This window comes from Myotis yumanensis, unplaced genomic scaffold (assembly GCF_028538775.1).
Source record: "Myotis yumanensis isolate MYYU_CA2020_CCGP unplaced genomic scaffold, mMyoYum1.0.hap1 SCAF_1, whole genome shotgun sequence".
Classification (NCBI taxonomy): domain Eukaryota; kingdom Metazoa; phylum Chordata; class Mammalia; order Chiroptera; family Vespertilionidae; genus Myotis; species Myotis yumanensis.
Genome location: NW_027223752.1, coordinates 44062306 through 44307514, shown reverse-complemented (window position 1 = coordinate 44307514; position 245209 = coordinate 44062306). Strand labels below are relative to the sequence as shown.

At 42.1% G+C, this 245209-nt stretch overlaps 1 protein-coding gene across 10 annotated transcripts; it reads left to right on the top strand.

The window, feature by feature from the left end:
• Positions 1 to 15757: 15757 nt before the first annotated feature.
• On the top strand, positions 15758 to 126340 carry KTN1 (kinectin 1). 10 transcript variants are annotated; one of them, XM_070419227.1, is made up of 44 exons: positions 15758 to 15901; positions 24575 to 25127; positions 27915 to 28052; positions 29655 to 29822; positions 31062 to 31192; positions 36674 to 36790; positions 39056 to 39196; positions 47120 to 47226; positions 47930 to 48062; positions 51896 to 51983; positions 60782 to 60948; positions 61374 to 61442; positions 63180 to 63217; positions 63856 to 63946; positions 64779 to 64847; positions 65410 to 65447; positions 65598 to 65679; positions 66457 to 66525; positions 75821 to 75855; positions 77694 to 77784; positions 78472 to 78540; positions 79615 to 79652; positions 80296 to 80386; positions 80534 to 80602; positions 81927 to 81964; positions 82628 to 82718; positions 82794 to 82862; positions 83720 to 83757; positions 88314 to 88404; positions 91137 to 91205; positions 92257 to 92294; positions 97847 to 97937; positions 99971 to 100057; positions 103698 to 103787; positions 106865 to 106945; positions 109207 to 109296; positions 109426 to 109518; positions 110979 to 111050; positions 111288 to 111371; positions 111538 to 111621; positions 115438 to 115521; positions 117103 to 117195; positions 118417 to 118537; positions 125866 to 126340. In XM_070419227.1, exons 2-44 carry the CDS (start codon positions 24602 to 24604, stop codon positions 125868 to 125870), a joined length of 4074 nt encoding a protein of 1357 aa, XP_070275328.1. In that variant the 5' UTR covers positions 15758 to 15901; positions 24575 to 24601; the 3' UTR covers positions 125871 to 126340. The 10 variants fall into 10 exon arrangements, with proteins under 10 accessions (XP_070275328.1, XP_070275339.1, XP_070275347.1 ...); XM_070419231.1 differs by lacking the exon at positions 15758 to 15901 and adding an exon at positions 22703 to 22777; XM_070419238.1 differs by lacking the exon at positions 80534 to 80602.
• The last annotated feature ends 118869 nt before the right edge of the window (positions 126341 to 245209 follow it).

Sequence of the window (245209 nt, the reverse complement as noted above, 5' to 3'; positions counted from 1 at the left end):
TCTGATGCAAAAGCATAAGAGTCTTTATTCAAGCTAGCTTGAGCTCCCCCCACACTCGCCGACGCAGCGGCACGCGGCAGAGAGAGAGAACTCTGTGTGGAGAGGGGTTTTATAGAAGGGTTGGAGTAAGGGGAGGAGAAAGGACTGTGGGCCCTGCCGATTGGCCAGGCGCAAGTCGGTGTCTTGTTACACAGGATGTGGTCATATCTATGGCACGCACTTCCCTTGATTGTCATTGGTTAGTTTAAAGAAATCCTGGGTGTGGCTAGCAGAGGCTTGGGTTTCCGGGAAGAAGCTCCTTGCCAAGCACATGGCTGCCCAAAAATGGAGGATCCAGGGTAAGAGGGAGGGCGTAGCCCTTACCCTGGGGCAAGATGGAGGGCGTATCCCTCGCCCTTTCAGTAAAAACATTCAAACCTGTAAAGAATTTTTGTGAGTTTATTTGAGCCAAAGTGTCGACAATTGCCAGGAAGCGGAATCTCAATGTATCGGGATAATGCTCTGGAGATGGTGGATTTTCACCTTGTTTTATACATTACATTCAAAGGAGGAGACGTAAGTGAGTTCCATGAACTCCATTGGTGATAGGTTAGGGAGGCTGGAGAAAGCAAAGAGGTGGGAAACCTCTGGGATTGGTTAAAAAGTAAAATGATAGACACATACTTCTTTTACTTAGGTGGATACTGGATAGTTAACAATCAACAATTAACATGATAACAATAACAGTGAAGGAATTTATAGTATCTGTTCTGGCGCCCAGGGCATTTGATTGTGCCTTGAGGGGTCCGGTAAAAAGGGAAGTTACAAGTAACCTTGACATTTCTATGATATATTATCATAAATGCAAACAGACAATAGGCTCAGTTAAGGTAAAGATTGACCTTGTCAGGGAAGATACCAGCCTATTAGGACATGACTACCCACCATACTGTTTTTAGCTAAAGTTTTCATTTCAGACCATCCTTTGTGGTTACTTCAGGTCTTTGAGTTTGCAAGACTGCCATGCAGGCCTTCCCTGAGCTTGTCAGGTTAGCATGTGACTCCCTTCGTCCACAGAGAGGGAGAAAGGGAGAGGAGGAGAGGAAGAAGGAGAGGGAGAGGGAGAGGGAGAGGGAGAGGGAGAGGGAGAGGGAGAGGGAGAGGGGGAAAATATCGATTTGTTGTTCCATCTATTTATGCATTTATTGGTTGCTTCTTGTACGTGCCCTGACTGGGTATCGAACCCACAACCTTGGAGTATTGGTTCGATGCTCTGATCAACTGAGCTACCCAGCCAGGGCCTAAAATGCTTTCTAACTTTGAAGAGAAAGAGGCAGGCCTTTGATGTCTTTGGATATTGCATTTAGCTTCAGCACAGATTTCACTAGTGGCATTTATCTATGATACTTAAGATCACTATCAAATTCTGGGCAACATCCTGGCTTGCAGCCAGCCCACTGGCTTTCCCGTCTGCCACACTTTGCAGGACTAGTCATGTGAGAAAGACAGCGAACAGAAACAATTGCTGGGTGATGAATGGCTAAAAGTAGGGCAGCACAAAGCATGACGGGGACAAGGAATGCAATCAGGAAATGCTGACCTGGAACTTGGAGTGGGGTAAGCCGGGCTGTGATGGATGGCAGGCAGCAGCTGCGTGTACAGCATGTTGGCACACAGTCTGAGAAAGCACTGCTTAATTTGAATTGAAATGGGCAGCTTGAGAGGCAGAGAGGCAAGCAGTGAGCAAAGCCACAAACCAAATACAAACCTTTCATCAATCTTTCCAACCACACTCCCACTTTTGGGTAGTAGCATAGCTGTTCAGCATCATTCTTCAGTATGATAAAGACCCATGGTACAGGATTGTGGAGCCAGGGCCATGCATTATGAGACTTCTGAGGAAGGAAAAGGTAGAAATGGCTTCAAGCTGAGATCTAATGGGCATGTCTGAGCCAACCTCCAGACAAAGGTTCCTGTTTAATTTTTGGAATGGCAGCTCTGGAATGCACTGAGGTACTTGCGTGTGAGAGCAGAGTATTGTTGGGTCTCCCTTTAGTTCACACCTCAAAATCAAGGGCTCCTTCTGTTATTTGTCTTCTTTCCTATTGGGCTAATATCTCTTGTATCTCAACCCAGGTCAGAGTTCTGGGCCGCTAGGTGCCAGGAGACTTGACCCTGGCCGGAACATGATCCTGAGCAGTATGATGCTGGGTCCGTGCGCTGTGGGATCCATGTGTTCTGAATGCTCTTGCACACTTGGAAGGGGAAGGCATTTCATGGGTTTGTGACTCTTTATTGCAGGCCTCAAATGAGACTTAAAATAGATGTTTAAAGATTAACACCTTATCAGATATGTGGTTTGCAAATATTTTCTCACATTCATTAGGCTGCCTCTTTAGTCTGTTGTTTCTTTTTTTTAAAAAAATATGGCTTTATTGATTTTAGAGAGAGAGAAAGGAATGGGGAGAGAGAGAGAGAGAGAGAGAGAGAGAGAGAGAGAGAGAGAAACATCAATGAGAGAAAAACATTGATCGGCTGCCTCCTGCAAGCCCCTACTAGGAGATAGCCCACAACCCTGGCATGTGCCCTGACTGGGGATTGAACTGGTAACCTTTCGGTACACAGGATGATGCTCAACGAACTGAGCCACACTAGCCAGGGCTGTCGATTGTTTCTTTTGCTGTGAAGCTTATTAGTTTGATGTAATCCTGCTTATTGATTTTTGCTTTTGTTGCCTGTGTTTTGGGTGTCATATTCAAGAAATCATTGCCAGGACCAATGTCCAGGAGTGTTCTTCCTATTGTTTTTTCTAATTTTACAGTTTCTGATCTTATGTTTAAGTCTTTAGTCCATTTTGAGTTGATTTTTGTATAAGGTAGGAGCCCAATTTCATTTTTTTTGCAAATGGATATTCAGCTTTTCTGGCATCATTTATAGCAGAGCTTATCTTCTCCACATTGTGTGTTCTTGGCACTCTTGTCAAAGATCAGTGCACTGCATATTCTTGGGTTTGCTTTTGGACAGAATGCATAACATTTAAAGTATGGGTATCATGTAAGGGAAGGAAGGTGGTGGTATTCCAACCTGACAAAATGGAGGGCAGTGCCACAAGTAATAATTTAGGAATGAGTAGGCAGGACTGTTTGAGGTGATATCAAACTTCAAACTTTAACATTCATAACTATTACTTATTAAAAGGTGATGATTCCCAGATATACTCCCTCCCCCCCCCCCTCGGCCACTCCCCCCCCCCCGACCTTCTCCCCCCCCCCCGCTCCTGTCTGCCCCAATTCAGTCCAGGAGGTTTAATGTAGATCACAAGTAATTTCTGAACTACACTTTGAGAAATGTTGGCAAAAATGTGGCAGGTGCTGCGTATCTTTGCCTTTTTTAGATCATGCTAATATAATTGCTTTAAAAACTATGTGGAACCCTAACTGATTTGGCTCGGTGGATAGAGCATTGGCCTGTGGACTCAAGGGTCCCAGGTTCGATTCCGGTCAAGGGCATGTACCTTGGTTGCAGGCACATCCCCAGTGGGGAGTGTGCAGGAGGCAGCTGGTCGATGTTTCTCTGTCATCGATTTTTCTAACTCTCTATCCCTCTCCCTTCCTCTCTGTAGAAAATCAATAAAATATATTAAAAAAAATAAAAACTATGTGCATTTCCTAGTATCAATTTATAATCCATTCAATTATATAAAAGCCAGAACCCCAAATCTCTTTGAAATAAGCTTTTATCTACCTTGGATTCTCTGTGAAGCTGCTGAGGGACGATGGCCTTAGATTCCTAGAAGTCCCACTGTTGAAGCAGAGAAAGCCTGAAAGATAGACTCTTAAAATCTTTAGAAGACCTTCTCTCTTCAAGGATCTATGAGATACCACCTTAAATCTCCTTTGCTTCTTAATAAAGGGTCTTAGAGCTCTATCCTAGATTTTATTTCTGTTCCAAAGCTACTTGAGAATTGTTTGTCGCCTACAGTAGGTTCCTACAACTGATGGGACAAGATTAACCACAAGATTTATGAAAAGAAACTAAGAAAACCACTTAAGGATCATTCAAACCTGAAGCTTTGTGATGCTTCAGCTATTGATTTGAATTCCCTTTAATCCAATTTTTTTTTCTCTTTCAGAGATATCTGTTATTTCTCTTTTCTCAATACTAAATCACTTTTGGCAAAAGTCTTTATAGAACTTCTCAGTGGAGCATGAATGCTTGGATCTGGGCTTTTTACTAGTCTTTTTTTTTTTTTTTTTAATCTTGACATTATATCCTCTATTGTCAGGCTAGAAGCTGAAAGGAGTTTGTTGCTGTTGATCTTTGTGCTCCTGTAATCTTAGTTGCTTTTCAATTTCCTGAACCAATGGAAATTCAGATTCCCATAACAGTCCCAATGTACTCAGAAAATAAAGTTATAAAAGAGTAAAATTTAAAGTTAAAGAAGAAAAAAAATAATAAAATATTTTTCTTTCTTTGGCCTTTAGCTGACAGTTGAAATCTCCTTTCTTTCCTGGCAATTTCACAGGAGGTGGGCTCTGACAAACCGTGGCATGAGCTTCTCAGCTGAATGAATAATTCTTGGTTAGCATTTAAAACACATTTCATTGCTTCTGCAAATTCTGCTCTTCTTTATTGTCCTTGAGAAATTAGCAGAACTGATTCATAAGAATAAAACACAAGACTAGTGATATTCTTACCTCTTATTTGGTTGAAAGTAGTACCAATGGAGGTTTTGTGGGAGGGTATTCTTTTATTTCATTTGTTTCTGACCCGAAATGAAATGAATCTTAATCTTGAGTTCTACTCTGTGATTGGTGCTGTAGGTCAACTCTATCTGCAAACAGATCTTTTCACAATTGTTGATGTCATTTCCCAGGCACAATAGAAAATGAGACTGATATTCAATACGTAGAGGACCAAGGTCCCTCATTAACAAACGCTCATTGAGTAATGATTTTTGATGAGATGCTAAAGAATACTGAGCTTTTTCTAGGTTTTGAAAGTAAGGGCTCACACTCATTATGCTAGCAAAAAATAAATTACTCACTGGATTAAATGTGCAAATGTAATTTTTGACCACGTAAGGAGATGAATGCTTGGTGGACATGACACATCATAAATTAAAACAAAAACAATGAAGTTTAAACAATTGAGCACTGAAAATAAACATGATGTATTTGGGTTTGGATTAGGTGATTTCTGTGACCTCTTCAAGATCTAACATAAGGTTTCCATAGTGCTGGGAAAATTAAAATTAGTGAGAATTCACACACACACACACACACACACACACACACACAAACACACACACACCCATATCCTGGAGAATATGGGAAAATCTGAGCAGAATATAAGTGAGCTGAAACATGAGATACTTGGGGCTCTCCCTTCTACTTGCCAAAGATGCATAACTGTCCTCAAAGGCATATAACTCACTGAAGATAATGTTTGTAAGGATAAGTGAATGAATGAAAGGGCAAGCCATTGTTACTATCAAACATTTCTCCCTGGGATGCAAAATAAGTTTGGATGTCATCAAGGATATATTTTGGCAGGGGGAGAGGGAAGTAGATTTAGCCTGACATAAACAATATCCAGTCTTCAGCAAATTTACTGAATGCCTTTAATGTCTCAGGGCAGTAGTTGGGTGACCAACTGTCCCAGTTTGCCTGGGACTGAAGGGTTTTCTGGGATGTGAGACTTAGAATGATAAAACTGGAAAAATCTCGGACAAATTGATACAAGTTGGTCACTTGAGTTATGAGAGAACTAAGCAGAGGTCAGATCGCCTTGGCAGTACAGATCATCACCCCAATTAGTAGATATATCTCTTAGTCAGTGCTTTGAGAAAACACAAAATGGCCAGATGGAAGCTTCACCTTTCAATTCAAGTAGAACTATGTTGTGTCTCCTCATCAGAGCCTTCCTCTCTTGGGAACTAAGACTCTAAACCTGCAGAGATCAGGAGCAACATTTTTGTAAGTGGATGATTAGGTATAATAATGAGAAAAGCAACTTTCACTTCTTCCTCTGGGTTTCTGCAACTATATACTCTGCATCTTGGTAGCTGATTCAGAGTATAGATTACATCTCATAGAAGAGCACCCATTGTCTTTCTCTCATTTGTCACCCAACTGGATCTTTGACAGCCATTCCAACCATTCTATCATGTCAGCTACTTCTAGTGAATAATTTGGGCCTTAGCCCATTGCATCACTCTTTTTGCTGTGAAATGAGTTCCTTTGTCAGAACAATGTTGTCTGGGATTCTGTGACAGAGAATAGGCATTCATTAAGTTCATAGATGGTGGAGATGGCAGAAGCTTTGTAGGCAGGGAAGGCAAATCCATATCTAGAATGAGTATCTATTCCAGTGAAGACCAATCACTGCTCCCTCCATGATTGAAGGTGTTTAATAAAATCAACCTGCCTTTTGATGGCTGCTATTCCCCTAGGAAATGGTGTGTACCAGGGTTCAATATAGGTGCCTCTTGTTGGCAGGCTGGGTGATTAGCAGTGGTGGTAGCTAGGTTAGTTTGTGGTAAGAAGAACCCATGTATTTGAATTCCTGCCTAACTTCCATATCTGGTCACTTTGTTCATGAGCTCAATGAACAAATTGCAGGTTGGCCGAGGAAAGAGGTTGGTATACCCACAGTGGCTCATCTTGCCCAACTGATTATAAAGAACTGCAATCTTATGCCCAAGATGAGCATTCACATGGGAAAAAAAAATTCCTCACATTCTGTGTCTGTTATTAAGTGGGCATATCCACATGTCTCTTTTCTAAACCTTCTTACTAGTTATTTAATTTTGTACCTTTTAAGTTCCAGACCATCAAGCCTAATTGTTAGCCCGTGAATTTGTAGACCTAAATATATGACCATATCTTCTTCTAGGCAGAGTGAAAAACTAGATTTATTTTCCCTATAGTCCTTCAGGGCCATCCATGACTAGGATTGTGATTCTACATCAGTTTACTCTCAGCAATTTGCATTTATAAACCAGGTTTAAATTTTTTCTTCCTTGATCAAATTGAATTCCTTATGAGACTATCTGTGTAAGTGAAGGAGAGGTGGCACTGAAGTAGATGGCATGGAAGTCTGAGCCACAGGCTTATGTAACTCATTTTGTGCCTTCAGAACCTGCTCAAGGTAGATCTTGCATAAGTCATATCTTTTTGATGATGAACATACTTTCCCACACCCAAATTTGTGGGTTGATCAGTCAGATTACACTCAATTCATGATGGGCAGCTCAGGTCACCAGGTCATTTGGTGATCTTTGGTCAGGCACTTGATCTTGATTAGGGCACAATGATATTCAGCATATCCCCAAACCTAGAAAGCTGCACTATGATTCTCCTATTGAGGCTTGCCAGAGGCTTCACACAGTATTTTCACTTTCTATAGATATTTCCAGCATTATTGAATCTGCTGGATGATCAGGCTCAATTGATAACAGGGTGCACAAGCCACGACCTGCTTCAGAGTCCTTTCTTGTTCTGGGTTCCACTCAAAATTAGCAGACTAACAGGTTAGTCATTAAATGAGTTAGAATAGCAGACCCAAATAGTATATGTTGCTCCCAGAATCCAACGATGCCATTGATGACTAATTTTATGTATCAACTTGTCTAGGACATAGTACCCAGATATTTGGTCTAACGTTATTCTAGATGTTTCTGTGACGGTATATTTTTGAAGATGAGATTAACATTGAACTCAGCAGACTTTGGGAAAAGCAGATTATCCTCCATAATGTAGTGAACCTCAGTTAAAGGCCTTAACAGAGAAAATTTGACCTCCCCAGAAGAATAGGGAATTAGATTGCCTTGGGACTTGTACTGCAACACTGACTCTTCCCTGGGTTCCCAGCCTGCCTGCTCACCCATAAGATTTTCGACTTGCCAGCTTCCACAATCATGTGAATTCAGGAATCAGTCATTTGTTAAAATAAATAAGTAAATAAATAAATAAATAAATAAATAAATAAAATCTCTCGATACATGTATAATCCTATTGGTTCTATTTCTCTGGAGAATGCTAACTAATAGAGATGCCTTTTTCTTAGTGGTAGGGGTTGCAAATTGCAGCAATCCGGCCTTCACTAGGGGATATACATTATAAGACCAGAGAGGGACTGCAAAGTGAGAAAATAAAAGATACAAGGCTGGTACCCTGAGAAACATCACCAAAAAAGTGATAGAAAGAGAAAATAAAGTCACAAAGAGACTGAGCAGGAGCTTTAGGCTAGAGAGAAGGAAAAGACAAGAGAGTGGGCAAAAAGAGCCCAGTGGGTGTGGTCATTGAAGTCAAGGAAACTGAAGCGTGTCAAGAAGTAATTAGTGGTGTCATATGACAGAGAGGTTCTGCCAAATAGACTGAGCAGCTGCACTGCAGTTAGCAGCAGGGAGATCACTGGCTTCCACTAGAGGACCGGTGCACGAAATTTTTGCAGGGACGGGGCGGTGGTCCCTCAGCCTGGCCTGCGCCCTTGAGGGATGTCTGACTGCCGGTTTGCTGGAGGTGACCAGCAGGGTGCTTGCCAGCTGGCCCCACCCTCCAATCACCACCGCAGCTTGCCTCCCTCTCAGGGGGCAGACACTCAATGCAGGAGCTGCCCCCAACCTCCTGCATTGAGCATCTGCCCCCTGGTGGTCAGTGTGCATCATAGCGACCAGTCGTTCCACCGTTCGGTCGATTTGCATATTAGGGTTTTATTATATAGGATGAGGAGTGTTTCAGAATCAAGCTGTGGGTGCGAAGCAGGTTCCAGTAGGATGAGGAGTCAGTGAATGGGTAGTGTGAATAAGAAGCCAAATGAGTGCCTCTTACCTAACCAATCAACTGACCAACCCAAAACCTGGCTTAGCAGGAGATGGGGTAAATGGGGTGGTCTGGAGTTTGAACAAACTTTTTTCCCTCTCCTTTAAGTGGAGAGGGCCCTAAAAGCACTAATTGGCTGATGGAGAAGAAAGGTTGAAGATGGAGACAGAAAGGGCCTTGTGAGGTCCCCCTGGAGGCTGGGAGGGCTGACATCCAGAGCTCTGTGTCATGAGAGCTGGCATCCAGAGGAATTATTCTACAGCCTTCACAGAATAATGATTTGTAATGGAGCTTGCAATCTGTTTACCTTTTCTCACAAACATTAAATTTCCAAAACAATGTATGGAAATACCAAGAGATGGCTTTTAAAAATTGTTGGCCCTGATCAAAGAAAATTGATAAATTGGAGACATGGTCAGAGATAAATGGAACAAAGCCTGGGAAAGATTAATTACTGGATTGTCATATTACTGGGAGAAAAACACAGGGCAAGGACTGGGTGGGATCTAAGAGTTATCATTTGTTGCTGAATATGAGCCAACAAATAGCAGTGTGGTTTAAAAAGCAAGCGCCATTCTGGAGGACAAGCATTTTAAAATGCATGCTTTATGTTCAAACACCTAACATGATGCCGTGCATGTTGCAAGTATTGCTGACTTGGTTTGATTTGTTGCTACTGATCTGCCCTCACCAGGGCTCATGTGCTAATCTTAAAGTCAGAAGAAATTAGATGTGAAAAAACAGGACATTATCTAAAATTTTGGCATGTTCCTTCATTGGTATTTGCATTCATAACTATAAGAAAAATATGCACAGATTTTTTAAAATGGAAAAAATTAAATGTAAGCTGTGCTTATCTCCAAATGTGAGTCTATAGATGATTTTATTTAAGTGTGTGCATATATATACATATATAATTTTATTTTCTCCTATTTATTTTTATTTGCTAATTAGCATCCATTTAAAAATGTGCCCAAGATTGAGGTTAGAACATAGAGTTACACAACAGTGAGGGATAGTAAACATTTAAACACTGAAGTAGCTGTTTGAGGAAGGATGTTGAGTTAATATGTAAGGTTTTTAGAGATAAGAATGCTTTCTACCTATCTGGTGGAGGGTAAAAGTGGTTTGGCCTGAGGTGAGAGGAAAGATGTCAACTCTCCCTTTTTATAATGCTGTACAAGCAGGATATACACCAGCCTGTTGATATGTGGCGGAAGTCTGGTAGAGTGGAAGAAGGCTGGATTTGGGGGTTTCAGACTCAGCTCTCCCACTTACTTGCCATTTGGCCGAGGCAAGTAACTTGATTTTCTGAACCTGCTTTCTCAACGGCAGATGGACATAATTACATCTCACTTGAATTAGTATTTATATACAATCTATGAATAGCTAGTATGGTAGTCATTATTCAGATATAATGCAGGTTTAACAATGTCTTATTTAATATTTATATTGAGTAAGAACTGGTAATACTATTTTTAAAATATTGAAAAGTACATGATCTCATTTAATCTCACACTAACCCTTAGAGCAAAGTACTCTCATCCTCAGTTAATCAGAGTGGAAACTAAAGCTCTGAGAAGTGAAGTGACTTTTCCAAAGTCACACAGCCAGAAAGGAGCAGAGCTGGGTAGCAAAACCAGGTTCTGTGATTGCAAATTCAATATTTAACAGAAGCCTTCTAAGAAGTGTATAAAATCATGGAATCAAGAATCAAAGAGGCCGTAAAGGTTGTTTCTTCCAATTGCTAAGTTTACTAGGACAAAATGTACATATTTCAATACTAAATGCTTTCTATTAGAAAAGTTTACAAGATGCTGGCTGGCAGCTGATTTAATATTGCCGATTTAATTTAGTGTTATATATCGGCTAATGATAAAAAAGATATCATGAGTAAGTGAAACCTATATAAATAAAAACTCACATTTTAATTGTTTGTATACCTACGGTTTATACCTTGGGAGTAAAGCAGATCTGGGTTCAGGTGCTGGTTTTTGAGCTCTGTGTCCTCGAGCTAGTAAGTTTTTCAGTGTGAGTCTAGATAGAACTATCTTATAGGGTTATTTTGATGATTATGTAAGCTAATGTACATTCAACACCCACACAGCGCAACTGCACTATAAATGTTGGCTCCTCTTTCCTCATTAAATTCACCAGTTTTCAATCATTGAACAGCCTTTGAAGATGGGAGACATGGAGAGGTTTCAATAATATTAAGTTATGCCACAAACTAGCTTTACCTCCTTACCCATTCCTGCCCAGATTTCCCTTGAAAGGCCCCAATGATGTTTTGGGATTGTATGGGCAAAATGGAAACTCCTCTCCACAGAAACGAGACTAATGTTTCTTGCATCTATTTAGAAGTGTAAGAAAGATGTCCTGCTTATCTTTTACTGCAAACAATTTATCCCCCCTCTCCCCCCCAAATCCACAAAGATTATATGGGGTCATAAATTCAAGCGTATTTCACTGAGTGATTTTCCTGCTCTGGGTGGTACTGACTGGGGTTACTTGGTGGTATTTAGCTTGTGGTGTGTATGGACTGGGGTACTGGAAGCCTTCATTCATACATTGGGCACCTTGGTGAGGGCTGCTGGAAGGCTGGCCCAGCTGGGTCTCTCGTCCTCCCCATGTAGTAATCTCAGGGCCTCTCCATATGGTCTCTCCAGTAAGGTAGTTAGACTTCTCAAATGGTAGCTCAGGGCTCTAAGATCAACGGTTCCAAGCCTGGGCCCAGAACTTGGTAGTGTTACTTTTGGCATATTCTATTAGACATAGTAGCCACAGAGCCCTCCCAGATTCAAGAGGAAACACAGATCCCACCACTTTGTGCAAAGAATGGCAAATAATTTGTCGTCACCCTTGGGCTGTGATGAAAGCACTTGAATGTCATATGCTTAAAGAGACTACATGTTAATGGGGACACAATGCAGACCTCTAATAAGCAGTTATTGTTAGAATAGCTGATTTATTGTTAGATCTGCAACTGCGGATATTTCTTTCCCCCTCCATTATCTGGGGGACCTGAATCTTCCCTTTACTTTCAGATCTGTGAATTGTTTCTATTATACTTTCATCTCTGCCATCCTGGTGGTGCAGGAGATATAATATGTTACTCACACATTACTCACCACTTCTGGGAAGGCTTCCCTGAAGAAAACAGGAATAGCCAGCTTTCTATCTGCTAGAGAGATGTGTACTGTGTGTCTTTAAAACATTTCCAAAATTCAGGGAAAAGAGGATTGTTAAACGCTAAAAGTCAGAAGGCAATCTCCAGTAAATTGCACTTTGGTAGATTAAAAAAAAAGAGAGAGAAAGAGGAGGTCCAAGATGGCAGTGGCCTAAGAGGCTTAATTATTAATGGACATAAAGGGAGAAATCCACAGTATATAATAATTGTAGAAGGTTTTTAATATCCCACTCACATCAACCAATAGATCATCTAGACAGAAAATTGATAAGAAAATAATGGCCTTAATTGTCACATCAGACCAGATTGATTTAATTGACATTTAGAGAACATTTTATGCAAAAACTGCAGGATACATATTTAATTTAATTTAATTAAAAATATGTTTTTATTGATTTCAGAGAGGAGGAGAGAGGGAGAAAGAGATAGAAACACCAATGATGAGAGAGAATCATTGATTGGCTGCCTTCTGCACGGCCCCCACTAGGGGTGGAGCTCATAATGGGACATGTGCCCTGACCAGAAATTGAACTGTGACATCCTATTCTATAGGTCGATGCTCAACCACTGAACCACATCACCCGGGAGGCAGTAAAACTCTTTGACATTGCTCTAAGCAATATATTTTTGGATATGTCTCCTCAGGCCAGCAAAAGAAAAAATAAAGGGACTACATCAAACTGAAAAATTTTGCACAGAGAAGGAAACCATCAACAAAACCAAAGGACAGCTTACCAAATGAGAGAAGATATTCACCGATACATCCAGTAAGGGCTTAATACCCAAAATATATAAGAAATTCATACAACTTAATGCTGAAAAACAAACAATCTAATAAAAAATGGGCAGAGGATCCGAATAGCCCTTTCTCCAAAGAGGACATACAGATGGCCCATAGATATATAAAAAGATGTTCACCATCACTAATCATCAAGGAAATGCAAATTAAAACTACACTGAGATATCACCTCACATCCATCAGAATGGCCATCCACAATAAATCAACTAATAGTAAGTGTTGGTGAGGCTGTGGAGAAAAGAGAACCCTCATACACTGTTGGTGAGATAGTAAGCTGGTGCAGCCACTATGGAAAACAGTATGAATATTCCTCAAAAAATTAAAAATAGAGCTGCCATATAATCTAGCAATTTCACTTCTGATATTTATTCAAAGAAAACAAAACCACTAATTTGAAAATATATATGTACCCCTATGTTCATTGCACCCTTACTAGATGTCCATCAACAGATGAATGGATAAAGATATGCTAATATATACCCAGTGGAATATTATTCACGAATAAAAAAGAATGAAATCTTGCCATTTTCGACAATATGGATGGACCTAGAGAGTATTATGCTAAGTGAAGTAAGTCAGACACAGAGACAAATATTGTGATTTCACTCATATGTGGACTCTAAAAAAGCAAAACAAATGAATAAATAAAACAAAATAGAAACAGACCTATAGGTATAGAGAACAAGCTGATGGTTGCCAAAGGTGAGGGCCATGGTGGGGGTAGGAGGGGCTTAAAAAATAAGAGGACTTGAATAAAAGAGAAAAGAGAGAGGAGAGGGGAGGGAGAGAGGCAGACAAAGAGAGAGAGAGAGAGACACTAGCACTCTTTAGGTAATAGAATTACACTTGATAGTTTCAAAAAATTTTATTTCTTTGTTGTTACAACTGGAGGTACCTCAGATGCTGGGAGCGCTAATCCTTTTTAGCAAGTTAGTTGCTGGTTTCAGTAACATTGGAGAGTAGTGAGCAGCAACCAAGGTTAATTATATAATAGGTTAATTATATATGTTAATTATAGCCATTGATATTATACTATACTTCAAAACTTAAAGGGTAGGTCTTAATTCCTAATAGGGCTTACCTTGCATGATAATTCTAGCAAATCTTTTATTTATTTATTTATTTTTAAAATATATTTTATTGATTTTTTACAGAGAGGAAGGGAGAGGGATAGAGAGTTAGAAACATAGATCAGCTGTCTCCTGCACACTCCCTACTGGGGATGTGCCCTCAGCCAAGGTACATGCCCTTGACCAGAATCGAACCTGGGACCCTTGAGTCCGAAGGCCGACGCTCTATCTACTGAGCCAAACCGGTTAGGGCATCTAACAAATCTTTTTTGATGTGAATAAATAGATCACTTCCCTTTCAAAAGTCAAAGTTCAATCCCTCAGGAAAGCTGAAATAGGTGATAAATACTCTTCTTTGTTTCAAATAATGGAACAGAAAAATAAGTGATCCTTGACTCTAAGAAATAGTATATTTAGGGTAAACATGTCCCTAAACTCCACTTAATGTACCTACATATTACTGTCTCTAAAATATCACTGTTTTACTGAAGTCAGGAAAATGATAGAAAGTTTTATTCTAACCTAAAACCTGCTTTAGTACTAACCAGAGGAAATTAGATGTTTGTAAGCTAACCAAGAGTCCTTAAACTCCACTATAGAAATGATACATTGCCCTTTTTGTATTAAGAGACTAATGGCATCGCTCTTCCATAAAGCTGTGTCCTCTGGCACAGGCTCAGAAGACAGCAGTGGTTTAGAGATCAATTGCTTTGAGGGTATTGGAACCACTGAGGTGCTGAGTAACTCTACTGAGAAAGGAAAAAAGAGGACGCTTTTGGAGTTAAAATAAGACCGAATGCATGTTTGGAGAACATAGTGGCTGAAGACTTTGGGAATTCTCAACATCTCAGGCTACCACAAACTGTTCAGTTTTCATCTGTGCTTTGGAGGTGTGCTAGAAAGCTAAGACAACATAAGAATACAAATGTACGTTTTTACCAGCCCCCCATACAGGAAATTCTTTGTTGGTGTAGAAATGGCTCTGCTGTTCATCCCCGAAGGACTTGCTCCTGTTCCCTCTTTGTCAGGATGCAAGGGGAGGTGTTCGTGAGGAGTCTCGGTTTTATGTATCTTATTCACACTCTCACAGAATTGGAATCATTTCGAGCTCTCATAACTTTTGAGGAGACCTTGCAGTATTTTATGTTCTGGGCGGTGCCTGGAATTCTGCGAGAGATCGGTAAGCAATAGGTGATGACGAGGAACACATCTTTTTTGCCAGCGGACCAGGAAGGTCGCTGCCCTCCTTTCAGCAAAGAGCAAACTTATTAGCAGGCACTCGCGCCAACTTTTCCTCTTCGCTGCAGCTTCTAGTTATTTACCCCGGCTTAAAGAGAGCCCGCCAGCCAGCAGCTTCATAGTATTTGCACACAATTTGGGTCCGTTTTTAATTTTTCTCTCCGTTTTGAAGCTAGGGTTGCCTGAAGGCTAATTCAAAGAGAAAGACGTAGGAGCGAAAGGTTTCGTTTTGATTTCTGGAGAGGAATCTGGGATGGGCAGGGTGAAATCGAGTACCATTTGCTTAAGGTTACAAAAAAAATAAAAAGTCACCCAGTGTGGAGGTCCCCGTAAGATGAAACCAGCTTTGGGGGAAGGAAAGAGAGAGAGAGAGAGAGAGAGAGAGAGAGAGAGAGAGAGAGAGAGAGAGAAAGAGAGAGGAGAGGGGGAGGGGGAAGGAGGGAGAGAGGGGGGGCAGGGCTAAGGAATGAAGGAAGCGCCGCCGAGCCTCCAGCCCCGAGCTCCCACCCCCACCAGCTGCGGAGTGTTATCTCGGGGGACCGCCCCGGAATCCCGAGCAGCCCCACGCGGGGGCTTCTCAGCGCGCGCGGGGGCCGAGGCGGCGGGCGCCTGTCCCTTTAAGGGGCCGGTCTCCGGGCACCGCCGGCCCAGACGCCCGGACGTGCCGGGGCCGCCCCGCCCCGTGCCGGGCGGCGCGACGGCACCTGAGCAACTGCGGTGGCGGCACCTCGGAGCTGGCGGTCGGGCTGTCGTGCGGGCGCCGCCGTGTCTTCCCGGTCTCCTCCCCGCGCCGCGCAGGGTAAGGACGAGCCAGCGGCGTCGGGTCGTGGCGCGGGCCGCGGGGACCGCGGGGTGGGGGCGGCGCCGGCCCCGGGGCCCGGGCGGGAGGGCCGCACCGGTTGGGGGGCGCGGCCGCGGGGCCCGAACACGGCCCGCCGTCCGCCGGGTAGGCCTCGGGCGCCGGGTCCCGTCGCCGGACTCCAGCTCGGGCCGGGCCTTGGCGGCGGCGGGCTCCCCGGGCGGCTCGGCCTCACGGGCGGCCCGCTCACGGCCCGACCCCGGCTCTGCCGCGGCGCCTCCGAGCGCGACCCGGGTCTCCCCCGAGGACATCTCTCGAGGGCGAGGTCGGCGGGAGAGGGCCCTGGGGTGACGGAGGCGCCTATTTTTAGCCGGGCCTGCGGGCCCCCGGGAGGGAAGGCGGATGACCGCCTCCGGGGCCGGTGGACGGAGGGAGCGCGTCTCCGGCGCGTCCCTGGGCCGGAGGGGCCACGCGTGCGCCATGCTGGAATTTCAGCCTCGCCTCCCGGGACTCCGAGCGCCCGGCCCTCGCCCCTCCCAGGGCCCCTTCCCGCCGCCCGGTGCGCGTCCCGGGTTATGGTGGGGGGCGGTTGGGGATGGGACCGCTCCGGGAGGGGAGAGTTTGGGCAAATGTGTGGCTCGCCCTGGAGAGCTGGGAAGTTCTCCCTTCCTCTCCCGGAGGGGTGTGTCTTCCTTACCGCTTCCCCTCCCCCTTCGGTGTCCAACAATGAGACTTTTGGCGTTGGGATCTGGTGGGCGGAAAGCCCCGCTGGCCGCCTAGAAACGTCTCTCGGCCATGAGATACCTGGCGGGGGCCGTGCAGCCCCGCTCGGCGGGCGGTCGTGGAGGAGCGCGTGGGCCCCGGCGCCTCCTGACCTCGTCCAGCGGTGCCGAGATTCGGTTCGAGACGGGGCTGTCGGGTCTTAGCCGCCCCTCCTGGGAGGAAAGAGTCCAAACTCGTAGTTGGGCCTGGACTCGGAAAGGATCCCTTCCCAGGTATTGGAACAAGCACTGCTTGAAAAGCTGCCGTGGAAGTTCACTGTTCAGAGTTGTGGGTGTGTTTTCAGATGCTTTGGGAAACGTAGATGCTCATCGCCCGCTGGAGGTAAACACGTGGGGATGAACCGAACACCGAGTTGTGCAGGAATTGACCTAGCGTTTGAGTTCTTGCTTAATTAGATGCACTTGTCCTCCCTACCGCACCGAGCGAGCGGGCACTTGGCAGCCCTGTCTCCAGTTTTGGCCGAAGCAGTTGCTGATGAGCCTGCAATGATCCTCCCAAGAATAACCCTGGAGAATGCTTGCATTGGTCTGTGTTTCTGGTCTCCGTGCTTTGCTGTCGATTTTCATATTGTGTTCTCCGACAAAAAGAGGCTCTCCCCACCCCTTTTGTTCAAGGATTTAGCAAGAAATAGCGGGGTTTATTGTTTGTAGGTCCTAAGAACAATTCCTTACTCCCCTCCCCCAACATTGCATTAGAAATATCTCTTCTAAATTTGCAGCATCACCAATTGTAACAGTACTCTGTTAGGTGAGTTTAGAAAATGAGGTGTTCTATTTATTTTAACTTTCTGAGACTCACTCTGAAACTTCAACTATAACAAAGCTTAGTGAAAAACTTCCTTAAATGTATTAAGCACTTTGAAATTATAAAGGCTATTCAGTATTACTTAACCGTGATGACTCAGGGTCAACATTATGAAGGGCCATTAATACATGATTTTGGTTCTAATTCAGTTTTTTTCTATATCCTTCTTTAATATCAGTAGTCTCTTCTGTTTGGTATGTTTTCTTGAGTCTTTCACCCCAAACCTCCTTTGAGTTTATAAGTGTTAATCTGCTGTTAGTAGGGAGGACATTTTAATAATTAGATGGTAAATAACAGTCTGTAGCTTTTCTAAAGGACTTAAGTGAAGGATTTTTTTTAGGCTTAACTTCTAAAGGACCCGTGTTTTAGGATTGTTACTGTCACTAAGTTCTTGAATTTTATTTGAAACATGTCGAGAATGTATTTTTAAAAACATGTTTATTGATTTGGGAGAGAGAGAGAGAGGAAGGGAGAGGGCTAGAGAGATAGACTGGAAACATCAATGAGAGAGAAACATGGATTGGCTTCCTTCTGCACATGTATCCTGACTGGTTCATGTGTCGATGCTCAACCACTGTGCCACACTGGCCAGACTAATTGGTTTTTTTTATTTTTTTTATTTTGCATTTTCTTTTTTTTTTTTAAATCTTTATTGTTCAGATTATTACATTTGTTCCTCTTTTTTCGCCCCATAACTCCCCTCCTTCCAGCTCCCACCCCACCCTCCACCCTCACTCCCCACCCACTGAGTTCATCCATAGGTGCATGATTTTTGTCCAGTCACTTCCCGCATCTCCCACACCCCTTTTCCCCCAAGAATAGTCAGTCCATTCCCTTTCTATGTCCCTGATTCATTATAGTCACCAGTTCATTCTGTACATCAGGTTATTTATTCACTTGATTCTTAGATTCATTTGTTGATAGATGCATATTTGTTGTTCATAATTTGTATCTTTACCTTTTTCTTCTTCTTCCTCTTCTTAAAGGATACCTTTCAGCATTTCATATAATACTGGTTTGGCGGTGATGAACTCCTTTAGTTTTTCCTTATCTGTGAAGCTCTTTATCTGACCTTCAATTCTGAATGATAGCTTTGCTGGATAAAGTAATCTTGGTTGTAGGTTCTTGCTATTCATCACTTTGAATATTTCTTGCCATTCCCTTCTGGCCTGCAAAGTTTCTGTTGAGAAATCAGCTGACAGTCGTATGGGTATTCCCTTGTAGGTAATTGAGCCTCTTTCTCTTGCTGCTTTTAAGATTTTCTCTTTGTCTTTTGCTCTTGGCATTTTAATGATGATGTGTCTTGGTGTGGTCCTCTTTGGATTCCTTTTGTTTGGGGTTCTCTGCGCTTCTTGGACCTGTAAGTCCATTTCTTTCTCCAGGTGAGGGAAGTTTTCTGCCATTATTTCTTGAAATAGGTTTTCAATATCTTGCTGTCTCTCATCTTCTGGCACTCCAATGACTCTGATATTAGTCCGCTTAAAGCTGTCCCAGAGGCTCCTTACACTATCTTCACACTTTCGGATTCTTTTTTCATTTTGCTTTTCCAATTGGGTGTTTTTTGTCGAATCTTTGGTTTGATTCTTGTGCTCCTCTGGTCTGCTATTGGGTATAATATTCTTTATTTCAGTCCGTGTATGCTTACTTTCTAATTTCTTTATCGTAGCATCGAGGGTCTCATTAGTTTTCGTGAGGCTCTGCACAAATTTATGGCAAGCCCTCAAAATTGCGATTCTTAGCTCCATATCCTCCATTTCTGTCATGTTTTTTTGTCTCCGCATCTTTTATGCTTTCTTGGTGCACCCCCTTGTGGTCTCTGTGCGCAGTCTTGTTCTAGCCAAGCCTTAATTGTTGTAGTTAACACTAGAGGGATTTGACCACCAGGCCGACTGGCGGTGGAAATCAGCTGTGGGAAAACTTCAGTCCTCAGGGGAGGCGCTAGTCCAGCCCTTGCCTGAGGCGATCGGCAAATGGCTGTGCGCAGGGTTTGGGCGGGGCGGGCTCAACAGGGCGGGGGGGAGGGAGCAGCTATGGCCGCTCTCAGTCCGTCCCCAGGGGCTCTGCCTCTCTGTCCCAGCAATCGCTGCAAACCTCGGAGGGGCCGTAGCCAGACAGTCCCGCTTCTCCCGTTTGAGTCTGGGTCCCTAGAGACTCGCCCGGATCTGTAGCCCAGAGTCTGAGACTCGCTCCTGATTGAAAACGACAATCGCGCCCTCAGCCTCCAGCCCGCTTTGCGCGCGCACCCTCACCACCGCACCGCCGTACCTTTAAATTTTCCACACTGCGCCTCCGCTGAGCGTCGGAATGCTGTTGTTTTTGCTTCTAGTTGAAGAGACTCTCCTCAGCCAGCCTTCCTGTGGTTCTGGTTGATGTCCGCTCCGACTTTTAGTTGTATTTTTGAAGTGGTTGTCCACGGCGGCAGTCTCCGGTGTTTACCTATGCCGCCATCTTCGATTCCCCCCCAGACTAATTGGTTTGATGTTAAAAAGATAAGAGGTGAAATATACTTTTAGTACTAAGAATACTAAGTAGAAACTCCAATGGGAAATACAGTGTTCTTAGGAGATGTGTAAGAAATGTTCACCTCTTTTTTAAAGATAAAATTAGTATTTTACACATCACCTTAACTACTATGGGCTGATTAAGAACTTTTAACCTTAAATCTGGTCTCAGCAAGGTGATTTGTACACTAAGTGAAACTGTTTACACTCCCCTCCTTTGCTTTTTTGGTTTCTCTTCTTACCAAGTTGCTTTGCTCATACTGACTTTATAATTCCTCTGTTCTTGAGGTTGCAATGTTTAGTCCTTGGTTCACTTTTTTTTTTAATACTTCCCTGGTGATCTCATCCCATGTCATAGCTTTAAATACCTATATGCTGATGGCTGCCATATTTATATCTGCAGTTCAGACTTCCCTCCTACCTTCCAGACAACCTGTTCCACATTTCGCCTTGGATGTTAAGTATAGTAAACCCTTGATTTTGTGGACCTCAATATAATGGACTTTGGATTTATCACACAAAATTTCTGGTTCCTATGTGATGTGTGGAAATTAATACCCTGTTAATTTTTAAGTGCTTTTAACCAAGATTTGCTCATTAAGTTAACAGGTGGTTTGTTTGTTTTTTGTTACTAATAAAGTTATTTTAAACAAATTTTAGTGAATAGGCCATGTGTTGGAAAAAAACAGTGTAATAATTTCATCAATATAAATAAATATTACATATCTACTACTATAGTCTACATATTTAAATCCAAGAATCACTGCTTGGAAACAATGATGGGTAATGATTAGCACGTGATCACACTGCATAGTGCATGCTAATTGGTTCTGTTGTCTCCTGGCATGACTTTCTGAAGCAATTTCAACCGATGTTTCCTTCTGTGCTAAGTCACACCACAGCCATGTGCTCTCGGTGACTGGTGAATGCACCCATTTCCTAGACTGAATAGGTATAAATTTAAAATTAAGTATAAATTTAAAATTAAGTAATAAATATAGAAAACTTTTCTGTGAAATTAAAATTTCAAACATACTTAATTTTAATTACACAAACGTGTCTTATAAGTAAAAACAGGTAAACTAATTTGTCAATTTTTTAACTAATGCATTCAGAAAACCTAACGGACTTTTGGCTTTAACGGACACCCCTTGTCTGAATTAGTCCTTTATATTGAGGTTTAGTCAACTTAAACTAAACTTCCATTTTTCTTTTTAAGCCTGCCTCTGGTGCAGTCTGATTTATCTCTTTTGATGGCTGTTCCAGCCAACATTCAGGCAAAAAACCTGTTGGAGTTATCCCTGACTTATCTCTTTCACACTTGGCATTCTGACTCTGTTTCATTTTGAAAATGTATTCAGAATTAAATCACTTCTTACCTCCTCCACGGCTCACTAAGCTGGTCCAAGCCATTCTTATCTCTTGCCTAGATTTCTGTAGTTAGTCTTCCAACTGGTCTCCCTGCTTCTACCTACCCTAGCTCCCTACAGTCTTTTTCAACATAGTAACCAGATCATATCACTTCTCTTCAAAACCCTGTAGGGCCTTTCCATATGCAGAGTAAAAGATGAAGTCTGTATGGCCTACAAGGCCTTCAGAAGTTGGGCACTCCTACTTTCCCCATCACCCCTTACCTGTCTTAATTTAGCTGCTACTCTTCCCCCTGTTAATTTCCCTCCAGCCCAACTAAGTGTCTAAGGGCCTTTAAACTAATTGCTTCCCCTCCTTGGACTACCTTTTTTCCTAAGATATTTGCATGGCTGACTCTCATGTCTCCTTCAAATCGTTGCTTTTCAAATGGTCTATCTTACTGTACTATTTTATATAAAGCTGCATTCCCCTACTTATGATCTGTATCTTGCTCTATTTTCTCCATAGCATTTGTCACCTTCTGACAAACTATGTAAATTCTATTTGATTGTGTTTATTGTTTCTTCTCTTTGCCCCCAAACACATACTATAATGTAACCTCTCTGAGGGCAGGACTTTTTGTCTGTTTTGTTTATTGAGTGTTTAGGGCAGTGCTTGGCACATAGCATGTGCTCAATAAAGATTTGTTAATGACGAATGAAATCCTTATCCTGCAGTTCCTTACTGTGATGGATACCTCATTCTTGGACACATGTAGTTTTCAGTTTGCTCATATAGTTTTCAACTTCAGTTAGTCAGAGAGTAGGAGAAAAGAGGTATTGGAGCTTTTGGGAACCCCTTGGTGGACGGAATGATGTTAGAGTGTGATGGAAACTTTTTTCCCAGCTCGGGCCGGGCCTTGTGATTAGGACCATTGGTTAGGTTGGTTAAAGCAGGAACTGAAAGTATCTGTATGCCTTAAATATTTTATTTTAACTTAAAACATTTTTATTTGTCTGTCTTATTTTTTTGATCAATCTTTTGTCTTTGAATTGGGGATTGGGGGGCAGGGGGGAGTATCTTCTGATCTCTTTTCCATAAATCATACCCTAAAAGCATTGTTGGTAATTTCTGTTATTGGTTTCTTTAAAGGGGAATGATAATGTGGCCACTAGAAATTTTCAAAGTTGAAAGTCAAGTCATTCTAGATTTTTTTACTTCATCAAGGCCTTCCAAAGGATTTAATTTAGTTTTCATAGCAATAGCAGCTATTGTCTTTATATTCTCACTAGTGACCCAGCACACGAAATCACGCGAGACCTGGGATCCCAGACCCTGCTGCACCACGGGACTCCCCCAACTCCCACCGTCGCTGCGAGACCCAGAGTCAAGTCCCTGCCCACCCGCGTGCACGCCTCATTGTGCACGCAACCTCCTGGTGACTGGTCTTTGGTCGTTATAGTGTTAAGGCCACTGGGTTTTTATAATATAGATGGGTTTTTATAATATAGATATTTAGTGGATTTATAAAAATAAATGACTACAGCCTGGTTGGTGTGCTCTGTGGTTGAGTGTCGACCCATGCACCAATAGGTTGCTGGTTCAATTGATCAGGGCACATGCCTGGGCTCTTTCCTCAGTACAGGGTGTGCAGGAGGCAGCCCATCGATGTTTCTCCCTCATTGATGTTTCTATATCGCTCCTTCTCCCTTCCTCTCTAAAATCAATAAAAATACACACACAAAAATAAATAAATGACTACACAGGAGAATAGTAGACTGCTAGCCAGAATCATTAGCTTTCTGTAGACACCAGTCCATGTATTTCTACCTAGGGGAGAAATGTCATTTAATTCAGTGAGAGGTTCTTTAAAGTGGTTTCCATATTGAGTAGGCTCTATAGGAGCCATAAGATCCTAGCTGCCTATCATTACTAGAGGAGAATGTCACTTATCTATGTTTCTTTATTTTCACTCTGAGTAACACCTATAATTAGTTATCAGAACTTATATGATTTTCATATATATTGTCTTTCAGGAGTCTTGATGTTCTACATGCTCCCTGGAAAATGTGGGACAATTATTATTTATTCTTGCACACAAGTCATTTAAGTTGTCAAGGAAATAGTCTGATTTGGTGTAATAAGCTGGAAGTCATTAGTTAGACTTAAGTCTTAGACCTTATTAAGTCTAAGATTTTTATGCAAGTTTCTTACTGCTCAGTTCTTTAATTATAGAATGTATGATGTAGTGAAAAGAGCATAGGTGCCAAGGAATCTGAAGAGTTTGGGTTTGATTTTGGCTTTGCTAATTATTGCCACTTAATGTATGTGTGAATTTATCTTACTTAACCGAGATTCATTTGCCTTGTTTATATGATCTTAGTAGTTGCTACATAAGTGATGGGTAACATTAGAGTGCTTATTTGCTGTAAGATTCTGTAAATACTTTATGTACAGTATCATTTAATTCTCTCAACCTTATGACATAGGTACTATTTGGTAGAATAAAGGTGCTAGCAGTTTGTGAATGGGCTCAACTCTCTAAAAGGAGTAATGAACCACCTCTATTTTTTTTTTTCATTAAGAGTGTAGTACTTTTAGTTAATACCCATTGTGTTGATAGTAATTAATGCCACTTTATTTCCATACATAGTAGTATTCATGAATATTGTACAATAAAAGTACTAATAAAGTATTAAAGGTGGATATTTGGGGGGAAAATGAATGTCTTTTTTTTTTTTTTTTAAATATATTTTATTGATTTTTTACAGAGAGGAAGGGAGAGAGATAGAGCGTTAGAAACATCGATAAGAGAGAAACATCGACCAGCTGCCTCCTGCACGCCCCCCACTGGGGATGTGCCCGCAACCCAGGTACATGCCCTTGACCGGAATCGAACCCGGGACCCCTCAGTCCACAGGCCGACGCTCTATCCACTGAGCCAAACCGGTTTCGGCGAAAATGGATGTCTTAAGTTTTTTTTCCTCCTATTAGCATCTTTTCACATGATTGAAAAATGGAAGGATGTGTTACACTTGTTCTAATTACCACACATTTTTCTTCCATAGTGTATTTGAACTGTACTTGGCAAGGTAATCAAGTATGTGATTTAAACAACTAACGTGATTAGATTTATAGGTCAGGTTAGATCTGAAATACCACTTGAAAGAGCAGAGGTTTTGTGTATTTAATTTTTATAAGACTAAGGTTTTTTTTTTCTTTCTTTCTCTTTTAGGCTTTATAGGATCACATTAACAAAAGCATGATGGAGTTTTATGAGTCGACATATTTTATTGTTCTTATTCCTTCAGTAGTTATAACAGTAATATTCCTCTTCTTCTGGCTTTTCATGAAAGAAACATTATATGATGAAGTTCTTGCAAAACAGAAGAGAGAACAAAAGCTTATTCCTACCAAAACAGATAAAAAGAAGGCAGAAAAGAAAAAGAATAAAAAGAAAGAAATCCAGAATGGGAACCTTCATGAATCTGATTCTGAGAGTGTACCCCGGGACTTTAAATTATCTGATGCCTTGGCTGTAGAAGATGAGCAACTTGTACCTGTTCCACTGAATGTGGTTGAAACTTCTAGTAGTGTTAGAGAAAGAAAAAAAAAGGAAAAGAAACACAAGCCTGTACCAGAAGAGCAGGTCACCAAAGAAAGTGATGTATCAAAGATTCCAAGCAAAAAAGTAGAACCTGTCCCAGTTACTAAACAGCCCACCCCCCCCTCTGAAGCAGCTGCCTCAAAGAAGAAACCAGGACAGAAGAAGTCTAAAAATGGAAGCGGTATTATAATCTATTTAACTTTATTGGATGATAGTATTTGTTTTTAATAACTTTAGAGCTTGAAATTCACACCTAATAAAGTATTAGATGTGCATACAAAATGTTAAATGCTGAGTCTGAAACGAAATCATTATCCTTTTTACTGTGTGTTTGCTTTCATTAACATTAATTGCTGATAGAAATAATTGGTATTGATCATAAAACAGCATTTAAAATTAAACTTCATATTACAAATATTGGAAGGACCTTTAATAGAAACATAAAATCGAACTGTTTTACTAACACCACAAGGGATCTTTAAGTACCAGCAGTTAGAAACTTACTTATTTCAACCAATGCTGTCTAATCAGTGTGATAAGAATTAAAGATGAAAAGATAAATCAGATATCTCTTTTCACTCTTGATTGATTTTGCAAACATTTAGTAGACATCTGTTTTATGGTAGGCATTATACTAGATGTCAGGACTACAGAGATGAATTGTGCATTTTCAAGGTATTTACATGCTAGCTGTAGATACAAACATCTATATATATAAAAGCCTAAGCGACCGTTTGACCATTCGACCACCAGGGGGTAGATGCTCAAAAATAGAGGCATGGAAACATGCAACAGACTGATGAATCTCAGAGGGAAGAGGGGATGGAGAAGGGCGGGAAGAGATTAACCAAAGAGCTTATATGCATACTAGAGGTCCGGTGCATGGATTCGTGCACCAGTGGGGTCCCTTAGCCTGGCCTGCGGGGATTGGGCTGAAACTGGCAGTTCGACATCTGAGGGATCCCGGATTGCAAGAGGGTGCAGGCCAGGCCGAGGGACCCCACTGGTGTACGAATCCATGCACTGGGCCTCTAGTAAATATTATAAAATAAAAAGTTATCTATAATCTATGTATATCTAAACCAGTTTAGGAGTTCTATATTGGCCAATTAGTTCATATAATGACTGAAATTAATCTAAAAGGTTGAGTAAATACTAGCTAGTTTATTTGGGTGGCTGGAAAGGGGTGGGGATAGGGTATTACAAGAAGAGGGGAGAAGGACATATAAGCCAATAATAAAATGTCATTTATATAAGAGATGTGTAAAGTATAGAAGAAGTACAGAGGTCTAAACAAGTATTTATGGAAACCAGGGGAAAAAAGCTTTACAGAGGAGGGAGTGCCTAAGCTGGGTCTTCCAGGGTGAATCATGTCACCAAGCAAGTAGTGGGGTCTTATTCCATACTAGGAACTCAGTGCACAAATTCGTGCACCTTGAAAGGCGCTGTGTGCTGCGAGGCTGCGGTGGGCACAGGTGCGGGTCTCGGCCAATCCTCCAGGCCCCTGCCCGGCCCCTCCTGCTATGGCCCCCGATCCTCTCTCTGCTGATAGCCCTGCTCCTGCTGCTGCTGCTGCTGCCACATGGTGATGGTGCCGGCCCTGCTTGCACCTGCTGATGGTGTGGATCGATTGGGGCCAGTGCCAACAGTGGGAGCGAGCAGGGCCATCGCTGGCAGCAGGTGCGAGAGACGGTTGCCGGTCCTGATTGCCCCTCAGGAGCAAGGGGAGGTGGAGAAGCCCTGAGAGGTGATTGGGGCTGGCAGCCGTGGCTTGCACCCGCTGACGGCGCTGAGCGATAGGGGCCGGTGCCATGTACCGGTAGTGGGTGTGAGCGCGGCCTGTACCAGCAGCAGGTGTGAGCGCCGGGAGGGACTGTGGTGCAGGGGAGCAAAGAATTTTTAGTAACCACCAGAGGCTCGCCTCATGACAGCAACCAATGCCCTGCCTTCGTCTGGTGCCCTTGCTCACCTGCTCCACCATCCCGCCATGGCCGATGCCCATCATGTTCCACGTGAACCCCCAGTGGTCAGTGCATGTCATAGCGACCGGTTTGGTTGTTCCACCGTTCGGTCTATTTGCATATTACGGTTTTATATATATAGATTGGTAGAATATCATGTGTAAAGGCACAAAGGTATAAGAATTCAGTGTATTGCCCTGTCTGGTGTGCTAAGTGATTAGAGCATTGGCCCAAGCATGGAAACATTGAGGGTTCGATTCCTTGTCAAGGGCACATACCTGGGTTGCAGGTTCGATGCCTGTCCCCAGTCAGGGTGTGTGTGGGAGGCAACCAGTCGATGTGCCTCTCTCACATTAATGTTTCTCTCCCTACCCTTCCACTCTCTCCCACTCCCTGCTTCCCACTTTATGAAATCAATGAAAAAAAATCCTCACCAAAAAAAGAATGCAGTGCATTATTGAACCGTGAAATATGAGGTGTAGGGAGTGGTAGGAAACAAAGCTGAAAAGATATGCAGTGGTTAGTTCATGATGGTTTTTCTATACTGTGCTAAGGAGCTGGGTTGTGATAGTTTAGCCATTGTAGAAGACTTTCAGGTAGATTAGTTACATGGTCAGATTTATGTTTTAGACAGACATCTTTGGTCGAACTTGGGAGTACAAATTACATGGGACAGTATTTGATATAGGCAGACTATATCAAAAAGGTTATTGCTTTCCAAAGTTAAGTTGAGGGACTCAGCTATAGTAGTCACAGAAGAAATGGTACATTAGGAATGGCTGAAAAATGGGATTTAAAAGAAGGAGCAAGTGCTAGAATTCTTGATGTAATTAAAGAGCAGGTGTAGCAAAGTAAGAAAGCTACAATGACAAGTTATTAGTGGAAGTTATATATTAGAGCTTAAATTTGGGTGGTAAAGCATTCTTTGAATTATATATTAACAATTGTATCTTTTCTGATTATTTTCCTTTATTTTTAATATGATTTTAAATTTATTTTTAATAAAGATGATCAGGATAAAAAGGTGGAAACTCTTATGGCACCTTCAAAAAAGCAAGAATCATTACCCCTGCACCAAGAGACTAAACAAGAAAGTGGATCAGGAAAGAAGAAAGTTTCATCAAAGAAGCAAAAGACAGAAAATGGTGAAATGTGTAGATACATATTTTACAAATACTAATTCTATAGCAGTACACTATGATAAGGACCCTAGAAACCTCACATACTCTTTAATTTCCAGTTGAATGTATACCTTAATAGCTTTAATACTAATGTAAGTCCAGGGTTCTCTTTAGCCTTGTGGGTTTGTAGTACTTTGACAGATGGGCAGGGTATAAGTTTGTGATAAAGAAGTCTTTATAGTTTAAATATATTCTCATAACTACATTTTGAAAATAGTATAAATGGCATACAAACTCTATAGAAGAAAAGGATTCCTGAAATATTAATACTTTTTAATATCACTTAAGGATTATGTTTGATAACATTAGCTTGATCTGTCATTACTTTATATTCCCAACTATTTCCTGAATATAATTTGCATGTATATATGGGAAGCATCCAATTAAATGTGGTAGTGTAATTTTTATATGTTCAGAATTATCCAGGAGAAACTTAACTGAAATTTATGTAGTTTAAACAGTAATTTTTAAGTAATATTGGGCCGTGTTATCAACTAGTGCTACAAAATAGTAAAATTGAAAAAGGAAAAAATTAAATTCTATTATTTGCATTAAAATTACAACACATATCAAGCAATCAGGTATAAAAAATATTATGCACAAATATTTCATAACATTAAATATTATGTTTTAAATAAAAGAGCTATGCATGCCCAGTTTTTTAAAAAAGTAGGAATATCGAGAGATTCCCATATAAATATGGAAGTTTGTATCTCTGACCGACAGGAGACTTTACTGTTCATACTCATAGAGTTTTTCCCATTAAAATTAGGTACAAAGTAAGGAGGCTTTCTTCCTCCACTTTTATAAAAAAAAAATACTTTTATTGATTTCAGAGAGGAAAGGAGAGGGAGAGAGAGATAGAAACATCAATGATGAGAGAGAATCATTGATCAGCTGCCTCCTACACGCCCCCTACTGGGGATCGAGCCTGCAACCCAGGCACATGCCCTTGACCGGAATTGAACCTGGGACTCCTCAGTCACCAGGCCGAAGCTCTATCCACTGAGCCGAGCCAAACCGGCTGTGGCTCTTCCTCCACTTTTAATGCTGTTCTGGAAGTTTTAACCAATGTAGTAAGATGTGCCACAGAAATTGGAGGCATACTATTAGAAGTGAGAAGATATCTAGAAGAAATATTGACTGATCTGTATACTTAGCAAGTCAAAGGAACTCAATTAGAAATTATCACTTACATTCAACAAAGAATCAACATAAAGAAAAATTAATCTTTTCTTGAGCATTAATTAAATGTAAATGGATTTCTTAAGTAAAATGTGAACCAACTAAAATGTAAAGGATGTATAAGAAGAAATTTTCAGATACTATTAGAAAGAGATAAGCTGCAAATTTTTAGATGATTAAATGTTTACTGTACTATGAAATAATATTGAACTGGTACTGTGTTTTGACTTTTTAAATGATAAAATAGGAATTTAAAGCCAAATTTAGGTAGTATTAGAGATTTGAAAATAACTGCATTTATCATTAAACTTAAATGTGCTTACATGATATTTACTGCTGTAAAAAAATACTAATTATAATTTTTTTGAATTTAAATTGCAGTCTTGGTAGATGAACCTCTTATTCATGCAACTACTTATATTCCTTTGATGGATAATGCAGACTCAAGTCCTGTGGTGAAGAGAGAGGTTATTGATCTGATTAAACCTGACCAAGTAGAAGGAATCCAGAAAATGGGGGCTAAAAAACTGAAGGTGGAAACTGATAAAGGTAACATACAGAATGAGGCAATCTATTGTATTGAAAAAACACATTTTTGAGTTCTAATGGAATTGAGTACATTTTCTCATAGAAGCAATGAATCGCAAAAGACTAATAGAATATTGTAGTAAAGGATTTATTGGTAGTTTTCTAGTCCAACTTCAGTTTTTGGACACTGGCTTTGATTTGAGCAAGGGCTCACAGTTATTTTGGTGTCTGGTGATCTTTTCCCTTCTATGATTGTCTTATACAAGATTTCTATGCTAATTCACAATCACCTTTTATTTTTATTATCATTTTTTTACTTTATCTTTATTGTTGAAAGTATTACAGATGTCCCCCTGTTTCCCCCCCATTGACACCCTTCCCCACCCACTCCCATGCCTTAACCCCCCCTCGCCCCCTGCCCCCAGGCCTTTATCACACTATTCTCTATGTCCATGGGTTATGCATATATGCATTAAGTTCTTTGGTTAATTTCTTTTAAATTTTGGTTAATTTCTTAATAGACTAATTTTTTTAGAGTAGTTTTAGGTTTACAGTCAAGTTGAGTGGAAAGTACAGAGTTCTCACATACCCCTCGTCCCCACACATGCACACAATGCCTGTTTAAACTTAATAATGTAGCTGAAATATTAAAAGCCCTGGGCTTTTTTGGGTCTAATGGGTGGCAGTTGCTTTTAGGAAGAGTAAGTTGATGCCTAATATGAGAGCACTCGAGGAATTGAGATGGGTGAGTCAGATGTCTGATACATGGATTTTTCTAAATGTTGGGATTTCTTGTATGTATTTGAAAAATCAGATTTTCTTTTAATAATTATCATCGACCTTATTTTCTCACCTTTAAAATTTGGTTTATATGTCACGAGTATTAAGGTTAAATGAGAATATTTGTGAACATATCTAGTATAGATGCTATTACATCCTAGAGACTTGAGTGATTTTTTTGTTTTTAAAGTGAGGGCATATTGGCACCTTAGTATTAAATTTTTGTATTTAAATTGCAGTCTTGGTAGATGAACTAAGTATTGTACAGTTTGAGCAAATTGTCAGTTAATGTAATTCATTCCATATTACATTAAAGATGCTTAAACACTTGCTCTCTCTTGACTAGAGTATTTATTTTTGTTTGATGCAATATAAGTCTGTTTTGTCTTGGTTATTTTCTGGGTTAAGAATTCTTGATGCTTACTTTACTGAAGTTACTGTGTCTTTTAAATGCCAACTGTTATTTTGTTTTGCTTTTAGAAAATGCTGAAATGAAATTTAAAGATTTTATTCTGTCCTTGAAGACTATGATATTTTCTGAAGATGAAGCCCTTTGTGTTGTAGACCTGCTAAAGGAGAAGTCTGGTGTGATACAGGATGCTTTAAAGAAGGTAAGCATATTTTTGGTTATGAGCATATGTGGAAGCAGTGATTAGAAGTTCTCCAAGCAAAACTTTTGCTAGAGCAATAAATTATCATCTACTTCCATTCTTTATACCCCAAAGCTTATGGCCACATTTAGAAGTTCTAGAATGCCCTTAGAAGTTATTTCATATACCCACACTAATCAGTACACTTACTTAGGTGTGGGAGTCATTAGATGCTTTGACAAAAGCAAATTGCTTACAAGTAAGATGATTTATCTCACTTTAAAGTCTTTTGGCTCCTGGCTAAGTTGTAGCTTGCTATCTTCTAATTGGAAGTATTGAAAGCAAGTTCAGGTGATTTCTGGATAGCATATAGGGGATATTTTTGTGACTGAAGATAGCACCATTCGAAAACCTGGGAATTTGTTATTGTTGTCTGTGCATGTATATAATATTACCCTTGTAAAATAAATAAATTATTTGGATAGTGTAATCATTGCTATGACTAAAATAAGTAAGGAAACAACAACACAAAAACAAAATCTGTGGAGTTAATATTTAATTCCTCATGAGTCTTACTCACTATATTATGTGTACTATGTCTTACTGGGAAAGGTGACAAGTTTTTATGTGTTACTTGTGTAACATCAGATGACACAATTTCTGGTATTCATTATTTGATGTAGCCTTAATTGTTCTAAACACACACACATTACACCCCCTACCCCCTAGAAAACACTAGTTATCTGCTTTAAAACCTTGAGTGGCTTCCATATTTTCTTAAACACCCCCCCCATCCCCCCTCCCCCCCATCCAAGCTATCACCTCTCACCTGATTGTCTTCAGTAGTCTCCAAGGTGATGTTTCTGCTTTCCCTGTTAGTCCTCTAGTTTATTTTTTCAATACAACTGCAAGGTGACCTTTATAAACCCTTAGGTGTCTTTCTCTTTGCAATAGAATATAATCCAAATTCCTTAGCGGGACTTTATCTATCTCTCTAACCTTACCTCATGGCATTTTCCCCGTCAGTCACTACATTTCACCTATTCTAGGTCTCTTCTGGTTCCTCTAGAGCAGGGATGGGGAATGTCCAGCTGGAAATAATTTGATCTGGCCCTGCCAAGGCATTAGGGGTGTATTTGGCCAAATATAGCAGGCTCATTTTAAGTTAATAATTTTGTATGGCCTGCGAATGATGTTCTAAATATATAGTGACCCTTGGCAGAAAAAAGGTTCCCCACCCTTGCTTTAGAGCAGTGGTTCTCAACCGTCCTAATGGCACGACCCTTTAATACAGTTCCTCATGTTGTGGTGACCCCCAATTTCATTGTTACAAATTGGACATAATTAAAGCATAGTGATTAATCACAAAAACAATATGTAATTATATATGTGTTTTCTGATTGTCTTAGGCGACCCCTGTGAAAGGGTCGTTCGACCCTCAAAGGGTTCGCGACCCACAGATTGAAAACCGCTGCTCTAGAGCATACCAAACCTTCTATTTGGACTGTCCCAACAGCCCACTCCCCTAACCTCCCAATTTCTCCCCTTGGCTAATGCTTCTTTCAGATCTCCACTTAAATATCCTTTCCTCATATAAAGGTAATTTGAATTCCCCGTCCAAATAGTTCTCACTGTTGTTTCTCATAACTCTCTGGACTTTTTGTTGTAACATTTACTTAGCATTATAAGTCTGTCCATGCTTGTAAGTATCTATTGATAACGTGTCTTATAAACCTATGGCGTTTTACAATGTAGTATGCTTGTTGGATAGTCTTCATGTGGTATCAGCAATGGCCCAGAGTAAACAAGGTGTTTGAGGGTAATCAGAGTAAGTGTGATAACTATGTGACTTTGGATACAAAATCAGATTATTCTGCTGCAAAGAACATTCTTGAAATTCTTAATTGATGAATTTGTCACTTGATGTACTTCATTTTAATTGGATAAATATATATAAAAAAGAGTAGTCATTTTTTTGTCTGAGACAATGTTGAACTCTAGTGAGTAGGTGGGAAATAAAACTCCCCTGGATAGGTATTTTAGGCAGGTCAAGGAGGAATTGGGGACTGCTAAAGACAGCATTTTGACATAAAGTATTTTGAAACTACATTTTTTCCCCCTTTCCTTGCAATGTTCTGGGTTTCTCTGGAGTGGTTCTATTCTCATCAGAAGGGACTCAGTGCCCTGTAGGTCCACTGTATCTGGGAAAGACTAGGTAAGTTTAATTTCTTCCTTTTTTGTCAGAGAATCAGACCTTTTAATAGATTTCAAGGTCCCAAATGTAAATGAATCCCCAATCTTATAAAGACCACTTGAGAGAAAGGGTAAGATAAATGCAGGAGCATTTGCACAGGCATAGGGTATAGATAGAGGAGTTAGAGGACTTGCTGATTAATTACATATGGTGGTTAAAGAAGAGTCTAGAACAGCCGTGGACAAACTACGGCCCGAGGGCTGGATCCGGCCCGTTTGAAATGAATAAAACTAAAAAAAAAAAAAGACCGTACCCTTTTATGTAATGATGTTTACTTTGAATTTATAGTAGTTCACACACTCCATCCATGCTTTTGTTCCGGCCCTCCGGTCCAGTTTAAGAACCCATTGTGGCCCTCGAGTCAAAAAGTTTGCCCACCCCTGGTCTAGAATGAATGCTTGTTTTGCTCTTGAGTAACTGGATAAATTGTGGTGACAATGGTATTTGTGAACACTTGCAGAGGAAGAGAGAGTAGAGGATTGTTTTTTTAGGAAGTTGTTTTAGGTATTCTTTGGATCATTTAAGTGGATAGAATCATTTCACAATTGAATATATGTTTATTTCTCTGGAGTTGAAAAAGGATTTCAATGGAAGTGATTTAGGCAATTAGTGTATTATCACCAATACGTATGGTGGATGTATATTAGACCAGAGAGGATGTAAAGAGTGATAAGAAAGTTAAAGAATGAGAAACATTAACATTTAAAGGGCAGGGAAAGCCACTACAAAGGAGGAGAAGGAGACATATCAGGAGACAGTGGAATCACTTGTGCTTAGGGAGGATTGAAACTTTAGGGGTTGGGGAAGAGAGATTGCATAATTAGAGAGGAGGTATTATGTTGTGTGTGTGGGTGCACATGACTTGTGTTTAAGCTACATGACACTAGTACTGTATATTTAGAGTGTAGGTAAAAATCTTGGGAACTGGCGTCACATTTCCTGCATTCAAATCTGGGTTCTGCCACATTGAACTTTGTGGCCTTAGATAGGTTACTTAACCTCGGTGCCTCAGTTTTCCCATCTCTGAAATGGGAATGATAATCAGGTTTTGAGAATTAAATGAGATAATATGTAGTAGGTGCTTAGAGTTCCTAGCATACAGTAATTGCTCAAAATATGTTAACTGTTAATGTGATTACCATAGAAAATTTTAAAGATGTATTTGATTATCTTAGTTAATAGGTTATTAGTTTCTTAGTATTGGCCTTTAAATACACTTGCCTCAATAATGTAATTTTTCAACTTTAAATTATTAACTGTTTTGGCCCCATGTTATATAATAGGAGGAAATCTGCTTACTTAAGTTTTTTTCTACCTTCTCTCTTCTTTCTTAGCTTTTGTTAATTATAGCATTTGTTTATCAGGTACTTCTAATATTTATTGTTTCTTTTGTGACTATAATTCTCATGTTTGTTTTAGTCTTAATTCTACAGTTTAATGATGGGTTCAAAGCTTGATACCAGTTCTTTTGCCATAGCTTCTGTATTCATCTCTTGGTTGCCTGAAGTTGTTTTTCCTGGAATTTCTTCAAGAAGGGCTCATGGAAACTATATTTCCCAAATTCTGGCAAGTTAAATGCTTCTTTGTCATCTTTATACTTGAATGATAATTTGGTGGGGTATAATGTTTCTGGATGTCACTTTCTTTCCTTGAGAAATTTTCATATTTGCTTTACTATTCTTTACATTCAAATTGCTGGATACAGATCTGAGACCTGCCTGAATTTTGCACTCTTTTCATGTGTTTTTGTCGAACTATACTCACAATAAAAACATCCTTTGGGCAGTCAACCAAGTGTTTATTATTTATTGGACTTTTCCAGTATATGCCCTACTGTACAAACATCCAGGGATTCAGCTTCTTTGAAGTTTAGCAATAATTTTACTATAATATATCTGAGCATCGACTCCTTTATTAATATTACTTGGGATAAAGCATGTCTTTTCAATAATGAGATTCAGTGTCCCTTAAAAATAAGTAAAATAATGAGTATCAATTAAGCATATGTTGGATCTTCTTTGTTGTCTTTAATCTTTCATATTTATTTTAATTCTAAAAAAAGCTTTTGGTTTATTTGCTTCTTTTTATTTACTTCACCTTGTACTCTGTCTCATTGTATTTTTAGCAGTCTTTCTTTTTCTGTTTGTTGCTTCTATTTGGATTATATTTCTGAGATGGTGTTACTTTTACTTCTGCTTTGGGTTTTGCCAGCTCATATTTTATCTCATTCTGTGGTCTGGTCTTTTCTCTGAGCTCTTTCTCTGAGCTCTGTTCTTTGCTCTTATTTTTCCAGAAATGACTGTTATGCCAGGTTTTTAAAAATCATGGTGATATATTTTAATTACAATTTTTGTCTACTCTTTGACAATCTTTTTCTGGTGATTTTTCTTCTTGCCATTTGTTTTTTCTTATTATTTTCCTTTTTTTTTTTTTCTTATATCTTGTATAGACCCTGTTTTATTTATTTTTGATCAGTACTCCTCTTCCACTGAGGGGTGTTCTCGTTGGGCTGTGTGTGTGATTGAGTTCTTTTAGCCTTTCCTTCTTCCCAGATAAAATCTTCATTATAGAGAGTTTCACTAGAGTATCTCCCTTGACTATACCTCACTGTAACTGCTTTCTTTGAGTAAAGTTTGTATGATTTCTTCTTCATTTTTTATTTATACTGCTTCTTGAGACCTTCTTCCAAGAAAATTTCTACCTTCTGTCTTTGTACTTGTTCCTGATGTCAAATGGGAGATTGTTGGTTTTACTTCTCAGGATATGCCTATTAACTTCAGAGAACTAAGCACCCATGGCACTTCTGTAGTTTTGGGTATATTCTGACAGGGTTGTTGAGCACCTGTGTTTGATTTCCACTGCTTTTGGCAATCTTTCCTGATATTACAGATGACTTTGACATTACAGATGACTTTCATTTTGGTGCATTTTGGTTTCATATTATTCTTTTGATTTTTTAGGAGGAGGAAGGGGAGATTGCTATATTGACTCATGGTTAATACCTGGAAGACCTATATAATTCTCCATAAAAATATGTTTTTTTGATTAATATGTTTCCTATTATGTGCATCAGAATATATACTGAGACAGTGACTTTTCTGAATGATATTTTACTGACCAGTAGTTGCCAGTCATTCTACTTACATGTATTAGTGAACTCTGTATTGGCTTAAGAACACTTGATCTAGATATTTCATTTTCATTAGCCTGTTTTAACTACTAATACTGTATTGATTTCTCAATTGTAGACAAGTAAAGGAGAATTGACTGTACTTGTACATCAGCTTCAAGAGAAAGATAAATTACTTGCTGCTGTGAAGGAAGATGCTGCTGCTATGAAAGATCGGTGTAAGCAGTTAACCCAGGTGAAGACATTCTTGCATTTAAAGGATATACTTTTTTTTAAGCAAAGGCTATTGTATTTTTTTTATTGATTTTTAGAAAGAAGAAGGGAAAGAGAGAGAGAGAGAGAGAGGAACATCGGTGTGAGAGAGAAACGTTGATGTGAGAGAGAAACATCAATCGTTGTCTCCCACACATGCCTGACCAGATTCAAATCTGAAACTCGAGTATGTGCCCTGACCGGAAATTGAACCCCCTGCCTTTTGGTGTGCAGGATGATGCTCCAGCCAACTGAGCCACACCAGCCAAGGCTAAAGGATATACTTTTTGAATCAGAATCAATGAAGGATTTTAGAAATTGTCCACAATTCCTGAGTTAATTATTTGTGTAAAAGTCATTTTTGTTTACAGTTTTGGTGGTGGGGTCTTACTCTTTTGTGTTATTTATAGCCTACAGTTGAAGTATGAATTTAAAATAACAGTACTTATAGATATCCTAATTTCAAAATAATGGAAGCATTTGGACATTTGGACATTGTTCAATTGACCCGACTTAAATTATTCTCTATAGAAGCACAAAACTCAGTGTGATTTTGTTTAAATTATAAAAATTTACAATTTCTAATCATTGAAGTTCTTCAAGCCCTGGAAATTTTACTCTGAGAGGTAAAGAAAGACCTTTAAAAAATCATGTTAAACGATATAAACTTCTAGATGTAAGGTACAGCATGGTGACTACAGTTATTAATACTGTAATGTGTATTTGAAAGATTCTAGGAGAGTAGATCTTAAAAGTTCTTAAACAAGAAAAAAAATTTCCAACTGTGATGTGTTGATATTAACTAGACTTATTTTTCAATATATACAAATAACAAATCATTGTGTTGTAAACCTAAAACTAATATAATGTTCTATGTCAATTAAATCTCAAAAATATTATGTAGACTGAGAACATAATTGAAAGTCAGTAGAAAATGTGGTCTCATTCCTTCTGAAATACTATTTCTCCTTTTAGGAATTAAGTACAGTAGAGTAAAATGAGGTTTATTTCTGCATCATTCACAGAACTTCTTCATGACATGAGAATGGCCTTATTTGAATATAAAATTCTTTATGTGAATTTGAAATAAATATGTCATTGGAAAAACTTGGTCAGATTAAGATTAATCAAAGTTGTTACTAAAATAATCATTTGCTTAAGATTAGAAACTTTAGTATAGTTTTATGTTGCTATATTTTTCTGACTGTATTTAAAAAATGTAATAAGGTAACTACTTTTTGGTTATTCATTGAGCTGTACACTTAGGATGTGAATACTTTTTCCTAAGTCCTTTATATCAGTATAACAATTTCCTAATGTAAATGAATTAACTCTTTTGGGCAACCATAAATTACATAAAAATCTTAAATTTTGTCAGTTTCTTATAGCAGGGACATGGGCTGATCATACCTGCAGATAACTTTAAAATTGTTTGGCTTTTTTTTTTTTTTTACTTTGATAATTAATATTTGTTCTAGAAGTTCATAATATTTGCAACACAAAATGAAACCACCCTTTTAAGATTTGACTTAGGAAGATAATAAAACTTTGCTTTCTGATTTTTTACTTTTCCCTTATTCCAAATTTCCATTCTCCTATAAACATATCAATCTCTTTCCCTAGGAAAGAGGCTTCTTTTTTCCTCTTCTATGCTATTTTTTCCAGTCCTTTTTTTTTTGTACCCTAAAAGAGAGCTAGTACCTACAAATTATAGAGAATTAACTGTTTTGCTTTTTTTAAAAAAAATGTGTTGATTGATTTTAGAGGGAGAGAGATAGAAGCAGCAGTTTGTTGTTGCACCCATTAATGCATTCATTGGTTCTCCTTGTGTGTGCCCTGACTGGAGATTGAACTGACAACTTTGGTATCGGGACGATGTTCTAACCAACTGAGCGACCCGGCCAGGGGAACTGTTTTGCTTTTAAAATGTTCTTTCTTATCAAGTTAGAAGGTAGGATTTATTTCAGTTTCAGCTCTAACTCTTAGACCAAAAAGTGCATTTGAAATAAGAATTAACAGAACAGTGTTTATGAGGGAATTGGTGTAAAGAGAAGGTGAAATGCAGATGATAGTGTTTTTATTTTTAACCTTTGACCTTACTTTTTAAGTACTTATTTCAGAATTCATGATTATTTTACTGACATCATTTTTCTTGATTTTAAAAATGTTTTCTTACTATTAGAGTCGTATGTACTTATATTTTTAATAACACATTTTTCATAATATTTTTTCTGGTTTACTCTTCTAGGAAATGATGACAGAGAAAGAAAGAAGCAATGTGGTTATAGCAAGGATGAAAGATCGGATTGGAACATTAGAAAAGGAACATAATGTATTTCAAAACAAAATGCATGTCAGTTATCAAGAGACTCAACAGATGCAGATGAAGGTATATCTTCATTCTTTGAAAACAAAGTGAAGTATTTGCATTGATTTAATTTACTTAAGTGCCTAATATGGTAAGGCTCTATGCTGGGCCATGGTACAGTGGCTAGTTAAGCTGGCTGCCTCCTTAAGTAAACAACTTTTGTAGGTGGGCATGAGGAAGGGGGCTGGAAGTTGACAAGTAAATACTCCATTATAATAGCGGTGTAAGCATTCGGTGCTTTGGAACAATGGAGATGGGAGGTGGGGAAGAGAAGGAATGATAGGGAAGACTTATTAGAAATGTTATGCAGACTGTTGAATCTTTTGAAACAATTAGGCATGGTCAGCTAAGAGGATGAAAGAGTGGGCACTGGGTATAAGGCACTTGGTGTGATTCCTTAGTCACATCTCTAGAGATGATGATTCATTGGGTCTATTTGGGGGGCAATTAGAGCTTTTTAATTAGTGTACTCCAGTGTTTCCCATACAGAATGTCTAGAGATAACAGTTTGTAAGAAATAAAACTTATGTTATTTGGGAGTCAAGACTGGAATGTAGAAGAGAAGATGTAGAGAAGTAAATAGAGGTCCTGTCTTAAAGGGCCTTGTATAACTGAAGATTGGGGAGCCAGTAAAATTTAGCAAACCAGAGGTGTTGATGCCGGAGGAATTAAAGGGCCAGACTTCCCAGACATAAGTGGGAGTGAGGCTCTGGGGGTGCTGCTGAAAGAAGCATTTTCAGAAGCCCCCACGAGAGGATGAAATGTGGAAGAAGGTTTTATTGGGGTAGAGTTATATTTCCCTAGTTCCAGTGTCTCTTTTCCCCCATGCCAGTCCTGGAAGAGGGGCAGCTGGGAGTTCAGCAGAATCAGAAACAAGGCAGTGTCCAAAGTTTCTGTTCAAAGTTGCAGCCGATTGTGGTTCAGCATTCAGGCCAGATTAAAATACATCAGTCCATGTGTGGAATCCAACATGGCCTTGTGCCATGTGGGTACAGCGTAGCCTCCTGCAGCAGGAGTCCCCAGAGGGCTTGGGTGTGTGTGTGTGAGAGAGAGGAAGGGCTGGCTTTCTTTGTTTAGAAGTTTATATATTTAGATTTCCCAAGCTTGCAGTGGCCACGCTCATCTTGGCCACGAGTTGTTTTTAGTTTTGCTTGACAGGCAAGTATTTTCCCACTTCACTCAGACCTTACTGGCAATGTGTCTAAACTACCTTTGTCTAGTCCCTTCCCCAATCAATGAGCTGGGAACAAACTTGGAGTATTAAATGAAGCTTTTTGGCAAAACTGAACAAATGTCATGCCTATACTGTTCGGTTTCCCCTTTCATCCTTTCATGTTAAATAACAATCAGGTTATTAAAATGGCATCAGTGTGATTATATTAGTATTTTAAATTATTACTCTGGCAGTATTGTGGAGAATGGGACAAAGGATAGATCTTTTGGAAAGCTTTTGCAGGAAACCAAGAGAACAAAGTCCTTAAATCAGATGTTGACAATGGAAAGATGAGTTTGAGTGATTTAAAAGAGTAGATCGAGCTTCGTGATAGAGTGGAGGAGAGAGGAAGAGAGAAATGATAATGAAGGATAACTCCTACAGTTTTGGTTCTGTCTCTTGTTCTTACTTTCACCTGTCTTCTAGTATTTAAGAAGGTTTCATTCTTACTGTATATATCTTTTCTCTGTATCATCCATTTTCATAATTCCAATTGGGTCTAGTTCAGCGATTTTTTTTTAGTCTTTTTTTTTTTTAGGTTTAAATATTATCTTTATTGCTAACAAAGAGGGTTTTGGAGAACATGGTTTGGGTCTGCTTGCCAAGTGGGCTTATAATACCTTCTTAATTAAACTTTCTGAACCAGTAATTTTTTGAAATTATTTTCATTGCTGGATGATGCTTCAGTTTGGAAGCTCTTATCACCTGTCTAAAATCATACTCTTGCTTTTGATCAGGTTGTTTTTGTTTTCCAACATTTTGAGGCATTATTATTACTCTTCAGTCCTTTGACTTTTTTCCCTTGCCAGTCTATAGTTTATTCTTAAAACCTTAATAGATACTGTATTTCTTGTTACTCTTGCATTTAATTCTTAGACATTACCTTAGTTCAGTGGTTGGCAAACTGCAGCTCGCGAGCCACACGCGGCTCTTTGGCCCCTTGAGTGTGGCTCTTCCACAAAATACCGACTTCTGCGCATGGGCCATGAAGTTTCAGTCCCACTGTACATGCATGCCCGCACGTGGTATTTTGTGGAAGAGCCACACTCAAAAGGCCAAAGAGCCACATGTGGCTCACGAGCCGCAGTTTGCCAACCACTGCCTTAGTTTATTATTTCATACTGTAGCCGGTGGAAATGGGGTCCTTTCACAGAGTTGCAAGAAAAGCATTTCGGGAGACCCATGCATGGGAGGATAAGATGCAGTGGAAAGGTTTATTGCAGGGGTCCTCAAACTTTTTATTTATTTTTTATTTATTTTTAAATTTTTTTTAAATTAAATCTTTATTGTTCAGTTTATTACATTTGTTCCTCTTTTTTCCCCCCGTAACTCCCCTCCTCTTAGTTCCCGCCCCACCCTCCGCCCTCACTCCCCACCCACTGTCCTCATCCATAGGTGCACGATTTTTGTCCAGTCTCTTCCCGCATCTCCCACTCCCCTTTCCCCCCCAAGAATAGTCAGTCCATTCCCTTTCTATGTCCCTGGTTCTATTATAATCACTAGTTCATTCTGTACATCATATTATTTATTCACTTGATTCTTAGATTCACTTGTTGATAGATGCATGTTTGTTGTTCATAATTTGTATCTTTACCTTTTTCTTCTTCTTCCTCTTCTTAAAGGATACCTTTCAGCATTTCATATAATACTGGTTTGGTGGTGATGAACTCCTTTAGCTTTTCCTTATCTGTGAAGCTCTTTATCTGACCTTCAATTCTGAATGATAGCTTTGCTGGATAAAGTAATCTTGGTTGTAGGTTCTTGCTATTCATCACTTTGAATATTTCTTGCCATTCCCTTCTGGCCTGCAAAGTTTCTGTTGAGAAATCAGCTGACAGTCGTATGGGTATTCCCTTGTAGGTAACTGAGTTTCTTTCTCTTGCTGCTTTTAAGATTCTCTCTTTGTCTTTTGCTCTTGGCATTTTAATTATGATGTGTCTTGGTGTGGTTCTCTTTGGATTCCTTTTGTTCGGGGTTCTCTGCGCTTCCTGGACTTGTAAGTCTATTTCTTTCACCAGGTGGGGAAGTTTTCTGTCATTATTTCTTCAAATAGGTTTTCAATATCTTGCTGTCTCTCATCTTCTGGCACCCCTATAATTCTGATATTGGTGCGCTTGAAGCTGTCCCAGAGGCTCCTTACACTATCTTCGTATTTTCGGATTCTTTTTTCATTTTGCTTTTCCGGTTGGGTGTTTTTTGCTTCTTCGCATTTCAAATCTTTGACTTGATTCTTACGCTCCTCTGGTCTGCTGTTGGGTGTCTGTATAATATTCTTTATTTCAGTCAGTGTATGCTTAATTTCTAGTTGGTTCTTTATCACAACATCAAGGGTCTCATTAGTTTTCTTGAGGCTCTCATCAAGTTTATCGGCAGTTTCTAGCAAATTATTGAAAGCCCTTAAAAGTGCGGTTTCTAGCTCTATATCCTCCATTTCTGTCATGTTTTTTTGTCTCTCATTTTTTATGCTTTCTTGGTGCATCCCCGTGTGGTCTTTGTGCGCAGTCTTGTTGTAGTTAAGCCTTGATTGTTTTCGGCAATAGGGGCGGGGGATGAATTGACCTCCAGGCTAACTGGCTATGAGAGTCAGCTGTGTCTGCAGTGGGAACGCTACTGTGCTGAATCTCTAGGGCGATGCTAATCTAGCCTTTGCCTGAGGTCTCCGGCAAATGCCTCTGCAGGGCTTGGGTGGGGCAGGTCCCCAGGGTATCTACAGGGTGGGCAGAGCGAGCAGTTATGGCTGCTCTCAGTTCCGTCTCCAGTGGCTCTGCAACCGCTGCAGACCTCGGAGAGAAAGCTGCCCTCCCGCTTCTCCCGTTTAAGTCTGGGTCCCTAGAGACTCCACAAGGGTCTGGAGCTCAGAGTCTGAAACTCCCTCCCGATTGAAGACAACAACCACGCCCTCTGCTGCTGACCCGCTCCACATGCACTCCGAACCTTAGTATTTCACTTCAGCACTGCGCCTCCTCTCAGTCTCGTATGGTTTCCTCTTTCCTCCTAGTTGTAGAACTTCCACTCAGCCAGCCTTCCTGTGGTTCTGGATGATGTCCGTTCCGTCTTTCAGTTGTATTTTTGAAGTGGTTGTTCGAGGCAGCAAGCTCCGGCATTAACCTATGCCGCCATCTTGGTTCCGGGTCTCGGTCCTCAAACTTTTTAAACAGGGGGCCAGTTCACTGTCCCTCAGACCGTTGGAGGGCCGGACTATAGTTTAAAAAAAAACTATGAACAAATTCCTATGCACACTGCCCATATCTTATTTTGAAGTAAAAAAAAACAAAACGGGAACAAATACAATATTTGTATTTGCATGTGGCCCGCGGGCCGTAATTTGAGGACCCCTGGTTTATTGGGATAGAAATAGAAGGCTGCCCCCAGGTTCCTGATGTCTCATTGCCATCTGTCCCCCTGTGAAAAAAGTTCAGCCTTGTCTTCATCAAACCCAGGAAAATAGCTAATGTCCAGAAATTCTGTGCCATTTGTTTAGTGCATATCAAGCTTAGTCCAGTTCAACCTCTGTCCCTGTCTAGCTAGCATAGTCTCTGTTCCTATCTGCACTCCATTTGACGCTGTGTTGCTTTACCCAGGCTAGCGTTTGGTGCCTGCACTTAGAGTGCCGTGGGTGGCTGGCCTCCTGCAGGCGGCTGCTATGCCCATATGGCTACTGTGGAGAGAGAATGCATGAGCATATGAATGAATGCATGTTATGGGATGAGAGAGAGACAGACAGACTGAGAAAGAGAGAGATTGCTTTCAAGCTTGGACTGTGTTATCTCTGATTTGGGAAGGACCAGGTGCTCTTTCAAACCAACCCCTGTTGGTGCTGGATCCTCCCCCTAACTGATTCATTTTTTAGTTCTTGCCTATTTCTGTGTCTTTTATCCAATCAAATCCTTCTCTCAGGTAAGGCAGCTCCTCTCCTTTATGGTCTCCACCTTGGCTCCCGTGCATGCCTGAAAGTAGAAAGACCTTCCCCTGTACCATCTTGGCTTCTACTGGGCATGTGCCCAATAGAGGAATTTCTTCTTTGTTGTTTTATTCCTTCCCCCTTTAGTTTGGGAGAGTGGGCCAATTATACCCAGGGGAGATTGTAAAGCCAGTCCTTCCTTCCTACATGGGGCAAGGATGGGTGTTAATCCTGTTGGTGGGGCAATGCTCTGATCCCCTGGGGAGCATATGAATGCTGCAACTTCCTAGTTAAGCAGGCTTATTTCCTAATTTAGCTCCCTCTTACATTAGGCTTCTCAATGTCTGATTCCCTTTGCTCCCTTCCTTTATTAATAACAAGCTACCTACACTAACAATTCTAACATATTTGTAGCACCTTCTTAATAGGTCTCTCATTTCTGTGCTAACATGATTAGTACCAGATTTATGTTTCTAAAACACTATTTTGACCACATTGCTAACCTACTGCAAATTTTTAACTTACTCTTCACTGCTATCAAAGTCTAAATGTTTTCCATGGAATTACACTAATAGTGGAATAGTACAAAAGAAGTGAATGACTGTTGTCAGGTTATTACCACATCCACTGCTGCTTTTATGCTTTCATTTGGTCCAATCCTCCATCTTCCCATCCTCCAGCCATTTGAAATATTCTTTCCCATAAGTCAGATTATGGAAGAACTGATTTTTCCAGCCTCAGGTGATATTTTCTTCTTCTTAATTGCTACTTAATGTTGATTTGAAAATTAGCTAGGTACTTATAGCATCATCTTTTATTGAGGATGAAAGGTGTTGAAGTGGTTCATCTTTTTTTTTTTTTTTTTGATTGCTTATGGAGGCCATGATATATAGATCCCATATGATAAATTCTCTGAAAAATAGAAACATACATTTTAATTTCTCTTAATTAAATAGATTTATTAAAAATTATTAAGATGATTTCACATATTGAAGTAAGATATGTCCTTATGGAGATATAAGAGTCAGTGTTCTTTATCTTTTGATTCTATAATTCTGAAATAAAAAATTAGAGGCCAGAATATTTTATCAAATAGATTTTTGTGTAATGAATTTGCCATATATTTGGTTATGGCTCAGTTTGCAATTTAATATAAATGTATTGAACATATTTTCAACTTTAAAACTTGATTACTAAAATTTTTAAAAAATATTGTGTACATAAAATTGACATAGGATTAAGACAGGTTTAATTCTGTATGAGTCTGGGGTAGGAAAAAGATTCTAAATCATTTTTAGTTCTGAAACAGCATCTCAACGTATTTATTTTGCATTTCAAATATGATAACAGCTAGCATGTACTTGCATTCTTTTTTTAAAAAAATATTTTTTAATTGATTTCAGAGAGGAAGGTAGAGGGAGAGAGAGAGATAGAAACATCAATGATGAGAGAGAATCACTGTTTGGCTGCCTCTTACATGCCCCCTACTGGAGACCGAGCCTGCAACCCAGGCATGTGCTCTTGACTGGAATCGAACCCGGGACTCTTCAGTCCACAGGGCAACACTCTATCCACTGAGCCAAATTGGCTAGGGCTACTTGCATTCTTTTTTAAAAATTGTATTTTTATTGATTTCAGAGAGGAAGGAAGGGTGAGAGAGAAAGAGAGAAACATCAATGATGAGAGAGGATCATTGATTAGCTGCCTCCTGCATGCCCCATACTGGGGATCGAGCGCACAATCCGGGCATGTGATCTTGATGAGACTCGAACCCAGGAACCTTCAGTCTGTAGGCCAACACACTATCCACTGAGGCAAACTGGCTAGAGCTACTTACATTCTTGGATTTCTGTGACAGCTGGTATTTGCTTTGCATTCATCACTATCAAAATATATTTCATCTTTTAAATTCTATATAATAAAGAGCTAATATGCTAATTAGACCAAACAGCAGAACAACCGTCCGGACAGCCTTTTGGATAAAGCCAGGGCTGCAAGGGCCAGCTGAGGCTGTGAGGGGCTGTGAGGGCCGCATGAATTTCGTGAATTGGGCCTCTAGTTTGTTTATATTTAAGGATGGTGCAAACTTTATTCTTGATGCCTTTTATGTTCTCACTAGAGGCCTGTTGCAGGAAGATTCCTGTAAGAATAGGGCTTCTTGTGGCTGTAGTGAAGCAGAGAAGGGAGCAAAACCCGCTGAGGCGGGCTTTGCACCCGCTCCGCTGCCCGGCTGGTTTCCCTCCTGCCTCCCGCCTCTGCCGCCTTGGCTCCTTCCTGTCTCCACCGCCTCTACTTTGCTCCCTTCTGCAGCGCTTCGCTTCCACGTTGTCTTTAGTCTTCGCTCCTAGCCGGTACATGCAAATTAACCGCCATCTTGGTTGGGTTAATTTGCATATAGTCGCTCTGATTGGCTGGTGGGCGTAGCAAAGGTACGGTCAATTAGCATCTTTGTCTTTTATTAGTGTAGATCACAATAAAGTATCTTTTAAAAGATAGCTCTGGCAGCCCTGGCCGGTTTAGCTCAGTGGATAGAGTGTCAGTCTGCGAATCAAAGGGTCTTGAGTTCGATTCTGGTCAAGGGCATGTACCTTAATTGCAGGCTCCTCTCTGGTCTGGGCCCTGGTTGGGGCTCATACAGGAGGCAACCAATTGATGTGTTTCTCTCACATTGATGTTTCTCTCTGTCTTTCCCTCTCTCTCCCACTCTTTCTAAAAATCAATGGAAAAATATCTTCAGGTGAGGGTTAAAAAAAAAAGTGAGCTTTGGCAGTTATTGTTTTCTAAATCTTATGTTTGTAAAATAATTTTTTTTTTGGTAAAATAATTTTAGTTCCAGCAAGTTCGTGAGCAGATGGAAGCAGAGATAGCTCACTTGAAGCAGGAAAATGGCATACTGAGAGATGCTGTGAGCAACACTACAAACCAACTAGAAAACAAGTATGTTTCCAAATGCTTTATTTTTAATTGAATGGCAGAGTCTTTTCTTGAATCATCAAAATGATGTTTGATAGTGATTGGTTAGACTTTTGTTTTTTTATATTTGTTTATAAAATCAGTTAATTTTAAAAAACAATTCTCTTGCTCTGTGAAGAACCTCTTCAGCTAAACTACATGATAAATACTTTACCTCCTGTGGAATAGTATACAAATTTATGAGACTGAATTTACAAGATTTAAACCATCTATCCCCCTTAACAGTAGTTATCAAATTTCATTATTCTGAAGAGCATCTTGGTATGTTATTTAAAAAAGCATATTCTTGAGTCCGATCCTTAAAAGATTATGATTCGGTGCTCTGAGATGGAGCCCAGGAGTGTACATATTAAGACACATTCCACTGATAGTTATTTAGTTGGCTCTGATATTTTGAGAAGCAGTGCATTAGAGAAGACTAGTAGCATCCTTACACAGACTAAATCCTGTTTGATTTTAATACATTTTTCAGAATATCAGTTTGAGGGTGACACTGTTGATTGTGCTTATTGAGTGTGGTCATTTACTTACTTGATTATATTATAGTGATTTTAGAATTTGTGTAATTGTCACCAGAATGATTCAGAGGTTACACTCAATATGTTTTGCTTATTCTTTATATGGGTCAATAATAATGGAAGGTTCCTAATCCAGTTACTGTTTTCAGGCAGTCTGCTGAACTAAATAAACTGCGCCAAGATTATGCTAGATTGGTGAATGAGCTGACTGAGAAAACAGGAAAGTTGCAGCAAGAGGAAGTCCAAAAGAAGAATGCTGAGCAAGCAGTTACTCAGCTGAAGGTGATATATTTCCACCCATATTTATCATTTCATAAATAATGTACACATTCAATAATGTACACGTGTCCTAAATGTATATAAAGGGTTGAGATATGTAGTTTGAGGCTTAATGGGACCTGTAGTACTCTGCCTATATACATGTGTATGCACTTATGTAAGAATTGAATATTGGCTTAAGTTTGAAGTTAAAGACTGAAGATATGAAAAATGAAATGAGCTGATTGATAGGTATAACCAGTTGAAGGAATTTCATCTTATATGTGGAGGTTAGGGTGTACCTGTGTAAGTAAAAAATCATGTAGTTAAAATTACCTTCAACATCACGTATACATAACTTGGATTCCTTAGTAAGCTCAAGCAAAGTTTATTTTCCTTCCAGCATTAGAATAGATTATTTTCCCTTGTCTGAGTACCAGACCTAGTAATGCTCCAATAGCTTTTGCTTGAGCCATAGTACGCAAAAAGTACACACTGTTTCCTTATACACTAGAATTTATCTTTAGCCACTTGGTAAGTTGAAATGTTCATATTGAGAAGAGATGCATGTGTTTGCTGAGGCTGTCTGAGGGAGGAGTAGATATGTTCTCTTGACATTATAGCATATGCATATTGAGCAGAATGGTGGGTAGAATTGTCTTTTCCTCCTTTTACTGGGGAGAGGATTTGTTGAGTGTGTAGTTGAATTTGTATAGAAGTTAAATGTAGTAGTTTCCTAGGTATTTGATACAGTCATATCTTGATATTGGTTTCAGAGTATTCAGGATTAAAAGGGCTTTGGGAATAATTGAATGTAGAAAATAGTGTAATTTTTGTCTTCTTAGTTTTCATGGATCCCTTTGGGAGATTGATATAATTGTCCTTTCTTTTATTTAATACTAGAGGCCCGGTGCACAAAAATTTGTGCACTCGGGGGGGTGGGGAGGGGAGTCCCCCAGCCTGGCCTGTGCCCTCTCGCAGTCTGGGACCCCTCAGGAGATAACGACCTGCTGGCTTAGGCCTGCTCCCGAGTGGCAGAGGGCAGGCCCAACCCTAGGTGCAGCCCCTGGTCAGGCTCAGAGCAGGGCCGATTGGGGAGATGGGGACGCCCCGTCATGCACAGAGCAGGGCAGATCGGGAGGTTGCGATGCCACCCTCAGTCACGCTCAGGGTAGGGCCGATCGGGGGGTTGGGGCACCGCCCCCTGTCACACTCAAGGCAGGGTCGATGGAGAGGTTGTGGCACCACCCCCTGTCACGCACAGAGCAGGGCGGATCAGGGGGTTGGGGCGCTGCACCCTGTCACACTCAGGGCAGGGCCAATGGGGAGGTTATGGCTCTACCCTGTCACACACAGAGCAAGGCCCGTGGAGGGGGGTTGGGGGACCACCTTCTATCACCCACAGAGCAGGGCTGATCAGGGGGTTGGGGCACTGCCACTGTCACACTCGGGGCAGGGCCGATGGAGAGGTTATGGCTCTACCTGTCACACACAGAGCAGGGCCCATGGGGGGGGGGGGGGGTGTTGGGGCGCCGCACCCTGTCACACACAGAGCCGCAGGGCAATCAGGGGATTGGGGAGCTCCCCCCATCAGGCACAGAGCAGGGCTGATCTGGGGGTTGGGGCGCCTTCCCCTGTCACGAACAGAGCAGGGCAGATAGGGAGGTTGTGGCCCCGCTCCCTGTCACGGCGATCAGGTGGTTTGGGCGCTGCCCCCTGTCACGCTGATCCTGGTGCCAGGAGCCTTGCTGCTCCGCTGATCCCGGTGCTGGGAGGCATATTACCCTTTTACTATATAGGATAGAGGCCTGGTGCATGGGTGGGGGCCGGCTGGTTTGCCCTGAAGGGTGTCCTGGATCAGGGTGGGGGTCCCCACTGGGGTGCGTGGCCAGTCTGGGTGAGGGGCTGAGGGCTGTTTTCCGGAAGCGGGTGACTGAAGCTCCCAACCGCTCCTTTTTTTCTTTTTTTTTTTTTTATTCTGGGCCAGCTTTAGCTCTGAGGCCTCGCTGCTGAAAACATCGATACAATGTTGCGGTCAGGCTGGATGAATCCCAGCTGAATGAAAGCCGGTTTCTGGGGTTTTGTTTAGATTCTTATTTGCAACTTAGTACATAGTTGCTTAGACTTGCAGCTGAGAGACCGGCAAGTTAGGCGGGGAACGTTGGAGTCTGTAGTCACTGGAGTAAGGAAGCCTCCCTGCTCGCTTCAGTGCATGGCTGCTGGCCGCCATCTTGGCTGACAGTTAATTTGCATAAGGATATGCTGATTAGCCAATGGGAAGGGTAGCGGTCGTACGCTAATTACCATGTTTCTCTTTTATTAGTGTAGATACTAGAGGCACAACGCACAAAATTGTGCGGGTAGGGTCCCTAGGCCTAGCCTCCTGCGATCTGGGCCATCTTCTGCCCATTCGCCAGTCCCCAGGCCAAATGCTGCCTCCGCCGCTGGGCTGTCAGGCTGTTGGGATCACCAGCACATCCCCAGCTACTCGGGGGCTCAGGCCTGTGGGAAAGCGGGCGCCAGTGACTTCACCTCTGTGCGCGTGCACTGGGCTGGCTGCTGATGGAACGTGCTGCCCGCTTGGGACTGCTCATGTGGGCGCTGCTGGGGCTTGAGGCACTGATGGAAGCTGCAGGACGTCTGCGACCTACATGCCCTGGCGCGAGCGGCCCCGAGCGGGCATCATGTTCCATCAGTGGCTGGCCTGGTGCACACTCATGGAGGTGAAGTCCCTGGCGCCTGCTTTTCCACAGGCCTGAGCCCCCGAGCAGCCAGGGATGAACTGGTGATCCCAATGGCCTGACAGCCAGCCTGGTTCTCCCGCCACCCACCCCAATTTCCCCAGGGAGGGAAATTGTCAGCAATTGTCTTTTTTTTTTTTAAAATATATTTTATTGATTTTTTACAGAGAGGAAGGGAGAAGGATAGAGAGTTAGAAACATCGATGAGGGAGAAACATTGATCAGCTGCTTCCTGCACACCCCCTACTGGGGATGTGCCCGCAACCAAGGTACATGCCCTTGACTGGAATCGAACCTGGGACCCTTGAGTCCGCAGGCTGACGCTCTAGCCACTGAGCCATACCGGTTAGGGCAGCTATTGTCTTTAGTCTCATCAAGATCACATGCCCGATGGATCACCATCACTAATCCATCAGAGCTTGCGGGCCGGGGGCAGGGACCAAGAGGTCAGCCTTTCAGCCTGCTATCCAGTCCCCAGTCCCACCCCGCCCCGCTCGTGGGCAGGGTGGGAGGGACCGAGAGGTGGTCAATGCCACCTCAAGGTGACTGGTCTTTCTGGTTGTCCTAGTCATCACGGACACTGGCTTTTTATATATATAGATTTGTCTTGCTGGTGTGTTTATTGCTGGCAGTTACAAATATGGAAGTTTGTTCTCTGGCTATGGATAAGTAGATAATGACACTGAAGATTAAAGAGTTGTGCTATACCTCAAATTACAAATTATAGGTACCTACTGAAATTTAGCACTAAAGATAGAATTTTGTCTTTTAAAAGCCTATCAGCTCACGGTAGATTAATGGAAAACAGATTATAGCTAAGAGGATCAGATATATACATATTAGCTATAATGATCCACCAGCATAAATATTGTTTCGAAACAATTTCCAATCTTTAAATTCTGTATTCAGGTGGCGGAGGTGGTGGTGGGGGGGGTGGTAGGATGGCTGTGGCTGATAATATCTATGCAGATTATCAGGCTAGACATATCTGCCTATCTTATTAAAATGTAGGAGACTAGTTGTTGGAATAAGCAGTTTTATGATACAACAGTAAAGGTAGAGGATACTTAAAAATAAATGCAATCCTGTCTTTGTGCTGATTTATCCATTCTCCAGGTTCAATTACAAGAAGCTGAGAGAAGGCGGGAAGAAGTCCAAAGTTATATCAGGAAGAGAACAGCAGAGCATGAGGCAGCACAGCAAGGTAAGGGGAAGAGGTAGTCATGTAAATTTAGTATATAATTCTGGGTAAAATTTTCTCCCCTTTCCATATTGTAGAGACAGTATGTAATTTGGCATTTTGATTATAGCTCAATAAAAATAGCTTTTAAACTTTTAAAGCACCTTTATTTCTTTAATATTTCTTAGGGTTTTACAAATAAGCACTCTAGCCCTGGTTGGTGGGGCTCAGCTGTTTGGAGTGTAGTCCCTACACCAAAAGGTTGCGGGTTCAATACCTGGTCAGGACTGGTATAGGAAGAAAATAGATAGATGTTTCTCACATTGATGTCTGTCTGTCCATCTGTCTGTCTCTTTCCCCCTCTCCCCTCTCTAAGTCAATTAGCATGCCCTCAGGTGAGGATATTTTTAAAAAAAGCAGTCTAATAGCCTTGTTTAAAGCATTAAGTTGCAAAAAAATTATAGTCCATAATAGGGTAATGGGACCCTTGCTGTGTGTTTCCTTTCTTTAGTTATTTATTCCTTTTGGTTCTTTGATCAAATCTTCATTTGATTTTTTTGTTTCTCAGGGACTCACTTCCTATATTATGAAGAGAAAAACAAGAGCATTATTATTCCTAGTAGTTGACTTAAAACTTCCTACTCCTTAAATACTAACTTTCACCACTTATTCTTAATTTTATAAATATACTAGAGGCCCGGTGCACAAAAATTTGTGCACTCAGGGGGCATCCCTCAGACCAGCCTGCCCCTCTAACAGTCTGGGAGCCCTCACAGGATGTCCTACTGATGTCCCTGTGGGGAGTGGGCCTAAGCCTCAGTCTGGCCTCCCTCTGTGGAAGGCAACTGGCCGATCAGGTATATAGATACTTTCTGAAGGCAGCACAGACTCCTTCCTTATTTCTTTCCTCTGTGGTTGGAGAATAGGGGACTAAAAGGTGGAGACAGAACTGTGGCCGGGCCTGGGGCTCTTGTAGGCAGCGGAAAGAAGGAGAGGGCTGGGGAAAGTCTAGACACAGTTTTCTTCAATTGTCCTCCCTCCCTCCGGGCCCCTCGCTCTGTTCTTTCCTTGTCGTGGTGGACGCTTGGGCCTCGGACTGACAGGAGCCCAGCGACAGTGGAGTTCAGCCCCCTCACTTCTCAGCTGAACATATAACCGCCTCACATTCCAAGTGGAGCTGTTTTCAAGTGGGTAAAGTGCTGGCAATTCATGCCTCCGGCCTTTCCCCTCTCAGGTTTCCTCCTTGGGTCAGTTGCATACTTCACGGAGACACTGAAGCAACTCTGCCCTGGTAGTTCTGCACTGGCCCCTGCCCGGGCCCGACCAGGCACTCTTCCTTGAGGTCTCTGGGTCCACAGTCTGAGCTCAGGGAGGTCACCCAGAGCCCATTCCCCTGGACAGGTAGGGCAGGGGGGCTAGCTTGAAGAGCTGGAGGCAGATGGCAGAGTAAGAGTTGGTATGAACCAGCGCCTGCTTAGCCAGACTTCCTAAGCTCCCCATTGGGCCCAGGCTGGGCCCCTTCCCCACACCAGGAGGATCCCAGCTGAGGTCCCCTCCCTGCACCCAGTGCTCTCCTCCCTGTTCTACCACTGGGGGAAGGAGCAGCTCACCTGCTCTGGACCCTGCCAACCTGGCAGGCTGAGACACAGGCGGTGCAGCCTAGGGTGCTGGTGGCTGCGAGCTTTCTCCCCCTCCCTGAAACGTGGGGCGGGGTTGCAGCAGCTCATAGCCGCCCCTGGGCACCATGCGTGGAGACACTGCTCTCCACTGAGCCACCATCCGCCCAGGACCTGTGGGGGTTAGGGTGGCCTCGGGCTCCCACTGGCCCCACTGAAGCCAGACTCGGCTTGGCCAGCCACCCCTGCTGCCGAGGGCTGCGCATGCCCCACGGGCCTCATCGCCCTCATCGCCCTCATGAATTGCCGTGATCTGGCCGTCCCATCCCAGGAAGTGGCCATCCCTATCACCATGGCTCACTCCCTGGTGCAGTTGGGCCTGCCAGCAAGCATGTAGGCAGGAGCTGGGCCTCTGAGGGGAAGGAGGAGGCATGCGCGGGCCAGGGCAGAAGTGGGGAACTTGGCGGTGTAAACACAGGCCCCCCCCCGCCCCCCCACGTCGTGCCGGCCCCTCGTGCTGCATTCCCGAACCCCTGGGTGCCCCTGCCCAGCACTGTGCTCTCGGGCCTGGGGTGGGGGTGAGGGACCTGGAGCTGCGGCCTGAAGGCAGCCCTCACTGGCTTGGAATCACAGTGGTCGATCAGGGAGGGATGTGGGATGCCAAATTCCACCTCTCTCTCTAAATCTCTCTCTCTCTCTCTCTCTCTCTCTCTCTCTCTCTCTCGGAGTGGGCCCCATGTGGGTGGGCTCGGGCTCGGGCGAGGCGATCGGCACTGCTTGCCTTCGCCCCAGCCCCCGCCAGCCCCTGGTTGCACACGGGGGCCTGGATGGCGGCTTGCGCTGTCTTACCCTGCCTGCAGTATGCAAATTAGCTGCTATCTTTGTTGGTGGTTAACCGCCATCTTAGTTGACAGTTAATTTATATATCGCCCTGATTAGCCAATGGGAAGCGTAGCGAAAGCACGGTCAATTACCATGTTTGTCTATTATTAGATTAGATATGGGAGATAATGAAGCTGGTGTGTTACTTATGTCTTCACTACTCATTTTCCCCTATGAAAGAGGCAGTGAGCTAATAAAATATAATTTTATAATTTGGATCTTCACACCTTTGGTTTCTTGTGATTTTTTTTTTCTCCCCAAGTATTTCCCTTTGGTTCAATATATAAATATACCCAAGATATTAAAGCCCTATTTCTTTATATGTAAAGTTTATATTTATGTTAAGATACATTAGCTTATTCTTAAAATTAATATTTTATATTTAATCAACAAAGCACATGTGAATCTTGCCAAAAGAATTGTAACTATAAACTTATATAACTGCCCAGCTGGCATGGCTCAGTGGTTGAGTGTCAACCTATGAACCAGGAAGTCACCTTTTGATTCCTGGTCAGGGCGCATGCCCAGTTTATGGCTTGAGGGCATGCAGGAGGCAGCTGATCAGTGATTCTCTCTAATCATTGATGTTTCTATCCCTCTGCCTTCCTCTCTGGAATCAATAAAAATATATTAATAAAACCAAACAAGATCAAAACTATAACTATAAACTATTGTAGCTAATAAAAAAGTAATATGCAAATTAACCATCACTGATACAAAGATGGCGGCGTCCAGTCCTCAGCCCCACTAGAGTCCTCCAGTCCTTGGGGGGGTGGGTGGGCTGCTGAGAGCAAGGCCTGCTTGGCTGTTGCCGTGGCAACCCGGGAGAGGCCAAGCAGGCCCCGTAGACAGCAGAAAATGACGGGGAGCGGGCTTAAACCGTCAGTAGGACATCCCCTGAGGGCTCCTGGATTGGAGAGGGTGCAGGTTGGGCTGAGGGACACCCCCCCCCCCCCCCGCTCCCCGTGCCTTGTGCACGAATTTTGTGCACTGGGCCTCTAGTCTATACTAATAAAAGGGTAATGTGCTAATTAGACCGGACATCCATCCAGACGTCCTTCTGGACAAAGCCACAGTGGCAGGGGCCGAGGCAGAGGCAGTTAGGGGTGATCTGGCCAACAGGGGAGGGCAGTTAGGGGCGACCAGGCCGGAGGGGAGGGCAGTTAGGGGCGATCAGACTGGCAGGCAGAGGCAGTTAGGGGCGATCAGACAGGCAGGCAGGTGAGTGGTTAGGAGCCAGTGGTCCACAGAGATTGGGCCTAAACCGGCAGTCAGACCTCCCCCAAGGGGTCCCTGATTGGAGAGGGTGCAGGTTGGGCTGAGGGAATCCCCCTTCGTGCATGAATTTTGTGCACCGGGCCACTAGTGTAACTATAAATAATAAAACTGTACTCTGATCCAAAGCAGTTACTTTTGCTTTTAGTGTTTTCTATCATAACTTTTTTAGTGTTAATATAAGTGATCTTTTAATGGAAAGTAACTGATTTTTTTAAAAATTAAATTTATTGGGGTGACATTAGTTAATAGGGTCATATAGGTTTTAAATGTACATTACTATGATAAGATGATATGTATATTACAATGTGTGCCCACCACCCAAAGTCACATCATCTTCCATCACCATACATTTGGCCCCCTTTACCCCTTACTACCCCTCACCCCCTTCCCTCTGGAAATCACCAGTTGTCTGTGTCTCTGAGTTTCAGTTTTATGTCCTACATATGAGTGAAATCATATGGTTCTTAGCTTTTTCTGACTAACTCATTTTGCTTAGCATAATATTCTCAAGGTCATTCCATGTCGCAAATGCCAGTATTTCATCTTTTTTTATGGCTAAGTAGTATTCCTTAGGATGTGCCATATCTTCTTTTTCTACTTCTCTATCGAAGGACACTTTGGTTGTCTCATGTCTTGGCCACTGTGAATAATGCTGCAGTGAACATAGGGATACATATATCTTTGTGAATAAATGTTTTTGAGTTGTTCGGGTTGATACTCAGAAGAGTTTTTTGAGGAACCCCCATACTGTTTTCCATAGTGGTTGTACCAATTTATTGTCCCACCAGCAGTGGTGGGGGTTCCTTTTTCTTTACAACCTCTTCAACACTTGTTATTACCTATCTGTATATATAAAAGCCATCTGTATATATAAAAGCCAAGTGACCGGAATGACGAAACGACCGGAATGACTGGTTGCTATGACCTGCACTGTGGTGGCCAACTGGCCCGATCAGGGCCCCTATCGGCCCTCCCCAACCTCCCATAGCCCCTCCCCCCTGCTGGCCTGGCCTAATCGGCCCCCATCGTGGTGGGCCGGCCAGACCCCACCTGTACATGAATTCATGCACCGGGCCTCTAGTCTTGTTAATAATAGCCTTTCTAACAGGTGGTATCTCGTAGTTTTGATTTGCATTTCCCTAATAGCTAGTGAAGTTGAACATCTTTTCATATAACTGATAGTTGTTTGTATGTCTTTTTGGGAGAGGTGTCTGTTCAGGTCCTCTGCTTATTAAAAAAAATTTTAAAAATTGATTTCAGAGAGGAAGGGAGAGGGAGAGAGAGAGATAAAAATACTGTTACTGGGAAACTCTTGGGTGGACTCTGGCTTACCGTAGCTGTGTCCAATAACGAAGGCCAGGTTGAATCATATAAGGCGTTTATTGAGAAGGCTAGCCAACCAAGAAGACAGCATGCCTACAAGCATTCAATTCCTGTCTTATAGCAAGGTGCAGGGGACAGGATTATAAAGGGGCATGGGCTAGGATGAGGCTGGGAATGGAATGCAGATACGTGCAGCCCTGGAGGTCCGCAGACATCAGCTATTGTCTTTAGTCATCAGGTGATGAGATGATGTTTTGAGTCCTGGTGGGTTGGTTTGACCCTGCTTATCGGTTCTGCTTGCTGGATTCACAGCCAAGTCACCTCCTCAGTCGCTTCGCACAGGCCTTGAAAAAAGTAAACTTTAAGAAAAACTTAACCCCCTATTCACATATAAGAAACTTAACCCCCTATTCACATAAGTATATGTGTTTTAAAATTTAAAATAATATGATTATTTTTCAGATTAATTCAGGTGCTCTATCACATTATAAGTCCCTCTATCATTATCAGTGATGAGAAAGAATAATTGATTGGCTGTCTCCTGCAGCGCCCCTTCTGGGGATTAAGCTACTACCTAGGCATGTGCACTGACCAGGAATTGAATCAATGAACTTTTGGTTCATGGGTTAATACTCAACCACTGAGCCACACCGGCTGGGCTGTATGAGTGCTTTATATATTTTGGATATTAATCCCTTGTCTGAGCTGTTGCTTGCAAAAAAACATTTCCCAGTTGGTTGGTTGCTTTTTTTTTAATAGTTAGTTTCTTTTGCCGTGAAGAAGCTTTTTAGTTTGTTATAGTCCCATTTATTTATTTTTGCCTTTACTTCCCTTGCCTTTGGGGTCAAATTCATAAAATGTTCTCTATGACCAAGGTCCATAAGTTTGCTACCTGTGTAATTTATTGTTTCAGATCTTATATTTAGGTTTTTGATCCATTTTGAATTAATTCATGTACATGGGGATAAATTAAGCTAATTTCAAATTTTGCATGTGTCTTTCCATTTTCCCAGCACCATTTATTGACGAGGTTTTCTTTTCTCCATTGTGTGTTTTTGGCTCCTTTGTTAAACATTATTTGCCCATATACCTGTGGTTTTATTTCTGGGCTCTCAATTCTATTCCATTGGTCGGTGTGTCTGTTCTTCTGCCAATACCATGCTGTATTGATTATTGTAGTCCTGTAGAATAATGTGAAGTCAGATAATGTGATACCTCCAGCTTCTTTCTTTTTCTTAGGATTGCTTTGGCTATTCTGGAACTTTAGTGGTTCCATACAAATCTTGTGATATTTTTTGTTCTATTTCTTAAAAAACAACAAAACACGCTATTGCGATTTATTTACTTATTATTAATCTTCACTTGAGGATATTTTTTTATTACTTTTTCAGAGAGAGTGGGGGGGGGAAGAGAGAGAGAGAGAGAGAGAGAGAGAGAGAGAGAGAGAGAGAACAGAGAAACATGAATGTGAGAGAGACAAATCCACTGGTTCCTTCCCATACCTGCCCCTACTGGGAGTGGGGAGGGAACCCTTGACTGGGAATCAAACCTGCAATCCTTTGGTGTGTGGGTCCGACACTCTAACCACTGACCACATCTGCCAGGGTGACATTTGGATTTTGATGAGGATTGATTAAATCTATATATTGTTTTGGGTAATACTATAGCCATTTTCACTTTGTTGATTGTTCTAATCCATGATCAGGGAATATCTTTCCATTTCATTGTGTGTGTTTCAATCTCTTTTAATAATGCTTTGTAATTTTCAGTATATAGGTCTTTCACATCCTTTGTTAAGTTTATTCCTAGCTATTTTATTCTTTGGTTGCAATTGTATTATATCTCTAATTAAGCATATTATTTATATTTACACTGCTGTCTCTTGATAGGCATCAGTTAACTTTCTGTCACAGAAAATGAGTGCTTAATACTCTCACACCACTTCTCTCACCTTTCCCTCATCCTCCTGATAAGGTTATGTATACTTTTTGATCATGTCAATATTCATTGTTTGCATCATTATGACTCTGTACTCAGTGCTGAGCCAAGAAAAATATTAAAACTGCAATACTTTTCTTGAACAGTGTTTTAATTTTCTGGAGCTAATTATTGCTTTATGTTTTTAAGTTGCTTGATCTTTTACCATTTAAATTTTTTCCTGTGGTTAAACTCCCTTTAACATTTTCCCCTCCCCTAGCCTCTCAACATGTTAGATAGTGGAGACCCTATTAGTTTTTCTTGGAACCATCTGTCTGGAGTACTTAGTCTTCCTGTTTGAGTACCTTACTTTCTAGGTTTGCTCCATAGCTATCTTCCTGAGACTTAGTTTTGTCTCTTTATCCTGTTTTTTGGATCTTGTGTCACTGCCATCTTTCTTGCTTTCCTCTCTTATTTAATAGCAAATGTTTTAGTAGCTTCACAAGAATAACCCTTGAAATGCATAAGTTTGTATATCTGAAAATGTTTTTATTCTTTCTACTTTCATGCTTGTTTTATAGTTTGACTAGATGTAGAGTTCTGGGTTGGAAATAATTTTCCCACAGATTTAACTTCTGTTGCTGATAAGAAATATTATGCTCTTCTGAGTTCTAAACCTGGACATTATAATTATGTCTTTAATTTTCAGGAGCTCTTTTATGAATTGTGTTCCATTCTGATATTAGTATCTTCTTATGGAAGAAACATCTAACCTTTCTTAAAACATATCTAATGCACACATATACACATTCCTTCTTCTTCCCTCTATTTCCATCTCTATTCTCCCTGTTTTGGACTTGATTGTGTTATGGGGCCAGGAAGCAGCTCTCATAATGCCTGGTATTGTGATTTCCTGAACCTTTCTAGGTTTTTAGAATCCTTTCCCTTTCCTCCAAATTAGTGATCATCTCACCATTCATTTTGTCTTAATTTCTTGTGATTTTTGGAGTTACATTTACTTATGATTGCATCAAGGATAGTTTCTCTCTCTCTCTCTCTCTGTCTCTCTCTCTCTTTCTCTCTCTCTCTCCTGTGTTGGGGTTATTAGAAGAGAAGCAAACAGAAAATTTTTACTGCATCTTACACCAGGACATTTGTCAGCTTTCAGCATCTTTCTCTGCTTTCCAGGTAGGAGAGTACAGGGAATTTACAAGAAATTCACTAAATAACTTACTAAAGTACTTACTAAGAGGTCATTGGAAATCAAGAAATGGTATAACCCTGGCCAGTGTGGCTCAGTTGGGCGTTGTCTCATGCACAGAAAGGTCGCCAGTTCAATTCTGGGTCAGGTCATGGTACATGCCAGTGTTGTGGGCTCAATCCCCAGTAGAGGGCAGCAGGAGGAAGCTGATCGATGTTTTGCTTCCCTGGCGATGTTTCTCTCTCTAAAAAAAAAAAAAAATCAATAAAAAAAAGAAATGATGTAGCAGTTTTAAACATCATGTACTGTTCAGTTAATACATTTATTGAATATGTACGTGCTGTGTGCCAAGCATTGGTCATAGCTCTGGATTCAGAAAAGGTAATCTCTGATTTCAAAAAGCTGTGTGAGAAGATGAATTAGTATGGTGTGGCAGGTACTGTGATTAAAAGTAAGCACATAGGCTGTTCATATGCAGGCAGGAAGGAGGGAGCAGAGGAGACATTCAAGGACGGTTTTCCAGAGGAGATCATGTCTACACTAAAGATGAGTATCAGTAACCAGGAAAGGAAGAGACCTTTGTAAAATACAATGTTTTGTTACAGATTTACAGACTAAATTTGTGGCCAAAGAAAATGAAGTACAGAGTCTGCATAGTAAGCTTACAGATACCTTGGTATCAAAACAGCAGTTGGAGCAAAGACTAATGCAGTTAATGGAATTGGAGCAAAAAAGGGTGAATAAAGAAGAGTCTCTACAAATGCAAGTTCAGGTATCTAGTTTTCTCTCTTTTAAAAAATAAACGTGGGCAGGAATTGGATGTATCTGAATAGAAGAGGGAGGATAGTCTGCCTTGTCCTAATTCTGGAGTGGTGATGAATAATTAAAACTTAATCTTTGAGCATTTGTCACAGTATGGGGTTTTTGAATATATACTTAAAGATGTCCTCACCCACAGTCTTAGGCTTTTTGTATTAGATTAGGAACAACACAACATATTCTTAATTTCTACCTTGTAAATTAACTTTCTTAGAAGAATGCCCAACATTATTGTTGTAAAATGACGTCTTTTGGAATCAAAGAATGCCTTTCTAAAGATAAACACATGTACCTGTAACTCATTTTGTTCGTATGCATTGGTATATTTAGTAACAACACACTTTTCCCTTTCTTCTTTTTGGTTGCTATTTATGAAAGGATATTTTGGAGCAGAATGAGACTTTGAAAGCTCAAATTCAACAATTCCACTCCCAGATAGCAGCCCAGGTAATGGTGCTTTCTTATTGTTTATCATTACTAATAGCTTCCTAGCTGTGTAACTAATCTCCTGAGTGCCTGTTGAGTGCTGAGCACTGGATTAGTCGTTGGGAGACTAGTCATTGAATCAGCATTGATGATCCTGAGTGCTAAACTCTCTGATAATCATAATAAGAAACAATAAGAAATTCAAATTCAGCTAGTTGAAAGGTGGGTTATAGAGTTTTTGCCATAGGAAGAAAAAAATGTCCACAGTTCTGTCACAAAACAGGAGGAATTGGCCAAATGGTGTCAAGAATAGTAATTTGTCTATTAGAAGTGTTCTCTACTATTGACTAGCCATAAAGGAAAATTTTATATTCCCTCAGGTGGTAGCAGTATGCTGATCATAACTCTCAGATTATATATGCAAAAGGGTCATTTTAAGATTTATATTTCAGTTCAGTGAGTGGAGAAACTTTCCAAAGTTTTGCAAGTGGTATTACAAGACCTATTTTTCTTTTGCAGCATTTTAATGTAACCCATCTAGGTATTAACTATTTCTTGTTGAAATTAATGTTCGATCCAAAGAATTGATTATTTTTGAGATATCAGAGGAGCAGTTAAAATACTCTTAATGTGCTGATTTGGTTTAGTCTTCTACCATTTAATTAAAAAAAGGATATGTTTTTTTATTATGGTAGATAGGTAGATACAGTCTTTGGAATATAAATAATACAACAGTGACAAAAAAGAAAAAACTTCTAGTACTTGTTTCCATTATATACATATTGTGAATTTTAATTCTACAACTTTAAAATTCTAAAAATTGTAGAAAAATGAGTAGTTTGGAATAGAAATCACCTTTCTGTATAAAAAGTAGTTTTAACATTAAAAACTTGTTTTTAAAGTTTCAGGCAAATTTGAAGTCCTAAAACTTTGAGATAGCAAATATTTTTCCCCACCCTCACCCCCTATTTGCTTTCTTTGTAGAAACTGTAGTCTAAAATTAATTAGGAAGAATTATTTAATATAGGGAAGGATGCTTGTTTGTTTATGGAGGTGTATGTATATATAAATTATCAATTCAAATTGGATTAAAATCCAAGTTATTAGCTGAAAGAGAGCTCTAGAAATTTATCAGGAATTAAATACTTAGAGGATGCTATAAATACCTTTTTTAAAAATTTTAAAAAAAAATATATTTTATTGATTTTTTTACAGAGAGAAAGGGAGAGAGATAGAGAGTTAGAAACATCGATGAGAGAGAGAAACATCGATCAGCTGCCTCCTGCACATCTCCTACTGGGGATGTGCCCACAACCCAGGTACATGCCCTTGACTGGAATCGAACCTGGGACCTTTCAGTCCGCAGGCCGACGCTCTATCCACTGAGCCAAACCAGTTTCGGCAACTATAAATACCTTTTAAAAAGTAAAGATCAGCATAGGTGTTACCAAAAAGTAATTCTTACCTTAATCATGAACTATTATCATTTCATTATTGGAAATAGTTACTAAGGAAAAGAAGTACAGGGATGAAAAATGAACTTCATGCTATTTTCCTGATGTTTTGTTTCTTTGTTGAATGTTGGTGATCAAATTTGCCTTAAAAATAATAGCTACTATTTAATGAACCCTTGCTATGGGCCAGCTGATGCCTTAATAATTTTATATACTTTAATTTCTTTTGATTTTTAATGATTATTGTAAAACTTTTAAACTTTGTCCTAAATGCTTTTATGTTGACAATGTTTTTCTTTCTTAGACCTCTGCTTCAGTTCTAGCAGAAGAATTACATAAAGTGTAAGCCTTCCTGTCTACATTTCTCTTACAATTGCTTAGTCACCATTAACTGATTACCTGCTGGATTCAGTACTTATGATTAAATTTATATTCTAACTTGTTCAGAAAATGCAACTAAATTTGGAGCAACTCTCATCCTCTTGCCTGCCCCCATCCCTCTCAGTGATTTGGCTCCTGAAAAGTTAAATGTTCTGTGTTTTGTCTTCATCATAAAAAGAATTGGAGAATTTTTTTCATTTGGGCTTGAGCAGTTATATGGGAGAGATAATTATGATTTGAGATCAGAGGAAGTTAGTTTTTGTGTCTAATAAGTAGTTGCAGGTATTCTATATCTAACTATATGGTGGTGGCCAAAACAAAGTTCTGTGTTTTTGTGTATTGTGTAATTGAGTTCAGAAGCCCTAAACTCAGGTTTTGACATTGCCAGGGTTATGAGCTTAAAAAAGTTACTTATTTCACTTCAAGATTTAAAATAGGGGTAGGTATTTTAAGGATCTGTAGTAATGCGTATGACAGCTATTCCTAAACTGAAAGGGGGGCTACAGAAATGGAAGGTACAGTTTATGTGAGAAACTGCTTTGATTTGTGGTTTGACTTCTGAATATTTATTGAATGTGCAAATGTATTTCCCGTTAAAGGATTGCAGAAAAGGATAAGCAGATAAAACAGACTGAAGATTCTTTAGCAAATGAACATGATCATTTAACAAGTAAAGAGGAGGAACTTAAGGTACAGTAATTATTATAAATGGCTGCAGTATTTTACAGTCATTGAGTTACCCTGATCTTGTAATCAGTATATGTGTTTATGAAGAAGAAAATACTCTAGCCCTGTGGTCGGCAAACTGCGGCTCGCGAGCCACATGCGGCTCTTTGGTCCCTTGAGTGTGGCTCTTCCTAAGCCTTAGGAGTACCCTAATTAAGTTAATAACAATGTACCTACCTATATAGTTTAAGTTTAAAAAATTTGGCTCTGAAAAGAAATTTCAATCGTCGTACTGGTTATATTTGGCTCCGTTGACTAATGAGTTTGCCGACCACTGCTCTAGCCCTAGTCAGTTTGGCTCAGTGGATAGAGCGTTGACCTGTGGACTGAAGGGTCCCAGGTTCGATTCTGGTCAAGGGCACATGCCTTGGTTGCAGGCTTGATCCCTTGTAGGGGATGTGCAGGAGGCAGCTGACCAATGATTTTCTCTTATCTTTTGATTTTTCTATCTCTCTTTCCCTCTCCCTTCCTCTCTGAAATCAATAAAAATATATTTAAAAAAAAAAAAGAAAAGAAAATACTCGAATTCATCTCAAAAGTGTCTCTTTTCTAAACTACAAAATCCTTTTTACCCCTCTAAGAGGAAAAGTTTAAAGGTTTTTTTCTCACATGATGTAATTGACAATAATTTGGAAATATGTTAAACATCAGGAATTGATGGTTTTTCTTTCTCATTTAAGAAATTATAATTTGAGACTTTTGCTTTGAGACCTTTGCTTAAGTAGAAGAGTGTTTTGCAAGCTTCAAAGTCAATTATATTAGGTATTTCTAATTCTATTTTTCCTTTTTGTTCTAGGATATACAGAATATGAATTTCTTACTAAAAGCTGAAGTACAAAAATTACAGGCCTTGGCAAATGAACAGGTAGATCTTTATTGCTTTTTAAGCATTTACCTCAGAATTTCAGTTTGTTTATACTTATTTTTATTGGTATTGCAAGCTCTAATTTTACTCATGTAGATAGCAAATAAATATAATGGTTACTCGGGTATGGCTGCATGGTATGTTGTTGAAAGCCTCTTCTATTTTACAATGACTCTCACAACCCATCTAGATATTAATTATTTTCATGTTGAAATTAATGTTTGATCCAAAGAATTGGATCAAACTACTTTTGATATATCAGAGGAACAGTTAAAACACTCTTAATGTGCTGGTTTGTTCTAGCTTTCTACCATTTAATTAAAAATGGACATATCTTTTTATTAGGATAAAAGTTGATCAATAAGAAGTACAAATATTGGATTGCATAATGTATTGATATTGCTTTAATTTTACTTCAAAGTTGCGTTGGTGGTATAGTGGTGAGCATAGCTGCCTTCCAAATACATAAAAATGTAACTTTTTGATATGTAAAAATAAGTAAAAGAATAATTCAGAGTACTGCCTGAGAAATGACATAATTCTCATCTCATTCTAAACACAGGCTGCTGCTGCACATGAACTGGAGAAAATGCATAAAAGGTAATTAATGTATTGTACATGGAGTCATTCGTACATTTATGTCCAACTATAATTACAGGAAATAAAGCTGCTTATAACTGATACTTGTGCACATAATTTATGTATACTTTCTGAATATATTATGTGTTTTAATTGATTTTTTTCTCATAGTATTCGTGTTAAGGATGATAAAATAAGACTGCTTGAAGAACAGCTACAGCGTGAAATTTCAAACAAAATGGAAGAATTTAAGGTGTGTGATTACGCTTGTTTTTTGAACAACCTTGTAATAGTTTTCAGTTGAAGTGAATCTAGAAATACTACTTTTATGTGTAATGACTCTGAAACAGTGTTTCTAGAGTTTCTTTGGGGACTTATACAAGCAATGAATTTTGTCAGATTCTTCTTGCCTAGATTATCTTATTTCTTCTTGTAACACTTGAAATTTGTTTTGTTCCTGCCTTTTCTCTACAGTGTTCAGTTGGTAGTTTATGACGGTTCTATCTGCCTATGTTGTTGATGCACTGCTAGTTTTTGGTCTGGCCAACCAGCTTGAGTGCTGTAAAGCATTCTGATTCCCAAGGTGCATCTCTGTGTAGTATGATTTGCTTCTTGGGGGCTTTTATTTACTGGTACTCCCTTATGAAAGCAGGGTTTCCTAGATTCCATTGGCACAAACTGTTCAACTTTTTGAAATACACATGAAAGCAGTTCAAAGCACAGTGTTAACACTGTTTTGGGATAAACTACATGACTGAAATAGGGGGCTCGGTAGAATTTGTTTTAGAGATTATTGTACATGTACTTTATACTAGTACTGTATTCCTGTACTCTGGAATGTATTCATTAAAACTGGAAACTGGAGCCGTGTGGGATTTGTATTCTTATGTACATTAGTGTATAATTCACCTGCCACTTTATTAGTACTTAAAGCAATAATATAGGTTTGATACTTTTTTAAAAAGTTACTCAAATTATTGCATTGTTACCTTTTCTTAATAAAACAGTAAATTGAGATTCTTTCTTCCAGATTTTAAGTGACCAAAACAAAGCATTACAATTAGAAGTTCAGAAGCTACAGACCCTTGTTTCTGAACAGGTAAGGCTTTTCATGAGTTAGTTACAAGGTAGAAATATCTAGTACATAACAAGATTTGCTTCTTCTTAAATAGTAACCAGTTCATTTACTTTGAAAGATATTGATTGTATTTTTATTGTTTTTGTGCTTATCAAATATCCAAACTAAGGAAAATATAACTTTACTTCCTGAAAGGAAGTTAATGCTAACATACTTGTAAGCATCCCTCCCCCCCAAAGGAAAGAAAAATGTAATAGGATGCATAAAAAGAACATTTTAAGTTATTTTGATGCATTTGGCTCTTAGGATAAAAGTCCTCAGACTTGGAGCTTCACATTTTCTAAGGCAGCATGGTTCCCTAAAGGAGAATGGGTTTGGCTCAGCCAGTGTGGCTCAGTGGTTAAGTGTTGACCTATGAACCAGGAGGTCATGGTTTGATTCCCAGTCAGGGCACATGCCCATGTTGCTGGCTTGATCCCCAGTAGGGGGTGTGCAGGAGCCAGCTGATCAATGATTCTCATCATTGATGTTTCTATCTCTCATTTCCTCTCTTCTTCTCTGAAATCAATTAAAAAAAGAGAGAGGGAGGGAGAGAAAGAGAGTATGGGCTCGAAACCTAATACCAGCATTTAAAGCAGTGATGTTGATCAAATTGCTTAACCTTTCTGAGGCCTCTCATCCCAAGTCTTTCACATTTTATTTACATCATAAACTTGGTAGATTTAAATGGGTAAGTTTATGAATAGTGTATAGCCTAGTGCTTTGCATATAGTAGTTATTTTAAACCTCCATATCTTTCCCTTAGATATTTATTTTTTCCATCTCATTTCCACCCCATACTGCCATCGTATTTTTTCTATATTTATAGCAAGCCATCAAAACTCTAGCAGCCTGAATAAGCATCCTATATAATAAAAGCCTAATATGCTAAGTGTCCGACTGTTCATTCGACCAGTCGCTATGACACGCACTGACCAACAGGGGGCAGACACTCCAACCAGTAGGTTAGCTTGCTGCTGGGGTCCGGCCGATCAAGACTGGGTGAGACAGGCCGGACACACCCCAGAGCCCTCTCGCGGTTCCTCCCCGGCTCCGATCATGCACTCTGGGATCCCTTCGCCTGACCTGCGCCTTCTCGCAATCTGGGACCCCTCGGGGGGATGTCCACAGGCCAGGCCAAGGGACCCCACCTGGTGCATGAATCCGTGCACCGTGCCTCTAGTAGCTCCATAAATTAGAGCCCCAGGCAACATCCATTTTATGTCTGTTTCTGAGGGTTGCCTTCATACTCTTCTACACAACTTTTCAAATTTCAGTGTTAAAAAATATTCTAAAAACTCTTGATATTAGATGACACATTAAAATAGAAGCTTGGCATGTGTTTCTAATACAGTTAAATTTTTAGAACACACTTATTGGAAGCTGAAATGTAAGTTATTGCAAACGATAGCACTTCTTTCAGCAGGTGCCTACTTTCTTTTTTATTTTATAATCCACATTTATGCAGGTATTGAATTGGTGTAAGTAGCTGTGCCAAGTACTGTGGAAGTATTTTGGAAGTATTTTGCTAATATCCTAACAGGATAATCCACTTATTTTTCTCCTCCCTTCAGTTTGATACTAGTTACTAGGTGTGTCGGTTAATAATTCGAATTTTGTAATCAAAGAAAACATGATAATTTCAAAAGAAACATCAAAAGTGCTTTATTCAAAGTATTGTCCATTATACATTTTCCCCATATTTCAGGTAATTTGTGGATACTGTCCCAATAGAACTTGTTTTGAGGCAAACCATTCAGAGACCCAGTTTTCCACTTCTTCATATGTTTTGAAGTGCTGCTCAGAAAGCACATGTGCCATTGATTGGAACAAGTGGTAATCTGAAGGAGCAAGGTCTGGTGAATACGGCGGGTGGGTTAATACTTTCCAGGCAAGATCTTTTAACGTGTCTTTAACTGGTTTTGAAGTGTGTGATGGTGCATCATCATGAAGCAAAATTACTTTGCTGTGTCTTCTGGCACATTCTGGTCATTTCACAATCAAAGCGTGGTTCAAATGGATTATTTGTTGTCGGTAGTGATCAGTACTAATGGTTTCACTTGATTTTACAAGCTCATAATACACCACACCTTTCTGATCCCACCAAACGCAGAGCATTGTCTTCTTTCGAAGCGATTTGGCCTTGCAGTTGATGTTGATGGTTGACCTGAATCAACCATGATTTTGTGCATTTGGGATTCTCAAAATAAATCCACTTTTCATTGCCAGTCACAATTTGATGCAAAAGAGACTTTCATTCATGCCGTTGAAGCAACATTTTACTGATGACTTTTCGATTTTCCACGTCTTTTGTTCAGTTGATTTGGCACCCATTTTCCTTCCTTTAAAATCTTTTCCATTGCTTGTACACAATCGGAAATTATTTGCTGAGTAACGTTTAATCTTTCTGCAAGTTGTTTTTGAGTTTGACACGCCATCTTCATCCAATAATGCTTGTAATTATTGGTCTTCAAACTTTTTCAGTTGACCTTGACGTTCTTTGTCTTTCACATTGAAATCATCACTTTTAAAGCGTTTAAACCAGCATTCACAAGTATCTTGAGATGGAGCATGTTCACCATAAGCTTCCTGAAGTATTCAGTAGCACTTTTATTCAAAATAAAGTAATGAACTAAAACTTCGTGCAAATGCCCTTTTTTTTGGCACGAAATTCGAAATTTTTAAGTGTAAAAATATCTATGATGTTAACACCTTCAGCAAATTTGACATATGAAGTTTTGAAGCTTGCTGTCAATACAACAAAATAGCATACATATCAAATCGCAATATATATCAACATATGTGTAACTCCATCTACTGAAAAATATCCGCATTATTAACAGGTACACCTAGTAAGTGCTTTGCTTAATCTTTATTACTTTGTATATTCTTTACCCCTGCAAATTAAAGTTAATAGAGGAGAAAATTCTGAACAGATAATACTTAGTGCAGGAATATGATTTCATGCCTCTAATCCTAAAGTGGTATTTAAATCTTATCTTAAATCTTAGTCTTATTTCATGTTGTTGAGGTATAGCTTATAAGAGAGATGATATTTCATCAATTGTAAGTTTTTTTCTACCTCTTAATTTATCATCCATCTTTGAAGTCTGGTTATATCTTACAGTCTCTGGTTACAGTTTTAGTTGGCAGCATTTTTAATTTTTAGTGCTACATAAAATACTGGTTGTGAGATGTAACGTCAGTGACCTGGATTAGAGTAAATGATAGATAGATAATTTTTTATTTTTTTTATAAAATATATTTTATTGATTTTTTAGAGAGGAAGGGGGAGGGATAGAGAGTTAGAAACATCGATGAGAGAGAAACATTGATCAGCTGCCTCCTGCACACCCCCCACCGGGGATGTACCCACAACCAAGGTAGTACTTGCCCTTGACTGGAATCGAACCTGGACCCTTCAGTCCGCAGGCCGATGCTCTATCCACTGAGCCAAACTGGCTTCGGCAGATATATAATTTTTTATCCTCACCCCAGAACATGTTTTAACTGTAGAGAGAGAATGGGGTGGTATGCATGTAGGGGAGATGGGCAGAGAGAGAAACATCAGTTGGTTGCCTCCCATATGCACCCTGACTGGGGATTAAACACACACCTAGGTATGTTCCCTGACAAGGAATTGAACCTGAAACTTTTTTTTTTTTTTTTAATTTTAATAATTTTTATTTCTTAAAGTATTACAAAGAGTATTACATATGTCTCCTTTTTTCCCCCCCTTGACATTCCCCCGGCCCCTACCCCCCGCACCCCCCGCCCCGTGTCTTGTGTCCATTGGTTAATCTTATATGCATGCATATAAGTCCTTCAGTTGGTCTCTTAATCCCCCCCCCCCCCCCCCAACCCTCCCCAGGCTTCCCACTGTAGTTTAACATTCCGTTCAATGTTGCTCTGCTTCTGTATCTACCCCTGTTCATCAGTCCATACTGGTCCCCTTTATTTGTCCCAACCTCACTGGAGTAGTCTCAACCTCACCAGGGCCGTCTGAGCCTCACCAGGGCCGTTACAACCTCACCGGGGCCGTCCCTACCTCACGGGGGCCGTTTCAACCTCACCGGGGTCGTCCCTACCTCACGGGGGCCGTTTCAACCTCACCGGGGTGGTCCCTACCTCACGGGGGCCGTTTCAACCTCACCAGGGTCGTCCCTACCACACCGGGGCCGTTTCGACCTGACCGGGGTTGTCCCTACCAGACCGGGGTCGTCCCTACCTCACGGGGGCTGTTTCAGAACCTGAAACTTTTTGGTGTACAGGACAATGCTCCAACCAACTGAGCCATGCAGTCAGGGCTTATGGATGGTTTTTGATTGTGTTAATTCTTACCCAGAAAAGTAGAATGTAGTTTTTGTGAGTTGGTTATTAGAGATTCTGGAACACCTACAGTGGGGCCTTGACTTACGAGTGTCCCGACTAACGAGTTTTTCGAGATATGAGCCGTCTCTCGGCCGATTTTTTTGCTTTGAGTTGCGAGCTAAAATTCGGGTTACGAGCCAGCTTCAGATACCCCACCACTAGTTGGCGCAGCGAACGTCACAGTGAACGCCACAACATCAGCCCAGCATCACGTGTCTCATTCGTTCACTTTTTGATTTGACATACGAGTAATTTGAGTTACGAGCTCCGTCACGGAACGAATTAAACTCTTAAGTCAAGGCCCCACTATATTTCAATATGTAGTTTTAAACTTTCTAAATTAACTTTATGGGAGATTAAAGCAAATGCGTAGAAACTTATCAATCTGTCCTAGAGTTCCAGTATTAAAGATGCTGGTAAATTGTATTTAGGTTTAAAAGAAAACCTGAATTTTTAAAACTCTTTTGTTCTGTACTAAAAATGGTAATTCTCTATCATTAGGCAAGAGTGAAACCACTAGCCTTTAAGCTTTCTTTTTCTTAAAGGTAATATGATGCCCTAAAACGGCCATTTTAATATCTTATATAAACTATCACATGTGAAAGTTAATAAATATTAAAAAAAATATTTTTTAAAATCCTCTAATTTCTACCTTATTTAGTCAGCCTTTACTGTGAAGTTTCTGTGTGCATTTAGGTATTGTTAAAATAACAACTTTCAGCATGAAATGAAATTTTTAAACGGATAATAGTTGTATGAAGTTTTGGAAGTAGTCCTCAGAACAAAATTTCATAGTAACATTTTTAAAATTTATTTAAAAGAATTATTTGATAAGAGTGGAAACTCATTTTATGGTACTAACTTAAGATTTGCTTTTTAATAATTCTTAGAATTTTTCTCTTCTGAAAACTCTCTTTTTTATTTTAAAATATTGTAGAAAACATATGACTGGTGTTATGTTTTTGGTTGTAGTTCTGACTTATCTCGTCTTGGCAGACCAAAGAACCACCTCTTCGACTTTTTTCTGGTCATTTCTTTGTTATTGCTAATAAAAGAAGAGATAAAGATTAGTATAATGTTTTTTCATTTTTACCTTTCTTTAACCCCTTCCTACCCAGCAGTCAGAATTCCAAGTGACAGTTGAGAGATGAACAGTTCAGTTATTTAACAAAATGTAGTCCTTTTGCCCCATGGATTTTTATCCTGGAGGAAAAGATTGACCTTATTGAAACAGAAACCAACAATGGTGCCAGGTTGTTGTTTCTTAAGGTGTAGGAAGCAGAAAGACAACAAACACCAGGTAAGGGAACCTGTTTATACACTAAAGAAGTGAAAGCTCCATTTATAGATGATGCAAATAAATCAGTCACAAAATCTCGTTTATTCAGAATAAAATAAAACTTTCTGGGGATGAGGGTTCTTATGTGTCCTTTTTTTTTTTTTTTTTTTTTTTTTTTTTTTTTTGGCGCATATTGACTTTTTAGCAAAGGAGCAGCACGACTTTTTATTAGATTTTTAAGATTCAGTGATCAAGATTATTAAGTAAAAATGATGGGAATAGGCAATTTTTACTCCTTGCCCTGCTACCTGGTTGTATTTTACTGCAGACTAAATCATTATTATATAAGATATAGTTTTGAAAATTAGGTAGGGAGGGAAAAAAATTGGATTAGATTTGATCAATAATGTATAAAGTAAAAATGTTGGATAGATGCTAATTGGGCCAGTTTGTACAATTGAATAGTGAATGAGCAATTGACCAAGAGTACTTGTTAAACTGTGATCTCCTTAAAGGAATTCACTTTATTATTTACTAATTGAGTACATGCTAGAAACTATGCTATATGCTGAGGCTACAGAGATGGAAGAGAATTGGTTCCTATCTTCAAGACAGGTTTAGTGTGAAGATAGATACATAACACAGAAAAATGTGATGAATAAAATTCTTGAACAGATTAGGAGGAGGAGATAATGAATTCTATTTGAAGGAGGGTGAGGGTGAAATGTGCAGAGAATAGGGGACAGCTAAATGTGATTTTGAAAAAGGGCCGTGAACTTGCCAAATGGCTAAGAGGACCATTCCAGGTCTAGTGGATACAGTATTAAATGTCATGACAATATATGGTAAAATTGGTATATTTAGAGCATATTAGAGAACTGCAAAGTATGAGGTGTAAGGAGTAGAGAGTCAGTAGGGCCTAATAATGAAGAACTTTGTATGCTTTGTAAGGATCAGGAACTTGATTTAGCATATAGGTATGCCATTGAAGGGTGCTGTAAGAATAAATAAGCATTTTGTCTAGCATTTTAGATAGATCAGTGTGGTGACAGTAAGGTGTTCAAACACTGAATTTACATAGGGGAGAAGTATGTAGGACTAAAAGTAAAATACAACTGAATGGTTAAGGTGAAGATAACTTGGACTTAATAGTATTGTCTTTTTTTCCAATCTTCACCAAGGACATGTTTTTCATTGATTCTAGAGAGAGGAAAGGACAGGGAGAGAGAAACATCGATGTGAGAGAGAAACATTGATTTGTTGCCTTCCGTATGTGCCCTGTCCAGGGATTGAACCTGAAAACCTTTGGTCAGTGCATGGGGATGACACTCCAACCAACTGAGCCACACCGGCACGTGCATGCGTCCGTCCTTCCTCCCTTCCTTCCTTCCTCTCTCCCGCGCTCTCTTTTTTCTTTCTTTCATTTTAAAATGGAGCTTTAATTGACACTAACATTATATATAACATAGTGATTTGATATTTGTGTAAATTATGAAAAGATTACCACTGTAAGTGTGGTTAAAATCCATTACCATGCATAGTTATAAATTTTGTGTTAAGTCTTTATGTGAGACTTAAGATGGGCAAAAATCATCTTGACAAAAGATGTAAACTTACTGCATGATTTATTTTTCATAGTTTATAAATCTGATTAGAGACCCAAGGCATGAAAATTCATGCACTCGGGGGGTAGGGGGATGGAGGGAGTCCCTCAGCCCGGCCTGTGCCCTCTTGCAGACCAGGAGCCCTTGGGGGATGCCACTGTCTGGCCTCCTTCTACGGGAGGCAACCTGCGGGCCAATCTGGGGACAGTGCCAGCCGGAGAGCAGTCTACCCCTCCCTCCAGTCGCCTCTCCACCACTGCCAGTCGCTGCCATCCCTTCCCTCTGCCCCCTGATCACCGTCCCTTCCCTCTGCCCTCTGGCACCTGCCTTGGCTGGCCTGGCACCACCCCGCTTGCCGGCCCCACCCCCTGCTGACGGCCCCACCCCCTGCTGACGGCTTGTTCTGCCTTTTGGTCAATTTGCATATTAGGCTTTTATTATACAGGATTTAATATATGTTTGACAACTCTTACCTCCTTTCTGATGGTAGGAAGAATTTTTCCCATTTGGAAGTTCTTTCTGTACTTCTCACAAAATAATCCTTGTGGATTAGAAGCAGGGAGAAGAATTAGGGTGATGTGATAGTTGAGAAGAGTAAAGCTGAGAGCCTAATCTAGGGAATAGAAGAAAAGGGGGTTAATTTTAAAAAATATGTAAGAAGCAGAATCTTAGGATTTGGTAATGAAAATTGGAAAAATTAATAGTGTTTGTAAAAATGGTTGTAATAACATTGGGAAAAAATTAAGAAACTTAGAGAAATTAGGAGAGAGCAGGTAGAGATGGGTGGAAGATAGTGTTCAAGGAAAAAGACCCTAAACCTGTTTTGTCAGGGTGTCTAGCTGCCTGAAGGCCTGGGGATACCCAGGGGAAACTCTGCTTCTGGATACACAATAAATTATGACCATGAGGACTTCTGTATGTATGGGGGGATGACAGGAGGGAGGCCAATGTCAGGGGTCAGTTGTATTTTATTGCAGACTAATTCATTATTATATAAGATGTAGTTTTGAAAATCATGCAGGGAGGAAAAAAATTGGATTAGACTAGTCCAGTTGTGTATAAAGTAAAAATGTTGGATAGATGCTAAGCTGTGTCAGTTTTGTGCAATATTGAATGAGCGATTGACCCGTTGCTTTTCATATGTGTCCTCACCAGGGATTGAACCCGAAACATTGTCATGTTTTGTTTTTTTAAATGTATATTTTAAAATTGATTTGAGAGAGAGAGAAAGAGATGGGGGTGGGGGGGTGGGGTGGGGGTGGAGAGAGAGAAACATTAATGTGAAAGAAAAACATCAATTGGTTGCCTCCTGCAAGCACCTCAACTTGGGACTGAACCTGCAACCTGGGTATGTGCCTTGACCAGGAATCGAAGCCATGACCTTTTGGTGCATGGGTTGATATTCAGCCAACTGAGCCACACTAGCCAGGACTACATGTCATGTTTTAATGATTTACAAGGAGGATATGTTCATATGTTGCTTCTGCAATTTATAACTAGTTCTATATATTGGTCTGGAGGGTAGTTATATAACCATCTGCATGTTAAAAAATTCTTGAGTTGTACATAGGAGTTTTGAACTTGCCTATATAAATGTTATACCTTAAGTGTTTAAAAAAAACCCATTTATAAAAAGAAAGAACAAAGCCTCCTTCCTGGCCTTAGAACCTTTGATTTTTTTTTTTTTAATATATGAAGAACTGAATTAATTGATGAAAAGGAACTAAGGCACATTCCCTTCTTATCCTTAAGATTTTCTTTTGCAGTAATTAAAGAATTATTAATATACTAACTCACTTTACTAGCCCATTTTATATTTCATGTTTTTCTGTCTTGTGTATCTGCTTCTCTTTTGTATTGTGTTTGTAAATTATTTAATTATTAGCAGTCTTCAAATATGGATCATCTTACTAAATTTTGAATGTAATTAAAACAATTTTTATAGAATCCTATTTCAATGTTTAAACAAGTTTTACCTCATGTAAAGTTGGTGAATTAAACTCTTTGGTGATTTTTATTTTAGCCTAATAAAGATGTTGTGGAACAAATGGAAAAATGGTGAGTTTAAAATTTTCTTTAGATATTTTAATGACTCACTTCTACCAAATTTGAGATAACAATTATTTATACTAATAAAAGGGTAATATGCTAATTAGATCGGATAGTCCAGTCGTCTTCCGGACAAAGCCGCAGCGGCTGCGAGGGCCAAGGAGGGCCGGCAGCCGCAGCAGCCAGCAGTGGCAGCAGCAGCAGGGTGATGGGGGCATTGCCTTTCCCTGATCGGCCTGGTCGACCCCTGCAGAGGGAGGCCAGACTGCGACTTAGGCCTCCACATCTCCTGAGGGCTCCCGGACTCTGAGAGGGGGCAGGCCAGGCTGAGGGACTTCCCCCCCCCCCCCCCCACCTACCCCCCCAGTGCACGAATTTTCATGCACTGGGCCTCTAGTTCATATATATATATACACATATATACATATACATATACATGTACATATATACATATACATATATATGTACATATATATATATTTATATATATATATGGCTAAGTGTCTGTCTCACTGGTAGCTATGATGTGCACTGACCACCAGGGGGCAGAAGCTCAATGAAGGAGCTGCCATGACGCGCACTGGCCATTTAAAAATAAACGGCACCATGGACCTGGTGCCGACAAACCAACACTCGGTTTCTCCCAAGTGGGACCCAGGCCCTGCCACCCCCCGGAGGGACACCCTACCAAATCGCAGCCAATGCTGCCAAGACCCCGTGGTGCAAAATGTGGCCCACAGCCCAGCCGAGTGCAGCCCGGAAATGGCCTCTGTTGATGCTGGGTAATGATGTCACATAGAATGCCTGGCTTCCTCTCCCTAGTGACTAGCCTCCTTGGAGTTTCTTCAGCCCAGGAACATGACTTGCTTTATAGCCAGCTGCAAACATTTTACACTTTAACCATATGTCTGTGAAGTGTTTTCATGTGCCTCATCCCATTTGATCCTCAGAAGTCCTGGAGTAGGTAGATAGGAGTCTTGGTAGAATCCTATTTTCTTTTCATTAGCTGGAACACGGAGATTTAGAAAGTTTAGAAACTTGACCCGACTGAAAAGAAGTAAGAAATGGTGGACCTTGAAAATGACTTCAGGTTTTCTCACTGTGCAGAATATAGTCAAACACTGCTGCAGTTAAATATTTTACCCTTTGTTCTCCCTGCATGATCTACAATAATAATCTGCTTCATGTTGATATTTACTGCTGTGTTGCTGACAATTACCTGAAAGAGAAGTTGGGGTGCTTCACTGGGCTGGAAAAAGTTTAGCTAAATCAGAAAGCAGGTCTAATTAAGCAAATCTATTCTGTATATATAAAAGGCTAAGTTGACTCGCGATACATATAAAGCTCTCGCTGGTGCCAATCGCATGCGTGTGTTTCGATCTGTCATTGTTGATCGTGAATTTGGTTGACACTTGTATTATAGAGAAAAGGTGAAGAGCGCTATTACAATATTTCTTCTAATTAATTTACTTTCTATGTTCACTAATCCATGCACCGGGACACTAGTTAACTGTATTAATTAAGGTTCTCAAAATTCTTTTTGTATTTTACAGTGGAAGATAGTGGTATGCTATTGATTGATTTGGGATTACATTAGGTTTGTGGGTGCCATGCGTAGCAGTGATTTATTTGTTTAGGCTAGCATGTAAACATGCATTACTTGAATACATTTTACTTACTGGTAAAGAAGAAGTACCCTTAGACATTAATCAAAAAGTCTCAGAAACATTTCTAGAATTAAATTTTTATAAGGAACAATGGACATGAGTAATCCATGTAAAATACTTAGGAATGATATCATTCATTTACCTTAAAAAATAGTTCTTACATATGTTTTATAATTTCAGCATTCAAGAAAAAGATGAGAAGTTGAAGACTGTGGAAGAATTACTTGAAACTGGACTTATTCAGGTGGCCACTAAAGAAGAGGAACTGAATGTAAAGCACTTTTAGATTTATTTTCCTGTGGTTATTCAGTGAAGGGGTTTCACTGTAATTTGTGTAAGATTTTTCCCATAGCTTTTAAACTGCATATGAGTTAACTACATTTTATTACATTTATGATTTTCTTTCATTAAATTTAAGATTTTATTAAAAATACAAAAATGCATGGTTGATTATAGCATTCACTGCCTTAATGAAGTAGATACTATTGTTACGGTTTGTAAAATATGCTCTCACACCTCCATCTATGCTCAAATGATAACCAGCGGTAATAGCAGACTTCATAAGTTCATGAAGTAGTATTGGAGGCCAGAGAAAGGAGAGACTGCAGTTCTGTTTTATGATTATCATTAATGAACTCGAGTAGGATAAGTGGTATTGCTGGAAGAAATAACTTAAAAGTTGTATTTGAGTTTAGGGTGACAGGTGGTATAGTATGTGGTTGTGTGATTGTGTAAACATAAATAGAAATACTTTTGGGGATAATTGGATTAAAAATCGATTTGGCTAGCTCTAGAAGTTACAGAATTGTAGACAGACATGTGAAAGAAGGGAGATTTCTGGGCCTTCCAGAGAAAAAAAGAAGCAGTTAAAGAAAAATGAGAAGCTAGTTTATTTTGAAGCAAGCTATTTTTCCCCCAGAAAATAAAAGTATGTTCTGCTTATGTGTCTTTGAAAAAGGCAATAAGAACAGAAAACTCATCTTTGACAAAAGAAGTTCAAGACTTAAAGGCAAAGCAAAATGATCAGGTAAGGAATTTAATAGATTCTACAACCATTTTCTTTAAAACAATGGACAGGCCTGTTACATTCAAATGGAGCCATTCTGTCATTTGTCTGTTCCTTCCTTCTCCAAAGTGGAATTTGTCAATTGTAGTTTTTTGTGAATGATTAGTGACTTGATTATCAGTAATAAAGGCAGCAGTTTTATTGGATGCTGACTATATCCCAGGTATTAGGTAGAGTATTCTAGATAGGAGGTCATTGCTTTTTATGACAGAATAAAAGGGTTGAGTATACAAATAGAAAGTGAGACTCTAAATCAGTGATGGCTAACCTATGACACGCATGTCAGAGGTGACACACGAACTCATTTTTTTGGTTGATTTTTCTTTGTTAAATGGCATTTAAATATATAAAATAAATGTCAAAAATATAAATCTTTATTTTACTATGGTTGCAAATATCAAAAAATTTCTATATGTGACACGGCACCAGAGTTAAGTTAGGGTTTTTCAAAATGCTGACATGCCGAGCTCAAAAGGTTCGCCATCGCTGCTCTAAATCATGGGTGGGGAACCTTTTTTCTGACAAGGGCCATTTGGATATATATAACATTCAAGGGCCATACAAAATTATCAACTAAAAAATTAGCCTACTATATTTGTTCAAACATTTAATTAACTCACCCCTAATGCCTTGGCAGGGCCAGACCAAATGATTTCTCGGGCTCTATGTGGCCCGCAGGCCAGATGTTCCCCACCCCTGCTCTAAATAGTAGTAGAAGGGGTTACCTGATTTAGGTAATTTTTTAAGTTGTATTTTCTCTTTAGTTGGTTAGAATTATTTAATAATTTTAACATTTATGTGTTGATTTTTCTTTTGGCCTATACTTAACCATAAGTAGCCTTAAAGCTGTTTACTTTCAAAGTGCTTTTCATTTACATAATTATGATGTTAAAAGCTAGTAAAAATTAATTCTTGGGTTTCCTTTTCCTATTTGGATTTTGGTATAGTGGAAAATTTAAGGATAACATACTTTTCTATTTCTAATCCATTTGTATTTTGAGCAAATTACTAACTAGGATGCCTTCTTGTTTTCAGGTTTCTTTTGCATCTCTAGTTGAAGAACTTAAGAAAGTGTAAGTGGTGACATATTAAACTGGTCTTCCTCTTTTAGTCCATTTGCTTAGCGATGTATGTTAGTTTAACTTTCACTCTAGAATTTTTCATTGATCAGATAAACTGTGATTTCCCTGGTATAACGTGATGGTTAAAAAATGTATTTCCATAATTGTTTCCACTTATTTTCTTAACTTACAGCAATGCATTGTTAATTTTCTGTTTCTGTGGTAGGAACTATTAAAGAATAGGTTTTATTAGATGGGGAGATAAGTTCCTTGCTTGTCTCCTTTCTGAGATGTCTATAAAGTTTGATTCACAATTGTGTGTAAGTTCTATCACAGCTTTTGCAGCCCTAAGAGCCAATATTATTGAGAGGAACTTGATTCTCTCTGCTATTCTTCAGGGTACACCTCATATTCTCTGTGTACTTCTGAATCATGTCACTAGCTTCTCCTTATGTGCATAGGCTTCAGCTACTTGATAGTTACTGATTATTTCTCATTTAGAAAGAGCTTTAAATATTATTTCCCCTTCTGTCTGATATGTTGCTATTTTACTTAAAACAGGAGAATTCATTTGGTGAGCTTATTCATGATTTGGTGCTGTTCTTAGTTGGTGATGGTTTCTATTCAAATTTAATACTCCATTTCTTTATCTAAGAATTCATGAAAAAGATGGAAAGATCAAGTCTGTAGAAGAGCTTCTGGAAGCTGAACTTCTCAAAGTTGCTAATAAGGAGAAAACTATTCAGGTATTAGGAATGAGAAAACTGTGCTTGTCTATTTGTTTATCAACTTTAGTGAATACCACGTAATTTCATGTGTTTGTCTGTACATTGCATTTTATGTCAATTTCTGTGTTTCCATTGTCCAATCTTGTCTGTTTTGTCATTGTCAAGGATTTGAAACAGGAAATAGAGGCTCTAAAAGAAGAAATAGGAAATATCCAGCTTGAAAAGGCTCAACAGGTAAAAATCCCAGAGCCATAGCATGACAGATTTGTTAGTGTATGTGTATTTATAAGCTACTTGGTTTTCTTCTTGTTACTTGGAAAAAAACCTTTTAGTCATGTGATGTAAGTATATTGGGTAATGTGCTTTTTATTTTTTTGCCTGATTTGAGAAAGCATTCTTGATATTTAATCAATGAGTCTTTGAACTGTTAAAGATTCCTTTTTAGAAAGTTTTCTGTATTAATGTTTCATTTTAGTTTTCCAACTTAATACACGAAACACTTGGTAAATCTTTTTTTAACTTTTTTCTTAACTGCGTGGACTGTAATGTTTTGTTACAGAATACGTATTGCTCAACCTTTGCCTTTAGGACAGTGGTTCTCAACCTTCCTAATGCTGTGACCCTTTAATACAGTTCCTCATGTTGTGGTGACCCCCAATTTCATTGTTACAAATTGAACATAATTAAAGCATAGTGATTAATCACAAAAACAATATGTAATTATATATGTGTTTTCCGATGGTCTTAGGCGACCCCTGTGAAAGGGTCGTTCGACCCCCAAAGGGGTCGCGACCCACAGGTTGAGAACCGCTGCTTTAGAACAAAGTACAGATTTCATATTTCAGAGGTAAGAATGGTTACTGGAAATAGATGGATTTTGTTGAATTTAATCCAATAAGGCTTCATTGAAAAAATGGTGAGGCTGCATGGAAGAGATTCCAATAGATTGATTCAACAATATTTTTTGAGTTCCTCCTACTTGTCAAAGGAATATGTTAGTGATTGAAGATAATGTGTTGAAGGAAATGGGGTATGATGAAAGATAAAAATACTCTAAATACAGATTGAGAGATCAGGAAAGTTTCCTCCTGAGGAATTGATATCTAAGCCAAGCTCTGAAGGGGCTATGGGGGATAAAAGGTACTGTAGAACTGTGTCGGATAAGAAAATTAGATTAAAGAAGGACACTAGAGTGCTACTGAATAGTTGGCCTTGAAGACAGGGAAAGAAGAGCTCTGATATGGTAGGGAGGTATGTGGACAGTTTAATGTTCTAATTTTCACAATTACAGAAGTATTACATTATTTAGAGTTAGTTATTCATAACTATATTCCTTGCCACCACCTGCCTGCCTACCTTACATTTTTAATTTGTTATTACTCTTACTGTGTCATTGGAATCAAGAGATGACAAAATCAAAATGCATCTTATTTTGGCATGACTAATTCATCGAGGATTTTTGTAATTTAGAATGTATCTGTGTTTATCATAAAGCTTTAATAAGGTAAGTTGAAAGGATTATGAATGCTTTTTCTCTGCTTTTTTCTTTGTATTTCAGTTATCTATCACTTCTCAAGTTCAGGAGCTTCAGAACTTGTAAGTACCATTTCTTTAATTTCCCTTTAATATTTCTTTTCAGCAAGTTAAATATAATCATAACAAAAATTATAGCTTCTTTTTACTTGATTTTAAGTAATATTTTAGGTAATATCAAATTATACCTCAAAAGGCCTTAAGGTCTTAAGTTTTTATTGGAATTTAACCTATAGGTTTTTATTTATCTATTTATTTAGTTATTTATTTTTTAGGGGAGTGGGGATATAGTGGAAAGTTGTATTTTTTTTTATTTATAACTTGAATATGACCTTAAATTGAGATGATCCTCTTTGCCCATTTTCATAGCCACTGTGAAACTGGCTGTATACATATTTCAAAACCAAACCAGTTGTAATAAGCTGTCTAAATTTGCTGGTATTGACTTAAAGAGCATGATATGGAGTGGGACTACAACTATCCTAGTTTAGTCAATATCTGGATCTTCAGTGATAGATGGATTTGATCATCCTATGCTTTTTAATTTGATTTATTCATCCTATGTTTTTTAATATGATATCTCCAAAATCTTGCATGTTTAACTTTTAATTTATTTAAATTAGCTTGGGCTATAAATATAAAATATATCTTTCCCAGTCTCCATTATTTTTGCTTTGTGTAGTCTTATAACATTTCCATTGATAGTTCTTCTTAACTCACTGTCAGATTAAAAGGAAAGGAGGAACAGATGAATACCTTGAAGACTGTTTTAGAAGAGAAGGAGAAAGATCTAGCCAATAGCGGGAAATGGTTACAGGTGAGAAGATAAAGACAAAGAAAACATCCTTTTTATACTTGAATATCAGTTCAATTCATACCTATTCTTTTTCAGGATCTTCAAGAAGAAAATGAGTCTTTAAAAGCTCATGTTCAGGAGATAGCACAACATAACTTGAAAGAGGTATAGTATAAGCAGATAACCAGAATATTACATAAAAATGACTGTATTAGAAAGCAAAGAAGGTAATCTGTTCTCTGAATTTCTTTGCTTAAAAATTATTGTAAAACTCATTGACACAAGAACAGTATGGTTACCAGAGGGAAGGAGATCATTAAAGGTAAAAGGAGTTAAATATATGGTGACGGAAGAAGATTTGACTTTGGGTGGTGGGCACACAGTGCAATTACAGATGATATATCATAGAACTATACAATCAAAACCTCTGTAACCTTATTAACGAATGTCACCCCAATAAATTTAGTATTTAAAAAATTGGTAGCCTTTATAATATTACTGATGTGGAATCAGAATGTTATTTATTTAATTCAGTATTGATTAATAAAGATGTGTTTTTTAATCTTTAAACAAAAATTATTATTGTGCCACAGTTTTGTTGTTGATAAAATAAGTTAACTTTTAACCCTGTCAAGTATGTTACCGCTTGATTTATCAACCTGAGCCTAAAAGGAATTTCTATCCTTAAATTTTCAGGTGGACTCTTAAGCTCATCCTTAAGTGTCTGTGTTGAATTGATTTTATTAATCTCTAATCTTTTAAAGAAATGGATATTACAGATTAAGTTAGAATTTTGTAATTTTTAATAAATTATTCTGTAAACTTAAAATTACTTTAAAAAAATCTGTTAATTAAAAAAATTAAAGCAAAATCTAAGGGGAAAATTTAAAATTCATTCTGTCTTTTAAATTTGCCATTTATAATTATGTTTTTATGTTATTGGTGAGGTATTTTACATATATATATGTTATAGTGTCTGATCTTTTTGATGTTAGAATTGAAAATGTGAATCTGTTTCTTAGGCATGTTCTGCTTCACAGCATGAAGAACTTGAGACTGTGTAAGTATATTTTTAGCTAACATTTAAAGAGAAAGTTCTCATTATTTTTCAGAACGTGCTTGAATATTATAATGAGTTTCTTTTAAATCATTAACTTTCTGGTTAAATATGAATTGTAGTCCAGAGGCAAATAAGCAAAGTCTCTGTTTGGTATAATGAAACATGGGCCTTTTAGAAGAGGGAACTCTTGTGTACTGCTGGTGGGAATGCAGATTGGTGCAGCCACTGTGGAAAATAGTATGAAGGTTCCTCATAACATTAAAAATGGATCTGCTGTTTCACCCAGCGATTCCACTTCTGGGAATATACCCCTATATTCATAGCAGCATTATTTACAATAGCTAGGATCTGGAAGTAGCTCAGGTGCCCATCAGTATATGAGTGGATAAAAAAGCTGTGGCACATTTACATCAGGGAATACTATATGGCTGTGAAGAAGAAGAAGGATTTCTTACCCTTTAAGACAGCAGCATGGAGGGACCTGGAGAGTATTATGCTAAGTGAAATAAGCCAGTTCGAGAAAGACAAATATCACATGATCTCACTCTTATGTGGAATCTAATGAACAAAATAAATTGATGAACAAAATAGGTCTAGAGCAGTGATGGCGAACCTATGACACACGTGTCAGAGGTGACACGCGAACTCATTTTTTTTGGTTGATTTTTCTTTGTTAAATGGCATTTAAATACATAAAATAAATGTCAAAAATATAAATCTTTATTTTACTATGGTTGCAAATATCAAAAAATTTCTATATGTGACACGGCACCAGAGTTAAGTTAGGGTTTTTCAAAATGCTGACATGCTGAGCTCAAAAGGTTTGCCATCACTGGTCTAGAGGTATAGATGCAAGGAACAAAGTAACAGACCTTGGGGAGTAGGGGTGGAAGTGGAGGGAGGGGGAAGGGATAGGAAGAGGTTAACCAAAGAACATCTATATAATAAAAGCCTAATATGTTGAGTGTCCAGTCGTCCGTTCAACCAATCAAAGCGTAATATGCTAATGATATGCTAAGGCTGCTCAACTGCTCACTATGACATGCACTGACCACCTGGGGACAGATGCTCCAACCGGTAGCTTAGCTTGCTGCTGGGGTCCAGCCAATTGAGACTGAGCGAGACAGGCCAGACACCCTTGAGCCCTCCCGTGGTCTCTACCTGGCCCTGATTGTGCACTGGTGGGGGTCCCTTGGCCTGGCCTGTGCCCTCTCGCAATCTGGGACCGCTCAGGGATGTTGGAGAGCCAGTTTTGTCCGATCCAGCAGGCCAGGCCAAGGGACCCCACTGGTGCACGAATTCGTGCACCGGGCCTCTAGTATATGCATAACCCATGAACACACATATGGCATGGGAAAGCCTGGGGTGGGGCGGTGGTTGGGATGAAGGGGCAAAAAAAGAAAAAGTGGGAGTCATCTGTAATACTACCAACAATAAAATAAAATTAAAAACAAATAAATGAATAAATAAAAAACAAATAAATATGGCCCTTTAAGTATTTTTCAGACACCTGGAGACTTTATCCTTCCCCAGCCCTTCAGACTCATTTTCTGAAATACTCTCTCTGCTTAGTATTGACTGGGGTTAAGCTTGTTGTAATTCTTGTAAAGAGAGGTAGGAATTATTTCAAATTAAGATTATTTTAGTATTTGAAAGAATAATGTTTTAATTAACCAGATGATAATTTTAATCATAACTTGATAATAAATATTGACTCTATAAAAATGACTTGCTTATTGGGGAAAATGGTATCTGTTGTCATCAGTATGCTGTGCAGAATAGTAAAAATATTGAATCTGTTTCTTTTAAAAATTTTATCCATAAAGTCTGTTTTCTTAAACTAAATCAGTTTACAGTGTTGAGAAGGGTACCTCGACTTTATCTTTTTGGTCCCCTATAGCCGTGGTCGGCAAACTGTGGCTCGCGAGCCACATGCGGCTCTTTGGCCCCTTGAGTGTGGCTCTTCCACAAAATACCACGTGGGCGCGCACGTACAGTGCGATTGAAACTTTGTGGCCATGCACAGAAGTCGGTTTTCGGCCTGGGCGAGTCTATTTTGAAGAAGTACTGTTGATATTTGGCTCTGTTGACTGATGAGTTTGCCGACCACTGTCCTATAGAATTCCATTTAAGAGGTTTTGCTTTGATGTGATGTCATCAGTCTTTATTGATGTTTAAGAAGTGGCCTAATAATCTGTGTCTTTAAAAGTAAGATATTGAGGATATTTATTAGGTCACTAGAGGCTCAGTGCACAAAATCCATGCACTGGTGTGGGGGTGTGTGTCCCTCAGCCTGGCCTGCGCCCTCTCGCAGTCTGGGAGCCCTTGGGGGATGTCCAACTGCCAGCTTAGGCCCACTCTCCATTGGACATCCTTAGCGCTGCTGTGGAGGTGGGAGAGGCTCCTGCCACCGCCGCTGCGCTCGCCAGCTGTGAGCCTGGCTCAGGGCTTCTGGCTGAGCAGCGCTCCCCCCTGTGGGAGCGCACTGACCACCAGGGGGCAGGTCCTGCATTGAGTCTCTGCCCCCTGGTGGTCAGTGCGTGTCATAGCAACCAGTCGTTCCGCCGTTTGGTCGATTTTCATATTAGCCATATATTATATAGGATTGTCCTCAGGAAGACAAAGGAGATGTCTCTATTCCTGGCATTAAGAGTGCTCATTTGTAGTACATAAAATATTGAGATTGAAGTAGGGACTTCCAATATTCTCCCCTCCCCCATACCTCTTAATATTTATATCTTGTATTAGTGTGGTACATTTGTTACAAATGATGAACTGATATTGTTATATTGTTATTAACTAAAGTTCATAGTTTCCATTAGGTTTCATTCTTTGTATGTATGGGTTTTGAGGAATGTATAACAACATGTATCCATCATTACAGTATCATAAAAAATAGCCCTAACTGGTTTTGTTCAGTGGATAGAGCATCAGCCTGTGGACTGAAAGGCCCCAGGTTTGATTCTGGTCAATAGCATGTACCTTGGTAGGAGGTGTGCAGGAAGCAGCTGATAAATGTTTCTCTCTCATTGATGTTTCTAACTCTCTATCCCTCTCTCTTCCTCTCTGTAAAAAAATCAATAAAATATATTTAAAAAAAAATAGTTTTGCCTTCCTATAAATCTCCTGTGCTCCACCTGTATCTCCCTCCCTCCCCACCACTCATCCCCCAATCCTTGGCAACCACTGATCTTTTTACTGTCTCCATAATTTTACCTTTTCTGGAAAAGTCATATAATTAAATATATAGTATGTAGCTTTTTCAGATTGGCTTCTTTCACTTAGTACTATGTATTTAATATGTGCTATTCTTTTCAGTTTTTAATCTCACTCTTTGGGTATGCTCTTTGCCATTTTTAATATAGACCTATAAACATGTTGAAATTCTAGATTAAGGTGGGAGAAAAATAACTTTCAACTCAGCAAATATTTGAGAGCCTATTATGTGCCCTTGGTACTGGGAATACTGAAATGGCCAAAATGGCTAATGGTGTTAAACATTATGCTGGAGAGATCTGTATTTAGGATGACAAAGACAGTTGGAATTCACTTGGGCCATATATAGTAATGTTACTGACAGCCCCCTTGAGTTAGAGGGAGGGGGCTCTCCCCTCTTTGGCTCTTGTTAATCTTGCAAGAAAGATTTGAAGAACAATGACAGACAGCAGCTTTAAAACAAAGCAAGTGAATGTATTAAGAATACACTTGGCATAAGCATAAGTAGGCAACTCAGCTAGTCTGATCACACGCCCGGTCGGGGTTCAGGGGTTTTATACCCTTTCCCCTATAGGTTCCTAAGTTCTGCTGGATATCTTCAGTAGCAAACTAGGTTTCAAAGTCTTCTTCTGCATTGTTGTAGAATGTTTGAGATAACTCCCTCTCCCCTCTTTCCTGCCCTAACATCCCCCAAATGATATTTGTCCTTGAGTTTAGCTGGCACAAATTGCATTAATTGGGTCTTTGTTCTCTATTTTTACAGCCCAGTGTGATTTAAGTTATGTATTCTCTGGTTAGGGAGGAGAAGTATAAACCATTTGCTCTCAAGTTTCCTTGGTTGGGAAGATAAGGTCTTGCCATTCACAAGCTGGCTACAAGCTGCCCAAACTGTTGGCCTTGTTTAATTTTCTTGTCTCAGTTTCCCCATTCCACTTGTCCAGGAATTTTCCTGGTTTCTTACTATCCTGCCATAGTGAGACATCTCTGTGTTGGATTAGGGAGAGCCAGATAAAATTATATGTAGCATTTCTTCAGTACAAAGGGTTGGGAATTTTAGGGTCAACTAATTATGGCTTTTCTTTTAGATTTTTCTCCTAGAGAAAGCCATACTTGCTTAAGAACTGTTAAATATGAAATAAACTGTGTTAGGAAGTACTTGACTTTGAGTTGAATAATTCTGGAAATAATTACCTTTTAAAAAATTTATAAATTGGTGTAATATGGGAAGAAAGCTGATAGGCATTGTTTCTGCTATCTTTTTTATCTTACAGCTGGTATTGGAGTCTGCTTATCCTTTTTTATGTGTATAACTAAATTTAAGGTGTTTGTAAAAATTCTAGGTTGAAAGAAAAGGAAAATGAAATGAAGAGAGTGGAAAGTATGCTAAAAGAGAGGGAGAGTGATCTTTCTAGCAAAACAAAGCTGCTACAGGTGAATGTTTAATTATTGTATGAATTATTTATATGTTTTTAATACAATTTTAACTACTACAGAAGAAAACAGAATACAGAATGACTGTTCCTCCCACATAGTCCTAAAGATGACTTTATTCGTTTGTGTATCTTTTGAGAACATGCCATGCATATGTATGTATACTTAATATACTTAACTGTCTTCCATATTTAACCATACATACGTTTGTATTTACTCACCCATCCCCATTTAATAATGTTTTTGAGATCTTTTCACATGAGCACTTTTCTGTCTTTAATTTTCAATGACTTCATGGTATCCTATATAATAAAAGAGAAACATGTAAATTGACCGTCCCTTTGCTACACTCATCAGGGTGAATATGCAAATTAACCCAACAAAGATGGTGGGTTAATTTGCATACACAGGCACCAGGCGGAGAGCAGAAGTGAGACAGCTGGCAGCTTTGGGGGGATTTGGCTCCCTCGGTTGCTCCCTCAGTCACTTCCTTGGGGGGGATGTGGCTCCCTTGGTCGCTGGGCAGAGAGCAGAGCAGAAGAGCCAGAGGCTTGGGGGACCGTAGCTCCCTCGGTTGCTTGCAGCGCGGGGAGCACCAGGAATTCTGGGAATATAGTAGTTCTGATGGCAGCCCCAGGACCAGAAGCAGAAGCCCAGAGCGCAGGGAGCACCAGGAATGCTGGGAATTGTAGTTCTAGTGGCATACGGATCTCCTAGACACTAGAGCAGCGGTTCTCAACCTGTGGGTCGTGACCCCTTTGGTGGTCGAACGACCCTTTCACAGGGGTCGTCTAAGACTATCCTGCATATCAAATATTTACATTACAATTCATAACAATAGCAACATTACAGTTATGAAGTAGCAACGAAAATAATTTTATGGTTGGGTCACAACATGAGGAATTGTATTTAAAGGGCCAGAAGGTTGATAACCACTGCACTAGAGCAAAGTGAGCCTGGAGCAAGTTACTGTTGCAGTGGGGGATGGAAGGAAAGCAAAGATGAGAGACATAAGTAAAATCAGAGTGTCTAGGAAAAATTAAAGGGAATATATCCTAAAACTTCCAGGAAATCACCAATGAAGCAAAGAAAAAAAAATGCCTCTATTATTCTGTGAGCAACAAACCAAACTGGGTTGGGGGGTCTCAGACAGTTCGTTCATATGATTGCAAAGACAGAGAAACTCCCTGATTGGAGAGGGCTCCCCTGAGGGCTCCCAGATTGGAGAGGGTGCAGGTTGGGCTGAGGGGCCTCCCCCCCCCCCCCCCCCCCCCCCCCCCCGCAGTGCACTGGGTCCCTAGTTTTACTATATAATTGTATCATCCTAGTTTATGGATACCTAGATCATTTACAGTTTCTTGTTACAGCAGTTCTACAGTGAATATCCTTGTTACAGCAATTCAACAGTGAATATTCTTGCACACACATTTTTAGTACTTTTGTTAGTATATCTGTACCTAAAATTCCTAGAAGTGAAATTTGGGATCAAAGGATTATGCAGAGTTGTTTTTCTCCTTTTTGAAAGTGATAGTTAAAATAGAAAATCAGTGTATCCTCACCTTCATGTAGTTAATATTGAAAGTACTTACAAAACATTCCTTTGAAGTGATAGCAAATTTTAGATTTCTGCATTGTCTCTGACTACTATTGTTCACATTTCATGCTCCAATGGTTGGTTTTGTCAGTTTCCTTCTTCCTCCCAAGTAGATTAATTTTAAATTTGTTTAATAATACTAAATCACCCTCCAAAAGTATTTTTACTCATCTACCTTTCTGCCAACTGAGGGCCGTTTTCTTTTCATCCTCTCCAATAGTGACAAAGATGAAGACATTTGGTATGGTCCTTGGTAGATGGTCAGATTGTTTTAATTTGCATTTGATTATGAGAGAAGTTAAGCACTCTTCTTTTGTATATGAATTGGCCTTTATTTTTTCCCACATTTTTTCTCCAGGTTAACTTTTTCTTACTAACTTATCCCTTTCAACATATAAGGGAAATTAATCTTGTCATATGTGAGGTGATTTATTCTAAGTTTTTCTTTTGTGTTTTTTCCTCTCTTTTGGAAATTTAAAACTTTTATGTACTCTAGTATAAGTAATTTTTTTAGTTTTAAATCTTGGGATGAAAGGTATCTCTCATATTATCATAAAAATATGTTTACATGTTTCTTTTAATACATTTATGATTATATTTTTTGTTGAGATGTTTTATTCATATGTACTCTTTTTGAGTAAGTTATGAGAATAACATTTCAACTTAAAAAAAAAGGCTAGCCACATTTTTAAATAATCCATGATGATTATTTTAGTGTAGTAGTTCTGCCCCTCAGGGGACATTTAGCAATATATGGAGACATTTTTGTTTGCCACAGCTGGTGGAGGCCTGTACCTAGTGGATGGGGACCATGGATAAAGCTAAGTATCCTACAGTACGTGGGACAGCCCCTCATGACAAAATAACAGCTAGCCAAGATATCACTAGAATTTGTCCTATGGGTTTAAAATGTTACCCTATACTAAATTCTTATAGGTATTTGGCTCTGTTTCTGGATCCTATTTTCTTCATTGAGACATACCCACTTTTAGACTAGTACAAAATAATATAATTATTCTCATTTTATAATTAGGACTTATGCCCCTTTAAAATTATTACTATTTTAGAATTTTCCTGGTTTCAAAATAAAAAGAAAACTCTCTGTCCAGGTATTAATGTTTAATTTTTGTTTAAATAGAAGGTACAAGATGAGAACAATTTGTTTAAATCCCAAATTGAACAGCTGAAGCAACAGAACTACCAACAGGTAGGTACTATGAGATGGTTTGCCATTTATTTATGTGGTGAAAAATTATATAACCCATGATGGTCTGGATAAAATTCTTACCATTTTGCCTTTTCATTGAGAATAAAGTATGTGTTGTTTTTATTTATAAGTGTCTTATCAAATTTCCTGAAAAAACAAAGCAGTTTGCTATGCCATATCCAAGATAAAATTTATAATTTGTAAAGTACAGTGTATAAATAAATAATGTGTATTCCAGATCTGTTATGTATCGCTGTGTGTATTTTCACATCTTTTAGAATACCTTTTTTAGCAACTCAGTTTAAAATCCTATGAGGTCACTTTTAACGTGTGTGTAGACCCTACTACCCCTTAACCCCAAATGAAATGTCAGTAATTGGAGAGAAACTAAGAAATGTGTAATATTATGGTAAGTAATAGTTTACTACTATTTAAATAACTTTTTCGAGATATAATTCTGCTTGGTTAAAATTTTAAAAAGATGTTAACAAAATATTCTTTAATTTATGAATGTATATGGATAAACTAGAAAGTTTTTTCAGGGGCAAAAAAATTAGTTCCTGCTGACAAGAAGCTTATAGTAGTTTAATTTGAGATATTGGAGTCATCAAGGAATAAATATCATATGTGAAGGGCTATAAACCTTTACATATTATGTAAAATTAACTTTTTGGTACATGCAAGTTAACTCTTCCTAATTTTTATTTTGACCTCATTTATGGTATTTTTTTGATTTTGGGAACTTAGTGTCATCATATAGGAAATACACAGTATGAAAATTTAAAGGTATTAGCTCAGTGCTTTGCACCTAGAAGGAAATTGATAAATTGTTAAATGAAGAGTTTAAACATGTAGTGACAATGAAGATTCTATTTAGGGCTTAGTACATTTTACAAATTTGTATATGTTTTTACTAAAATTACTTGGTGACATATAGAATGTATGACATGTTTACCTTTGGTGTTGTTTAAATTGATGTCTGAAAAGAGTTAATTTTTTAGAATCTTCTGGAAAGCTGTGTTTTGAAATAACATTTAACTCTTTTTAATAGGCATCTTCTTTTCCCCCGCATGAAGAACTATTAAAAGTGTAAGTAATAATTTTGATTCTTAATTTGGGAAGTGGTAACTTTTTATGTGTTAAATAGTTCTAAAATAAGCAATTTACTGTCATTGCAAATGGTCACCAAATTTTTACAGTTCTTTTTGGATTATTTGAACTGCAGATCAGTAGAGTTTAACTGTGCCTTTGGCTAAGCTAATGTACCTTTTTGTAGTATTTGGATTTCTTTGAACATTTTGTTGAGGGAAATTTTTATTTATTTTTTTTTTAGTCATTCCGAAAAAATCCAATAAAATAAACTATACTTTGAAGGCTTTACTTATTTAACTTAAATTTTGTCACTTACTCTATCATTGTGGATTGAATGATGAAAATTTGGTTTAGCTTATGCATTAAAAACAAACAAACCCTTATAATCTGTATGGTTGCTCTCTTCTAAGGAGACTTTTTAAAACTGAAAAAATTTTTTTTAAATTCTTGACCTGTACTTTTCTCTAAAGAGGCTACATTTAAGGTCATTTCTGATAAGTTGGTATATTTCAAAACATTTAATGCCAAACACGTTAGTAATTAGGTGATATAAGTAATCTAAATATAAATCTATATATAAATATATGTATATATATGTATATATATACACATACATATATATATATATATATTTTTTTTTTTTTTTTAAACAATTTTTTTAAAAACAAAATTAGCTCTTGGCTTGAGGACTATACAAAAACAGACTGTGGGGTCACACCCAGAGCCCTAGTTTGCCAAATCCTTATATAGAGCTTTATTTTTAGGGAAGAGCTATTTATAATTTAAATTTCTACTCAAGCTGCTGTCCACTATAACAGAATTGAATTGTGAGTCTGCTGACAAGACTCACAATTAGAATACAATTAGTGCCATTGCTTTCCACTAACTCATTAGATAGAACCAGAAAAACAGGAACCTCGAGACTGTTACAAAAATTACAAGGGAACACCTACCTTGCATTAACTGCCTACTTTTATTGTGGGTTAGCCACTTTAAGAAACTCACAACTGACTTTATTGTCTTCTAGAAAAAAGTAATATTTAAGAGAGTGCTTCTACATCAGTTTCATTCTTCTGAAAATACACTGAGTGGCCAGATTATCATGACCACCTGACGTTTGTAGGAAAATTAGCTATAATTTCACACTGAAGTTGCTAGAGGGCCGGACCTTTATAAATAGGGAAGCAGGTTGTTTACCACGACAGTAGAAGTGATTTTTTTCTGAAGATATGGGTAAACAACGCAATTTAATAGCCTTTGAATGTGGGATATATATTATTATGAGTGGCCAGATTATTATTACCACCTGAAGTTTGTGGGCAAATTAGCTATACACTGCATCATATGGGATATGGAAGCCGAAGGCCTGTTTGAACACCTTTGCTGTCTGCAGTTACCAAGGTAAAACGTCTCCAATTCGCACAGGAGCACAAGGATTGGACAAGTCGAGCATTGGAAAAAAGTCATGTGGTCCGATGAATCATGTTTCCAGTTGCATCATACAGATGGCAGAGTGAGAATGTGGTGGAAACGGCATGAAAGCATGCACCCCACATGCATGAGTACAACCTTTCAAGCTGGTGGGGGCAGTGTTATGGTTTGGGGCATGTTTTCCTGGCTTGATTTGGGCCCTTTAATTCATGTGGAACAACGTCTGAATAGCACAATATACCTAAGTATCGTTGCTGATCAAGTTCATCCTATCATGTTGATGGCATATCCCAACGGAGATGGCTTCTTCCAACAAGACAATGAGCCATGCCATGGTGCTCGTATTGTGCAGGAGTGGTTTCAAGAACATGAGGGAGACTTTTCCTTGCTTAGGTGGCCCCCACAATCACCAGATCTCAATCCAATTGAGCATTTGTGGGACGAAGTTAAAAGAGCCATCAGGCAGCTGGTTCCACAACCATCAAATCTCACAGAACTGGACGGCGCTATTCATCAAGCATGGTGTCAGATTCCTCACATCATCTTTCAACATCTCGTGGAGTCAATGCCAAGAAGAATCACCACAGTATTAAAGGCAAAAGGTGGCCCAACGAAGTACTGATGGGGTGGTCATAATCTGGCCACTCAGTGTGTGTGTGTGTGTGTGTGTGTGTGTGTGTGTGTGTGTGTCTGTGTCTGTGTACATATATATCCATCCCACATTCAAAGGCTGTTAAATTGCGTTGTTTACCCATATCTTCAGAAAAAAATCACTTCTACTGTCGTGGTAAACAACCTGCTTCCCTATTTATAATGGTCTGGCCCTCTAGCAACTTCAGTGTGAAATTATAGCTAATTTTCCTACAAACGTCAGGTGGTCATAATAATCTGGCCACTCAATGTATAGTAAATCATCTATTTTGCAGACCTCAATTTAACGGACTCTGGATTTAAGGGATAAAAATTTCTGGTCCATATGTCATATATGAAAATTAACACCCTGTTAATTTTAAAATGTTTTTAACCAAGATTTTTGTATAATTAAATTAACAGGTATTATTTTGTTTATTAATTCACTGTTATTTTTAACAAATTGTAGCAAATAGGTCATGTGTTGGAGAAAACACTATAGTAATTTCGCCAACATAAATAAACATTACATTTCTACAACTGTAGTCTACATGTTTAAATCCAAAAGTCACCACTAATTAACAGTGTTCAGCAAATGATTAGCACATGATAGCGCCTCATGGCTAGCAGGAATAGATTCTGTTGTCCCGTGGCGAGACTTTTTGTAGCACTTTTAACCCTGCAGCTGATGTTCTGACTTGTGCTAAGGCACACTCCAGCCCTGTACATTTGTTTACATGTGGTGACTGGTGAATTCATGCACTTACTAGACCTTTCTATCTATATCTATATTAATAAAAGGGTAATATGCTAATTAGACCTGATGTCTTCCAGACAACCTTCCGGACGTCCTTCTGGATAAAGCCATGGTGGTGGGGCTGAGGCAGAGGCGGCTAGGGGCGATGAGGCCAGCAGGGGAGGGAAGTTAGGGGGATCAGCCAGAAGGCAGGTGAGCAGTTAGGAGCCAGCGTTCCCTGATTGCGAGAGGGATGTCCAACAGACCGGCAGTCGGACATCCCCTGAGGGGTCCCGGATTGGAGAGGGTGCAGGCCAGGCTAAGGAATAGCCCCCTGCCCCCATGTACAAATTTGTGCACTGGGCCTCTAGTATCCTATATAATAAAAGAAATATGCAAATTAACCGTCCCTTTGCTATGCTCAAGCCACACCCACCAGCCAATCAGGAGTGAGCATGCAAATTAACCCACCTAAGCTGGCGGTGGCCACAGAGCTGGAGTGAGCAGGAGGCTTGGGTTGCCCCCAGTGATGGAGGAAGCCATGCTTCCCACCTGCCTTGACCGGACCTGAGCTCCACTCAAGGCTACAAAGTTTCAATTATAGAAGATAAATAAATCCAAGAAAAAAAAAAGAAAGAAAAAAAGGAGAGGCTGGGAGGTTGGGTTGCCAGGGGGCGTGGCCAGCCGGAAAACGGCCATCAGCTCCTCACCCAGGCTGGCCAGGCACCCCAGCAGGACTCCCCCACCCTGAAGAGGCTCTGGGCAGCCTGAAAATGACCCTCAGCCCCTCACCCAGACTGGCCACACCCCAATTCAGTGAGGGTCCCTGCTAGGAGGCTTGGCCAGCCTGCAAACAGCCATCAGCCCCTCACCCAGGCTGGCCAGGCACCCCAGTGGGTACTCCCACCCTGAAGGGGGTGTGGCTAGTCTGAAAACAGCCCTCAGCCCCTCACCCAGGTTGGCCAGGCACCCCAGCAGGACCTCCACCCTGATCTGGGACACCCTTCAGGGCAAACCAGCCAGCCCCCACCTGTGTACCAGGCCTCTATCCTATATAATAAAAAGGTAATATGCAAATTGACCCTAACAGCAGAAAGACTGGGAATGACTGGTCACTATGACACACACTGACCACCAGGGGCCAGACGCTCAATGCAGGAACTGCCTCCTGGTGGTCAGTGCGCTCCTACAGGGGGAGCTCTGCTCAGCCACAAGCCAGGCTGACGGCTGCCAGCACAGCGGTGGTGGTAGGAGCCTCTCCTGCCTCCTCAGCAGTGCTAAGGATGTCCGACTGCAGCTTAGACCTGCTTCCCTCTGGCAAGTGGACATCCCCCGAGGGCTCCCGGGCTGCCAGAGGGATGTCTGACTGCCAGCTTAGGCCCAATCCCCTGGGGAGTGGGCCTAAGCCAGCAGGTGGACATCCCCTGGGGAGTCCCAGACTGCGAGAGGGCACAGGTTGGGCTGAGGGACCTCCCCGGGTTTACAAATTTTTGTGCACTGGGCCTCTAGTATATATATAAAAGGTTAAGTGACCGACCATCCATCCATCTGACTGACCTACTGACCATCTGGTACATATGACGAGCACTGGCAATCTATATATATAAAAGTCTAAGCGACTCTTACGACTGAACGACTGGTCAACCAGTCACTGTGACGCACACTGACCACCAGGGGGCAGACACTCAAAGCAGGATCTTCCCCCAACCTCCCACAGCCAACCTCCCACGGCCCCTCCCCCTGACTGGCCAACCTCCTGCAGTCCCTCACACTGGCCGGCCAACCTCCTGGGGTCCTTCCCCCTGGCCTCGATCGCCAGTCAGGCCAAGGGACCCCACCTGTGCACGAATTCATGCACCTAGACTCTATTTTAACAGTAAACGTTGAGTTGTACATGTGCGATACATGTAAAGCTCTTGCTGGCACCAATTGCACGTGTATTTTTTCGATCTGTCATTGTCAATTGTGAATTTGGTGGTGGTTGTTGACATTTAATGTGAACCATATCGCGATTTATTCATCGACTACTGACTGACCAACCGACACATATGTGCACTGGCAATTTAAAAATAAACGTTGACTCGTGCATGTGCAATACTTAAGCTCTTGCAGGTGTCAATTGCAAGCGTTTTAATTTTATAATACTATATTATATATACTATTTTGACATGTAATTTTTTGCAGTAACGTAATTACCGCATGATTCTTCTAATTAATTTTCTTTCAGTGTGCACGAATCCATCCACTGGGCCATTAGTTTACTATAAAATTAAAATTAGAGTAGCACATATAGAAAACTTTTCTGTGAAATTAAACTCTTCTGATATACTTAATTGTATCTAATTACACAAATGTATCTACATAAGTAAAAACAGGTAAACTAACTAATTTGTCACTTTTTAACATACACACTTATGGACTTTGGGCTTTAACAAACACCCTTGAATTATTGAGATTTTACTGCTACTTCATTAACCTACATAAAAATAGAGATAACTACAAGTACAGCAGTTTATGTATTCATGAACTATTTCTTAGGGGATTATTTCACTTTAACACAAATGTCAGCATGTAATAGTGTAAAAATTTATTCATAGATAGGCTTTCTATGGTAATTAAGTTTAAGAATTTGCCTATTAAGTTAATGCATTTTTTAAAGCATCATTTACCTGAAGTTTTTATTTTCCAGTAACAAATATTTTATTTATTGTTTACCCAAAGTATTGCTGTGTGTATTCATGTTCTGGTTTAGAATTTCAGCAAGAGATAAAGAAATCACTGGTCTCCGGAATGAGATAGACACTTTGAAGGATGCTGTTGAACACCAGAGGAAGAAAAACAATGTAAGCAAATCTTGATCAGAACAAAGCTTTCCTTTTTATTTGTTCACTGAAATATCATGCTTCAGAATTTTTTCAAATCTACTTTTACTTGAGATACTTTTCTTAGTCTTTTTAAGTACTATTTTGTGGATAGCTTTTTTGGGGAGAAGTATTGGGCTAATTTTATTGGAGAACAGATGTTTTAAAATGAATAAATGAAAAGACCAATTTGTACACTTCTGAATATTATTTAAAATGTTGAAGCTATGATTATTAAAGCTTCTGATTAAAAATATTTTTAAATTAAAATGCAGTTTACTTTTTGTTAAATTTTTATTTGAGAAAATTAGCTTTTCAAGTTCAACATTTTAAAATCAAAGCTATTTCCTCTTATTTTGATTGGGCTAGCTTCTTTGTAAACTAAAAGTAATGCCAGTATTCAAACCAAGTAATTTTAATAATAACTGTCTTTCAAAGTCTTCTGGAATTTTCCTTTTTTAACTGAGATAGTTCAAATTTTGGGAATTAATAAGCATGTTATAGAGGTCTCTCAGGACCTGAATACTTTTATGCTAAAATGGGAAGGGATAATGCCCTCAGAAATATAAATCCTGATACTTTTATTAAATAGATAAAAAGTGAATTAAGATGACTTTTTTAACTTCTCTTTGACCAGAGGTGACACCTATGAGAATACAAATATTTTTGGCAGAGAAGGAATTTTTGCACACAAAAGTATGATTGCTAAGTCTTAAGCAAGGTTACAAATGTTATTGAAATCTAAAAGGGGCTATTGATAGCAAATCGATATGTGTTTTCTAATGAAAGTAAAAGTTTTCAAAGTTTGCATTAATTTGTTAATTTAACAAGTTGAAATGTTCCTGCACCCCTGAGTTTGTCAAAATTAGGTATGTGAATTGCCCTTGTGTGTTTGTGTAATGTTACTAACAGCATTGCTTGGCCACAAAACCTGAGTTGAATTTGCCACTATACTGCTAACATCCTAACTGTGTAGGATATAGTAAATGTCATTCTAATGCAGCAGTGCTGGAGGCATTGATGTGTGAGAAGAGTCAGGACACTGGAGGCAAGCAAATTACTAGTTCTGCCACTTCATTTGCAGTGTTCACTTGACCAAATTCCTTAACCTACCTGAGCTGTGGATTCCCTGTCAATGCAATGGGAATAAATACCTCTTAGGGTTGTGAGAATTAATGAGAATTTGTGTGAAGCACTAAGTGCAGTGTTGGGTACATAAGTAAGCATTCAATAAATGGTGATTATTGGCTTTTTTTTTTTGTTTTTTATCTGTTTTGATTTCTGAATTTGAACAAAGACTGACATATAGCAGATTGTCCTTTTTTGTATTTGCTAATAAAATGCTGTGAAGTAGGTCTTTCAGAGTTCAGTTTCCAATGACCTCTGTTTCTCTTCTAAGAGAATGTGTTTTATAGTCTTCCTATCTCCTGGTTTGCCTGGATCGAGTAGCTCATACAGTTCATGTCAGGTTGCTTTATGGCATATATATTTGACCATGCCAAGAAAGATACAGAAGCACAGTGAGTCACTATGTCATTCCTAGGTAGACTTGAAATATGTTAATTAAATTAAACATATTTAGAGAAAAAATGATAGGCTGCAGTGGAATGTCCCATGAGTGATTGTGGGCCTTGTTTAAAAATCAAGCTTTTAGCAATTCTTATGTATTTGCTCTGTCCTTAATCCTTTAATTTTCGGCGTACCTGAAATCATATTTGTAATCTTGGTATGTGTGTTTACTTTTAAATGCTTTCTTCTTTGTCATATGTGCACAGTAATTTCTTTAAAGCTGGCATATTTGACATGTATACTAAAACATGCGAAGTGGGCATCTTTGTTTTCTCATTCAAATTTCTAAACATTGCTTTTTATTTTTTTGCTAATGTACATATTTTTCCATTGAAATAATTTTGCAGTAACCAGCATTTAAATGCAGTGCAAAATACTGATAAAGTAAAAAGCAAAAATCTTTCAATAATGGATAAACTGAAATCATTCTTTCTAAAAATGATTAGGACCTTCGGGAGAAAAACTGGGAAGCAATGGAAGCATTGGCATCAACTGAAAAAATGCTGCAGGACAAAGTGAACAAGACTTCCAAGGTTGTAATGCTAACTCCTAGAAACAATCTGCTGAACAGAGAAAATCTGCAGCTTGTCTTAAAGTCAGACTAAAGCATTTAATTATACTGCAATTTAAATATATAATCTCTTTATCCATCCACATTTATCATCTCTGCCATCTCTGCTTTTTTCATCTACTCCTTGAAGCTTTAATTTTGGGCTTGCTAGTTTGTTATGATTACCTGATTGTTTGAGCTTTGGTGATTACTGCTTTAAGCTGAAGAGTCTCAGGAAACCTATACCTCCCATGTAAGCTCTTGTGAGATAGTGTGTGCCTCTTGGGTTAGCTAAGAAAGCTTCAGTGAAAACTCAGCCAAAAAAACTAACTGAATTAATAAACACATTTGGATAACTAGATGTACCTACAATGCACAGTGAACTTTCCTAGGTTCTTTGGGGCACACCAAGACAACTCAAAGTGGAAAATAATAAGTCTTAAGAAGTGCAGGGAAGGGATCACTTCTTGGTATATTATTGGGAATGGTTCCTTAAAAGAGGTGGAATTAAAATTAAACTTTACCTTTTGAAGTGGCTGGATAGTAATCATGTATTATATTCAGTATGGAATATTACTATAAGGGATAATTCCCTTGACCAGAGAATGTACAGTACTCTCTCCCTGTCTTCAACATGATAAAAGGTATTCTTCTTAAGTTCAAGTTCCATGGGTTTAAAGATTTCTAATGAATTATAATTAAGAAGTTGTTTTTAAAGATTGAGAGAAATGAATGTGCCAGTTCAGTCAGTCATTTTGAAAATTTTTACCAAGAATGCATGTGGAACAGAAATATTGAATTTTATAGATGGGTTAATAAAGCTCATTAATTATGTGATTCAGTTCAGCATACTATAAGTATTTTGTGTGCCAAGGAAATCTGTTGAATGTTAAATGTAAGTCTTAGTGACATTTGAAGGACTTTTTTTAGTAGAGTTTTTATAAATTTTTAAATCAAGTAAAATTTATAGTTATAGTTCCTTTAGTGTAATGGAAATTTACCTAAACTTGAGACTGCTGGCAGATATTGGGCCCAGAGAAATCTAGGCCAGGGAATAGAAAAATCTAGGCCAGGGAGGACATTGTTTCATTGTGAGTGGTTGTAGTCAGTTCTATCAGTAATGGGGTGGTTGTTTGTTTGTGACTGTTAAGAACTACCTTTTAGCTTTTGTTTTGGTAATGAGACTGGGTGTCTACAAAGTACTAATCCTATCCTATATAATAAAACCCTAATATGTGAATTGACTGAATGGTGGAACAACCTGTGGAACAACCAGTCGCTGTGACACGCACTGACCACCAGGGGGCAGACCCTAAATGCAGGAGCAGCCCCGGGCTCATGGCTGGCGAGTGCAGTGGTGGTGGCGGGAGCCTCTCCCGCCTCTGTGGCAGTGCTAAGGAGCAGTGAGCCCGGCTTATGGCTGGTGAGCGCAGCAGCAGTGGCAGGAGCCTTTCCCACCTCTGCTGCAGGCGGGTGGTAAGGAGCAAGGGGTCCCGGACTGTGAGAACCCCAGACTGTGAGAGGAATGTCTGACTGCCAGCTTAGGCCCGATCCCCCAGGGGATCGGGCCTAAGTCAGCAGACGGACATCCCCCAAGGGGTCCTGGACTGTGAGAGGGCACAGGCTGGGCTTAGGGACACCCCCCACCCTCCAGTGCACGAATTTCATGCACCAGGCCTCTAGTCTCTTAATAATCCTGCAAGAAGTTATATGCTACCTGTCATAGGCATTCTGGCATGTTATGATTCCAAAAGAAAGCCAGAGTTTATCCATGTTTCATCATGTGCTTGATGATGAGTATAAGAATTTATCCACATTTCCAAACTCACCACCAAGTGTACGATGGCTTCTTGCATAGCTAGTAATCAACAGAGAATAGAATTTACAGTCTTTCTCTATTTTAATGGAATCTAGTCCTCAGATAGCATAGGTGTAAAGTGATATTGATTGACCCAGAACCTCAAGTTGTGCTGTAAGGAGTATATATTCTTAGGAGCTACTATAAATGTTAGATTCACATGGAAGATACTTTATATGTATTACTTAGACAAAGATAGTAAGGAAATTATAATGATTACTTCCAATTATTGGCTATTTCCAGGTGTTACAGAGGAATGGAAACATTTTAGCTAAAATTAGTACAGACTAAAAGTAACTTCTCATCTTTGTGCCACTTGGTTAAAAGTTAAACACTTACTTTCTTTAGATTCATTTTTCCTTGGAAAGTTAAAAAGATTCTGCTCCACAGTGTATCTTTTCCTGGGTGATTTTCTTTAGCGATTGCTCTATCATTTCTATGGTCAGATGTTAAAAATTCAGAGACCTCTTAATTGTCTCTGAATTGGCAGTTAAATATTTTCCTTGAATAAGTATACCTTATTCTATGCAGCCAGGTGGGTATATTCCTGAAAAATAGTCGAATTTATTGAATTATTTAAAATTCTCCCTTAAAACGTATTTTTAAAATCCTCCACTAACCCAGAATATAGTAATAACTTTTTGTGTGTAGAGAATATGATTAATCTCTAGCTTTTTATTGTGTGACTTTAGATTTTCTTAAATTGAAGTGTGTGCATCTTAAATCTGTAATAAATTTCAAATCACATTTAAATGATGGTGGGGGGATTGAGTTGAGAGCTTGCTAACTTGCTTGTATTTCTGTCACCTGTTGAACTTCACAAGTGTTTTGAGATGATTTTCTTGGCTTGGTTTTAGATGTGCATTTTTATAGCTCTCAGATATCTTTTATATCTTGTACAGATAGTTTTATTATTAGATTTTTATTTTGTGTGTGATCAAGCCATTACCCTAATTTTGACAAACTGTGATTTTGAGTTAATTGATATTCATTAGGTTTGGATTTAAATTCACCAAATTTAGACATGCATTTGTAATACTGAACTTTAAATTTACAGTGGACAGAGTCCATACAAAAGTGTCAGAATTGGTCTTCTTGATACTTGGCATTGGTGAAGTAATATGACATCAGTTTTTCCTCCTTCTCTTCTTCCCATATGTACCACCCATCAAATTTTGATTTATTTATTTTTTTGCCTTGTTTAGAATAGGTAATTTTACCTGATCTTAAAGGTGGAAATATGAAAGTTGGCATTTTAATCCCCTGGCATTATAGTCCATCGGTGATGCATTTTTTTGTGGAGATTTGTCAGGCAGTAAGCCTCAGTCAGTTATGTTGCCCAGATGCCTACTTTTTGCATGTAGTTTGTTATATTTCTAGGTTTCTTTTGTAAATGCAGTTTAAAATTTTAGCTGCGGGAAGTGTATTTTGTTTTTTGGGCTTTACTTGCTTTTTTGAAGTGTTCCTAGAGGGGCAAATAACTTGGTTTCTAATGACAAGGAAAATGTCCATATTGTTAGATATTGCCTTGGCTTGATTAATATAAGACGTTATTTGTTATTTAGGGTGCTTTAGAGATTTGCAGATTTTTATGGAAGCCATTTTGACATTTCAAAATGGGGAAAATTTGACATTTGTCAATATTGACATGAATTTTTAAGAAATACTTTCACTTTTTCCTCCCTGAGAACTTAAAAGACTATAGCTTTTTTTTTTTTTTTTTAATTCTATAAACTTGTAAGTTTGATTTGAACTTCTGCTTTAGGAAAGACAACAACATTTGGAAGCTGTTGAGTTGGAAGCTAAAGAAGTTCTCAAAAAATTATTTCCAAAAGTGTCTGTTCCTTCAAATTTGGTAAGATTAATTTATTATTTTGTAAAACATGACATCTTTATCACTATTCAAGAAAGTTGTGAATAAGCAGCATTTGCACTCTGTACTTGTTTTTGATAGTGCACCAATTCCTTATTCTTTTCCATTGTTAACCTAGGGTGCTTCTAAGTAATGAAGATCAATTACTTGATTCAAAACTCATTCCTGTTTATTCAGCTGATACTTTTGTTGTATTCTATAAAATTGAAATAGGAGACATATATTTAGAAGGTCATAAACATATTTGGGACAAAATGATTTCTTAATAGTTAACCAGCCAATAATGTTCTTAATGGCTTTATTTAAAATAGAATTTAATTTTAAGTGATTGCTTCCTAGTGTTAGGAACATTTAATTTTTTTAATTAAAGGTATTTAATACTATGAGATAAGCTCTTTAGTTCAAAATGCAAGATTTTGGTCATCTGTTAAGGTTTTCAAGTAACAGTCTTGAAGATTATATAGAACAACTTTCTTTACTTGAGGCTGTGTGTGTTTTAAGTGGGAGAGAAAAGTTGCTTTGATTCATATAATTAATGCAGTGGATATTTGAGGCCAGAGAAAGCTAGTGAATGCATGTAGTTTCCTAAATGTTGGTGTATATATTTTTATTTATTTATTTTAATGGAGAATGGTATACATATTCCGAAGTAGAATAGTATAATGAACCTGATATACCCAGTATACCACTTCAACAATTAATAGTATGCAGCATGAATTGGTAATACATAGCATCTTGTTTTTCCTCCAATTCTGCACTTCCTAGATTGTTTTGAAGGAAGTCAAACATAAGAGCATCTCATCTATAAATATTTCTGTATACATATGTATAAAAGATAAGGATTCCTTAAAATAAAACTATGACATTTTTAAAAATCCTTAATTTCATACATTTAGTACATTTTTCTAGTTTGTCATACCAATTATCTATTTTAATAAAATAATAACTACTTATTGTAGTGTGTGTTAGTCAGGACCCAAGTAAGGGTCAACAATGTGATTTGTTTAAGATGTCTCTTAGATTTTTTTTATTGCATGGGTTCCCTTCTATTTGTTAGCAATCCCTACCCTTTAAAAAACACACACACACCACAAAACCAGTGTTTTATATGTAGTTACCCTGTTTGGATGGAGCTGACTGAATCCCTGGAGTCAGTATGTTCCTCTGTCCTTTGTGTATGCATAAATTGGTCGTAAGTAGAGGCCTGATTAGATTCAGGCTCAACACTTTGGGAGTAGGAGCAAGACGACTGCATAGGCAGTGTGGTGCACTTCATCAGCATAGGAGAGATGTAAACTATATGACCTAGAGCAGTGATGGTGAACCTATGACATGCGTGTCAGAGGTGACACGCGAACTCATTTTTTTGGTTGATTTTTCTTTGTTAAATGGTATTTAAATATATAAAATAAATATCAAAAATAGAAATCTTTTTTATATTATGGTTGCAAATATCAAAAAATTTCTATATGTGACACGGCACCAGAGTTAAGATAAGGTTTTTCAAAATGCTGACACGCTGAGCTCAAAAGGTTCGCCATCACTGACCTAGAGGGAGGGTTACAAATTTTAAACAACTAAATCAGTTTTTCAGCTGACGTTTATTTATATTAAATCCCAGTATTTGAAGCGAAGTAGGATTTTAATAGTATCCACTTTTTCTTGGTTCAAATTTATAATGTGAAAATGTGAATCTTTTCTTTTTAAGGAGAGGCTTTTTTTTTTTTTTAACTTATTTGTGCTTTGGGGGTATTATTTTATTGTACTATGGGGTGATCTCACAGCCAGTTTTTCTTCATTTTTTTGTTCTGATTTGATAGACTATGGAGAATCCTTATTCAGCATGTAAATGAAGCTTTAAATTACAGCAGTTAATAGAAATTTCATTTGTGTTCTTTTTTTTCTTAGAATAAACTAAACCAAAGACTTAAAAGAGGATTAAGAGGAAATTTGATTTAAAGTATCTAACAAATAAATACTCTATCAAAGTATAAAATTTAGATAAGAAGCATCCAAAATGTAGAATAAATTGTTCTAAAATTTAGAATAATGACTAAAACTATAAGACTTAAGTTTATATGTATATTTTTTATTTTTAGAGGACATTTATTAAAGCTGGGGACAGTGAAACAAGGGAGGGACAAGGTGGAAAATGAGCCTAGGCTGGGCTGCTTTGGCTTGTTGAGAAGTTGGGGACTAGGGGGGCCTTGGGGACAGTCAGGGGATTAGCCTGGGATGAACTGCTGCTGCCCATTGCTCCCTGGTTGTAAGCCCTGTGGGTCCCTTAGAGTTTAGGAGATGCATGCCTGTGGGGAGAGAAGAGGAAGAAAGGAAAGGCGTCGGCATGCTCCTGGGAGGGAGAGCATGCGCCCATAGGTATATTTTTAGTGTTTATTTTCAAGGTTTGGTTATGTAAAATTTTTAAAAAAATCCTCACCCAAGGATATGTTTTTTATTCTTTTAGAGAGAGAGAGAAACATCAGTGTGAGATGAAAACATTGATTGGTTGCCTCATACTCGCCTTGATGGGGATCAAACCTGAAACCTAGGTATGTGCCCTGACCAGGAATCGAACCCTCAACCTTTTGGTGTACAGGATGATGCTTTGGCCAGCTGTGCCTCCTGCACAGGGTGGTTATATACAATTTATACATTATATTCTTCTTCGAAATTTCCAGAGGGCTGGTGTTTATGTAGTTTTCCTTAAAAAAAAAAATGTTTTTATTGTATTTAGAAAGAGAGGAAGGGAGAGAGGCGGAGGGAAGGGGGGAGAGAGAGAGAGAGAGAGAGAGACAGACAGAGAGACAGAGAGACAGAGAGGTGTGTGAGGGAGAAACATCAATCAGTTGCCTCCCACACACAACCTAGGCGTGTGCCCTGACCAGGAATCAACCAGCTACTTTTCAGTGCACAGGACAACACTCACCCAACTGAGCCACACTGGCCAGGGCTATGTAGTTTTCTTTTACAGTATAATATAAATTAGTTATTTAAACATTTTTACCTATTTTATTTATATATTTTTGGATATTGTTTATTTTTACTTTTCTTCTCCACAGAATTATAGCGAATGGTTGCGTGGATTTGAAAAGAAGGCAAAAGAATGTATGACTGGAACTTCTGGTTCAGAGGAGGTTAAGGTTAGTTTAAGAAGTGAAATATCTATGTTTTAACCAAAAAAGAATTAAATCAGAATTTTTCTTTATGAGCTTGGGAAAGATAAAAGATATATAGTATGAATAGGCTAATGACTTTTTTGTTGTTGTTAATCCTCACCTGAGGCTATTTTCCCCCTTGATTTTGAGAGGATGGAAGGAACGAAGGGAAAGAGAGAGAGAAAAAAAAACACATCAATGTGAGAGAGACACAGGGATTGGTTGCCTCCCTTACTCGCCCCTACCCTGACCAGGGATGAGATCCAACCGTAGACCCTTCAGTGGGCTGTTACTCTAACCAATTGGTTACACCAGCCAGGGCAAAATAACGATGTTTTGAGAAAGTATAAGGTGATTTCATTTTGTGTAAATTTTGGTAAAAATGCTGTAAGTCTTCCATGCATTTGATTTGTATACAAAGTTAATGTTTGCCATTTCTTTAACTGTACAACTCAGTTCTAAAACTGAATATTTATCTCTTACTCTCTTTTTAGCCTGAATTTAAAAAGTAAAGCTCAGTTGAGGTAGGTAGGTAGAAACTGACTGGTTTGCTAAAGCAACTCCAGATACATCGTTAGAAGTGTTCAGAACCTAGATGTGTTTTTATCCTTGCCTACTGAAATTTGGGGATTAACTTTTCTTTGTATGTCAAGTGACATGATTAAAAATCATTTTTCCCATGTGTGTAGCCTAGGTATTATGACTTTACTTCACATGTGGATTTGCTTTGATTTTACCATCCTGTTAGAGAGTGATGAGCCTATCTGTACTAATAAAAGGGTAATATGCTAATTAGACTGGGAGACCAGACATCTTCCAACCGTCTGACTTCCTTCCAGACAAAGCCACGGTGGTGGGGGCCGAGGCAGAGGCAGTTAGGTGCCATAAGGCCAGCAGGGGAGAGCGGTTGGGAGCCATCAGGCAGGCAGGGGAGCGGTTAGGCGGCGATCAAGCCAATAGGCAGGCAAACGGTTAGGAGCCAGCGGTCCTGGATTATGAGAGGGATGTCTCCCAAGGGGTCCCGGATTGGAGAGGGTGCAGGCTGGGCTGAGGGACACCCCCCCCACAACAGTGCATGAATTTCGTGCACCAGGCCTCTAGTCCTATATAATAAAAGGGTAATATGCAAATAGACGGAACAGCAGAACAACCGAACAACCAATCAAAGTGTAATATGCTAATGATATGCTAAGGATGCTCAACTGCTTGCTATGATGTACACTGAACACCAAGGGGGCAGATGCTCCGACCAGTAGGTTAGCTTGCTGCTGGGGTCCGGCTGATCAGGACTGAGTGAGATGGGCCAGACACACCCTGGAGCCCTCCCACTGACCCTCCCCAGCCCAATCGTGCACCAGTGGGGTCCCTCAGCCTGGCCTGCGCCCTCTTGCAAACTGGGAACCTTCAGGAGATGTCGGAGAGCCAGTTTCAGCCTGCTCTCACAGGTCACTCCCCTTGGGAGGGCGTCAGATGGAGCGCTCATGGCTGGCGAGTGCTGCTGCAGCAGTGCAAGCCTCTCCCAATTGGGACTGATTGGGCATGAGCCCGCGGTAGATACAGTGGGGCCGGGATGAGCGGGAGTGGCAGGTAGGAGCTGCAGGTGGCGTTGGACTGCAAGTTTTAGCCCGATCCCCACAGGCCACCCAGAGGGACCCCACCCGTGCACGAATCCGTGCACGGGTGGGGTCCCTCAGCTTGGCCTGCACCCTCTTGCAATCCAGGACACCTCGGGGGTCTAGTAGTGTGGAAAGTGGCAGGCGGCCGGGGAGGAGCCCAAGCCTGGGCTGGCTGCAGCTCCCGCTATTCCGGGCCCTGACTGTGCCTGCCACTGCTGCCGCAGCTGCACTTGCCAGCCATGAGCCGGGCGTCTTGGCACCCGTTGGTCAGCTGAGTGGCGCTCCTGCTATGGTAGCACACTGACCACCAGGGGGCAGCTCCTGTGTTGAGTGTCTGCCCCTGGTGGTCAGTGAGTGTCATAGTGACTCGTCGTTCAGTTGCTTAAGCTTTTATATATATAGATTGTGTAATATGTTTTGTAGTAAACAGACTCAGTTTTATTAGCAAAAACCAAATGACCAAAAAGGTCATTGTACTTTATTGCTCCTTAAGAAGGTTGAAATGTAGTGTTTCATTTTAAAACAGTTAGAAACCCTTTGTCATAATACACCAGTAAGTACTGAAACAAGTTTGAAGCACAAAACTTTCTGGTAAAACTAGGGAATTTTTCTTTATGTCATTTTTTGCAGGTTCTAGAGCACAAGTTGAAAGAAGCTGATGAAATGCACACATTGTTACAGCTAGAGTGTGAAAAATATAAATCCGTCCTTGCAGAAACAGTAGGAAATGATTTTTAATCTACATTTTGGTTTCATTTAAAAATCATTAACTTATTCCTTAGTGGCTTAAATAGTTTATTTTAGCATCAGAGCATGAATTTTTCAAAACAACTGTACTTTTATCCATAGGAAGGTATTTTACAGAAGCTACAGAGAAGTGTGGAGCAGGAAGAAAATAAATGGAAAGTTAAGGTCGATGAGTCACAAAAGACTATTAAACAGGTACTGTATTTAAAAAGGAAGAGCTTATTTAGAACTGATTTGAAAAAAAAATAATATTTTTATTGACTTCAGAGAGGAAGGGAGAGGGAGAGAGAGACAGAAACATCAGTGATGAGAGAGAATCATTGATTGGCTGCCTCCTGCATGCCCCCTACCGGGGATCGAGCCCACAACCTGGGCATGTGCTCTTGACTGGAATTGAACCCAGGACCTTTCAGTTCGCAGGCTGACGCTCTCTATCCACTGAAACCAGCTAGAGCAGTGATTCTTAAAGTGTGGGCCCTGAACCAGCAACATCAGCATCACCTGGGAACTTGTTAAAAAATGCATTCTCGAGTCTCACCCAAGACTTACTGCATCTGAAACTTTGTGGGGCCAGCAGTCTGCTTTAAAGAGCCCTCAAGTGATTATGATTCCCACCCACGATTGAGAATCTTTGGTTTAGAGTCCAACTAAAGGGTAATGATAAAGAATATAAAGTGCTTTGAAAGTTACAGAACTACTATGCAGTGACATGAGTTAAATTATTTGGAGTTCAAAATGACTTTAAAAAATAGGTTTTTATTGATTTCAGAGAGAGGAAGGGAGAGGGAGAGAAAGATAGAAGCATCAGTGATGAGAGAGAGTCATCGATCAGCTGCCTCCTGCACGCCCCCTACTGGGGATCAAGCCCGCAACCCCAGGCATGTGCCTTAACCGGGAATCGAACCATTACCTCCTGGTTCATAGACTGATGCTCAATCACTGGCCAGGCCACAATGACTTTTATAACATTATGTTGTGACCCATGGCATATAGTATTCAAGAAAAAAATAAGTTCTTATATTCTTCATGGAACTGGATGTTTTTGTACAATCTTAATTTCTCTCCCATTTACTTGGGTGTGGTAAAGAGTGCCATCTGTTGCTTGTTTGTTTTTCTGGGCCAACCTGTGCAGAATTTAGGGATGCTGATGGTACTCTATGTTAATGCATTTGGGGACTAAATACAGTCAGTTATAAGTTAATTGTTAAAAAATTTAAGCACTTCTGGCAAGGCCTAATATAATGACATGCAAGTGGGGTGGATTTTTACTGCAATTTAAATCAAGTTAAATGTGACACTCTCATTTTTAAGGTCTTTTAAAATTCATTATAACTTTAAATGAGATGCATTTCAAGAAAATGGATTAAAATTCTAGAACAGTGGTTGGCAAACTGCGGCTCGCGAGCCATATGCGGTTCTTTGGCCCTTTGAGTGTGGCTCTTCCACAAAATACCACGTGCGGGCGCGCATGTACAGTGCGATTGAAACTTCGTGGCCCATGCGCAGAAATTGGTATTTTGTGGAAGAGCCACACTCAAGGGGCCAAAGAGCCGCATGTGGCTCGCGAGCCGCAGTTTGCTGACTATTGTTCTAGAAGATAGACGTATCAATATCCTTGGTGGTTTAGTTGGTCATATAATTGTTTCATATTTCAGATGCAGTTGTCATTCACATCTTTGGAACACGAGCTAGAGCAATTAAGAAGAGAAAATAAAGATATTGAAAATGTATGTTATTTCATTGTTTGACTTTTTATCATTAAGCGTATGGGTTTTTTTTTTAAAGATCTGTGTTAAGACTTCTTTAGTCTACTTATGCACTTGTTATGCATTTAAGAATATCTTGTAGTTTTTGAGATAATGGTTTTTTATTCAGAAGTGTCATAACTCTTCGTTGTGGAGAAGCATCATGAAGGGAAATCTTAAATGGGTTTGTTAACTTTTCCTTCTTTGTTGCATTACTAGCTGAGAAGAGAACGAGAGAATTTGGAAATGGAACTAGAGAAGGCAGAAATTGAACGATCTACCTATGTCACAGAAGTCAGAGAGGTACTTACAGTAGAATTTTTTCAACTTTGCTTCTCTACTTAAATTAAGTTTATAACAGAGTAATAAAATATTTTAGTGTAAGTTGTTAGTGGCAGAGCTTCCAAGTTGCATACATAACATGGGCTACCATAAGGAGATCAATCTTAAACTCTAAACTTCATTGCAGCTGAAAGATCTGTTGACTGAATTGCAGAAAAAACTTGATGATTCATATTCTGAAGCAGTAAGACAGAATGAAGAGCTAAATTTGGTAAGAAGCTTGTTCTCCACTGGGTATCAAGTAGGCTCTGAAAACACTTGTGATGACACGTGGAGAAACCATCCAAACTTTTTCTCCTTGCTAACATCTTTAGCTTGGCAATTTTGTAAGTTTAAGATAATCTTCATATTCTGTTGACTCCTGAGGTGATCTTTCTTTTCTTGATTCCTAAGATGATCCTTCTTTTCTTAGCTCCTAACAATAGCATGTTTGGCTTGCAACTCTTTCTCAGAGAAATTTTCCGTGTTTTATGAAACCTAATTTCTTAAACAGCATTATGAATAAAGAAATGAAACATGCTGATAAAGACCGACTGAATTGTGAAGATTCTCTTCTCAGAGTTACCATAATTAATTAGACCTCTTATTTTTTAACCTGGAAGGAGGAGAATATTAAAGGTTGAAGATGCAGCCTCTTCATTCAAGGGCAATAATCTAATCCAGTTTCTTATTTTAACTGGTCTTTCTATAAATTACTAGAAGCCCAGTGCTCTAAATTCGTGCACTGGGGGTTACCTCAGCCCAGCCTGCGCCCTCTTGCAGTCTGGGACCCCTTGGGGGATGTCCAACTGCTGGCTTAGGCCTGATCCTTGGGAGCCCTTGTTCCTTACCACCCATCTGCTCACTCCTTACCGCTCAGCTTGCTGTTCCTTTGTGCTGCCACGGAGGTGGGAGAGGCTCCTGCTACCGCTGCTGCACTCGCCAGCTGTGAGCCCTGCTTCTGACTGAGTGGGGCTCCCCCTATGGGAGCGCATTGACCACGAGGGGGCAGGCAGCCCCTGCATTGAGTGTCTGCCCCCTAGTGGTCATTGCACATCATAGTGACTGGTGGTTCTGGTTGTTCCGCCATAACGGTTGCTTATGTTTTTATTATACAGATAGTTAACGAAAAGCTAAACAGGGGGCCAGTTCACTGTCCCTCAGACCGTTGGAGGGCCGGACTATAGTTTAAAAAAAAACTATGAACAAATTCCTATGCATACAGCGGCGGCAAAAACACCTGGCGGGCCGGATAAATGTTTTCGGTGGGCAGCATGTGGCCCGCGGGCCGTAGTTTGAGGACCCCTGATTTAGGGCATAGTAGTCATGAAGCTATAAACTTAAAGATTTAACTAAAGTTAGCTAAATGTCTATAGACATAGAGTACTCCCATTATTAAATTTCTGGAAATTTATACCGATTGTGTCAGGCTTAGTTGTTAGATAAATATGACTATCTTGTAGTATGTTTCGAAAACAATTGTTATGTCTTTCCGTGACTTAAAAATTGTTATAGCATGTGATTAGATTTTTAAAAAGTACCAGAATAAACTCTAGAAAGATTACAGTAAGTTTTCTTCTTATACCAAGTTAATCCTGCCCAGTTTGGAATTTTCTTACTACTTTGCTGTAGGTACCAAAGAAAACTTTTTAACTTACCCATTTGTGGTTGATTTTCTGTGTTTTGTTAGTGATTTATGGGAATTAGTTTTCAGAATAGGGCTCTATGGAATATACATGTAGAGCCTCACCCTTCTCCCCCAAACACACACATACACACAACAACCTCTTTAGTTTTTAAATAAAATTTTTGTTTTATTTACCTTCATTTTATCTTAATTGAGTCATTCCCACTGCAGTGTGAGACTAGTTTTATACATATGTTTGCTATACATTCATTGTACAGATCACGACTGTGGTATGCTACAGCTGTAAGCCTTACTCTATAATGTGTTTTTAGAAAATAATTTCTCCTACTGTTGTTGGAGACACTACTATTAACTTTGGTGCGTGGTGACTAACTCTAACAGTGGCATCAAACCCACAGGATTATGGTTGAGTCTTCATTCAGACTGATGCTCTCTTTGATTATTTGCTCCTCGACTTCTGTCAGGAGGTTTTTTTTTTTTTTAATGTTTTTATTGATTTCAGAGAGGAAGGGAGAGGGAGAGAAAGATAGAAACATCAGTGATGAAAGAGAATTGTTGATTGGCTGCCTCCTATATGTCCCCTATTGGGGAATTGAGCCTGCAACCCGGACATGTGCCCTGACTGGGAATTGAACTGTGATCACCTGGTTTATAGGTGAACACTCAACCACTGAGCCACCATGGCCAGGCAAGAGGCCATTTTGAGTGGGTTTTTTCACATTGAGTTTGTAATCTTAATTTTAGTTTTTCTGTTTGTTTGCTCAGGAAAACTGTTGCCACATTTTAAGATAAATTAAAATAATTTTATTTGCCTATACTTACATGGTGTGTTCTTGGGCCAAAGGAATAACCTCTTGCCCGGCCACGGTGGCTCAGTGGTTGAGTGTTGAGCTATATAAACCAGGAGGTCACAGTTCAATTCCCAGTCAGGGCACATGTTTGGGTTGCAGGCTCGATTCCCCAATAGGAGGCGTGTAGGAGGCAGCCGAGCAATGATTCTCTGTCATCATTGTTGGAAACATTACTATTAACTTTGGTGGTTGGTAACTGACTCTAACAGTGGCATCAAACCCACAAGATCACAAGATTATGGTTGAATCTCATTCAGACTGATGCTCTCTTTGATTATTTGCTTCTCAACTTCTGTCAGGAGGTCTTTTTTTTTTTTTTTAATGTTTTGATTTCAGAGAGGAAGGGAGAGGGAGAGAAAGATATTAAATCAGAATTAAATATCTGGTGTATTAAATCAGAATTAAGTAAAGGAGCAAAAACTGAAGAAGTTGGGATTTAAATAGAGTTCTAAAAATAGTATTTCCAAATGAATGTCCCCCATTAATTCTCCCTCCAGTTCGAAATGTCAGCATTTTGTATTTCCCCCTTTTGAGTCTCCAGACCTCTTGGAATGTTATGCCTGTGGGTGGGAGGCTAAATCAGTTAACTTTGAGTTTAAATAAAGTTGTGGGTTTTTTTGTCATTGTAGTCCATTTTCCTTATTCATATTTAATCAGAACAGTTAACAAGATCTCTTAGAGGCATTCTGTATTGGCACCAGAGTTTTATAGAGCTTTATTACTGTTTTGACAAGTTGGTTATTGAGAAGTGTGTCTTAGGACATTTCTTGTTGCCATTATTAGGCCAGTATGGTCTTGCACTCATTTCTTCAGTGCCATTTTAAAGGATGAGCAACATTAAAATTTTTGAAGTTATCATTTTACTGGATTTGCAGTCTTTTGTTCAATGTCTTTTAAAATATTACACAATTGACTTTTCTTAACTGTATAGTCATGAAAGTCTTTAAAAATTAATAAAGTTTCTGACTACTTGCCTTTTATTTATTTTTTAAAATATATTTTTATTGATTTCAGAGAGGAAGGGAGAGAGACAGAAACATCAGTGTTAAGAGGGAATCATTGATTTGGCTGCCTCCTGCACGCCCCCTACTGGGGATCAAGTCCGCAACCCTGGCATGCGCCCTTGACTAGAATTGAACCCAGGACCCTTCAGTCTGCAGGCTGACGCTCTATCCACTGAACAAAACTGGCTAGGGCCTGCTTGCCTTTTAATTTGAACAATTTCAGTATGAATGAATTATTATGAATAGTGAATAGGAATACTTTTAAAGGCACTTGACTAGAATTTAATAGTTTTGTTTTTACATTTACAATTTTCTTCTCTAAACTCTAGTTTGTTTCTATAGCTTTTCTTACATTGACTTAGCTTTACAGATGGGATCCTCCACTGCTTAGCTTTTCTATACATCTGGTGCAGCATATTGCTAATCCACTGTGCATAACTTTTAGAGATCCCGTTCTTTCTCATTCATTCTTCAATCCTAGAGGTCTAAGCATAATCAAAGAAGGATGAAAATAAAGTTGATTATGGTGTCCTTTATTTTTACAGCTAAAAACACAGTTAAATGAAACGCTCACAAAACTTAAAACCGAACAAAGTGAACGACAAAAGGTAGCTGGTGACTTGCATAAGGTAAGACACTGCTTGTCCAGAAGATGGTATTGCATTATGCAATATTGTGCCTTGAATCTTAAACAAACATACTGCTAATTCTGCTGTTATTTTTTGCATTATATTAATTTGTTTATAAATTTAAACTATTTGATATATAGTTTTTGGAACTAAACTGTTTGGCTTGTTTTAACATTCTTCATTTGCCTCATCATTTCATCACATTTGTGTAATTAATTTCTTTATAATGTATAGCATAAACTTTAAATTTATTTGAAGTTATTCTTTTTTTAAAACTTATTTTTAGCCATATATTTTTTTGGGGGTGGGGAGGAATTAGCTTATGTAGTTGTTTATCTTTATGGATCTGAAAGATGTATATAGACCTCTGATGTTTCAGAAGTTTGTTCCTTTCATTTATTACTTTGTAGAAATACATTTTTCTTAGTCTCATAAATAGGCAGTTTTTAGGATTACATTTTTTATTCTTTGCATTAGGTTGACAAGTTATTTGTAATTTTGAGATATTTTTCAAAGTATAATTCACGTGTGCTTATTATCAAAGCTGCTTTAGAGCTATGATCGTGTTCATTAGCAAAACAAATACGTCACTTTTTCAAAAGTTGAAAGAAATGTTTTTGTTGGTTCTGTATGATGTTATGCAAAAATAGGAATTCAGAATTGCTTCAGATTACTTTGGTGTTATTGTTACCCGTAGATAAAATGTGAACTTAGGAAGTTTGTTTTAGAGCTCAAAACTTAGGTACATGATACAATTGTCAAGGCTGAGCAGTCTAGTTTACTTTAGTATGTGGTAATTTTTGACCTCTGGACCAAATATATAAAACATGTAGTTTTAGCTTAGCAATTTAGTTTCTCATACATACTTTAAGGATATTAAACAGGCACTCAAAGATACTAGATATGCCATGTTATTTGTGAAGGCTAAAGTGGCAACGATAGGCAATAGTGTTGTGCCCATGTCTATATAGAAAGACCGTGTAGCACTTGATTGGAAATGCACATAAATATTTATTGACATGAAAAAAGTTAATAAAATACAATGTGAAACAAACAAGTATAAAACAGCATGTATGTTAAAGACCATTTATACATTTTTTTTTTTTTTTTGCCAGTTTTCTATTTGCCCTTGTATGCACAGAAGAGGGATCTAGATCAGGGGTCAGCAAAACTACAAACTATTTTAGGATTTGTGGGCCACATATGACTTCCTCTCACATACTGGTCTTTGTTTGTTTGTTTAACATAATCCTTTATAAATGTAAATACCATTCTTAGCTCGTGAGCTGTATAAAAACAGGCTGTGGCCAGACTTGGCTGACCCCTGACCTAGCTTAATGTTATCCTAAATGTGTATTGTTTGAATTTTTTAAAACAGTGAGCCATGTGTTTTTATAGTCTGGTGGGGGAGGAAGCTGTTTTCATTTTGGAGAAAAAACTGAATAAGTTGGCTTTACATTGTGTTTTTAGAAGAGCTTTATTCTTGTACAAAAGATGTAAGAAAATCGCTCATTTTTTTTCTTGTCTATATTTAATTATCAGTTGTAGTTTGCGGAGGCTACCATATTGCTTTCTTTACAGGCTCAACAGTCACTGGATCTTATCCAGTCAAAAATAGTAAAAGCTGCTGGTGACACTACTGTTATTGAGAATAGTGATGTTTCCCCAGAATCGGTATGTCTTTTCTTTAACTTCAAATCTCAGGCCTAATTACCTTATAAATTAAGTGAAGTTAAACATGTACAAGATCCATCTATGACTTAAAAAATGCCTTTGTAGCCCTGGCTGGGTTCCTCAGTTGGTTAGATTATCATCCTACACATAAAAAGGTTGCAAGTTAAATCCCCAGTCAGGGCCCGTACATCAGAGGCAAGGGATCAATCCCTCTCTCTTCTGTCCCTCTCTCTTCTCTCTCTCCCTCTTCCTCTCTCTCTCCCCTTTCTCTTCTTCTCTCTCCCTTCTTCCTTCCCTCCCTCCCCCTTCCTCTCTCTCTCAGATCAATTTTTTTCCCCTTTTTTATTGCTTAAAGTATTACAAAGGGTACCACACATGTCTCCCCTTCTCCCCCGCCCTTGATCAAATCAATTTTTTGAAAAATCCTCCGGTGAGGATAAAAAAAAAGCCTTTGTAATGTGCTTCCTTCAGTCATGTTGCTTTTTTAACTGATACCCTATCTCTGAAATGCAGTGTTTTTGTTAATGTTTGTTTTCACTTTAGCTTAGTAAGATGTTAATCAAGGTTTGTGTTGGGAGGTATTTTGGTATACTGTTTAAGAGTATAGACTGCTTGTGTTAGAATCCTGCCCCTACTGCTTAGTAGTTGTAAAACTTCAGCCATATTCCTTAGCCTCTCTGTGGTTTAGTTGCCCCATTTGTAAAAGGCAATTATAATAGTACCTATATTGTAGGATTTTTGAAAGGAATAAGTGAGTTACTGTATAAATCAGCGGTCGCCAACCTTTCGGACCTCATGGACCACCAATGTAGTCTGCGGACCACCGATTGGCGACCGCCGATATAAATCACTTAAAATAGCTGGTAACACAACAGTGCCTAGCACTTAGGAAAGCTCAGTATGTTTATTGTTGTTTTTACTGTTATTATGAATGTTCTCTTCTTTGGTGCCCTGCATATTTTTTTCTGAGCAGAGAAATGAATTCATATCTGACATTCAGAGATTCTAGGTTTTTCCCTTGGTGGTCCAGTGACAACATTAATGACAGCTTTCTTTGGTGCAAACTAATTTGCATCACTAAGTATCAAACACTCTTTCTGTATGTGTTTTTATTATTGATTTTCATGTCACCTTTCAGATATTTCATGTTGTATTTAAAACAAAAATGATCTGCCTTTTTCTTGTGTTTGGAGTTTTTCACTACTTCTACCTTTGTTTTAGGAGTCTTCTGAGAAGGAGACTATGTCTGTAAGTCTAAATCAGACTGTAGCACAGTTACAGCAGTTGCTTCAGGCAGTAAACCAACAGCTCACAAAGGAGAAAGATCACTACCCGGTAGTAGGTAAGAATCACTGAACTATTCCTGTCTGTCTGTGGGTAATAGGCATAGTGTGAGTATGTGAATGTCTGTGTAGAGTGTGTTTATCATAAATACAGGAGCTGTTATTGCCCTAGCAGAAATATTTCCTCTATCTCTTTCAGAACCTCCAGCAACAGCTTTAGCTTTTTTAGAGCTTTATTACCATTTTGTACATATTTTGGTCTTCAGCTTGGAGGGAGGGAAAAAAACCTTTATTTTTATCTCCCTTGACCTTTGCATAAAACATACACTCTTGTAACTTGTTTACATAGGTTTTGTTCATTGCCATAATGTCTGCAACTCCTTTACTTTATCCTGATCTAAGTTCTGATAAAGTATCTGTGCATTTTTTTTAATGACTTGGTAAAATAAAGTGACTGTGATGTTTTTACTAAGCTAAGATTCTGAGCTGAAAATCAGATTATAATTTCTTTAAATTGGATGCTGGATTTTTTTTGTTTCTTTGCTTGCTTATAAAGCTAACCAGATCCATTTTTTAACTCCTGAAGTGACGGTCTTAATAGAAGATAAATAAATCCATCACTAACCAAACCATGTTAAGAAATTTTATTGCCTATATTACCTGGGAAAGCTCAGATTTGTTGCCACTTAAAAATGACTTGCAGGGATATAATGTGCAGCATAGAGAATATAGTCAGTAATATGATAACTATGATTGGTGACAAATGGTTGATAGTCTTATTGTAGTGATCACTTTGCAAGGTGTATAAATGTGGAATAACTGTTGTATGCCTGAAACTAATATAATATTGCGTGTCAGCTATAACTAAAAGTAAGTTTTAAATATATATATTTAAAAAGTGACTTGTGTTTTAGCTGGTGAATAAGATCAGTTAATTAGTTGATTCCTGGGTTTTATCTGTTTTCAGAATGATTTAAGTCTTATTAGCCTTGGGTAATTAGGATATTACAGTATGCATGGAATACTTAAGATATTCTTCTTTCAAAGCTGTTTGTTCTAAAATAATCATGGTATCCTGGAGATGAGTGGAGTGGCTTGTGCAACACAAAGGGGCCACTCATCACTGAACTGTCCCTTTCAGAGCCCTTACTTAAGACTCTTTAAGTCTGTACGGAGGCCTCAGGGTAAGTTAGGTGTCCTGGAAAAGCTGGAATGGACAGCTTTTTTTTTTTTAGACATTGTTTACATTTATTTATTTATTTAATATCCTATGCTTTAACTTTATTTTTTAATCTTTATTGTTGAAAGTATTGCTTATGCCTCCTTTTTCTCCCCATTGACCCCCTCCAGCCCAACCACACCCTCCATCCTAGGCCTTCACCATACTATTGTCTGTACCCATGGGTAATGCATGTATGCATATAATGTCTTTGGTTGATTACCTCCCACACACCCACCCTCCCCCGCCTTCCCTCCGAGATTCCGTACTCTGCTCCATGCTTCCATTGGACAGCTATTTTTATTACAGGGGCATTCTGTCTTTTTTTTTTTAATCCTCACTCAAGGACATGCTTATTGATTTTAAGAGAGAGGGGAAAGGAGAGAGACATTGATGTGAGATAGAAACATCAATTGGTTGCCTTCTCATACCCCCCCCAACCAGGGATCAAACCCACAACCTAGGTAAGTGCCCTGACCGGGAATTGAACTCCAACCTTCCAGTGTATGGGATGATGCTCCAACCAACTGAGCCACCCAGCCAGGGCCTGCCTCACTTTTATAGAATGATTATCCCCTCACCTGCCTTAGCATATGTTCTCCTTTAAAATGCTACTTCAGGCCAGTTACCTTTAAGAAGACTTTCCAAATAAACCCAGCTCATTCTTTTAACCTGTCAGCAAAAAAATTATATCGTAGTCTTTAAGCCTTAGGATGTTGACCTTTCAGTTACCTAGAGTTACGCTTCTGCCACATTACCACATTCCCAAATTAGGAAATACCCTTGCTTCCTGCTTCTTCCCTCCAATGTCTTAAGCCCTACTCTTTTCTCTCCACGTGCTCCTTCTGTTCAGTCTTGAAAACCTGCTCAGATGTCTTATTTTAACCATGCACTTCCTTTAGGTTACCACCCTATTTTTTCTTTTATTTCACTGTTCAACAAAATTCTTAAACTATTCTCATAACATCTACTTTTTGATATTAACTTGTTCATCTAGTGTAGAATGGCTTCTCTTCCTGCCTTTCCAATGAAACGTTTGTTTTTTTTTTTTTTTGCTGAGGTCATTAGTACTTTCCTAATTGCTAGATCTAATACAGGTCCTTTGTTTGCATGGAAGATAAATGAAGTATGCTAAATAGGCTGAAGTCAGTCCATAGGTCTTGGTGTTATAAGGGAAGGGCTCATTTCCAAGAGCTTAAAAAATTATGAGATCACCAATTACCTTTGTCTTTAGACCTCATCAGTAGTATCTCTCCAGCATCTCAAAGGTGTTCTTGAATATTTTCTTTTTTCCCCATGCACATGGGTTGCTCATATTAAGTCTTGTGAACCATCTTTAACGTGGCCTTTTTCCACATTTACCTTAATCATATTAAATTTGATACTTATACTGATCATTGGTAATAGCACTTTTACTTTTTTAAATTTTTTGATCTTGATTTATAAAGTTATAGTAACTTGTTAAATAAATATCTATGCTCTGGAACACAGCTAAAACTGAACTGTTTGGCAGGCAGCTCCCATAAGTGATAGCTCAGCAGTCTTTTGTCAGCTGATGAGCATAAGTCCATATCTGGCAAGTGGAAGGGAGGGGCGGAGCATGAGCAGTAGTACAGCAGGAAGGGTAGGATGGGGTGTGTGAAGGTGGAGGTCCACCAGGCACTGAAGACCTCCTTCCTTCTGTGTGTTCTGCCCAGCACTGACAGCACTGACAAGGCTAGCTCCTCCCACAGATCCCTTGGTTCCCACAGCTCTTCATTAAGTGTTGGTGTCACTCTCAGGTTTTTAACTTCAGCCATCATTTTAGCTCAATGTATTCTCCCTCTTGTGAAGTAGTTTAAAACTACTAGATGATTGGATTTTTTGGGAAGATGGCGGCATAGGTAAACACCGGAGACTGCCGCCGTGGACAACCACTTCAAAAATACAACTAAAAATCGGAGCGGACATCAACCAGAACCACGGGAAGGCTGGCTGAGGAGAGTCTCTTCAACTAGAAGCAAAAACAACAGCATTCCAACGCTCAGCGGAGGCGCAGTGTGGAAAATTTAAAGGTACGGCGGTGCGGTGGTGAGGGTGCGCGCGCAAAGCGGGCTGGCGGCTGAGGGCGCGGTTGTCGTTTTCAATCAGGAGCGAGTCTCAGACTCTGGGCTACAGATCCGGGCGAGTCTCTAGGGACCCAGACTCAAACGGGAGAAGCGGGACTGTCTGGCTACGGCCCCTCCGAGGTTTGCAGCGGTTGTTGGGACAGAGAGGCAGAGCCCCTGGGGACGGTCTCAGAGCGGCCATAGCTGCTCCCTCCCCCTGCCCTGTTGAGCCCGCCCCGCCCAGGCCCTGCGCACAACCATTTGCCGACCGCCTCAGGCAAAGGCTGGAATAACGCCTCCCCAGAAGACAGACGTTTTCCACAGCTAATTCCTACAGCCAGTCACCCTGGTGGTCAAATCCCTCTAGTGTTAACTACAACAATTAAGGCTTGGCTAGAACAAGACTGCGCACAGAGACCACAAGGGGGGTCACCAAGAAAGCATATAAGATGCGGAGACAAAAAAACATGACAGAAATGGAAGATATGGAGCTAAGAATCGCAATTTTGAGGGCTTGCCATAAATTTGTGCAGAGCCTCACGAAAACTAATGAGACCCTCGATGCTACGATAAAGAAATTAGAAAGTAAGCATACACGGACTGAAATAAAGAATATTATACCCAATAGCAGACCAGAGGAGCACAAGAATCAAACCAAAGATTTGACAAGAAACACCCAATTGGAAAAGCAAAATGAAAAAAGAATCCGAAAGTGTGAAGATAGTGTAAGGAGCCTCTGGGACAGCTTTAAGCGGTCTAATATCAGAATTATTGGAGTGCCAGAAGATGAGAGACAGCAAGATATTGAAAACCTATTTCAAGAAATAATGGCAGAAAACTTCCCCCACCTGGAGAAAGAAATGGACTTACAGGTCCAAGAAGCGCAGAGAACCCCAAACAAAAGGAATCCAAAGAGGACCACACCAAGACACATCATCATTAAAATGCCAAGAGCAAAAGACAAAGAGAAAATCTTAAAAGCAGCAAGAGAAAGAGGCTCAATTACCTACAAGGGAATACCCATACGACTGTCAGCTGATTTCTCAACAGAAACTTTGCAGGCCAGAAGGGAATGGCAAGAAATTTTCAAAGTGCTGAATACCAAGAACCTACAACCAAGATTACTTTATCCAGCAAAGCTATCATTCAGAATTGAAGGTCAGATAAAGAGCTTCACAGATAAGGAAAAACTAAAGGAGTTCATCACCGCCAAACCAGTATTATATGAAATGCTGAAAGGTATCCTTTAAGAAGAGGAAGAAGAAGAAAAAGGTAAAGGTACAAATTAGGAACAACAAATATGCATCTATCAACAAATGAATCTAAGAATCAAGTGAATAAATAACCTGATGTACAGAATGAACTGGTGATTATAATGAATCAGGGACATAGAAAGGGAATGGACTGACTATTCTTAGGGGAAAAGGGGTGTGGGAGATGCGGGAAGTGACTGGACAAAAATCATGCACCTATGGATGAACTCAGCGGGTGGGGAGTGAGGGTGGAGGGTGGGGTGGGAGCTGGAAGGAGGGGAGTTATGGGGGGAAAAAAGAGGAACAAATGTAATAATCTGAACAATAAAGATTTAAAAAAATAAAAAAAAAAAAAAAAAAAAAAAAAAAAAAAAAAAAAAACTACTAGATGATTAAATTGTAAATATAAATTTTTAAATCATCAGAATGTAGGGTAATAGGTTAAAGCTGATATCAGGAGATTTGTTTTTAGTATATATGAATTGTTTAAGATAATGCTGTACATTATCACTAAGGGAAAAGTTATTTTTAAAAGACAAAAATGAGAGAGGTGATAGACAGTAATTTAGTTTTCTAAATCCTAATACACAGTACTTAGCATTTTTGTAGGCATAGGAGTATTTATCTTATATCCTTAATTGGTAAGACCTTAACCTTTCTTTTCTTTTGGATGTCTTCCTATACATCTCCTATTCCTCTCCCTGCAAGCCCCCAAAAGAAGGCTATCAGACCCCTGCTTTTTAAAAAAATTAAGATAATTGCTTAATTATCTCAATCACTAGTATTTTATAATATACTTTTTTGTTCCCAGATAATCTACTCTTCTTTATATTTCATATTTGCCTGACTTTGTGTTCTAAGTGTGTACCTGTCCGTATCAAAAAACTTCATCACCCCAGTGTTTTGATCTGTTTGATCTATAACAAAAATCCCACGGACGAGTGGCTTAAACAACAGATTATTTCTCACAGTTCTGGAGGCTGAGAGTCCAAGATCAAGGTGCCAGCAGATCCTGTTTCTAGTGAAACCTTCCTGTTTTAAAGATGGCCATCTTCCCTTTGTGTCCTCACATGGCAGAGGGGTGAGGGAGGTCTCTGGATCCTGTTTATAAGGACACTGATCCCTATCATGACAGTGGGGTCTTCAAAGACCCCACTTCCAAATCCCACTTACATTGGGGGTTAGAATCTCAACATAAGGCTTTAAATGGACACAAACGTTCAGACCGTAAGATTCAGCTTCCCTGACCTTGGAACCAGTTTGTGGAGTCCTGTGGAGGGAGGATGATAACTTTAATAGCTGACACTTCACGAGTGTGCCTCTAAGCATGAGCATGCTTCTAGCACATAGGCATTGTCATTCATGTAATCTTCACAACACCCCAGCATGGTTTAATTCCCATTATCAGTAGACCCAAAATTGGTTCTGTAACTTGCTGAAGGTCACACAGCTAGTAACTGGTGAGCTGGGGTTTAAATCAAAGTGGTCTGGGCTCAGGGTCTGTGCTCTGAATCAGTACTTTTGTTCTCCCCGATTCAGACATCGTGTGCTCTGATCCCTTCTGCCACTTCTTCCTTTTCTCCTCATTCTGTCTCATCCTTTGTTGCCAGCTTCTTAGAGTTTCTTCTGCTAATTCTGACTTTTTCCTAAAGTTGGTCTGTATTTGGTTTATCAATAATGAATGGGAGAGGCTCTCAGTGTTATCCAGAAAAACTGGGGTGAAGTTTTGTATGTATGTGCTTTCCCTACTCCCATTGACAAATAGATTATTTTATGATGCTATTGTCTCTTGTTTCTGAAAGAAAGAATTCTTTTGTAGTGAAGTACAGTGTTGACATTCCAGATAAAAACTAGCTTTTATTTCTACACTTTACACTTGATCAGGTTTTCATTTTCTGTAATGTGTTTACATAGCACTTTATAGTTTAATATATGTACTTTCTGATCAGCTGTTAATCTTGTTTAGATAACATGATAGCCAGTGATAACTTTTAACTTTCTAATTGCTTCTTTTCCCCCTCAACTTTCTATTTTGAAAAATTTCACACAAAGTGTTGAATGAATAGTACATTCACATAGCTTACCTGCTTCATCGCTCTCTCTCTCTCTCTCTCTCTCTGTATGTTTTGTTGATGTCAAACCATTTGAAAGTAATGATGACATTTTATCCCTGAGCACTCCAGTGTGCATCTCCTCAGAACAAACACATTCCTTTACAAGTCCACAGTATCACATCCCAAAAAATAAAACAGTAGTTCTATATCATCAGCCAATATTAAACCTATATTTAAGTTCCCTCAATTATACCTCAAGTAGCTTTTATTTTTCCCAAACCAGCATTCTATCAAAATTCACATGCTGCACTTGGTTATGTCCTTTGAAGGTTAATTTCTTTAGTCATTTTATCAGACTTGGAAAGCTTCATATGACCTCAGAAAATCTCTGAACCTATTTATGCATGAGTTGAAAGGTAAAAATTTCAGTCCCTCTTTTCAGTGCTACTCACTCACCTGAATAGCTGTAGAGTTCTCTTGAGTAGAACTAATAAAAATGGATTCTCAGTGTTGTTCTCTTAAATGTTTTTTAATAGGATTTCAAAATCCTTACATTATTCTAAATTTGGTATGAAGTTTTGACTCATATTTTAAAATCCATGTAAAAGTTTCTGAATTTTTTCCCCTTGGATTACTATTAATATTACTTGCTTTGATCCTAGTCGAAAGGACCATGCTAGTTCAAATGTGTACTTCTGGTGCTTGTTAGATGTTTCTGATTGCCTTTTGTTTCTTTGTTTTAAAATGAATTTATTTATTTCTGATCTTTTACAGAGTGAAGTAATTGAGAAACTGTTCATTCAAGAATAACAGGAGGCATTGTATTATATTTTGCCAAATTAAAGCCTTATTTATGTTTCCACCCTTTCTACTTCGTCAGAAACACTGAACAGAGTTTTGTCTTTTCTAATCCTTGTTAGACTACTGATTTAAAGAGAGAGAAAAAAAAAGCCAACTCTGTAGACACCTTCAGAGTTTAGTTTTATAATAAAAACTGTTTGAATAATTAGACCTTTACATTCCTGAAGATAAAATAAACATGTAATTTTTATCTTGCTCAATAAAATTGTCCAGAAGATCAAAAGTGGTAAAGACAATGTAAAATTTAACATTTTAATACTGATGTGCACTGTTTTACTTAACATTTTGGGGAGTAACTGCCTCTGACTTCCACTCAAGAAAACACTTTTGTTGCTAATGTAATCAGTTTTTGTAATGGCATCAGCAAATAAAAGGATGCTTATTATCAGACTTGTTCTAATTTCATTGAGCTTTAATAGATTCTATTAGCATTACAGGCCAACACAGTTAGTGATTTCAACCTTCAGACAAGATGAGATAGGCATTGTTGCTCATACAACCTCTCTGCTGGAGCTCTGGTCTTCTCTGGGATTCTGTGCAATGTAAGTCTTGTCCAGAAGAGTTGCCGGTTACAGATAGCACAAGCAAATATTTAGGGTTTCATGCTTACCACCCCCACTTGAGGTTGAAGAGCTCTACTTTACTTTTACAATTTTTTTAAGTAATAAAAATTAACTTTTTTAGTTTCCTTCTTGCCAAGCACTATGTTATAGTTCATGTGTTTATCTTTTTTGTTTTTTAATCCTCACCCAAAGATACGTTTTTATTGATTTTTTTAGAGAGAGAGGAAGGGAGGGAGAGAAACATCGATAGGTTGCCTCCCAAACACACCCTAACTAGGGGTTGAACCCACAACCTAGTAGGTATGTATCCCAACTGGAAATTGAACTCACAACTCTTTGGTATCTGGGATGATGCTCCAAGTAACTGAGCTACCAGGCCAAGGCCATGGGTTATCTTTTTTTGTTGTTAAAGAAGCTTTAAAAAAAAAAATTGGTTGGCCTGGCTGGCATGGCTCAGTGGTTGAGCTTTGACCTATGAACCAGGAGGTCATGGTTTGATTCCCAGTCAGGGCACATGCCTGGGTTGCAGGCTCGATCCCCAGTGGGGGGTGTGCAGGAGGCAGTCTTTCAATGATTCTCTCTCATCATTGATGTTTCTATCTCTCCCTCCCTCTCTCTGAAATCAATAAAAATACATTAAAAAATAATAATTGGATGAAAAACAGCCCTTCAGATGCTAAAAAAACACTGACAAATGTCTGTGCCACTGAGTATTAAAGCATTAAAGTGCCTGGCCTCCCTGCAGTTTGTCATGCTTCTACCATGGGCCTCTCCACTTTGTTCTCTTGCATAAAACTTCCTTTTCTTGACTTGATCCCTCACCATCTTGAGATCTATTGAAATGTCACCTTTCTCATCAGATCTTTCTCCATCATCCAGTATCCCCTTGCCTCCCTGTCCCCCTACTTGTTTTTGTCTATAACATTTATAATTTTCAAATATATACTTGGTCACTCCACCAGAGAGTACCAGTAAGCTCCATGAAGGCAGGAATCTTTTTGTTCTTTGCTTTATCCCCAGCCCTGAGAAAGTGCCTCACACCTAATTGTGCTCAAATTTTTAAATGAATGAATGGATGAAATTTATTTTTATAGATTGAGGATTGTTGCTTCCCAACCTTTTCACCTCATAGCACACCTATCAATTAATATTTCTAAGGTATATAACCAGGGATGCCTGCCTAGGGATTTGGGCTTCCCCAGGCCTTACCTGGCTGCTTTCAGCAAACCATTGGGAAATTGATCTGAAGGCCAGATACTGTGTCGGCATCTTCTCTCTCTTTTTCCTTCGTTTTGCTCTAAAGCTACTTATGTTTTTGCCACCTGAAAACAAACAAACAGAAATCCTGTCTTCTATTTTACAACCTTTCCTTTGCTACTCTTCTCTCCCGAGTTTAGTTTCTAAGAATTGTATAATTGTATTATTTTTCAATCTTCCTCTATGTTGGAATTTTTAAAAAATAAAATAATTGCAAGAGACTCAGAGGACTCTGTCTGGTGTCTTGTTTGTGTCCTCTTCCTCAACATTCCAACCCAAATATTCATCTTTTTTGCGTCTGAAATGGCAGGACGTTGTGAATACTGCCTATTCCAGTTAGGGGCAGTTGAAATTGTTAATGCTTATTTAATTTTATTAAAAGTCTACTCCTGTTACTTGCATCAATTTATCTAACGTCCTTACGCCAGAATCAAATAGGAAAAGTTTATCACACTCCCATTTGGTTATTTTTCAGATATGCCAAGATAGCTCTATGCTCTCCAAGTCATTCCTCTAGGTTAAGTATTCCCAGTTCTTAGTTGCCCTGAATATGAAGGGCCACACTGCCTGCTTGCCTCATCCATCTCCAACTGCCCAGTGTAAGCAGTTCACTCACTGGGGTAGGAAGGGAGCATCAGAACGAAGAGGGAGCCGTGTGTCCTGGGTCTCTAGTGGCTCCCCTTGCCACTATTGCAGCCAGTAAACCCTGATTACTCAGACTAGGGAGAACCTACAGGGAGGAGAGAATGAGCAGTGTATTTGGGAGCAGACTTGTTGCTCCCCCAAAACAGAATGGAGAGAGCTGAAAGGAGTGAGGGGATGCCTGTGAAGCAGGCTATCACCTTGTTTGGTGTGGCAGAACTAGTAGGTTTCCTGGAGGTCAGTGACCAGTGTAAAGCAACCAGGCTGGAGCGGCTCGCAGGTGGTCCCCCAGCAGCATGAGGTTGTAGGTGTGCACCAGTTGGCAGAAACTGTGTTGCCCACAGTTTGAGCCAGGGACAGATTTCCCACGTGTCTTGCATTCCAGGACAGACTGCATATAGGCACCTGCCACTCATGGGATCTTCCCTCGATGGTGTGTACAGGAAAAGAAGTGACCATCAGCAAAGGGCTGGTCTTGTAAGACCCCAAAGGCACCTGGTGGAGCCGTTGATTCTTGACTCCTCCCTGAAATGGAGACAGGGGCCAGTGCCTGTTATGAGGGTGGCCCAGGTGACTCTTGTGTCAAAGGTGTTTGCCTGGGAACAAGCTGCTTGCTCTTCATCCTGACATCTGCTGGGTCCAGGTGCTGGAGCTATTTTAGGTGGCTGACTACAGGAGTTCCTTCGCACCTCCCCCGAGCAGATTTCATGAGCTTGTAATTGCTCTGAACTTGTGTGTGTGTGTGTGTGTGTGTGTGTATACGTGCATGCTTTATAAGCTTGCTCAGTGATAAGTATGATGTAGAGTTCTAAGGAGCTCCCTATGGATTTTCCTGTCCTTTCTCAAAGCAACTGGGTCCTCTGTCCACCAGGGGATAAAGTCTCTGAAGAAGAGAAGTTCTGAATGAGCCTGGGGTGAATGTTCTCTTGTCAAGCTCAGCTCCCTGGGTTTCGGGGTGGAGAGAGCTGAAAGGGAGGAACTGAGGGAGCCCAGGGAAGAGCGTCCTGTGGCTCTGGGCTTGACACCAAAGCTGAGGGGCGGCAGGATGGGACTCTAACACCAAAGTTCTCCTTTAGAAGCGAACTGGACAACAGGTCATAAGCCAGGCCAACTGGGAGAACTAACCAGAAGATAGGAAAACCGGACAAAAGAAAGATTTTAAGTTATAGAGACATGTTTTTCAGTTAGATACAAGGAAGAAACGCCTCCCAATAGGTCCAGAAATCTTAAATAGGTTTCTAAGGAAGTGGACAGCACTCTTCAAAGATGCTGTGAACAACAGAAGTAGCAGCAACATCCCTCACATTTCTACAGAATTCGGGTTCCTATTCGTTAAGTTCTTGCAGCCTCAACAATGTATCACACTCATGGAAGAGGAGGTTCACATTTTAAGCCACTGGCTGGAAATCACAAAGGGATGCTTGAAGGCACCGGGCTTCAAATGCAGATCTGACTCCACACCTCTAGGTTGTTCTCTTTTCTCCAGTTTTTTTTAAAAATATATATACACACACACACACACACACACACATACACACACACACACACATACATATTTATTTCAGAGAGGAAGGGAGAGGGAGAGAGACTTAAACATGTTTCAGAGAATCACCAATTGGCTGCCTCTTGCATGCCCCCCACTGCGGAGTGAGCCCACAACCCAGGCATGTGCCCCTGACCATAATCAAACCTGGGATCTTTCAGTCTGCAGGTCGACACTCTATCCAGTGAGCCAAACCAGTCAGGGCCTCTTTCTCCAGTTTTAATAATAGACTCCAAAGCAATGTTGGAGGTTTCACAGGGCTGTTGTCAGGACACAGAGGTTACACGGGTGAAAGCACTCAGGAATGGGCAATACTCTGCAAATATAAAAGGCATTAACTGTTCCTATGGATTCTAAGCATACATCATATATGCAATCACTAGGGGGAGGCATTAGACAATGCATATAGGCAAACTTGGTTTTGGAAGGAAAGTGTGTTTTTTCCCTAACTGTTGCTCAGGGATTTAAAATAGAAAAGCAAAGGTTTGTATTAGGGACTGGCTGCCATTCTCATCAAGGTTTGATGTGCTTTTGATGAGGTATTTCCATGAAGGCATCTTAGTCTATCATGAATAGTTTGGATTGTGGGTGATGCCCAACAAATGAATGGAAGATACTCAAGGCTAAGCATAGACTCTCTCATGGTTCTTTTTGCCTTCTGTCTGCTCTGTGATCATTTCTGTGTTTGTTGAGGTTCTGTTTCTCCTTTATTGTTTCCACTTCATTTCTTTTTAGACCGTGTTTGTTGTTCATGATCCTGACCCTTCACATCCCTTTCATGGTGTTCTGAGCTGGCCCACTTGGCTATTTTATCCAGATCATTCTAGGGCTATTTCTAGGTCATTTTCTTCCCCACTTTTTCCTATGGTGATTTGTTTTCTTCTCTTTCCATTCTTCTAGAATTCATCATTTTCCTTCTGCTAGCTGCAAAGAATGTTGGATTAGGAAACCAGGTCTCATGAATACCACTAACTAGCTGGTTGACCTGAGACATAGCAGAATCCCAGTGAACCTTTGTTTTCAGGGAAATTATAATTTCCATGTTTACCATCCAGGTATATTTTGTATAGTAATCTGGCTTTTGCCTCTTCTGTGCATTCAACATTATCCAAATAGTCCATCTTCTCTGCCACTTAAAGTATTTCTGGGGTCAGTTTCCAGGTCCTCATGAAGAAGTCTCCACCTGCAGTGTCTGCTCTGTTACGTCAGATGATCCTCTGGCCAGAGCAGACCAATGCTGTGTGCGGCTCTGTTGCCAAAGGGAGAGTGGCTCCCTTGCCTTTGTGTTACCACTTGCTAGAAGGGTCCCAACGCAGTGTTGTTTGAACTTCCATGTGTGGTGGAGTTTTACAATCATCTCGGTCGCCTTTCTCACATTCAGGACTGCCTGGAGGTGGATTCATATCATAGCCCCCACACTTTCATCCTGAGAACCTCCTCTAACAACCAAGGACCAAGGCCTACCGTTCTACACTGTTCTGAAAACAGGTTATGTGCCAGGCATAACAAAAGTTATGAACCTATCAGGGGACAAATCTTGAGTTCTTTGCCAAGGACTTTCCTTGTGCACAGACTGTTGTCAGGCCTGTTCCTATGGCTTCTGAACACGTCGGAGCCTCAGTGGCGCACACAGGAAGCTCTGGCTGAAAATGACATCTTTGTTTTAATTGAAGAAAAGTTGCCATAGTCACCATGACTACCCTCTTTTTCGGTCCTTCATGGTTCTTCCTTCTACATTTCTCTCAATCTCCTTTCATTTTAAATGCCATTATAATGTGTTCCAAACTGAAGAGGGCATGTCAAAAGGACACAGGCTTTGCTTAAAGGGACTCCCCTAATCACATCTGGAGCAACTTGAGCATAAAAGTTATTAACAGCAATGGATAATAGCACATTGCATTAAAAAAGAATCCTCCAGTTTATATTTATACTAAAATAAAGTGGAAGGGGAGAAGGAAAGCTTTTTTTTTTTTTTTTAGAAGAATGCCAATTAATAAACAGGACTGATTTAAAAACATTTTTTAGCCACTATAGTAATAATTTAGGTAAGAATTATGAATGGATGCTGAAACCACTTGGGGAAGGGTTTGGGGGGAAGAGAATATTCATACAGTCCCAAAGTATCATCCTCTAGATTACTTGTGAATTAAAAAGGGAAAAGGGTACTCTTATGATGGAGAACTCTGGCAGACACTACCGTAACTAAGCAATCAGACAACAGCACCAAGAATGGACAAATCGACACAGTGGCCTCGGTGAGACATACGAGGACACCTGTGTGGGATTCTTGCCAGAAATGTTGAGCCTGCATGGAATCAAGAAGAGACAATCAAACATCCAAATCTGGGAACATTCTGCAAAACAACTGGCCTGGATTCTTAAAAGAAATTCAAGGTCATAAAAGACAATATGTCTGGGAACTATCCCAGATTAAAGGAAATTAATGAGACATTTCAGTGAAGTGCAGTGTGTGGTCCCTGGATCCTGGATATGGGGGAAGTCAGACCCTAAAGGACAGCATGAGGACAGCTGAGGACATTTTAATGTCGATGGTAATAGTGTTACATCAATGTTAGGAATCATAGTTTGTGTAATAAAGGAAAAAGTAAATATCATTTATTTTGTATGCATGAGTGTCTCAGAAAAAGAACTGCTATGTTTTTCTAAAAGTTTCCCAATATTGTGGACTCATAAACAGTCCTGTGACCCGGGCTGGCTTCTTTTCTGATTTCCTCTCCCCATTTTCTTTTCTGTGTTTTTCAGTTAGAGGGATCTCACAAAGAGGAGGGAGAATCAAGAGATGGCAGTTGAAGGGCACCATGCCTAGCTGGTGTTTCCCTTCAGAACAATGGTGGGGCAGCCAGAGACCTGGACAGCAGGGGCCACTTGTTTTTGTTGGACCAGTGCTTGTATAGCACTGGTTTGGAGAGGGGCAGGGCTGGGGGTGGGGTGGGGGTGGTGAGACTTTTACTTCCTCTGGGTCCTAAAAGGTTGCTCGTTTTCTTTGCTTTTTCTAGCTCAGCGCCCAGGGCAGGCATCTGGAACAAGGGAGGCTCCATCAGAGAGCCTGTGGGTCTTGTAGCTCCTTGGGCTACACCAGGGGCCAGAAGCCCACAGTTCTTTGCTGAGTGGAGAAAAGTTGTTGCTATTTAAAAATTATCATCATCATTATTATTGTTATTGTCACTGTTACTGTTACTTGAGTTCCCAAAGTAAAAAAAACAAACCTGAAGGAACATAAGGTGGACTTCATGAATAATAGAATTTGGAAAGAATGAATAATTAAACAAGAACAGTCTTTCCTGCCAAACACGAACTTTTTCTTGGCTTTGGAGAATGTCTTTGGTTTTGTGTTTTTGAGTTAGAGGAGATAAATTGAATTTGACATCAGGAGTATTTCAGAGCCAAGCACCAGGATGCGAAGATGTTGATAGAAGCCTCAGACATGTGTGGGTGACCCCAGAGCACAGATGACTCTTGCTCTATGTGGTGTCCACAGAGGCGACTGGAGGTCTGCCAGGGGCCTCTGAGGCAGCCTCTTGGAGTCCTGGCACCCATCTTGGTACAAAAAGAGCATCCAAGGTCCTGTGCTCCCCACAAGGGCACGCAAGGAGGGGCTGAGAGAGGCCCCGGGTGGGGCTGGGGAAGATAGGGTGCATCTACATGTATTTCAATTTGACAGTTAAGTTCACTACCATCAGCACAGTGTGAGCTCAGATACAGAAATTAAACTGATTTATATAAAATTAACATTATGTCTTGCCAGTCTGAGTCAGAGGTTGTAAAATTCGAATGGTTGTACCTATTTTGTTGGGCTTAGCTGGGACCTGAACAAATGAGCAGGCCTTGTTCTGATGTTACTGAGTGGGCGGTATTGGAATTTGTTTTGCTTGTTTTGTTTTTGGATTAAATGGTTTCCCAGGACTGGGAGGCCAGGCCCTTTCTTTTAGCCCAGTCTCCTGGTCCCCTCCCGGATTCCTGACACACAGGGCCCTGGGTGGTCTGCAGTGAATCTTCCTCCCTCCCTGCCCCTCCCCTCCCTCCCCCCTACCCCCCCCCCGCCCCCCCCCCCCCCCTCTATCTCCTACTTTTCAGCCTCAGTCTGCACCTGGTGGCCTGAGATGATGGAGATAACTGTGTACCAGGCTGGGGGACATGGCGCCCACAGCAGAAGCCACCAGCAGTTCCTAAGAGGCAGGAGGTCTCTCCCACTCCACAGGGCAGAAGCACTTGCTACTGTTTTTCTTCCAGCGCCCACATCACTTCCCCAGGACGCGGTAGTCAGCCTGAAGGGACGAGTTTCAGGGAGCACGGAGCAGGGGTAAGAGGCATCCCCTGCAGCTTTGAGCTCCCTACTCCCCTCCCAGCACCTTGCACAATCCCTCGCCACAGCAGGAAGGGCCCTGCTGGGCAGCTGCCAGCTCAGGGGAACCACCGCTGGAAGTGTGGAGCCTTCTGATGGTCATGACCTTTGGGGACCCAAGGAAATTACACAGAAATCTGTAGCATTAGGAGCCTCAAGAAACTGCAGTTGTTTGGCTTTGAGTTTTAAACCTTGAGTCATAAATTGTCCATTACCCGAGAGACTCACCGATTTAGGAAACAGCTTGCACCATTTGAGGAGGATAAGGTGGGGAGGGTGCCTCCTCCACTCCCAGGGAGCGTTGGCTGGGACTGACGAGCTCAGGGGTGGTTGTGGGCTTTGGAGGTTGCAGCAAGCCATCTGAGAGCGACTTGTGTATTTTAAAGGACTCTTACTCCAGCTCCTCCTCCTCAGCACTCCGCTGTCCCTGGCACTCGAGGTGGTGACAGCTGGATGCTACCTGGCTGCACTCACCTTTTAAAGGAGGGAGAAGCCTTTTCCAGACACAAAACGTTGAAGGGTCAGCACGCAGCCAGGCACCTACCCTGGAAATGGTGGTAGGCGTAGCATACAAGCCAGCTGACTGTTTCTTTAGCTGGAAAACTAGGAGTGGGATGGGGCTGGTTAAGGGAGGAAAGCATAATGGAAAAGGAGGTAAAAGATGCAGCTTATTCAAAGCACATTTGCATGACAATGCAAATACAATAGAGCAGAAAATCAGGGGAAGGAAACACGCTGATAAACAATGCCATCAAAATTTACCTCCCAACTTCTTGGTAGCAAAGACAAAAATTTAGTCTAATAATAGGCAAGAGACTTTCTACTTACTACTACTACTAGCTAATAGTTCATGAATTCTAGGTACCAGGCCTGTTTAGGCACTGCCAGGAAATGTCTTCCATTCTCACAACCCCTCTGCGAGGAGGTTCTTTTTTTTTTTTTTTTTTTTTGTTAAATCTTTATTGTTCAGATTATTACATTTGTTCCTCTTCCCCCCCCCCCCCATAACTCCCTTCCTTCCAGTTCCCACCCCACCCTCCGCCCTCCCCACCCACTGTCCTCATCCATAGGTGCACCATTTTTGTCCAGTCTCTTCCCACATCTCCCACACCCTTTCCCCCCCAAGAATAGTCAGTCCATTCCCTTTCTATGTCCCTGATTCATTATAATCACCAGTTCATTCTGTTCATCAGATTATTTATTCACTTGATTCTTAGATTCACTTGTTGATAGATGCATATTTGTTGTTCACAATTTGTATCTTTACCTTTTTCTTCTTCTTCCTCTTCTTAAAGGATACCTTTCAGCATTTCATATAATACTGGTTTGGTGGTGATGAACTCCTTTAGCTTTTCCTTATCTGTGAAGTTCTTTATCTGACCTTCACTTTTGAATGATAGCTTTGCTGGATAAAGTAATCTTGGTTGTAGGTTCTTGCTATTCATCACTTTGAATATTTCTTGCCACTCCCTTCTGGCCTGCAAAGTTTCTGTTGAGAAATCAGCTGACAGTCGTATGGGTATTCCCTTGTAGGTAACTGAGTTTCTTTCTCTTGCTGCTTTTAAGATTCTCTCTTTGTCTTTTGCTCTTGGCATTTTAATGATGATGTGTCTTGGTGTGGTCCTCTTTGGATTCCTTTTGTTTGGGGTTCTCTGCGCTTCCTGGGGTTGTAAGTCTATTTCTTTCAGCAGGAAGGGGAAGTTTTCTGTCATTATTTCTTCAAATAGGTTTTCAATATCTTGCTCACTCTCATCTTCTGGCACCCCTATAATTCTGATGTTGGTGCGCTTGAAGCTGTCCCAGAGGCTCCTTACACTATCTTCGTGTTTTCGGATTCTTTTTTCATTTTGCTTTTCCAGTTGGGTGTTTTTTGCTTCTTCGCATTTCAAATCTTTGACTTGATTCTTGTGGTCCTCTGGTCTGCTGTTGGGAGTCTGTATAATATTCTTTATTTCAGTCCATGTATGCTTAATTGCTAGTTGGTTCTTTATCACAACATCGAGGGTCTCATTAGATTTCTTGTAGATCTCAGTAAGTTTATCGGCGGCTTCTAGACAGTTCTTGAGGGACCTTAAAAGTGTGGTTCTGAACTCAATATCCTCCATTGACAATTTTGTCCTGTTTCTTTGTCTCCGCATTTTTTATGCTTTGTTGGTGCACCCCCTAGTGGTCTTTGTGCGCAGTCTTGTTGTAGTTAAGCCTTGATTGTTGTAGTTAATACTAGGGGGATTTGACCTCCAGGCCAACTGGCTGTGAGAATCAGCTGTGTCTGCAGTGGGAAAACTTCTGTCCTCTGGGGAGGTGCTAATCTAGCCTTTGCCTGAGGCTATCCGGCAAATGGCTCTGCGCAGGGCTTGGGCGGGGCGGGTCACACAGGATCAACAGGGCGGGTGGAGGGAGCAGTTATGGCTGCTCTCAGTCCTGTCCGCAGAGGCTCTGCCTCTCAGAGTCCCAGCATCCGCTGCAAACCTTGGAAAGAAAGCTGCCTTCGCGTTTCGACCGATGCCAGACAGTCCCGCTTCTCCCATTTGAGTCTGGGTCCCTAGAGACTTGCCCAGAACTGGAGCTCAGAGTCTGAGACTCCCTCCCCGATTGAAAACGACAACTGCGCCCTCAGCCACCAGCCCGCTCCGCGTGTACCTCCACACCTTTGTATTTTCCGCACTGCGCCTCCTCTGAGTCTCGGCACGCTGTTGTCCTTCCTTCTAGTTGAAGAATTTCCCCTCAGCCAGCCTTCCTGTGGTCCTGGGTGATGTCTGTTCCGTCTTTTAGTTGTATTTTTGAAGTGGTTGTGCGAGGCAGCAAACTCCGGTGTTTACCTATGCCGCCATCTTGGTTTCTCCCCGGAGGTTCTAACTTTATGCCCTTTTTTCCTTATGAGAGAACAGAGAGAGAGAGAAAGGGGTTACATAACTGGGAAGTGGTGGCCCAGGGACATTATGCAGTAAGACTCCACAGCCCCACCCATACCCTCAGCCTACTGCAATGCTGTTTCAGTATATGGAAAAGGGGATGCATACTTCTTTTTGGCTTCTTGAGATGCATCATCTAACCAAGAACCAGCAAAGTGTCCCACAATTGCCCAATGGGCCAAAGCTGATTCCACCTGGTCAATAGTATGTTTGTGGATGGAGAGTGGAAAGCCTGTCTCGAAGCAGGTGCAACGAGACATTGGGTATCTTCCATTCCTGAAGGTCACTTAGAGAGGCAGAGGGGCCGAGAGCCCTTGCTTCACATTAGGCTTCCTAACCTCCAGCTTCTGCCAATTCCAAGGATGGATTCAGAAGTGATGACGGCTATGTTGAGAGTTAGGAGTAAGGGGTAAGGCTTTCTTTTAACCAAGTAGCATGTCTTTGTATCTGACTCATCTCAGATGTCCCTTATTCTCTTGGCCTCACCAGCCTTCTAGACACAGCTGCTTACTCCTCTCAGCTGCTGAGGTGGGATCGACTGGCATGGCTCTGGATTCTGATGTCCAGAGTCTCAGGCCCCTCCCAGCATTTCTGGATGTGCATGAGCGTCATACCACAGGTCGGGGCTCTGGCTTCCACAGGGGCAGGACCATTTGATGCAACTCAGTGCAGGGAAGAGAAGCCCATGAGCCACTTTGGCTGAGGAGACTAGAAATGGGCAGATAAATTCTGTCTCCATTTTTCCCTTTGATGAACTCTTTTTCCCCCTCTTTATAGCCTGACCAGGGATGTCCTGTGTGGCAAGAAGGTACACCTATTGGGCAATGGCTGAATCTCATTAAGGCTTGCTGGGAAGTAGTGGACAGCACAGTAAGACAACCCGAGTTTACTTCCCATTCTTCCCTGACCCACCCTCCTTTCCCTTCACTTTGCACTTTCAGACTAAAGCATCAGCCTTTAGCCCTGGCCTAAGGAATGTAAGCTAAGAGGAATCTAACATGAGCTTTGGAGTCAAAGTGAAGTTCCTTCTGAGCTTGCCTTCTAGGTCCCTGTCCTGGACCATTCAGTTTCAAGGGAAGGTGACTCTGTCCATGGACCAGACTGTCCAGGAAGCAGTGGCTGTGTGGGGGCTGTGGGCTCTGCAGAGGGAGTCTACTCCCTGTATCCCCATGCAAGTGTGACCGGGGTGGGGACTTCAGAACCAGAGGACGAGGACAGCTGCCACCATCTTTTATTGCCTTACTGTATACCTGGTCCTGCTTTGATGGTCCCACCTTCTCTCTCTCTTTAAAAAAATTTTTTTTATTGATTTCAGAGAAGAAGGTAAAGGGAGAGAGAGATAGAAACATCAATGATGGGAGAGAATCATTGATTGGTCACCTCCTGCACGGTGCTCCCCACTGGGGACTGAGCCTGCAACCCAAGCATGGGCCCTGACTGGGAATTGAACCGTGACTTCCTTGTTCATAGGTTGATGCTCAACCACTGAGCCACGCCAGCCGAGCCCATCTTCTCTCTTTTGTCTGCACTGGTAGACATGCCTCTAGCCTTCAAATCCTATTGTACTGAGGCGATCCAAATTCCTCTGACTGAGCCTTATGTCTTTCCTTCCTAGCAAGCCCTCCAGGAGTGCGAATCTCTGTTGTGAATTAGTGATATGAGAAAGTTGCTGCTCTAACTTTCCGTTCTAATCACTCTGAACAAATTCCCTTGCTCTGATGTGACTGCCAGATTCCCGTGGGACTCCTCCCAGATGAATTGTGGGCAGCTGAGCATCTCATTGGCAAAAGAGAAATAAGAACTGGAACTTCCCCCCCTTGGTCATCTGTTGGCCCCTGGCTGTAGAGAAGTCTCACTATGAAACACCATGTGGTTGCCAGAGACACATATTTCCCATCCGTTTCTATTGGCTCTCATTCAACAATGACATAACCCAAGATTTCATGAGCTAATGAATCACTAAAAATCAAATTTAAGTCTTTGGAGTTTATAAAATGTCCCCCAATTTTCCTGTAGATGTAATAAAATTGCCAGGGCACAGCTACCCCACAGCAAAGCTGCTCAACCTCCTTCCAAGCCAGTGATGAGGAGCTTCCTTGGTGAGAAGGGTGGAAGGAGCTGCCTTGTCTGAGGACAGAAAGGATGAGTTAGTGCCTTCAGTCCTGGAGATGAGATGGAGGAAACTCTCAGTGTCAGAGAAGCAAAGCCACATAGCTCCTGGCACCGGCCACGCGGTTCTGTCCTTTTCTACCTCAGAGCCCTCAGGTGGGCAGCTCTGAGGCAGGGGTGCATTGTGGGAACCATGGCCCTCAGACTGAGACTGAAGCTCTCGTGGGGTTACTGCTTGAGGAAAAGTCATTTCAACGGCCCCTCCCTGAGCTCGTCAGAGAAGCTCCATTTGGGCAATTGGTGTCCTGGGGCCACGGCCTCAGAGCAGCAGGCAACTGGGCTGCTCGGAAAGTAGCTCATCAGTGGGAAGATGTTGGGGGTGATGAAAGGCAGGGAACTGCAGTAAAGGTAAGGCAGGGAGATGTTTGAAGAGAAAGGAAGCATCGGTGTTTGCTCCTGGAAAAGCTGCCCTGGTCCAGGAGCCAGACGCGAGCTGAATTCTGAGGCCCCATTGCCTAAGCCTTGGGCCTCCTTCTCCATCCACCATCACCTCTGTCTCCCATTCTCCTCCCCTTGTCTGGTCCCCAGGAGACTGAGGAGGTTAGGGGGGCTTCATGGATAGAAGGGTCACCACAAAAGTGCTTCTAGGATTAACTTGAACCCTTTAGACCTTGGAGTCTGGGTTTTTTCTGGGAAAATGTTCCTGCTCTCCCACCTTGGGTACCCTTTGTTGCCTGATGGATGAACATTGAGGCAGCACAGGGCCATTGCTCCTCAGGCTGTGTATGCTGCAGGGACAGCCAGGATGAAAACAGTCTGGTGCATTTGCAGTCGAAGCCTTTTTCTTCGGGTTCTTTTGGGGACCTGTAAACAGATCTTTGCCAGTGTTTTCTTGGTCGTATCTTTGGTGCCAGGGTGTCTGACTGCTGTTTTGTCTGGAGGTGCATCCAGAATTGACTGCAGATGATTCAGCCTGGGGTCTAGTTTCTCTCTGTCCGGAGACTCAGCAAGACTGTCAGTGGATAGGCCTCCTCGGGCCTCTGACTGCAAATCCACTCGGCTCCTTTGTCTCTGAGTGTCCTCCCGTCTGTGTGAAACTTTCAGTAGCTGGGCCTGACTGTTCCTGTGAAGACGGCGGGGTAAATTCCCGAAGAAGGAACAGGATAGCGTATCCACGGTGGCAGCGTGCTGCTGTTTTTCTCCTTGTTTTGTTCACATCTCTTCTCCTTCCTTACATAGCTTTCCTTTTAAGGTTAATCGAGTAGGGGGCCCCATTAGGCTGTAGAGATACTCAGGGTTGCTGGTTTTTCTTGGAGTGCTGAGAGATAACTAATGTTCCCTGTCGAGAAAGAGAAATACCTAACGCTAGAAACCTAGGACACTGCTGTCCACATAGCTGCTTCTCTGTGTGAGGCACACTACCTACTGATTTTACTTTTCTGATCAGCTGGGCATCTCCTGGGTTTTCAAACTTTTAAAAGAACCAGACCCCTCTTCAAGTGAAAAACTGTAGCCGTGATGTATTAAACAGAGAAAACAGAAGCCTTGGTGTGGAGGTGGGACGGATGCTCTACCCTCTTGACCTTATCTCCCCCTTCTTCCCTTGCAGCAGCCCACAAGCCCTGGCCCTCTGTGGAACAGGAAAAGCCACGTGCTCGCAGGAAGTGTGAGCTGGTATATCTCGGTACTTACTGGCAAGGCCATGACACCGGCAAAGACTATATATCATCAGTTTGACAAAAGCATTTTAGGGAATTCATGGTACAGGTGCTACGGCTGCTACACAGGCTGTTTGATGCTTAGTTCCTTCCTAGAGGGAGGTAACCACTTAATTCCTATAACAGGTACATGGATATGTGGATGGTGGTGGTGCTGAGTGCCCATTTCCGAAGTGGCCACTGCGATCCAGGCCAGAAAAACACAAGGATGGGAGGGAGGCACTTGCAGTCTTGAGAGCTACAAGTCTGCTCAGGACTCCAGCAGAAGAGGTTCTTCTGTAATTTCTGAATCAAGGCTCATTGACAATCAAAAAGCCAAGGAGTTGCCTTAATCCATGTTGGTGCAGAGAAGCTGTTCTCTTCCATTTGACTTGAGGGTCACGGATAACAAGTTAATGACTTTGGTGACTGTTACATAATTGTTTCAGGGCTTACGTGTTAGGACGGGCCTCTACCTGCCCTACAAGTTTTCCATGCCCCTATGTGTCTATCCCCACTGCTGGAGCCTACCATGGACCAGTCACCAACTTACTGGGCTGCATCTTTCTCAACAAGCACAGCTAAGATGTGCACAGCAGGTGGAAATGTGTGATCTGAGGGTCGCTGACTGACAAGGCCTTCTTTGTATGTGATACCAGCCTACCCTGCCAACTGCTATTACCCCTCCAGCTTCCACTTAACCATAGTGGTCATCCACTGTGATCACAGACATTGTTAGCTGCAGCCCACTTTGTCATGTGACAGAAAAAAGGAACAAGTACTTGGAAATAGCTTATAGGCTTAGTCTGATTAATCACATCCTGTTGATCTCCCAATATTTCTGAGAAATCACTAAGGGAAGCCTAGTCAGTGCTATTGGTTTATGACTGAGTGATTGCTAATTGGTTATTCATTTAAAAACATGAAAAAATTATATTGAATGTAGTTCTCTTTATCTGGAAAGTGGGTTGTTTTGTTTGACAGAGTATTAGCCGTGACATCTTCGGGTTAGCACAAACCACTTGGTCCTCCTTGAAAATTCATAGATACAGAATTTTTAAAAATTCTTAAGTATTAAAATAATAGGTATTAAATTCTCTCTCCAATTTATTGGTCCCATAACACTGAAATGGGACCTGTCAGGCCCGATGCAGCTTGCGTGCTCCATCCATGGGGTCTCCCCTCTCTCCCTGGAGATAAGCATGGGTTCCTCTCCTGCTTCCACCCTATGACACTTCCCTAAAACACATTGTTCCATAAACTATCTTTCTGCTTTATTATAGTAGCAATCATTTTTTGAATCTCTTCAATTTTCTTAGTTATCGTGGGAAATACAGTTGTGAAGGGTAATCATTGCATATGAACAGTGACAATAACCTTTTGGCTTACTGATCCTTGTCTAAAAGCTTGCTGACAAAGATGCTCTCCTGGGGTGCAGTATATTATTCTCCCATTATGTCCCCAGACACAAGAGATAGACACGGCAGTGAATATGGACTGTAGTGGAAATCAGGAAATACAAAGTTGGATGTGAAATCTTGGCTCATTTCTTCAGTCACCTTCAGGTCACCTTTCACCATGTACGATGTTGAACTGTTGAGCTGTTAGAAACCACAGTGCGTGGCAGTGAGAGCCTCGAGACATGCAAGCATTGTGGTTTAACATATACTTTAAGGAATTTTGTGTATAATACGGTACAAGTGAGCAAAAGCAAACAGCTGTGTGGACCCACTGGGCTCTTTGGATGTCTTTTTATGTGGTAAAACCCAAAAGCCTGTTGAGCCTCAGATATGTGCTAGGTTCTACCATTGTATTATCCTGGTTTTCAGATAAGGAATCTGAGCCTCCAAGTGTAAAGGTAACATTTTCAAGTTCACATGGATAGTGAGAAGCAGAGAAGGGATTCAAAGCCTTAAGCATGGCCTCCATGGTAGTCATTAGTGCCATTTACTTCCAGGCCAGAACATTCAGTCACAGATTCTCCTGAAAGGGCGATTGGCTGTTCTGTTAGCTTGCATCCTTGGGTAACTGTGATGAGCAGAATGCCCTGGCAGCTTGAGATGGACATGTTGTATGAGCATGAAATAAACCTTTGTAGTTTTTGGTCATTAAAATTTTGGGATTCTTTGTTACTGCAGCATAACCTGGCATATCTTGGCTAATAAATGCTCCAGGAAGGTGGTTAACACTGCTACCTAAATTAGCTCTGTAATTTTTCTGTTTGTCAGGTAGAAGCAGCAGGCTGAATAATCTTGGGGGGAAATAATGATTAAACGTCTCTAAGTGCTAACAAGGCAGGTCATGGGTTGAAAAGGATCTTTTACAATAATTTTTTTCAGTGCTTTCTTTCTGATCAATTTCTTTTCCTGCTCTTGCCTTTTTTTTTCTCTACCTTCTACTTCTTCCATTCCATACCCTGAGTCTCCTTTTAGTCTCTACACAGATTGGATGCCTAATGCACTCAAATATTTTTTGAGATAGGAGGGAAATTTCAGAGTCCAGGAAAGCAATGTGTTAAATTACAAATTCTTTTCCCTTTTGTTGACAATTTGGTTTAAAAATGATGCTTAAGAAGTTCACCTTTACCTTTAATGCAACAAAGCAATCATAAGACTCAAGATTTTAGTTTTCACATGTCTTCATGGGTGCTTGTGCAAGCAGATTGAATTTATTTCTGGCTGAGCCCATCCCTATCTGTCATCCAATTATCATCAATAAATATTTAAATGTCAGGGCAGTAACCTTCGAATAGAGCCCTGGGTATTAGGCCTCTGTAAGTTTTAGGTGATCATTATTAATTCAATGAATGTAGTTGTAAATTGGCTAAGAACACACAGTGAAAGCGATTACAAGTGCTCTTGTCAACGTGAGTTCACTTCGTTGAAATATGTTTTAGGCTTGCTTTTGCCTCATTCCAAGAAAATATGAGATGCAATTTGCTTCAAAATAAATGCTCCTTTAGTTTCTTGCCCAAATATTAAACAAGAACAAGGCAGGTTGGAAGAGCCATATTCATATTGTTCTGAATGATTTGGAGGTTTGCAGGGTCACTTTTTGAGCTAATGTGAATGAGCAGGCAAAATGCTTTTCACTGAGATGAATTATGTGTTCAGGGTTACCTGGGTTTTTATCTGAGTTAGATAGAGAAGTCAGAAGTAGATAGAAATGAAATGACCCATTATCAAATAATCAATGAAAAAGCTACACTCCTGCAATGTCTCTGGATCAATATACAAGTTACCTTTCAGATAGATGAATTATTCTTGTGTAGTTCAGAGCAGAACAAAGCTCACTTCCAACCAGACTCGCCAAATGCATTGTGGGTGAAAGCAGAGAAAGAAGGCATTAACCCACCAAGGACAAAAAGGGGGGTGCTCCCTGTGCAGCAGCCTTGCCTAAGCTGTGCCCAATGACAGTATTGGGAACATGTTTTGGTAAACACTGATCCAGAGGCATAAGGCACTGAAGATTAAGATGATAGCAGAGATGAGACTCTGGGAAAAGGTATGTCCTACGCTATGGGCTATAGTATAAATCGGCAAAGACTTTCTGAAAGGCAATTTCAGTTATCTATCCAAATTTAAATTTCTGTACTCTTTGACCTAACTACCCAATTTTAAGAATTTATCCTACAAATGTTATTACATATGTATAAAAAGATATTTGTGTAGAATGTTCCTTTGTTGTGATAATAAACACATAATGCAACTTGAAAATGTTTATCAAAAAGGGAATGTTTAAGGAAACTATCAATATGTTGAATAGTATCAGCCATTTAAAAAATGAGATAAATATCTATGTGCTGATGTATATGATCTTGGGGAAGTTTTTCAGCCTCTCACTGCTTGAAGTTTCTCTTTTGTAAATTGAGTACAGTATTTAATAATTGTTAGAGTGACAGACTAAATGAATATATTTGTGTGTTTATATGTATGTTGTCCATATAAATTTTTTTATTTTTGGAAAGACTAAAATTTAGAAAAGTAACCGAGAAACTCAGTTAATAGAGCTACGTTTATAATCCCAAGACTTCATCTGGGAGTGGGGGTGGAAGATGGGGGAACAAAGGTGAAAAGAAAGCAGTCTTTATTGAAAATATACACTATGCTAGGCTATCTGCCATATACTAGTAGTTTAATCATATTGATTAATTCTCACAATCATCTGAAATAGGTAATATTATCCTAATTTTACAAATAAGAATAATAAAATTCAGAGAAACTTGCTAAGGTCCTACAGTTGTGAGTAGCAGAATTAGGCTTGCAATCTAGGTCTAATGTCAAAGCCATGCTTTCTACCACTGCCTTCCATACTGAGACCATATCTTACTCATCCCTAAATATTCAGGGTCTAGCATAGGGCCTGACTCCAGGATGCTGGCATAGATCATCTCTGGCTTCTTACTCTTTAATATGTGGGAATAATTACTATGATACTTTATTCAATATGTAAGTTTCTCTGTACTTATTTATCCCACCTTTATCAGTCACCATTGGCTAAGTTATGCTGCAGTAACAAACACCTCCAAAAATTTCAGTGGACGACCACTTTATTACATGGATTTCATGGGTTGATTGCCACTCTGCTTCGTGCTGCCTTGTGAGTGTGATGGGAGAGGAAATGAGGGATGAGGAAATCATGCAATGGCCCTGAAAGTTTTTGCACATAAGTAACACATGTCAATCCACTCACATTTCAGATGGTCAGACATGAACACAATAGGGTGGGAAGAGTATACTCGTCCCTTAGGGAGAGTCTCTGTTGGGAGGGCCCACTTAGGAGAAGCTGGTAAGAGGAGCAGCAGATATTTTGAAGAGTAATGCAGTATGCCCCACTATTCTATTGCAAAATACATTTTAACCCCCTTAAAACAGATACTATGTTTTCTGCTTCTATTTAGCTTTCACTCTTCTAGTTCTAGCACTTTCTTCACTAGATAGTTAAGCTTATTTTTTCATTTATGGGAGTCAGTCTTATCCCAAATCAGCAGTTCTCAAAATATGTTGATGGAACCCAAGTGGTTCCCTAGACACTCTCAGGGGGTCCACGAAGTCTAAACTATCTTAGCAATAAAACTAAATTGTTATCTACTTTTTCACTCTCATTCTCTCTCTCATTTCAGATGCTATATTGCCGTGTGATACTGTAATAGATTGAATACACAAGCAGATAGGAGAATCCAGTTGTCTTCTATGAAGCCAGGCATGAGATTTGCAAAAGTGTAAGTCAATACCATTCTTCTCACTAATGTTTTTGTTTTGGAAAAAATAGTGTGTTTTATAAAAATGCTAATAGGTTTTTAAAAATAAGATTAATGAATTCATTTAAAAATTTTTTCAGCTTTAATTTCTAATATAGCAAATATTGATAGTTGTAATATATGTAAACTATAGCTCTTTGGGGTACTTAATGCTTTTGGTAAGAGTGGAAAGGGATTCTGAGAACAATGTTTGGAAACTTCTGTCCAAATGATGTGGCAGGCCCTTGCTGTCTCCATGAGAGTTTTAGTGGAAAGATCTTTAAACACTGTTATAGTTTCCCTAACTGTACTGAAGGAATCGTGGAGCCCAGTAGGTTTATATAAATTCTGTTATTTTTCATAATCATCCCCAGTGTTCCATAGCTTGTATTTCCTGAAGGGGAGAGATGATTAGTTTGTTAAAGAAGATTGGTTGCATGAATTATTTTCAGCCCTGCAGAAGCTCACAGCTTGATGTTGCATCAGTAATGAATAAGAAAAATGGTGGTGCATAACCCTGGGATGAAAAATGCTGCTTTCTAATAAGAGGCACTAGTAACTTCATGTTGTCTTGAAACTTTACCATCATGTCTCACTAGCTTCGATATAGAAGAATTGAAAACAAGCCACACATTGACACTGATGAATAATAATAATGAAGAATACATTGTGGAGAGCCGTTTTTCAGACTCAAGAGTATTTTTCACGTATGAACGAATTAAGCCTACTTTCTCATTTGTGACCAAGCTCAACTATTTTTTTTTAATCCTCCCCCTGATTTAGCCTTTTCACTATGACAGTATATCCTCCACTCCCAGGAGTTATCTTCCAATAAAAGGACTTAAATTTGCCCAGCTGGTGTGGCTCAGTGGTTGAGCGTCAACCTATGAACCAGTTCTGTTGGATTAGGGCTCTACCCTTATGGCCTCATTTAAGTGTAATCACCTCCTTAAAGGCCTTATCTCCAATTCAGTCACAGGGGTTAAGGCTTCCACATATGAGTTTTTGGGGAGGACACAGTTCAATCCATAACACTTATGTTCACTGAAGTGTGAGGACCACTGCTGCAGTCTAACCAACAAGAAGCAGTAAAGTCAGTGGCACCTTCTGATGTAGCCCCTTTGCTCCTAAGTCTGAACCCAGAGGAAGGGCCAGAGAAATGTGGGATTTCCCGCTTCCTACCTTGCCCTCCAGACTAGTGCTGTTCCATGGAAATGTAATGGCGGCCACATTATGAAGACATATCTAATTAAAAAATTTCTAGCAGCCACATTGAATAATGTAAAAAGGTGAAATTAATTTAAAAATTATTTAGTTTAATTCAATATATCCAAAATATTATCAAAGTCAACATAAAATGAATATATTATTAGTAATCTAAAATGAATTTTTTAGATTACTAATACGATATTTTACAATTTAAAAATATATTTTTTATTGATTTCATAGAGGAAGGGAGAGGGAGAGAGACAGAAACATCAATGATAAGAGAGAATCATTGATTGGCTGCCTCTTGTACACCCCACACCAGGGATCAAATCCACCATCTGGGCATGTGCTCTGACCGGGAATCAAACCATGACCCCCTGGCTCATAGGTCGAAGCTCAACTACTGAGCCACACTGATTGGGCTATTTTACAGTTTTTTATATTAAATCTTTGAAATCCTATGTGAATTATTTTTTTTAATGTGTTTTTATTGATTTTTAGAGAGAGAGAAAGGGAGAGGAAGAGATAGAAACATCAATCAGAGAGAAATACATGGATCAGCTGGCTCCTGTATGCCCCCTACTGGGGATGAAGCCCGCAACCCTGGCATGTGCCCTGACAGGAACTTGAACTGGCGACTTCTTGGTGCATAGGACAACACTCAACCAGCTGAGTCCCTGTGCGTATTATTATATACTTAAAGCCCATCACAATTCAAACTAGCCAGATTTCAAATGCTCTGTGGCCACATGTGGCTAGTGGCTCCCGTATTGGACAGTCGGTGCTAGATTATTGCAACCTTCACTTCAGGGCTGAGGAGGCAGAGCAGACGAAGTGTGTTGTGAACCTGCTGCACAAGTGGCATCATTCCTGAGAGAGGCTTTATGATTAGGATTAGCCCTGAAATGTTTTTGTTAACATGACTCTCCTCCAACCAGGAGCTTAAGATGTCACGTTTAAGCAGAGAATGGGAGCTGACGGCTCAACCTAGCAGTTGAAGATATTGTCCCCATTCACTGTTCTGTTTACCATTTACATAAGAACTCACAGGCTGCTAGCACCGGCTGATGACAGAGCCAGGCAGACTGGAGGAGAGCTTGCCCTTAAATGAAAACGGAGCTGCATTTGATTTATCACCCTCAGCTGTCACTCCTCACCTCCACGGAACCTTTCCCAAGACCACAATAAATGTCACTTCAAAGGTTCAGAGCTGGGTTTCAACTGTGAAGAATGTATTCATCCCACAACAGTCTCCCTCCAACCAAACAGCATCTGTAGTCCGTGTTGGGAGCGGGGAGAGCACATGGAAAAAGTTCCTTGAATTTTACATAATAAAGAAAGCATTAGGCTAATCAGGAGGTTAACTTTATCCATCTCCCACAAATCCCCAGGTGGGTTCTCTGAGGCTACAGGCACATTATTGGTGCTGAGGTGTGTCTTGGGATCCACTAATGCCCCGATGCTTCTAGTTACTTTGAACACAACAAATTCTTGTCTTGTTGGAGGAAATCGGGACTTGGGGGCTGGAAAAGAGAACGTGTAGTGGGGAAGGCGTGAGAAGTTACTCTCATATAGTTGAGGGCTTCTTGGAAGAGAGATTAGACTCATTCTGCATAGTCAAGAAGGGCAGGATCTGAACACATTTTTAGCTCAAAATAAAGAAGATGTTTTCCATGAGACTGTGGCATCGTTAATAAGACACAGACCTCAGGTTGCGTTCTCCTAAGGAAATATTGATCAGGTACCTACTTTGGTTCAAGCATTGTCACTCACATTATTTCAATTACATTTCACAACATTCCTGTAAGGTAGTTGTTATTACCTTGTTTCAAATGTGGCACCCTCCTGCTCCAAGGCCACCATGACAGCCATCAGGGCGAGGAAAACATCTGTCCGGTGCTGGCAACCTGCTGAGCGCCCCGCCTGCCTGAGCAGGCTTTCTGTCTGGACAGGAAATCAAACGTAAATGTCACTTGCTTTCTGTGTTGGATTGGAAAAGAGACAACTTGCGTGTCCTGGACAGCGGAACTTGAATTTAACACGAGAGAAAGGCATTAAAACAACCTGTACAAGATTGCAAAAGGTTTTTATTGAAACCAGAACGTCTCATCTCACCAATAACGTGTGCCTCAGCAGAGTGCAAATTCTCTTCTCCATGTGCGCTTAAAAGTTTTTTCTGGCCTGTACAATCTGCATGTCCAAAATCAGTCTTTTTCACTGAGATATGTCTTGCTGTGTTCATAAAAGAGTATGTTCAGAATGCAGTTCTAAATGGATACTGGTTTTTCTTTTGTCCTACCAGCTACCTCCCATCTCTACCGCCAAGAAGTGGATATAAATGTCTGTTTGTGATACACATCTCTCTATATAAAAGCCTAAGCGTCCATCCAACCATCTTACTATCCGACCATCCAGGGGGCAGATGCTCAATGCAGGAGCAGAAACCATAGGCATGGAAACACGGGGAAAAAAAGATGAATCTCAGAGGGAAAGGGGGAGGGGGGAGGGTGGGAAGAGATTAACCAAAGATCTTATATGCGTACTAGAGGCCCAGTGGACAGATTCGTGCACTGGTGGAGTCCCTCGGCCTGGCCTGTGAGGATCGGGCTGAAATCAACTCTCCGACATCCCCTGAGGGGTCCCAGATTGAGAGAGGGCACAGGCTAGGCCAAGGGACCCCACTGGTGCATGAATCCATACACTGGGCCTCTAGTGTATGATAAAATATTAAATGGCTAATATTACTGAATACTTACTGTGTGGCAGGCATAGTTCGAAGGACTTTATTGTTCCTGATATATCTCCCATAATGTAAATACTCTTAGCACTCCCACTTTATAGAAGAAGAAACTGAGGCACAGACAGGTTACATAACTTGTCCTGGGTCTCACAAGTAGTAAGTGGTAGAGTTAGGATTCGAACCAGGCAATCTAACACAAGACCATAAGCAAGAGGCCATATAGTCTCTTGGTATAGAGGAGATTATAAAGCAGAATACAAGCACACCAGGAAGGCCCTAGTGAAATCCACACTTGTATTGTCTAATATAATATACTCACCACATATGGCTATTGAGCCCTTGGCATGAGGCTAGTCCAAATAGAGATATGCTGTGAGAGTAAAACACATACCAGATTCTGAGGACTTCATATGAGAAAAAGAATGCAAAACATATTTTTTTGTAATTATTTCAAGTAGATTAAATGTTGAAATGACAATATCTTAGATATATAGGTTAAATAAAAACATATTGTTAAAATTAATTTTACCCTTTTTTTCACATCTACAGGTTTTATGAGTATGAGAAAAATTTAAGTTCTCATCTTAACTGAAAAAACCTGGATACAAAATTATATATAGGCAGTGATCACAACTGTTAGAAAGTGCCCAGCCATTTTTTTAAAAGTTTTTCTTATAAGCCAGTCAGAGAAAGACAAATATCACATGATCTCACACATATGTGGAACCTAATGGACAAAATAAACTGATGAACAAAAAAGATCCAGAGATACTGAAGCATGAAACAGACTCATGTATTTCAGAGGGAAGGGGGGGTGGGCACAGGAAGAGATTAACCCATGAACTTATATGCATACTAGAGGCCCGGTGAACGAAATCGTGCATGGGGGGCGGTGTCCCTCAGCCCGGCCTGCACCCCCTTCAATCTGGGACCCTTTGGGGGATGTCTGACTGCTGGTTTAGGCCCGATCCCCGTGGCAGTCGGACATCTCTCTCACAATCCGGGACCACTGACTCCTAACCACTCCCCTGCCGGCCTGATCGCTCCCAACTGCCCTCCCCTGTAGGCCTGATTGCCCACAACTGCTCTCCCCTGCCTTGACCCGCCTCCTCTGCCAGGACTGACCTCCTCCACACCACGTGGAGCTGCAGGAACCCCAGGCCTCACTGTACACAGCGGCCGCCGGGCTCCACCTCTGCTGTGAGTGTGGCCATCGTGTGATGGCCATCTTTTGATGACGTGAGGGTGTGACGACTACCTAGGCTATTATTAGTATAGATAGGCATAGTCCATGGATGGGACAGACAGTAGTTAGAGGAAGACCTGGGGAGGGGGTGGGAGCAGGATGGGGGGGTGGTTAATGGGGCGGGGGGGAAGGGGACATCTGTAATACTTTCAACAATAAAGATACATTTTTTAAAAAAGTTTTTCTTTTTCAAATTTATTTTTAATTTTCAATTACAATTTACTTTCAATATTATTTTGTATGGGTTTCGGTATATAGCATAGTGGTTAGACAATTATATATTTTATAAAATGTTCCCCCCAATAGCCCATATTTCCAGTACCCACTGGCACCATACATAGTTATTGCCATATTATTGACTATATTCCCTATGCTGTACTTTACATCCCTAGCAATTTAACATTTTTTTAAAAAATGTGGCTTTTAGAAAATTTTAAATGACACATGTGGCTTGCCTTTGTGACTAGCATTTCTAATGGGCAGCTCTGACTTAGATGGACAGTTTGCTCATTCATTTGTTCCCTCATTCATTCAATAGTCCTGGCCCCAGTGGCGATGGAATAGAGCAAGTAACCAGATAGACTTGGCTCCTGTCCTCATGTAGCTCAGTATTCTGGAAAGCTGGTGGGTTGGGTGTGGGAACAGACCCTAAGAAATAGTTACTAAAATGACTGGATCATAAGACCCAAAACATGTAGGCAGGGAATAGACTGACATACCTTGATGTTAGGATGGGGAGACAAGAAGAGATAAACGTAAGAACTTACATACTTATACGCATAGCCCACAGACACGGGCACTAGGGTGGTGAAGACTAGGGGTTGGTAGGGGCTGGAAGGAGGTGAGTAAAGGGGAAAAAATGGGAGATATCTGTAAATACTATATATATATATATAATAATTACTGAGTAGTTAATTAATCACCACATATATATTGTCAAATAGGAGGAGTTTGCTATGACAGACTACACTTAAGGGCACCTAATCCTTGGGAGCCACTCAATAAATATTATTCATTCAATAAATATTTGTTGAGTGACAGAATGAATCTGGGGGACTAGAGGAGGCTCCCTGAGGAAAGAACGTGCAGGTGGAATGGGGAGAGTCAGGTGACACACCGGCAGCTTATGCAGTGGTCACAGGCCCTGCCATGCACGTGGCTTTGGCTCCTCTCCCCTTTTTTTTTTTTTTTTTAATTTATTTTTTTATTTTTTTTTATTTTTCGCTTAAAGTATTACAAAGGGTATTACATAAGTGTCCTTTTTTCCCCCCCGCCCTTGACAAACCCCTACCCTCCCTTACCCCCCAGTGTCTTATGTCCATTAGTTATGCTTATATGCATGCATACAAGTCCTTCGGTTGATCTCTTACTCCCCTGCCTCCTGCCCCCCAACTCTCTCTGGCCTTCCCACTGCAGTTTGACAATCAGTTTGAGGCAGCTCTGCCTCTGTATCTATTATTGTTCAAAAGTTTGTAATGGTCTTTATTATCCATGAATGAGTGAGATCATGTGGTATTTTTCCTTCATTGACTGGCTTGTTTCACTTAGCATAATGCTCTCCAGTTCCATCCATGATGTTGCAAATGGTAGGAGTTCCTTCTTTTTAACAGGAGCATAGTATTCCATCGTGTAGATGTACCACAGTTTTCTAATCCATTCATCTACTGATGGGCACTTAGGCTGTTTCCAGATCTTAGCTATGGTGAATTGTGCTGCTATGAACATCTGGTTACATATATCCTTTCTGATAGGTGTTTCTGGTTTCTTGGGATATATTCCTAGTAGTGGGATCACTCCTCTCCCCTTTATACCAGAGCTGTCTCCGGTCAGGTTTCAGCTGACAGCTGTGCCAGGAGTTTCGTTGGATGAGTGGAAGTGCAGGGAGCGGTGTTCCTGGCATGGAGAGGAGTGGTCTGCAGGCACCAGGGGCATCTCAGGGCGCTGGGCAGGGGGAAGCACCCCTCCTCCAGCACCACCCAGCACCAGCACCCCAGCACTCGACCTTCAATGTCTCCCACATGGCAGCTTCGTGTGGCTGCCTCTCTCTCTCCTCTCCGCCCCACTAGTCTTGCCTCTGCAGTCTTTGCCTTTGACAGGTTTTTATTTTGTTGTTGTTTCTGCCCAGTGTAAATGAGACCTCCAGTAGAGAGAATGACTTTTAAATCTTTTGTGACCCTGTAGTACAAAACGTTCCCAATTTCTTCCCCTGAGCAGTTTTCATTTCTGTGGCAAGTTACAACAGAGCACTTATTCTTGTAGATAACAGTGTGGGCGCCAGGGAAGAGGGAGGAGGAGAGGAGGAGGAGGAGGAGGAGGAGGAGGAGGAGGAGGAGGGGGAGGAGGAGGAGGAGGAGAGGCAGGGGGTGGTGAAGGAGGGAAGGAGATGGGGGAGGGGGAGGAAGAGAGGGAGAGGGAGGAGAAGCAGGGGAGGGTTTGAGGAGGGGGAAGGAGAGGGAGGTGGAACCCATGCGGGTGGCTAAGTGGCCAGAATCAGCTGCCTTGTCACCTGCCTGAAGTGGGAGGGGGCTGGGAGCAGGGCTGGGCTGGGGCCAGAGGGCAGCTTTGGGTAGCCTGTGAGGAATGCAGGGCACCTGCCGGAGGCTTCAGGCTGGGCAGAGCCTCACATGTGCAGCTCCCCTGCCCCAACCTTGTGTGTGATTCTTGGATGGGTCTCCTTCACTTCCTTGCATACCTGACCCCAGGTTGCCAAGTTACCCAATGAGCCAGAAAACAATAAAAGCACCATAAACCCAGCTGGGGGTGATTTGCTGGGTTCTGAGCCTGTCTTGCCTGCATCTTCTATTGGGCTTGAACACAAAGAGGGCTGTTGGGGGCTGGGGAACGGTGGCAGCAGGGAAATTAGGCACTGTGCCCCGAACCTATTGGGCACCCAACACATACTTGTTACACCAACGATAGGCGTTTGCAGTAAGGAATACCTTTCTCAGTGCATTTGCTACACAGGCACTACCTGGCAGCAGGTGCAGCCAGCCAAGCGCGACATGTGGTTTGGTAAACAGCGTGTAGCGTTGTTCTAGGTCTGTCCCAACAGCCTGGGTCTCCGTTGGCCTCTCAGTCTCTTACTGTTCCAAGATTCTGTGATCCTTTGAAACATGCCTGGTCAGGGACAGGCTTCTGACCTGGAGGAGGGTGGTACTCCAGGGTTTGTGTCTACCCGGTGGTGACTATTGCTCTTTGAGTTGGGTTTTCAGCGTCGGCACTGTTTTCATTTGGGGCTGGGTGGTTCTTTGTGGCGGGGGCATCCTGTGCACGGTAGGATGTTTAGCAGCATCGCTGGCCTCCCCCCACTGGATGCCTGTAGCACCTCCCCACCCTGCCCAGCGGTGAGAAGCAAAGATGCTTCCATCATTGCCCAATGTCCCCCGGGGAGCCCCTGCCTGAGTGCACACTATGTGGAAAAGCCCAGGATGCAGAGCAGTTTCTGCTGGAATAGGTCAGACAGCACGCAGCGTTTGTGGCTTTATCATCCCAGAACATTTTATGTTGCACAGATGAAGAGTGCTCCTAGTGCTCACTGACTGGGGTGTGGGGAGCCCCCACCCCAGCACAGTGCAGCTCTGTGGGTGGATAACTGAACACAGGCAGCATCTGCCCACCGCGTGCCCTTCTGTCCACACGCCCCTCCTCCACTCCTTGTGCGGGGCAGTGGTTCTCTATCCTGAAGGTGCACTGTGCTCACCTGTGGGCTTTTACAAAAACAGCATGCTTGCTGCACTGCCCGGGTTCTGATTTAATTGGTGAAGATTGGGGCATCCGTATCAGGTGGTTTAACGATCTAGCCAGGGCAGGAAGCCCGAGGTGTGGTAAAGAGCTCGGGCTTTGCAGTGGACAACCCAGCTTTAGACTCAGCCGGCCAAACTTCCGGAGTTTATTGTTGACGAAATGGGGATAATAACATCTCCCTCCCTGATGACAAGAAAAGGAGGTAGCATTTGAAGGAAGTGTGAGGTGCATAATAAATGCTCATGTGAGGTGTAGAGTAAGTGCTCAATAAATGCCCTCTCCTTTTGGGCCCGCCTTCCCTGATCGACTTCCTGTCTTCCTTTCCCACCCCCTTTTCCCTCTAGGTTCCAGCTGGACCTCAGGACACGCTTTGGTGTCTCCGTGTGGCTGATGGGGGGTTGCCTGTCTGGACTCCCTGTGGAGCCACTTTAGTTCCCTGCACGTAGGAAGAACCAGTTTCTGCGCATTTTCAAGGTACGAGGCTCTGACGGCTCAGAGGGCTGTCCCCGTGTGTTTCTGGAGAAGGCGATCTGAGGGGCAGCAGTGAGCCGCTGGGTGGGTGGGTGGGTGGAGGGCGGACCAAGAAACACATCCTTGGCCTGGTATGTCTCCATCGAAGCCCATTATTTTTGTTTATTTATTTATTTGTTTGTTTGTTTGAATGGAGAGGTGGGTGGCTGCTGCAGAGCTTATACACAGTAAGTCTGAACCACTGGGGTCAGCAAAAGGTGATGCGAAATGGAGAGGTTCCATTCATTCTTTCACTCATTCATCCTTTTAAGTTATTTGCCTTTTAAAGGGCCCCCTGTCGAGGAGGCCCCGGAATTGGAACAATGCCTTGAACTAGACTAGAGGGTGATAAATGGGCTCGGAAAGAATGCTCTGTGGAGGTCTGTTGTGGAGGCTACTGGCCGGTCACAATGTTTAACCGGGGACAAGGGGCTCCTGTGAACGTAGCATCTGTGTCTGAGGTTTAGAAAATCCCCACATTTTATCCGGCAGAAATTCAGTCACAGCTGCAAGTTGAAACAGCCTTGTAAATAAGCACCAATGTTGCACGCTCACCAAAGTATTTCCCAGTTTATTCTCCTCCTTTGGAACCCATGCCTGTAAAATACGTGAGATGAATGTCCTTCAGAGGTTTACTAGAAAAGGTAGCCCTGGGAGGAGGTTTGGAGCCAGAACCTCTGTAGGTTCTCTGCCCGCCCCCCCCCCCCCCCCCGCCCTCCTCTGCCCCCCCAAACCCACTATAGACATTTCACTCCAGTGGTTCTCAGCCAGGGATGATGTTGGCCCTCAGGGGACGTTTGTTGTCGCAAATAGGGGAGGTGCTACTGGCATCTCGTGAGTAGAGGACAGGGATGCTGCCAAACATTCGAAAAAGCACAGAACAGGTCTCCCCAATGAAGACGTAGCCAGTCCTCAATGCCAATAGAGCCGAGATTGAGAAACCCTGCACTAGACAAACCGGTGTCCGGGGCTGGCTCTGTGCGGGCACGGGGATGCGAGGGCCACCCTCACCCGGGAAACATGACCTGCTTAGCCTGGTGATGCTCATGGTTAGATCTGAGCTCACGGTGACCGGACGATGACGGTGACAACTATACTAAGAGCTATTTCATTAGTACCTGCTCTGTGCCTGCCCAGAGCTGGGCCCCTTACAGACATTATCTGACTCAATTCTCACCACAGTCTGGGATGAAGCAGATGAAAGAACAGAGCCTCAGATTAGGGAATTGCCCGGCCAAGTCCACACGACTAGTAAGCAAAGGAATCAGGGTTTGTATCCAGGTCTTGTCCCTCCAGAGTGGGGGTTGCCTGTTCCCGAGATAACCTAGGGCCAGGGCAGTGGCTAAGCATCTGCCCAGTGTAAATGAGACCTCCAATCTCATATAAAAACTTTTTATTTTTTTATATTTCTTTCATGCAGCTTTGGGACAGATTTTGTCCAAGAGTTGGTCCTCCCCCCCCACTCCCCCCTTTAAGGTGACCTGCAGTGGATTAAGTCCTCACCTTTGAAACTTTGAACCTTACCTTGATTCATTTTTCATGTGCGGTGATTTTAGCCGGTACCCTTCCGTAAGTAACAGTGATGTCATATCACTCAGTGGGCAGAGTAACTCGCAGGAGCCCTCAATTTGCAGGCTGGCCCAGGAAAGTGGCTGCAGGGCTCCTCGGCTCTCTGGATGCTCAGCTGGTCCTCATCCCGCCGGGATGACAGGGCTCCTTCTCTACCAGCTGTGAGGACAGGAGAGCTGTGAGGACAGGGGAGCTGTGAGGACAGGGGAGCTCGGGACCTCCAGTCAGCTCGTGGCCGGTGTCTGGGAAGACCCTTGTCATCCACGTGGCTGGTGTGACCCTGAGACCCCTCTGGGCAGCCATGGAGAGGTCCCGCGGGTACTAGGGTACATGGGAAATTGAAAGATGGAATATGCTCATTGAGGGTTAAGGTTTACATTCATGACAGAACCCGGGGAAGTCTGGGTGGGCCGTTTCCTGCCCTGATCAGGGGCTGTGCTGGCTTCCTCAGGGCAGACAGAGTGAGCCAGGCCCTGGCCTGGCAAGGTGCGAGGAGATGCCGCTATTGGAAGAGGCTCCAGTCGGATTTGCTTTCTGACTTGCTCTTTGTTTGAAAGCCGCTGTACACGTGGGAATTTGGGTTTCACGAGGAACAGCACACGTGTAAATCCATTCTTCAAAGCTCTGCTGGAAGCAGGCCCTCGGCAGAACTGTGATGGTGTGAAGTCTGCTTTCTGGTTTCACAAGGCCCTCCCTTCTCCGTGCGCCCGGCGAGGCCCCAGCTCACAGGCTCCTTCCCCTTTAGGAAACTTCCCTGTATTGTAAAGAGTGACAGTTAACATGTTACACTGAAAAGGCTTCCGACGGTACGATCTGACTATGTGACATTCTGGAAAAGGCAAAGCTATAGAAACAGGAAAAGATCAGTGGTTGCCAAGGGCTGGGGCTGGAGGGAAGGGATGAGCAGGTGGAGCACAGAGGATTTCCAGGGCAATGAAAATACAATGTACGACACCATAATAATGGATACATGTCATACGTTTGTCCAAACTCATAGCATGTACAACAGCAAGAGCGAACTTTCAGGTAAACTAAGGACTTTGGTGATATTATGTCAGTGTAGGTTCATTAGTTGGGACAAGTGTACCCACTCTGGTAGGGGGGTATTGATAACGGGGAAGCTATATTTGTAGGAGCATAAGCTTATGTATGTATTTATTTTTAATGTTTTAATTACATTTTACTTTCAATTTTATTTTGTATTGGTTTCAGGTGTACAGCATAGTAGTTTAACAATTTTATACTTTACAAAATGTTCCCCTCCCCCTCATTTTTCTAGTACCCACCTGGCCCATACATAGTTATTGCAATATTATTAAGTACATTCCCTAGGCTGTACTTTACACCCCTGTGACTATTTTGTAACTACCAATTAGTACTTAATCCCTTCACCTCTTTCACCCAGTCCTCCAACCACCCTCCCCTCTGGCAATAACCAGTCTGCTCTCTGTGTCTATGAGTCTGTTTCAATTTTGTTTGTCCATTTATTTTGTTCTTCAGATTCCACGCATAAGTGAGATCATATGGCATTTGTCCTTCTCTGTACTGACTTATTTAACTCAGCAGAATGCCCTCTAAGTCCATCCATGCTGTTGCAAATGGTACGAGTTCATCTTTTTTATTAATGGCCAAGTAATATTTCATTGTGTAAATGTACCACCACTTTTTTTAACCACTCATCTACTGATGGGCACTTAGACTGCTTCCAAACCTTGGCTTTTGTAAATAATGCTACAACTTAGTGTTTTGGGTTTCTTTGGATAAATCCCCAGTAGTAGAATCATTAATTGGGTCATAAGGGAGTTCCCTTTTTAATTTTTTGAGGCACCTCCACGGTGTTTTCCACAGTGCCTGCACCAATCTGCATCCCCATCAACAGTGCACCAGGGTTTCCTTTTATCCACATTCTCGCCAACATTTATTGTTTGTGGATTGATTATAGCTGAAAGCTGTCAATCTGTTCTCTGTATTTATGAGTCTGTGGAAAACTTTTTAGTTTGATGTAGTCTCATTTGTTTGTTTTTGTTTGTTTCCCTTACCCAAGAAGATATATCAGAAAAGATACTGCTAAGAGAAAGGTCAGAGATTTTACTGCCTATGTTTTCTTCTAGGAGTTTTATGGTTCTGAGTCTTACATTTAAGTCTTTAATCCATTTTGAATTTATTCTTTTTTATTTTTTATTGTTATTGTTGAGAGTTTTACAGATGCCCCCCATTTTCACTGTTCCCCCCTCCCCCAACCCAGCTCCTGCCCCACCACAGGCCTTCACCGTATTATTGTCTGTGTCCATGGCCTATGCATATATTTACATAAGTTCTTTGGTATATGGTGTAAGAAGGTGGTCTAGTTTCATTTTTTGGGGGGTATGTATCTGTCCAGTTTTCTCAACACCATTTATTGAGTAGACTATCTTTACCCATTTGTATGTTCTTACCTCCTTTGTTAAATATTAATTGACTATATAGGCATGGGTTTATTTCTGGGCTCTCTATTCTGTTCCATTGATCTATATGTCTGTTTTTATGCCAGTGCCAGGCTGTTTTGATTACTATAGCCTTGTAGTATAGATTGATATCAGGTAGCATGATACCTCCAACTTTGTTCTTCTTTGCTGAGTCTATTTGGGGTCTTTTGTGGTTCCAAATAAATTTTTGGATTATTTATTCTAGTTCTGTAAAATATGCCATTAGTATTTCAATAGGAATTACATTGAATCTATAGATTGCTTTGGGTAGTATGGACATTTTCATGATGTTAATTTTTCCTATCCATGAGCACGTATATGCTTCCATTTATTTGTATCTTCATTCTCTTTTCCTTCAGTATCTTATAATTTTCTGAGTACAGATCTTTTATCCCTTGGTTGAATTCATTCCTACATATTTATTTTTTTTGATGTAATTGTAAATAGGATTTTTTAAGTTTCCTTTTCTGATAGTTCATTATTGGTGTATAAAAATGCAACTGATTTCTGAATATTTATTTTGTATCCTGCTACTTTAGTGAATTCATTTATCAGTTCTAATTTTTTTTTGGGTGGAATCTTTAGGGTTTTCTATATACAGTATCATGTCATCTGCAAATAATGAGAGTTTTACTTCTTTTCCAATTTGAATGTCTTTTATTTCTTCTTCTTGTCTGATTGCTGTGGGTAGGACTTCTAGTCCCATGTTAAAAAGAGTGGTGAGAGTGGACAACCCTGTCTAGTTTCTGATCCTTTTTTTTCCTGTTAATCCTCACTGGAAGTTATTTTTTTCCACTGATTTTAGAGAGAGTGAAAGGGAGGGGGAGGAGGGAGAGAGAGGAGAGAGAGAAACACCGATGTGAGAGAGCTACACCAATTGGCCAGAATAGAACCCGAGACTCTTCAGTTTGTGGGCTAATGCTCTAACTACTGAGCAACACTAGCCAGGGCATGTTTCTGATCTTAAGGGAAACACTGGGACCATAAGCTTTTTGAGGGCAGATACCATCTTTGACATTTTTTACTTCCCTATCTCTTACCAACTGCATTCTTGACAATGCGAGGCACATAACAGTTACTAAAATAGAATTCAATGTTTTTATAAATACTACTAGAGGCCCGGTGCACAAAATTTGGGCACTGTGGCGGGAGTCCCTCAGCTTGGCTTGCGCCCTCTCGTAGTCTGGGAGCCTTTGGGGGATGTCCATGGGGAGCGGGCCTAAGCCAGCAGTCGGAGGTCGCTGTGTTCGCCATCCGTGAGCCTATGGGAGCGCAATGACCACCAGGGGCAGCTCCTGCATTGAGTGTCTGCCCCCTCGTGGTCAATGTGTGTCATAGTGACCGGTTGTTCCACTGTTCGGTTGATTTGCATATTAGCTTTTTATTATATAGGATTATTAGCAGTCTATGCAGGCTGATGAAAAACTCTAATCATAACTATTTGGAAGGACCCTCTAAGTCACATAGAATACACCTTTTCTACATCAAAACACCATCTACAGTGTCCCTGTCATGACTGGCTGTCACAGCTATTGTCCAATGACTTTCAGGGGATTAGTGTAGTTGCATGGTGAGGAGTAGCTACAATCACCCTCACTGCCCTTGAATCCTGGCTGAACCTTTTGCTCTATATGTGCCTTTGTGGAAGTTATGTAGTGTTCTGGAGCCTTAGTTTTCTTTGCTACAAAATGGGGATAGCGGTGGTGTCTCCTTATATAGGGTTGTAAAGATTAAATAGAAAAAAATTGGTATACACATAAATTCATGCACACATAACATATACACATAACATATATACATATGTATTTTATATAGCTCTTCTGTATGTATATAGATAATGACGTTTAGCACAGAGTCAGCACGGGCAGACACTCCATCGGGGTGGCTATTATTATTATTCCAGAGACCAGTTATCCACTCTCCCTAAAGATGGACTCTTCATTTGGGAACAGCTGTTATGGTTAGTAAGTGCTTCAAAATCTGAAGGCTGGATCTTTTGTCCTCTGACTTCAACATAAAGGTTCAATATTGAAACTAGATTACAAATTTTATTCTCCTAAAGGAGTAATTTTTAAACATATGCTGATTTTGTTTGGCCTTCTGAAACTAGAGAGGATAATTCTTTTCCTTCCCGTGATTTGTCTTCAAATCAGAGAAGTGAGTTGTTGCTCCTCAGCCAGTGTTTCCCAAACTGAGGAAAGAGTCTCTTTTTCAAGTCACAATGCTCATTTGGACATGAAAGGCTCTGAGAAATCCTGCAATAAATCATTCCCCAAGCTAAGGTAAGCGTGGAACCCTTTTGTCACGTAACATTTACTAATGTCCCTCTAATTTCCTGTACACATTTTTATTTGTTTGCCCTGTATTCAACAAGGTCTGGGTGTTGACTACAGATACTGCCAATCTTGGAAATAAGTGCCTTATTTTAACAAAAAATAATTTAATACATTTTTTTAACTTAAAAAACTTGCCCTAACTGGTTTGGCTCAGTGGATAGAGTATTGGCCTGTGGACCAAAGGTCCCGGGTTCAATTCTGGTCAAGGGCACGTACCTTGGTTGCAGGCTCCTCCCCCGTCTGGGCCCTGGTTGGGGGGCTCATGCAGGAGGCAACAATCGGTGTCTTTCTCTTACATCAGTGTTTCTCTCTGTCTTTCCTTCTCTCTTCCACTCTCTCTAAAAATCAACGGAAAAATATCCTTGGGAGAGGATTAACAAAAACAACAACAACCCCCCCCCCCCCCCCAAAAAAAACCCAACAACAACAACAAACTTCTCCTCCCACGTCTTCCTTTTGCTCTTTTCAGAAAGACCCTTTTCACTGTTGGCAAACCCAGGAAGACACAGAGCAGGAGGCAGAAGAGCTTTGCTCTCCTCAACCTGCTCTCCCCTCTTCCTCTCATCCGCGCCCCCGTCTCAGAAGTAAAGCTCCTGCTTCTCGCTACCAGCTGCTGTCATCGCAGTAGATCAAGAAGGGTTACGCACACAGGCAGAAACCTTTTGCCTTTCATTTTCCCCACTGTTCTTGGAGGTGGCGTTTCCCGCTGTAGAGGGATGAAAGTGCAGCATGAAAACTTAAAATCTGGACTAAGGACATGTTTCCACCAGAACCTTCTCCTCCCCCTTCTCTCTCCGTCACTCCTAAAAACCAGCTCCAAAGAAGAACACCTGCTCTGCTTAGTACGTGGGCTCCTCACGCAGCTACTAGTAAAGCCTGATGTTGAGGAAAAGGTCAGTTCTGTGATGTGAGTGACAGCGCTCCTACTCATGGCGTCTGCCCAGACAGAGGAAGGCTCGCACTCCGTTTGCAGGCAAACTGTGCAATTAGGTTTGAGGGACAGCACATGCCCCAGGTCCCCAAGCACAGACTTTCCATTTTACAGATGAAGCAGCTGTGGCCCAGAGAGGGCAAGTGGTTCAACCTACACCACATGCAGAGATGACTTCCTTCTGCCACTCCAATGATACCTTTCTTTGCCGTCCTTCCTGCTCTTTTCTGTGTGTGGGTTGTAAGGACGAGAGGGAACAGTTGGCTTCGCAAATCAGGTTTTTACCTTTCCCCACTGGCAGCCAGGAAATATATTGCTGGGCTTAAGGTCTTTCTCATTCATTCAATATATATTTATTAAGTGTTTACCGGATATCAGGCATTGTGCCAGGACATTCTTCCGCTGCATCTGTTAAACACCCAGGGTTTATTTCCTGTAGAATGAGGCCCGAGGCCAGTTGCCCGAGGTACAAAAATTGTCATTTTATAGTTTCTGGTTCCCGGCACCAGACGCTGTGGCCCCACTCACCAGAGAACCCTCACCGTGTTTCCAGCCTCTTGGTGTCCCTTGAACCAAGGTCTGAGTCTGAGCCCTTGGGCTTGCAGCGTTCCAGAGTGGCCTGCAGAGTCTTTGTGTGGCCATTTCCTTGCAGGGGCCAAGGAGTGGTCCTCTTTCTTGAAGGCTGTGGTAGCACGGGATGGGCCTAGGGGGTGCACCTGAGTAGGCCTTCATCCCCACAGTGCCAGGCCCTGGCTAAGTTGATTGGGGTGTTCCCCCAATCCTTCCAGATTCCTAGGGCTGCTATAACTGATGTTATAAGAAGGGGAAGGGACTAGAAGGTGCATGCTCTGGCCCTGGCTGGTATGGTCAAGGGTTGAGCGTCTTCCTCGTGCACCAAAAGGTCGCTGGTTTATTCCCAGTCAGGGCATATGCCTGGGTTGCAGGTTTGATCCCCAGTAGGGGGCATGCAGGAAGCAGGTTAGCCATGTTTCTCTCTCTCTCTCTCTCTCTCAGAGAGAGAGGGAGGTCATCTAAGATGGAAGCCACAGTCTTATATAACTTAAAGCTGGAATTGACATCCCATTACTTCTGCCATGTTTAGGAGAAAGGATTGCAAGAATATGAGTACCAGGAGTTGGGAATGATTGCATGACCGTGAAGAAAAGGAGTGACAGGTCTAGGACAGTGATGGTGAACATTTTGAGCTCGGTGTGTCAGCATTTTGAAAAATCCTAACTTAACTCTGGTGCCGTGTCACATATAGAAATTTTTTGATATTTGCAACCATAGTAAAACAAAGACTTATATTTTTGATATTTATTTTATATATTTAAATGCCATTTAACAAAGAAAAATCAACCAAAAAAATGAGTTCGCGTGTCACTTCTGACACGCATGTCATAGGTTCGCCATCACTGGTCTAGGAGGATGCTGAGAGGTGACTTGATTGGCTCAAAAGTCTTGTCCCTTCCCAGCTGCTGAGGTATGGATTCTCAGCCATGGAGAAAGAGACAGCCTGTGGTTAAACAGAAGGTCAAAGAGGACTTCAGAGAGGCCAAGCCCCTTCGTACTAATCCTCCTTATTGGAGACCCTTGCGAGGTCCCTTTGTAAGGAGCCAGTGGGGAGGGAATGTGAGGCAGTGCTTAGGACATGTCCTTCTTAGAGTGAGCAGACACCAATTTTCACAGCCAAAGAAAAGGTGATTTCAGCTGGGTATACAGTCTCACCCCAAGTTACAATAAAGTAATAGTGGCAAAAAGGGGGCCAAGCAAGTAATACCAGTTAAGTGGCAGGATACAGTGCCATAGGGACTGGTGAGGACGAGGGGAAAATGGAGAGTGAAGGCCCCATTAAAGGGGCCACATTGGCAATTGTTGCTACATCTTTACATTGTTAAAGAAATACTGATATCCAGAATTTTAATTTACATTTCCTATTTGCAAAATGTTGCCAAATAATTAAAAAAAAATTAAAGCCCTGTTTTGGTACACTGAAAGCACACACACACATACACACACACACACGCGCGCGCGCTCTCTCTGCCTCTGGCAGATGACCTGCAAGAGATAGAGGCAGAATATTGCACACTTTTCCTGAGCAACATTTCTCCTTGCTGTTTTAGCTCGAGGGCCATGTCACAATAGAAATAGGACAGGGAGGCATTGGTGTTTATGGAATGTTATGGAGTAAACTAATTTAAAAAAATCATACCCACTTTTATCCTTACTTACTTAATCACAAAAACAATGATGTCACCTTGTGCGAGTGTTGACCTCTCAGGAAATGATTAAACTTAGTTTCGATGAGCTTCCTATAAAAAAGCAAAGAAATGTCCATGTCTTCTCAACCGGCTGCTTGAGGGTAAGGGGTGTTCTATTTGCAAAGAGGAGCAAATAGAGATTCACTGAGGTTCCTTTAGGAACTGACCAGAAATCCTAAGAAATTTACTTATGGAACTGAGACAGCACTAAGCATATCTGTGCTTGCACCCAAGTAAGTCTCTACATGAATAAGAGACATAGTTATAGTAACTGATAAAGACAGGAAAGCAAGAGGGATTTAGTTTAGACATAAGGAAGTACTTAGAGAATAAGAGGACTTAGGGCAACTGGAACAATGGAGAGAGGCTCCAAGTTGCGTGTGTGTGTGTGTGTGTGTGTGTGTGTGTGTGTTAGTGTTAACCTAGAGTTTCTAAAATGAGGACTTAATAGCCGTCTTCCCAATGTGCTCTGTAAGCGATCTTACCCAGAAGGGGAGGGTGAAGGAGGCACCCTCTGGATCCTTTTCCATCCTGTGATTTCCTTTTGGGTCCAGCAAACAAAGCCCCCCCAATTTACCAACTCACCCAACTGATTTACCAGCTGTCTTTTCCCCCAGGAGGTAAACAGGCAATAAAAGAAATGAAATTCCTGTTTTTTATTACTTGACCCCCATAAATCATTACTCACTCTGGGTGAGCACTTATCTCTAAGGCATCACAAAATATTTAAAATGCTCTCTCCTTTATTACAAAAGAAATAGAGGAAATGAGCAAGAAAGCCAATGATGACGTGTCTTAGTGCAAGGACAATTCCATAAGCACTAAGACCCAGGGTGTGTGTGTGTGTGTGTGTGTGTGTGTGTGTGTGTGTGTTGGGGGAGTGAGGAATCTTAGGGGTTCTTTCATTTCATCCAACTGTTCCAAACTTTTTCTAGGATTAGATTCACTTTTGAAACTTTAGGTCTTCCCAGAGCAGTGGATAGATAAGATCATATGAAATATTATTTTCCATATTTGGTTACTTATAAAGCCTATCTTGAACTAAAAGCTGATTGTGCCAAAATAGGGGCCTTTTGTGTGATGCTGGTGAGCAGGCGGGTGCTATCCTGTCACCATGACAACAAGCATTTTTGCATTAAAGCAGGCTCCTCAGACCACATTACAACCACTTGGCCTGGAGGGACCCTCCTTCGAAACCTTTGTAGTCTCTTCCCTAAGTGTGGTTGTTAACATCTTCTGCACATAATGATTAACCATGTTCCCTAACAGATAATTACGTACTGTACTAAGCATTTTCTATCCCTGAGTGCTCTGTGAAATTCAGAGAATGTAAGAGCTACTCCCGTATTACTTTACCCAACCAAGAAATATAAAGCAATTTGGCTTTTTGAAAGCTGGGAAAGTTTGCATTTTTCACAAAAATATTGTGTTGATCCTGGTATGGGTGTATCTGTCACGTGCGCCCAGCTGTTCTCCATCCCTGGCTTTGAGTCCTTCACGACCTCCCATGGGCAGCTTCTGAACCGCCCTGGGCTCCCTCCTCCTGTCTGTGTCCCCCCTTTTGCCACCGTGTCTGCTCACATAGTGAACTTCTAGTGCCAGTTTGTGTTTCAGATTTATTGCACTCACTTGCCAGGATAGATGGGGATTTTTTTTTTCTGTTTATAGGAGTTTTCCCCCTAGATTTCTCTTTATCACCTACATCATTCCTTAAGACTCCCAAGGTTCATGTCATTATGCAGAGAATTCATGTCTCTCTCTTGACTCTAGTTTGCCCAAGAAAATCTCTTGCTAAGGAGAAAGCCCTTGTTTTATCTTTGATGGGCACATTCAAAATTTCAGGGAAGTTAGGTGAAACATGTTAAAAAGCGAGTGAGTGAGAGAAACAAGGGAAGAAAAAGGAAAACTCCAAACTCCAAGCCATGATAGAGATTGATCTTTACCAACATCTTTCCAAGGCTTTGATTAAAGCATTGCACTAGGTTACCATGTTGTTACACAAATAGGATGCACAATGGTTATGATGACAAAGAGGGCTTAGGTGTTCTAGAAGTTACCTTGCTGGGCCGTCTGGATTCACAAGGTGCAGCAATACCCTTTAATAACTTGGGCTGTCTCTTGCAGGTTAGGGGCGGGGCCACAAAGAAGACTGTCAATCACACAACATGTTTACTCTGTGCCCTGCTCATCTTTCTTTGCTGGTTAATTTGACTATAAAGAGCTTCCAAAACTACATGGGTGCCATATTTTCTGAACTCCAAGTCTGGACCCATGGCTAAGCCATCATAGTGTGGGTGGTAGAATCAGTATCTTCAAAGTCCTGTGACTGAAGGAAGTAGTCAAAGCCCTACCCTAAAGGGAAAAAGGCCCAGGAGAGGATGCAAGAGGTCAAAGGTCAGCCTGTTGGATGAGGGTATATGGGGATGACTTGAGGAAGGGCTGAATACATACGTAATCTGTATTTGATGTATAATGTATATACACTGCATACAGTATATAAAGAATTGGTTTTTTTTTAAACGAGCCACTCAAGCTTTTGAAGCAGCCACTGGCTAGGCCACGTCTATCTCCTCGCTTAGCTCTGGTTCCAGCAGCCTGGTTCCTACAGCGTTACAGCTCCCTTTTGTCCACCCTCCCTCCAAAAAGCCCAGGAAATGGGGCCAATCCCCTTGTGCTGTATCCAGGCAAATCTTCTCTCATAATGAGCTCCCCTGTGAGGCAGAAACCTCGGCCATGAATGCCCAATAGTGAACCGAATTATACATTTCTTCTTTCCAATTGAGTGTTGTTTATTTAATATGCTCCTGCCTTCCTACTGGTAGCATAAAACTGTGCATGGGGAAAGCATCCTGGGCTCCGATTTTGTGTGAGCGTCTGCGCGCGTGTGTTTGTGTGTCAAAACTCTTCTAGTTAGCACCACCAGGAGTAAAGTTTCTTTTGGGAGGAGGTATTGAGTTGGGGCACCGAGACTCTATCCCATCGTGTTTCTGAAGGCTTAAGGCAGAGGAAATTCTTGACGTACAGAATATAATTATCCAAAAATGGAAGATGGCCAAGGTGCTGGAGCTAAGACTTCCTGTTCTCACACACGCTGGGATATTTCAAGAACCTCCCTGTCATAACCAATTGGACACAATTTCCAGGGATGAATGACAATGTGTGGGGCAGGAAGAGAACAGCTGGCTGCCTGGCCAACCTATTGTTCTGCATTAATCTACCTTTTTCTTTCCTTGGTGAGAGCCCTGGTGATGAACTTATTTACAATCACTCTGCCTGCCACATGTCAGTTCAGAAATATTCCGACGCCATGTGGCATTCGTTATGTGGTGTGGGATCTGGGCCAACCAGTTGGAGCCAAGGAATGTGGCTACGCTTTATTCATTGGCAAAATTAATAACCAGTCGCTGTGACTTGAGCCAGTCAGAAGGCGCATTCATAGCAGTTCAGGGCCTCTGGGATGAACTGGCCCAGCCTTTGATTGGCTTCAGCCACAAGCTAGTTCTGTTGTGCACACCAATCAGCATGTGATGGTCCGCAGGGGCACTCCCGTGGCTCTGCATGGGAATCCATTAGATAAACTGATTAAATCTGCATTAATCACAGGGCCCAGTGTAAGTGCCATGGGTGCCTTTGAATATTGCTGGAAGGATCAATTACTTTGGCTTGGAAAAATAAATGCATTTCTGTCATTGCTGGAAGCTATTACCTGGCAAGAACATTCTACTACATTGGTATTACCTTTTAATTAATGAGCACCTGAGGAATACATTCTGACCACAGCCCCAGGTATATGCTACTCAGAGATGGGAGCAGGTAGAAAGAGAGACTGAGTAACATGCCAAGTCTTTTCAGTGGCCTACAAGACTTGACATTACTGACTCCTATCTCTCGGATAATCCCCTACCCCTCTTCCTTCATGCCCTCATCACCCTTGATGCCCTTCTTTCCTGCCTAAGGATTTAGATATCATCAGCTTGGAATGCTTTGCTGAGCACCCCCTCCTCCCCAAGGTATTTGTATGACTGGCTCTTTCTTGTCATTCACAGCTCAGTTTAAATGCTACCTCAGCAAAGAGACCTTCCCTAATCACCATATGGTAAGGCCTCATTCATGCTCTCCATATTACGTCATCCTTTTTTATTTTTTCCATTGCCACCTGAAAGTCCTGTCAGTACTTTATTTGTCTGTAATGTGGCTCTGCCGAGTTCACTACTATGTCCTCAGCCTCTAGCACCGTCTGGCACACAGTAAGTGCTTAACAAACATTGTTTTGTGAATGAATTTTTCTGGCTCCTGTAGCTGTTTTTGGATAAGTCAGGGGACATATGGTTCAGAGTCAAGTACGCGTCACCAAAGGTCTTGAATGCTGCTTCTAGTCTGGACTCTGCCCCTAACCTCGGGATGGCTTTGGGAAGCCACTCAGCCTGTTTATGCTAACTGACCATTTTGGAGCTCCTCGGCTCTCAGACAATGTTTCCAAATGCTGGTTTTGGGTTGAAAGGGGAGCAAGTTGGGTAATTTCTATTTTAATCATTAGAGTTTTAACCTTGAAGGAGATGGAACAGGCTGTGCCCTAGAAGATTGTCATAGAGTGACATGGTGAGGGGATGCCTATTAGGGGACCAGTCTGCAAATCATTGACTGGCTCCCGTACTATTGAACAGGCAACATTCCCCCCTGGGAGACTGGTTTTCTCTCTTTGGTGGCCTGTGGCCCACTGAGTACTTACAGGCCAGTAAAAGCAGGTTATTAATAAATGAGAACGTGGACACTCACCCTGGGTCAGCTCCTGCCTGGATCCCATGTCTAGTTCCTCTCGTGGAGCTTGTGAAGGAGCCTGGGCAGCGCTACAGGGAGACACTAAGCTCTGAGAAGGAGAGAAAAGGGTCTGTGCCCCTCTCCTGTGGTGGCAGAAACCTGTACTGCTGACAGCCTTCACCCCTTATCTTTTTTTTAAAAGCAGGAAGTGTGTACCTGCCGGGCACAGGCGCCAGCAGGTAGCCCAGTGGCCTGGGGTGGGTTGGTGAGCAGCACAGTGGTGCAGTGGGTTGGTGAGCAGCACAGTGGCTGCGGTGGGTTGGTGAGCAGCACGGTGGTGCAGGAGGAGGTCACATTCTGCAGTCAGTGGTTCTTCACGTGCACGGCACCTGTGAATTGCCTGGGAGGCTTTTGAAGTAATCAAGCTAAGGCCCCAACCCAGAGACTCTGTTTTCTCTTTTTTGTCCTCATCCAAGGATTTGTTTATTGAATTGAGAGAGAGAGAGAGAGATTGACCAGTTGCCTCCTGTATACATCCCGACTGGGGATGGAACCCACAACCTAGGTATGTGCCCTGGCTGGGAGTCGAACCCACAACCCTTTGGTGCACAGGATGATGTTCCAACTGAATCACCTGGCCAGGCTCACCCCTTATTCTTACCAAACATTTTCAAGTTTAGGTAACCTGAGGAGCAGATGCATGAGGTTGGATGGTCATGCTGTTCCCAGCTTTAAAAGGCACTGCACCTCGCCCTGGCCAGTTTGCTCAGTGGCTGGAGCATTGGCCTGGGGACTGAAAGGTCCCAGGTTCGATTGCGGTCAAGGGCACGTGCCTGGATTGTGGGCTCAATCCCCAGTAGGAGGTGTGCAGGAGGCAGCCAATCAATGATTCTCTCTCATTATTGATGTTTCTATCTCTCTCTCCCTCTCCCTTCCTCTCTGAAATCAATAAAAATATTTTTTAAAAAAGGCACTGCACCTTAATGTGTTTTAAAAGGACCCAAGCAATTTGAAAAGCAGCAAAATACAAGTGGCAAAGTGCTTGTGTGAAAGTGGAGAGATTACTCCCAAGGTCGGGGACTGATGGAAAAGATGGCAAATCCAGCATCAGGGCCAAGCCAGGCTGGAAGCAGGATGGCCCAGAACTCCCATTTCAGCGAGCTCCGGAAGCCCTGTGTTTAAGCAGGCGTGGTAGGCAGTGAGGGGGTTCCTGGGCCCCTCTTCCCCCTCAGTGCAGTGGTCTGAGCACCTCACCCGCATATCCCAACCAGTGTGCCCAGGGTTCTATCCCAGAATTTGTATTGAAAGGGAACCCTACTTTCCTTGCTTTTCATGTTCAACCCTAGAATAATAATAATAATAATAATAATAAATTTACTTCATTCTAAACCAAGAACATACTAATGACCTTTCCCAAATGAATGAAGTGCCGGTAGCCCACAATATGAATCTAAATCAACTCCTTTCCTAGCATGAAAAACAAACAAATACAACTTCCCAGGAAGGTGAACGCCAGAGGGGACTCTGAAGGGCTCCGGGGGCACCGCCCCTGTCCAGCGGTTGATCTTTTACAAAAGTAAACAGCCCTTTCCTTGCTGGTTTCTGAGCACTTTGCCGAGGGACACGCACCAGGTTTCAACAACACACTGTTGCGAGGCCGAGCGCCGGGTGCTCTGCGTGAAGGGCAACTCCGCGTTGTTGCGGGGTGTGCGGCCACATATGGCGCAGATGCCTGCCGCTTGCAAAGCACTGCAGTGCAGTTAAAAGACTTTCTGAGACTTGGCAATATTGTTAATTCCTTTGCCATTTTATATGAGCAAGAGGACTAATTAGCAGTGGCTTTATAGAGTTATATCTAAATGCATATGTGTTGGGTTAGATATTTCTTTTTACTAGATTAGTCAGACTCGTTCCCCACTGCGAGGGCCGCCTCGCGGGAGCCATTTGTGCCGCCTGAATGCCTCTTGTTTGCGGAGTGTGCTATCCAGGGCCGACACCAGAACCGCTGGCAGCGGGGCGACCGTGTCCTTACCTTGCGATGTTACTTTTGAGGAAGAAATCAGAAGGAAATGGGTAGGGATTTAGAATACAGCGGCAGGCTCGGTTACAGAATGTCTTTCGTTTTTTGTCTATCCTTCAAATGACTTTTTAAAATCAGTCTTCTTTTCCCAATTGCATATTGCTTTGTTTTCATACTTTTAGAGAAAAAGAGGGAAAGTTCTTTGCAGCAGGGCATCTTTTAATGAAGCTCAGAATAGCCCTGCAGAGAGAAGTATTCTGACCTCTTCAGTGTTCAGATCGGAGCCAACGAGGGTCCCAGCTCTTCCTTCTGTCAATTAAGCCATAATTAGCAGGAGGGTTTTTCTGGGAAACTTTGGTGACCTTGGAAGTGCAGGAAATTCCTGAAATAGAAGTTTTCACAATTTTCTTTCTTGCTGCTCATGTAATGAGGGTAGTTGGCGTTACTTATCCCCCAGCACTGGGCCTAGCACAGGGAGGCGCAGGGAAGCACATGGTAGAATGAATAAAACGTTTGGCTTGGTGCTGGGCCCTCGTCTTAGCTGCGTGGGGTTCACGGAGCTGCTCATTAACAGAGTCATTCCAGGCTCCCGCCTCAAAGTTATGATTTGATGGGTCAGAGAAACGGGCAGGAATCCCTATTTTTAACACCTATCCTGATGGATTTGGACGCAGGTGCCCTCTGTGCCTCGCACATTGGGGAAAAAAGTGCTCTGGAGGTACGGCATTTCAGAAATTTGGAGGAAAAGTTTCTTCAAGCAAGCTTAGCTCCTTCCATTTCTGTCCATGCCCATGGCCTCCTCTGAGGATCCCCCATGGTGGCTCCCTCCCTCCGCACTGTTGCTCTGGCAATGTCTCCAGTGCCGCTCCCCAGCCTTCCACGTCCTGACCACAGCCAAGTCCATGTGCTGCAGACCAGATTCTTTTTTAAAAAATATATAATTTTTATTGATTTCAGAGAGGAAGGGAGAAGAAGAGAGAGAATCATTGATCGGCTGCTTCCTGCACGCCCCACACTGGGGATCGAACCTGCAACCTGAGCACGTGCCCTGACCGGGAATCGAACCGTGACCTCCTGGTTCATAGGTCGATGCTCAACCACTGAGCCACTCCGGCTGGACTGCAGACCAGAATCTTGCTGTTCCTCTGGGGCCACCTGCAAGCAGCAAGACTGGATGGCACCCCTTGGTCTTACCCTGGCATGTAACTTGCCCGGTGGCCAGGGTGCCTGAGACTCACCAGTCTGGTGGAGGTGACCTTTGCAGGCACCTGTGCTGTGTGCTTGACACAAGACACTGAATGAGGTTAGTGTATAAATGAGATGATGCATTTAAACTTCTTAGCCCTGCTCAGGGTATATCACACATGTTCTATTCATTGCAGATGTTTTCTCTCTCTCCATGGATTGTGAGCTTTTTGAGGGTTAGGACTGTGTCCCATGCTGGGGAGTCCCTGAACCAGATTTTCCAAGAGGTGGAGCCAGAGCTGACATTCACCTGAAAGTCAGACATCAGTCTGACATGGTCATGAAATAACCAAATAGCAAAGCCCCAGAGAGGCATCCAGTGGGCAGTTGTTAGCCACAGCGGTGCCTGCCACCCAGAGGGGTGCTGACCTTGAGACATAGGAGTAGCTGTGCACAGAGGCCTCCTGCGCAGGCTCAGCAGGACAAGGGCATCTTCCCACCCCGAAGCAGGAGAACCCCCTCTCTGGACCACCTTTCCTAACTGGCAGGCTGTGCAGGGGCGTGCTGAATGAGAGTTTTACTGTCTATAGTAGCATAAATGTGTGCAGTGGTGAACAGGAGTGGAGGAGCCAAACACTGGAAATGTAGCAGCAGCAGAACATAATTTACAATCTAAACTACCAGCCACTACAGGCAGAAACGAAGCACTTCCTCTTGCTTTGCCAGCTCTGATTCTCTTGCTCCTTAGGACACTCAGTGGCACAGCCTGAGAAGGAGAGACGCTGTGGCATAGCCTGTCAAGCTTGTGGGAAACAGGACATCAAGCTGGGGCACAGGGCAGGACGCCTTCCTTTGCAAATCATTGATTACCCAGACTGAGCGTGGCTTAAAGCAGAGGAGAACTTGCTCATAACGAGGAGTCGGTGGTCAGCAGTTGCCGAGTTTGTTCAGCTGGTCAGCCCTCTGGGTTGGTGATTTTTAAATTCTTTTGGTTTTTTTTGTTGAGGTCACAAGATGGTCATCACAGCTCTGAGACCCCAGCAAGGCCCTAAGAAGGAAGGGAAAAGCTTCTCCCTTTCTACCCCCACCCATCAGCCACTCTCTGCCCTCTCCCTACCTATGTCCTTCTCTCCTTTTCAGTCTCTCTGTTCTCCTCTTCCTCTCCTTCCTCTCTCCCTATTTTGTCTGGGAGAAAAATCCTTTCCAGAAGCTTCCAAAAGATTTACTCGATTATTTTTCTTTGACTAGAACCAACTTATATGCTCACCTCCAAACCAATCACTAGCCAATACCTATGGGGTTACCATTTTGATTTAAACCTATCATGGCTTTTTTTCTAGGGTCTAGGTAGGGGCTCCCTTTTTGGAGCCTGTAGCTGCCTGAATTTTATCAAGACTCAATAAGCTAAGCAAGAAGAGAGGAGTGACTATTAGATAGGCAGCTGTATTAGCTTCTAGGGATGTCATAACAAAGAACCACAAACTGAGTGGCTTAACTAGTAGAAATTTGTCTTGCAGTTCTGGAGGCCAGAAGTTCAAGGTCAGGGTGTTGGCAGGAAGACTCTGTTCCTCGCCTCTTCCCCAGATTCTGGTGACTTGCCAGCTGTCTTCGGTGTTTCTTGGCAAGTGGGAGTGTCACCTTGCTATCTGCTTTCATCTTTATGTGGCGTTGTCCCTATGTGTGTCTGTGTCCAAATTCCCCCCTTCTATAAGGTCACCAGTCATAATGGATCAGGGGCCCACCCTATTCCAATATGACCTCATTTTAATTATGACCCTATTTCCAAATAAGGTCACATTCTGACATACTGAGGACTTTAACACATGCATTTTGGGGGAGACAATTGAACCCGTACCAGTGGTCAGTAGTGTCTGCCACATAAAGTGGTTCGGTTGACCTGATCATGACAACCTCGGTTATTCTACTTTCTTGTTTGCGCTTAGCATTTAATTCCGTCTAAAGAGAACTTGTGTTCTTTAAATGTCACAGAATGAAAAAGAAAGCAATTGGAAAGGGTGAGCCCTAGAAACTTCAAAGAACATAAAAAATTAAAAATATCATCACTGTCATTAGCCTCATCATCAATCTATCCATTTATGCGTCTACCTACTTCCTTGCAGTGGAAACCACAGCCGCTCCTCTAGCAAATCCTATGAAAGCCTCACATAGAAATCTAAGAGGCAATAACACTGTGTAGTTACTAAACTCCATACTCATGAGGATCATTAAGTAACTCTAATCATTTATGAAATTTAGTCTAGTGGAGTCATAAAATTGATTTTTCAAACATTTATATTCATTATTTAAACATTCCCGTCCCCCCCCCCCCCTTCCCCAGAGTTGGCCATGGAGAGCACACAGAGAAGCCAGTTTATGCATTTCAGACATTTGGGGACTACACACATGTCAACATTTATAAATATTTGAAATACCTTTTAGAGCTATCAACATAGTTATGTAACAGTCTTCTCTTAAAGTAACTGAATCTGTTTACGCCCATGTTTTATTTCAATGGAAAGCTCACTTCAAAGAAGACAAGAGCATGACATTTCTCCCTAAAATCTTTTTTAAAAAGTTGTTAAGAGGTCAAACAAAGATCACAAAGCACCCTGAGATGTGATTATTTTGAACTTCTTGTAATACCTTTTCAGTCACCACCTCTGTTGTCTGGTACTTTCTGACGGATGCTCATGGATTGTGGGGCAGAGAGGGAGAAGAAGGCGCCAGCCGCCCTGTGTCTGACTCGGTGAGAGATGTGAGGTGGGTGGGAGGAGGCTGTAGCTGCCTGAATGATATCAAGACTGCTAACCTGACAGGCTCAGGGAAGGCCTGCATGGCAGTCTTGCAAACTCAAAGACCTAAAGTAACCACAAAGGATGGTCTGAAATTAAAACTTTAACTAAAAGCAATTATGGTGGGGAGTCAAGTCCTAGGCCGGTATCTTCCCTGACAAAGGTCAATCTTTACCTTAACCGAGCCTATTGTCTTTTTGCATCTGCGATAACATATCATTGGAATGTTAAAGCAATTTTGCTTTTTCTGGACCCGTCAAAGGACAGGCACTGCTCTCAGAGACCACAAATCCCCTCATTGTTATTGAGTTACTTGCTGACTGTTAACTATCCTGTACCCACCTAAGTAAAAGAAGTATGTGTCTGTCATTTTACTTTTTATCCAATCCCAGAGGTTTCCTCGCTTTGCTTTCTCCCACCTCCCTAACTCCGTGGTCGGCAAACTGCGGCTTGCGAGCCACATGCGGCTCTTTGGCCCCTTGAGTGTGGCTCTTCCACAAAATACCACGTGCAGGCGTGCATACAGTGTGATTGAAACTTCATGGTCCATGCGCAGAAGTCGGTTTTCGGCCTGGGCGAGTCTATTTTGAAGAAGTACTGTTGATATTTGGCTCTGTTGACTAATGAGTTTGCCGACGACTGCTAACCTATCATCAGTGGAGTGCATGGAACCCACTTACGTCTCCTCCTTTGAATGTAATGTATAAAACAAGGTGAAAAACCACCAACTCCAGAGCATTATCCCGATACGTTGAGATTCCGCTTCCTGGCAATTGTTGACAGTTGGGCTTAAATAAACTCACAAAACTTCTTTACAGGTTTGAGTGGTTTTTGCGTTAAAGGTTGTATGGGGAGACGCCCAGTTCAGGAGCTGCTGTGCCCACGTCGTGAACCTGGGAAGGGGCTGGAGCTTCACCTCCAGCCGCTGGGCTCTGCTGCACTCTGTGCGTAGGCTGTCTCCTTCTTAAGTGATGTTATGCAAGCGAGGTCTCTGCCCTGTGAAACTGCTCTAGGTGACTTAGAGCCAGCGTCTCTCCTTTGGCTGGGCTGCCAAGAAAGGGTCTGGACTTTGGCAAAAGTATATCTGCTCCAGCCCTTCCCCAGCAAGGGAAGATCTGCTAAAAATCTTTTCTTGGGCTATGCCCAGGGCCTGATCTGGACCCTGAGCCCAGGGAATTTGTATTGAGTTCCCCTCTTCCCAGCTGCCTGCAGTCTGTCACATTCAGGATTCACCAGTTGCTTTAATTGCTTCTGCTTCCATCAGACCTCCCTCTTCTCTAGCAGCCACCTGAGCTCAAAGAGCATCCATTTACTATAAATTTTTAAAAATTAAGGTGAAATTCATTCGGTTAACCATTTTAAAGTGGACAGTTCAGTGGCATTTATATATCACAGTGTTATGCAACCACCAACTCTGTCTAGTTCCAAAGCATTTTCTTCACCCCGAACAGAAACCTGTACCCATTAAACAGTCACTCCCAGTTCTTCCCTCCAGCCTCTACCTCCCAGGCCCTGCCAACCAGTAATTTGGTTTCTATCTCTGTGGATTTACCTATTCTGCATATTTCCTATAAGTGGATTCATACAGTACATGGTCTTTTGTGTTTGGTTTCTTACACTGAACATATTTTTGTTCAAGGTTTATCCATACTGTAGCATGTGCCAGTACTTCATTCCTTTTTATGGCCGAATACCATTCTAAGGTATGGCTATACCACACTTTATCCTGTGGGTGAATGTTTGCATAGCTTCCCTCTTCTGGCAGAGAACCATAGGCTAAAATCATTACCCATCTCTCTCTCTCTCCCTCTCTCTCTTATATATATATATATATATATATATATATATATATATATATATGCCTAATATGCATATTGTCCCCTTGGGAGTTCGATCAGGAGACTGGGAGTTCGCTTGCTCGCTATGACATGCGCTGACCACCAGGGGGTGGTGGAATGAAGGAAGGCCCCGGCCAGCAAGCAGAAGGCCCTGATCGGCCCTGATCACTGGCCAGGCCTAGGGACCCTTACCCGTGCAAGAATTTTGTGCACTGGGCCTCTAGTGGACTCATAAGATTCTTAAAAAGGTGGCACGTGCAGTGTCTGAACCCTGGGGTTCTGAGCTTCAACTGCTCCAGGAAGTATTTGCCTGTCACTTTCTCAAAGGACTTTATGGCTCTATTGGCCACCAACTTGGGACCCACAGCCCTTGCCACAGGGGTGTTCTTCCTCTTATCAGCAGCTCGTGTACATCTACCGGGTGAATGAGTCTTGTCTTCCTTTCAATGTGCTTCCACATCTCTCTTGCAGGTGGTCCCATAAGCCGGCTTCGGGGTTATTTTCACGGTTAGATTTTTCCAGGACTCCAGGCACAGCACTCAGATTTGGAGGCTCTGATGTAACCCAGCAATGGGTCTGGCTCTTTTTGGCATTTAAGTTTCCCTCACTTGAAAGTGGGGCCCGTGGGAATGTTAAACTGCCTCATGGTTTTATAAATGCCCAGTGCTAAAAAAACACACACACAAAAAAAAACTATGTGCAAAATGGAAGGCCTAGGTGAGCGTGATTTTTAAAAACCTCAGCTGTTGGGCTCCCCATGGCTGAGGGCAATAACAAACCGCGCCCCCGCTGGGCTGTGAATGGCAGGCCATAATTCTTTTTGGCTCTTTTGCTGACTCCACAAGCCAATGGAGCCTTGTCTTAAGTTTTATAATGTCACCAGGACCCCCGTTGATGTTATAGCCCACATCTGCCTAAGAATTCTCCTCTGTCCCGTACATCGAGTGAGCTCCCATAAGGCTGTCCCCTGGATGGCCAGTCCTTGGGATGGCCATGTGTTTTGGCTTACTTTCTCTGTCGAGACAGTTTGGGATTGCCTGAAATGACCCTATACATTTATAAAGCCCCAATCTGCTGACATGATTAAGTGATACCTCTTTAAATGTGCAGAATGTTGTTGTACCGTGAAGCGCCAACGGGACTTGATGACATGTGGGAAAACCGCTGCCAGCTGCATAGCGTCTGGGGGCCCCACTGGGCCTCTCGCTCCCCACATCACCGATGCCCTGTCCAGTTCGTACGGGTAGCATATTATAAGAGTCAGAAGAACACAGCACAAAGGAAAAGGTTTGAGCTCCTTTGTAGATGAAAGAAAAATCTATCCTACCCCTCCCCGCCTAAACATGCCTAATGAGTTAGAAACAAAAACCTATAAAGCTTTCCTGTCACATGGCGGCTTGATTCACCTGTTTATTCAGGCTTTTCCTGAGGCTGGGGTGACTGACATGTGGGTGTGATGGAAAGGCCTCGTGGCTGACGTCTGGGCCACTGTGATATAGGACCATGCCTGTCAGCTCAGAGCTGTGCGGAGGGGGATGTTTTCATGTAAAGTCTTTGTGCAGCCTTAGGAGAAAAAGAGCCCAGGGAAATCTACCCTCTCCCAAGCCACACTGGGGGCACAAGGCGAAGACAACCCCCTTTCCTCCGCCTCCCCCCTCCGTCCAACTCTCCCCCATCAGCACTGCCCCAATCTGCTCACAAGCAAAACCAGGCAGAAATTCTCCCTGCTGCCGCCCTCCACGTCATCACCAGGGCACCTTCCTGAAAGAACGGAGGGCCAGCTTCCAGAATTCCCAGGCAACGTGCTCCGCAGGGCCTTTCACCTGTGACCTGCAGTGGAAGGAATTTTGGGCCTTGGCCCACAGGCTAATGGTGCAAAGTGAACGGGCACTGAGAACAGGGTGGGGGATCCCATCAATAAACAGGAGGAAATAAGATCCGTGACTGCTCTGGTGGCATGATTGCACGGGGAGGTGTGTACTGGAAATTATACCCCCACAGGGGCCCACCCGGCCCATGGTGCAGCCGCAGTCCTCTCCTTGCCCGGCCCCTCTCCCTCTGTGTGCCTGCCTTTCATGGCCGAAAGGCCCACTGTTGTCCAACAAGCGCACATCAGGATGGTCTACTCTGGACAAAAGCAATCAACAAGCAGTGTCAGCTCAATCCCTGAGGTCCTTGGGCTTGGGATGGACGGAGGCAAGGTTGGTGGGGAGGCACCCAGCACTTGGAAGTCACCTCCCTGCACTGGCCCAGGCCCCTGCCTGCCCTTCTGCAGGCTGACTTATCTATCCTCCCCCCTGTCCTGGGAAGTATTTTGCTCCCTTGCTGCTCTTTGAAGATTTGAGGTCGTTAACAAAAGTGCTTACAATCCAAAAGGAAACCAATAAAAACTGGATGGGGAGACGTGGAGTGAGGCAAAGCATGGAGGGAATAATAAGCCACCTGGAGATGCACACGCACCAGTAGCGTTGCTGGAGCTGGCCATGAATTTGGCCCTGGGTTTCCCAGGAGCCAAGGCTGAAGGAATAACAATTTATAATTAGGAAAGTTAAACAACACATGTAGTAAGTGGAGGAGCCAGGATTTGAACCCAGTTTTGTCTGTTGGCAAAGCTCATTCCTTCATTCACTCATTTACAGGCTGGGACTTCTGCTATGGTCTTGAGTGGTGGCTAAGGCCCAAGTCTGAAACAATAAACTAAGCACAAGTCCTGAAGGTTTGGGTGAGTCATTCCCGTCTGCCTTCCCACTTGCCCCTCCCCGGCTACATGGGAAGAGGCCTGGGAGGCAAGGAGAGGGCTGGTGTTCTTGCCATTTAGGCCGATCGTGTGGTGAGAGGCTGGTATCCAAGCCTGGGAAGGCTGCTTTCCCTTCCTCTGTGCCATGTGCGAAGCCTGGAGACCAGTGAGCGGGGAAGCTGGTTGGTGGAGGTTTGCTGAGCTGCAGAGCCACAGGCTCACCTGTGCTGTCCCCCAAATTCAGCGTGATGAAGGAGTCCTTGGAAAGGCCAGCCCGAATCCCTGAAGATGACAAAACCTGTACGCAAACACCACTGCCCACATTAGCCTGGAGAGTTCAGAAGACAGACGGCCCTGGAGTTGCTGGTGCCTGTAAGACTTAGGGGATTGTGGGCAGTGTCCCTGGGAAGAGCAGGGAGCAACTCCCACCCTATCTTGTTCTTCACAATCCTTGGAAGGTAGGAAAAGGACCCCTAAGGCCTATCTTTTTATTTGTTCGTTCTTAGAGAAATTACTTGGGCAGGTAAAAGCAAACAACAACAACAACAAAACACACACACAAAACATCTTTAACTTGGAGATTTTGAGCAAGTAGCTGAAATCCACTGTCCCCAGTTTTGTCATCTATAAAATGGACACAGGATGTGTCTCATAGGCCTGGCTCATACGGGACACTCAAAGTCTGATGTGGAATCCGATTCCTGTGATCATTCTTTTAGCCTTCTCCTTGCTTGCTTTTTCTGAGTCCATTTAGTCTTGAGTAATCCCCAAGACATCCTGTTCCCAAGGACTGCAGCTCACTCTCTGTAGGCCTATTGGTTAGAATCTTCAGGGGAAGTGAAGCCCTCAAGGGCTTCTGACTCAGCAGCCTAGAGAGTAGCATAGGAAGATGAAGGTTTAAAAGCTTCCTAGGTGCCGGGCGGTATGGCTGAGTGATTGAGTGTTGACCGATGAACCAGGAGGTCAGGGTTTGATTCCTGTTCAGGGCACATACCAGTGTGGGACGTGCAGGACGCAGCCAATCAGGGATTCTCTCGCATCATTGATGTTTCTGTCTCTCTCTCCCTCTCCCTTCCTCTCTGAAATCAATAAAAACATATTTTACTAAAAAAAGCTTCCCAAGTGATTCTGATTTAGAACCAGATGCCAACACTTTGGCCTCAGGCTATACTTGAAGACCGATTTTTGTGGCCTTTGAAAGCTTGAACAGGGTGTTACCTACTCCTTGTTCAAATATCACTCCTCTGGTTCTACAAAATGTGTGAAATTCCCTGGAGGCTCTCACCTTTGCCTGGAAGGCAAAGTTATTTCAAAAGGTGGGTGCAGATTACCTGCTAAGGCTCCAGCCCAGACTGGTTGATCAGATTAGCTCCCACCCACCTCTCAGGTCCTGGAAGGAAGGGCTGGTATAGAGCCCTTTGATGAGCAAGAGAGTGAGGATGGTTCCAAGCCCGGGAATTCTGCCTGGGAGACCAGAACGTGGCTCTGAGAAGCCAGGGGACAGCTAGCGAGAAGGGAGAATGAGGAATGAGGAAGGAAGACAGTAATCCCTCACTTAATACATTTTTACATTATTAATATTTTTAAAACTTTTTATTTTGGTATAATTTCAGACTTACAAAAGAAGTTGCAAACATAGTACAAAGGTTTCTTATGCCCTTCACTCAGCTTCTTCAGATATTTACCTCTTAGAAACCATAGTCCAATGATCAAAACCAAGAAATGAACATTGATATGATTAATTAATCTACAGATTAATTCTGCAGAATTAAATTCAAATTTAATTGCAAATTAAATTATTTAAACTTCTCCAGTCGTCTCACTGAGGTTCTTTTTTTGGTTCTGGATCCAACCCAGGATCCCATAGTACATTTAGTTCTCAAATTTCCTTCGCCTCCTTGAACCCGGAACAGTTCCTCAGGATGTCTGTCTTTTGTGGCTGATGCTTTTGAAGAGAGCTTCTAGTTATTTGGTAGAATGCCCACCAGTTTGGGCTTGTCTGATGTCTTCTCACAAAGAGACTCAGGTTATTCATGTTGGCAAGAATATCCGAAGAGATGATGTTTTTGTCTCGGGACGTCTTAGGAGGTGGTAGAAGATTAGACGGTTGCTTTTTAATTTCTTTTCCCCAGCAAAGCACCTTAGGAGAAAATAGAACCATTTTAACAACGGACAAGCAATTTTAGCAATCACAGAGAAGAAGCGAGGCTCCCTCCTGAGCCTGTGCTCTGGGGCGCCCTGCTGTGCTATCCTGCGCACCTTAACCCGCGGGCTCAGCGTCTCCTTGCACACCACCCTTCCTTTGTCAAGCTTGTCTGCCTGGTGTGTGTGTGTGGTCTTCTCTTAGGGAGGCGAAGTATGGAAAATATTTCTACAATCTTTCATGAAAATAGGTCCAAAATGTACTAAAAATGTGGCTACGGCCTCTACTTAAGCACAGTTTTCTTTGGGAAGCAAATTTGATGTCATAAGAATTGAAATGTGGTTGAAGAAACAAAAGAAATTTATACTTCTGTGTGTTTGATATTTGTCAGTAAAAAATTTAAACAAAGTACAGAAAAGTCAGTTATTGATATTACAATGTTAGCTCATATGCCAATGGGGTAGGAAAGAAATACTTCAAAATAGTATAGGGAGGGAGGAGGCCAAGAGGAACTGTGAGAGAGAGAAGAGAGCCAGAACGCCTTTTGCCTGCCCTGCACAGTTAGAGGTCATGTACTCTTAGGATGACCTTGCCAGAGTGACAGCATCCAGAAGGTGCTTGTGTTACATGGGTACATCTCTCGTCTTGCTTCAAATTTAACGGAAAAAATGTATTCAGAGAATCAAAGATGAACTTCAGTTTATACTTGTTTGTCCATTTGGTGCTGGAGAAAAAAGTAACCAGAGAATAGGAGGCCTTTATTCTTTGATTTTAATGCCAATGCCCCTATTTTTGGAGAAAATCATATTTACTCAATTTAAAAGAGAAAAACAAAAGAGGAAAGGATAACCCCAATTTGACAAATTCCATTTGCAAAAGACTCTCTTTCTAAATAAGGTCACATTCCGAGGTTCCAGGTGAACATGACTTGTGGGCGGACGCTATTGAGCCCAATATGCTCGAGACCCATATGGCCAGTTTCCTTTTAGACTTTTCTTTGTGGATGTACCACTGGTGTCTCCAACTCAACATATCAAACAGGGAGATTGTTACCTCACCATGTCTATATATATTTACTCACCTTAATTATGTGGACTGACACCAGCACCCTAACTGGGTCTCAGGCGGTTCTGGATAGCCTCGGGAGGAGTTTTAGGGCGCTAAGGGTGTGGCAGTGGAGTGTACCTTCAGGCCACAATTTATGTGCGTCCAGGGATGAGACTTTAGTACCTAGTTTTATCAGTAACTAAGGAAACCCCCCTGAAATGGACAGCGGCTGAGACATTGCTGCAAGCCCTGACGGGATGCTGAGGTGAAGCACTGACAGCAGCAGCAGGTGGTCACCTGTGCTAGGTCTGGTGGGAGCCCTTTGATGAGGAAGCAGCAGTGACAATCTAAGGAGCCCTGGCAAGAAGTCGGCTACACAGATTGAAAGTTATCAAGAAGACGCTTTGAAATGTAAATTTCACATATAATTCTTGTTAGGTAAATGTACCCTGTGCTTTGAGGATGTGCTCCTGCTGGTACAAAGCCATCACAATCAGCCAGACATTCAAATAGTATATCCTCATCCTTTTTAGCTTATATTTTTCTGTGTCTTTCATATAAACACCAGTATATCTTACCTGGCATGTTAATATAGTCGTAAGGCATATCATTTGTATGTAAATAAATGCATGTATTAGGGTGAGTGCTCAGAGACCTTTTCAATGAGTGGAGAGTGTGACCAAAAGTTTGGAAAACCCTGGTCTTCAGAGTCAGGCTCACACTCCTCAACCCTGCTTGCATGGCCTTTAGTTACAGCCCCTAACTTAAAAAAAATTTTATTTTTAGAGTAGTTTTAGGTTTACAGCAAAACTGAGTGGAAACGATGCACGAACCACCTCTCCCGTTATCCACCTCCCCCGCTGGAGCGGTGCATTTATACAACCGATGAGCCTACATTGACACATCATCGTCACCCAAAGTTCATAGTTTATCTGAGGGTTCACTCTGAGTGTTGTCCATTCTGTGGGTTTGGACAAATGTACAATGACACTTATCTACTCTTATAGTCTTGTGCAGAGTCATTTCACCGCCTTAAAGAGCCTCTGTGCTCCATTTATTCATCCCGCAACCCTTGGCAACCACTTATCCTTTCACTGTCTCCATAGTTGAGCTTTTTCCAGAATGGCACGTAGGTGGAATCATAGTGTGTAGCCTTCACCCTTCTTTTTAACCTTGTCTTCACCCTCTCCCTGTGTACGAGGTGGGCCTATGTTCCATGTGTCCATCTACACACTCGATTCTTTGGTTCCAGCTGTTTTCTCTCTGTCAGAACTGCTTCTCACGGCCCACTTTCCTCCTTTTGTAAGAAAGATGGGGTCAATCCCATCTCCTCTTTGAGCCTGTCTTTATTCTCAGGCACGTTATCTATCATCCCCCGTCTGCTCTTGCTCTACTGGCAGTGCAGTAGGTTTGTTTATACCAGGTTCACCACAAACATGTGTGCAAGGCCTTGAGCTAGACCCAGGACCAGTACGACATGATGATGGCCGTGTCACAGATGTAACCAGGGCTACTCAGGACTGGACATGTTTACGACTATGGCAGTAACTAGGCGATAGGAATTTTTCAGCTTCATTGTAATCTTATTGGACCACCATCAATAAATGTGGTCCATCCTTGACTGAAATGTCATTATGCCTCACATGACTGTACTCATCTCAGAAATGGCTACTCAAGGGAGCGGGATGGGGCAAAAATCTACTGGTTATTGGCTTTCTTGTTTGCCTGCTTCAGTAGTTCTGAGGGCTGCCTGGAATGACATTGGTTGTTTATACTTGGGCTGTACATAACCAGACGTAAAGGTAATTTTTTACCATATCTTATAGTATGTTTAAGCAATTATGAGAACATGAATGTGTATCATGTAAAAATAATAAAAAGATAAAATCCAGTTTTGGCTAAGTGGTGAAGCAAAGTATACTCTTGGCTCCTGTTGGCAGGAGTTAGAGTTGGCATGCTTTTCTGGCAAGCAATTTGGAAAAATGCATCCCAAACTCATAAAATGTGCATATCTTTGATCTAACAATTCCATTCCTAGCAATGTATTAAAAGATATCATTATCGTTTTGGACAGAGATTTAGCACAAGGATGTTCTTTGCAGCATTGTTTATAATTGTGATGGAAATTTAGAAATGACCTACTTGTTCAATAGTAGAAAATTGGTAAAATAGGTTATGGTTTTCCCATATGATGGAATATTTAGTTGCCAGTACAAATTGCATTGTAGAAAAAAAAGTTAAGATGCAACTTTTGCATAATGACATATAGCTAAGTGAATTAAGCAGGGTATACTAGTAAGTAGTATTTTCAGTTTTATTGCAACTTGTTATTTAAAAAAATGTGTGTAAGTAGACTTGCATTAATATTCACAACCTGTGGCTCTATCCCCCATCCAGCTTGATTGCAAGAGGTTCTTCCTCCTAGAAGTTTCCCCTCTTCTGTCTCTCATCACCTTACCCTGGCCCTTCACTCCTTTGCAGGTCACTTCTTGAAGCCAACTTTTCAGGCTGTCTCTTTCCTCAGGAAGCTTTGCAGAAACACGGACAGCAACTGGTCCCCTTAATTCCTCAAACACAGGCAAGACTGAGCAGTGGTGCTCAATAAAACTTTCCTGGGAATGACAAAGCCAAAAGGAAAACTTAAAATGGATACTGGATATGTTTGCTCCCAGAGAAGTTAGGCTTGGGCCAGTCTCACCATGTGTTGTTGCTTCTCTCCTCTCCCTCCAGCTGGTCACCATTTGCAGGGACTAGCTTATCACTCCCCTCTCCAGGGTGTCCTTAAGCTTATCTTCCTGCCAGGAGCCCTTGCCACCAGCCCCACTGAAGAGAGGAGAGCTGATTTCCTAAAAGGAAGCATAATTTGTTGAAAGTCATTCCACCCACACTGAGGATAAAAACATTTACATTATTATGCCGAGTGGTTTAACTTAATGTCAGAAACCTCCCCATTTCCCAATGGGATCTTATGACTGCATGACCAAAGGGCCATGAAAGACCTTTCCCTTACTCCCCTTACTTTCCAGAACAAAGGACAATTGGACTTAAAGAGAAATGCCAGCTATCATTGTGGAATGCAAGAATTTTTGGTAGTAATAAAAGGAAATATTCTATCTCAGCCATATGCCTTTGGTTTTTACTGTGTTAAAAAATTCAATTTTAACTGGAATCTCATTCCACATATACATCGAGTGGCCAGATTATTATGACCACCTGATGTTTGTAGGCAAATTAGCCATACACTGCATCGTATGGGATATGGAAGCCAAAGGCCTGTTTGAACACCTTTGCTGTCTGCAGTTACCAAGATAAAACGTCTCCAATTCACACAGGCACACAAGGATTGGACAGTCAAGCATTGGAAAAAAGTCATGTGGTCCGATGAATCACGTTTCCAGTTGCATCACTCAGATGGCAGAGTGAGAATTTGGTGGAAACAGCATGCAAGCATGCACCCCACATGCATGAGTACAACCCTTCAAGCTGGTGGGGGCAGTGTTATGGTTTGGGGCATGTTTTCCTGGCATGATTTGGGCCCTTCAATTCGTGTGGAACAACGTCTGAATAGCACAACATACCTAAGTATCGTTGCTGATCAAGTTCATCCTATCATGTTGATGGCGTATCCCAATGGAGATGGCTTCTTCCAACAAGACAATGCGCCATGCCACGGTGCTCGTATTGTGCAGGAGTGGTTTCAAGAACATGAGGGAGACTTTACCTTGCTTAGGTGGCCCCCACAATCACCAGATCTCAATCCAATTGAGCATTTGTGGGATGAAGTTAAAAGAGCCATCAGGCAGCTGGTTCCACAACCAACAAATCTCACCGAACTGGACAGTGCTATGCATCAGGCATGGTGTCAGATTCCTCTCATCACCTTTCAACATCTCGTGGAGTCAATGCCAAGAAGAATTGCCATAGTATTGAAGGCAAAAGGTACTGATGGGGTGGTCATAATTATCTGGTCACTCAATATATATATCTCCCACGTTCAAAGGCTGTTAAATCGCGTTGTTTACCCATATCTTCAGGAAAAAAAATCACTTCTGTCATTGTAAACAACCTGCTTTCCTATTTATAATGGTCTGGGCCTCTAGCAACTTCAGCATGACATTATAGCTAATTTGCCTACAAACATCAGCTGGTCATAATAATCTGGCCACTCAGTGTATATGGGTGTAGAAAAACCCTTGAAGAGATACATCCTAGAATACAAACAGTAATAATCTCTGGGTGAAGGATATATTAGTTATCTATTGCTGGGTAACAAAATACCCTAAAACTTAGCAGCTTAAAGTAACAAATATTTATCACCTCGACGTTTTTCTAGGTTAGGAAACTAGCTCAGGGTCCTCTGGGTCAGGGTCTCTCACAAGGTTGCAGTCAAGGTGATGGTAGGTCTTAGTCAACTCAAGGCTCAATTGGGGATGGGCGGGGAGAAAGAGGGGGACATCATAGTGCGTTGACAGTCTAATGTGTTGGGGGTGTCAGGAACACCCAGGGATCCCCAAGACCTCCCCACCCCCTGGTTTGCTAATTCTCCAGGAGGGCTCACAGGACTCAGCACGTAGTCGTGTTCTATATAACCATGACTGTATAATCATGATTTGTGACGGGGAGAGGATACGAAGCACAACCAGCAAAGGGCAAAGGTGCATAAGGGAGAGGCTGGCGGAAACCAGGCACAAGCTTCCAAGAGTCCTCTCCCGGTGATGTCACGCCAGACACACCGAGTCCCTCAGCCATGTGTGAAATGAGCCCCAGCAGTGAGGGGTGGTAGCCTGTGTGAATTGTTGTCTGCCAGGGACCCACATAAAAGACTCAATGCCCAAGGGTTTTACCGGGCTGGTCACGTAGGCACCCTCTGGTGGCACGTATCAACATTCCAGACTCCCAGAAGGAAGGCTGGTGTCTCGTATCCGCCTGTCGTTTACACAAACAGTTTAGGCGCAGGGATCCCTACTTACCAGGGAACGGTGGGAACCTTTCCGCCTGAAACCCAAGTTCGCAGACGCCAGCCAAGGGCCACCGTGCAGCAGACCTTTCCAAGGAGAACAGCCCAGGCCCGCTGTGTTACCTCTTTGCTGCACTCCTAACCTCAGAAGTGATACCCATGACTTTTCTGTGTTCTCTTCACTAGAAATGAGTCCCTGGGTCCAGCCCACAGGCAAGGGGAAGGGATTCACCAGGATGTGAATCTTACACACTCCCTGCGACAGGGGTGGCTTTGCTTTTTTCCTCTGTGTTTTCCATTTTCTCTCAATGACATGTAGTGCTTTTATAAGAATAAAAAGCTATTTTAAAACCACAATTGATTATATACACAGCAGCTTGTACTGTTGGTGGAAGAAACAGTATATTTCTTGGTGGAAGAAAAATGGGATTTCTTTAGGCCCCACCCACACTCAGAGGTGTGGATTCTTATGGCCTAATAACTCTTGGTGCTTGAGATGGTGAAGTTACCTGGGAGGGAAAGTTAGAATGTTTCTAGTTATATTTATAAAAATAAATGCAGGATTTAGAAAGGTTTAGTCCTTTAGAACTAGCACCAGTAGCAACGGGAGAGCTGAAACGGGACAATACTTTGAGAACTGGCAGGATGCGGAGGCTGGGGGAACCGTCGCCAGGCTCCAGGAAGCTCAGGCCACCGAGACATCATGCCCTGCAGGGCTTTGATAAATGCACGAATGGGCAGGTGCAGAGGGCGGCGCTCGGCACTGCTCCCCTGGGCTGGGCAGTGGCTTTCTCACTGCTGGCCTGGCGAGAAAAGATGAAGGGAGGAGGAGCTTCTTCCCTCTCCCCTTCTGAGCTCAGGATTTCAAGAGGACAGGAGCCTGGCCTGTGGGAAGATGAACCTATCACAGAGCAAGGGAGAGTTGCTGCCTGTTGGTGTGTCACCCATGGTGGGAAAGGGGTCCACTACCCTTCAGAGGTGCACAAGGGCATGGGGGTTGGGGGACACCTGCTGTTGTCAGGTATCTGGAAACACAGAGGGCATTAGGACAGCACTGCCTGAGTCACACCTAGGCATTTAGTGTGTGTGTGTGTGTGTGTGTGTGTGTGTGTGAGAGAGAGAGAGAGAGAGAGAGAGAGAGAGAGAAAGAAACAGAGAGAGGCCTCCTCCAGCACCCATGATCCCCCAAACTGCTCTATCTTTTTCACCCATGTAATTAAGATACTATTTTTTTAAAAAACATTTTTCTTTTTAGTAAATTTATTGGGGTGATATGGTTAATAAGATTATATAGGTTTCAAGTGTACATTTCTGATACATGATCTATATATTGTATTGTGTGCCCACTACCTAGAGTAAAATCATCTTTTGTCACCACATATTTGACCCTAGATAGCCTAAATGCTATTATTATTATCATCATCATCATCATCCATTTCTTCCCACCATAATGTAAGATCTATGAGGGCAAGGATTTTGTCTGTTTTGTGGCAGGTATAGAATAGACACTCAATAAATATAGTAGAATTGAGTTGAAAACCATGTTGATGCCAGTACTTCATGTTCTTTGCTCCTGTGGCTTGCTGGTGTTTAAATTAAAACTGCGTAGGTTTGCCTTTCAACTTAGTGGGTTTCAGCTGTAGAACTTCATGAACTTTAAAACAATTCTGTCAATATTGTCCTAAGTGAAAGCAGCCACACAGAAGGCCACATATTGTATGATTCCATTTATACCAACTGTCCAGAATCGGCCGATCCACAGCGACAGAAAGTGTTTAGTGATTGCCAGGGGCTGCAGGGAGGAGGGAGCAGGGGGTAGCTGAGTGCTAATAGGTGGGGGTTTTCTTTTGGGGGTTAATGAAAATGGGCTGGAATTAGATAGTGGTCGCGGTTGCATAACTCTGTGACTATACTAAAAACCATATGTTTTAAAAGGTGAATTTTATGGTATGAGAATTACACCTCAACAAAGCTGTTATTAGAAAAACACAGATTTGCCATTAAATTCCCCAAGAGGCAGGTTGGCTGCTGCTTTTATTGCAGTTCCACAGATAAATAAAATAAGGGTTGTTGGCAATGTGGTGTGATGAAAATACTGTGGACATTGGAGTCCGACACTCAGCGTTATATCCACAGCCTTAGCACCATGTGACCTTAGGCAAGTTACTGTTCTAACCTCCTGAAGCCTCATTACCCTCTTTCGAAAGTGGGTATGCTAATACCTAAGGCATTAGGCTATGTGAAGGTCAACTGCATTAACCCATGCGAAATGCCCAGCACCAGGCTTGACAGCCTGACAATGAGCTCAGTTCTCTTCCTTTCTTCCTCCTACCTCAGAAGAACTGCTACATGCCTAGGTGAGTGGCAGAGCAAGTAATTAGAATCTGATTACTGAGGCAGGATCTATTTTGTGGTGTCCAAAATGATGAATCTGCCTTTTGAAGCCCATTTGTCTGCAGTGTTCGGCATTGTTGTGTGCATTATTTGCCATGCAAGCTCACTATCCCTTGGTCTCCATTCTCATCAAATTCAGGACAAATGCCCTAAAAATATCTCTGAACATACCCAACAGGAAAAAAAGAGGCAGCCAGACTGAACTCATTCCATGGATTCTTGTTTGCTGGGTGGTTCTGCAGTCTTCCTCTTCACACAGTCAGTTCTCTGGGACATAAAAAAGCTCTGATTTGTAGTGTGTGCCAATTTCCAAGGTGCAAATACTTTCCCCAGGGCTGACTGCTAGCTACCAATGAGCTATCACAGAACGTGGAGTTGGGAAGAGATGTACCCAATCAGTTCTCTCATGATGTGGGAATGGGCTTTGCCATATCACTGCCTTTAAAGGGTAATTATTCCACCACTGCTCAGCAGAGCCTCTAGGAAGCTTCTGGACACAATTGCTTAGAAAGAAAGGGGTCTCCTCGCATATATTTTTCACAGCATGACACCTCTGTTGGGCCTTTCTGCCTCTTGAGAACACAGCATGTAAGGTACAAATTTATGAGCTGGAAACTAGGGTTGGGATCTGCCCAGGGGTCTATCGGAGAGTGGAGGGAAGGGCTGGTTAAGAGAACCAGGCCTGTTTGGGAGATGTATTTTTTGACCATGTGTAAAGTTGCATTGGAGTCAGCACATTCAGGCCACTCAGAAAGTGCAGAGTCAATGGCAGCAAACGGTGGCAGAAAAGGGTCAGGGTCATGGTTGACCTGCATGGGTTCCGTGCAAAAGGATGCGAGCCTTCTGCTCTCGTCAAGAAGGCCACCAGCTCTGTTCAAACATCAAGATCAGCAACGTCACATTACCAGGGTTGTTTGATGATGTTACAAGAGCCACTGGTGAGTTTTAATATTTGTGCCTTGAGTCAGGTTTCCCAGAGGGAGCAAAGGTTTGTGCTACCAAGTTTTCCAGGCAGCTCAGGCGGGGGAGGGAGGGCTCAAAACATGGGAGGGTCTGTACTGAGAAGGCTCTGTTCCCATCTCACTCTCGGTTGTCTTTCTGTGACTTTCCCTTTCATTGTTGTCCTTGATATTTGTGATAGATAGTTTTATGTGTCAATTTGACTAGACCACAAGACATCTGGTTATACGTTATTTCTGGACATGTCTGTGAGAGTGTTTCCTCAAGAGGTTAGCATTTGAATCAGTAAATTGAATAAAGGGAATTGTCTTCCTCAATGTGGGTGGACATCACCCAATCCATTGAGGCCTAAATGGAACAAAATGGTGGGGGAAGGAAGAATTGGCGTGCTCTCTCTTTGCTTGACTGTTAGAGCTGAAACATCAGTCTTCTGCCCTCGGTGCTCCTGACACTCAGGTCTGACTGGAGTCTACACCACGGGTTCTACAGCTCTCTGGCTTCTAAACTGCATGGAAAGCTTCCCTAGGTTTCCAGCTTGCAGATGGAAGGTCATTGGACTTTTCAGCCTCTGTAGTCATATGAACCAGTTCCACATAACCAATCTTTCTCTCTCTCTAATCTCCTTGTTGGTTCTATGTTTCTTGAGAAGCCTGCCTAATACAATATTTCACCTGTGTGAGGTTGGTGGGAGAGCATGACATGCTGATGGGGAACCAGATCGCAGACACTGGATAACTCCAGAACTATCCCTACTCAGAGCTGTCTAACAGCGGAATGGGATTTGCCTCAGCTGGTTTGCTTCCACATGGTTGGGATGAGAAATTTGATGTCTTCCACAGGGATCTAGATATATGTATTTGCCTGCAAAGATTCATAGTGGCCTGATCTTATGGGGTCTTCACCGGTCAAGTACATTTCCTGCCTTAGTCAGAATGATAACAATCCAGATTCTTATGCAGACTAGATTAAAACATTCAGTTATGTTTATATTTATTTTCACTGAGTGACAAATAGCCTACCCTTTAGTATTTCCCTTATTCCAAAAGTTAAATGTGAAAAAATTCAAGAATTTTTCAGGGCATGACAAATAGATACTTCACACAGGAGGGCCAGTAGATTGGTTGTGCCTGTCTGGAGAGTTATGCTGAGAAGAATGTTGGTACTGTATCCAGTTTCAGTATGAAAAGCTATCACAGTTGATTGGCTATGTCTGCCAGGGATGCAAAAGTCAGGAGCAATGACATGTTTGCCACATCCATTCATTCAACCACCAAGTATCGAGTGCCTGTTATAAGAATAGCACTGTCCTAAGGGCAAGGGCACTGTTTAGAGTCTGAGTCTCTATTTCAGGTGCAGGTGCACGGTTCTCGGAGCTGACTCTATTTGCTGTCCCTGACTGACCCATCATTTTCCAGGTCTAGCTAGATCAAATGATTCATCTGAGGCCACAGAATTAGTTACAAGAGAGCCAACCAGAACACAGGACTCTTGACTTCCTAGTTGTCTATCCTGTGATCCTCTAGTCATCATATGGGTGAGCTGACGGGAAACATTTTTATTCTAGGCTCTAAGTTGCAGAAAATTCCTTGACCTTCTTGTATCTCTTTGATAAAGAGTTGACCTTATACTTGGGCTACAGCCCAGGAGTTAGGAGACTTCAATTTTTTCTTGGAACCTCCCATGCCCAATCACCTGCCACTTTTGAGAATGTAACACAGTCAGAAATGCCTGTGGAAAATTCTTTGTTGGCAAAGATCAATGTGGTGTTTGGTTAAAGTAGGATATTATCCAAAGACTCTAATAGGGGTTACCGAGTGCCTGAGGTGGGTGGGAGCTCTATAGATCCAGGATCAAATGGCAATTGGGTGAATTTTTCCATGGCTGAATTCCAGGAAAATTCTTTCTGATATGGTTCTGTTGTTTAAAGTAAGCATGTCCTGCCCAGGTTTTGTGAGAGTTGGCTTGTCCAGATGGGTGGGTGGAGAGGCACTTGGGAGGAGAGATTATTTTTTTCTCATTAGGATCCAGTTTATTCCACCACTTCCGGAGTTCACTTTACCCCATAGTTGGGGAAAGGGTGTGTGCCTCCCTGCTGTGCTTTTAATCTGAACTTCAAAACTTTGCAAAGCAGGCTACTCTATCTCTTTTCCTGCTTAGTCTTAATGGAGTCTGGTGAGATTTGACCTCCTCCTAAGTGTCTACTCAGAGCTCTGTGGCCCTGATTATGATTCCAGGGAGCACAGGACTCCGGCCACTAGTGGGAAAATCTTTGCTTCATGGCCATGAATCTTTCTCTCAGAGAAATTATAGAGGGGCTGATTTATATAACCATGTCTATTTAAGGGTTGTTAAAAGGGTTTCTAGGAAGTTCAGACAGGATTGAATAGGTGTTCTAAAATGCCTTTACCCATGGGGCATTGTTCTAAGAAGCTCATTACTGGTCATTAGAAAGCCTGATGTAGGAGTAGTCCAGCCTGGCTCAAATCTCCCTGGCTCACCTGAACATTACCCATGGGTAGGCAAATCCTGAGTAGGCCAATGGCATCCTGGGCTCTCTGCCTGAGAACATTCTCTGTCAGTGCTTGCTGCGGACAGTGCTGGGGAGTTAACACCCCAGGAACCCTCAGCCAATAAGGGATAGGACTTGGTGGGTGAATCCCCCAGCATCCTCACCCCACTACGAAGTCTCTGAAAGGGGGATGGAACCTCCAGCTATCTGCAGTGGCACGTTGCTCATTTCTGCCTCTTCATTGACTTGCCTCCCTTCCCTGTCTCAATTTCCAGCTCTGTCACTGTGTGTTCTGGTCACTTCTAAGTAAACATTGGCACCCAAATCCTGGTCTTAGACTTATGAGGGAACCCAGCAAAACCTAGCAAACTTCCATGTCTTTTCCTGTCAGAGCTGGACTATCTGAAAGGTGGAGGGATATTTTTATAACAACCCTGGAGACCTCGCAATGCCACGCTGGACGGAGTGAGAACTTGTTGAGGTCCACAGCCTTCTCCTCTCTCCTCTGTTGGTAGGTAGAGAGATATTTGTCCAGCCAGGGGTTGATATTCTCTGGGGTGAGGGAGGAGTCCACAGTGTACACAAAGTATGAATCATAACTCGATGGGGAGATCAGATTGACCTGGAGAATTAATATTATTACTAAACGCAGCCTTTACTCCAGCAGTAACAAGGGACAGTGCTGGGCCTCAGGAGCCAGCAGAATGATCCCCACCATTCACTGAAATACTGGGTGGTGCCTGTGGATCAGAGCCTGGGAGCACCAGCTAGGTCTTGATGGGAGGTTAAAGCAGCTGGCTGGTCTGGGAAGGAGAGGAGCTTGCAGGGCCCTCTCTGCTGGGGTGGGGTGTGGGGAGAGGGAATGATAGAATTTCTAGTCTGAAGGAGCACACAGTCCATTTTCTTTGTTAAAATAGGTGACCCCATTCCCTTTGGGCAGCCAGGTAAAACATCTCCTAGGAATGCCAAGTCCCAGGGCACAGTGTTTTGTTTGCATGGTGCATACGGTATTAACAGTATCACAAGCTTGTGCCCACACTGAACTGTGGTCACAACCAAAGGAGACTAACCTTTGCCCTCTTCTTGTCATATCCAAGGTTAAACAATGTGACTTCTTGGACATCCTGCCTGCCCTATGTTTAGGTAGCACAACTAGAAGTGAATTGTCACTTGTCCTCTAATGTCAGGCAAGTGGTGGAACAGCTCAGGTTGGGGCACTGGGCTGCTCTGTTCACAGAGCATCACTCTGACCGCTGGCCTCTGCTGCTCGGTGACAGGTATAGGACCAGGCTCAGTCCTATGGGACTGACAGGGACAGGAGAAGGGGAAGAGAGAAGGAAAGAATGCTTCTGAAAGAAGTAGTTCTTATTTGAGAAAGAGATGGTGTTACTGTCCCAGCTTAATTCCATGAGCTTTTCTCTTTCTTTCTTCTGATGCACTCACCCGTGGTACCTCCCCCATGCCTGTCCTCCATGGTCTGACTCCTTTCCATTCTTTCAGAACCCAACTACACCAGGAAACTAGTGCATATTGGGAGATGACCAAGTACTAATGGGTTCATATGTTGACACTGATTATAGCTAGTGTTTGTTGAGTGCCTACTCGGTGCCAGGCACTCTGTAAGGCTGTACGAGGATTGTCATGCTTAATCCCCATCACATCCCAGAAACTAGGCACTATCATAATTCCTAATTTTAAGATAAGAAACCAAGGCACGGTAAGGGAAGTGACTTTCCCAAGGTCACACAACTAGTAAGTAGTGGGGCCAGTACACAAACTCCACATTTGCAACAAATATTTATTCAGCACCGACTACATGCCAGGCACCTGTTCAAGGTGAACAAGACAGGCAACGTCCCTGCTCTCCTGCTCCCAGGTAAAGTCATTTACAAAGTCCCAGAAGCAAACCTATCAGCAATCTCTTAGGTAGGGATTAGAGCCAGGCAGATCATTAAAATAAGCTGGTGTGCAGCCACTGGGTGGCCATTTAACCTGGGGGGTCAGGAAAGGCTTCATGAAGGGGTGACATTTAAGGTGCAATCAAGGAGCCAGACTCCAAATATGATGGGGAAGAGGGCTCAGCTGGAGCAACAAAATAGTTAAGGCAGGAACAGAAAGGAGAGAGAGAGAGAGAGAGGGAGAGAGAGAGAGAGAGAGAGAGAGAGAGAGAGAGAGAGAGAGAACACATGACAGGAGGGAGAGGCAGAAGGAGCCCCTTCCAACCTCCCAGTTAACAGTCTTCACTGAGCAGGGTTTTCCAAGCTCAAAGGGACTTGGTGGCTCCCCTGTAGGAACTAGGGGGACAAGGGGACTTTAATATGAGCCACATGGGTAACAATGTGATTAGGACCAGGGTGGGAGCTGGGTGCACACCCAGCCTGCTCCCCGTTGGCACAGTCTGATTCCATCCAGGGAGCCCCACAGTGCTGCAGGGCAGGAGCCACCCAGAGCTGCGGTGGGCGGGCTTTGTGTCAGGCCTGCACTGTCTCCACTCCCAGGCAGGACAGGGCCTGTGCAGCTGCCTCTAGGCTTGGCGCCAGCGCCCCTCGCTGAAAAACACAGGACTGATTGCAGTGATGTTTTGCAAAGGAAATAAGGGAGAGAACGTGACGTGGGCTGAGATTACAGCTCACAGCATTTCAGGCCCAAGCCAGTTCTGGTAGTGAAGGTTCAAACTCCTCCCTGAGAGTGTTTCCAGGAAACCCCACGGCATGAAATGATAATGCCAGATGTTCTAGTAAAAGACAACCCTCCCAGAACAAATAACAACAATAACAGAAGGGAGAATTAATCCTGCAGGTAGGCGAGGGAGAGTGGAGCGAGATCCAATACTGTGGCCAGCAGGCATCTGGATGGTTCTGGACGCGTTCCATATGCCGCATGCCTGTGTCTTCCCATTCTCTCACTCTCCTCTTCCCTGTGATGTATGGGACCAGTGCTTCTGAATGAGGAAGGTCCTGGTCACAGAGAGCAGGCGGCTGGAGAAGGAGGATTTGCAGCCACCCACAAGCTACACATTTCATGGATGAAGAAAGATACTCCTCATGGCATGTGTAGAGCACACGGCCAAGGCAAAGCTCATGCGCTGGATCTGTGCTATGAGGGTGGGGATGGGTGGCATGTTCGGGTCACCAATATCCAGGGTGCTTGGAAGGAACAGCTGTCCCAGAAAAGACAGAGAGCTGTGTGAGTTGTTTTGGAAAACAAATGCCCCGAGAAAAGTGAAGAACGTACATGGGAGTGGAGGGGATGTGGAGCGCATTAACCAAACCTCCTCTACTTTGGGTACTTTAGAAGTGGGCCCAGGAAATTATGTTCACACCAGTCCCAGAAGAAGCCTCGATTTTCCTTTATGCTTCAGTCTTAAAATATTCTGGCAAAATCATTGCAATTTGGGTAGAGGTTAGGGTTTCAATGGTTTGGGCTCTCCTAGTCTCCATGTTTTTGGTGATGGGAAGGGCGGGGAATGTGCATGGATTGGTATAGGGCCAAGTAGGGCCTCCATGCACAGTGGTGCACAGAGTTGGCCCTCGCACACAGATGCTTGGTCAAGGGGGTGTATGTGGAGGCCAAAATTTAGCCAGCTCCACTGGCAAAGCTATTTGCTCTGGTCTGCAGCTATTTCAGCCCAAAGAAAGAAAGCACTGAAAAATTGCTTCTTCTATCAGGACATGGTCCCTCGGGAGCTAAGGATTGGTGCTACTGTTCAAGAAAGAGAACAGGAAGGGGTAGTAGAATAAGGAATTCATTCTGAGAAGCCTCCAGGTCTTGAGCTTGCTGGCAAGAAGGAACTATCCAGACAACGTCTTTGATATGAATCTCCCCAAGATGGAGAAATGTCTGTGCCCAAACAAAGAAGATCAGGATGTTTCGTGTTCCTTTACTTCTTTCACATGCACCCAACTAGAGTCACTATAGGATTGAGAGCCGTGTATAAAGGACTCAAGAGTTTCTAATCAGACCCGAGGGCCACAGCTCCCCTTGTGGCCCTGCAGGGTGATAAGGGCCTGGCTCCTACCCTTGTCCTGCCCTCATTGGCACAAGCTCTATGTGCCACTCTTGGTAGTTGAGGTGCCAGCCTGGACTCCAGCACAGAGTGGAGTTGGAGGATGTGCTCTGTCGGTATAGTTCCTGCACCTGGAAAGCTGGAGAAGAGCAGGTTTTCAACGCCTCTTAGGGTCTGGAAGCTGAGATAAGCCTCCAACTCAACCATGTATTGAGGTCATGTGGAATCTTTCTTCTCAATTCAGATAGACTTGCTTGTTATGTATTTTGCTCATTCAGTTCTGTGATTCATGCAAACTCGAAGCAACCTGACCCAGAAAATCACCATAAAATATGTCAGTCCTCACTGTAAATTTTTGCTAAAGATATCCATTCTGGTATGTTCTATATGATTCTGGAAGTAGTGAAAAAATGTAGAGGACATCATAATAACTCCCAGCACACCAGTGAGAGGTAGTTCTGCCTTTGTGTTGGAGAAGGGAAGATTTCTTACCCTGACTGAAAAGCAGATGAATGCCAATGCTTTCCTCTTTGCCTACATGTGGGATTAGAAAGGATGCACATTATCACGATCTGAATACCCATTTAAATGTGACTGTATTTGTCTTGCCAGATTTTTACTTACATCTGTCTTCTGTATTTTTGCCAGCCAGATAATTAAGTTACTTGGCCTACTCTAAAAGTGATTTCCCTTTTTGTACCTTTAGCTAGCCCCCTGGAGGAAGTTTTACAGATTTATGTGTAGAATGACCATACCTTTTGGTTTGCCCAGACAGTCTGGCAAATTCTTTTTGATTAACAATTGCTAATTATTTTTAGTTCCCAATTTCACTATCCTATGTGTCCCATTTGGATGTTAAATTATATGGTCTCCCTACTCATGAGTGGGAGAAGTGGGTAGGTGGAAATTCTCCCCCTTGTAATCATTTTGGCAACCACCATAGTTTTTAAGATACATGTTTATATACACACACATATACATTTATTTCTTGAACTGTCAACTTTAGACAATATTTATTAATTCCCTATTGTGTGAAATGAGGCTTATAGAACACCCCAAATTTCCTCCACTTCCATCACCTTTGCTCTCTCCAACTTTTGGTCAGTCATGATATTGCTTTCACATTGTCAAGATTTACATTAGTTCCATGTATATTCTGTTGCATAATTGCAACCAAGCTTTCTGCTTCGTCTGTAGCTAAATTCTGAAAGCTGAAATGCAATGAATAACATTTGTAATATTATCATTATGTAACTACTATAGGCCTGGTGCATGAAATTCATGCATGGGGGCGGTGGGAAGGGTCCCCTCAGCCCAGCCTGCACCCTCTCCAAACCGGCAGTCGGACATCCCTCTCACAATCCTGGACGGCTGGCTCCTAACCACTCACCTGCCTGCCTGCCTGATTGCCCCTAACTGCCCCCCCAGCTAGCCTGATCGCCCCCAACTGCCCCCCCTCCTGCCAGCCTGGTTGCCCTCAACTGCCCCCCCTGCCGACCTGGTTGCCCCACACAGCCTGCTGCTCAATCGTTTGGTCATCCCTCACTAACCCCTCTGCCAGCCTGGTCACCCCATGCAGGCTGTTCGGCTGTCCATTCGGTTGCGATGGCCGCTTAGGCTTTTATATAGATAGATTATCCCCAGTAGAAGTAACTTGCATGAATGAAGCTTTAGAGAAGGAAATGTCATCCTATGCCACAAACAGGAAAATGTTTTAAGTCAAATGGATTAATTTTTCTTACATTGTTATAATTGCTCATTCCCCCTACCCTCACATTTTAGTTTGCATTATATCTGAAGTGATTCTCCCCCCAACCCCCGCTTTTTTACAGGCTTTGTGTACATTTATTTATTTATTCATCCATTTTTGGTTTGCTTTCCCCTGTAGTTACTAGTTCTTTTTCTTTTTTTCCTGTCGACTGAAGAAACATGTCTTTAAGAGCTTCCAAGTTCTTAAACATAAATGGAACCATCTTGTTCTTGGAGATCTTCAGAGCCCTGTGACCTTTTATTTTATTTTTTTATATATATTTTAAATTTTTTTTATTGCTTTTAAAGAGAGGAAGGGAGAGTTAGAGAGGGATAGAAACATCAATGATGAGAGAGAATCATTGATCGGCTGCCTCCTGCACACCCCCTACAGGGGATTGAGCCTGAAACCCAGGCATGTGCCCTGAATGGGAATCATACTGTGACCTCCTGGTTCATGGGTTGATGCTCAATCACTGAGCCACACTAGCCAGGCAATTTTTATTATTTTTAAAAATTCTCATCCAAGGATATGCTGTTATTGATTTTTAGAGAGAGAGGGAGGGGGAGAGAGAGAGACATTGAAATGAGAGAGAAACACTGATTAGTTGCCTCCTATACATGCCCAACCTATGATTGAGCCTGCAATCTAGGTATGTACCCTGACCAGGAACTGAACCTGCAACCTTTTGATGCACGAGACGATGCTCCAACTAACTTAGCCACCTGCCCAGGGCTGACCTCTTATTTTAACTAGGACCAGTTGCTTTCTAAGTTGATTGCAAAGTTGTCATCCCAAATTTTGTTTTTCATTGGTTTTTTGTGGTATTCCTTTTTCTTCAGAAATCATTTAGTATTATTCTTTCTAATATTTTATTTGATGTTTTGCTGAAGGCTATTGTCAAATAATGACTGCAAATAATATATCGAATAATTGTCTGCAGTGCTAGATTTCTGAAAATGTCTTTATTTTGCCCTTATACAAGGCCGATACTTATGAAGATCCAAAAGTCCAGAGTATTGGTCTGGATCCCATAAGGAGACAGAAAGCAAACAGAAAATTGAACAGGAAAAGTAATACAGAGAATTATTAACTATAACAGAGGATTGGAGTAATGAGGAATTGTCCAGTAAGAAGGAAAGAGAATTCTGCAGAATACAGGAAGAGCAGATGTAAGGAGCAGCTCCATCTCTATGATGAGACAGAGCATGCAGGAAGAGCCACCCTCCAACATTTTCTGAGATGCTGATCTTGTTGGAAAGGGCACAGCCATGGCTCACTGAATAGCATAAAATGCTAATTTTTATTGAGATGAATTTATCAATTTTTCCTTAATGGGTTTGAGGTTTCATGTCACAATGATAAAGGCTTTTTTAACTCCATCACCAGTCCCAGGATGATTTGGAAAAAAGATCCATGTCTTTTTAAAATGTTTAATGTTTTGTCCACTTGTAATGGGAGCAATGTGTAGAAATCTATCCTATTTTTCTTCCAGATGGTTGGCCAACTGTCCCAACATCATTTAATAATTAATATACTTTAACTTCATCCATTAGAAATGTCACCTCTATCATGTACTAAACTCCCATATGTGCTTGGATCTATGTTTACACCCTTTATTCTATTTCATTGATGTTTCTGTCAACTCATTCATCAGTGCCAAACTTTCTAATTGCTGCACCTCTATAATCAGTTTAAAACATGGCAAAGTTAGTTCTTGTTCCTTTTGCTTTTGTTTGGGAATTTTCATGGTTTGTCTCTTATGTTTATTTATTTTTTTAAATTGATGGCTTTAGTTTAAATGATCAAGTTCCAATAAAAAATTTGTTGGGTGTTTTATTTGATAGCGTGAAATTTACACTGTTAATTAGGAGCCTATTCCCTACATTGTTAAAGATGCCCTCCCTTCTGGTTTCCTCCCACCTCTTAATTATCCCTTCCTATCTCCTTTGTTCTTTGTTTGAGTTGGGTTAGTAGTAAGGGGAATATGTAATTTCTTGCCCAAACTGGACACTTTTGGGATTAAACAGGTTGCTATGGATAATTATGTTGGAACAATAGATGTAAACCAAGGCTGCCTTGGGCACACTGGGATGGATGGTCTCCCTGGTCACTGGCCTCTTTCCAATTTACCATTTCCCCCTCTGTCATCTTATCTAATTGCCCTGGTCATCAATTGCAACCCACATGTTAATGATTCCTGAATTTGCATCCAATTTCTCTCTTGAGCTACTGCTCCACATTTCTAGCCCTTTGCCAAACAAGTCATCCATATGGCTCAGTCATGTCAAACTCAAGTTGGATTCAGCTTCCCTTCAAAATAGCCCCCTCCCTGCTTGTCTTCTAGTGAAGTTAGCCATCCAGTCTTTTGAGCTAGATACCTGGCTGTGATCTGGAATTCATCTCTCTCCCTCACTGTCCCCATTGATCTCCAAATCCTTTCAATTCTATCACAGAAAGAGCTTCTGAATCCAATCCCACTTCTTATTGCCACTGTCTTGTCTTTATTAGGGGCCTCATTATCTCTTTTCTGCATTACACTGGCTTCTTTTCTCATCATCCCACCTTAAAGCTTTCCTCACTTCATCTAGCCTCCTATCCAAGTGAAAGCATAAACCTGATCTTGCCATTCATCTGCTTGAAGATCCGTGTCAGCTCCACCTTGCCCAACTCATGACCATGGAATGCAAGGCCATTATAACCTGGCTCAGTTCTCTGATTTCAGTTCTTACCTGTCCTGGTACAGATGCCCCCAGTCCCATTGAAAGTCTTTTTATTGCCCAGATACACTGTGCCTCTTCCACAACCCTGACTCTGCACAAACTGGGCTCCCTAAAATGCCCTTCCTGCTCTTCTTTACCAAGGCAAACCTCCTTAAAGACTGGGATACAGCCTCACCTGCTTTGTACAGCCTTCCCTGACTCTCCCAGCCAGGGAACCCCTCTCCAGTGCTTCTGTAGCTCCCTATTCACACCTGCCACCCACTCATCACACTGTGACTCCCTCTCTGTTTATATGTTGCCCTCACTCTATGTGTGAATACTTGTGATTATGTGCAAAGTCCATCTGGAATGCAGCCAAGGGCAAGCTTACTTATTATTATAATTATAAATTACAACAATAAATTCCAATTATTCATAGTAGGAGTTGTACAGGAAGACCTACTTTATCTAGGTATTATTCTAATCTTCAAAATAGCCCACCAAGGTCGGTTTCTCTCTACCCATTATACTGTTAAAAAGCTGAGGTTGAAAGAGTGGAGTAACTTTTCGTAAGGAGCAGTAGCTAATAGGTAAGATTAGAACCCTATATGACTCCAGAATCCATGATCTTTCTCCCTCCCTAAGTTCCTTTGAAGGCAGGTTTCCCCTCCTGATGATTTTTTGGGATCACATCTCTTTCTCACCATTCTTGACCTCCCCTTTTCTCTCCCCTGCTTATTGTAGGAAACTTAGAAAATGCAGCAACCACAAGGAAAAAGGTCACTCATAATCCTGCCATGGTGTAGACACTTGAAGCCATTTTTCTCTGCATGCACCCCGCCCACTTTTCCTTTGATAAAAATGAGATCACATGCTGTGACAGTTCTGATGTATGTATTCCATGTTATTGTACAGTCTTCCTCTGCCCATTTTGCATCATTCATAGTGGCCGTGTGAGTGTCATGAACAGACACTGTTTTTGTGTGGCCTCCCATGATCTGGAAATGAGGGAGTGGGCAAAGCGGGCATGGGGAGGCCAGTGTGGGTGCCGGGGTTTAGATCACTGACCTGAGACCACCTCACCAGCCTGTAACATCTGCCATAGACATTGTATAAGTTAGGATGAGAAGGATCTTCAAACTCAAAGATGACTAGCTTCCTGCAGGTGCAACAAGCCGTGCCTCACCTAAGCTCACCTCCTGCCTCTCTCAACACCTATTTAGAGCTTCTTTATTGATGCCTCAGCTGGGAATTCCTCAGATATCTGCCAGGCTCTCAGGTTGTGCCATCCAGAGCAGTTCATGCTCTGCCCTTCAGGCTGGCAGACTCCATAAAGCATCTTTCCTTCACCCCTTCCCACCCATCTCCCTGGGATCACTCACTGAGAAAGTGCTTATTTTTAAGCCTTTAGTCCCAGGCTCTGCTTTGTGAGGAACCTGGTTGGGCGATCCTTTTCAGTGCAAAAATCAACATTTTCTGATTAATTTCCTCCACGATTGCTTAGTGGAACAAAGGCAGAAAACAAGAGTTCTTAAATTGCAGTAGGTGGACCAGGCTTCTGGAGGCTGGAAAACTCTCTAAAATTCTATGAAAAATTGTTAGTGTGCATGCATCTTTTTTTTGAGACCATTGCATTCTACAGATCAACAGATTAAACAATCAGTAACAGAGAGAAGGGGGAGAGGAAGGGACGGAGAAATTTGGGTTCTAAGGCAGTGTTAGAGAGAGCGGACAGAGATGGGACACCAGGGTATAGACTTCTGGTAGTGGGGGGACGATGGCACCAGCGAGAGAAAAAGGGTGAATAAAAGAGGAAGTAGGAGTACATGGAAAACACGTTTCTCTGATTTTATAACTACATGTGGGTGGGAAGATGCTTCTGGCCTTCATGTCCTGTCCAGATAGCCCATGCTGAACATTGTATCGGAACCGTCCTGTTTCTGCGACTGGGGTTCACTTTTCTGATTTATTCGCGGACAGGGTTGGCATTAGTGATTTCTAAAGAACTTGCAGCAAGAAAATGCATCTTCTGGCATTTTCCCTGTGGCTTGATTCTAGCAGCTGGTACCTTAGGAAGTCTAGCATCTCTTGGTTGTGCAGGAGGAGAGGAGCTCCAGCCCAGTCCTCACGAGGGACCTGGCCAGCCCTCACCACCGGAAGTGTCACACTGGAATGAAAATTATGTTAATTGAATTTGGGGGGGTTGTGCCTTTGGAGCAGATGGCCAGAGTCTAATCTAATTTACATACTGATAAGAGTTGAAAAATGATACCTTCTAAGGCACAAAATGCCTGCACTGGTCTGGCTTGGAATTAGCATAAAAGTGTTTATCACACTGGCATACAGTCAGAGTCTGGGTGAATTTGCATCTAAAAATCCACTGAAGCACAGGTCCCTTTCAATGTTTGGTTTGCTCTGCAGCTGACAGGTATTCTGACAGGTCCGAAGACAGAAACCAGAATCTGGCCTACTGGCCCATGTTCTTTTGGCTGGTGAGAGCCCTGGAGTGAAAAGGCAGATCCCTAAGGTCTGTCTTCGAAGTGGCGGCTCCTGATGGCCTTGGCTGGAAGACTGGCGTTTGAGAAGGACTGTTTCTCCCCCACCCCCAGGAACTATGAGGCTCAACAGCTTTAGGTGGGCCAGACTTCTGCAAGCGTCATGGGAGTGTTTGGAAATAAAACTTTATTTTCATAATCCCCCCCCCCCCCCCCCCCCCAGCTGCTTTGATGGACTTCTGCCACCAGCAGAATTGACAGGTTGTTTTAGCCTCAGGTCTCTTTGGCCTTCCCAGTTTTTCCCCTTCTTCTGTCAAAGGAGTGAGGTCATGATCAGGTGTGTGTGTGCACTTGTGTGTGTGTATATATGATATATATATCACATTCATGGAGTTTCCTTTGGGGATGATGGGAAGGTTTTGGAACTTGATGCAGGTGGTGCATGCATAGTGTTGTAAGGAAACTAAATGCCAATGTGCTGTACACTTTAAGACAAGTAATTTTATGTTATATAAATTTTACCTCCATAAAAAAGAGAACCAGGTTGCTCTGCATGCAACGTGGAAGCTGCTAGCAGGGCAGGTTTCAGGACTGTTGAAATAGCCCAGGTGGGAAATGATGACAGCTTGGACTAAGTTGGTGGCTATGAAGTTGGAAAGAAGTGGATGGACTCAAGAGATTTCTAGAGGTAATTGTAAGAGACTAAGGATCAACCCTCACATCACAGGAGCCCTAATGTGGTGTGAAAATGAAAGGGAAAAGGGACATGGCAGGGATCTTCCCTCGGGGGTTCCAGTTGAATGCCTTGCTTTATGCACCTAGAACTCCTTGGTTTGACAGGTGCATGTACAGTGACATACGTTCTATTGGTGCCATGTGCAGCTGTGCCACTGTGGAGAATTGAGGCTTTGTGTGGGAAGAAATATTTGGGAGCTTGTGCATTGGTCACTTTTCTGTTATCTTATTGTGTCTGAGAAGCTTCTCAGGAAGTGAGGAGCAGATTATCAGAGACACCCATGCAGCTGGAGAAGCATAGACCACACACACCACACCGCGCGCCCTAGGAGGCCAACGGCACACGCTCGCCTGTGCAATGGGCACAGAGGAGTCCATAGGCTTGTTGAAACCAGAGGGGAAAGCTGTGGCCTGTCTTCCCTGAGCTCTTCCAAGATGGTGCAAATAAAAGGAGAATCATTCCAACCGACCATATGTAATTAGCCCAGGTGAACTCCCTGCCCCCCGCACCCCCATATGGAGCCTCTTCAAGATGATGTGGGATATATATTTGGATATTTCCATAGTAGGAGAAACTTGCCTTGAGTTTCTTCTGTTTTCATTGTAAAAATAGTCAGATGAGTGGGGCATTGACTGGGATTGGAACAGGCTAGCAGAGCCATTAATCCAAGTGCATTGAATCTGAAATTGCTGTTCAGAAGTCCTCTTTCCCTCCCTGCCTTATCATCTTTATCCATAAATAAGATTGTTATTAAAAATTTTTTTCCAAAGCAAGGAAGTTCTTAGTGAGTGTTTTTATCCTGAATTAATCTCCCTCTGGGAGGCATAAGGCGCACTATGTGGGCCTTGCTGCTAATACTGTCCTGAGTGCCCAGTTATCGTCTAATAAGCATAGTCTTCATCCCCATTGCTTAACAGCTTGATTATATTACCCAGGATGAGGGCTGTCCCGGCCTAATCAGAGACAGTTCAGACAGTACACCCCAGTGTGAGGCCTCCCTCCCGAGAGCAGGATGCCCAGAGCAGGACAACACTCCTGGGCATGGAAGGTTGAATGAGTCATGTCTCAGGCCCACTGGTTCTGCTCTGCCTCCACAGCACTAAGCTCTTGGATGGTCCAATCAGGGGCTGGCGCATCTGAGGGCAGGGCGCCTGCCTAGGGAGGACTGAAATGTGAGTGGTGGGGTGCTCCTGACCAGGAAGTTCTGATATGTATTTTAAAAGGGGTGTGAGGTATAGTGAAGGTCACCTAATGAAACCAGCACTGAAGTCTAAATATATTTAAGAAAAAAACCTTACACACAAAAAGGATAGGAGAGGGATTTTAAAAATTAACCTTTGTTGCCCTAACTGGTTTGGCTTAGTGGATAGAGCGTCGGCCTGCGGACTGAAAGGCCCCAGGTTCGATTCTGGCCAAGGGCATGTACCTTGGTTGCGGGCACATTCCCAGTAGGAGGTGTGCAGGAGGCAGCTGATCGATGTTTCTCTCTCATCGATGTTTCTAACTCTCTATCACTCTCCCTTCCTCTCTGTGAAAAATCAATAAAATATATTTTTTAAAAAATTAACCTTTGTTAAATTTTAGAGGAAATATATATATTTTTTCTTTAAATTTTTTAAATGACTGAAGTCATGCATGAATAAATCATAGTTATAAAAATTTTAGTCGCCATAGATGTAGCTAACTATTGGTATTTATTACCAATATAGAGGTCATCCTATTCTCTCCTCCCCATCCCCCATGCCACCCCAATTACTTCACAAAGAATAGAATTCCTGAGCAAATTGTACATGCCTTGAAGCAATTTGGACCTGGATTAAATTTACCGCTAGCTGAACTTTTTTTCCCCTCTGAAAACTTCATATTATTCCACTTTAAAGAAACCAGGCTTTATGCTGGCATAGAATTTTATAATACCCCAAAGCTTTTAAAAGAATAGCAATGTTATAGAAAATCCAATGCTATGGTTAGAACATTGAAGTGATTGAAATTTAAATGGAAAAAGCAAACTATTTTTTAGATCAAAACAACACAAATAATAACATGCTGGCTGTGAAGACTAGAGTAAACCTTGGGTCATCTGCCCCATTTTATAGATGAGGAGACTGAGGTGTGTCCAAGATAAAGATGTTCAGCATTGACATTCCTGCTGTAGAGCCATTGTCCCTGATAATGAAGTGGTGTTTTTGCCAATTGAATCTAATTTTCTATTACCTACTGATTGACTCAGATTCACCATCAACACACTACTAATTCATTTAGCAAACATTACCTGAGAATCATTGTTGCAAGAACCTGGGGGCGTCCAGATGGGAAGGCCAGGTCTCCCCATCAAGGAGTCCACCAAATACACAATAACAATATTAAGTCCCATAATAAAGACAAAAATAAATACTTCCCTATTTTTATGTATTTGTGTGTTATTTTTGTTTTATTTTCTGCCTTTAATTCTCTTCCCACTCCTTTTATCCCTTGCATTACCTTTTAAGACACAACTGTCTTTCCAGAATATTCTAATCCACATTGATTTCTGCTCTCTTAGACTGACAGTTAAAGTGCTAAACTTTTAGAAGGTGAGTATTGTATCAGTCAGGATTAGCAAAGTTACTCTTAAGTAACAAACAACCTCCAAACCTCTGTGATTTTACACAACAAAATGTTTTTCTCATTCACACTACACCTCCTGTGTAAGTTGGCAGGGAGCCTCTGTGCAGTCTCTGAGGGTCTGGGTTGGCAGAGGCTCTATCCGGACACGTACGTCCATGATGGATGCCACAAGGGAGGGAGGTTGGCGTTGAGCACCAGTAATTAAAAGCCTTTACCGAAAATAACACCCATCGCTTTCATTCACATTCCATTGCCTTTCAAAACAAATACATGACTATACTTCTCTTCCAGGGGGTGGAGAAGGATAATCCTTCCTTGTGTGTGGAATGAGGAGAATCTGCATACTTGTGAACATATAATAATTACAGTGATATAGTCCTCATCAGTATGCTAGCATTCCCAGTATGCTCATCTTACTTAGCCCAGTTTTAAGACTTTCGAAGGTAGGAGGACTGTGTCGTGTCCAGCAGAGAGCACAAAACCAGGCACTCACTACATTTATGTTTGACTCGGGATCTCGTGAAATTCTGTTTAATTAAACCCAGTTTATGTTTGCTTCAGGTTCTGGTCTTTGTGTGTGGGTTAAAGGCTTTAGGGAAGTCGAAGACTCTGGCCTGGTTTGTGCTCCAGGGAGGAAACCTGAACTCACTGAGGCCGTTTCTAGCTCTCAGATGTGCCTAAATGTTCCCAGCGATCGTCAATCATGTAACGCCACTCCCAACCAGTCATTTGTTCAGCTTACAATAAACCAGGCAAGGTGACAACTCACATTTATCAGGCATCAGGAGTGAGCATACCAAGTGACCTTTGAGATTCCTTCGGAGACTGTGAAGTTTCTTTCGGGGAAGATGGAGATGAGATAGAGCCGGCATCTTTAAGCTGCTGAACTGCCCAGGGCCAGCAAATAGCTGGGCACTCAGCTGTATGCTGGGTCTGTATCTTGGGCTCCTGAGTCCCATCTGTCCTTGCACCCGCCTGCCCAGGCCTGTTCACAAGCACCCAGTTCCTGAGCTCCCACTTCACCTCTTGTCTGTGATGCTCCCTCCCCAAACTGTGGGTGCTCTTGCAAAGTGATCCTTAAAGTTTTTGTTTAACATGTATTTTAAGGAAAGACTGCATAGAAAAGAATAGAGAAGCAGGATGACTGATAGTAGCACTCAAATTCTCCTCTGTTGCCTTAAAAATATGGCTCTGGCCCTGTATCAGTTACCTATGACCAATATAATAGTGTGTAACAAAACGTCCTCAAATGAGTGGCTTCACACAACAGCCATTTATTATTCCCCATGAGTCTATGGGTTAGCTAGGCTCACTCATGTATCTGTTGACTGGTGATTTGGATGAAGCCAGTGTGGCCACAGCTGGGACTGCTGAAATCTCCTTCGTGGGTGTGTCACGTGCACATGTCTCACACATCCCCTGGCAGGCTAGCTGGGCCATGCTCTCAGGCCAATCCCAGAGAAACAAGAGAGGAAGCAGAAAGACTCAAACACTTTGTAAAGTCTCTGTGAGTGTCAGGGTAGCTACTGTCCCATTGGCCAAAGGAGCTCTCATGGTCTAGTCCAGAGTCATAGTGGACAAAGCCTGCAAAGCTATAGGACAAGATGCATGGACGTAGAGAGGCCATTCACTGGGGCTGGCTGTTAATGCAAACAATCTACCATAGGTCCCAGCCATGCATATCCCACACTGCAAATCCAAGTCCTAAAGAGCCCAGGGCTCACTATCTCAGAAGCCAGTTTACTGTGAAAAGAAATTCAGGAAGCGACTAGGATTTTACTGTGGGTGTCTGGGAGCCAGCTGGGAGAGGTAGCACTCGAGGTAGGGGATGGGACCACTGGACACTTACCTCATTTACGTTTGAGACCCTGGCTCTCGGAATCAATACAGCACCCCTGCTGAGTGAGAAGGAGTCAGCCATTACTATCATCACACTCCTGCATTTGCAGATAGATGGCGAAACTGATGTCTTCCCTCTTGCCAGGACTTGAATTTACAAGGGCAGGGCAGGGAGTGCAAAGTTTTCCACATCATGGCTCTTCCCCTAAGGAGAGATGCTGTCAGTTTTGGAGAGCCAAATAATGTCCTCAGCCAGAATTCAAGGGCCACTAAAATGAGGTAATGCAAATAGTTTTTTATCAAAGGCTGCAGAAACCGATTTATACTCCGTGCCTTTCTGATCCTCTCTACCTTCCTATCCACAGGAGATAAGTGATGAATATTATTAAAATATCACACAGTTTCAGAGGAAGTCCATAACCCCTTCAACACCGTTTATCATGTGCTAAAACTTCTCTTTAATTTGGCAGAAAATGTGTTTGGGTTTTTTTTATTTTTTAAAAATAGTTTTTGGAGTCCGCCTGTTTGTAGTGAGCTTCTCATTTCATCTGAACTGGGACCTGCCTGACAGCTAGGCGTGCCACCTTAACTGCATCTCACACGCAGTGCCAGGGGCAAGCAGGCTGTTGCTTAACAAGGATGCATAACAGCTAATTGCCTTTTAGACCATTGGTTTGTCACCGTGACAGCGCCAAGTAACGGTTTCAAAAGCAAAGCAATGAGGCCAATTTTGAGTCACTTATGAGCCTGAAAATCGTAAAACAGTCTGCTCCCCAGGCATAGGATGTTCCCAAGGATTTTGGCTGCACTGTAGTGTATCCTGTCCATTGTTAAACTTGACTGAAATCCGAGTCTGGAATGCGCATATTATGGATCCTCGATGTCAATCATCAATTGTCACAATCCTCAAATGCACTTACTTATTCTTTCCCCACATTCTGCATCAATAGCCTGTAGAGACAAAGCCTGCATATGAGGAAGGCAATGTTTAGCCTCCCTAATTAACAGCTTTGGATGAAAGAGCATCTCCAAGGTGCTCAGAAGGAAGAGATTCTAAAGAGATTTACGCACTGCTCTTTTGAGATGCTTTGCATGCTGGTGTATAATTTGCAAGTACATGAGGAAGTGGATGCTCAGAATATAATATTCAGAGCTCATCTACTTATGTATTTATTAAGTTCTTTGTGAATCTCAATTTAGCAGATGTCTTCTGGCTCAGAGTAAAGCTCTTCAGGAGGGACTCACTGTGGCTGTGCAACAAAAGTCACATTACCATTTGAGTACAAATATTTGCAAAATAGAACAAACTGGAAAATTAAGAGAAAAAAGAATACCCACTGGAATCTGTGACTCATGAAAGTCTCATGTGCATGACATATTGTTAAAAACTTTGTTTAGTCCTTGTTCAAAGGGTCCTTTCCCTCCTCCTCTCTTGGCTTTTGGCAGTAATAAAGACATCATGGGAGCGTGTGTGTGTGTGTGTGTGTGTGTGTGTGTGTGTACACATATCTTCTCATGGCCCTCTTTACCCTTTCATACTACTGTGTGTTTCCAGAGGGTGTTGTAGTGTGTGTGTGTGTGTTGCATTTCATGTTCCAAGGTCCAAAAAGTATATGGGAAGGTCACTGGTCCCCTGACAGGCATTTTCTCTGAACGTTGACCATGCTTTGTGCCCACAACAGCCTGCTCCTCAGCCCCGGCCAGGTCCTTGCTCCCTAGACAAGTTCCTATATTTGTATCTCGAGATATCTCTCCAGCATCCACCTCCTTCCTCTCTCTTGGACTTGCTCATTCTGTCCTTTTGTCACTAAATGTCATTGTGTTACTGCATATGTGCCGTTCTGGTTATCTCAGTTGTGATTTTAGTCCAAGATGTTGACATTCAGCTTGCTATCAGCTCCATATTCTATAACCTGTGGGCAGTCTTGTCTTACCTATGGATGCATCTGAGGTTTGGGAGGGCCTGCCCTTTCCAGGAGATGAATTTAGCAGAAAGTGACTTCAGGATGATATTTACAAATCTCTCCAGGACTTCAGGTGTATAAAACTAGTTATGTTCTTCCCAAATAAAAGTCCCCTGCTAATATGCAATGGTGTCTCCACCAAAGAAAGGATTCAAATAATTTTCAACCTGATTTATGTTTTTAGCTTCCGTTACCTCTAGCGCTAAGAATTCCATATGTTTATTACCCAGTGTGTATGGTAATACTTTTACTTCCTCTAAGATATCCTTCAAGCCTTGGTTCTGGAATTCTGAGGCTGTGGACCCTGCTGACTCCAGGGTCACTGTTCTGGATTTCTAAGTATATATGGGAGTTTCCTTCCACCTTTGAGTTTCTGGATTTGAGAACCTTATTTATGATTTATGATTATTTGACAATGTTCATATTCATGGATACAGATGTGACTGGAAGGACAGACACATGGTCAACAATGATTTCCACAAGGTATTCAGAAAAGAATTGCTTTCCTTTGCAGTTACCATCAGCAGGAAATGCCTCTGTCTGGGGTCCAGGCTCCTCACTTGCTCAGCTGTCTTTTCTGAATAAGCCTCCATGTCTGATGTCCAAGTCTCTTGCCCAGTTAGTATTTTATTCCTTTGTCCTGAATGTTGGCACTTGGTTCAGACTGTCTAATAATCTATCTGTTGAAACCTTTTTTTCCTGTACTGCCAATTATTCTCTCCCCATGAGCATGTTATTAGGGTCCTCCAAATAGAGAGGGAAGTGGTTTGATATTAAGTTCTGGAGCTCAAAGAAGAGATTGCAGGTGGAAATAGAAAGTTGGAGTCATCAGCATTAAATAGTATTGATGACATGGGCATGGATAGGACCCCCAGGGAGATAATGTAGGGGGTTGAGAGGAGAATGTTGGTATAACCCAATTCACAGTGGCATTTCAATTCTATGCAGCTGATGTCCTGCTGGTCAGCTGGTCCTACTTGTTTGTTCATGTCTTCTGTTGCACAGCTCTGCATCTTCTGCTAAAAAATTTCTTAGTTAGCTTCAAATGTTTGATTTTTTTTAAGTGTGACTGGTGATACTAGTAATTGAAAATATTGTCCAGAGAACCTTTTTTTCTCTATGTCTCTCCAAGAACCCCTACCCATCTCTCTCTCTTGCCTCCCTGCATTCTTCCCACCAACACTTCTTTCCTCACCTGATTCAGACATCCTGAGAAAGGTATATCAGAGTCAACAGTATCTCAGGAGTAGGAGAAGCAACTAGGCCCTAGTAGGCAAATATTTCTCAGGACCATGGTCAGCAGCACACTTGATCTGATTTCCACTTCATTCCCTAATTTTCATTTGAAAAATATTTTTTATTGATTCAGAGAGGAAGGGAGAGGGAGAGAGAGAAACATCAACGATGAGAGAGATTTATTGATCAGCTGCCTCCTGCATGCACCCTATTGGGGATCAAACCCAGAATCAAACCATGACCTCCTGGTTCATATGTCAATACTCAACCACTGAGCCACACTGGCTGGGCTCATTCTTTTGTTTGTTTGTTAATCCTCACCCAAGGATATTTTTTCCATTGATTTTTAGAGAGAGTGAAAGGGATGGAGCAAAGGGGAAAAGAGAGAGAGAGTGACACACACACACACACACACACACACACAAACACACACACACAGACATTGATGTGAGAGTGATACATCCATTGGTTGCCTCCTGCACATACGCTGACCAGGCTGGGATGAATCTGCAACCCAGGTATGTGCCCTTGACCAGAAATTGAACTCATGGCCCTTTGGTGTGATGATTGATACTCTAACCACTGAGAAACGGCAGCCAGGCCCCCACTCCCTAATTTTCAGTCATTGCTATACCTGCAAGTCTGCATCTTCAGCTCCTAGTTTCATGTTTTCCCAGGGGAATGGAACAGTGTCTTCATGGGTAAAGTATATTTTTCAAAGCTTCCCTCTTGCTCTTATCCCACTATCACATCCTCCTTCATTTGAATCGAAAGTCCAGGGAAAGTTGAACATGAGTGACCCCAATACAGTAAAATGTCAGGCAAATTGAAAAAATTATATTTAACAGCTACAACTTAGCACTTAGGTGGCCTATGTGGTAAGTTCAAGATTTATTTAAGAAAATGTTCCTTCTGTATCTCTCAGTAAGTCTTCAGTTTGTGTGAGAGAGAAATGGACAAAGACTCTTGGAGATAAACTGCCGTTGATAGATTTCCAGGGAGGGAAAAAAGAAACTTTTGGGACATTATTTTCAAATAAGTAATTTACCAAGTAAGAATCATGTACCAACCAGCAATGAAATGTGAAGATAACCCTTAGGAGAGTTGAGAAAACACAGTGAGATCTGTAGCAGGTTCTGTAAACAGTTGTTCTTAGTCTCATCCAGTTACGGATGGAGCTTGATGTCACACTGAGGTCCCTAAGAACATTTAGAATTTCTGAGCATGAGCAGTGTGGTGCCTCAGAGGATGTATTCGGTGATAGTTTCAGCTCTGAAGCCAATGGAAGATGTCTGGTGGCTCCTAAGATTGCCCTATTGTGAACCAGTGTTTAACCTTGGGGTTTGTGTTTGTGTTCTTAGAGAGGCCGACTCTGCTAAGTGCTAATAATTGTGTTGCATCCCATCATGGGTGTGCCTCTGGAGATATTCTCATGAGGTTGCAGAATTTTCTTAAGGTATCTCTTTAAGAGATTTGGTTGCATGATAGCTTCCTACTCTATTCCTACAACCTATATTAGAATATGTTCTGGTCTATTTTTAGGACATTACGCACGTGCGTGCATGTGTGTGTGTGTGTGTGCGTGCGTGCGCGTGTGTGTACATTTTTATGGTAAAACTAGAGGCCAGGTGCACGAAATTCATGCACGGGTACAGTCCCTAGGCCTGGGCTGTGATCAGGGCCATCCTTCCCGGATGCCCATAGCCGGCCCCGCTCCCCGCTGCCACCCACCCCAGTTTCTCATTCGCCATCGGGCAATCAGAGCCCGATGGCCGGGGGAAGGGACCGAGAGGTTGGCCGTTCCTGCCAGGCCTGCCCCTGCCATGGGTTGCCCTCTGTGTGTGGGGTGACTGGTGGTGTGGGGGCCTTGGCCTGGCACCACCTGCATCCCTTACCACCCACCCCCAGTTCCCCATTTGCCATCTGGCCTGCCAGCCAGGAAAAGGGACTGAGGGGTGGTCAGTATGCCTCATAGTGACTGGTTGAGGTCATTCTGCTGTTAGGGTCAATTTGGATATTACCCTTTTATTATATAGGATAGAGGCCCAGTGCATGGGTAGGGGCCAGTTGGCCTGCCCTGATGGGGGCCGTAGGTTGAGATGGGGATACCACTGGGGGGGCGGTGCTGGCCTGGGCGAAGGGCCATGATCGTTGTGGTCTCTGGTCATTCTGGTCATTCTGCTGTCTTGGTCGCTGGGCTTTTATTATACAGGATAAGAATGCTTGTTTTTAATTTGGTAGAAAAGACCACCTAGATCTCCAAAAAAACGTAACTCTAAATTCACTAAATAAAAGCATATTCTTATTAAAGCTTAACTGTGGATGAAGGGTGAGGGATAAAAAAAATCGTCGGAGTCAGAAGGATTTCCCAGCAAGCTTAAATTTATTGCCTGTATTCACTACCCAGACCTCATAGGATTTCATGGAAGTGACTGGATAACCCTGGATCCTGGCAGTCTGTGCTCTCTGTTTATATCAGTTCCTGTTTACTGCAGCCCTGCTGACCTGAGGACCCTGTAGCATCCGTCCTGCAGGTGTGGTCATTGTGTACCAGTAATTGAACATGGCCTATGGGAGCCAACTTCACAATTCCATCAGAGTGAATGTCTCCCGGAGGTGATGCATGGATTTAATTTGCTGACTGAAGGGATAATCCTTTAGTTACTGAAAGGGTGCTGGGTGTCTAGGAAGCTGTAACCTGTTTTCCCTGGTTATCCTGTCTGTGTAGGAAACTTCTGTCCCAGTTTCAGGTATGTCTACCATAGTGATCTCAGCATATCTCATAGCCAAGCTAGCCCATGTTATACCACCCATGAAACACAACATTCCTACTCTTATAAGTGTTCTTGTATTGATGATAGATTTCATGGGTAAGGGTAGGTTACAGAATGGCTTTGATTTTAGGTGGAAAAAATATCTCTGATAACAGGTTATTAATAGCATAAAATCAGTTTATTGATCAGTTTACTGACCCATTGCATGAAACAGAATACACAGTGGGCCAGCAACAATTACAGATTTTCTCAAATGTGGCTTCCTCCTTACCCAATTTCCTTTGGAGGGAGGTATGCTGGGCTTTTGGGGCCAGCTACTCTCATGATATCACAATGGCAGGGTAGCTGGGCCTCTCTGGACTGGGTCTTACTTGTAGTCTTTTAAGCTTGTTATAGGCACTACATGCTAATTATCACCTTGTAAGGATTAACTAGGCACATCTATCCATCTCTACCTTCCCTCCTAACAAAGATCACCTGCCTCTTTCTCCACACCTCTGCTCACTCCTTTGCATCCATCCTTTCTCCTTCTTGGCTGACAAGTTCCATCCGTATGTAAATATTCTCTAAGATCTGCCATGTTGAGGAACTTTACCTTGACCCCACTTATCTGCTCCCCTGAACAGCTGAACATTTGGAATGCATTACCTACACTCACTGCCTCTGCTTCTTTACCTCTCATTTGCACTTTAATCCTGATCAAGTTTCTGCCCCAGCACTCCACTAAAGCTGGTTTCCTTTCACTAAAACTGTTCTCCTTAAGTGTATCAGTGTCTCCCATGTTGCCAATCCAAAGGGCTGCTCTCTGCCCACTTCCGATTTGACCTCTGAGCAGCATCAATGTAGTCATCAGCTGGCTGAACACCATCCTCTCCATTTACCAACACTTCACCACTCAGCTTCCAATCACTGACCTTGCCTGTTGTTTTTTTTGGCATCACTGGCCAGTCTGTCTCAGCCTCCTTTGCTGGTTTCTCCTCCTCTCCCTAATTTCCAAATGTTGGCACACCCTGGAGTTCCGCTCTGAGTTCTTTTCCTTTTCACTCATCCTCTTTCCCAAGGTTTTAATACATTCCCTGGTTAGGTCTAATTTAGACCTATTCCCTGCACTCCTTTCTCACTTACCCATTTACATATCATTTCTTCCCTTTTGAATATCTGATTTCTCAAACTCCATGTGTTTAAAATAGTTTGTGCCCTCTCACAAACCTAACCTTGCACCAGTACTAATTTTCTCAAAAAATGGCATTACCAAATTCTCCCTTTCTCAAGCCAAAAGTATAGGAGTTATACTTGAGTTTCCCCTTCCCTTCAAACCTCCCCACATGCCACCAATCAGCAAATTTTGTTGACTCCATATCCAAAGTAGATTTAAAATCTTGTACTTCTCGCCATCTGCATTACCATTACCACCTAGGTCCAAGTCATCATAATCTTTTATCTGAATTTCTACATCCTACTTATCACCTTAGATCTGTGGTCAGCAAACCGCAGGAGCCACATGCGGCTCTTTGGCCCCTTGAGTGTGGCTCTTCCACAAAATACCATGTGCAGGCGCGCATTTGAAACTTTGTGGCCCATGCGCAGAAGTAGGTATTTTGTAGAAGAGCCAGTATTTTGTGGAAGAGCCACACTCAAGGGGCCAAAGAGCCGCATGTGGCTCGCGAGCCGCGGTTTGCCGAGCTGCAGTTTGCCGACCACTGCCTTAGATGGATAACCAGTATCCTTGGGTCCACCCTTGGCCCTTTCAACCCATTCTCTAGGTACCAACTAGAGTGATTTAAAAACCAAACAAAACATCCCTCAAACCAAAAAGGGCATTTCCCTGCTGAAAATTCTTTAGTAGCTTCCTATTTCTTAGAATAAAATTTGAACTCTTAACCTTGACATATAAAGTCATGCCTGATTTGGCTACTGCGCTTTTCTGATATCGTTCCAAACCATGCCTCCCTCTCACTCACTGCTCCCAACCACAATGGCCTTTCTGTTACTCAAATACACTCAACTCTCTCCTGTCTTCAGTCATTTCATTCCCCATTTAGGAATCCCATCCCTTCATTTCCTCACAGCCACCTTACTGTCCTCCTTCAGGTCTCCACGAGGCTCAGATCTTACCTTGCTAATGCGCCTTTTCTGACCATCCCCCTGAAGATCTCCCCCCATTACTCTCTCATCATTTCTCCTGGCCTTGCCTTTCTAATGCCTTGTATAAGCTGTGAATATCTTATTTATTGGTATTGACTTGATTATATTTGTTCTCCCTTCTCCCCTCTGAATTGCAAGCGCTGTGAGCAGGAACCTTGTCTGTCTTATTCATCAGCATTCTGCCTAACACACAGTTAGTACTCTGTAACTATTTGTTGAGTAAATAAATGAATTAATAAATGCATGAGTGAATGTCTCTGGAAATGATACTATTCTAAAGTCTTTTCAATTTGCTTTTGCCCTGCTCGGAGATTTTTCTCCTACACCTGTCAGTGATTTTCAAGCAAGACGAGCAAAGTATTAAGTGCCCAAATATCATATTCTGTATAAAGCTTGAAAGCACTATATTTAGAAAAAGTTGGCAAATATAGCTCTCAAATGCAATTAAATTCTGGCATAGTAAAATTGCTAATGGGGACAGTGGGCTGTAGTTGATATCTGGACAGGGAGTTTCTGGCCATTTGTATTATAGATGTCTATTAATAAACAAGCAGTTCTTGGAGAAGAAGACATAGCAAATAAAATTTAGTAGATTAAGGAAGACTGACTCTTTTAGCCAACCTGGCTTCAGTCTCTTTATTATGAAAAGTATTGATCATAAAATCCAATTTGATTTGGCCCATCATATTATCAAGGAGTAGCCTCATAAATGCCTCTAGACAGCCAATCCTCCTTGTGATAAATTACACTCTGCTATAAAATGCTCTAAGGTAAACAAATACCAAGTGAAGATTGTGATCTGCTTCCTTATCCCAGGCCAGTAAATAAAACTCAGTCAAGTTCATGTCCACATTATCATGAACTTGTATCCAAAGCTGCATTTTGATTCTGGACACTCACAGCATTGTCACTGTAATACAGGTATCAAACCCCAAGGAATTTGGTCAAAATGATGCATGTTCTTACTTCTGAATGTTCTTATTTTTGTTTTAAAAAATTATTTTTTAAATTAATAAACAGTAAAATGTACTTTTTGTATGTATAGTTCTATGGATTTTAACACATATAAAAATTCATGTAACACTCCTGAAAACAGGGTACAGATGGTTGCACTGCTCCCCCAAATTAGATCCTGTACATATTTTGCTAGCTTTATGCTTAAATATTTTATTTTTGTAGCTGTTGCACATAGTACTGTATAGTTAAATTTTTGTTTTCAATGTTCATTGTAATGTATAGGAATATGATTGATCTTGGTGAGATGACCTTATCTCCTGAGGCCTTGCTAACTAATTTATTAATTCTTTATTTGTTTCCAGTTTGCCTAGGTTTTTCTACGTAGACAATCATGTCATCTATGAATAGGAGCAGTTTTATTTATTCCTTTCTATTTGGTATGTCTTTTATTCCTATTTCTTGCCCATTGTACTGGCTAAGACTTCCTGTTATTGAATAGGACCAGAGAGAGTGGCATCCTTGCCTTGTTCCCCAGGTTAGGGATGAAACAATCAGCTTACATCGTTAACTGTGATGTTAGCTGTAGGCCTTTTTGTCGATGCCTTTTATTAGGTTGAGGAATTTCCTTTGCGTTTCTAGTTTATCATAATAAATGTTTTTTTATATGCCTTTTCTTCACCAATTGATAAGATCATGTGGTATTTTTTTTCTTTAGGAAGTTAACATGGTGGATTATATAACTACGTTTTAGATATGAACCGTTCTTTCATTTTCTGAATAAACCCCACTTGGTTGTGGTGTATGATTCTTTTTATGTGCTGCTGGATTCAATTTACTGACATTTTGTTGAGGATCTTTATATCTACGGTCATGAGGGATATTGGTTTTTAATGTAATTTTCCTTTTATTTATTTTTCAACTCTCATTATCTGGTTTTTGGTATCAGGATAATGGCCTCTGGCCTCATGAAATGTGGTGGAAAGTGCTCTCTGATCTTCTATTTTCTAAGAGAGATCTATAGAATTTGAGTAATTTATTTTTCCTTTGTAATTAATACATTTATTTTTATTGAGGTGTAATTCACATGTAACATTATATTAGTTTTAGATGTACAACATAATGATTTGTATACACTGTGAAATGATCACCACATTATGTCTAGTTACAATTTGTCATAGCTACAAATCTTTTTCTTGTGATGAGAACTTTTAAGATTTACTCTCTTAGCAATTTTCAAGTATACAATGCAGTAGTACTAACTATAGCACCATGCTGTACATTATAACCCTATGACTTAGTTATTTAATAACTGCAAGTTTTGGCCCATTCACCCATTTCCTCCACTCCTTCACCCCTTCCTCCCCTCCGGCAGCCACCGATCTGTTCTCTGTATGTGTAAGCTTGGTTTTTGTTGTTGTTGCTTAGTTTTGTATTTTAGATTCCACATATAGATTACATCATATGGTCTTTTTGTTTTTTTTCTGTCTAATTTATTTCACTTAGCACAATGACCTAAAGGTCCATCTATGTTGTTGCAAATGGCAAGATTCCATTCCTTTTTATGGCTGAGTAGTATTCTGTTGTATATAGACCACATTTTTATCCATTCATCCGTTGATGACACTTAGATTGTTTCCATATCTTGGCTATTATAAATAATGCTGCAATGAACATGTGAGACATGTGGGCCTGAAGATAATTTTCTTTTTTTGAAATGTATTTTGCTATTAATCAATGTTTTAGTAGTTATAAAACTATTCAGGTTAACTATTTCATCATGGGTATTTTTTGTTATTTATATTTTTTGAGAAATTTGTCCATTTCATCTCAGTTGTCAAATTTATGTGTGTGGAGTTGTTAGTATTCTTTTTTCAAAATTTTATTTATTGATTAAGTTATTACATATGTGTCCTTATCCCCACATTACCCCTCATATCCCCCCACTCATGCCCTCATCCCCCTATTGTCTGTGTCTATTGGTTAGGCCTATATGCATGCATATAAGTCCTTTGGTTGATCTCTCCCCCTTACCCCCACCCTCCCCTACTTTCCCTCTGAGGTTTGATGGTCTGATCGATGTTTCTCTGTCTCTGGATCTGTTTTTGTTCGTCAGTTTATGTTGTTCATTATATTCCATAAATGAGTGAGATCATGTGATATTTATCTTTCTTTGACTGGCTTATTTCACTTAGCATAATGCTCTCCAGTTCCATCCATGCTGTTGCAAATGGTAAGAACTTCTTTTTTACTGCAGCATAGTATTCCATTGTGTAGATGTACCAAAGTTTTCTAATCCACTCATCTGCTGATAGGTACTTAGGCTGTTTCCAAATCTTAGCTATGGTGAATTGTGCTGCTATGAACATAGGGGTGCATATATCCTTTCAAATTGGTGTTTCTAGTTTCTTAGGGTATATTCCTAGAAGTGGGATCACTGGGTCAAATGGGAGTTCCATTTTTAGTTTTTTGAGGAAACTCCATACTGTTCTGCACAGTGGCTGCACCAGTCTGCATTCCCACCAGCAGTGCACGAGGGTTCCTTTTTCTCCACATCCTCGCCAGCACTTGTCATATGTTGATTTGATGATAGCCATTCTGACAGGTGTGAGGTGGTATTGCATTGTCATTTTGATTTGCATCTCTTGGATGATTAGTGACTTTGAACATGTTTTCATATGTCTCTTGGCTTTCCTTCTGTCTTCTTTTGAAAAGTATCTATTTAGGTTGTTGTTAGTATTCTGTTATTATCCTTTGATGTCTGTGTGGTCTGTAGTGATATCCCCTCTTTCATTTTTGGTATTGATAATTTGTATTTTCTTTCTTTTTTTTCATTGTGTTTTGCTAGAGGTTAATCAATTTTACTTATCTTTTCAAATAATTAGCTATTGTTTCACTAATTTTCTCTACTCTTTTTTCTGTTTAAATTTCTATGATTAACTACTTTTTACTGTTTCCTTCCTTTGGCTTGCTTTGGCTTTATTTTGCTATTCTTTTCTATTTACTTAAGGTGGAATCTCAGATTGTCTATTTAAAACCTCTTTTTCTTCTAATGTAAGCATTTAATGCTATAAATGTCCCTCTAGCACTGCTTTAGAGACATCCTACAAATTTTAATATTTTATTTTCATGTTAATTCAGCTTAAATTAAAAAAAATATTTCCCTTGAGACATTCTCTTTGAACCATAAATGATTTAAAAGTATGTTTAATATCCAAGTGTTTGGAGGATTTTTCTGTTATTATTTTTCTATTAACTTATTTCTAGTTTAATTCTATAATGGTCTGAGAACTTATTGCATGATTTCAAGTCTTTTAAATTTGTTTAGGTTTATTTCTAAATAATTGGTAAATGTTTCCATGTGTACTTGAAAAAAATGTTTATTTTGCTGTTACTGAGTGTTTTCTAAGTATAATTAGATTCAGTTGGTTGATGGTGTTGCTCAGTGCTCCTGTACCTTTGCTGATTTTCCACATACTGATTTTATCTATTATCTAGAGAGGATTGTTGAAGTCTCCAAACATAATTGTGGTTTTTCTTCTATTACTTTTTTCAGTTTGTCAGTTTCTGCTTCAAGCATTTTGAGACAGTGTTCTTTTTTTTGGTGAGGGTGGTGGTGGCGGGGAGTGGGGGGAGTGTGGGGGGGGGGGGAATCCTCACCCAAGGATATTTTTCCATTGATTTTTAGAGAGAGTGGAAGGGAAGGTTAGAAACAGAGATAAGCATCAATGTGAGAGAGACACATCAATTGGTTGCCTTCCGCATGCGCCCAGACCAGGGCCAGGGATCAAGCTTGCAACCAAGGCATGTGCCCTTGACAGGAATTGAACCTGGGACTCTTCAGTTCACAGGCCGATGCTCTATCCACTGAGCCAAACCAGGTAGGGTGAGATCGGTATTTTTAATTGCAAATACATTTAGGAATATATGTTTTCTTGGTGAATTGGCCCTTTTATCATTATACTAGTGACCCAGTGCATGGATTTATGCACATTGAAAGGAAATTAATTAAAAGGTGGCCAGTAGGGCAGGACTGGGTGAGATGGGCTGGACACGCCCTGGAGCTCTGCAAAGTTCCTGTCATACAGGATGTGGAACACAAACACAAGTGTGCAGTAAACCAGATTTAGAGCCGACAGTGCCCCAGCAACAACATAACCTACGGCCAAATGTGAATGTGTGCCCCATGAGGAGTTGGCTCCTTCCTCTCTGGTTCTGGGTTGTGTCACCCAAGAACCGCTGTTGCCAAGTCACTGCAGCTCGGCAGCTCCTGCATTGAGCGTCGTCCCCCTGGTGGTCAGTGTGCATCATAGCTAATGGTCGGACGGACACTTAGCCTTTTATATCTATAATAATAAAAGCATAATATGCTAATTAGACTGGACAGCCGAACGACCTTCCGGATGTCCTTCCTGACAAAGGCCAAGACAAAGGCGGTTAGGGGCAATCAGGCAGGCAGGTGAACATAGGGGCAATCAGGCAGGCAGGCAGAGGCAGTTAGGGGTGATCAGGCAGGGAGGCATAGTGGTTAGGGGTGATCAGGCTGGCAGGTGAGTGGTTAGGGGCCATCAGGCAGGCAGGCAGAGGCAGTTAGAGGCGATCAGGCAGGCAGGCAGGTGTGGTTAGGGGCAATCAGGCAGGCAGGCGAGCAGTTAGGGGCATCAGGCAGGCAGGCAGAGTGGTTAGGAGCCAGTGGTCCTGGATTGCGAGAGGGATGTCGGACTGCTGGTTTAGGCCCAATCCCTAAACCGGCAGTCGGACATCCCCCAAGGGGTCCCAGATTGCGAGAGGGTGCAGGCTGGGCTAAAGCACCCATCCCTCCTTCCCTGTGCATGAATTTCATGACCAGGCCTTTAGTATATAGATAATTTTCTCCTTATCTCTGGAAATTCTCTTTGCTCTAAAGTTACCTTGTATGATATTAATATAGCCACTTTGTTCATTTTTATTAGTGTTCACATGGTATATCTGGATAATTTTGTTTTTCCCTTCTAACAGTCTCCATTTTCTGATATGTTTTGATCATTTAAAATTAATATAATTATTGCTATGTTTGGATTTAGGCCCACCCTTTTATTCTTTGTGTTTTGATTGTTCTCCATATCTTTTGTTTCCTTGTTTTTCCTTTCTTGCTTGTTTTTGGCTATTTACTATCTTTAGCAATCCATTTTAATCCTGACTTTTTTTTGAAGATAGTTATCTTGGCAACATTTTCTGAAATCTTGGCATAGGGAATATTGTTTGTTGATGTTAAAGAGTTTCCACTCCTTTTAAGTGAAATAATAATAATAATAATAGCAATTATGAGTTAGTGGGCACTTGATATTTGTTTCTATACCTAATCTATAATCTTATAATAATACTGTAAGGTTAAGTAATTAAACAAATTATAGCTGAATAAAACTGAGAATTAAAGAGGTTTAAATGTTTTGCTCAAAGTCACTTAATAGTAAAGAGAGAATTCAAGAGGCGACCCCCATCTAGCACCAAAGCTTATGGCAACTTCCACAAATTTGGCACATATGACTGAAAAAGTCTAGATTTTACTAATTGTCATGGCTATTGCCATAAATCATGAAATTACCTGACTGATCAATGTAAGACACATTTTGTATCACGGCAGATAATTCACTTTCTCTCTGCCTCCTTCCTTGTATGGGAAAGGCTCCCCACCCCATGGCCAGGAAACTCACAGATCACAACCCGTTAGTTAAGGCTTTCTGACAATCTGTCTGCAGCTATTAGTAATATCACACTACTAGTTGGGATCTACTATAGATAGCTTAGTTATACTTGGTCATTCTCCCTTTCTTTTGCTCCAGATGGTGTATTCCAGTGTCTCTTGAGCCTCATTATATTGGGATAGTATATTCATGCAATGGTCTATTTCCCCCCATTTTTATTGGACCATAAAGCTCCATAAAGAGTGAAGGGTATATGTTTGCTTTTAAAATTGTGTTTATTTTATTATTTTTATTTATTGTTGAGAGTATTACAGATGTCCCCCATATTCCCCATTACCCCCCTCTATTTGCTTCTGATATTGTTAAGCCTTAGGACTCTATCAGTGGATACATTATAGTGTCTGCTGTATTTATCAAGTAAACAGTGTTACCAAGAATCACCCCTTGCTGTTTATGCTAGGTATCCAAGCTCCAAGAGATGCTACGACTACACACTCTGTGAATTTTGTATTTTCCAGGAATTTTGGGATATGTAGTATGTGCTCAGCTCTCAACTTGCAGGTCTCTAAACCCCGGGGGTTTCTCCAGGCAGGAGAGGAGCTGTTTCCTGCCACCAGATTCCACCACCTTGTTCTCTTTCAGCATCATCTGCAGGTCTTTCTCACTGCCCATTGGCACCTCCTTCAACTCAGGGACTTGATTTTCTCCACACGAGCAGGGAGTATTCTGCATGTGTGCATGTGTATGTATATGTGGGTGGTGGGGGGGACCTTCACTGGATCCTATCAGGTCCTCTTGTTCCCACCAGCCTGCAACGCCTTCAGACTGAAGCACACTCATCTTTGTGTCCTGCTGAGATCCAGCAGAGTGCCTCTATGTAGCATATCAAAACTTTATCAAATGAATGCTTAAATGAATGATGAAGTTCTTTCCTTTTTCTTTGTTAATCCTCACCTGAGGATATTTTCCCATTGATTTTTAGAGAGAGTGGAAGGGAGGGGGAAAGACAGATAGAAATATCCATGTGAGAGAGACACATCGATTGATTACCTCCCACATGCATCCCACCTGGGCCGGCCATCGAGCCTGCAACCAAGGTGCATGCCCTTGACTGGAATTGAACCTGGGACCCCTCAGTCTGAGGGCCAATGCTCTATCCACTGAGCCAAACCGGCCAGGGTGAATGATGAATTTCTTGAGAGCACCTGGGAAATGTCTCGCTAACATGGATCCCTGCTACCTCCCAGGGACCTGACCTTCTGCTGGAAAGTTGGCCCATCCTCCTTACAGCACTTCTTGTCTGCTGATTTTGCAACTGTGGCTTTACACCTGTTTCATCTTATAATATTTATTGGGAAAGCATTCTAGCCACTTATTATAGTCAGATATCATCCACGGACAAGCCATTTTTCCTTGAGTTAACCCACTGAGAAATATTCCCAAAGGTGTTAAGTGAAATCATCCAGCCCCTTGCTGTGACCAGCTGGCCCCAAAGCCATGCTCAGCCCCTGGGTTTGAACACAGAGTGTTTTTTTGGTCAACTCCAAGCAGCAAAGCTGCTGCTAATTCTCATACTCATAAATGGGGCTTTTACAAACTCTACTAAGCAAAAGTAACAGGAGAATTTACAACTGTGTTTTCAGTGCATTAATTGAGATACTATAGTGTCTGGCACATAGGGAGTAGCCAGTACATGCTAGCTGTTACGACTAGGCACCACTGCCAAGAATTGTTGCAGAAAAATAACACCAAAGGGATGGGGGTCAGAGAGAAATTTACATTCAAGGGTTAGTAGAAAATAAGGTCCTATAAATAATTACTTTGAAGTTAGAAATAAGGAAAATAATGCTGAAAAGGAGATCACTTTAATAAAAAATCAAAAGCATAAAAATAGAGGAGTAAGGAGAATTGATAGGAAGCTCAAGAGGCAATGTGCATTTCATAAAACGTGTTTAAAAACATGAATTACATGCTTATGTATTCACCCTGGAAAATTCCACACACTTAATCAAATCACATTGTCTCAAAATGCTGTTCCAAAAAATGTGACATACACCAAAACAAGATCTCCAACAATGTGGCCAGTGGAAAATTGTGATTACATCCCAACATAATTATTTTAAAGGTTTTGGGGGTAAATACAGAAATCCCCATTGAAATTTGAATCCTAAAACATACACTACCGCCACAGCTCTGATTCCACCTTTGCTTTGACATACCACTGTGATGTTTTCAAAATGCCTAAAGTTGTGGGACGTGTGTAGAGAAACTTTCATTAACTCCAAGATATGGACCCTTTTCCCAAAAAACCTTATTTTTTTTGGCTTCCTTATGTCACTATTTTGTTGTTTTTGTTATTAATAGGAAAATATTGCTCTTGACCAATTTAAAACTAAGTTATCAGCTTTGGTTTTAATAATGCCTTTTAAAGTTCTGCTTTATATTAATTTTGGATGTACCTGTCTTTCAGAACTTGACTTTATAAGCCTGGAAATAGAATTTGATAGCAATGATGCCTGCTGGGGGTTGTTTGTTATTCCTGGGTGAATAGAAGGCTGATTCTCACACAGCCAGTGAGCAGGAGCAGTGATCTTGGTGGGAGAAAACTGTAGTACGATCTTTGCAGCCAGCCCTGCTGGGTCCTAAGCTGAGAGAGCAACATGGCTAGGCATTTTTTCTTAATTAATTGTATTTTTACTGTTTTAAAACCACTTGATTAAGGTATGATTGACATGCAGAAAACGGTACATATTTTGTATATACAATTCAGTGAGTTTGGAGATACACCTGTGAAACCATCACCACCTTCAAGGCCATAGACATATTTATCACCTCCCAACGCTTCCTCTTGCCAGCATTACTAGCATTTTGTGTGCATATGTGTGTGGAGTAAGAGCATTTTAAGTATGCAGTGTAGCATCGGTATCTGTGGCACTATGTTGGATAGTAGCTCTCCTGGATGAGGTTTTATTAGAGCAGAACTGAAGGACAATCCAAATGCAAGAGGAGGTTAACTGCAGCACAGAATTTCCAATGGGGACCACTGTAATGGTGCTGGCCATGAGATGGTGCTGGCCATGAGATGGTGCTGGCTATGAGATGGTGCTGGCCATGAGATGGTGCTGGCCATTAGATGGTGCTGGCTATGAGATGGTGCTGGCCATGAGATGGTGCTGGCCATGAGATGGTGCCGGCCACCAGTGGGGAACAGACCAGGGATCACATCTGCTGAAGCAGCTCAGATGTGTGAGGGCCGCGAGGCACAGTGAATGTGGAGCTGAGTTTCCTGAGTTGGAGGTAAGAGTGTGGCAGGATGGCACCGCCCACCTCCATCCAGCAGAAAGGTGGCAGTACCTCATTCTAGCAACAAGCTAGAAAGAAATGATGGTTTTGCTTTAGGTGTATACCTCTGAGGTAGTCTAAGGGATTTTTCCATAAACACATCCAGAGCAAAGGCAGTTGTTACAGCAGGATAATTAGTAAACTTTCCATATAACTTATTCATAGTACAAGGAAAATCCTAATTTCCCCCCTGAATTTATTGGCTGGCCAGAGCCAGTTATATTTACACCAGAGGCCTGATGCACGAAATTCGTGCAAGGGGCTCGGCCCTCGCAGCCCTGGGTGCCTCGGCCCTTGCAGCCCCGGCTTCATCTGGAAGGTCGTCTGGATGGTCATTCTGTTGTTTGGTCTAATTAGCATATCAGCTCTTTATTATATAGGATGTTTATGTTTAACTCACATGAAAAATATCAGTAACTTTTTTTTTTTTTTTACAAATAAAGAAAACACACAAGCAATGACAACAAAAATCCAGAATCATTTTGTAAAAGTTGGCAAAAAAGCAGTATTTTTAAATGAAATTAAAAGATGTATAGTTTATCTCAGTGGATTAAAATAAATGTGAACTTACCTTTTGACACTTTCCCTATCACAGTAACATATTATTTAGCACAAACAACTTTCTTCCTTTGGATTTAGAAGCAGTGCTTTAACAGAACTGCTAATTGACACTTAGTGAAACACAATTTATGTTTCATTTTATTTTCTCATTGCTATAAAACTGGTTTAAAATAATGAGGCTCCTAAAAAGATATTACCAGGACCATAAAATGTACTTACAAGAGTTGTTTGATAAATCATGAAGGGAGATTTTCAACTCTTAATAAGCATATGCAAGCAGGACACAGATGGGGTGTGACAGGTCCCTGGCAGTGTGCAGTGCTCTGTCTGTCTCTTGGTCTCTTCAGAAATCAGAAAACACTGTATTTCTCAATGCTGAGCCTCCCTCACCTCTCCAGCTTTACATATATATATATATATACACACACACACTAGAGACTAGAGGCCCGGTGCACAAAAATTTGTGCACTGGGGGGGGGGGGGTCCCCCAGCCCGGCCTGTGCCCTCTCGCAATCTGGGACCCCTCGGGAGATAACAACCTGCTGGCTTAGGCCTGCTCCCAGGTGGCAGAGGGCAGGCCCAATCCCTAAGTGCAGCCCCTGGTCAGGCTCAGAGCAGGGCCGATTGGGGAGTTGGAGCACCACCCCGTCATGCTCAGAGCAGGGCGGATCGGGAGGTTGCAATACCACCCTCAGTCACGCTCAGGGTAGGGCCGATTGGGGGGTTGGGGCACCGCCCCCTGTCACACTCAAAGCAGGGTCGATGGGGTGGTTGTGGCGCCACCCCCTGTCACTCACAGAGCAGGGCCCATCAGGGGGTTGGGGCGCTGCCCCCTGTCACTCACAGAGCAGGGCCCATCAGGGGGGTTGGGGCTCCGTACCCTGTCACGCACAGAGTAGGGCCGATCAGAGGGTTGGGGAGCTCCCCCCTGTCACTCAAAGAGTAGGGCCGATAGGGGAGTTGGGGCACCGCCCCCTGTCACACACAGAGCAGGGTGGATCAAGGGGTTGGGGCGCTGCACCCTGTCACACTCAGGGCAGGGCCAATGGGGAGGTTATGGCTCTACCCTGTCACACTCAGGGCAGGGCCAATGGGAGGTTATGGCTCTACCCTGTCACACACAGAGCAAGGCCCATGGAGGGGGGTTGGGGCGCCACCCTCTATTACCCACAGAGCAGGGCCAATCAGGGGGTTGGGGCACCACCACTGTCACACTCAGGGCAGGACCGATGGAGAGGTTATGGCTCTACCCTGTCACACACAGAGCAGGGCCTGTGGGGGGGGGGGGGGGGAGTTGGTGCGCCGCACCCTGTCACACACAGAGCCGCAGGGCAATCAGGGGATTGGGGAGCTCCCCCCATCAGGCACAGAGCAGGGCTGATCAGGGGGTTGCAGCGCCTTACCCTGTCACGAACAGAGCAGGGCGGATAGGGAGGTTGTGGCCCCGCCCCCTGTCACACACAGAGCTGCAGGGTGATCAGGAGGTTGGGGCTCTGCCCCCTGTCACGCTGTTCCAGGGACCAGGAGGCCTTGTGGCTCCGCTGATCCCGGTGCCGGGAGGCATATTACCCTTTTACTATATAGAATAGAGGCCTGGTGCACGGGTAGGGGCCGGCTGATTTGCCCTGAAGGGTGTCCTGGATCAGGGTAGGGGTCCCCACTGGGGGGCCTGGCCAGGCTGGCTGAGGGGCTGAGGGCCATTTTCAGGCTGGCGGGTGACTGAAGCTCCCAACCGCTCCTTGTTTTCTTTTTTTTATTTTTTATTCTGGGCCAGCTTTAGCTCTGAGGCCTCGCCACTGAAAACATCGATACAATGTTGCAGTCTGGGGCTGACTGAAAGCTGGTTTCTGGGGTTTTGTTTAGCTTTTTATTTGCAACATAGTAATAGTTGCTTAGAGTTGCAGCTGAGAGGCCGGCAAGTGAGGCGGGGAACGTTGGAGTCTGCAGTCACTGGAGGAAGCAAGTCTCCCTGCTCACTTCAGTGCATGGCTGCCGGCCGCCATCTTGGCTGACAGTTAATTTGCATAAGGATACGCTGATTAGCCAATGGGAAGGGTAGCAGTCGTACGCTAATTACCATGTTTCTCTTTTATTAGTGTAGATATATATATATATATATATATATATATATATAGAGAGAGAGAGAGAGAGAGAGAGAGAGAGGAAGGGAGAGGGAGAGAGAGATATAAACATCAATGATGAGAAAGAATCATTGATCAGTTTCCTCCTGCATGACCCCCAATGGGGATTGAGCCTACAACCCAGGTATGTGCCATGACTGGGAATCAAACCATGACTCCCTGGCTCATAGGTTGACACCCAACCACTGAGCCACGCCAGCTGGGCTACAGCTCCTGCTTTTAAGTATCAAATCTGGTGTCCAGACATAGTGAGACTTATGTCCAAGGAGGAATGAGGATTATAGCCATCAAATCCCCCTCCCGGGGCCACACTGGTGCAGGAACCTCATCGATTCATGCTTTTGTTTGTCTGTTCCTCAAATGCGCCTTGAGCATTTATGTCTCAGGCACTGTGCAAGGCAGTGTGAACTCAACAGTGAGCGCAGCAGAGGTGGTATCCACTGTCATGGAGCTTGCAGGCGAGAAGGGAAAACAGGCTCCATGCCTTGATGCGGGAGTATAGAGCACAGTGGGAACCGGATACCATGGGAACACAGGGCAGAAGTAAGACTCCAGTGATGGGAAACCCTGGATTTCAAAAGGGCTGGGGAGGCAGGTGAGGGGATACCGGAATCCCCTCAGGGAGTTGTAAACCCACTGGGAGAGTGTTTTACTGCTCACAGGCTCTGCTATCAAGAGGGTTCTGGGCCCAGGAAGCACCAGTCACTGCCACCTCAAGGAACTATGGAGGTGCCAAGAGCTGCAGTGAATGAGCTGGGACTTAGGGGCAGGTGGAAGAGGCTGCCGGAGTTAGGATTTTTGAGGCCAGGATCAATGGCCTGAGAGCACAGCAGGCTTGTCCCTTGGATGGGATAACTGGGCAGTCACTGTAGGTTTGCAAATTTTCTTCTAAAAACAGTATCCCAAGGGTGCAATGGAAGATATCAACAGCATAGCCTCCTTTCAAGTGTGTTCACTGAAGCAGTCCTTACACTGGCTGAGTTGCCTGGGAGCCTGCACCTTTCTGGGTTGGCCGTGACCATTGTGATACATAGTGGGTGGGACTTGCCCATTGCCTGGACAAAAACAAGATGGCCAGGTGCACCTCAGCAGCCGAAGTTCAGGGAGCAGGTCAGAGCTGCCACGTCCCTGAAGCCCCAGCTAGGGTTCCGAGGACCAGACAAGGGAGAGGCTCCTGAGGGTACATTTCTCTTGTCACCATAATGTCACACAAGGTGCACCCTTTCCTGCCATACAGCTAGACACTTTCTTAGTGGGAGAGAAGCTGTGGGAGAGAAATGAATATGAGAGATGAAGCATTTTCCCTGGAAAAAAATATTATCCTTCAGGGACAGTTTACGTTATGGGATTGTACTGAGAGGACAGAATTGGACTAAACTATTTTTTTCTCCACTAACTGGTGAATGGGCTCATGCATGACTCATAAAGAAGCCATATTTCTTCATATGTATGAGTATAGTTAAGTGATTTTGTGACCAACTCTCACTATTTGTATAATGCAATGCATCTACTTAAAAGATGACTTAGGCCGATTGTTAGTAACTTAGAAAGCTGGTCATGATAAATGACAGTGAAAAAAACAGGTCTGGAATCTTTAAGTCTGCTTTGATTCCATTTATGTAAAATTGTGTGTGTGCTCTCACCCATACGCAGAAGTCTGAACAAGTGTTCACCAAAAAATTAATGTAGGTTATCTCTGGGTGATGACATACATTCCCCCCTTCCTTCTTCAAGCTTTTCTGGATTGCCTTAATATATTTCTACAATGAATATTTTGGTTTTTTATAGAAGCTATTTTCATTTTTAAAAAGCACCCTAAAACTTGTTCATGACTTTTTGGAGATGGGTCAATATTTACTAAATTCTCTCCAGATTATTCTTTTGCTTGGATAAGAAGCCAAAATCCTTTGGAGAGATGGATTGCCTAGTTGAGAAGTTTCTCTAAGAAGTTTTAATCTCTTGCTGAGATGCTGCCTGAGAACTTCCTACAACTACAAGACTATAAAACTTCCCCACATGAAGAAATGATCTCTCTTTGACATTATTGTACCAGATACTCCATGGAGTCCTAAGATACTGGCCCTTCTCATATACCAGTAACTGAATTCCTTGGAGATATGAAGGGGGAAAATAGCTCATGAAAGTTGTTGATATTGTTTTAATTTTTTAAAGTGTTGGATAAAGGCTAAGTCATCAAAAGCAGAGGCGAGAATTTGAGGAACACTGCTCTTTGGGCGAGGAATGACACCCGGTTGGGTTTAATTCACCTCCTAGGCCATTCACGTTTATTACAGGGAATTGGGAGGGCAGCGTTGGAGCATAACCTTTCCGATGAATATCACATACCAAGCTGTCAGCAGCTGGTGTACCGGAGAGCCTTCCGGGAGCTGGTGGTGCTGCACCGAGACCTAATCAAAAGCAGAGTGGAATTCAGGATGTGGGAGCACCCCCGTCCTCTCCTTTCTCTGCCCGGGGGGCCGACACACATTTATTCAGTGAGAAGGAATCACTGTGCACGGTGTCCAGCTTGCCATGGGTATCCTGGCGAAAAGTTACAGGATATTGGAAGGAAATGGATTTTTAATCTAAAATGTGTTTAGAGTTTCTAAACTTGGTTTAACATTTTATGATTGAATTTTCTGGAGGGGCCAGGGAGATTCTGAGTCCTGACTATGTGCTAGGCATATTGAGAGCTCTTCCAGAACAAATGCCTCCTTTTGTTCAGAGAAAAGTCCCAGCTTGCTCTCCAACCTTACCCCTCCCACCTTCCATGCTTTCCTTTGCTGGCTCAGCTCCAGCACCAGGCCCCAGCCTCCTGTGCTGCTCTTCAGACGCAGCGAGCCTGCTCTGACTTCAAGCCTTCGCCCCTTTCTTTCCTCTGCCTCGATCTTCTCAGCTCAAAGTCGCCCAGCAGAGTGGCCTTTCCTATAAAGATGGCACTCCATTCCCTACCTAATTACTCCAACACTCCCTTGACGCTGCTTGATTTTATACCTAGCACTTACTCCAACCTAACATATTGTATATTTGCTAGTGCTTTTTAAAATTTTGATCTCTGGAAGTGCTTTTATCACCGGCAGGGTCAGGGTTTTCCCCCAACAGCAGCATGTGAGGCCCAGTTCTTTCTTCTGATCACCACGAGAGAGTAAGAATAAGGCCTGGATGGGGCAGATCCAGGTGCTGTGAAGTCTGAACTGCTTACAGTTGAGTGGCCCTCTTTGAGAGAAGGAATACAGAGTTAGGCACAGGTCTGGGAAGCAGCCTGGAAGCATATGTCCCAGTAGTTTGACAGTCAATGTGCTTCCGGGGCTGGGTGCCCCAGACCCATGGGATCCAGGTTCATCAGGAGACCTCTGGGTGGGCTCACGGAGGCCTGTGTGTGGGGAGAATGGGCACTTCCTGGGGAAAGAGCTGTCCTAAGGAAGGGTCAGGCCCACTGATAACAACGCCCCAGTGATCGGAGGACCGATTCTAAGAAGATTGTGAGGACTTTTTCATTAAGACTGTTTCTCTCTGGCTCTGTAAGATATTGCAGCCCAGAGCAGCACCCGAGGCACCCAGGGATGAAATACAGAACATGACAGGAGAGGGGTCTTCCTGCCTCTATAGGAAGTGGGCTTCAGTGCCTAAAGAGTGCCAGTGTCACAAAAATGAGGACAGCCTGGCCCGTGTGGCTCAGTGGTTGAGCATCGACCCATGAACCAAGAGTTGATTCCCCATCAGGGCACATGCCTGGGTTGTGGGCTCAATCCCCGGTGAGGGCCATGCAGGAGGCAGCCTATAGATGTTTCTCTCTCATTGAAGTTTCTATCTCTCTCTTCCTCTCTAAAGTCTATTATTATGTATACTAATAATAGAGGAATATGCAAATTGTCTGGGACGCCATCACATAACGACCAATCAGGATGGGGGCAAGGCTGTGGCAGAGAGTTCTCAGCACACCTGTGCCGGGGGTTCGAAGGGCACCAAGAGGAAGGGAGAACAGATAGGCAGTTAGGGGGATCAGGTCAGGAGGAGAGGGCAGTTAGGGGGATCAGGCCAGCAGGGGGAAACAGTTAGGGCCATCAGGCCAGCAGGGGAGCAGTTAAAGGCATCAGGCAGGTGAGCGGTTAGGAGCCAGTGATTCCATATTGTGAGAGGGATCCTGGATTAGAGAGGGTGCAGGCTAGGGACCCCCCGCCCCGTGCATGAATTTCATGCACCGAGCCTCTACTAGTATCCTATCTAATAAAAGAGAAACATGGTAATTAGCCATACATCCGCTACCCTTCCCATTGGCTAATCAGGGCAATATGCAAATTAACTGCCAGCCAAGATGGTGGCCAGCAGCCATGCACTGAAGCAAACAGGGAGGCTTGCTTACTCCAGTGACTGAGGATTCCAACGTTCCCTACCTGACTTGCCGGCCTCTCAGCTGCAACTCTAAGCAACTATGTTGCAAATATAGAAGCTAAACAAAACCCCAGAAACCTGCTTTACTCAGCTGGGCTTCAGCCAGCCGGACTGCAACATTGTATCAAATACAGAAAGTAAAGGCCAGAAACCTGCTTTCAGCAGCCGAGGCCTCAGAGCTAAAGCTGGCCCAGAATAAAAAAAGAAAAAAGAAAAAAAAGGAGTGGTTGGGAGCTTCAGTCACCCGCCAGCCTGAAAACGGCCCTCAGCCCCTCAGCCAGACTGGCCAGGCACCCCAGTGGGGACCCCCACCCTGATCCAGGACACCCTTCAGGGCAAACCAGCTGGCCCCCGCCTGTGCACCAGGCCTCTATTCTATATAGTAAAAGGGTAATATGCCTCCCGGCACCGGGATCAGTGTGACAGGGGGCAGCGCCCAAACCCCCTGATCGCCCTGCGGCTCTGTGTGTGACAGGGGGCGGGGCCACAACCTCCCTATCTGCCCTGCTCTGTTCCTGACGGGAAGGCGCCCTAACCCCCTGATCAGCCCTGCTCTGTGCCTGATAGGGGGGAGCTCCCCAACCCCCTGACCACCCTGCAGCTCTGTGTGTGACAGGGTGCAGCGCCCCAACCCCCTGATTGGCCCTGCTCTGTGGGTGATAGAGGGCGGTGCCCCCCCCCCCCCCCACCCCCATGGGCCCTGCTCTGTGTGTGACGGGGTAGAGCCATAATCTCCCCATTAGCCCTGCCCTGAGTGTGACAGTGGCGGCACTCCAACCCCCTGATCCACCCTGCTCTGTGTGTGACAGGGGGCGGTGCCCCAACTCCCCTATCGGCCCTACTCTGTGAGTGACAGGGGGGAGCTCCTCAATCCCCTGATGGGCCCTGCTCTGTGTGTGACACAGGGGAGCTCCCCAACCCCCTGATCAGCCCTGCTCTGTGCATGACAGGGGGCAGCGCCCCAACCCCCTGATCCGCCCTGCTCTGTGTGTGACAGGGGGCGGTGCCCCAACTCCCCTATTGGCCCTACTCTGTGAGTGACAGGGGGGAGCTCCTCAACCCCCTGATTGGCCCTGCTCTGTATGTGACAGGGTACGGAGCCCCAACCCCCCTGATGGGCCCTGCTCTGTCCATGATAGGGGGCAGAGCCCCAACCCCCTGATCGGCCCTGCTCTGTGCATGACAGGGGGTGGCGCTGCAACCTCCCCATCGACCCTGCCTTGAGTGTGACAGGGGGCAGTGCCCCAACCCCCCAATTGGCCGTACCCTGAGCGTGACTAGGGGTGGCATCACAACCTCCTGATCCGCCCTGCTCTGTGCATGACAGGGGGCAGCGCCCCAACTCCCCCATCGGCCCTGCTCTGAGCCCGACCAGGGGCTGCACCTAGGGATTGGGCCTGCCCTCTGCCACCCGGGAGCAGGCCTAAGCCAGCAGGTCATTATCTCCTGAGGGGTCCCAGACTGTGAGAGGGCACAGGACGGGCTGAGGGACCCCGTCTCCCCCCCCCCCCCCCCCGCCCCCGCCCCGAGTGCACAAATTTTTGTGCACCGGGCCTCTAGTGTATGTATATATATCTTGATGCCAGCCCCAGAGACCATAGTCCAGGCGTCTTCTCATCACCCCACAGGCAGCAGTAGAGGCTGGCAGACTTTGTAATAACAGTGATGGTTGCCCTTCGTGGGGCATATACATGCTGGATGACTTTATGTACATTGTCTCTAATTCTTACGGGAACCCTGCAGGCTAAACATCATTAACCCTGTTTTGCAGGTGTGATAGGATGGCATATCTGCTCACATGACACTCAGTGCATAAAGACAATGTAGACTCTGATCTCCAGCTGATTTGAACCTCCTTATGCATCCCTACCCTGCTGGGTAGCACAAAACCGAGGTTTGCCAATTAACACTGAGATCTCTTCTGGTTTATAGCATCTTTCCTGTATAAATAGTCAGGGTTTTCTAAGTTAAATTCCCTATCAGTGCTGTTTAGTCTCTTTTGGGTGACTCATTCTCCCTCGACAATCAGGTAGGTTCTCTTATGGTGTTCCTCACTTCCCCCTCTCCTCCTCTGGTCCTGGGTGTTGGAGGGACCCCCTTGGGTTCCCTGGTCAGGGGATGGGACTTCTAGACACTCAATGCTCTACTCTGTGCCCCTGTTGACCGGGGAGGGTAAATGGACTGTCTGGTCTCCTGGGGTCACATGTGTTGCGGCTCACACTACTGGGGTTGGATCACCTGTGCTGCCCTGAAGTCAGTAGGATTGATCACTCAGCACCTTCATGGCTGTGCTGGTGCTGGTGGAAACTTCTGGGTCTCTGAATGCCACACTTTGGCCATGGGAAGCCCAGACGGCAGCCTCAGTGCACCAACTTGCCATTCCCTCTGGCTCTTACCCTGACCCCCGGGGCTGCAAAAGGCTGTGGCTTCCCCAGCCCCCATGTCATGTTGTCTGCTCTCTCCACCTTGACATGTAGTACAGCCTATGGTCGCCCCGTGCACTTCAAACTCTTTTTCTGTGTGCCCCCTTAAAAACTTCTAAAAAGCTGTGACCTCCTTTTCAAGTTTATATCAGATGTTTTCCATTTAAATTAAATAGTTGCAAAGGATATAATTCCCAGTATATTGTAAATATTGACATTTTAGAATGAAACCGTTATAGCACTTATAAAAATTTTACCCAGTGGAATCTAAATACCATCGTGATTTAATACCCATGGTTCAAAGAACACACAAATAAGCTCTTTTTTTTTTTTTTTAACAGTTGGAAGTTTTTTTCTCCTTGAAATTGTGTTCCCATTTCACTTCTAGAGAATTTTATCTTAACATGATATATTTTTATGCTTAAAAGTCTTTTACCCTATCACTTTTCTTTTCAACAAAAATATGTATATACACTAAAAATTGTAAATTGTTAATTTTTTTTTTGCTCACACAGCACTCTATTAGAAAATGTATTCTGGATTAAATTCTCATTAGAGTTATTATTAGTACGCAATTGATCAGGGACATATACACATCTGTACACACATACACATTACATGTTTTTGTGGTTGATTATTAAACATAAAAATAGTTGTGCTGGAAGTGTATTTCTTTATGAAACGGATGGGAGGGTTGTTCTGGCTGTTGAAGTAGGCTTTTCAGAGGCAGATAATGCAAGGTGTTCTTTTGTTTGTTGCTCGGTGGTTTTGCACCTTAGAACAGAATGTATGTTAGTAAGATTTGAAGTGGCTTCCTTTCATTGAGTTGTCTGCCTTCCCCTGTGGAGAGAGGGAGGAGGGGGATAGGAAAGTGTAGCAGACATTAAATTGATTTCCTTGTAACTCTCCAGACTCCAGGTGCCTTGAAAGTGAGAAGTTTCTGGAAATTTAAACACCACTATACAGAGCCCTGGCTTACCATGTGGTAAAAGGGCCATGGCCCCACAGGCCCCGCTCTCTCCTCTGGGACACTACATCTCATTCAAAATGCTTAGGATGTGAAGGCAGCAAGAAAATACAAATAAAAAGCACTGTTTTAGAAACGTCAGCGGATTACCTGTACCATAGAGATGAGGAAGTGAAGGCCCGGAGACATTAGAAGAGCTTGTCTAAATGTGTAAGCAACTGCGCAGAGTGGGAATTTGTCTTCAGATCTGTAATCCTTCCTTTTTCAAAGCCAGCCTCTGGATGGATGACTGCATCAGAATAATCTGAGTCCCTTTAAAAAAAAATATACCTATATCTCTCTATGTATATCTTTATATATATCTATCTATATCTCTATATATCTATATCTATATCTATATCTATATCTATATCTATATCTATATATACTAGAGGCTCAGTGCATGAAATTCGTGCATGGGGGGGGGGTTCCCTCAGCCTGACCTGCACCCTCTCCAGCCCTCAGGGGATATCCTACTGACAGCTTAAGTCCACTTCCCATGGGGAGCGGGCCTAAGCCGCAGTCTGGCCTCCCTCTGCAGGAGGCAACCAGGCCAATCGGGGAAGGCACCACCCCCATTACCCTGCTGCTGCTGCCACTGCTGGCCGCCATAGCCGCCAGGGTGTTTTCATCAACACAGACTCCAGTCCCTTCACCACGAAAAAATGACAACTTTCTTTAGGCATTTTCAAGATGTGTCTTTCATAAGATATGACATTTATTTCATTCTTTCTTTTTCTTATCCTCACCTGAGGATATTTTTCCATTGATTTTTAGGGAGCGTGGAAGAGAAAGGGAAAGACAGAGAAAAACATCAATGTGAGAGGGATACTTCGATTGGTTGCCTCCTGCATGAGCCCTGACCTGGGCCCTGGCCAGGGAGAAGCCTGCAACCTAGGTACATGCTCTTGACCAGAATCAAACTCAGATCCTGTGGTCGGCAGGCTGAGGCTCTATCCACTGAGCCAAACTGGCTAGGGCAGAATATGACATTTCTTAGCTCCTCCAGCAGTGAACCTTTGTTATTTCCTCCAGGAGTGAGGTGGAAAAACCCTAGATCACCTTCTTAGATTCTTTTTTTTTTTTTAAATCTTTATTGTTCAGATTACATTTGTTCCTCTTTTTTTCCCCCCCATAACTCCCCTCCTCCCAGTTCCCGTCCCACCCTCCGCCCTCACTCCCCACCCACTGTCCTCATCCATAGGTGCACGATTTTTGTCCAGTCTCTTCCCGCATCTCCCACTCCCCTTACCCCCCCAAGAATAGTCAGTCCATTCCCTTTCTATGTCCCTAATTCATTATAATCACCAGTTCATTCTGTACATCAGGTTATTTATTCACTTGATTCTTAGATTCACTTGTTGATAGATGCATGTTTGTTGTTCACTATTTGTATCTTTTTTTTTTTTTTTTTTTTTTTTTTTTTTTTTTTTAAAATATATTTTATTGATTTTTTACAGAGAGGAAGGGAGAGAGATAGAGAGTTAGAAACATCGATGACAGAGAAACATCGATCAGCTGCCTCCTGCACACTCCCTACTGGGGATGTGCCCGCAACCCAGGTACATGCCCTTGACCGGAATCGAACCTGGGACCTTTCAGTCCGCAGGCCGACGCTCTATCCACTGAGCCAAACCGGTCCCGGCAACTATTTGTATCTTTACCTTTTTCTTCTTCCTCTTCTTAAAGGATACCTTTCAGCATTTCATATAATACTGGTTTAGTGGTGATGAACTCCTTTAGCTTTTCCTTATCTGTGAAGCTCTTTATCTGACCTTCAATTCTGAATGATAGCTTTGCTGGATAAAGTACTCTTGGTTGTAGGTTCTTGGTATTCATCACTTTGAATATTTCTTGCCACTCCCTTCTGGCCTGCAAAGTTTCTGTTGAGAAATCAGCTGACAGTCGTATGGGTATTCCCTTGTAGGTAACTGAGTTTCTTTCTCTTGCTGCTTTTAAGATTCTCCCTTTGTCTTTTGCTCTTGGCATTTTAATGATGATGTGTCTTGGTGTGGTCCTCTTTGGATTCCTTTTGTTTGGGGTTCTCTGCGCTTCCTGGACCTATAAGTCTATTTCTTTCACCAGGTGGGGGAAGTTTTCTGTCATTATTTCTTCAAATAGGTTTTCAATATCTTGCTCTCTCTTTTCCTCTGGCACCCCTATAATTCGGATGTTGGTACGTTTGAAGCTGTCCCAGAGGCTCCTTACACTATCTTCGTATTTTTGGGTTCTTTTTTCATTTTGCTTTTCAGGTTGGGTGTTTCTCGCTTCTTCACATTTCAAATCTTTGACTTGATTCTTGTGCTCCTCTGGTTTGCTGTTGGGAGTCTGTATAATATTCTTTATTTCAGTCAGTGTATGCTTACTTTCTAGATGGTCCTTTATCACACCATCGAGGGTCTCATTAGATTTCCTGTACATCTCATCAAGTTTATCGACAGACTCTAGAAGCCTCTTGAGAGACCTCAAAAGTGTGGTTCTGAACTCAATATCCTCCCTTGATAGTTTTGTCCTGTTTCTTTGTCTCCGCATTTTTTACGCTTTCTTGGTACACCCCCTAGTAGTCTTTGTGCGCAGTCTTGTTGTAGTTAAGCCCTGATTGTTGTAGTTAATACTAGAGGGATTTGACCACAAGGCTGACCGGCTGTGAGAATCAGCTGTGTGGAAAACTTCTGTCCTCTAGGGAGGTGCTAATCTAGCCTTTGCCTGAGGCGATCCAGCAAATGGCTCTGCGCAGGGCTTGGGTGGGGCGGGATCAACAGGGCGGGTGGAGGGAGCAGTTATGGCTGCTCTCAGTCCGGGTCCTAGAGGCTCTGCTTCTCAGAACCCCGGCCGCCACTGCAAACCTCGGAGAGAAGGCTGCCCTCAGCTTCCAACTGATGCCGGACAATCCCGCTTCGCCCGCCTGAGTCTGAGTCCCTAGAGACTCGCCCGGATCTGGAGCCCAGAGTCTGAGACTCCCTCCTGATTGAAAATGACAACCCGCCCTCAGCCACCAACCCGCTTTGCGCGCGCACCTCGGTACCTTTATATTTTTCACACTGCGCCTCTTCTGAGTTTCGGTATGCTGTTCTCTTTCCTTCTAGTTGAAGAGTCTCTCCTCAGCCAGCTTTCCTGTGGTTCTGGGTGATGTCTGTTCCGTCTTTTAGTTGTATTTTTGAAGTGGTTGTTTGCGGCAGCAGTCTCCGGTGTTTACCTATGCCGCCATCTTGGTTATTCCACCTTCTTAGATTCTTATTACACAAGTTACCAAGAACACTGTGAGTAGCGTACCGGGAGCTTAGCCAATGAGCGGTCAGGAAAGGTGTTTCCTCTGCAGCTCACTCGCAGAGGCGGGACTGCCTGCGCGCACGGCAGTCCCTACTCTCTTCGGGCCTGATCCATCGGTGGTTTGCCTCACCGCACAGCAGTCCCCTCCCACCCATCTGCATGTGCCGCCTCCTCCTGAGTGGTCATGACTGTTACCGTGTCCTGGCTAATTTGTGTATGTATATATATATATATATATATATACATATATATATATATATATATATGCAAGGAATCGAGAGATAGAAACATCAATGAGAGAGAATCATTGATCAGCTGCCTGAAACCTGGGCATGTGCCCTGACTGGGAATTGAACCAGTGACCTCTTGGTGCATGAGTCCACACTCAACCACTGAGCCACACCTGCAGGGCTAAGTCCCTTTTTTAAATGATTTATCACTGCATTGTATACCTGAACCTAATATTATATAGCAACTATACTTTCATTTTAAATTTAATTAAATTAAGTTAATTAAAAAGATGATTTTTAAATCCCTGGGCACCACATCCAGTGGGTCTGGAGGTGGGGCCTGAATGTTTGTTTCTTTAAGAGCTCCCCAAATGATTCTGCAGGGGGTCAGGGTTGAACCCTGGAGCACACCCAAGGGGGGCCTGCATTTGTGTAGGAGCAGAGACTACCCCCCTTCCTGGACCGATGTGCCAGACCTGAGAGGAAGGGACTGGGCAGGAGACAGGAATGAAGGTTTCCCAACAGTGAGTGGCTGCGAGTCAGCAAGACTCCTTCTCCATCTGTGGGTTGGTTTGCTGCTACCACTAAATGGCCCTTTTTTGAAGCCAAGACTCCCGAGGCCTGGGTATCTTGCATGGGAAGGGGTGGTGGTGGGGAGTGGGGCTGAGTGTGAGGCTCCTTCCCAGGACTCTGGGGCTCTCTTTTTCATCTGTTGTGAGGATCTGTGGCCTTGAAAATCAGTGTGGAACAGATGCAAGATTTTGGGAAGATCGGTTGCCATCTACCTCTAGTATGGAGAGCGAAAGACCTGCCGTGAACCCATTTCTCCATTAAATTCAGCTCAAGGACGTCCCGTTGGCAAGGCGGCACCTTCCCTCGCTCCTCTGTGGGCCCCTTTCCCTGTCGTGCTTCCTATGTAGCTGTTCTGGCTTTGCCAGTTGTGGAGACTACTGTCCTATCTCCCAGGGAAGCTGGGCGGGAGGGCTAGATGGCACACTGACAATCTTCTCTTCTCGGGTGAAGACCTGAAGGAAAATCTGGTATTGTCACCAGTCACTAGGCTCCGAATGCAGCTCTGTGTCCACACTCTGCTTCGAGCGTGGTTTGGGAGAAAGGGGAATACACACCTCTCTCTCAGCAAGGTGTTTCTGGAAACAGTTTTCATATCCCACTGAGCCAGAGGACAAGCCTTACCAGGAGGGAGAGATAGGAGGCCTATTTATCACTGCATTGTCACTTTAAGGGAAAACACACTTTATTCTACTTGCCACAGGGCCCAGGTGGATGGCAATTGAGTTACTAACTTTCTATCTGAAAAATGGTGCCCAGCGCTAGAGCCTTCAGGGGCATCCATGATGGGAAACAGTGTCAGAGCGATACATGCTGGCTGCAGGGCTTGCCTGGCAGGCTGACTCCAGCACCGATACCCAGGCTATTGTTCACCACCTTCTTCTGGAGACAGTCCTCAGACCTAGATCCCGGGATCCTCCCAACAAGACTTCAAGACTTCCGTTAGGTCTGTGCTGCCAAGCGCTAATGAGGCCGAGTCCCAGAGCAGAGCGCCATCTCCCTCCTTGTCAGCTCGCTTTCACTCACTGTCTGCCAACTCTGGCAACGGACTCATGAGAAATCCTGTTAAGGGATTTTCTTTTAAACACACTCACTCCACACCTCATAAAGGTTGCAGAAAGGTACAGTAATGGTCTGGCAGACATTTACCCAGTGAGACAAATTTTCCATGGTGAAAGCTACTTCTCAATTTAGTCTGAATGTAGAAGGTGCAAAATTCCTTACCTGACTTCCTGAAGGTCGCTAAGATGTGACATAGAAATTGAACATGAGGAGCCCAGGGGATTTGGTACCGGGTCCCATTAAAGGCATTGAAATTTATGGCATATCAACATTTGAGTCAGGGAGGAGGGAGTTGACGAAGAATCATAAGGAAAATCAAGGTTTGGACAGTTAAAACTATGATTTCCTTTAAAAAGCATGAGGCCCGAGGTATAATGGACATTTTTGTCCCTTCAGCAAAAATTTCCCATCATCAATGGGAAAGGGTAATGGGGGGATGAGGACACATTTGTAATACCTTAACCAATAAAGAAATTTAAAAAAAGGAAATAGTTTAATTTCAGCTCTTCTGCCTAAAGACAGGGAAGTGACCGACCCCTGGTTGCAGATACAGAGCTGAATTCGGAGCCCTCCACTCCTGCAGGAGAACAGCTGTCATAGCATCTTCCAGAATGCCTAGTGCAAAGAGCAGCACACAGATCTGTAATATATATCTCTATATCTCTCTATCTCTCTATCTCTATCTCCATCTC

Coding starts and splice junctions, on each gene's coding strand:
- KTN1 (XM_070419227.1), top strand. CDS start 24,602: ATGATGGAGTTTTATGAGTCGACATATTTTATTGTTCTTATTCCTTCA. Junction 25,128..27,914: donor GAAGTCTAAAAATGGAAGCG/GTATTATAATCT, acceptor TTTTTAATAAAG/ATGATCAGGATAAAAAGGTG. Junction 77,785..78,471: donor CTAAAGAAGAGGAACTGAAT/GTAAAGCACTTT, acceptor TCTTTGAAAAAG/GCAATAAGAACAGAAAACTC.